Here is a 286945-nt window from a genome sequence, read left to right on the forward strand (position 1 = left end):
TGTGTTCATTTCATGCATCCAAATTCAAATTAGGAGTGTGTTACAGTTGCTTGAGCAGAAACGTGGGCATGTTGGCAGGTAAAATCTCCCCGCAGCATCATGGATATTCAAATTATTTTAAAATTATTCTGGGTTTTAAGAAACATGCTGTACCTTCCACCCACTTGCCAGGCAGTGTGTGTGTGTGTGTGTGTGTGCATGTTTTTTGAATGGTTCTGTGGATGCTGACAAGTGTCTTTGTCCTCGGCTAATAAATGAAAACTGGAGCAGAGCCTTGGGGCGAGGTGAGGCCATGATTTTCCTCTGGAGGCTTCAGCTAATGGAGATCCAGTGTTGGGTTTGGAGGAGAGGCCCTCAGGGACACATGGAGGTTTAAAAATGTAATCCACTGCAAGCGTAAACACACAGAGGTTGAACATTGCAATCTGGGCTCTAGTTGGCCTGAGTTGCGCTCTTTTACCACCCAATTCTGGAAATGAGGCATCAGAGTGCAGCGAGACTGAACCGAAACAGTAAAGTTGTGTGCCAAAAGACAAAACCCATGAACTGAGACACTTAAATGCTCCATAAAGCTTATGAGAACTACAGAGGTAGGGTGCAATGATCTGTTTACCATTCACGCTGTTACAGCTGACCCTTTTCACATTACAGTTTTCATTTGTCCAATTATACGTATACAAATATTGATTATTGCAGCTTTAAATCAGATGGAACCCACAAAGTACTTCTGCTCTACTAACTTCCCGATTAGTATAGTGCAGCTATTGATTTATTTCTAAAGATGCTTGAGCAACATCAGCCTCCTCCAAAAATATAATTAATAGCCTCCAGTCTGTTGGTTTTTACTTTTAACAGACCCACTTTCTTACACAATCCCTTCAAAGTCAGGATAGCTGTAATAATGCGGTGTCGACGTGGCCCCCAAAAATCTGCATTTATATTTATTTTATTCAAATAAAATGAATGAATAAATAAGAAAACGTCAGAACCAGACAGGACACACTGAGAATGGTTCAAAGATACTCAAACAGGGAGTGCATGAGCACAGAGAGAAGCAACGCAACTGAACACAGACCAAAGCGACACAACAGATGACAATAAAAGAATACAGGAAATGTGAAGCACACAATACGAGAACTTTCAAAATAAAACCGGAAGTAAACTCAAACACACAGAACTGTGATTTGTTTTTCAAGCAAACTTACGTTACTCGTGTAACTTTTTCTGTTCAGTTCAACTTTAATCCCAGGCCGTAATACTCAATCGTAACTCAATGCTCTCTCGCAGCATTAAGTGCAGCAACGAGAAGATTCCTGCTATGAATGAAAGCACTTAGAAACACCTTAGGAATACTGCAAAGAGCAGCAACAGTATTGAGAGGAGGTGTTCATGGTAGGAGGTCTTCAGAGGATGGCCACCATTATTCCTTCTCTTCTCGAAAGTGGGGGGTGCACACAGACGTTGCACGCCCTGATGGCCAACGTGGGAGGGGAGTTAGACAGATAGAGGAATAGAGGGATGAGGATGCTGAGAAGGACCTCATCAGCTACACTCCAAAGACAGAAAAGCTTATTTCACACTTCATTTCATTCTAACACCTTAAAGCACAGAAGAATATACTCACGTGTATACAAAAACAAAAACTTAATATACTCCAAATATGATGGGAACATGTACAAACATAAACCTATTACTGGCTGGTATGAACAAGCAACCATGCACATATTTGACACACATAATAATAGCAAGAAACAGAATAGGAAAAGAGGTTCATCTATCTTTATAAAGATATTTTTATATGGGCGAGGAGACAATCAATACATCAAAGCTCAGACACTGTGAATGCATTTGCTTAAAATGAACGTTCTGCGGGACAGAAATATTTAAATGATCATTATCGACAGTTAGTGACAGGAAACAAAAAACAATCTCTGCTCTTTATTCTATTCAGTACTAACACTGTCTATAAATTACGTTAATTAAAACATATATTTTATATTAAATATGGCAGGTTTACTAGCTACTAATTTTGAGCTTGCCTTGCTAACATGTGCCTTATATTTGCTTCTGTTTCTCAACCCACTTGTGAAATCTGACAGATTCATCAAGACGCCATCTCGACCCACGGACGATGGAATCTGTCGAGGGACGGGCGACTCTGATCTCAATTCCTTTCACACTGTACAAAATTGTTCATTTGATGCTGTGTAATGTGACAAGCATTTTTATTGTAGGCATAAAAAACATTTATGTCATGATTCAAAGGTTTGCCGTCATGGTGGTGCAGTGAGTAGCGCTGTTGCCTCACAGCAAGAAGGTTCCGGCTTTGATTCCTTTCTGTGTGGAGTTTGTGTGTTCTCCACGGTTCTCTCCGGGTTCGCCGGATTTCTCCCACCTCCAAAAGACACTTTGAGGTATATTTGTGTTCATTGCCATTTTAGAATTTAGAATAGAGAGATTTCCGATTGGGATTTCCTGGAACAGTTTTGTTTCACCGCTCCACAGAATAGCTTCAATGCAGGTCTTTTATAAGCTACTGAACTCCTGAAGATGCTTTCCTTTTGCTTTTGCATCAGCAGCTGCAAACATCTTAGTATATGAATGGACCACTGATGTAGGTTTAGGTCTTAAGAGAGAAAATACTTTGTGACTCTGCAGCTAATACGAATCCATAATGGTTGGCTCGGTGAGGGTACCTGCGGCGGGTGCTGTGAGTAATTTTAAATGAAAAACAGTTCAATCTGATGCACTGAGCTTCAATGTTCTTGTTTTTATTTAGCTTTTTCAAATAGCAAATGGGGGTATGAACACTTACATTGCTCGAACGTCAAATATTTGCCATTGGATCAGTGGATAACAGACTCAGACGCTCCACACATTAAAATACAATGCTTTTACAAACACTCCTTGGTGGTGAGTAGCCTCAAACACTCTACTTGGTGGTGCGTAGCCTCAAACACAGTACCGGTACTTGGCGGTGCGTAGCTTCAAACACAGTACCGGTACTTGGTGGTGCGTAGCCTCAAACACAGTACCGGTACTTGGTGGTGAGTAGCCTCAAACACTCTACTTGGTGGTACGTAGCTTCAAACACAGTACCGGTACTTGGTGGTGCGTAGCCTCAAACACAGTACCGGTACTTGGTGGTGAGTAGCCTCAAACACTCTACTTGGTGGTGCGTAGCTTCAAACACAGTACCGGTACTTGGCGGTGCGTAGCCTCAAACACAGTACCGGTACTTGGTGGTGAGTAGCCTCAAACACTCTACTTGGTGGTACGTAGCTTCAAACACAGTACCGGTACTTGGTGGTGCGTAGCCTCAAACACAGTACCGGTACTTGGTGGTGAGTAGCCTCAAACACTCTACTTGGTGGTGCGTAGCTTCAAACACAGTACCGGTACTTGGCGGTGCGTAGCCTCAAACACAGTACCGGTACTTGGTGGTGCGTAGCCTCAAACACAGTACCGGTACTTGGTGGTGAGTAGCCTCAAACACTCTACTTGGTGGTGCGTAGCTTCAAACACAGTACCGGTACTTGGCGGTGCGTAGCCTCAAACACAGTACCAGTACTTGGCGGTGCGTAGCCTCAAACACGGTACCGGTACTTGGTGGTGCGTAGCCTCAAACACAGTACCGGTACTTGGTTGTGTGTAGCCTCAAACACTCTACTTGGTGGTTGAGTAGCCTCAAACACAGTACCGGTACTTGGTGGTGCGTAGCCTCAAACACTCTACTTGGTGGTGCGTAGCCTCAAACACAGTACCGGTACTTGATGGTGCGCAGCCTCAAACACAGTACCGGTACTTGGTGGTGCGTAGCCTCAAACACTCTACTTGGTGGTGCGTAGCCTCAAACACAGTACCGGTACTTGGTGGTGCGTAGCCTCAAACACCTCTGATTACTATTGCAGGTCATTCACACACAAAGCTTGATCGTTTGTGACAGGTCAGACTGGACGGCCTGTAGACATGACCTCAATATATATAAAAACACAAATACAACGATGCTCAGAGGCACAGGCACAAATCAATCACTAGAAGTGAGGCTATAAAATCAGTTCAGAAGTCAATACCCTGCTTCCATGCATCTTTGCATGCGTTGATATGAATGTTTGGGGAACCAATCCTGTAATTGCATTCAGCAGCGAGAGCAGACACCTTGCACTTTTCATGTTATCAGTCATTAGGGAGAGTGGAGAGCATCACGAGTGTCGTAACCCCCCCACCCCCTCCATCACGGGGGGAATGCAGCCCTGCCTCTCATTTCATTCATTCATCAATTGTGGACAGGGAATGGGAAACACTCAAATCATTTCACAGCTGGGCCTCGCTGGATGCAGGCGGTTTATTAACCTGGTTAGACATGCCACTTGGAAGTCAACGCACAGCTGAGCATAAAGCCAATTGTGGCGTGCGTGAGAACAAGAAGACACAAACAAAGGAACAGAACCTACAGCTGGAGGAACGTCCCTCCATCCTCAGGACTCCTGTAGCAGAACACTAGCGTGGACACTGGAACCAGCTCCATGAATCATACATGCTGTCTTCTCAGGGGTGTATAATGTGGATTCCAAATATAAATGTTCTAATGTTTTTAGTCTTTTCAATTTCTAACATACTAGAAATGTTGTCTCATCCAATAAAAAGAGGAGCATCACTTCAGTCGCATCTTAACGGAAGGAAATACCAACCTTCTCTTAGTCATCAATAAATGAAGCTGGCAAAAACAAAATAACAAGGCTTAGCATTTGGGTCCAAGTTTCTCCAGTGATGCGATCATGATGACAATCATGAACCAAACGTTCCCTGTGTCGATCAATAAGCAGCTGTGATTCTGATTCTGATTTTCAACCCAAAAACAGCAAGCATTTGTTTTAGTGTTTTATGCTTTTATGGTGTGCAGTGATTCATCTCAAGAAGGTTCTGGGTTTGAATCTACAGCTCGTGTGTAGAGGTTGCATGTTCTGCACACACACACACACACACACACACACTTTAGTTGTGTAAAGAGGATGGTGATGGTGGAGCTGATGGCTCAGAGCGATGAAGATGGAAGCAGTAGCTGAGGGGAAGCAGAGTGTGTAGTGAGGCAATGACAGAGTTTAAAGATGGCATTTCTCCAGTGCGTCATCATGATATGCTCGATAACCTCTGAAACATGAGCGCCGTTCTGCCTGATAAAATCAACTTGTGATCCCTGCGGCCGGTGATAACTTATGGAAAGCATCCTAAAAGTGGGAAAACTCACAAGGGGAAATCAAATGTTGTAATTTAGCGCAATTTTGGCTTGTTGTGTTTGTTCAAATATTAGCAAGCATCTAATGATGTCAGGGTTCCTAGCGTCTCAATCTCGAGCAAATACCTGGGTCGTGTGACATGCTGTCACTGCCAGTCATAAACCCAAATTAGAACCAGCCCGCTCAGACTGACGATGCCTTTTAGCATATTTTATTTACCTCATTGACTTTGAAGCTCACAAACTCCTTCTCCCAGTGGGCAACGAAACCAAACAGAACAAATACTGGACCTGACCAGCAAGTTCTGGCAGAGAGAAACAGTTTGCAACCAGAGTTGGGATATAGCCAAGAACCTTTTTAACTAAGGAGATGGTTGTGGATCTTAGGAGGGGGCGGTCCAATCCAGCAGCACCTGTCACCATCTACAAGAGGGATTGAATCCGTCTGTGTATCACTAGATGGCTGTGATCCTTTAACCTCTGATGAGGGGGGGGGGGGGTATTAAAGCAAGAGAAGAGAGTAGAAGCTGTTTAAATGAGTGCGATCATCACTCAATAAAATGCCGCCTCGCGTGCTTCCCCACATGTAAAACGCCACGCTAACACTGATGCATTTGTGTGCACGTGCATGCAGGTGTTGTGTTCTCTCATGCACGCACGCAATTTTACTGCCTGTCAGATTTCATTTGCCAGACGACCAAACAAAGAACATTAATTTCACGGCTTTGATTGGTTAATTGCTCTTTGTCTATATGTGCTCATGTGTGTCTTTAAATGCGCCACATCGTCTCGTGTTCCACAACGGTTAGACTGACCTGCGGCTAAACACGATATCTGGCAGTTTCATCGTTGTGTGACTGAAAGTGCACACGCATGACGTGTACTTGTCTCGGCTGGTGGCAGTTGTGCGGTGCACAGGTGTGGCTGCTGGTTGTAAAGTGCGGTCAAACGCTCCTGAGGATTCCGTACTTTTTCTCGTCTCATCTACAGCCGCTTTTCCGCTTTGCGGGTCACGGGAGTCGATGGAGTGTATCCCAGCTAGCAGCAGACAACCATTCACACACACAACAGACAATTTTGAGGAATCGATTCACCTAAATTGCATGTTTTTGGAGGTGGAGTGAGACAGCGCTAACCACTGCGCCACTGTGCCGCCGGTGTAACATCTTTGCCTCTCAAATTACAATCTCAGGAAGTCTGGAGACTTGGATTCCATGCGAGCTGTATATTTTTTTATGAGGCTCTCTAAATGTTGACTGACCACACCTTTTGATTTATTATAAAACAGACAACCTATGTCACAGGGCAGCATGGTGGCAGCATTGCCTCGCAACCAGAAGGTCTTGGGTTTTAATCCAACTGAGGACCAATGTGTGAACCCACTGATGAACTGGTGACCTGTCCAGGGTGTATCCTGAGTTCCGATTATCCTCGCAGACACAGCTGTGAGTGAACTGATCACTACCAATCTTCTGATATCAAGTCCGTTTTTTTGTCAGGCTGTGACTTTGTGTTTTTCTTTTTCCTTCGGGACTCCAGCCCGTCCCTTTGTCTGTTTTCGTTCCTTAATTTTTAGGCAGAGTATTTTAGTTCATGTTTCGCTGGCGCCTGCCCGTCGTTGTCCTTTTCTTGTTTGATATTTCAGTCTTTATTATTTCAAATTGCTCATACACCCCATATCGCATCTATTTTGGGGTCCAGCATTGTATCCAGCTGTTATATACAGAAAATAGAAGGATGGATGGGTTAGGCGGGCAAAAGATAGGGGTGTGAAGTTTTGACCAAAGCCCCTTCTCTGCAGGCTTAGGCGGAACTGTTGTGCCTTTATTCCACCCCCACATTCTGTGTAAATGCAATGAAGGTGTAATGGGAGCCTGGTTTGTTCCACCTCCGTGACGGCGGTGGAGGTAGGAATGGCCCAGGCTCACACGTTTGTGTGAAGGTGGGGTGGACAGGCAGGATAGCTGTGATGTTTGACGACCTATTCCACAAACCATAAACTTTGAGCAGCTATCTCAAAAAGGGAGAAATAAACAAAGATGTCTTCGAACTTGAGAGTCAACAAAATGTTTGGAAGCTCATTTTTATCTTCGTAGAGGATGAGGGCCGTCATTTCATCAGAAACCTGTCACAACTGAAGTCGGCCAATCAGAAGAGAGAACTCAATTTTGGAACGATGCACATCTTCTCTGATGTTGAGACACCGCAACACTTTGATAAGAAAGAAATATATAAGCGTTACTCTGGTGAGACACACACACACACACACACCAAAGATATTAGCAGGTTGAGGGTTAGCTTTCCTCCTTGATGTAATCTGATCTGCATTGCTAATCATTTCTATTTGTCTGCTGTCAAAGAACTGTTTATTGCAGATTCTCTCAATACACTTAATCCTGTTTGAACATGCAAATGAAGGTGTGAGGACCAACACTCACACACACACACACACGCACACACACACACACACACACACACACAGGACGCATTAAGCAAGCACCAAGTCAGCTAATGTGAGCACACACGCAAACACACACAGACCGAACAATGTCTTCAACTTAGACGAGCCATTTGGCCGATGTTGTGGCTGATGAGACCATAAGGCTGTTGGGTGTGAAATAGCACACACACACATACACACACCCCCTATCACCATTAGAGACATCACACACTCCAATCAGGGCTCAATGAGCCCATACAGAGAGATAAATGGGCAGAAAAGAGAATATGGGGGGATGGTAGGGGACAGGATAGAAAACAGACTTTGATTTCTGTAGCTTTGAAGTAATGTCTGCAATTTCAAATGTAACTCAAATTTGATGGGATTCTACTTTTTGGAGTTGGAGCATCGTTACAGAAGTATAAAAGGTATGACAGGGACATTTTAGGCTTTTGTCTTTACTTTCAGATTCACTCTTCCTCTTTGTCTTTGGGTATCATCTCCCGTCGATTGACTTATCACGACACTTGATTTCAGCTCCTTTTATGTGAGCTCAGCCTCTCATTAGGTGCCGCCTATCCAGGATTTCATGCATTTGGCATCTGAATAGAAAGGCACTGCAGAAACGCCCCCCTGTGCAGGTCTGCTGGACGGAGTGGGTGGCTGAGTGCGAAGCAGCATTTTGGTTCAGCCACAAATAAAGCTCACACACATCATCTTGAAAGAATGCATTTGAGGAGGGCTGTTGAAATGAATGAGTTTAAGTTTGAGATGAATCTGTTAACCTTTACATGTTAATGTCTCTTAATGCAAATGAGTGAAATCACCAAGTTGGAATGTTGGGTTATTTCTGGAACGTGTGGCAAACAGATGACATGATGACTGGGAAGACATTCCCTGTTGTCTTGAATGGAAACCTCCACATTAAAATTAAATTAATGTGTGTGCACATCTATAACAGTGATGAGCTGTCTCGCCCCAGAACCACGACGGCTGTGGAGTATCTTCTTTAGATAAAGGTACCCACTGTGGGTTGGCTAGAAATTGGGTTCACACATAGTAGCTTGGACACGGTGTGGGCTCCTCACGGGTTCCTAATGCTCAAGAGAATTCAGCCAAAGAATCCATTTAGATTTGATTTGATTGATAGTAGTCAATTATATAAGGCAAAAATATTCAAATAAACATTCAAATTAAATAAAAACATTTATTCATTCAAAAATCTCTTTGAAATAAAAATGTAAGACATGGATCCATCTGACAACTGTTTGCTTAGACCACTTCTATTTGTCATGTAAATATATTTATCTAACATTCTATCTAATAAATATATTAATAATAATCATCATCATCATCATCATTCCCTCCTTTCTCTCTTTATCCCAATGTTCCCTTCATTCCTTTCATCCCTTCTTCTCCCCACGGCTTGCATTTCAGTTCTCTCTCTTACTAGAGGTCTTACACAAAACCCTGACACCCAGAGTGAAGGAGAAAAGAGAGAGGGGGGGGAAGAAAGGAAGAGGGTGAGAGGTCGCTGTGGAGAAGGGAACAAGAAGAGATCTGTAAAGAGGGCAGAGAAAGAGCAAGGAAGCAGGATATTGAGTAAAGGAAGCAAACAGAAAAGATAGTTGGCAGTGACACATAGAACAAGAGAAGAAAAGAGGCAGGGGAGATAATGCAAGAAGACAAAGATGAAAGTAGGAGTAGAGAGGGAGATAGAAGCCATGAGGGAAGGAGGAATTGGATTTGACACAAACAAGAGCATCCAGCGGAGTAGAAAGGTGGAGCTGAGAAAAGGGATAGAGGAAGATTTGATGAAAAGAAATGGAGCTTTGACTAAAGAGGGAGCGAGAGAGTTGGTTACCAGCAGCCTGAGTGTGAATGAGTAATATGGGGCATGGAGGGCCATAAGGAGCTGCTAAAAGGCTTGGGCCATCTACAAGGAGGAGGAGGAGGAGGAGGAGGAGCCCTTCATGAAGCATCTCATCAGCTGCCTATCAGAGTGCATTCTGGACAGGAACTGTCTTCAAGCACAAACGCTTGAAGGCTCAATGGCTGCACGCTACCCCTACCCCTTCACACACACACACACACACACACACGCACTCTCTGACCAATCAGCAGCCTGTTGACACCACAGTAAATCATCACGTCTCACTACATTTTCACTCAGGAAATCTGAATATTATCAGTTTTTGGCAGTAAACTAATTTATGAAACGTCTAAATTTATGGGGCTTTTTTCTTTTTTTTTTACATGCTAAAGTGTATTTTTAATAATAAAAATAAAAAAAGTGGCCACATATGTTTGTCACACCTGTGTGATGATATAAAGAGCCAGGCAGGTATCCAAGAAGATTCTTCTTTGCAAATAAATCATTTGCATAATCAAATTGAAAATATGCTAATCATTTACTGATTTGAGTTTCCCCATTCAACTTTTGTGCAAACCTTAAAAAGAGTCTTACCGTTCATTTGTTTGTGCATAATAGGGTCTTAAATCGGTGACTGCAGGGTGGGAGGACAGAGAGGGGGGGGTACACCCTGGACAAGTTGCCAACATATATCCCAGGGCAACACACCGGACAATCGATCACATCACAATCACACTCACGTTCAAGCAGGCAATTACAAATCACCTGTATTGCACGTTTTAGATTGTGGGAGGAAGCTGGAGAACCTGGAGGGAACTGCGCATCCTGATGCTGCATCTCAAAGAGTTCAGCTTGTGTCTCTTCCATCGAGAAGAGCAGCATCCTGACACTTCTTGATTCATTCCCCATTTATCAATGTTTTTTTTTTCTGTATTTATGAAAAGCCTCACCACAGTCAGTGAACCCTCTTGTGTAGATCACTCGCTTGTTCGTTGTGTCTGGCTCTGTAATGGCATTTCATCTTTCCATTTTTGACAACAGCACCAAACTAATAATACAAACAGCATAATTTGAGTCAAATCAGAAGACCAGATTTTAGATGTCAACTTGTAATTGTTGATCAGAGTGTACTGACTAGACGGGGCAATACTCGTATTTAAATTAGATTAACCCTCAATCCAGAGGGATTGAGGGTCGTTTTTGAACACAAAAACAACCTCAGATCTGTAAACCTTAGCGACTGAGACACGACCTTTGTCATCACCATCATTCCTTCCATTAAATCTGTTTTCACCATTCAGTACTAAGATACTGGAATGATGTCAGCCGTGACAGATGGTCAGTATCTTTTATTGTCATAGGGAGAACGTGCATTAAAGAGCGAGAAGTGGAACCAGTGAGTTGTCTGTGTATTTTCTGTATTTGAGTGAGGGATCATTTCCATTTTAAACCAGAACTTTGCAGTGTGCTTGCAAAATAGGTGTGTACTAATGTCTCTTCATTTTCTTGTAATGGAAATCCACTACCGGCCAATAGCTGCCATTAATGGAGCTTTCATTTCAAAACCATGGTCAGTATTTTACAAGACCTTGCATGCGACCAAACAGTAACATGCAGGCGCGGATCCATTCTCCCCCCCGCGCCTTAATCTGCAGCGTTTAACAGTGTACAATGAAGCAGTGGAGCTCGAAAGGGCAAAACTGCTGTCGGAAATAAATTGAAATGATTACAGCCATCGCTGCAGAGAGAGGAAGAAAAGAGGGAGAGAGAGGCAGAAAAGAGGGACAGGGAGAGAGAGAGAGAGAGAGAGAGAGAGAGAGAGAGAGAGAGAGGAAGGGGGGATATTTTTGCTCTATTGTTTGACAGTGATGACCGCTCAACTGGAGTGTTTAGAATGAGGAAGGCATGTTGCATAGCTGTCAGTGTCATAGTAGTATGATGCTGGGAGAATATAAGAGCACACACACACACACACACACACACACACTGTTTATTGAATGTCCTTACACCCTGTTGAAGTCGCCCCGATTCTCACTGGCAATGCAGAGTTCTTTTTTCTCTCTCTGCAGGACATGGATCCTATCCAGAGAAGAGAGAGTGTGTGTGTGTGTGTGTGTGTGTTGGTCTCAGAGAACACAAACATATGTACTGCGATGATACGGTGTATGTATTGCTTGCATATACGTGACGTATGATAAAACATGAGAACTACAGATACAAATTCATAAATACACATAAAACCTGAATAACCCGAACCTTAACGCAATCATATAAATGGACAAGTAAATATACATTTTAGATTTTACAACAAGGTTGTGTAGCTGCCAGTATTTATATGGTAAATGACTTACGTCTGTAACGTGTATCACAGTAGTATTAAATAAATGTGCGTCACTGATTCGGAGGGCAGAGCCGTTTACGACATTAAACTGTTAACAAAAAAAACTTCATCAGACTTATGACTTCATATAAAATGAACCTTCAGGGAAGCACTCAGACATATTCAATGAATCCTTTTTGGCGGCTGAGTCGAGTCACCTTAGCACTTGGGAGCTCATTGCCTTGCTCAAGGGCAGCTAGATGGCCGTAGCTGAAGAGCGCATTGGAGGAACAACCTTTATAATGTGCAGATCGTCACTATTCAACTTGTAAATATTAACCAACTCCTCCATTCACCTGTTGAAAACAGGAGAGAGAAGGGGGAGTCCGAGTGGAACCCAGATGTGGGAAGAGAAGGGGAAAGAGGAACAGAAGAAGGGGTGCATCATGATATAATTGTGAATGACTCAAAGGTAGGGTGTAATCGGGCCGTTCCTCCTCCCACTGCTGCTCTGGGAATTTATTCCTCTCTTCAACCCCTTTCTACCGCTCTCCTTCACCCTGTCACCCATCAATCTTTTTCCAATTACCTGCTCTGTCTATCCACAAATCCATCATAATAATTTCCATGGTAACGGATTGCATCCTCCATTGGCTATGGCTTATTGTTCAATATAATTGTACAAGAAAAAGCCGTCTTTAGAAGAGGGAAAGGGGAAATGCTGGGAGCCACGGTCTGAGCTTGTCTCTCCGGCATCTCCAGAGACGTCAAAAAGAGACTTCGGGGGAGATATTTCATTTCAACTATCGAATACAATTGTCTGACATTTTAGAAGCCATCATATGTTGGCTTTAATTCTGGCTAGTGAAAGATCTTCCGTGGCTCTGCTGTAGCATGTTTTTCCACATAGACTCAAAATACTTCAAGTTTTTATGTTAATAAAATAAGTTTTCATGCAGAAGCACCAAAACATTAGCGAACAAATGTAGGAATCTAAATTGAAACAATGACTTTCAGAGTTATAGTCTTGTGGACATTAAGAGTTCTATTTATGTTTCTCTGTTTGCTGCTGTGAGAATAGCAGCAACATCAGATGTACAGTTCCATGTCTCTGCCTCGCCTATGAACACACACAGTGACCCTTACAAATATATGTTTTAATGTCTCAGACTTGAATCATCATCCAGATCTGGATCCAGTTGCACATAGCAGAGAAACATCCTGAGTTGTCCATGCCTGGGTAATTCTATCCTGATTGGCCAGTTATAATTGCTCAGTGTAAAATGTTTAAATAGACCCTGTGCTGAATCATTCAGAAACTACATCTGTACCATGTCTGATCTGATCCACGTCAAAATGTAGTTAAATGTTCCTTAGCTCAGGAAAACACAAATGTTCATCCACACCCGAGCAGGTTTTTTAGGAAATCGATCGGGTTTGCAGAGGGTTTTATAAAATGGCGTACAGTTTAATGTACAGGTAAAGTGTGTTTGGGTTTATCCTACCTATGTATTCAGATATAGCTTTTACTTACACTGTACTTTAGGAAACAGGACTTTTAAAAAGATTATTGCTCATCAACGGAAGCTTTGTGCAATGGAGCCAGTGACACATGCATTCCCTTCTCTGAGTACTTCCATTTGGATGTGCCCCTCAATGTGACCCCATTGCTTTAAATATTACATGTATAGCCTCGTATAAATGGACTCTTTTGTTGGTGCAGTAAAGTATTTAGATGATGCTTTGCTACAAGCTTTCTGTATCCTGCTGTGGGAAACAGCCACACAATGACAGGCTGGGCCATTTCAATGAATGTGTATTAGCTGATATGAGGTAATTGATATGTATAAGACAATTCAATTAGCAAAGCACTGACTTTGTTATTCATGAGAACAAGTGTGGATCGTAAAATGCCTTTTGAAAATAATTTCTTTGTAATAAAAGAATAACAAATATCACTTACAAAAACTCCTATACTACTAGCTCTGCTGTATGTGTTTATATACTAGCTAGTGTATTCCCCTGGTCTCATATCATTCAATGATCATTTTACTAAACTGTGGTTGGTTTAAGTAGGCTCTCTCTCCACGTCTCTCTCCATGTCTCTCGCTCTTTCCTTCTTGCATCAAACACCCGGAGAGAGAGCATCAGAGACAGGAAATGAAGAAATGTGACGTTTAAAATAAAAGACTGTGCTAACAAAAGATGAATTCAACAAACTGCAAAGAGTTGCTGCATCATTGATATAATATATATCTGTGTAATCTCTTTTTATTGTATAAATAGTGACGTATAAATGAGACAATGGTTTGCCTTTAAACACGTTTCTCTCTGCCATACAGGATTTAGAGTGATACTGTTGCTTTTTTCCACATCTTTCACAGTAAAAAAAAATGCAATCCAGAAGTATTTGTACAACTTTAAAATACATTGAAAATGGCAGTATTATCATCACTTCCATATCTTTGGGGACAGAGGATGAAATCCCTGCATCAGTGCAGAGCTTTCAGTCCTCGTATATTTTGTTATATACTGCGCACCTGCCAGTATTCACTGAATCTGAGAATGATGAAGACACACTTGAGTCATCAAAGCATGATCGTCTAATTCTTTAACATCGAAAACACATCTCAACAACGGAAAGAAAGAAATTATACAAATGAGAGGTCAGGGAAGAAGTCACTGAGACACAAGGAAGTCTTGCATGAATGTTAGATATTAGAAAGCTGTAAATTCAGGAGGGGACACGGCGCATCCCTAAATAATCAGATATTATTGTTTTACTTGATAAAATATTTAGAACAGCTTTCTGATTGGTCGAGTTGATTTTAAACACAAAAATACTTAAACATTTACGCAACATAATCAAGACATGTGCAGGTTGCGTTATGTAAATCAGAGCCATTGAACCATGTTAGTGAGTGTATTTAAAAATTAATAATATGCCCAAATGTTCACACATTCATTGTAAAAAAAAAAAACGTACCTCAAACTCTTTTTTAGACGGTAATTGCAATTTCCACCCTGATATGTGACCTATAGTTTTCCTCCAAAGTGTTATTCTAGTCACACAATAACCTGGTAATCGAGTGAAACTAAGAGAGACCTTTATTTTGAAAGTAAAGCGGAAGTCTTGTCTGCGGTCCTTCCCGGCCGCGCGCGCGTCCGCGTCTTCCTGCCGCCGGTCGGTGTCCGTGCACGGTCTGTCTCGTCAGTGTTGATCGGCTCGCCATGGCGGAAGGACGCAGAGAGCAGCCGCATCCTCTCCTCTCCGCGCCGCCGCCCAGCAAGCGACCCTGCCTGCGCCCCGCTCCCCGAGGTCCGGGCCCGGGACACGGCAGTGGCTCACCGAGTTCCCGGCTTCGTTCCCCGGAGTCGCTGCTGGACTGCGCCGCGAAGGCAGTCGCGGAAAAGTGGGCCTTTGAGCGGGTGGAGGAGCGCTTCGAGCGGATCCCGGAGCCCGTCCAGCGCCGCATCGTCTACTGGTCCTTCCCCCGGAACGAAAAGGAGATATGCATGTACTCGTCCTTTCAATGCCGAGTCTCCGGCGACGAGGGTCCTTCGGCGCCGGCCGGGGCGGCTGGGGGCGCCGGGTCCGGAGCGACAGCCGCCGTCGGAGCCACCGCCGGCGCGGGGGCTACTGTGGGGTCAGCGGCAGCAGCGGGGACCGGCGACGGGCTGCCTTTCCGCCGCGGTATCCGGCTGCTGGAGACCGGCGGTGTGGAAAACGTTTTACAAGTCGGTAAGTGGAATATTTCCCTGAAACCGAGCGGAGCGTTTCTGGCTCGAACGCCGCGGACCGTTTCCAAATATGCGCCGCTGGAAGCTTTCCTGGGAACGATCGATGGAAGTTTTTCCTGCGACGTGGAAAGTATGCGAAGCGTCTCCGTTCCTGGCGTGGATCCCCGCCGCGGCGTGGGGGGACGGGGAGCGCTTGTTTTTAACCTGTTCCAGGTTGTTGTTGTTTTTTTTTTACCTTTTTGAGGCGGCCAGCCGCTGCTTTAAAGGGCTTTCGCTGCTCTCCTCCCCCCCCCGGAGCCTCGCCACGCCGTGGGACCGTGGGTCCGTGGGGAGGGGGTTTCCGACGTGTCGACGCACTTTGTTTTTTTTTCTTTTTTTTCTTTTTTACCTCCTCCTCTCTTAGGCCGTCGGTTCTGGTTTGAGCCCCGGTGGAGAGGAAGGGAGGAGGACTCCGCGTTCATTACGCGTGTTTGTGCGCTTTTCCCGTGTTTAAAGCGGGTTTTCCTCGACGCGCCATCCGCGGAGGAAGCCGCTCAAACGCAGAGGAACAAAGGCGGTTATTCGCTCTGATTATGAGTAATCCAACGTTAATCCGACCCCCCCCCCCCCACCACCACCACACACACACACACACACACACACAGTTTTGTGTTTATTTGCTGAGGCAGGTCGGACCGGACAAAGAGCGCAGCCGCAGCCAGCGTGGAAAATGAACGCGGAGCGTGTTTTCTTGTTCTTATCATTAAAGCTGCGTGTAGCTGCGTGTCGCTGCGTGTCGCTGCGTGTCGCTGCGTGTCGCTGCGTGTCGCTGCGTGTCGCTGCGTTAGTCCGCAGCCTCGCAACACAAAAGGCTTCCAGTTGAAATGATCGATCAGCGTCTCGCATTTCCAGCGCTGCAGAGGCAGCATCCAAACAAAGGGCCATTCCGCACAGCTCCATCCCCGCTCGCGTTCTCATTAGCTGCCCCCCCCCCCCAAACGAGCTCAGGCGTGAGGGAGTTTGATGAGCTGAAACCGATGGAGAGTCAGAAAGAATCCCTTTTATGGTTCTTTCTGAGGCCATATGGTGAGAGCCTGTCTGGGGTTTCATGTTGCTCTCAGGTATCCTGGGGGGGGGGCTGTATCTAATGGCATCTGATAAATCGATTCCAGCCATAACGAAATGAAATCCGATCCCTACGGAAGTGATCGTTGCTGTCTGGGAGGTTCCTCGCTGGGCGTCCTGAAGGTTAAATCCCTGGGAGTTGATCTATTACAGCGTTTTCGTGGGATCACTGAAGTTATTGAAGGAGCGCTTGTTCCGGATGTGGTTGGGTTGATTTCCTCCCGGCTTATTGGCTCGCGTGTAAAACTTTAATAAAGCGATGACCTGCTCGAGTCGCTCGACTCGCTGCTCTGGCAGAAGCGACGCGACGTCGCGAGTCTCCTCCAAAGTGGCAAACCTGGCAGGGTTCTAAAATTCAGGCGAAAACAAAGCACGCACCTGTACGCAAACACTTCCTGCCTCGCTGGCCAATCGTTTCCTTTCTGCCTCGAGGTGCGTCCCAACAGCCAGGTACGCGCTTCGGTCTTTCTGTCAACAAAACAAACGCACACTGACGTGTGACATGGAGATAAGACTTGGCCTGTTCTTCACTTTGCAGCCCATGGGGGGGGGGGGGGGCTCGTAGTCGACAGAGATGTGACTTCAGGGCCACTCAAGGAACTTTTTAAAGCGTTATGGATCCTTCAGACATTATTCTGGATGAGCAGCCGCTCTCCTATAGTAATTCCCCTCATGTTTAATTCGCCGGAAAATCCGAGAGGCGAACAAGCAGGAACATTTGAGCCGCATCACGACCTGAACCGGAGTCCCTGCTCCAATGAGCCTCGCGCTCCGTCCTCAGGCTCCTTTTTCTGTTTGCCCAGAGCCGGAGCTACAGTTCCGTATGCCAGAAGGGAACGGTTGCCTCCGTGTCCACAACAGTAGACAAAAGTTTCTATTTCTGTCTCCTCATTCCAAAGAATGAAAACAGTTTACGTGGAGCGAAGTGTCTGAATTCCGTCGATGGCAGCGGATCTCTGCAAACGGACGAGTTTTGAATCTGGGTAAAGACAGACAGAGACTCTGGGTAAAGACGGACAGAGACAGACGTGTCGATCGATGTCCCCCACCTTCATTTGTCTTCTTATTCTCACTGTCACAGAGTTCCAAGAGGCTGGAGCTCATCAGCAACTCACGGCCCGTGTGATTGTAATAATCGCTCCAAGACATAATTACAATAATTAAAGCTAAGCGCGTTTGTATTTTAACCCCCCCCCCCCCCACACACACACACACACACATCACACCACATATGCACGCACCTGTGCATCCAAAGCCCCTTTGCCATAGCCTTATAAAGTCCTCAGAGAGTGGGAGGAAGGGGGGGGGGGGTGTTCTTAAGCTTCGAGTCAAGCTTTGGGATTATTGGGTCATGCTTTGTTACCCAGCTGTAGAAAAAGCCCTCGTTCACAGAAGGTGCGTGTGTGCGTGCGTTGCTGTAATGGGTCCCTCATGCCTTCGAATGAGAGGCAGCTCAGTTGGACGGGATTAAACTGTGTGGACGGTTGGTCACCGTGAGACGTCTCAATATGATGTCCTCAAACTGCAGGTTCTTTAATCGGTGAGTTTCATCTTCTGTTCTCAGATCAGACGTTTTGCAATTTATGCCAAGATCTGCTCAAGCGTGTTCAGGGTTCCCGTCATGCGTGTGCACGTCATGACATGTCGTACGTCCGCTTCTCAACACGTGCAGCCGCGCCGAACTTTCCACGCAGGCTCGGCGTCGTTCCTAACTGCGTGGAATTCTTTTCGTGGGGTTCTGTTCTCTTGTCCTCCGTGATGCGACCGAATATTTAAAGGGGCGAGCTCTAAAACGTAAACGAAATAAATTCCTTCCTGCACGGCTTGTTTGAAGCCCGTGGCTTTAATGGCGCTGTGATTTTCCGCTTGCTCACGTCTCGCTGTGCTTGGTTGGTGATTTTCAGACGGGGTCCACTCTGGTGTAAATCAGCATGTTGGCTGTGATAAAAGACAGGAGGAGGCGGCGTGTTCTTCCTCGCCTGACTCTCAGGACGGAGTCCGCTGATACACGACAGACTTCCGTCTCTGCCCTGCCTTTTTTCTTCCTGTGTTTCCTCTTTGCCTCACATCTTCTGTGCTGTCTTATGAACTTTACAGCCCCTCTGTTTCAGTAAAAGCTGGCTGGCACTTCAAGCGCATTCTGTCTGTCGGCTGGAGTTGTTCCTCACCCCCCCCCCCCCCCCCCCCCCCCGCGTCGTCTCCACCGGGGGGTCGAGGGAGTGTTAGTGGGACGAGGAGAAGCTGGAAAGAGTCGGTCATGACTCCAGTGAGAGGACAGCCTCGCCCGGGGTGTGTGTCTGCCGTCCTTTCCACGCGGGAGGGATTTTGGCTCGTGTTCTTCTGGGTAACCTGAGTAACGTCCTAGAGGTCAGGCGAGCCGGTGGGGGGTGAACTAGGGGGGGTATTTATAGCACTCTGATATGGTTTATTCTCTACACTTGTCTTTACGTTGTGTGTTTTATTTTTCTGAACTTTGCTTAGAGCAGTACTTTGTAAAACTCTAAGCTATTATTCAAATCATCACTTTCACACAGACGAGTCGTACCGTTTTTACCCATCGCTGGAATTATAGCCGCATGTTTGAACATTAATTTGTTCTTTTAAGTGCATTTCTCCATATTTATTTATATGTATTCATCCATTTATAGTCAGTGGAGTCCATTCTGAGCCACAACTTTAGTCACTTCAAGCACACACACATCTTCAGCCCTCCCCGCTGCACAACACATGCAGACGATATTTAATCAGTATAATTAATTCCGTGCCCTCCACCCTCGAAAAGAGACAATCGGTAAAACAAATCGTCCCAGCTCTCGCGTTAGCTCTCGGAGAGGCCTGTGAAAGATGAGGCCATTAGCAAGATTCTCTGTTGTTGTATTCATCAAAGGAGGGGGGGGGGGGGACGGCGAGGCCCCCGTCCTGAAGGCCTGATGGAGAAGCCGCAGCCATTGATTTTTCCTTTGGTCTTAAGTGCTCGACACTTGTGCTAAACTGGGGCCCCAGCGCTGTGATCGTCCGGCCGACGAGCAGCGTGTGCCGTCGGTCCGGCCACAGACCACGCTCTAAGGGTATCCAAGCAACCGGGTATAAGATGGGTAGCAGGGATGTTGGACCTTCTGGGAATCTGGGTCAACATCTGTATCTGCTCTGTTTGGGAGTGTTTGGAAAGACTTGGAGGACACAAATAATATTAATAATAATTCAATTTAGATCTGCCATGAACCGGTTAACAGGATCTCCACAGACGACGGCGATTCCATTCGTGTAATCCAGTGTGTACCTCAGTACCATGTGTACCTAAGTACCGTGTGTACCTAAGTACCACGCAGCTTTATACACACAACATGTTACTGGTCAACATGCTGGATCCTTCCGTGCTTCCAACACCGCTTCTGATTGGTCCACGAGTGTGCGTTTTGTTTCGCCCTGGCCCCCGGGTGTTTCAGACTCCTCCTCGCCGTCTTGTGTGCAGGAGCAGAAGCGTCTTTCTGTGCCTTTGGTTTGGTTTACTCAGCCCGGTCTCACAACAACAACAACCCCCATTGTTTTGTTTCTTTACAGCCGTGTTTGTCAGCTTGTAGTGCTTTTACATTATCTGTCCTTGTAGCTTTTGAAACTGCCGGCCTGCTTGTATTCTCTCGCAGCCGTGTCCACCACCTGCCTTTTATTGGCCGATTTGTTAACTGTAGCCGAACATATTTGGCTCCAGATGATGACGCACAGAGAGCCTGGATGTGTAAGAGAAGCTGAGACGTGAAGGCTGGACTATTGTGTCCTCATTTGTTTCTAATCGCCGAACAAATGTTGGGGAGAGACGGACGTGGACGGACGGACAAAAAGCTGGCAATCCTGTCCTGTCGCCTCGTGTGTCCCAGCGTCTCATGATTATTCATACCAACTTCTCATTTCACAGGAGATTCAGTGAGACGTTTGTTCAAACAGAAAGTGATACCTGTGGCGTGAAACGCGGCGGGAGGGGACATCCAGCATGATTTAAGCGTGGGGCGGGGTGGCGGGGTGGCGGGGGCTCGTAGGAGTAGAGCTCTTTGTACAGGCTGTGATTCTTACTCTGTGGGCTTTTGATTTTGTTGGGGCCTTCAGTATTCACAAATATATCAACTGCCCCACCAGGAGTTTCACCCCAGATAATAAAAACAGCAACTTTGAGTTGTCTTATTCACAAAAAATGCCCCCCCCCCCCCCTGCTTTGTAAGAAGAAAAGCAGCACTCCTGTGCAGCTTTTGATTACTTGGTGGTTGAAGAAGACTCATTCAAGCAGAACGCTTATTGAAGGTGTGTGTGTGTGTGTGTGTGTGTGTGTGTGTGTGTGTGTGTTACAGCTGGACCCACAGCTCCGTAGTCTGGATCCAGCGTGTAGACCAGTAATATCAAATAGGAGTTTATATATCTTGCATATAATAATGACGCTTAGTCTACTTTACGTTTGACCTTTTGACCTTTCCACTCCACATTAATGTCTGTTGTGGGCTGCTGGTTTAGATATGTCTTTTTTTTTGGGGGGGGGGTGCACTTTGAATGCTGCAGTCTTGTACACATTGTGTATGCGCAGAGTGTGAATACAGAACACGCTATTAGGGCCTTGAAGGTAAATGGATTGTCGTTTCTTGTTGCACATCTGTGGCGTTTTGCACGCAGCACCAATGTCCTGCTTTGTGTGAGCCAGTTGTGACTGTTTTAGAGTCGGTGCTGATGCTTTCCATCTCCCCTTTGAATGCAGCGACTGTGCTTTATTGTGTTGGCCGTCTCCGCTTGAAGTGGGCGGCGGTAAATCACAGATATCAGGCACCGAGCGTCATCACTCCTCTTATGACTGCATGCACAGATGTGTATTGCAGCTCGCGCCAGCATCCTATGTGCTTTTCCAATCTGAGCAGCACTCAGAGCCACTTTCATCAACAGTGCTATTACTGCCAACAAGAGCGACGAGGGCCCGCAGGACTCCGCTGTGTGAGAGACATCCATTAGAGTTGGATTAGGAACTATTTCCATACATTTGGTTGCCTTTGATCTGAGGAAATGGGAGTCGACAACGGAGCCGCATGTTCTTTTTCTTTCTGCCTGCATGCAGCTTATTATGGTCAGATGTGCTCCTTCACTTCATGGTTCTGACATGCTCCTTTCAGATGACTATTTTTTTTTGTCCTCACTTAATATGCGATTCATGAGCAGAAATGTCTTTAAGTGGTTTGATCTTTTCTGACTGCAAAGCTTTGTCTCCTCCCCTGGTCATTTTTAAAATGTCTTTGTTCCCTTTCTCTCCCCAAAGGTGTGCATTCGGTTTTCAAGGGGGCACTTAGTGATACAACTCGGAATAATTATATCACTTAGACCCCAGTCTGTTTTTATGCTAATTCAGACTGTCAGTGCATCATAAGTAAGTCCCACCATATCAGTCTTTCTGGCGATGACTCCACGGGCAACAAACCGTTGGAATATGGCGATAATTACACAACTGTATTCTGATGTCTTAGCAGAAAATTGCTAACCATATTAGCGATAAATGCAGCAGCATCTTTATTGTGGGCCTGTTGCGCCTAAATGTCGGTTGCTAACAATGCTAAACCAATCCCACCGTGAGACATTTTGTCTCTCTCGTTCTATCTCGCTTCTTTTTTTGTATATTATTCCGGTGTTTTCGTCGACCTTTCTGCTACGGCCCATTAGGCTGGAGTCTCACCATCAATGGGATGAGAACGGTAGGGATGAGCGGCAAAGAGGAGAACGGTAGGGAGAGGGACGGAGACGGGGGAGTGGGGGGGACAGGATGTGAAGGTAGGAGGGAGACTCGAGCTGATAGATAAACGTGTCGATTTTATCAAAGAAGTGAGTGTTGGCACGCTGCGTTTGAGTTTATTGTAAAGTGGCACGCGTCATGAAAAAGGTTGCCGGCCCCCCCGGTTCATACGACGTTTGAACCCGGAGCGTTTAGACTGCCCCCGCCGATGAGGCCGGTCGGTGACTGTCCGTCACTGGACGCACAGCACAGGCTGCTTAACTCCACTCTGAGGACGGAGGCTATTCGGCCCAGAATGGCCTATTGTCTTTGTCCCTGTTCCTTTGCTCTGTTCTGCGGTGTGTGTGTTTCTGTGTGTGTACCGTATATATTTGTCGAAGTGATTCCAAGTGTCGGCATGTGTCAGTGAATACAGCGTAGACGTCGTGTTGTAATAGGATTAGGCGCTTACACCACAGGACTATTGTAGTTTCTGTGTGTGAGTGTGTGTTGGAGGATGACATCGCTTGTGTGTATTGTGTGTATTGTGTGCTTGTCTTGTTAGGTTAATGTCTTTTTTTGTTTGTTTTGTTCTTTAAGTTTTGACCTTGACAGATATTGTTGAATACAGCAAAAATACATCCTATCTTAGCTCCTCCTTTGTCCTCAACTCTGCTTTGTTCCACACACACACACACACACACACACACACACACACACACACACACACACACACACACACAGTGATCTGTACGTTCCCTTCTATTTTGATTTTAAAGTCTAATTTTCACCTAGTTAAATTTTGCTTAAAAAGGGGAAATGTGTTGCACTCAGCACTTTTTCTGCCACGGCAGCAGAAAGAACATCTTTGTGAGTACATAGTGTGTGTGTGTGTGTGTGTGCGTGCGTGCATATGTGTGTGTGTAAATCAGTGTTCAAAGTGTTGCACGTTATCATTGGGATGAAACGCCACGGCCGGAACAATAGGATTAGAGCTGCGTTTATGAAAGAAGCAATTAATTGGTATCTTGTCTCATCTGCTGCTGCTGCTGAAAAGTCCTTCCATAGTTCCTAGTTTCTCTTCTTCCTCCTCCCAGAAGGTGTCTGCAGGTTCCATGTAGAAGCCGCGGATTGCGCTGCGTCCTTGGGTTGGGTTCATGAGGCAGGAAGCAGCAGATGGCCTGAATGCAAGAGGTTGCTGTTCTGTTTTAATTTGTGGCTCTGATGAATTCCCAACTGTTCCCATACACACTAAACTATTCAACTCCTCAACTAGCTGACCCCGGCCTCCATCGCTAGGGGGGTTCTGATGCCATTTAACCACTGCTTTTGTTGGAGGGGTCTATAGCTGAGCCAGACACACCTTTTAACTTACAAAGAGCATTCAGTTTGAAGCCAGTGGCTACTGAGGCCTGGGGCCACTGTGTGCGTGTCATGGTGGGAAAACGCAAAAGGCCATGATCAGTACCTCCTTCACTGTCCCCCCCCCCACACACACACACACCTTGTTGCTTTGTCGGTTGTCATGTCTCCCTCAAAGCTGAGGTTCTAATGACTAGAACAAAACGAATAATGTGAATCTATGAATAGCAATAAAAGCAGCTTCGTGTCATTTTCAAACGGGGCTGCCATTTCCAGAACCTCTGGCAGTTTGTTTCTGTTGAATGTCTGAGGTGAAACGGGGCACTAGCTTCAGAGTGTTGCCAGGTGACCGAAGGAGACCGATCAATAGACGGCTGCTGAGCAGATCGCCTGAAGAATGCCTTTGATATTGAATCCCACGAAGCAGAGAGTCATTTTTCTAAAATGCCAGAAAGGTCATCCAGAGCTCGACGGGGCCAGTTCTGAAGGCTTTGCTCGGGATCCTGTTGGTTTACTTTCACAGGAAACTACATTCCACATCCTGACAATGCACCAATGTTCTTTTCTCAGTGAAGGAATGGCCTGCTCCGCTCTGCCTCTGATTGGCTGGCACTTACTAAAGGCAAATCGCAGCTTTCATTTTTATTAATTATTAAAAAATGTTTTAATCATTTTTGTGTAATTTCTTTATTCCCTTGGCAGTTCTGTGTATCAGATTTCAACCTGGTTTAGCGCCTTTGAGCTTCTTGTTTTGGATGGTCTCCCGACCGTTCCGTTGACCTCATTTCTGGCAGCCAGCAGCTGCTGTCATGGAAAGGTCTGATGAATCCCCACCCTGTTCTACCCCATGCAGCAGAGAGAGAGAGAGATGAACAAGAAGTGCTTTATGAGTCACCACCTACAGACTAATGACAGCAGAGCAGCAGGACCAACACGCTGCAGCAGTAAAGGACGTAAACTAAATCTATGCTGCTAATTCTGTGCTCCGCTTTCTGCACCTGTTCAGTGTCTTGGCACCAGCGAAATCTTTTCCAGGAGCTAAAGGTGCAGCAGGAGGTGGCTGCTCCTCACTGCTGGAGACGCCACATTAATGACACAACAGGATGCTCCTACTCCATTTGCTATTCTCAAGCAGGTGGGGTAGAGTTAGATTTACCTTCAGAATGACAGTTTTTTTTATTGCCGTGCGCTACATATAATAAAAAGGCTACAACCCTTAAAGTTCCTAAGTGGAAACAACCACACTAAAAGTACTTGCCACCGGGCCTTTGGAGTCGTGTCTCTCCAGTACTTAGGCATGGCTGTCTGCTAACTGCTGGGGAGTTCCCCTGTTTGTCTGTCTTCTCCCTGAGGAGCTCACATTGAAAGAACCGTGTGTGTGTGTGCGTGCGTGCACAAGGATCGGCTGCTGTGATGTTTCTATTTTTTTTATTCAAAGACACTGAAAGCATCTGTAAGAGCTTAGTCTCGTCTCACACTGTGTGAACCTGACTCCCCCCCCCCCCCCCCCCCCACAGCTGCAAAACGTCGAGCTCCTCTCCGTCGTCCGTCCTGCTGGACTGTAGGATTTCAATCCTCGCTAATGATTGCTGCAACTTCCTGTCGCAGAGACGGAGGCGATGCGCTTCTCTACAGAACGACGACAGAAGATATGAGCTGCACAGACACGGCTGGGTTTACACACACACACACACACACACACACACACACACACACACACACACACACACACACACACGTTTGTTCCCTGTGGGTTTAAAGTCAGACGAGACTCTTTCTGTGTCAAACCAGAGGCATTTCCAGTTTGCAGGTGTGTTGATCAATGCTGTGTGCAAACACACCTGAAGTCTGGTTGCTAGCTGTGTGTGTGTGTGTGTGTGTGTGTGTGTGTGTGACTGTGTGTTGGCATACATGTGTGCATCCTCTTTATTTGTTGTACAAGAAAATGCAGACGACAGCCGCATCATTAAATATTTTCTTCCTGTTCATGTTTGATGGTTGATGATGATGATGGTGATTCCTTACACGCCTCCCTGATCAGTGAATATTTTCATGATTGTCTTTCCTCTAAAAATCTAGTTCTATATCGAACTTTTACTTTTTATTCTTTTTACCACAGTGCCCATCTCAACATGAGAGATTAATTGTATTAGAAAACGCTATTTGATTAACGCGATGTACCGCGTGAAATGTTTGTTCCTTAGAATCAGTAGGTTTATTTTGAATAAATGATGATCAACGAATTGTGAAGCTCCAGTCTTTACCTGGGGAGGCTCTCTTTAGCCTTCCTGTAATCTTTCCCTAATTTCCACTGGGATTCTGACACCTTAATGGTTCCTGTGGGGAAACTGGCTCTGCTCATGGTTTCACCCTGATATCGCTGCACGTTAGATTCTGTTCAGGGTTTAGCTGCGGCTCTGGACCAGGAGACCACATATTTGTGTTTGGAGAACCGTCCCAGCATTCTCTGCTAATTAAAGGCAGACCAGGCCGTGCCTCGAAGCTTACTGGTCTCCATGCAGGCCTGTCTTTCCAAGCTTGATTGATTAATTAATTTCTTACTGGGACGGAGATAACAGGATTAGAGCTCCAAGCATCCAGGAGTCGGTAGGGAGGCAGGGGGGCCTTTAACCCCTCCCTTTTCCTCTGTGTGTGTGTGTGTGATTCATTTCTGTTCTTGCCAGATGGGGCAAGTCTTTCTTCTAAGGAAATAAAAAAGGAACCCCCCCCCCAACATTCTCCATTACTCATCCCCGTTCCAGTCGTCCGCTTTGCGCTGCATTGTTGGGGTTCCACCACACAACACTCTGCTTTCTATTGATTATGGTTGATTACTATTCACTGGCGACTTATACCCAGGTAACAACTCACTTGAAAAAGACCGTCACGCCTCATTTCTTCCTTCTTGTGTATTGATGTAGCTTAAATCACGATATTGTTGTCAAAGTTCTCATGAGTATCGTCCAACTGGAGCGTTGAGTAAAAGTCCCCCTGACAGCCTGGACTATTGAACGACGGCCTGGACTATTGAACGACGGCCTGGACTATTGAACGACGGCCTGGACTATTGAAGGACGACCTGGACTATTGAAGGACGACCTGGACTATTGAACGGCGGCCTGGACTATTGAGCGACGGCCTGGACTATTGAAAGACGGCCCGGACTATTGAAAGACGGCCCGGACTATTGAACGACGGCCCGGACTATTGAAAGACGGCCCGGACTATTGAACGACGGCCCGGACTATTGAACGACGGCCCGGACTATTGAGCGACGGCCCGGACTATTGAGCGACGGCCTGGACTATTGAGCGACGGCCTGGACTATTGAGCGACGGCCTGGACTATTGAAAGACGGCCTGGACTATTGAAAGACGGCCTGGACTATTGAAAGACGGCTGGACTATTGAAAGACGGCCCGGACTATTGAAAGACGGCCCGGACTATTGAACGACGGCCCGGACTATTGAACGACGGCCCGGACTATTGAACGACGGCCCGGACTATTGAAAGACGGCCCGGACTATTGAAAGACGGCCCGGACTATTGAAAGACGGCCCGGACTATTGAAAGACGGCCCGGACTATTGAAAGACGGCCCGGACTATTGAAAGACGGCCCGGACTATTGAACGACGGCCCGGACTATTGAACGACGGCCCGGACTATTGAACGACGACCCGGACTATTGAACGACGGCCTGGCCTATTGAACGACGGCCTGGACTATTGAACGACGGCCCGGCCTATTGAGCGACGGCCTGGACTATTGAGCGACGGCCTGGACTATTGAGCGACGGCCTGGACTATTGAAGCTCAAACGTGGAACTGCCTCTCGTCTGAAACGGAATGCTGCTTGGTGTAGTTGCATATATTCGAGTAATAAAGTATCGACTTCTTCCTTGGTGTATTCTGATACGAAACAATGTCTATTCTCAAAAGACATTGGAATAGCACATTTACAGTTGATGAAAGCTTTGGCTCCTCCCCTGAACTTTATTGATCCGACGTATCGCAACTACAAGAATGTCGAGCTTTCCATGTCAGTTCATTGCATGCAGACAGAATGCAAAATTAACAAGCGTTGTCACATCCCGCCCCACCAGTGTTAAGATGCTCCGTGCCCCCCCCCCCCCCCCCCCCCCCCTATGAAGCCCCCTGTCAGTTCACGGGTACCTGCGAGGATCCACGTGACTCAATTCAAACGCCATAATGCAGTAGAAACGGAACACACGCTACCTGTATGGCTGATGACCTGAAGATGACACAAACCAGCTCGTATCAACACTGAGAAATCACACTGAAGTGAATTTGTGTCACCGTTGTTCTGTCTATACGAAGGACGGGTCTTTGTCGCAGCGCTTTGGTGCGATCGCTGTGTAAAAATGGCTTCAGTCTATTGGCACCCATCTCTGCTACTCTGGAGCTACCAACAGCATGCGTCCCAGGAATGCAAGCTTTGCAGGTCATTGTGTTTGGCACGTGGCCACTACCTATCCTATGCTGCACACACACACACACACACACACACCCACACACACACACACACTAGCCTGACTCCTGCCTTCGCAGACGGCTCCTGCTGAGTAAGGAGGCCCCCTTTGTGTTCTGCTCTGGTCCTCACGGGTCCACGCCGCCGTCGTGGATCATTGGATACGTAACTCCCGGCCATGCCAGTCGGTTTCCTGACGCCAGCCCTCATGCTATCAAACCCTTCTGTGGGCCGCGCTGCGGCACCTCCGCTCGGCGGCGTGGGATTGGATCGACACGTTGCAACTGGATGTGGAGTTTTCAACATCAGCCATTAGTCACATATTTAATCTCCTGCTGGCAGTAATGTCTCAACAGCTAAGAATTAAAGGCGGAGTCCTGGGGATTCGGTTAGCTGCTTTTAGCCTTCAGGTATAGACGGCTTCACACAGTGTGTGGACAGGCTTGAACAGTGACTAATATTCATTCAACTTGTCATAGATGAGGACGCAGCCTGAACACATGGCGGGTTCTGGAGCATGGATTTAGTAGCGCGTCGCTGCTTTGACCATCGTTCAGGAACCGACACGCCGACGCTGGCTGTTGATTAAGAGGCAGCTAAATGGAATGATGTCTGAGTCACGGGGACGAGTGTTAAGCTGTTTGCTTCCTGTAAACCGTACGATGACTACTGTTCTCACAGCCACGGAGATAATGACGGTACTCGGGGCCAGGCGGGGTGTTCGGTCCTCTCTGAGACGATTACAGCTCTACTTTAGAGGTTATTCCTGGAATGGGGGAAACGGACACACACGGTTCTGTTTTAGCAGAGGTATGAGAATGAAGGTTGAATATTGCTGGAGCTGATTCGTGCTTTTTGTCTTTCAATAAAGCCGTATTTTAATGACTTTATTTGCTTGGTGTTCAGTGCTTTTATGTGATTTATGTGAACAAAGCCAGCTTTTGCAAACAGACGCTCGTCCTCTGCTCTGCCTGAACAAAAGTGCTTTGCATACGGACAATATTCACCTTTCTCTTATCAGTCCTTGAACCGTTTAGCATCGAAAGGTCTGATTTTTATCACCTCTGGAATGTATTTTCCAACCAGCATGAAATGCTCAGGTTCTCCGGCCATGGAGGATTTCATTAAAGAAAGATGATTAGAAGGACGTTTTTAACTTAAACGTGTTTCACATCATTTTTATTTCTTATCTGAGAATAATTTTATATAAATAAATTAACAACTTGCCCCAAATTCCCAACATATCAATGGCAGGTGCAGTAAAGTTTACAAAAAATAAGTTAGGAAAATCTGAATAGTGTAATACTTGTGTGTAGAATTTCATTTTTTTTTTTTTTTTTATAAGTTTTTGATTTCTTCTCTGGAAATGAAATGTGGCACTGATGAATCGATGGGACGGACACGCCCATCCCCGTAGATCCCTCGGATGCTTTAGGTTGGTTCTATTCTTCATCTTCATTTTAGTCTTCTTTCTGTCACATTTGTGTTATTTGGAGTCGCAAGGAGAGAATTATATAAATTCAAGAAATTATATTTTAACTAGAAATCGCTCATCCTTGCTGGATTTTGTACCTTTTTTTGTGCCGTTTTATGTATTTTTTATGAACGGTGTTTATCAGGCAGCTGCACCGGGTAGCACGGCTCAGACCACACAGCATTTGCGGTAACTGTTACTGTCTCCTTGGTGACGTGTGAAAGCCTCCAGGGATACTGGTTAAACAGCAGCAGTCGTGTTCGCCACCGTCTCTGCTGGTTTCCCATTGGCTCTCTGGGAGCTCGTCCAATGTGCGCGAGCTTTGTCCAGAACGTGCCCGTTGCTGCGGCGGAGAGGCCGAACCTTTTAATGCTGGTGCACATCTGCATCGTTACACGCTCATTAGTCGATGCAGTTTCATGGGAAACTGTGAGATAATGTGGACAGCAATAATGAGAACTGTTTCCAATAACCAGCGATATTCATTCATCCTGAAGCTAAAGATTTGTCAGGCCTTGACTAGTGTTTTTACATCTATTTTTTTTAATGCATTAAAACACTGAATAACAGGAGCTACACTTTGGGAACAATCCTGTCCCAGATTTTTCGAGCGGCTCCCTCCTCGGCTGCCAAATGAGTCTCGTTCAGATTCCTGTGCGTTTCTCTTCCCACTCTGGCTCCCAGTTTGAAGAGGGGATCCTGTTGTGCATCCCAGCACTGGAATCTGAAGAACACCACTCTTTCTCAGCATTGAGCCCTTACACAGTTTCAGTTTCCTTGGTACCTGAGAAGAGGGCGAGCGATTGTTTACCTCTGCGTGCGTCCTGACGGCTGCATGTGCACGTCCCCGTTCCGTTGTCAGGCCGATGACGGGCTGGTTTGTCCCACGCCTGGCGGTGCCGGGCCAGCCGGCTGTCGCTCACGCTGGTGTTTTGTGCCAGGCGCGGTATTCAGCCTGCGACGGTCATTGTGGTGAAGAGCGTTTGCGTCGCACTCCCCCCGTGTGCCCTTTTGTGTGTCTGTGTGCTGTGTGGCGGTGACCTTGTGAGGGGAGAAGCAGAAACATGAGTGGGTACAGAGCAATTAGAAATAAAACACTGCTATGCGTAATATCCACTGACGTCTGGCGTGGAACCAACGATAACCCAGTTCCTTGTTTGTTGTTAGACAAAAGAGCTGAGCGCCCTTCAGCCCGGAAGGGGGGCGCTGCCGTGTCGGATGCATTTCTAGTTGTCGAGCTCCGTTTCTACTCTAAAGAGTTTGATGCCATTCAGAGTAATGATATCATCAGTGTGTTCTCAGTCATATTTATTGAAACTCCATTGATCCGATGTAAGAACTGAGCGGCCTGCATCTGGAAAGTTCCGTTAAAGAACATTGAGACAGCGAGGTCTTAGATTGACGTGTCGGGCTGCGGATGAATGCGGGACGTTCCCTCTGAAGTCGGTTTGGTCCGGTCCAGGGTTCGGATGAATGCGGGACGTGCCCTCTGAAGTCGGTTTGGTCCGGTCCAGGGTTCGGATGAATGCGGGACGTGCCCTCTGAAGTCGGTTTGGTCCGGTCCAGGGTTCGGATGAATGCGGGACGTGCCCTCTGAAGTCGGTTTGGTCCGGTCCAGGGTTCGGATGAATGCGGGACGTGCCCTCTGAAGTCGGTTTGGTCCGGTCCAGGGTTCGGATGAATGCGGGACGTGCCCTCCGAAGTCGGTTTGGTCCGGTCCAGGGTTCGGATGAATGCGGGACGTGCCCTCTGAAGTCGGTTTGGTCCGATGCTCAGCTTGAAAAGAAGAAAAAGCCGTGATGATATTTGAAGTGGGAAATGAGAAGCTGCTATGCCCCCAGTTGTTCTGACGGCTTGTGGTCTGGTAAACCCCCCCCCCCCCGCCCTCCCCTCGCAACAGGAGCCGGTCGTGTCTGACGCCTGATTCTGTGTGAATTCATGGCCGTTTGAGATCCTTTACTTTGTCCCAGCAAACATTGCTGATCCTCACTACTGGGATTCTTTCCAGGTAAAGCCGGAGAACTGGTCAGTCAACAACTAACTGGTGAACCAGTTAATGTTTCCGTCTAGTGGTGAAGACGCGCTAGTCGTCATGTTGCTGTTTTGCTGAAGATGCCAGAAGTGAAACAAGCCTGTCCTTTGTTAGCTTTCATGTGTGACAGCTGACAGACAGGCGGAACGTCACGGTTATGCAACAGTCATGGTTTGGATTTCTTTTCATTCAACTGAACCGGAACTCTTGAGCGGCGCTCCTGACTGACGGACGACGACTGGAGTGCCGCGGCAGAGCGTCTCGTAAGAAGTTGATTGGCTAGTTCCCTCCTTTGGTGACCCACGGGAGGACATACAGTATTTTAAGTGTCCATTCATGCATATTCATCATGAACGGACACTCTGCAGCCCCCCCCCCCCCCCCCCCTTTACCTTCTGCTGCCTTATGTGTCCAAAACTGCTTTTAAATCTACATAATTCAGATTGAAGTGCCTTTCAAATGGCCTCCTCTGCTCTGACACTCCAGAAACAAGGGAGAAACACACTTGTTAATCAGGCTCTTTGTGTGTGTGTGTGTGTGTGTGTGTGTGTGATGGTGACACACAAACAGGCGGATGAAAGGATGAAACAACTGTGGAAAAGATAGTTTGAAGACACTATGTGCATTAACATTACAGATGCCATTTATATGCATGCAATTAAAAGAGTTTCTGACGTGCAATGAGGCCTTTATTTTTAGAGGATGTCCTGAAGCCGAAGCAGGATTCATGGTCCCCTCAGACTTTTACAAACCAAGGCCTCTATTCATGGAATGCACGCTTTTCTTCTTGGCATCTTCAAAAGGGCACCGTAGTCGTCTGAACCTGCCCCCCACCCCACATCCCCCTGGACCTCGTTGTATGAAAGTCTTCAGACCAAGAAAAGAACATACCATAAAAGCTCTGAACTTCAATCAGTCTGCAGAAACACGACCAGCGTTATCACGATCTTCTTACTCTTCAAAGACTGATCAATCACATCGTAACTATATGCAGTGGAAGCTTTCACATCGCTGCTGCTCGGGGGGGGGGCTCACCCAGGATTGTCCTGTTGTTAGCGCCAAGGCAAAAGTTTAAGTTCTGCAAAGCACAAGTAAACTCACGCGAAGGCTTTGTTGTGTCAAGACTCGTTTCTCAGCGATTTCTGCTGAAAGAGCTCACTGAAGCATAAAAGAATGCAGGTCGAGGTTGCCTTTATTTAAGTGTGCTTTCACAATAGCAGTTTTCAGTGCCGGGGGGGGAAATACCAGGAAGTAAGGAGTGACTGGCAAAAAGGAGCACTTCATTCCCCCGACAACTGAACGGGCCTAAAAGTATATCGACAGCTTTAGCTTTAGCTGAATGAGGATTAAAAGAAATCATATTGTGCTTATTTGAGATGCATCAGCATCAAAACACAACACAGACAAATCTATCTACAGATGTAGCCTCAGGGTTGTTGCTGGTAGCCCCTCGTTGTCCACACAGAGGTGATTGGAAAGCATGCACCACGCTAAATTCAAGTGGTGTGTGTGTGCGTGTGTGGGGGGGGGGGGGGGGGGCAGAGAGAGACTGAATGAATGACTAGTGATTGGAAACCTTTTTCTTTTGTAATTTCAAGTCTCTACCAGAGAGCACCGTTTACTAGCCTGCCCTCCTTTGTTCTGCGCGTGTGTGTGTGTGTGTGTGTGTGTGTGTGTGTGTGTGCGCGCTCACACATTATTTGTGCCCTCGTGTGACAGTTGACATTATCAGATGATTGCTCCCACGACTCATCTGTTTGCTGGTGTGTGGTTCTCTATACGACAGCTGACCTTATTGGAACCACTATTGTGTCTGTGTGTGCCTGTGTGTGTGCGTGTGTGTGTGTGAGCTGACATCGCCTGATATCTTGTCCGTGATCGTTTCCCGTTCAAACGTGGCCTGTGGAATGACAGTACGATGCTTTTCGTGTGGTCAAACCAGGATTTCCTTAGTGAGATTTCTCTTTGTGTTTCTTCTTCTTCTTCTTCTACTCGTTGTTTACAGAACTTAGAAGAAGTCTTTGTTGTTGCATCTTGTTATGGGTTTGACTTTTTCTCCGGGGACAAATCATGTAGCTGAGATTCAACGCCGAGATACAGAAAAGGGCGTTGTAATACTGAGAGGTTAGGCAACAGCAAAGCTACTCTCAAATGGCTCTGTAAGGAGGTGCAGGAGACGAGTGTTGGTTTTGGACCTGGGGGGGTCCCCAGGCGACGGTGCATGGAGTGAGCATGTTGCTGCAGGTAACCAGGAAGTAGTTCATCACAAATGTTGGTCCAGTCCAGCGTGCCTCTGAGCAGCCCTGAAACGCTGCTTTGAGCACAGCCTCACACTAAATCAAGCGTGCGGGGGCTGCAGTGACAGATTCTTTTATTGGAAACAAATATATGGGCTTCCTTTGGAGAATAAAGCTCACTTTGTCAAGCTTGATCCCAGCTTTACATTTGATGTGGATAGCCTGCAGCCTCCAATATACGGTAGCTCTACCAGCCCCCCCTCTGAGAGAGCATCGCTCTCCTGATCGGGTTACTTCACCTTATTCTCCTCGATGGGCTCCTGATTTTTATACATCATGTTCATTTCAAAAATACGTTTATCTTGTGATGTCTCCATCCATCCACCCCCTGCCCTCCTCCATCCATCCATCCATCCATCCATCCACCCACCGCCTGCATCCCATGGCTGCTGCCTGCCTCATCGTGGGCTAACAATGGCAGGCAAGGCCCCAGCCTCGAGGCCCACAGCCCGTGTCTTAGAGGGGGTGTCATGGGTGGGCGGTGCTTGTGGAGGATGGGTGTGTGTGGAATCATTTGGGGGCAGCCAGTTGGGGTGGGAAATGGAGGGAGGGCAAGAAAAAGCAGGTCATGCCCAGATTAAAATTCAATGTCTGTCTGCCTGTGTCAGCGGGCTGGCCTTGGTGCATCCGTGAGCGGGGGCCCATTCTTAAGATCTTCAGGGTGCCTTCTGGGCTCGCCAGTCAGCGTGGCATGAGAGAGAGAGGAAGAGGAGGGTGATGAAGTTAGACAGGACACAAAGTAAAGGCACATTGTGGAGAAAAACGGGTGGGAGTATTCAGAGTAACTGGAATCAGCACAGTGTGTGTGTGTGTGTGGGGTGTGTGTGTGTGTGTGTGTGTGTGTGTGTGTGTTGGGTGCTTTCTTCATGGTGCAGCAGTAGCGTCATAATACATGCAAGACAAATCAGATTTAGTGATGCACGTTTCCTTTGTGTTGGTGCTGCATGGGGGGGGGGCTCTAACACACACACACAGACACACGTACATTCAAACCAATCCCCCTCTGTTTTGGGCTCCATCCCCATATGGTGGGTTGGCTTGATGAGCGCTTGATGAAGTCAAGCCCTTTACCCTGTGTGTGTGGGTGTGGGTGTGGGTGTGGGTGTGGGTGTGTGTGTGTGATTGCTTTTGAGCTAATGGATAAACGAGTTTCATCCTTGCAGAACATTGTGTGTGTGTGTGTGTGTGTGTGTGTGGATCGTCACAGCTTGTATGTCGGCCTGCATGCTGCTTTCATTATAGTTATTATTCATGTTTCATGTGTGATTGTGCCAAGGAGAGCACTGATCAGCGCTGCAGGGGTGAAGGCTAATCAGGGGGGGTCCAAAGGGTGACACACGCACAACAAAACCACAAATAGACGAGATATTTCCCAGAATGCAATGAAGCATCCGATAAAACCAGCCGCCGCCAGCAGGAATTAAGTTCATGTCTGAAATGTCGGATTCATTTGTTGAATGTGAATCTGGCTGCCATGATGGCATGTATTTAAAACTCCATGCTTATATGTAAATGGTGATATATCACAAAAATACAAATTGACTCAGAATGGATGTCAAAACTTTCACAGCAAAACCTCATCAATATGGGGACTTAAAAAAAAAAAAGAAGCTTTCTTTGTCTCCTTTGTTTAGAAGAATATTTTCTTTACCACAACACTTCACCTGATTCTCCACTGGGCCTGGAGTGACTCGCTAATAGATTGGTCTTTTTGGGTGAACTGTTCCTTTAACGGCTCGTCTGTTTGTACGAGTTGAAGTCAGAAGGCATTTGCAGTTTTCTCTGTCGTAAATAAAGCTGACGGACGCCGTCCCGCTCTTTAGACTGTTGGTGGACACCCTGTGCACGGAGGCCACGCCCACGCAGCGCAGGACATTATTCACACTTCATCTCTTAGCTGGTTCTGTGTGCTTGCCCAGGCTTCAAAGGCTCTGGCAAAGTGTGCCATCTGCTTGACAAGCCAAGGTCAATATTCTCTTATTCCAAAATGTCCCCAACGTTCCTCTTGTTCAGGCTCCAGATATTGATTTGGCTGCGTTCATCAGATTTTCGCTTTTAGCTGTACAGTAAACAAAAACACTGATTAATAAAGCTGGATTTGTATTTCAAATGTTGTGCTTTGTGCTCAAATGTGTTTGTGCCCAAACTACAAATGCGGTGCTTTGTAGTGCCTTCCTCGGTGCGAGTACACAGACGTGTCTTTCTTTTCATGCTTTTGTTGCCGCCTCACTGTTCCTTGTGTCGAATCCGCCGACTCAGAATGGAGCCATTTTGTCTCCTTCAGTTCCTGAAATGAAATATAAGCCTCTTAAATGCATACTTATCTTGCCTTGCAGACTGCGCTTGAAGAACAAACACATACGCAGGCACGCACACGCACACGCACACGCACACACACACACACAAGCTAGAGAGGCATTGTGATGCCAGCCCTTGTTGTTCCTCAGACGGCGGCTGCATGCTTGTGCCAGATGGTTGTTCCTTTGCTTTGCATGCCACCATACGAAACAAAACCCACGGCTGGTTTAGGAAAAGGGCAGAGAAAGAGGAGACAAAAGGGAGCAGAGGGAGAGATGAAGACAGCGCAAGCAGGAAATCCACATTACCATTGCAGGCGTTGCTCACACACACACACACGCGCGGTGTTTGTTGCAGTGATGGATCTGTACATTTAGCCTCTGTGTTTGTCCGTTGACTGAACATGAAGTTTGGTCAGATGACGGGTTGAATCCAGCCTGGCGACCTTTTCCAGCTCCTTCCATGTTGCCGTGTGAGAGGAGGGACGGCAAAGACAATCGAATCATTTAATCAATAAAGTTAATGCTGATAACCTGAGGACATAGAAGTTTATAGAAGTATAACAAGGTTCCCTTTTCTATGTCAGATCTATAAGTGGGACCTTCTCCTTCTTATTGAATGCTGCTGTTCCATTCTTATTTTATTAGACGTCGACCAGCAGCCTCCTTTATTTTTAAACCGCTAGCGGACTCACACAATCTCACTTTGTGCAGTCGGAATATGTTTCTTCTCTGACATGAGTCCATGCATTCAGTGATCTCTGAACTTGTGTGTCAGGTAAAGGTAAAAATGTTCATCAGGCCATGCTAATCAAAGCTAGCTTGTGGGACATTGCACACGCTGCAAACTGGGAACTGTCTTTGCTGACTACTGATTAGCAGCCGGACCAATGCAACTTGTACTTCCTGTTGATTGCAACTTCATTGGCTGGAATGAGACTTCCTTAAGAGGGGGGGGGGGGTGTCAGCGCGTTCCTCTGATCTCGCTGCCTTCAGGCGCGTGTTTCTGCTGAGCTTTGTGTCCGGGTGTGCAGCTGGAATTTACAGGCCGTTTGCTGTACGGCTGCTTTTCGTTGGGAGTCACACACAAATGCTGTGATTTCCCAGGAGAAGGGTTGAGGTATAGTCACCGCCTCGTCTTCACTACAGTGCAAAGAAACGTCAGGCCCGGTTCAGTTTCTTCAGCGAACGATGGAGTCGGGCTTTGTCGTCGGGGGGGATCGACACGAGCCCGCCTCTGAGCCTCGAGTGATCGCCTCTGCTCGGCTGTGAAGCCAGACAAAGCTGCAATAAAGTGATGCTTCTGCACTACAAACAATAGCCTGAACAAAAACACGGGCCTTGGGTGGACAGGCTGCAGGAGTGTGTGTGTGTGTGTGTGTGAGAGACACGGGCACACCAAGGCCCTACCTCTGCTTCGGCTTTGTGTTTCTCGTGAAGCGACCAAGGGACGCTCCATTCACAGCAGGGAGAATGCGGTTCCTGGATCGGCCCAGGTTGCTTTCAGATTACACAGATGAAGGTCATGATTTAATTGTATCAAACAAAATATGACCCCCCCCCCCCCCCCCCCCCCCCCACACACACACACACACACACACACACATCACACAGCTATTCAAAGGTTTAAATGTTTCCATCTCGAACTCGAGGCCTGTATCTTTTTACTGGCACTTAACCGCTCTCCCTCATTTTGATGACATTTCAGCGCCGCTGATAGCGGCGTCCATTTCTTTGTCTGTTATTGATGAGTATTTTGTTGAACACAATCTTGTTTTCTCAGTAATAATTTCTTCATGTCAAGGCTTCCCTTTTCTTAAAATGTGTTCTCTCCACTTCCTCTATTTGCTCAATCGGGGTTGGGAAGTCGGGGCTGACACGTTCTCACCCTGGTGGGTGTCGGATTCTTGTTGTTTTCACAGCAGCTGAAAGGGCCTTGATTAAACCTTTCTCTCCCAGCGTTTTCTTCTTCCTCCCTTCTCCACCCTCTTCCCTGTCTACCCCTTTCCGTTTGCGACAGAATGAAGCAAATCAGGGAATCAATTCAACGTAATCATGACAAATGAGTCCCGGTGGTTTGCAAGGGTGTGTGTGTGTGTATTAGGGACAGGGCTGCTGGGAAATCACAGATGAATCAATCAGCTGTTATCACATCAGTATATATCACAGGAGGGATGGATGGATTGGCAGAGTGGAGCATGCAGAAGAAGAATCAGCCCTGTCTGTGTGCGTGCATATGCACGCCTGTTTTGCTGAGATAGATGGCTGATTGTCTACAGGGCTGTGTGTGTGTGTGTGTGTGTGTGTGTGTGTGTGTGAATGGGAAGGGGGGGGCTGCTTTGTAAACCTTGGAGCTGTCAGAACAGATGGGAGATGGGAAGGGCTGCAGGCTGCGAGCGCTGTGTTGGCTGCTGAAGGAGGATGGATCTACTTTTGGAAGGAGTAATGAGATTAGATTGGGAAAAGAAGGTGAAAGGATTTTTTTTTTTTTTATTACTATAGTATGTGCTTCTACTGAGGATGCACTTTTTGCCTTCAAAGCATCCCATTGAGGAGGTTGAGCAAAAAAAAGTGCTCAGTGTGTGTGGTCCGGAAGGACGGATGAAAGATGTTAATGAGGACGGTGTGTGTTTAGTAGAGCCCCTCGCTCGACGTCTCCATTGTGTCGTTTGTTTTTTAAGATGTGTGTTCATGATGCTGGTAAAAAAAGTGGCCTTAGAGCAGAAAGAAGATTTGTGTTTTGTCAAGCTGCAAATACTTTGTTTGGGTCTGTTGGGCCACTAAGAGGTCTTCCTCACCTTTACAGCGCTCCAGGAATAGCAGCATCAGTTTGTATCTGGCTGTGAGGTTTTGGTCAAATAGGACAATAACCCTCTGGCTCTGACTGGATCCATCTCCCCAGCTGATTATGGGTTAATGGCCTGCGACCACGGGGAGCTATCTGCTACCTCATTGGCAGATGAGCTTCTGCGTGGGTGGGGTTGCCTTCGAGTGACAGATGGCGTGCAATGGGGAGGGAGGGATTGAGGCAGGGCGGTATCTGTGTGTACATATACGCTGGAGTATGGGGGGTGTCTGGAATGGGCTTTTCATTATTTTTTTTTATTTTTTTTCCTCATTACTTTAAAGCAGGATTTTGTGAGATTTCAAACATTTCCATAAAAATATTTTCAAAAAATTAAACAATGTCAAGCAGCATATTTAGATAAATAATCCAAAATCAAATCCACTGTAATTAAAATAGTCTTTTTTGAGAAGATGATCGTGGAAGAAAGACATTAAATTCTATTTTTTTTCTCTTACAGAATCAGAATGAGGATTAAAGGTTTGAATACAGACAACTCTGTGTGGTCTAAATGGACAGCACACACATCTCATATGGTCATAAACACACACACACACACGGTGAAGGTTCTCAAAGCAAACATGCATACCTGCATAAAACACACATGATTTGCATACAGGCCTGAGATAATCCCCCCCCCCCCCCCCCCCAAGGATTAAGCTAGATCATTGTATCTGGCTCCTGTCCAACGTTACACAAATTATACTCCTTATCAACCTTTTTTAGGAATTCATCGGTTTTCCCAGAACCTTTCCCGTTCTCTGTTATAGCTGCAATACTGTGACAAAAACAACCATCATTGTTATCTACTGTGAATATCACTGAATAGTTTCTGGTGTTTCATCACTGGCATTACGAACAAAAGCTGTGTGTGTGTGTGTGTGTGTGTGTGCACATGGTTGTGTACCTGTGCATGCAGACTGTGATTCAGCATATTTTTATCGAGCGTCATTGTATCTCCATCTGCTAAAGACACATCATCTCCCTTCAGCGTTTTCACACACGCACACAATCATTCTGTGTGTGTTCTGGGCCTAAAAAGGGTACAGATTGTGAAGTTTTGAACTGTTGAACATTTGAGCGGACAAAGGGAGAAAGTAGGCAGACCCATGTGTGTACCTCAGGGTTCTGTCACGGGTCCACCTTTTTTGTAAAATGATATTGTTTAGGCCTTTGTTGCTGTTTAACACACCCTCATGATAAGAAATCCTCTTTCAGATGGTCATTGAAGGAAATGTTTTTCTGATTGGGTATTGCATATTATATATTTGTCAGTAGTTCATAGTAGTTCATTCTTACAGATACTTCAGTTTTGGAAGCCCAACTATGTATTTGCTTGATAAAATGTGTTTCAATATTTTCATCTTCTCAGTCAGAGACAAGAAAAATGTCTTTTTGTTAGAATAGATCGCCATTCACAAGAAACACAGCAGGATCATATATCCTGATATTCCTACACATACAAATCCAGAAATGGATTAACTAACCTGTTAAAAACGGCCACATAGTGTAGGAATAGACTTGATATTGGTGTAAATGCCTAAAACAGCTCATTGAAATTAGATCCGATGTTGATTTAATGTGTAAAACTGGTAAAAGGGGGGGGGGGGGCAGACATGTACTGAACTGTGTCAGAGCCACTTTAAACTTGATTGAAAGTGAAAAGAGCAGCACATTCATCCCTGTGGCCTGAGCAACAATAGGCTTTAGCCCAGTAGAGGCAGACGGAGAGAGAAGAGGGGGGGCCTCGCTCAGAAGCCAAGACTGAAAGGGACAGCAGCAGAGACGTCCCAGCTGTCGGGACGTCTCTGTGCCATCAAAAGTCCTGCCCTCAACACAAATCTATCAATGACTGATGAATGACAGGACGTCATTCAGACAGTTCGGAGAGCGGATGCTCTCAAATGTTCCCCCGGTGCTTTTAAGAAATGCACTCCTCAGATTTCTTTTGTCTGATCTCTTCCTCATCGCTGTGATGATTACAGCACCAGAAGATCACATTTAAAATCCCTGTGCCAGAGCTAGTGTTAGTGCAAATTGACTGCAGGTACACCACATCCATTATATAGACAAAGAAAGGCATTTGTGATATTACTGTGCGCTGCAACAGATTGAGTTTGACACGCTGACTCAGGGGGTGGGAGACATTTCAACAGTTTAGACGGCTTTTTATGTCTATTGGCAGAGACATCAGTCTCTCTCTCCGTCTGTACGCTGTCATCTGTCCCATCCTTCCTGTCTTAGCCTGGAGGGCCTGGTTGGCTCGGTGGACTGTTTGTCATGTCTTTTAGGAAGACGATTCATCATCTGTATTATCTGTGACCTGGTCAGGATGGCATGATGTTGTGTCAGTATATCACCAGGTCGGTCATTTCATTCTATTAATACATAGCACACGTTGTTGAAATGAAGCCAGCTCGGCCAACAGTTGGTGATCTGCCTGTTCTTTTGTTCGAGGCTGGGTAATGTTGGTGTTTTGGAATGTTGGTTTGCAGTTCAGATGGTTGTGACTGAAGAACCATGTGACCCAGTTCATCCCGTAAGCAGAGCCATGTAGCCAGTGGATTCGTTCCCATGCCGTTGATTGGATAGTCAGTGAGATGATAATGTCATCAGTCTCTTCTAGTCCTCTCAAAAGTAGCTTTTGGTGGCCTTCAATTTTGTTCAGGGTCTAAACTGATCTCTCCCTCCCTCCCTTTCTTCCTCCTTCCCTCTCTACACCCTTTCTTTCTGTGAAAGCAGCACAGGTGTTTTGGTGTGATACAGTAATCTAGTTTGGATGTGCACAGTTCCATAAATAATGGAGCCGTCACGGTAAGGCGACAGGACAGAGCAGATACTCTCTCTTCCCCAGTCTCGGTTCTCTCACATTTCTCCTCCAGTCTCCTCCCCATCTGCCCTCTGTTTCCTCATTTGATATTCTTTTGCTGAGCTTTTAGTTCTCTACTTACCTTTCAGTTCTTTTCTTATCGTGCCGTGTCTCTTAGTACCTGGGCTACACAGGATCCCTACAAGTGATGACATTGGGCTGTGAATGGCTTCATCACCATGAGATTTGACCCAAAGATCCTACCTTTCATATTCATTAAGTTTAGCAGCCAGTGTTCTCAAACTTTGTACAAATCAGACTGTTGCTATTTTTATTTTTCAAATCAAGTTTTGTTTGTCAGACTTCAGGCTGCTGGACATAAGGGACTCGTACCACTGAAGGCTAGCCTGCATGCATAATGTTATGTCTTTATCTTAAGAGTGAGGCCCACATATATATCCCTGAGGAACTCAAGGGATATATAAAAAACTGTTTTAGTAGTTTTTAATTCCTTTCAAATAAACATAAATATTTAATTATTGATCTTGAAGTGTTTCTTCTTCTTCTTTCTTGTTCTGCCTGTCCTGTGAGGGGTCACCACAGCAACCCAACGTTCTCCACTTCACCCTGTCCTTTGCATCGTCCTCCCCAACACCAGCCACTCTCATGTCCTCCCTCACTACGTCCATGTATCTTCTCCTGGGTCGACCTCTAGCCCTGTTCCCTGGCAGTTCCATCCTCAGCATCCTTCTACCGATATAGTCCCTGTCTGTCCTCTGGACATGTCCAAACCATCAAAGTCTGGTCTCTCTGACCTTTTCTCCAAAACGTCTCACCTTCACTCTCCCTCTTATTGTCTCATTTCTAATCCTGACCAACCTGGTCACTCCCAAGGAGAACCTCAGCATCTTCATCTCCTCCACTTCTAGCTCCGCCTCCTGTCTTTTCCTCAGAGCCACTGTCTCTAAGCCGTCCATCATGGCTGTCCTCACCACTGTCTTGTAGACCTTTCCCTTCATCCTCACTGACACTGTCCTATCACAGAGCACACCTGATACTTTCCTCCACCCGTTCCAGCCTGCCTGCACACAATTCTTCACCTCCTTTCCGCATTCTCTCCATCACTGCACTGTTGACTTGAGGTACCTGGAGTCCTCGACCTTCTTTACGTCTATTCCTTGTAACTTCACTGTTCCCCCTGGGACCTTCTCATTTACACACACATACTCTGTTTTACTCCTGCTCACCTTCATTCCTCTCTTTTCTAGAGCAGACCTCCACTTCTCTAGATTCTCCTCTACCTGCTCTCACTGCAGATCAGCGTCATCTGCAAACAACATATTCCAAGAGGACAGGTTTTGACCCTAAAAAGGCCCTCAATATACTTTTCAAGCAGCTTTGCTTTTTAATGGGATATATGCCGTATGTGTAAACGCGAGTGTTATAAACGCAAGGATAGTTGTTTGTTCTGCAGTTGACTTGAATAGATGGGTGATAATGTTCTGTTGAGGGTTCAAAGGCACTATAGAGGAACTGTCTGGTTCATCTACGGGCGCCGACTCTTAATACCCTGGGGGCTGTTTGGATGTCACCAAGAAATGGTCACACTCTAGTGACCCCATTTTCACTGCACGCACACAAATGGCTCGAAATGAGGAGACGTGCAGGTAAAGAGGCTCTCAGGTGACACAGTTCTCTATTGGAGAGGTCTCATTAAGATGTGTGTGTTTTGTGCTGAGGCTTCACTCTCGCGGTTTGGAAGGGCTCAGATTACTCTGTAGTTTCTTTATGTCCTTATGCTTCCTTCCTTTTTAGTTAGTCCACACTGAGACACTAATCTCAGGTAGAGTTGTGTGAGTTGAGACGTGGGTTTTTCGCCACAGTGACTCACGATGCTCACTCCTCCTCTTCCTTGTGTCTTTGTAGGGTTTCACCTCAGCGGCACAGTAACTGAGCCCGCCACGTCATCGGAGCCAGAGGTCACCCACAAAGTCGCCATCAGCTTTGACCGATGCAAAATCACTTCGGTCACCTGCGGCTGCGGCAACAGAGACATCTTCTACTGCGCTCATGTGGTGGCCCTCTCTCTTTATCGAATTCGCAAGCCTGAACAGGTAATCGCCACAACACATGAAATGCACCCGTTTATGAAAACATTCGGTTGGAATTAAATGAGTTTCTTACACAAATGTCAAAATTCTTCATGACCTCACCACGATTCTCATGTAAAGTTGGCGAAGTCTCTTAATCCTTGAGCGTCACAGCGAAGGTGTTGTAGCATTTCTAGAAGCAACCAAAACATATGTCTAACAATGTTTAAAATGCTCTATGAGATGCCTCCATAGAGCTCAAACTGTGTGCTCCAGAGCTCCATTAGAGCTCAAATTGATTTGAAAAGACGTTTCTTACTCCTTATTTTTAACTGAAATCTTCACTTTAGCTTCTTAACTGCATTCAACAGCGTATAATCTCTGCATCCCTCGTTGTCGATCAGTTACCTACAGGTTGCAGGTGGTTTAGGTTGATTTCCGCCTGAGATCTTTCTAAGAAAACGGCCCTGCATTAAAGCTAAAATGTTTTAGATGCGATGCTAAAAGTCACGATGTCACGCACCAACATTTCCGTGTGTTTCTGATGCAGGTGAAGCTGCGGCTGCCCATCTCAGAGACGTTATTTCAGATGAACAGAGATCAGCTGCAGAAGCTGGTCCAGTACTTGATCACCGCCCACCACACCGAGGTGCTGCCCACTGCCCAGAAGCTGGCCGATGAGATCCTCTCCTCCAACTCTGAGATCAACCAGGTCCATGGTGAGGAGACAATGGACTTGATTCAAACAGAAGATAGCCACACGTTTTTAATGCGTGGCAGTCAGCGCACTATTGCTGCAGCGGCAGACATCTCTTTGCGGTGATATCTTCACAGCAACAGCCCAGACTTTAAAGCTTCCAGGCTTAGAACATGCTGCATGTGAGCCTGCAGCCGGTCGCAAATCATAGGCCTGCTGAAACGGGAAGGCAGGCTTCAAATGGCTCATTTGGTTCCTCAGTTCTCCAGTTGCTGCTTCCTACATACATACAGGAGTATGTTGAAGGAATAAGAAGGTGAAAAGGAAGTAAAAGAAAGTAAAGACATGAATGGAATTGAAAGGGACACTGAGAGGAAGCGATGGGGGGAAACTGGAGAGTGGAGACGGGATGGAAAAGAAAGATGAAACGAGCAAAACAAGTATGTGGGTTAACAGAGAGAGAGAGAGAGAGAGAGCATGGCAGAAACGAGAAACCACACGCATTCTTTCACCAAACAAAACGCTTTTCTGTTTCTCTGTTTCATCCTCCCCAGGAAAGGCTGACATTCTCTAGCTCGTCTGTCCAGGATGCCCTGCGATGCATTTCCTGTCTATGTTTGACAAGGGGGATCATGGGGGTTGAAGTTCAGTTGAGCTCCCTCCAGTTAAAAACACATCTCCCGCCCTTCCTTAACTCACTTCCTGCTTGATCAAAGCTGCTTTACGCCCATCGCCATTTCCCTGTTGTATTCGTCAAACGCTCAACCAGCACTGAACGGGAGATAAATGAAGTTGTCGTAAATTCCCTGGGTGCACGGTTTGCCCAACTGAAGCATTTATGTGACATTTGGGTGCATTGCAAATTAAATGCAAAATATGGTCTATGGGGGCATCAGGCTAACAAATCATGGGAAGATAATTCAGAATGTATTTATTTTAGCTGTTGCTTTTAGGCTTGGTTTGCTGCCTATCACGTAATCCGAGTGTCATGAAAGTCTGAGGAAATCTGGAGCATGAAATTAAGATAAGAAAAGTGTTTTTGTGTTTAAAAGTCTGCTCCGTTTCCCATGGTCGCTATTTGTTTTTTTTTTGTTAATTAGAAACAGGCTGGAGCGCAATGGTGGTGAAAAGACAACGGCACTGTATTTACTCTACGTTGCTGAGGAGAGAGAGTATCAATGCTTAAATTGTGTTTTTCTTTTTCTGCGGACGTTTCTTCCTTTGCAGAATTGTGTGTGCGTGCCATTTAATGTGTGTGTTTCTGTTCCCAGGTGCCCCCGACCCGACTGCAGGTGCCAGCATTGACGATGACAACTGCTGGCACCTGGATGAGGATCAAGTCAGAGAACAGGTCAAGCAGTTTCTGTCACAGGGAGGATACTACGGCTCTGGGAAGCAACTCAACTCCATGTTTGCTAAGGTATTAATCACCACTTCCTGTTTCTGAGGAGGGTTTATTTCTCCTTCCTGTTTAATGTCTTGTATATTGGTTACCAATTAGGAGCTAATCTGCTTTTTGGTTCAATGAAAAGTGTTCTTGAACACATTTGGATATTGCTTTGGTCCCTTTATATGTGCAAAGCTTCAGAAAACCTCGTTCAAAGTATCTTTCTAGCCTAAAATTCAAACTCTGCTCTCTATTCAAATCCACCAAAATCGAAAGTTTTTCTTGTCTGGTCTATGATCGACATCTATGACAATATAACCCCCTTGCAGAATAAGAATAAAAATGTCATTCCGGATCTGTAACAATTATTTCTTCCTCTTCCCTGTATTAGAATTTTATAGAATATGAATGTTCATATCTCTGACCTTTAATGTCAGAGTAGAGGATCAGCGAATGCAGTTTTACTTAAGCAGGTTACTTAGACTCTGAGTCAGAGCTCTTCATTTCAGTGTGTTTGTTTCAGAACATCTTAAATCTACTTTTAAACTCTAACTCTAATAGATGCCATGTGAGATCACATGTTCTCCATTTACCCTGATTTCAATCATGTGTTACAAATAATAATAACAATAATACATTTTATATATATAGCGCTTTTCTAAGTACATTTTAGACTCGTGCTTTTTTTTAAAAATCTAAAATAGAAAAGTAACAGTCAGACACATTCAGAAATGCACTTTGTCACGTTTCATGCCGTTTAGGTTAGCTTAGCTGAAATGTGTGATTGTTTGTAACCTCCAGGTTTTTTTTGCATCGTTATGAATGCATTACCAGTGTTTTTATTACACGCAGCGATTAAGACTCACTTGGTCTTTCCAGGTGAGGGAGATGCTGCGAATGCGAGACTCCAACGGTGCTCGAATGCTAACGCTCATCACAGAGCAGTTTATGGCAGACCCCCGGCTATCGCTATGGAGACAACAAGGCACGGGCATGACGGACAAGTGTCGGCAACTGTGGGACGAGCTAGGTAAGAATAAGAGAAATGTCAGACGAAGAACAAAGCATTATTCAAATTAGGAAAGGACTCGGAGAGTGCAGACCTCCTCCAAGCAGCTCGTTCCCCTCCTAACTGGATCTACACCGTCCACATGGTGATCTGGATCAGCACCAAAAGGTTCTAGATTGTTCTTGGTATCTTTGTGCACCAACCATGAAAAGTCAAAGTTGATGTGCATGTTAAACTGATTTTTTTAATCCGTAAAGGGGATTTTCAATATTAAAATGTAATATTTTTTCCTGACCTCATTCTGGAGCTGATCCAGATGAAATTCTGTGATGAGATAGAGACCCCCCACCCTACATGGCTGTGTTGAATTCCATAAACATTGATCAATAATCAACAAAGATATTGAGAAAATACTTTTGAAGCTCCATTGCCTGGCCCCCCACCAATGGAAAATCTTAAAGTGATCTCTTCTGGATCATCACCAAAATGTAATCATCTGTTCCTGGAAACATCCTTCCGGAACCTTTTGAGTTATCTTGCCAGCAGTCAGACAGACGGACAAACCTCGGCGGAGGAAACGACTTGTTCTATGTCTCACCGAGGTCAGACAACCAGGCTGACAAATCGGCATTCACCCAGTCGGTAAGCCATCAGGTCATCAAGCCGGCAGCGTCTCTCTCTCTCTTCCTCCCCACATGTAGGGAAAATGACAAAGGCTTCTGATCAATACAGCTTCTCTGTGATCAATGTCTGCATTTAGGAGGTCGATGAGAACACTTCCTGAGTGAGGGAGATCATGACACAGACAGATATCAGCCTGCCAGAGGTTGCTGCCTGATCGTGTTTCTGACGGGGGCCAGTTAAGGTTCATGCTTACAGAGCGGCTGAGGTTTGTGCAGGTGGCCTCCAGACCTGTTGTTGTTGTTGCTGCTGCTGAGTAACACAGTAAATCAGCTCCGGCCGGTTCTAAACAAGACACGCAAAGACATTTAGTCTTTGTGGAGACGGCGTTGGATCTAAAAGATGTTTTATCATCATGGCCGTGAAGCTTCTTTGGGAACCAAACTGATTCTGTTGAATCTAATGGAATAGTAGAAATGTTACAGCCATGTAATTATGTAATAAACCTTTATTGCATTTTTGGAGCACGGATGTGTAGAGTGGTAATAGTTTCCTTTATTGGAATTATTCATAATGAGTTTCTGAGGCTGGAGGAAATGTGTCTTCAATCAGCCCTACAAGAGTCTCTGACCTTTTGACCGTCCACCTTTTGCACAGGTGCATTGTGGGTGTGTGTGGTGTTAAATCCCCACTGTAAGAGCGAGGAGAAGAGCAGCTGGCTGAAGCAGCTCAAGAAATGGGGCGACATGGACGTCTGCCCGCTGGAGGACGGCAACTACGGCAGCGAGCTTCCTAACATCACCAACGCTCTGCCGCAGAGCAACGTGGCGCAGGGTCAGAGGAAACGCACAAATGCTCCCGCTGTGGAATCAAAATGTGAACAGGATGAGACAACCAGGCTTTTCTTTCTCAGACTCTCTGTCCAGGCCCCGGAGGACGGTGTTCAGCCGGGCAGTGGAGGCCTGTGACCTCCACTGGCAGGACAGCCATCTTCAGAGGATAATCAGCAGCGACCACTACATGTCTCCATGTTACCAGCGGGAAGGGGAGAGCCTGCTGTTCAACCCCCAGGGCCTGCCGCTCTGGCTGGGTGAGCGCAAACGGACGTTAAATTATACTTGTTTTAAAGGCGTCCACTAAGGACGGAGCGGTTGATGAGCAAAACGTCAGTTTGCAGAAGTTGTGAGGTGTTAAAGCCGTTTTGTCAACACGTCCCAGCCCTTAAAGTCACCTGGAAAACGTTGTCAGATGGGGAGTAAGTGCATGCAAAGGTCAAGGGTTAAATATGGGGACGCTGTGGTTCCACATGCATAGACACGCACACGCGCACACACACTCACACACACACACAGTAATTCTGCTGATATTGAGGCCAGTATCTGCTGTAAGCAGCTTCCAGCTAAGATCTGTCAGATTCTGCAACTTAAGCCAGCTATCAGACACACATGGTGCTCTGCTGAGACTGCAAAGTGTGTGTGTGTGTGTGTGTGTGTGTGTGTGTGTGTGTGTGTGTGAGAGAGAGAAAAGGTCCTGACTTTAGCCTCTCGCTCTCTTCATCATTCACACAGACCATGTACCAACAGCATGTGCTCGTGTAGATGCCCTGCGTTCCCACGGTTACTCCAGGGAAGCCCTGCGATTGGCTGTCGCCATCATCAATACTCTCCGCCTTCAACAGCAGAGACAGATGGACATTTACAAACACCAAAAGAAAGGTAGGATGCATCCATAGAAAATATGTAAAATGCTGCTTGTTTTCTCGAGCCAATCATTTCAGCATCTGTGCTTCAGATCTCCTCCAGAGGGGCGTGACCTCCACCACCAACCTGGAAGGCTGGGTGGGGCATCCCTTGGACCCGATTGGCTGTCTGTTCACTACACTGACTGAAACCTGCCGTGTGGACGACGACAATACCATGGACACCGGAGGTAGAATTTATTTTTCTCTGTGCTTAAAAAATAAATTCTAATGAGAAATTACATGTTTTTGTCAAAACATTAATTTATGTTGTACCTAAGCACCAAACGGAGCAGCACTCCTAATCTCGTTGTGTATCCACTATGCAATGACAATAAAGGCTTTCTATTCTATTCTGACTGTGATACATGCTAGCAGTGAGACCGTAATATCAATGAGGCAGTTTTCCTGCCTCATGGTAGGGGGCGCTGTGAACCCACGGGTTCTATTTGTGGCTCGTTGACTACAGACTAAGTTACTGCTAGCGTTGTTAGCACCATTTGCATTTCTCACACTGGCAATGACTTCTTTTTTTTTTTTTTTTTACACAAGTGGGTGTTGCAGCTGAGCGGAATAGGGGTTAGGTTTCCCTATTGTCGCCAGGGTAAAGGGCCCCATTGTCGCTCCTAACAATGCGGATCACTGGCTCATTGGTTTGTTTGTGTCTCTGCGTGCGTGTGTGTATGTTCCTTCAGGCCATTTGAAAAGGATAGTTTGACTGTTTTGCATGTGTGTGTGTGTGTGTGTAGCCAGGTCACTAGGCTTTTTTTCTCTCTTGAAGACAGCTGAGAACATCTGTTCAGAGAGGGGCGGGTCCAGACTATGTGTCAGCCATTCAAAGTGCTGCTGTCTCAGTGATCATTTCAAATCAACCAATCACTCGACAGTCTATTGATAAAATTGAGTTAAGTTTCAAATATCAGTTCCCACTCTTCTGTATAGATGCACGCACGCACACACAGACACACGGAATAAATAGGATTGAGGTCTGTTGCTCGGAGGGGATTTAAGCAGAATGATTGGATGGGGGAGCAAAGGAAAACAAGTGTGCACCAATCAGCAGCTGAGACTCTCCTGGCATCTGTTCTCGGTTATATCTGCGGACCAGTTGGTGGATGGCTCGTTGCCATCTTTGATTAGTCTATCATAAATGGCATTTATATCATGTTGCACGGATGTAATGATTCACAAGCTCACCAAGTTCATGATTGTTTTTTTACTGGGTGTGAAATAGTGCATGGCACCTTTGCTTATATGCATGTTGTTACCATTTCCATATCGAGTGGAGGAGGAAACACTGCTTGTTGGCTAATATGACACTTCAGCTGCGCTGTGGAAGAAGGATTCGCTCTGGTCGTTGGATGTACTTTGACTCCCTGGATAAGAATACACTTCTGGAGTTAATGACTCAAACGGGCGCCTCCCTTCTTGGTTCAGACTCAGCAGTTCCTCATCCAAACTGTTCAGTCCATTCGGGTTGATCGAAGACGTTTTTATGGGTTATCTGGCTGCACAGTATCTACTGTTTCAGCACGGGTAGCTCAGCGTGCCCGCGAAGAACAGGCGGTGGCAAATAATGTACCAGCAACACTTCGCTCTAGAGCTTTTATTAAAGCTTAATAAAACATGGAGCTCCTCCAATCATCTCTTATTTTCACGTTTTGCTTTGTCATCTAAACAAGACATATATTTTAACACCGTTAGAAATGATAACTGATATTTAAACAGCACAAATAGCTTTACAGCGGTCCTGCTTTTTCTTACTAGTGTGGCTCAAGTGTGTCCAACAGAAATGGGGTTAGTGTTGGGGTTTGGCTTGTTTGTAAATCAGGACAGATTTATCAATTTATTATTAACTCATTATCTGGTGACGTTTCCTCTGTTTTTTTTATACACAGTATTGTATGTAAAGTTAAGGTTCATTGACTCGTGGGGAGTTGGGACAGGAGGAGATATTTCAGTAACTAGAACTCAATGTGAACAAGGGCGTGTGTATTGTACTTACTTTTACACTCTCTGATCGATCGGGCCGGTTGTCCATTTTGGATGCAGCTGAACTTGATACGCTGCTTTACAGCCCCTTTGTTTCTACTATTTATTTTTTTGAAACATGCGAGGATAATAAATGGAGGTGCCACAGGAAAGAAAACGCTGTCTGTCTTTTCAGAAGGTGACCCCAGACCTCCGGTGTACCACCATGTTCCAGTGTGGGGCAGTCCTGATGGAGGGGAGTCTTACCTGACTTTGGCCTTAGAGGTGGCTCTAATGGGAATGGGTCAGCAGCGGATAATGCCCGAGGGGCTATATGCTCAGGATAAGGTAAGCCAGCCCCGTCATAATGACATGATGCATGTTGAGTCCTAGATTATGTGCGTTATAACATAATGCATGCGGACGATGGAGTACACAGTAATGCTAAGTGGTTTGCAGCAGGTATCTAAACTACATTAACTTATTGTTGCATATTTAAAGTATTTTATTTAAATATGCTGCCCTGATAGAAAATCGCTGATTAAATAAATATTAAATAGTCCCTGTACTTAGTTTCACTTTGAGTTAGAATAAATCCAGAGTGTATTTCTTTGCGTGAACACTAATCTGCTTTAGAGATTAACAAGGCTCCAATAGACTTCTCTTACTGTGATGAGAATCGAGTTTATTTGTGTCACACCTTTCGAAGTTAACGGACTCAACACACAAAACCAATACAGCTATATATTAGAAACACAAGGTGATATACAAAGACGGTGTAAAAAGATGCACATAAACACACAAACATTTTAAAATGATCTGAAGCAAGGCTTTTATTCAAAACAAATTTCCAAAAGTACGTCTTTGCAGTAAAATAAAATCACTCTACCTGTGTGCTGCAATGGAGGACAAGGCGTGGGGTATAACACAGCCCTGTTGCTGCATTTAAACTTTAGATCCCCTCTTAAACTGCAAAGGGCCGACTCGTTTTCTCTTAATCCCGGCTCTCATCCTGGCGCTCGTTTGTGCACACGTTGCTCTGATCTTCTGAACATCCGTTGTGTGATCACCCTGAGTAACGTGCCGTGCGACTGTGTTCCAGGTGTGTCGTAACGAGGAGCAGATTGTCGCTAAACTTCAGGAACTAGAGCTGGACGATCTCCTGGTTCGGACTCTACGGAGACAGGCCATCCAGCTGCTGGAGGGTACGGCAGCAACATCCGGGAGACGCTTTACTTAGAGCGCTGAGAGAGTTACATCCAGTGGGGGGGGTGTGTGTAGCTGAGAAGCTGAGAAGAAAAGTAAAAGTCCTGTGGTTTGTGTTTGTCCGGCCCAGCTGGTCCGTTCAGTGGTCTCGGTGAGGTCATCCACAGGGAGAGCGTTCCCATGCACACCTTCACCAAGTACCTCTTCTCTGCACTGCTGCCGCACGATGCTGACCTGGCGTATAAGGTGGCTCTCCGTGCCATGAGGTCAGTTCCTCTACTCGGTTAAATATTACTGAGCCACATCCCAACCTTAACGCACATAACTCTGTATAACGCTTGTGACAACACGCCTTCATTTATTAGTGGGGTTGCATTTTGGTGGGTTTTACTGGTAGGAGTGTCTAATATTTTTTTCAAAACAGGTAAACAGTCGCAACAAACATTATTGTATTTATTATATTAATATTATTTCTTGTAGTATTGAATTAGCTTAGCTTCATGTATTTCTTTGACAGTATAGCTATAGAGATCCTTTGTTTCTGTATTTACACTAATATATACAATGATTGTACGCAAAACAACTACGGTACTATTATGGTATGCTGAAAAGCACTTTAGTTTGATAGAATTCACAGTAATACTGGCTAGCATAGCTGCTGTGTTTAGTCCTGAGGCATTGAATTATAACTGCACTTAAGCTGAGTTCTGATCCACCGTGCATGTAAACAGTTTTCCTTACTTCCTGTTCAGGGAATGTCTGTACAGGAAGTGCCCTAAACAAAATTCCTCCGCTTGGAAATGCCCTGCGACGTCACTAAACACATTTCCTCCATGGACATAAACATGTCTGTTTTCTGCCAGTGAAATAAATAGAATGGTGAATAAATATCAGAGACTGACCTTTAACTTCCTGCTGACAGGAGAAATGAAAATAAGAACAAAAAAACACAAGGTTCCAGGTTTTTTTTAAAAATACGTACTAAAATAAAAGCCAGTCGTTGAGAACTTCTTGTGTTTAAGTCAATGAGATTCAGGAATAAACTTGATTTCGCTAACGTTTTAAGTTTTAACATTAATATTACAGATTATTTAAAGATGATTATAATATTTCTGCAAGCCGTGAACTAAGCGGTCTGTCTTTCTGTCAGGCTGCCTGTGCTGGAGTCTTCAGCCGGCTCGGGGGACCTGGGCCACCCTCATCACGGCATCTCCATCGTTCCGAGTAGATACCCCCGCTGGTTCACGCTGGGACACCTGGAGTCGCAGCAGTGTGAGCTGGCCTCCACCATGCTCACTGCAGCTAAAGGTAGCGTCCAGAGGTCCTCTCGTCTCTTCTGATATTCCTCTCAACACGGAGGTTCATGAGGGTTTTTGTCTCGTTTGGTGTTTCGCCTGCAGGTGACATGTTAAGGTTGCGAACCGTGCTGGAGGCCATCCAGAAAAACATCCACTCCTCTTCCTTAATCTTTAAACTGGCGCAGGACGCCTTTAAGATAGCCACACCAGCAGACAGCCCGCCGGATATAACGCTGCTCAACGTGGCCCTGGAGCTGGGACTGCAGGTACTGGGAGAGTGTGTGTTTGAGACATCAGGGGAAAAGCACGGGGGGGGGGTCAGACACTGCCATCGAGCTTTTCACCACCCACACAAAAACTGCAGTGATCACCAGTCAAAACATGCAAGAGTTTCCTTGAACTCGTCATTTCTGCATGCCTCCACGGCCCGACTACAAATTAGCAGAGAAAACATCACACAGAGTTTTAGCGTTGCTGCTAACAAGAAACCACATAATTAAACCCTTTGGGCTCCACAGTAAACAGAAAACCTCTTCATCAGCTGAGTAAGGGCTCTAAATTTGTCTTCTGGGTAATTGTGAGCACACCGGCTAAATCTGTCGTCCATGGAGAAGGGCGACGTCATGTCCACCAGCGTTCCCCGACATTTGTCCTGCAACGGTCCGCTTTCATGCCGGTCAATTTATCAACGCGGGGGCAGGGGGTAATTAGATTTAATAAAGAGGAATGTAACCACTAAACATTACATTATGCACTTGAAATAACTATTACCGGTAACTGATTATTACACCAACATCTACTCACCATAACACATTAGCTGAAGTTGTGGTCTCAATAATTGCTTCTGTCCTTCATGTTCATGTTTTTTCCTTTGAAAAATTCCAAGTTCTTGTCGTTTAATCCAAGTACGACTCCTGGTTTGTCTGTTAAAAGAAGCTTTTTTTTCTTGGAGGTTGTCGGTTCCTCTTCTTCCTCCCTTCCTCCTCAGTTGGACTTTTCTCCTTTCGTAAAGAAGTTCTCTAACGACGTTTGTTTTTTACTAATTTTCTCTAGATTACAGGTTTATATTTTTAGTAACGTGACCAAGACAAGCGCCTTTATGTGTGGAGATTCACAGGTGGATGTTATGTCCGATTAAGACCGGTCGTTTTTCAAAATAAAACTCCTGTCGGACTCTAATAATCTATACAACGGGAATTATATCAATTATAAATGATTCTTTCTGTGCGGCCCGGTAACAAACGCCTCTCAGACCGGTGGCTGGGAACCCCTGATGTGTACATCACACATTTCATGTTTTCAAAAGTTCGAAGGTTTTTGTCAATATTCTGTCAAAAAACATAATTATAAGGTTTATTTATTCCTGTGTTTTACAGGTGATGAGGATGACTCTGTCCACTCTGAACTGGAGAAGGAGAGAGATGGTCCGCTGGCTGGTGACCTGTGCTACAGAAGTCGGTGTGTGTTGTTTTTACACACACACACACACACACACACAGCAGTAAAACAGGATCCACGCTAGAATTATACCCTCTTTAATGGTCTCTTGTCATGCATTTTAAGTCAGCTGGAAGGTTGACTTTGAATAAAAAATGGCTTACAATTTAAAAGAAAACAAAACGCATCATTGGCACACCAACATCCAGCGCAGGTCCTCGTCACAGTTTCAAGCCCCTCCCACTGGCTTGAAAGATAAACTTTATAAAGTTTATCTTTCAAGCCAGTGAAGTGACAGGTGCTGCCACCTTCACTGGAGGTGGGCGACGCTCAGCCACGCCCACCTCCAGTGCAGCAGGTAGGGCAGGTAGCGAAGTGACATCTAAACTGATATGTCACAGACTTTTGCAGCCTTGGAAGACGAATGCTGTAAGGTCCGCCCTCTGCGATACATGGGCATAGAACCGCTAGATCTAGAACGGAGGCGAGTTTTTACGGTCTAGTTTCTGTAGTTGTCCCTGATTGGATGAGACGGGAACATCAGTCCCACCAGTAGCTTGATCTAACATCTGACCGTGATAAATGTTCTCTCTCCTCAGGCATGCGGGCTTTGGTCAGCATCTTACAAAGCTGGTACACACTCTTCACACCGACTGAGGCCACCAGCATCGTGGCGGCCACCGTCATGTCCCACAACACCATCCTGCGCCTCAGCCTGGACTACCCCCAGCGGGAGGAGCTGGCCAGCTGTGCCAGGACGCTGGCGCTGCAGTGCGCCATGAAGGACCCCCAGAACTGCGCTCTGTCAGCTCTGACGCTCTGCGAGAAGGACCACATTGCGTTTGAGACGGCCTACCAGATCGTGATTGACGCGGCGTCCACGGGCATGACTTACTCCCAGCTGTTTACCATCGCGAGGTACATGGAGCACAGGGGATACCCACTGAGGTCCTTCAAGCTGGCCTCCCTCGCCATGACCCACCTCAACCTGGCGTACAACCAGGACACGCACCCAGCCATTAACGACGTGCTCTGGGCCTGCGCCCTCAGCCACTCGTTGGGTAAAAACGAGCTTGCAGCCATTATTCCTCTGGTAGTGAAAAGCGTGCACTGTGCCACAGTGTTGTCTGACATCTTGCGGCGGTGCACCATGACCGCTCCGGGTCTCGCTGGCATTCCCGGGAGAAGGAACTCTGGGAAACTGATGTCGACAGACAAGGCGCCGCTGCGGCAGCTCTTGGACGCTACGATCTCGGCGTACATCAACACCACACACTCTCGACTAACGCACATCAGTCCGCGGCACTACGGCGAGTTCATAGAGTTCTTGAGCAAAGCGCGGGAGACTTTCCTGCTGGCTCAGGACGGACACATTCAGTTTGCCCAGTTCATAGACAACCTGAAACAAATCTACAAGGGCAAGAAGAAGCTGATGATGTTGGTCAGAGAGCGCTTCGGCTGACATTACCCCTCCCCCAGAGGGAACGAACTCCTGGAAAAAAAAGTTCCACTTATTTGTTCCTATTTAAGAATTTGGTTTCCTTGTGTCTTTATTTTTATGTTGAGCCATTTGTTGACCAAGTCTTAGTTTTTTTGTCGGGTTTTCATCGTTTTGTTTCTTCCATGTGAACCAGGAAGTGTTCACTGTGCATTGCTCTACTTCACTGAGACTGCTAAAGGGGGAGGTGGCTTGAAATGTCAAAGAAACAACAGCAAAAACAAAGCGTCTTTCTCCTCCAACTGAATCTAGAGTGGAAAAAAGTCAAAAGGTTGCGATGTAAAAAGAGAAACACAAAGGAAGTTTTGTTTTGTCGGTGGCACATGATTTGAAAAACAAAAGCTTTTGGAGAACGGGGTACTTCCTTTGCGCCAGAAGACATTTAGCTGGGGTTAACGATTGATTCTTTCCAAAAGGAAAAAGAAAATGCTGAGATGGGAGCGTGCACAGTGTTACCATGACTCGTCTTTATTCAGAGTGTCTTGCAGTAGAGAACCGCATACATGTCGTACCAATGGGTTAGTAAACCTGCTAACTCCTGCTGGTTAGTGGTTCCTTACCTGGATCCTCGAAGGGAGAACCGTGTTGCTGCACAGAGTGCATGTTCTCAAACACAGAAGCCTGGCTGAGGCCGTCCTGTCCAAGGTGGAGGAGCTGAGGCTCTGTACTAACGTCTAGCCAGTCTATCTAGCATGTCCTCCTGCAGAGACGCTATACAGCTGTGATTAGCAGGGTGGACACGTCTCTCCCGAGACGCGACTGTCTGTGGACAAAACGACTTCAATCTGTGAGACTCCAGTGGCCACCTTTCAATCGCTAATCAAGATTTGGTCGATAAGCAATACAAGTTGAGTCTGCACTTCCCTGTTGTTACTGGGCAGCATCCATTTCACCCTCTTTGGAACACGCTGTGACTTTATTTCAGTGACCGCTGTAGAACTATCTCAAGAACTGGAACTCAGTCAGACTCGTTTTGATTCTATCGACCCCACAAGAAATAAACAGAGTAGCAGTAGTAGAACACTCCTTTTTAGAACCAGACGGGTGATGACGTTTGTCAGTGCAGTTGTCTTGCTATTCCTCGAAGGAGAAACGAAAATGGAATCAAAAAAACCTCAAAGTTCAAGGTTTTTTTTATTATTATTCTCCACAGTTCCTATCAAAACTAAAATAAAAGCCATTCGTTGAGAAACTACGGGAAACGCAGCAAAGCCCATCACGTCAAAGAGAAAACACGTTTCACGTTTGCTTTTCTTTCCTCCAGATCTCTGGCCTCGACTCTTAACGCGAGTTTCCTGTTGAATGCTCCTGGTTGTGATTGATTTGAACTGTGAGGAGGGGTTTCTCTGCAGATACACGCTGCAAGCAAACAAACAAACAAAAACTGACTCAATGAAGTCGTAGATATGAGGCCAAGCCTCGGCTCTGCGAGTCACGCTCACGCTCGCTCTTCTCCCCCAGTGGCAAACGCGTCTTTGGCCTCGCACAGTTCAGCAAGAGCTTGAATCCGTTCCAGATAGACGAGGCGTCATCGTACAAGCACTTCACACAAATACCTCTTTCAATACGCTCCTGCCTGCTTCAAGCATTTATTTATTGATTGTCTGGTAACTCTGTAGGACTGAGTCGGGATCACAGCCACCCACAGTGAAGAGCTTGTTTTTTTTTATAGAGGAACATTTTCTTTTCTTTTCTTTTTTTTTTTTTTTACATTCCAGTCACAACTCTGGCCTTTCTGATCTGAGGAAACGCAGACGGGAGAATGAAAAAGGAAAACTGAGCAAAAGAAAGAAAACGGAGGCTGAACTCAGTTCTCAGGGACACCACTTAAGAAACGAAACAAAAGTAGTAGCATTAAGCATTTAAGATATTGTAAATACGAAAGTGTCAATTCATAAAATTGTAAAGTTCTAATTATTTATGATGAGTATGTTATGTGGTTTTCCCTTTCTATCTTACTTTTTGGACCGCTCTCGGGGGTGTACTTGAACTGTTTTGGACAGGAAATTTGACAGCATTTTTTTCTAAGAGTAAAGATTTCCAAGCATTTCTCAGGTGCTCCTGTGTAACATTTCTGTCTTTGCTTTTGCTATGACTTTTTGTATGTTTTTATTTTCCAAGAAGGAAGCGTGGAAATCAGAGTTGAGAATGAGGATGGCATTCATTTGTAAACCGATATGTTCTAAACCCGACTATGCAGAACCACTTCAATGTGTCCTGGTGGACTGAACCACTAGAAGAGAGGGCGGGGGGGGGGGGGGGCGATGAGAAGCAAAGACGAGACCCTGCGTCCTCGTGTTTGGACAATGTGCAGTAGCCATTCTGCAAAAGCTGCAACACTTAGAAGGGGAAAAAAAACTATGAAAAGGGTGGGAAATGCCTTTCTGACCGATCAATGTACAAAGTTTATTTTTGCTTTACTTGTTCATTTGTCTTATTTAATGGGGACTCAAGCCTTTCCGTGTCTTCTCAGAGGTGTCCGAGTCTCAATGCAGACATGTCAGCCAGTCTGAACCAAACTGAACAGAAGAGGCCGTCTGTGGATGTTGTTTGTTTGTTTCTTTGTATTGCTTTTGTCAATTCCCCTCAGCAAAGCTGAGTTCACCTGTCCTGTCTCCGCCCATCCCTTCTTCCTGTACACCGACCGGGTTGGGCTGGAAGCGATGCAGCAGTGTCCTCTGTTGTCCTGCCTTTAAGCACAAGAGACATCGGTGCATCGCAGCAGCCTCGTCTGCGTCGAGATTACACTAAAAGATCATTTTCACTTGTCGGTGCAATCGAAGAAATGGGATCCAAAGCGTTTCGGGTTCGTTTCCTTGCTGCTGTGTTAAAGCCCGGACTATTGTACCACTCGCGTCTAGTGATGACAACAGAAGACGCTCCACTCTACCATCATCTATCAGGCTGCATTAACTATATCAGCCAGTTCTGGAGGGTTGTTTGTTCTGTTCCTCCCCTTTCGTAGCTGGTAGAGATCTAGTCCACCTGCTGTTTCCCAGTTTGTTCTGTCCTTTTGGAATCTCTAACTTAAGGGAAAGCTGAAAGTGTTTGTTGCCTCTTTGTGCTACTGATTATGAAAAGGTATTTCCAGTATTTGTTGCCACAGAAGTATGATAGCTTATCATCAACACTTGGTTTTTTTATTTGTCATTTTTTTGTGCAACTTCTTGAGCTACTGTCTATAAAGCAAGAATTTATTACTATTTATGTAACGCTACTACCATTTTATATTGATTTGTGTTGGAATCTCAGTGCTTTTCTATGAATAAAGTGTGAAACACATTACAAGGACCTTTGTGTTTTGTGATGGGAGGGGTTAATGACTAAAGTACTATAAATCATCTTAACTTTTCATTTGTTTATATTTTCCAAGACTCACTCTTTATTCCCCACTTTCACCTTAAATTTAGTCTAAATTCAAATTAATACTAAGACATCAAATTAAATCCAGCACAACACATGGATCTCTTTCCATCATTATTCTAACATTTTTGAGACGCCTCACTGAATTTCGGATGCTCATTTTGGACGGGAAGCAGTTCAATCATTGGCTGTCGCAGTTCCAACTGTGAAATGTGATTGGGCGATACGCTGAGCGTGAAACTGTTACCATTGGCTTTTCCATTGGTGCGTCAGGGATGGGATAGTGTGGAGCGTTATCACTCCGGATAAGCTTGTGATTGGAGGGAATCTCCCAGGGGAGTGTGGACGATGCTGCTGTTGGTGGTGGTGGTGGCGGTGGCTGATGGAACAGCAGGAAGACAGAAGCATGGAGGAACTAGAGGAGGTGTATAAGGAATCATTATTAAAAGAGCACCTGTTTTCTTCTGCCATCTCAATAGCCCCACAATGAGAACAGGAAATTAAGACGAGACAGTGTTGAAACTGGCCCCAGCGTGAAGGAAATAATCTTTCACGAGCGCTTCATTTCTGTTGAGGATTATCTTTTCATCACAGATTGTCCTGCATTAGCAAATTAGTAATGGTTTAATAAAAGTCTGTACTTCAGTACAAGTATTGTCTGTCAGCGATTCTGCATCCACAATTCAGTGTGAATAAGAAATACAACATTAATCCAACTGCTTCCACCCCGTCTAAAGTGCTACTGCACCAATTAAAGTCTAGCGGAGAGCTTAAATTAAAATAGATTTGAGTTGATCTACATAAATATTTCATTTTCTTGTAAATACAATGTACAATTCAGCATATAAGATTTTCTACACGACAAGATATAGATATACAAAAAATATCTTGTAAAATATGTAAAATACGCCATCAGGGTGTCCATAACTCAGCTGAATGTCTCTGAGTGGGACGTTGTCTTCAGCATCTGCATTTGAATGCAGCAGCTCAAGGTCCCCAGTTTGTCTCTCTGCCTCCCTCCACAACCACCACGTTAATAATCCTATCAGTCTCTGTCAGTGTGGGATGTGTGTGTTCATTCATGCATGTGGTCAATGAAAGATGGTGTGTGTGTGTGTGTGTGTGTGTGAGTGTGTGTGTGTGCGTGTGTGTATGGGGGGCGGTTACTGATAAAGCGCTGATAATGTCCATCCATGGCAGATGATGTACAGCCTGCTGTCTCTCCAGGCAGATAGGATTTTCAGGCCCACTGATTTGCTGAGATGGAGCCGAGACCTCCTCAAACACACAAAAACACACACACACACACCCACGCACCCCCCCCCCCCCCCCCCCCCCCCCCCCCCCACACACACATGCACATGCACTCGAATGTTCAGAAAACACACAAATGTGGACAAAACCTTTCAAGGTAACCACGTGGAAATTGATCTCTCTCTCTCTCTCCCCCCCACCCCCTCTCTCTCACTCTGTATTCCCAGATGGCTTGCTGACACACAGTTCCAGCCTCTTTAGTCTGTCACCAGTTGGGGAGACTTTTTGTCATTTGTCTACTTCCACATGGGACACTACAACATGCGTGCATTCAGTCTCAGCTGCTAAAACCAGAGAAGATATTCACCTTCAACTCCACACGTTTAGACTTTAGAGCGTAGCATTCTGGCAATATTCAAAACTCCTCTGATGATGCCCTGAAAGAACAGGAAACAAGAATATACAATCGCTTGTGTTCAGGTTTAAGCTCTTAGAGCTCCATTTTTTCCCCCAGAGCCTTTAAATGTTCACCAATCACTTTGCACTTGTGCGGTCAGGAGAGGCAGCGTCATGAGAATTTAAAAAAATCAAATGATGATAAAATAAATATGTTATTTGTCTGATCTGTATATTTCCTTAATAGTTTAATAAAATAAAATTGCTGTTTAGTAATTAAAATCACTGAATCTCTGCGTTTCCTGTTCAAATACAAGCAGAAGTTACGCGGTGCGGCGATGCCGGCGCTGCTGCACCTCAGATTGCTCAATCCCACACACACTGTATTAAGCGCGTGCTGTCGGGGCGTGCCAGTCGCTGTCTCTCTGTACGTCACCAATATGTTGTTTGTAGATACTTTTATTATATTATGTTATTTTTAATAGTTTTAGTAATGTATTTGATGCATGTTTACAACTAATTTAGTCTTAATGGTTTGGACTAAAACTGCAGTGAAATGTCACATGGTGAGGCAGACAGTACCTCTGCCTCAAGACAGAGGCGAGCTTGAGCCCGTGTTTATTAGTTCTATCCATGAAACACGCGAGTTACAAAGAAGAAGAAGAAATGCATGAGTTCAACGAGGAAGTATTTTCACTGCAACAATGGAAGATGCAGATTTTATATCAAAGCTAAAGAATTTCTCAAAACTGGACTTTCAGTCAAAACAAGAAATGGATTTTTGTCCAGAAGGATCGGCGGACTTGATTTACAAGGTCTGCTGTTACCAAACATTAGACCTGAAGTTGCCTAAAGTCAGTCAAAGTAGCACTAAAATACTCATTATTGTGCTGCCAACTGGACAAATGAGTCCATTCCCAAAGCCAAATGTAATATGTCTTTGATAATCTTGATTAATTAACCGATTGATTGTGGATAAAAATGCTTCATCCTCAATGAGGTTTATTGGCAAAATATACATATTCAAAAATAAAATCTAGGAAGAGCTGTTGGAATCGCCAAGGCAACACAAATGACAGCTGTTTTTCCTCAAACACAACTCAAAGTACCGGTACTACTTTTCAACCGTGAGTATCTCTCTCACTTTGTCCAGCACTACTTTTGCTGCTGGAAGCTTTACCTGATTTATCTTAGCTCATTCCTTATGGATAGAGGTAAATAATTAGTACAGCATTTAAGTGTTTTCAGATCAAATGAGTCTCGAGAGTGGCAAGTGAGGAGTTTAAGCCCCTCCTCCAGTCTGGTCACATGATGTTTTGATTTTTGCTGGAGTCCACCACAACATCATCAGTGGAACAACAACCGGATTTACTCGAATCTGCTTATCTTATGTTCTGAGCTGCCTCGGGGAGAAAAACAAGGGATTGTTTCATCCCTTGTTTTCACCGTTCCTCATTTCACGAACTCTGATCATTACAGTAATAATTCATGCAAGGTAACGTTAAGCTGTACTCTGTTTTAAAGCTTTATGTTTACCTCAAAGTTAATACATTATTCAATTCACATGGAGGCTAGAGGTCTGTGATTGGATGCCATGTCCTGCTTAGCTTCCCTAAAGCCTTCTGATTGGTTAAGATTATACCAGTCATCACTGTATTTAACTATAGCTTCAATTTAATGGTTTTCTTTATTATTTAGTTGTGGGATTAAAGTTACTCTGCCGCCACTAATAGTCTATGTCAGGCATGGGCAAATATGCGGCCCATTGTGCCTTCTAATCCGGCCCGCCGAAATTGTCCAAATTATATAATTAAATAACATTATATTATAATTAAACCTCATTCAGTTGACCTTTTCCCTGTCATTTGTACAATGAGCCTTGGATATTCATGCTTTGCTACCTGTAAAAGGCCAAATCCTTTCATGTAATGGCTTCTACATGTCATTTATATTAGTTCACACAAACACTCCATCCATCTGGTTCGGGCCCGGCCCCTCTGTCAAATTCTAGAACCCATTGTGGCCTACGAGTCAAAGAGTTTTCCCACCCCTGGTCTATGTTGTCCCAGAGGCCGCACAGCTCAAAGAAGCAGCGTTTGGACACATTCAGGCAGGACACCGTCTCCGCTGTCCCGCTTACTGGACTAGGACCCGGCTGACAGCGATCACGTTCGGTGGTTTATTCACAAGTCTGATATAAATCGCCGAAACCAAGTGAAGCATGAATAACAGATCATTTACATGACGCTATGTGTGTATTCAAGTGTTTTAATTTGACGTTGTTTAAGAGGATTGATTGATTGTGTTCTCAATGCTCCTGAACTACCTCTAATGGAGGACTCAGTTGCTTCATGTGAGAAGTTTTCCTGTTTCTTTACTGAAAGGTAGAGAACATCTGGGCCTCCACTGTGCTGCTTGCCTCTGACCCATGGATTCTTCTTGCTTTACTGTTCTAAATCATTTTGCACCTGTTAGTCTGCCCTCTCTGACTGAGTTAGTGGGCCACATGAAACCCTGTGCCTCGCCGGGGGACCCCATCCCACCCCGTCTTCTGAAAGAAACCTTCCCCACCATCTGTTGCTAACATCATCAATAGCAGCTGGAACTTGCGGGACGGTCCCTGTTTGCTTTAAACATGCCATGATTAAGAAACCTGGCCTTGAGCCTGCAAAAATGACACATTTTAGGCCCATTTCAAAACTTCTGTTCCGTTCCAAGGTTCTAGAAAAAGTGGTTTATAGCCAGTTGAAAAAACATTTTTAGGTTTTGGTTTTTGATGGTTGCAGTATAAAAGAGAGCTATCACACAAACTATGCAAAGAAACGTTTCCTAAATTGAAGGCTAATTGAAGAATTGAGGCTACGACTGTGATCAACTTTATACGAGTGTGGAATTAGCAGGAATTCAGCTAACCAGATCTCATGTCTGCTAAACAGCTACAAAAGCAATGCACCCCAGCTGAAACTCTGTCTGAGCAAAAAGCGAATAAATAGCACAAAAATTACAAAGAAACATATCTATGACCTGAAAAAACTGCAATTCACTCCATGAGACATATATTCAACAAAATAATCCTATAATAATATTAAGGTCGAAGACAAAAATCGTCCAAGGCATCTTCTCTCACAATGAGAATAAAAATAAACCTCCCCTGCGAAATGATGCCTGGCTTATTTATTGCAGTCGTTGTCTCGAGCTAAAACCGACCAACTTCTAAACTCTTGTATTGATGACGGATGACAATTAAAGAACTACTTTTCATCTACAAGTCGAAGCTGTTTTTCCAAGATCCAAAGTGAATACACGGCGGATACAACTTAAAATGTGTTTGACGTGTACACAATACTGCCATCTGTGTTTAATGGGGGCAAACAATCCGCTCCCAGTAAGACCAGTGCGTTATAAACGAGCAGGAAGGCGAGTCGTAGACAAACCATCATCACAATAACATTATTCTTGGATTAAAATTGGGTCAATGTCTTTATTATTTCCTTCAGATAAAGCCACTGCAAACAGATGAAGCTGTATATTATTCAATTATCCACCCTTTATAATAAGAATAAAGACGTTAGAAATGAAGTCACACAATCTTTGTCTTCCACGTTGCGTCACACAGATGCGTCCGCCATCACAGCTGCTCGATCATCCGTTTAGAGTGCTGGTGCACCGCTTCGACGAAGGCGCCCACGCTCTCTGGGTCCATGTCGGGGTACAAGCCGTGACCCAGGTTGGCGATGTAACCCTTCGTGCCGAAACGCTCCAGCATCTTCTTCACGATGTCGGAAATACGTCCCTGAATGAGAGAGTGTAAAGAATCAGCTGGCAGACATGTCCTCCGGCATCATAAAGAGAAGGTCGCAGAATGTAAATGTTTTTTTGTTCAGGACATAAATAAATACCTAAAAATTACATATTTGTCATGAAACTTGGAAAACAATTCAGACACATGTAAAGAACCTTTAGATATTTCTGAACATTCTTATTTGTGGGTGTTCATCCAGAGAAGAATTAAAACTAAGAAATATTTCAACACATTGTGAATCAACATCCAACATATACCGAGGAGCCTTTCACAGCTTAGAAAAGTCTTTTTTATGGTAACTTCCTCCCCTTTTGTGCCTTCAGTCTGGCAAACAAAGCAGGTAGAGATAATGACCTGCAGCATTCAAGGTCTGAGCTTACAATGGAAAACCTTTCTAATCAGTTTGGGACATCAGGCATTCCATAGGTTAGGATAATGTTGGATGAGGTGTACGGAAGTCTGTTGCATGAACGGTGTCTGTAAGAAGTTCCGCCTCTTCTAATCTGAAGAAGATTTTGGTTCCTGTCTTTGTGAAGCCGCAGCCGGAGTGCGGTTACCTTTGGAGCATAGAGAGCACAGGGGTCCATGTTTCCCTGCAGACTGACCCTCCCTCCCGAGCGCTCCCTGTGAACACACACAGGCAATCCTTTAACCAACAGGTGAGGCATGTGGCGAGCAGAGCAGGAAACAGACAGCTGTTGACTCGAGTCCTGCACCCAGTGGGAAACTAGTGGCGATGAAGAGGTCACCAATGGTTAACTAGCTCCCGAGGAAACGCCACACTCTACAGGCGGAAGCTGCATGTGGGCGTGCATGTTACCGTGCTGATCTCGGGTCGATGGTCCAGTCCAGGCCGACCACCTCATAATGAGACTGAGACAGATCCTCCACGGCGTAGTGAGCGTCCTTTGCAAACACAATCTGCAAGACCCGAAAGACAAGAGGCGGTTTTCAGAGCAGCTTCTGCTGAAATCCTCGTGAAGCATTTCCTGAGAAATGCTGCCCTCTTCTGGTGGTAAAACCATCATCATCATCATCATCACCATCCCCTCGTTTCAATTGGACCAGGCGGCTCCCTAATGACACCTCATGGGAAACGGCATTGTTGAAGCAACAGAGTGATGATAAGAATAGAACAGTCGATTGAAACTAATAGAGAAAGTAATTAGAACAAGAGAACATGCAACATGCAAAAAAATAGGAGAGAAAAACATCTGGGAGTTTAGATGGGACTACGTACATCATTAGCCGCCGACACCGGCGAGAAGAACACAGTGAAGAAGCGCTGCAGAGCCCTTAATGAGTGTGGCTGCTGAATATGTGGGTAGAGCTTTACATCTATGCTGCTGATGTTAGCAGCGGCCTCACCATGGGAACGTCTTGTCCTTCTTTCTTGAGGCCTTCTTTAACGCGGCGAGCGATGTCCCGGAGGTACGGCAGCGAGAACTCGCCGAACTCTTCTGGTCCCAGAACGCCGGCGTGAGACTCAAACACCTGAAGAGCCTGAGAAACACAGAATAACGGCGTCTTCAAAAAAACGTCATTGGTTCTCGGACATAAACTCATAAAGGTGCGTCCGGACTCTGGAGATGTGAAGGCAGGAGGTCTGACCTGGGCGCCAGCCGTCACCTGTCCCAGCAGATACTGCACAATCACATCCGTCAGCATCCTCAGCAGCATGTGGCTGGCATCGGGGTGCCGGTACAGCCAACGCTTCGCCTTAGAGTGCGTGTTGGAGCCCCCGCCTTCTATCATGTAGGACATCAGCGTCCACTGTGGGCGGGCCAAGGAAAGAGGAGAGGGTAAGAGGCGGAGCTCAGTCCAGCGGTGCATCACAACCGCGTCCTCGCTAACCGGAGCTCCGGTGAATCCGATGAGCGGCACTTTGCCCTGGATCTTGTGTCTGGTCAGGGTGATGGCTTTGAAGACGTAGCCGAGCTCTTTGCTCACGTCTACATTGGCCTGTAGGCGCTGCAGGTCTTCCGGCTCCTTCAGGGGCTCTGGGAATGTCGGCCCCTTTCCAGCCACCATCTGGACATCCATACCCATGGCCTGCAGAGAGGAAGACGGTGGCATAAGCACTGAAAACTCGATGTGGACGGAGCTGCACCGATCATTTGGAGGCCACAGAGAGAGCAGAAGAAGCATCCGCACATGGACACAAGCAGCACGCTAACCTGCGGGATAACCAGGATGTCGGAGAAGATGATGGCGGCGTCCAAAGGGAAACGTCTCAGAGGCTGGGGGAGGATCAAGGAGAGAAGATATGCAACATGTTTGCAGTTCGTCATTAGACATGGGTTCTTTGCATTGGCTTCAATGTTCGACTGTGGGCGCATCATGTAAACATGGAGGAACACATGAATTGAGAGTTGGAATCTCTATAAGTGGATCTTTATAGAAACCGTTTCTTTTTGCCACATATTGTTAAATCAGTGCATTCGTAATTAAAAGTCTCTCATTCTAAACACCAGCAGTATTTGTCTATAAAGCCTGTGCTATGCTAATGCTAATATTACTGAAGGGTCTGCTAATAAGCATGAGACACACCTGCAGAGTGAGTTCACAGCAGGCCTCCGGGGAGCGACACGTCTCAAAGAAGTCTTTCCCTGATCTGGTCTCACGAAACTCTGAAAATTAGATACAAAAAAAAAACACGCACAATTATTGCTAGAATTAAGATGAAGTGTCATTTCAGGTAAGGGAGAGAAAGCCGTACCTGGCAGGTATCGTCCCGCCTGTCTCATACACCAGACCGGGACATGTTCGGTCTCTTCCCGTCGCGCTGCTCGCAGGAACGTATCGTTTTGGAGCTGCGGGAAGTCTTCGGGTCTGCGTTGAGTACATAGACAGACACAGTCCAGTTAAGGGTTAAAGTAGCAGACAAGTCATAAACTTGTTATACATCATGTTTAAGGCGCCTTGTGACCATTTAAACCACAAAAAGGCGTGAATAACAGCAGTTTCCTAATCAATACTCCGTTATCTTACGTGCAGGCGTGACCCAGCGATCGTATTGAACATCCAGCTGATGAGGGATTATTGGCGATAACAGTCCTCTGCTCGCTTATCATCATCCAGCAGTAGAAAAACGGTTGAATGAATATCAGTCCAGGAAGCGACGCATCGCCACGGAGCAAGAGTTCAAACTGATCACCAATAGATCAGTTTGAAACCTCCACGTCAATCAAAGCGTGTCATCGCTCCTGGGTTGTTGTTTTTTTTTTTACTAATCATTAAGTTTATGCATTTACATTTTCATTCATGAAAATAACCATCGGAGTTTGATCTGCGCTTCCAGCTTGATGTGTGTGTTCGTCTTTCATCCAGTAGCGACAGCTAACAAAATGATCAATACGAATTAATCAGTATTTCCTTCATTAAAGGTAGATTGAGAGAACAACAACAACAACAACAACAACAACAACTTTACATGCGAGCAAGACGGACCAGTGCCTGCGTAATATCGCTTTCCGGTCACGTTTCTTATTTGTATACAAAAAGAATCGTTTATAAACGTGATTATTGATTCCATTATTCTATAAATAACTCTTTACATCAGGATGACAGGAGCAGGTTCCATAATCCGACTCATTCCGCCGCCGTTAATCTTCGTGGAACGACGGAAGTACTCACAGGATTACAGCAGCGTCACTCATGTCGGCGGAGGAAACTCTTCTCACGCTTCCTCGTCTCTCTGTTCAGGCGTCAACTGCGACCAGCAGCTCCTCAGACGTCATTTAAACCGGTTTATGCAACGTCTACCGAGCCAGCAGGCCGCGGCCATCTTTAATGATCATGTGACCAGGAAGGACCCGGAAGCGAGCCCTGCCTTCACAATAAAATGCTTAAAATAACTTTCTTTTTTTCTTTCGAGCTGACTTATAAAATAGACATATTTTCATTTCCTACAGCAGCAAATGTCAAACAAATAACTCGAAAACAATAAGGTTTTTCTATCTCATGATATTAAAAGCAGTGCATCAACAGAATCCAAGTTACACAGAACTTTAAAACTGTCTGAAATGGTGAAATGCTAAGAAAAAAGAGGTTCCTCAAACAGACAAAAAAAAGGGAAGGGAAACAGTACTTCATTATGAAGTGAATTTAAACGTGACAAACCGTTCATTGGTCAATTAGACAGCAAGCAAACCGAACAGAACTGTCTATGATCCATCCATCCATCCTCCTGGAGACGAGACGTCTGGCCTACAGCTGCCCTTTTGCGTGCACATTCTTTAACAACTTGCCCAAATGGACATGTTATGGAACATGACAACATATGATGCTGGGTTCATACATGTTAAACACCTGAAGAAGAGTCAATTACATCAATCAAAATGATAAATTAGCAAGTCAAAAATATGTTCTCTAAATGCTTACTCAGTATACAAAGATGAGTGATGTCTTCACATTTTACATGTTAAAATAAACTTGACAGAAGGCCATTACTTTATTTGCAGGATTGTAACAGCTAATTCTACATTGTAATGGGCCCCTTTACTGTTTTACTATATTTACACTGGAATCAGAACTTAACCTTCATGTTTGCCTACTGCATTTACAGTCTCTCTGTATGAAAATATAGTTGAAAATTAACAAATACATACAAATATTCAAATGCCTAGGCACAATATGGTATTATATAAAAATACAAACACAGATAATTGCTTATTTATGTTTGTCAATTTTGTATAAAAAAACATCTCAACTATGAATATTATAGGATAAATTGAAGTGCACTAAATAAATCCATTTTTAATCTGCAGTGAACGTCTGTATTCTACGGCTGCTCCTGATACTGTCCCTCTGTGGCCGTGTAGAAGTCATCCAGGAAGCTCTGGATGTAATCAAAGGTGGGCCTGTCTTCAGGTTTGTTCCTCCAGCAGGACATCATGATGTCATAGAGTTCAGTGGGACAGTTGTCCGGTTGCGGCATGCGATAGCCACGCTGCAATGAGGACATCACTTCTCCTTTAGTCATACCTGGGAACAACACACGGAGGAGGGATTACAGACGACACACAAGCACAGTCAGGCTGACATGAAGGAGATCAAAGAATATGTTCATTGATATTAACAAGTCTATGTTTTAAAAGTCCTAGATTTAATAATATCATGTCAAAAATACGTTTTTGTGACAGCAATATTAAAAGTGTTGCATTATTATATTATAATAACACTTTCTTTTTGACAGATGGACATATTGCACGAAATAATCTAAACCAGGAAGCAAAACTCAGCAGCAGAGGGCAGACTAACCATCCTGGCTATATCAACCTGGGCCAGACTGCCAGACAAGGAAAGCTGCTAACTGGGGACCCATTTCACAAAGTCCCAGCAGCCCTTAGAACCCTCAGGCTTAAGTGAATTGAGTTGATTTAATCAGCTATCTACTAAAGGCCAACGTCAAATGAATGGAGACCTTCGGGGAGGCCCTCTCCTCTCCGTGTCCTGAGGCTATAAACTGAAGTGGGGGCCTGGGAATGATTAAATGAGGAATCAGCTGCTTTTAAACCAAGCTTTAGTAGTGACACAGATTATATAGTCCAGCTCATGTTTACCTGGGTACGGCATTTTCCCATAGGTTATAATCTCATATAGCAGAACTCCATAGGACCACATGTCTGACTTGATGGTGAAGGAGCCGTAGTTAATGGCCTCTGGAGCGGTCCATTTAATCGGGAATTTGGCTCCTGTGGAGGACACACAAACGTTACCGGTGTCCACGCGTTGGGCCGGGTCTCCGGAGACCAGCTCAGCAATAAATCAGTATTCATTTCATTCACTGTTCTTATTTCTAAAAGGCTGCATTGGCGTTGGCTTGTTTGCCTGAGGAAGCGAACACATGCATGTGCGTGTGTAGCCCAGAGACGACGTGTAGCGTCACGATTGGTCGATTAAGTCGTGCGGGCGTGTTTGGCGGAACGGTCAATCGTAGTACAGGATCATCGTGAAAACCAACGGGAGCAAGCAAAAGTTTGTCCCAAAAAAAAGCTGCCAAAACGGGATGTTTTATGTCACAAGATTCCAGTCAGCTCATTTTTGATGGAAAATAAAGACACACACACACACACACATACACACACACGCGGTTTACCCTCTCTGGCGGAGTACTCGTCGTCCTCTATGACTCTTGCTAGTCCAAAATCAGCTATTTTACAGAGCAGACTCTCGGAGACCAGGACGTTAGCTGCTCTCAGGTCTCTGTGAATGTAGTTCCTCTTCTCTATGTAGGCCATTCCCTCTGCTATCTGCAACAGCAACAGAGAAGATGACACTGCGTGACCTTCACTTGACCAGAGGGCATCGGTTTCCCTCCAGCGTCAAACTAAAACATAGCTGCTGGTGGTGGATTGTTGGTTACAGCTTTGTCTGTCCTCTTTATAACAACTGCTGCTCAGAGGGAAAAGTAAAATCAACTACGGCGATGACATCGTAGGACTGTCCCTCCAGGAAGCTGTGATGTCACGATTGATCAATCGTTGTCCATCCTACGCAGTCCTGCGATCACAACTCACCTGCAATTTGAACCAGTCACTAGAGTTTCCTGTCTGTTTCATGTTTCAATCCACTAGTCAGCTCATGACTTGGGGATGAGCCTAACCGCGAACGCTACGCTAGAGCTATTATTGGTTTCTGAAAATCAGGATTTTCATTTAGGGACTATGACGTGTCTGTTTATAGTCTTTCTGTCACATGGTTTGGGCTGTTTTACCGGTAGATGTTAAATTAGTCTTGCTAGGACTTAATGTCAGAGCGCAGAACCTTCTTGCTGTGAGACAACAGCACTACCCACTGCACCACTATGATGCTTGGTTTTGTTTTACTGAGAACTTCCCCCCGGTCTTTGTTACCGTTGACTGGGAGTGGAGCCACACACACCCAACACGGGATTATTGATAGATGTGTAGTTTTGGTTCTTCTTCCTCTTTCAGTTCAGCAATGGAAACACTGACTCGGGTCTGTTTCACAACCACGAAAAAGAACAAGCTGAAGAAGCAACACGTTGGGGTCAGTGTTAAAATCACCTGCGCTGAGAAATCGATGAGTTTGGGTAGTTGCAGTTTGCACCCCAAGCCAGTCTTTAAGAAGTCTAGAAGGCTCCCTAAAGAGGAGACGGGACAGGAAACAAGGTCAGCGTCCTTCGGAACCCGCTGGAGGACCTGCTTGACAGCGATTCTGATCCACGAATCATTTTGCCTGCATATAAAATGAGAACCACTTACCATTTGCCATAAATTCAGTTATGATATAGATGGGCTCCGTCTTGGTGACGACGGCGTAGAGCCGCACCAGCCTGTCGTGCTGCAGCGTCTTCATGATGTTGGCTTCTTCCATAAAGGCTTCCGCCGTCATGGTGCCCGGCTTCAGCGTCTTCACCGCCACTTTAGCTTGACTGTTGTAGTACGCTGCAGGAATAGAAATCAAAGGAAGGGGGTAACGGCGGGACTGGAGGTGGTCCCTGCTCGGCGCTGCAGGGTCCAGTGTCTCTGTGCTGCCGTGATTTCATTCCAATGGACTTCAGAAAGCGTTCTATTTCCATTTAATTTAAGATTGGGTAGTTTTAACCCTTGTATTTTATCATTTACAAATGGCATTAGTCACTGAAATGCTTTCATGCAGCCGATGCTTCTTCATCCCGTCCTGCCGTGAGCAGGTACAATAATCCTTATTTCCATTTTGTGAGGAAAGAAACTACGTAGTTCCTGGACGAAACTGCCCACGAGGCTCGTCAATGATTCCTGGAAGGAGACTTTGTTCATGTCATTCTGCGACATTCAGAAGACGCCAGACATCCTGTAAAACCGATCAGGTTTGATCGATAAATAGCAACGCAGCCCATTCAGGAGGCAACCGAGGCGTTTCTATTGTTGGGTGAACTGGCCCTTTAGCCCTGTAGAGCATTAGCTTGTCATCCACACAGACCTTTGCATTGATTATGACCTAATTTGACTCCGCTTCAATTAGTTAGTCGTTAACAAGTTGCTGAGCCTCGTCTTTGATGCACAGATCAGCTTGATCGTCCTCAGAGGGAAACATTTCTGCTGCTCTGGTTAGACATTGGGTGAGAGATAAGGAGGCAATGATTTACTGGTGGGGGCGCATGCAGGACAATGACATCTGTGTCTCCATGAACCTGGTAGTTTCTGCTGCTGCTGTAAAAAACACCAGTCACAGCCACTAGCACGCCCTTTAAGAAGCCATCATTAGAATAATTAATTCTTTCCTTACCCATCCAGACTTCCCCAAACTGACCAGCTCCGAGTTTATTCACCATCGTAATGGAGTCTTTGGAAATCTCCCAGGCATCTTTATCCCACGGCTTCTGAGCTTTGGGTTTCATGCATGGACGGTCCAGCTTACGACACAGGCCATCTGCTTTGTCTGGAAGACACGCACGCACACACACACACACGTACACACTGAGAGATGCATAATATGGTATTTTTCAAACATTTTCAGTAATCTGTACATTACTTTATCTTTATTTATTTATTTTAGTTGTATTATGTGTATTATCTATTTTTATTTTACTGTATTGTTATATTTAAAGTAAAACTTTATCTTTTTTTATTTTAGAATCTTTATTTACTTTACATTAACCAACATTTAAAATAAAACATAGAGAGGAAGATGAATTAATTTTCACGCTGACTGGGTTTCACTTTCTGGAAAGATTAAAGGCAAAATTCACATAGATGTGATCGATCGGGACTCAGGCTGTCAGGATAGCTAAACGATACCAGCATTAAAAATGCTTCTCAGAGCTCTTTTAATACAAATAAATGAATAAATAAAATAGGATAATGCAGGCTGTAGTTGCTCAGAAAAGTTTCTGAAATACCAAACTTGGATGGAATTCCCATTTAATCCTATCACGCTTTATCCAAAATGAAACTCAAAGCCCTGCAAGCATCATGAATTGATTACTACAGTTGTTACAGCCAAACAATTCAATCCAGTAGATGCATTTAACTTGCACCAAATTTCAAACACAAAGAAACACAAGATCCATGCATTATTCCATGAGAACGTAAAGAAAATTAAAAAAAGTTTCTAGAAGTTTTTTGAAAATCTCCTCTTAGACAGGATGTTTGACTATACTTGTACTGTAATACATAATATTGTTTGACTGTACTTGTACTGTAATACATACTATTGTTTGACTGTACTTGTACTGTAATACATACTATTGTTTGACTGTACTTGTACTGCTCTAACATTCTATCTAATAAATATATTCATCATTTGGAGAAATTCTTCTCAAATGGGTTTTTTCGGGTGCAATTTTGTCAGTTTTGGGGTCATTATTGTGGAAAACTTTGCAAAACCACTGCTCCATGAAACTCAGATTAAACCCTGATAACAAATGCCACTGAGCAGCACTCACTGTGGTAGTGTTTGATCATGATGCTGATGTCACGGAAGGTGATCTTAGGGGAGATGTAGTAGCCTCCGTTGTCCATCATCCTGATCTTATAGTGCTTGACCATGTCTGTCCCCTTTTCGCCCACGTCTCTGACGGACAAGGAGTAGCTTCCTGCGGGAAGAGGGTGAACAACAACCCGTATACTGGCAGCAGGGCACGTTAATGAATGCAGCTCCAACGCTCAGGGCTGCTGGGGTTTCCATACCTTTCGCTGTTTCACTTTCCCTGATAAGATAAGAGCCTGGATTGTTTGCTGGCGCCAGCAGCTGCCGCTCCGCATCCTTTCTTGTGATGTCCTTGAAAAACCACCTGCAGTGAACAGAGATCCGTTCAATAGTCTGTAATTCAGAGATTAAGCTGTGCATTATTAGCATGAAACAAAAAACTCAAAGCATTTATTGGGAGCAGCTACTCACTCTTCTGTTTCCATGGTGTCGGCTTGGCCAACGTAATTAGATGGGATGAATCCTTCTTTCTCCGTGGTCAAAGACCTCGCCTTCCACCACTCTCCGTGTCTGCAGCAAACAGCCTTTTGTTTTTAGCACAGTTGTTGCCTTCTCCTCCCGACATCGCATCAGCAGCTTGTTTCAGCACGGTGAAGCTGACCTTGAGCGTTCGCATGCTTCTATGAAGTGTTGCGCTCTAAAATGAACCTTCAAATGAAAATATCAGACACTCACTCCTCCAAAATTCTCATCTTCTCCCCCTTCCTGAATCCCAAGTCATCCGGATGCACGGCGTCATACTGGTAAAGACCAACCATTAGTTTCCCCACAGTCTTTTGGTCTAAGACAGAAAAAATGAGATTTGCATTAAAGGCTGTGCAACAAATACAAAAATTATATTTGAACCACGCAGTTTTACACAGGCTGAAGAGACCAAATCTAAATCTAAACAAGCGACCTAAAATTTGTTTCGTTTTTGTCATTTATTTATTTACGTGTTTGTTTGTTTTTCAGCATAATAAATAAAGTTCAGCATTAAAGTAATGACACTGATTTGTGTTTAGCACGTCTGGAAAATATCTTTTGTCCATTTAATACATGTAAAGATTCATGTAGTAACATAAGATTTAGGTTTTTAGATAAGTTTAAATTCTAGACATGCTACTCAATACTTTTATGTACATCAAACACAACACAAGCATTAGCAGTAGGATTTTGCCACTGCTAAACAGGTAAATGCTAAATTCTCACCTCAGTTTTATCACAGATATTATAATTAGAAACTTAGAATATTTCAAACCTTCCATCTTTTGGAACATCTGACCAGGTAGCAGTGAGTTAGCCTGCAAAGAAACACCAGGAGACACGACATCAACGCAGGGCGGCACAGTACTAGTATGTGTGACAGTACTGCACAATTTAACTCAAGTACCTTTATCGTTTCCTGATGGCTAGAATGTTCAAATATGCCAAAATTTAAATGGCCTTTTTCACAACATTGAGAAAATGTGTCAGAATTAAAATGCTTTAATGAGAAGTGAATCATTTTCTGCTTGTAGCTCATCCTAACTGATTCCATCCATCCATCCAGCTGCTTTTCCGCTTTCTGGGCCACGGGATTTACTGGAGTCTATCCCAGCTTGCTATGGGCGAGAGACAGGGCACACCCCGGGCGCGTCGCCAGAACATCACGGGGCCACACAGAGCTGAGCATTCACCTGAGCTGCATGTTTTTGGTTAACGGACAGACAGACAAACCAACCCCGGCGGAGGTGAATGTTGAACTCCCACAGGAACAATGATTTTCATCACGCTGGGCTGACATCAGCACCAGGACACCGAACGGCTCTGTGGCGTCCGACTACTTACTATGCTGGGGTGTGTATTGGAGGTGGGGTCTCTGACATAGTGCGTTTGCACGGTACCTACAGGCTGCTGGCCGGCCTTCCCCTCCCCTCGTCTGCTCAGGCCTTCGCTCAGCGTGGACTTCATGCAGCCCATTCCGTCTGCAAGAGGAAGTGAGACAAGGAAGGCTGCTGTGGACGCTTAAACACGGTTACCACGGAAACACTTCAGATAGTCGGTTCCAGAAACGTGTGGGTTTCTGGAAACGCAAAAACAATCATTGTATGTTTCTCTGTATCTATTTTAAAAGGTCACAGAGGAAAGGCGTTTACACAATTAGAAGCAACCTCCACGGGACGTGTTTTCTGTAAAGGAATAGTACACCAATTTAACATTGTGTGTGTGTGTGTGTGCGCCTAAACCCTTGATTCAAATTTCACACATGATCACAAAATGAGACATGATCAGCAGTCAAACAATGTGAATAGAGGCTGTTGTCTATAGAGCCATTTCATTGGTTCAGCGCCCCTGTTGTATTTTTATCTTGACAAACAAGCGGAAGCCAGCGGTCTTAACGGAACAGGAGCCGACACGCTCCGCGTGCGTGTCACCAGAACTCACACTCACTCCTCTGGATAAAAAGTGAGGCAAAGCCTGGGGTGATAAAAAAGGGTTCGCCTTCACTGTGACGTGTCGATGAGTGTCACTTCAATTGAAGTTAAAGCTGTCATTAATTACAGTGTCGAAAACAGGTGCCATTAAAACCCTAACCTAACACAACCATTAAACAACAACAACAAATAAACACCAAATATTAGCATTTTATACATTCATATCTAATAGTGTGACGGGCCGCGTTTGATGCAATGTCTTTCTACCATGTCGAACCGATTACTTTTGTCTAATTTGCTTTCCTGTTATGTGTAATTCTTAAATTATAATCTCCTATAAACGCTTAAATATACTGCTTATTCATTCATTTACAAGTTAATTTATTCACATTTACTCACTGTAAAAGAGGAACACTGGCTTCAATAATTGTGTAGAAAGAAAATCAACAATTTGATCTTTGAAACTCATTGATACATTAAAAACGTCCCGTTTAATCAGCCGAACCGACCGTTTCCCACAAACACGGCTCAACCACAGGCGGTTCGATCGCTCTCTGATGTCACACCTGCTCCTGTGCTTACCTGTGTTTGTTGTGCAGGAATGTCCAGTCCTCTGACCTGTCCTGTGTTTGTCTGTGCAGGAATGTCCAGTCCTCTGACCTGTCCTGTGTTTGTCTGTGCAGGAATGTCCAGTCCTCTGACCTGTCCTGTGTTTTGCATCAGCTTGTCTGGATGACAGCAGATTTGAGGCTCGGCAGGCGGCGAGTCTGAAACGCTCTGCCGGCAGAATGAGGAACCAGTTGTGGGTTTTTCTCTCTTACTGAAACTTCCTTGTGTAATTGTCCAGTTATTTGGATAATGAACCCCCCCCCCCCCACCCCCACCAACAGACACGCTGTGCCACAGCAAACGGATGTCATAGAAACACTAACATTTGTTAATGCCAAACCAAGTTTTATAAAACTTCACAAACAATTCAATTTTGATTCAATTTTTACATTTTGACCATCCCCCATATTTCCTTACTCATTCCTCTAAACGTGCTGTTACCTGCGTGTTAAACATTTATAATCTGTAGTTTCATAAATGGGTTTGTGATGTTTTATAAATGGTCACACAGTGCCGCCTGCAGGCAAGACGGCGAAAGTACAACAACACACATTTTTACCACTGTTACTTTATTATTTTGTTTTTGACAGTGTAGAAAATATGGTCACAATAGACAAACTACACATTGTGCACGCTCATGCACTGCCGTTTCTACATGCGGACGGCGCACGTGTCGCCGTACGCGGGAGTTTAAAGTCAAAAAACAAATTCACTGTTTATTATTACAATAAACTTGAGTTTGCATGAATCAGATTAATACAAAGCCCACTTGCAGTACTACAGTAAAATTATACTGTAGAGAAAATACACAGTTTTTTACAGTGCATGCATGATGGTCTCTGTGTATGATCATTATGGGATGTAGTTACTTTAGAACGATAGAAACTTGAACACGTCACACTTCCTGGAAGCTCCACTGAGTATTGCATCGACGCTTACGGACCGGCTTGACATTCTGGGAAACACGGCGACTCACATTCCTGCTGAGCGTTACGTGAGATCGATACCACAAAGTAACTACTGTATCTACAACTGGTCATAAGTCAGCAATTATTTTTTTATGAAGGAAAAATGTCACTGTTGCTTCTTAGCCTGAATTACATGAGTGAGCGATGCATCAGGAGCAGCGCAAGCTGCTGCCCATGAAGAAACCTAAGCTACAAAGGACGGGTCAGAACCAACATGAAGACCCGACCGGGCTTCTAGGGTAGTTTAACAGGAAGCTAGGGCGTCCCTCAGGGCTGGATACCTCCACCCAGGCGGTAAAACAAGCTGAACCTCTAACACGGCAAGCTTTATTAGCTGCGTGTGAGCGTAATTCAAATTCAATCTCGCAACGTTAAACAACGTAAAATGAACAATCCTGGCTCCGCCCCTTTACCTGGACCCACCAGTTTCTTCTTTGCTACTTTCCCTTCCACCAAGTTTTTGTGTCATCCTGCAAACAGTGCAACAAATAAATCAGCATACAGTAAAAAATGTAGTCGAGCCATTATGATACAAGAGGGAAAACAGCGTATCCGAGTCCTAGCACCTCTAAAAGCGTCCCACCGTCCCTGCTGGTCTCACGGCCTCCAGTCCCAGCCCAGGGACCTCTTGTAAAATAGCCAATTGTATTTTCCATTTGTGAACAGAATGAGCTCCTAAAAGCCAAGGACAATTACTAATAGTTACTATCGTCCTCTCGGGTGGCTCTGGGCAAACATAAAGGCAATTTCCCCAAACATTTCAAACCACTCCTTATCATTACAACAGCATAATTACAAAAGTTTAACAAATGCATGTTTAAAAAAAAAAAGCTCGTACAGCATTATGTTAATTTGAACCACGGCATCGTAAACACGTGTCGCCCACGCTATCACAAGGCTTCCCCAGCGGTCTGCTCCTTTTCACACGATGGGCCGGTTTCACTAACAGAATATGACGTCTTTAAATCGATTAAAAAAAAAGCAGTCCTAGTGTTTCTTGCTCTTCTACAGCCGAGCGGTCCAGTTCCCTCTTCGGTGTCGTCCATTTAAAGGAAGCACCAGTCGTTACCTGGTCATGTGATCTCGGCCAGCATCACGACAAGCACGCCGCTCCCAAGGTGAGCCGATACACAGCATGTCTCTGTGGTCTTACAATCTGAATTCCCATTATCCTGCCGGGGTGATTAGTGACTAGTAAAGTAAAATCAGCTGTACAGGCGCTAAGACGCGTGTCTCTGCCCTTCTGACATCTGCCACCAGCCTAGTCCTCCAGTGCACAGCAGCGCCACAGGGACACGGGGCACCGGGTGATGATGTCACATCGGTGGGTTTAGGGGGTTAGTGCCCTGCTTTGCTCGCAGGCATCTCGACAGCGTGTGGCGCTACACCCTGCCTGCAAACGGCTTCATCACAGTGAGCGGAATCCACCTCGGCCCGTTAGCAGGCGTGCGGCGCAGATTAGCTGTTCCTCTGCTCAGCGTCCCTGTGGGCCGAGGATGACGAGGAGCTCTGGCCGTCCTCGGTGTCGTCACCATCTGCAGAGGAAAAAACGGAGATTGAGACCGTGTGCCGCACCAGCGTGGTTACATCATTGTTTTTTGGAGGGTTTAGGCTGTCGACAGGGTCTCTGTTACGTAATTCACAGAGTCAGTCAGAAGCACGTCGCTCTGCCCATCGGTGGCTTTGGAATCCCTGTGGGATGTTTCCATAACTGAGCACTGTGTGTGCATTACGTTCATGTCGTCACCAATGTCTGGTGACAGCATGAAATGGATGGGGTTTGAGCACACACACACACACACAATACAATACAGGACAGGCAGGAAGGAATCGAACCAGGAACCTTCTTGCTGTGAGGCAGCAGCACTACTCGCTGCACCACCGTGCCGTTAAAGAGACGGATCAGTTTTCTCTCTCTACATTATTTAGCAACGCGATAAAGACAGCAGGATTAAGTAGGACTCCGTTCTGGAGATAACACTATAGAGATGGTTTATTCTAATGTTGCAGCCACATTTAGGATTAACCTTATTAAGCATCACGATAAAATGTCAACGTTGAGAAATAACAAAGAATACGTTGTTGCAAAGGTTCAGATCGACGCGGGTGAAAGCATGACGTCCACGGGGCGGCCGGACGCAGTGCTTCACCTCCTCCTCCTGCGTTGATGTGCAGCCGGGACAGGGACAGGGTGAGGGACAGTTCACGTCCCTCTGGGTCACTGGGACTCTGCAGGATGTCGTGCATGGCGTTCCTCCGTCCAGTCCTGCCAGAGGCAATGAAGTCTGCATACGTGGCCTCAACATCAGCCATCGCTGGTGCATCGTCCACACAACTACAGGAAGAGGAGGTACATGTAAGTACACAATACACAGCGTACCTCTGAGATATGTATTTAACGCAGTTCCGGTGTACAGTGTCATGTTGCATGCTAAGAGTCGAGTATGCTAGCCGGGCCTTCCACCCGCTGTTAGCCCCACAAGGAAGCTCCCTGCGGGAGAAGCCGAACGACACGTCATACGTGGTTCCCAAAATCACTAACGACGCCTTCCCCCGCGTTAAAGTCCCGTTTCTGCGGTTTCTTACCGTCAATAATGTCTCCGCTGGCGATGCAACCGAGGCTACATTTGTAGGGGACGACTTCTCCTCCGAAGCAGGGCCCGACACCGCATCCAACGACCCGCCAGAACCAATACAAGAGAACAGAACACCAACAACAACGAGCAGCCGGTGGGTATCAGTTCGAAGAAGAACGACCGCGGGAAAATAACCCGACAACGTCAATCATATCTGGATGGTTCGTAAAGTCCCGAGTCTGTTCTTCCATGATCGTCGCATCTTCCTCTTTTCCGACCAATGAGCAGCCAGCATATCCGACCAGAGCGCTGATTGGACAAGGCACACAAAAGGATGCGAGGCGGACCAAGGCTCATGATGCATTCAGGGTCACCTCGTAAAATGATAAACTATGGAACTTCGATTTATCTGAGATGCTCTCGAAGATATAAGTGTTTAATGGGGGACATATTTAAATTACTCTTCTGAAGAGAGTAATAGGCTAAATACTATACTATAGTCTTAATATAAATAGTAAAGTGCTGTTTCGTATTTGATGTTTATTTCTGCAGGTTTATAATATAAAGTACTTACAAAGGATGAGTCCATGTCAGCACATTTAAATTCATCAAGTTATGAAGTTATGCTATAAAGTTTTCCTCTATAAATACCTGCGATTAATTAATGGTTGCATAAAATAAATACTGTGTGCTCATTGACAAATGATGAGAAACTAAGATTAGATTAGAAACTAAGCACCGTCAGGAGATAATCCTGGAAGATTCATACCACTGGATGGCACTGTGTTCATTTTAAACGAATGCAGAGTTGTATGAATAATGCCCAGTGTCTCCGTGACTCTGAATGCATTCTGAATGTAACACAAGAAAGATAACACGACCACCATGTTTATTTGTCTATTGGTCCCCCTGTATTTCCAAAAGTTGTTGATGGATGGTAACTATAGGAGCCTTTTTCTTAATATTTTGCCAATATCATTAAAAACAAATGATGCAATAAAAGATCTAGTCAGAAACAATTAATGTCAATTATAGGTGCATTATATGTTGGATTAGGGTATGACTACAGAGAACACACACAGACAAACAAACAAAACACACACACGTGCCTCAATACTCCTCCAGAGTATGAGACACACACACACACACACACACGCACACACACACACTTTTGGTGCATGCATTACAGAAGACCCCCCACCGTTCAGCCCCTCTCTCAGTTTCTCTCCCTAATTGTCAGAGATTCATGATGGTAGACCCTGGAGCTCTAACCCTGGTGACTAGTCTGGGAAGTGATGCACTGTTCTGTGTCGGCCTTTAAACATCAGCGACTCCAGCTCTTACTGGGACCAGTGTGTGTTAAGGAGGGATGCGGTGTCAACGAGATGAGATGAGCTCAGCTTCAGAGAACATGTGGAGCCACTTTACCCTCAGGTATGAGCTGGTGACGGGCTCCAGTGACACAGCTCCTGCTGTGTTATACCTCTTTCTACTCTCCCTTTATCCTTGTTTGCTCCTTCGCAATAACTACAACATTTTATATAACTATATATATAAAAAAAAACCTCTAAACTTTATATAACTCTCTAACTGATGTTTCTGCTGCTTAGCTAAATCAGAAAGGCCGTTAGTACCTCTCCATAAACCTGCATAATTACAAATTAAGAACTATTAGTTATACATAAAATATAAGATATCTTGCAATTAAAAGTCATATCAGGTTTGATGACATTTTCTATCACTCCTTTTTAGGGGGCTGTAATAGTTCTGCAGCGTTAACCAATTACAAGAGGAGCTCATTATAAAATCATTTTGTCTCACTTATGTTTTACTATTCCATTTCATCAGCACACCTACGTGACGGACCTATAAGGTACAACTCTAAGGCTTTACACTTTACATAAATAGTTCCATTTTATAGAATCGGAATAAGCCCCTAGCTTGTCCTAACTGAGACATGTAGTATCGAGATTTATCTACTATACTTTATCTATTGAGATTTATCTACTTCTCTTTTCCAGGAAAAAGTCTCAGTATACAGTTTTGCTAAACTGAAAGTTCTGGCATCTCCTGGCTTCACTGTGCCAACATTTCTGCAACATAATTTATAGATGCACCAGTAATATCAGGTTGAAGCAGGCAGGCATCACAAATAAAGCCCGAACAAAGGATTCAAGGTCAGTTATTAGTTTTTGTGCAAAATAGAGTGGCCAAACTAATTTACGTTTATAGTCCTCTATTTGCTATGCAGAGGGAAAATCCATTGGGGTGATTAAAAGTAGAATACAAAAGGATCAACAGAGTGATCTATATTTATTGCAACAATTTTTCACAATGTGAGTCCTTCATTTGGTAAGTGGGTCACCAACTCTAAACTAAAGTAGCTTCACCTTGCCAGGAATCCTCATTAAAAATGTATCCATATTGGTGCATAACTATTAATAATCTGCTAAAATCATCATATATTTAATGATACATTAGCTACTTGTATGTTCGCCTTCAGGCTGCAGAAGATGTTTGAAGTTGTCAGTACCTTCCTCCTCATGCACTTTGACCGCATGGTCACAAACGAAGTGCAGCTTGTTTGGTAGAATGTTTTTCCATTACAGCTACACCTTTTACAAGTCGAACACAGCCACATAATTGTTGAGGGAGTTGGTTGGTTTGTTGCTTGCTGCCAAAGGCACATATACGTCTCATCAGTGCTGCACAATCACCTCGTCCCTGCAGAATTTAAAGCGCACACCAACATCTGCATGCATCTTCTCAGGGCAGGGTTTCCTGCTGACGGACTCTGAGCAGCTTCGCGGTGAGCAGACAAGCGCATTACTTAAGGGAACTTCAATCTTGAGATAAGTTTAGCTTAAACTTTAATGATCCCTGTGGAGATGTCAGGTCATTAAACTAGCAGAGGATAGGCTACAGATAAGAATAGCTCAAAGGTGAGCTAAAAATGGCTTATTGATTAATTCAATCTTGATGCAGAAATAAATGATACACTCACAGATCCAAATGGTCGTTTTTGGATTTGTTACACTTCAGGTTTGTGCAGTCATAATTCAACCGCTGAGTCTTCCTTCCATTAAAATATGACATTTTTGTAACAATGTGTGCAGATAATCTGAACATCCACTGCCATTTCCTGCGCAATGAAGCAAACGGTGCATGCAAGAACGATGTGTGCAAGATGCCACGGACTGACTGTGGCATTTTGAAATGGCGTACAGTTGACTGAACAAAGAACTGCTCAATAAAGAGGGAGGGGGAGAGCGAGAGAGAGAGAAATAGAAAAGGGTAAGAGGAGCTCAGTTGGGGCAGAAACCTTTTTCACTTTCCATTTGTGTTTTAACTCCCTCTAGTAAAGGCATTGTCGTGATCAATGCAGGCATTGTATTCAAAGAAGCAAAGGGGAGTGGTTAGATAGGAGTGGAGATATGCTACAAGGCCAACAGCTCATCTTTCAACCAACACAAAAAGAAAAAATACCAACATTTCTTCTAGCTTGTGGCGCCCACTCTCCTGGTCTGAACAAGGCCGTTAAAAGGCCTACAGAATGTGACTTAGCATTGCCTTGCTCAAGGGCAACCATACCTGTATGGATCCCATGGGGACCTGTAAAACACTGTGACACTGTTCAGTTGTTCAGTGGGGAATGCTTTAATCACGTTTATGAGCATTTCCAGTCCTTTGTTACCACTGTGCCAACATTTCTGTTCAAAAATGTATAAAGTTAAGATAAGATGTTCTCTTTTTGGTTGAGTCAAATATTTATAAATGTAAGGAAATGCTCACATTCTGTCTACAGTGTCATCATAATGTTCAACAAATGCAGCAATTCCTCTCATTACCGATGGGTGTCGCTGTTGTTACTGCTGATGATGATGATACTGGTACCCAACAGTCTGTCAGTATGTCTGGCAGGGATTGGGGGATGTAGTGTGTGTGTCTGTGTGTGTGTGAGAGAGAGGGAGAGAGAGAGCACCTCCGTTTCTCCTGCCTCTGCGCTCCAGCCCGGCCGCTCCTTCCTTTCTCCTCCCCACATCTGGCGCTCTCCTCTCGGATGCTGCGCTCGCCTTCTCCTGCCTCACACTGCTGGGCCAAATACTTCTGAGGGCGGAATGACTGATAACCTGTTTTGCATGGTCTGAATTTTGGGAAATCACGCGTCGGAAAGGAGGAGGGGAGTCCAGCGGGAAAAGGAGGCTCTCCATCCCCGAGGGAATTTATTTTACAGTAAGCAAGCGCAATGTCATTCCAGTCTCCTCATTCCACTCATCTCACGCCTCCCATTTGAGCAACTGCTTGAAAATAATAATAATAATAATGCTATTTTAAGACAGCGTGCCAGAGACCTGCCTGACGTGCGTGCTCGTGCTCGGAGCGTGTTGCTGTGTGTCGTTTTTATTCCGATGGGCTGTGTTGTTTATTAAAATGCGCTAAAGGGCTGTGGTGCGCGTGCGTTGCTCGCGCTGAAAATGGAAACCCCCCATTTTACTCGCCATCCATCTGAGACCGGCGTGTGTGTGTGCGCTCGTGTGTGTGCGCGCGCGTGTGTAGAGGTTGGATGAAGGGAACGGTTCCGGCCTGCCTGCACATTGTGCTTGTGATCGGCTCCTGGCTGTTTCTCTTCACCGCTGTAGATGAATTCATCTCATTCCTGATGAGGTTAATTCATCTCATCCCTGATGAGAGCATCATGATGTTTGCTCCTGTTCATTGTGTTGTCTGCTCTGTGACCTGTCTGAAATGATGCCCCGCTCATCTGATGGATTACGCTTCATGTGGCCTCACTCACTGCGCTTCCATGTTAGTTTACGATGGCTCGTTTAAAGTTCATTTCTGTGTCTGCTCTTATGGGCCATCACGCTGCACAGATCACTCCCAAGATGGAGGAGCTCCCCATCCCTAATAAAAAGTTTAATGGACATTGGGAGGTTTGGGGGGGGGGCAGCATCTGATGAGGCCAGCAGAGCAAATTGTGTCCGATGGTGAAATGTGTTATTAAAGTGATTAAGAAAACTGTTAATCTCAGATTGGCCATCACATTTGTGCATAGAGTAGCTGTCGTAGGTGTTTTCCATTGGGTCTGACTCTGAGAGGGAAAACATGGCAGAGATCATGTGATATGTTCATACCTATTGGTTTGTAAAACAAAGAAATGACATCATTTTTTCTGATCTATTATTATCTGGATCTATTAACAATATTTTACACTCCTCTGGAGCAGCGATGTGTCCAGCAGCCATTTAACTCGACTGAACCCTTCAGATTATGATGGATTATGATGGATCAGATGTGAAACGTTATGTGTTGTTTTTATCAGGCTGGTTGTACTAGAGTAGACTATCACCGCTGTGGCTGGCCATCATACAATCTGCATGACTAGGTAAATCATTTCAGCAACTTTTTTATTCCCTTTTTTCTGAGATAGAGGCTCTAAAGATGATGCTAGTAACAGCCATGCTTAATCTATAATAAAGATTGAAAGTAGAGGTGAACCAGTTCGCATGGAAATATGACTCCTAGCATCTCTAAAGATCTCTGTGCAATTGAATATGTGGTTTGTGGCTATACTTACTGTCAAGTGTCACAATACGAGGTCAAATAAGGTAATCAATTCAAAATGTTGTGTAGCAACCTTTGTGCAACGTTTTCACATAAGCATGATGTTTAAGTGCATGCTTGAGTATATTTGCAAAGTTTTCCAAAAACCGCCTTGGGTTTTTTTTCACTGTACTTGTCCATGAAGGCATTAGAAGCACACAGAAGGAGGAGGAGGAGGTGGAAGAGGAGGTGTTTTGTTAGAGGAGTGTCATTTATCAAAACAAGGAAAATCCTGACTGTGTATTTAAGCATGAAAACACAGTATTTACGCAATGTAGTAAATTATGCTGTTTTGTTTCACGATATATATTTTGAACAAAAAAGTTATTACAGTTACATTTTCTTCCTACGTTCCTGGAGTCTAAATGATGACATCATGTATTTATGATGCCACACACACACACACACACACACATACACACACACACAAACAATATTTTGCTGCATATGCATTCCAGAAGACCCCCCACTGCTCAGCCCCTCTCAGTTTCTCTCCCTAATTGGCAGAGATCCATGATGATAGAACCTGTAGCTCTGACCCTGGTGACAAGTCTGGGAAGTGATGCACTGGTTCAGAGGAGACTAAAGAGCATGATGCCATCATCCTTCTCCAAAGTCTCGCCTCTGCTGCTGCTGCAGCCTCGACAGGCTTCATTAAGGTTGAATATTCATACTCTTAAAAAACCGGAGATGTGAAGTAAAACTTCTGCAACACATACTCAAAATATCTGCTATTTATTGACTGCCAGTTGAATTGATTTGACAACATGTAATTCATCTTATAATATATTTGTGACAATGAATATATATATATATATATATATATATATACATATATATGTTATATTCCCCAACTGGAAATATTTCTGTTTTGCATAGTTGAGAAAAACGACTAGAAATGTTCTCAGTGCATCTCAAAATGTAAATTACAGTTACTTGAATCATAATTTAGGTGTAATCCAGTTAGCAGCATGAGTTCTTGGATTATATTGCATAATAGATCAAATGGTGTGGCAGACAAATGTGTTGGTGTTCAACGTGTGATATGACAACTAATGAACAAAAGAGCTGACAGATCATCTGCAGACACACATCAGTCCCAAAAACCATTGAATTATTGATTACCTAAGAGAGGACAGTGTTCAAAATCAAGAACAACCCACAGCGCGAAGGAAGATCGGGCTCCCGGAGTTTCGACGACGCATCAGGGGCCGGCGCTTTAATGTACAGGAGCTATTTAATTAGCATGTCATGTTATATGAGCCACTTGAATGTGCTTTCGGGACTTCAGAGTTAAAGTTGTCATGAGTTTTATGTGTTGTTCCATCGAACCCCTGTGGAGGTGCTGTGCAATCTCATAGCAGAGATATAATTCACTATGTTGAAGTATTATTACTGCTAATAATAATACTAGTAGAATACTAGTACCAGAGATATACTTCACTATGTTGAAGTATTATTACTGCTAATAATAATACTAGTAGAATACTATACCAGTCTTGATTATTGGCATGTGCAGTTTCTCATGTCCTCGTATTCACCCAGCAATTCACCTAAAGTGCTATCTATCTATCTATCTATCTATCTATCTATCTATCTATCTATCTATCTATCTATCTATCTATCTATCTATCTATCTATCTGTTCCAGTGTATTGATTAATAAGGTGCAGATACTTTTGCCCATCATAGACATTTTAATTGTAAAATTAAGACACGTTAATATTCTACTCCGACTCTACTGCCATTTTTTATTCAGAAATTCCTTAATTAAAATTCTTAAGATCGACCTCATCTAATAACTGTCATGAAAATTCGTCAAGTACTTTGCATTGTAAGAGAAAAAATATTCTTTTTTTTTTACAATGTTAAACAAAATATGTAAAATAATTTAATAACTAGCCCCTACTAGGTTTTAAAGACATTAAATAAAGATGACAAGGTAGTTAATGAGTGATGAATAATCTTTTGAAGAACTAAATGGATTGAAGTCACTGACGAGGTTGTAACTGGCGTGGTGACCCCCCCTCTAATAACAGTGTAATACAACCACAGCACAGATCAGGTCTGGCCCACAGGTGGCAGAATGACCTCTCCCCGCTTCGCCCCTCCATCCTCTGGCTGCTTTACTAATGGATGAAGACAAACAGCTGCACTCTGTTCCTCCGTCTGAGCCGCTGACTTGGTTTCCTCTTCCCCTTTGCACTAAGAGAAGGGGAGAGCGAAGCAGAGCTCTGAAGTAGCTAATGGCTGCTTGTCGGACACGTCGCTTGAGTTTTGCTCCTTTCGCTCTGTGGTAGAAATATCGAGATGCACGATTGCATTGCACCTGCTTTTATTATGGAACCTATTCGGTTGAATATTAAGCATACACTTCAGAGAAAGGGTGATCATGTTGCAGCACCTATTCTGTTGAATGACATCAATTAGTTCAATTTGGCGATCAACAACAGACGGGCAAGGTCTCTGCAGCCTCAGCCAAAAGACACACTTTTTTAATTCACTGCAGTACATTAAGCAAATGAATGAGTAAAGTAATTAAGAGGCATCTTTTATGGCCGCGTCAAGCCAAGTTCAGACACAACAGGTCACTGCAACACTCCTCCTAATCCACCTCTCACTGCATTCTCACCCAATCAATCCCCCATAGAGTGGGCTGTTGCCAGGTTGCGGTTGTCAGGTTCTAGTTGCTATGACAACAGGGACTCGGGTTAGCTGTGATGTCAGCCAGGTGTGTCCTGGTAATTTGGCCTCGGAAAAGGTCGATCCTTGTCGGGAATAACGAGCAAGACTCTGCTGACATGACGATGATGCTCTCTGTGTGTGAGGGGAGGTCAGCGGGGGTGAGGCGCTAGTTAGTTAGTTAGTTAGTTAGTTAGAGGTTGTTTTTTTATGTCTGCCAAATACTAATGTCAGTATTGCACAAACTGAGCAAGGTGTTCAAGCATGCGCTTAAGTTGTGAAAAATCTTCCTTTGAAAGAAATGATGTAATGCATTGTGATTTTTAATGCAGCATACCTCAGGCATTATCCGATTTATTTTAGATTACTCTCGCTATTAGATTGTGATTTTATCACAGCATCACCCTCGACTCAAAGCTGAACGCAGGAGGAACGCAGAACGAGTATCTGCTGTTTCGTTTGCTTCGGGGTGTGTGAGGTCGTTTTGTGTTTGCTTCCTGCCCTTTATTTACCCTTCATGATTTCAGAAAGCCAAACAGGACAAACATACGAGGCACCAGAGCTTCTCGGCCTTCATGCTTTCTTAATCTGCTCTACTTCTATTCCTGCTTTAATGAATGACTGTTAAAGAGTCGCTCTGCGTAGCCACGTCTTTCTGAGTGTGTACTCTGAGTGTGTACTCTGAGTGTGTACTCTGAGTGTGTTGGTGATGGTGTGGGCGTCGGAGGACTGGCTGCAGACTAGCAGCTAACCCCCGCTTTGTTCCACACAAATTTGGTAATTGTGAGCTACTCTATAGCGTTTGGGATTTGTATAATAACAAGTGAGCTTTGTGTCTACTTGTGATCACTTATCACCTTGATGACGACTCCTCCTAGCTTTATTTGCCTGGCTTCATTCTTCAAACATGATTGTGTATGAATTCCTGCTGGTTTAGGTTTTTAAGTGTTGGATATTTTATTCCCGTGATTTTCCTCTCTTTGTCCACAAACAGCCCACAGGAGGTGGTTAGTGAGGGGGCTGTCAGTGCACTCGCTCAGGATGTGGCCTTGATTGATTTCTGACCATGTTTCATTTTTCAAACCCTGATTGCACTGTAAAAAAAAAAAAGCCCTAAAGTGTCACATAACACCTGGTCAATCTAACCAAATGCACAAGCTTTCTCTTTCAGAAGCGTTTTTACATATTTTAAGGGCATATCTGTGCCCCAGGCACTCATTAAATTGCTCACCCCGTGTAAGCATTGTGTTGCTCGGAGGTTTGTGTGTGTGTGTGTGTGTGTGTGTACACGTGCAGCAGAGGAAGGGGCGTCAGACGAGCAGAATGCAGCTTCGTCTGGCTTTAATGCCTCTTCGTTTGCTGTACTCGCATCCAGCCTGCGTTTCCGACTGCAGCTAAGCTGCTCTTTATATTCACGCTTTGCTCAGCACTTGGCCGTCCCAGTCAGGCCGGTGCAAACGGAAGATTTCAGGCAGCCATGCAGCTCAATAGTTGACTGTTTTGCTGCAACGCCACTTCTAAGAAGACCTTACGTGGAGCGGAATGTCAAGAAAAACAGAATGTGAAAATCCTAATGATGGAGATATTCAAACTGATAAACGTCTCTGACTTTTGTCAGCATTCTCTCATCCCTTCATCCTGAGGACTGTGGCATGTTTCTACTGATCAAAGGGAGTGCTTTCTGGAATAGACGAGCAGAAATGATGAAGTGGAGGCAGAAATCTTTGGTGCACGGACTCAGCAGGGAGATAAAATCCATGGTAAATCCAAGGTGTGCTGGTATTGTTTACCATTACTACAAGTTTAGTCATTCTCACTATCATTCAGATTGAAGTTTTTTTTTAATGGAATACGTACACTAAAGATTGAGGTATTTTAAAACCGGACATTTACACCTGGGAAATGAAATGAGATCAAAGTCTCCTGTGCTTTTTTTAAAGTGTTTGGACTCTCTGTCAGCAGTGTGGGACGCTCTGGGTTGTTTTAGATCCAGACCTAGTCAGATGAAACCTTTGGCAGCTGTTGAATGACACACACACACACACACACAGAGAATCAACATCTGAATATAGCTCAAAGGGAATATTTCCTCTCAGACTTCTGAACGTTGACTAATGAGGATTTGACACGTTCAGCTGAGCGTCACGCTGATGACTCAGCATTATGTCGCACGGAGCTATGGAGACACTTTGCTGCGTTGGCTCAGGGTCAAATCCCACAGAGATCGTTGGTCATCTGGCCAGCATGCGGCATGCCATGCGCTCAAGTATGCCGGTTGGGAATTCCTTATTTGCTGGGCTTTTGTTGCAGAATAACGGTGTCTTCGCTTCAGGAAGAACTAATCTGACCGATTGTTAGCATGAAATAAAAAGAACGCGTGCTTTTCAGCTGAGTTCATTCGAAGACAATGACCAAGCAATAAGACAGATGTATAGACAGTTCCATTCCAGGCCTGGCTGTGCGTGACTCCTTCTTCTGTGTGACTCCTGCATTAATATTCATCCCATTTGATTGCCAATCGGCTCATTGTTTACACTCGGATTCACGTTGGATTCGTTGACAGGCATATAAACGCTGCACATCACGCCGCGTTTTCTCAGCTACCAGGGTTTGTCTGCATGAAATGACAAAGCTTCACTAACGAGAGCAGCAATACCAGCACGGCAATGCTTTCCATGATCGCTGTACTCGTTTAGCATTTCACACTAACACTTTATAATTTACACTAAACTCATTGCTGCTGCAAGTAAATCACGTCTATGTTGGATGTTCCTGAAATGAAAAAAACTCAAGGTGGTGCTTGAGGAAAAGCAGAGTGGGATTCAAACCTCTGGGAATCACAAAGGAATGACTCGATGACCTGACACCCAATGTCGCTAATTACTGCTAATATGCAAAGAACAGCATTGCTGCATCAGGACAAAGCGTTCTTTGTTCCTATTGAATGGCGAGCCAGCCCCCCTGACATGTGAAAGGCCGGCCTTAGGTCTGGATTCTGGTTCCGAGGCTGATGCGTGCAGAGCATCGATGAGGCGAGGACAGATTATTAGACAGCAGAGACACAGAGGAAATGGAAATGAGCTGAGGAGGCAAGCAGTGGTTTAATGCATGTATGCAGTGAAAGTGTCTCACCAGTGACTGTGGGAGCCAGTGACACATGAAATATGAGAGACAACAGGCCTCTGCACTATTTATAGCGCTGTAAGAGAGAGCGAAGGCAGCCGCACCACATTCACCGCAGGGCAGAGGAGGCATCATTGCTCCTTTTAAAAAGGACGAATTGCACCCAATTTTGGAAGAAGTCATGACAAGAGACCGGCTGTGTCCTTCTGCAGCGAGAAGCCAAATAGCTTTCTAGCCATTCATTTCCAGAGGGGGGGGGGGGGGGGGCTTTGTGATGATTCAAATGTTTTCCACTAACTGCTAGTATTAGTGCTACTGGGAACATAACAACATGTCCTGTTCTGGGAATAATGATGAAAAGAAGCCGAGTCAAAGTGGACTCGCAGCTCGAGGACCCGTTTCAGTTACGTAATGTTGAGAGGAAGCTTTGACCTGCACGAAGACTCTCTTGCACCGGCAGCAAGCATGGACCGCTGCTATTGCGAAAGCAGTCGGTCTGACAATAGCTGGTCATCATAGACATCATTACTCCCGTCACAGGAATTAGATCGATGTGATCAAAAGAACAATAACAAGGAAAGCATCAGGGAGGAGAACCACAGATTGGGTGTCCCTCGGTGTACCCGAACCATTATCTATTAGCGGAATATCAGAGTTTGCTTTAACGTGTGTTTTTCCAGAGTGGAACTACCGTACTCAGTCTAGCGCTGTGTGCAGCTGGAGGCTGCTGGTTCTGCAGCCTAACCCAGCCACCTTCATGCAAGAAGTGCACGTGTCATCAGTCTGGTACACGGGCCACATGGAAGGACAAGCAAACACATGGAGGTCACCGCTCAGGGCGGGGCAGGCTGTCACAATGGAAGGATGGAAGGGATATATGGAGGAAGAGCATGGAACAGGGAATGCACAGAAAGGGAGACTAATGAAACCAGGAGAACAACACTTTGTTACACACTGATTCTGGTTCTGATTTAGCATCAGCATCGCAAAGAAACATTTTGCAGCTTTCTGTTCTGCAAAATTCCACCGTCTGTCCGACACAGACTCTTTTGAAGCGTCTCAGCGTGCAACTTCTAGTCCTCGCTCACCAGCAGCTTCGTTGTCACGAGGAGACTTCTCAACGCCTCATCAAGCACTTTGAATTTCTCCATGGGAGGAGGAGCCCGGCACCAGATCCAATTTGCCTGCTCTATTTATCACCTGCATGACGTCTGCCATTAGCCCACGTGGTGAAGAAGCTCACCCACAGGATCTGTGCACAAGTTATTTAACACTTGACGATGGTTGTATCTTTGGCTGCTTGGGCTTGCTGTTGGGAGATTTTGAAAAAGGGGTAACTCGAAGGTTGAGCTCTGCTCCCACAATGAACATTATATTTTCTTAATTTACATTTTGTCTGCTGCCTGCTTGGAGGTTGTGATGAATAAGATGTAGCTTTGTAGTTTCTGTCTTTTCCTCTGTCATTATTTTCAAAGGTAGGAAAATGAGTTAATGTCTTTATTCTTATTAATGTAGGATTTTTTGCAAGCTGGAAGGCTGCACTCCAAATAAGTCCCATTACATCACATAAAAATTTAAATTTCCCTGCTCTGAATTTCTCACATTTTACTGTTCAGAAAAGAGAGAGGCATAATTAATAGGGGGAAGTGATGAGCGGCTCCTTTGATTTTAAATTGGAGACGATGGTTGACATGCCATTTGTGAAAATCAGAGGGGTGCAAAATGCTTTATTTTGCCATTGAAGACCTCAAACGTGTGAAAGGTGGAGAGCAGCAGCTGTGGGTTGAAATCCGTTTAGGGCCATGTCTGCAGGTTCTCCCTTTCCTCCGAGCCGGTTCTCTCAGTGACTTGGTGTAGCTGAATTGCGATTGTTAGTATTTCTGCGATCAATGGCAACTTGTCCAGGGTGCGCCCCACCCAGAGTCAGCTGGGTTAGGACTAACCCTTCACAGGAAAATGCTTCATCATTTCCCTTCTTTAACTTCAACTTGTTTCGTTGTTGCACTGGACTTGTACTATGATGACAATGACAATAAAAGCATTCCCTTCTTTATAACTAAACAAAACAAATGGTAACAAATAACACAAGGTTCCTGAATCACCAGCATGCCCCCCCCCCCCCCCAGGATTGCCGCAGCCTGGCGATAGAGCTGCAACGGAGGCTGTCCTGAAAATATCCAGACTGTGGGATCGTGATTTTCCATCAGGTTTATGTATTAATCCTAAGTATGCAGACTTCTCAGCCACATTTTAACTCCATCAAACTAATTATCAGTCTCATTAATTTGATCTCCCCAAAATAACACGTTTCATATAGCACAAGGGGAGGCCTGTGTGTCTCTGAGTCAGAGGAAGGGAAACGGATGGAATTGCAGAGAGAGGTTTATTTCTGTTTCATTGCAGCATGTGGTAAATGAGGAAACAAATGAAATTGTTCAGGTGATAAATAAAATCATTTTGAGGAACTTATAAAGACATGAAACCAAAAAATAAGAAGATAAATGCAGAAACGTTTCACAGCAAAAACAAATGAACAGCAGTGAGTTTCCTGCGCAAAATGATCCATCTATCTAATTCTACACCTTTAAAATACCTTTGATGATGATGAATATATTTATTAGATAGAATGTTAGAGCAGTACAAGTACAGTCAAACAGTAGCATGTATTACAGTACAAGTACAGTCAAACATCCTGTCTAAGAGGAGCATTTCAAAAAAGCCCTTGCGGTCTTGTTTCCGTTGAAAGTCCTTAGTACATAAATCATCGACATGTATAAAAAACTTTAAACTCTTGTAATACTGAAACGGAACATGTCCTCTTCGGTTCTGGTTGTTTACCCGTCCATCAGCATCATCAAGGTTCCAAAAGTCCATTTAGGGAGCAGATGCAGGAGCCAAAGTGTGAGGCTTTCCATTCATGCCTTGTGGCGTTGCAGTCTGGTGCCGTGTCAGACACGGCGATCTGAACAGAACTCCAGAATGTTATTTAAATTACTCCTATCGTGCTGCCATGGTTTCGTCCAGTGTAAATACACAACACTGTACAGAAGCGTCATGACATCATCGGTGTGTAAAACTCTTTGTAAATAATAAATACATCCAGTGCTAATGCATTTAATTATAGAAGGATGTGCACGCTGATCCTCCGCTCACGGAATCAGTCGTCCTTTTGTCTTTTCTTTCCTGAGTTTTCATGTCCAGCCTTGCGTATTTTTTATCAAATGTCACTGTCTCCTTTGTAATGTAGTGTGACAGCACAGGGCACATGATGAAGAGCGCTGATTAGAGAAGATGATACAATTTCACAAGATGACTTTTGCCACAAGAGTCAGAACATCTGTCACTGCATGGACTACCTGTCCACATCGACACGCTGACATCCAGCCTACGACGTTCATAAACTACTGCTCTGACAGTAGTTTATGAAAGACAGCACTGTCTGGATTTCCCTTGTGATCCCACTCATGACCGGCCACTTCATCACAGCAATGACTTGCTGTTTCAACAGAATCAGAAAGATGCAAAAGAATTTAAAGGGACAGACTAACATCAACCAATAAAGTGCATAGTAATCACATTTCATCCATCTGTAGTTCATTTGCGTTTCGACAACAAGCTGCAATAATATGCTTGATCTTTGGCCCGATTTAACTTCTTCCAGCCGGGGAGTCAATAATTTTATGTTGTTTATGTGTATTTTTGAAGTCCTGAGGAATACTTCTGGGAGTAGCATTACATTTGGCAATGCAGAGATGTCCTGCTCGTCGTGTGAGCATTCCAGACTGCCACCAAATGGAAGCTTATGCTGTGCATGTCATTTCATTTTAATAAAATCCAAATGACATTTCATTGTGTGTGTGTCTTATATCTATATCTATTTGTACTATATCTATTTGCATGCATTGAAAAATCAAGATCTCTTCTTCGTTTGGACCTGAGAGGTTTGAAATGACATCCCAAATGACCCTCTCTTTTCTTGGTTTAAGTGTGTCCTTCTTGTGTCTCGTTTAATTAAATTCAATTCAATTCAGTTTTATTTATATAATGCCAGATCACAACATAAAGTCATCTCAAGGCACTTTACAGGATTAGCAGGGAAAGACCTGCAGGGAAACACAGAACCCAACTTGACCCACAAGAGCAACGGAGGCAAGGAAAAACTTCCCCTTAACGGGCAGAAACCTTGGACAGAACCTAGGCTCATGGTGGACAGCCATCTGTCTGGCCGGCTGGGTTGAGAGAGAGAGAGAGAGAGAGAGAGAGAGAGCGAGAGAGAGAGAATGGCAGGTCGGAGACGAGTCAAAAACAAGGAGATGGATAGGGAAGCGATAGCAAGACAGAGCAGGAGCAGACAAAAACAAAATGCTAAGTTTAGAGTTCTCAGTCAATGATTCTGTAGGTTCCTCTGCCTTTTGTCTTATTTCTGCTAAAGCAATGTATGTAAGTTCAATATTAGCGTTGGTCATGGCTTTATTTTGCTCTCCAGTAGCTTTTGAAGGAACCTTTAAGCTATTTAGTTTCAAAATGCTCCACTGTGTTGAGCCGCTGTCACACAGTCTGTTGCTCATTGATGAGCAGGCAGCGACGGCGTACAATGACCTCAGAGCATCTCGCTACGAACAGCTGCAGCTGGTAATGAGCCTGATGATGCTGGCGAGAGTGAAAGGAAACAATCCAATGCAGCGATGCATCTCTGTAGGTGCATCGCTGCAAGCGCCCCCACAACGATCATCCTAAAGCTGCACTGGCTGCAGGCAAAATGTTACGACAGCAGAGCAACATAGGGAGAATGTGTGTTGTAACTATAATGACAGCTCTCAGCTGAAAAAGCAATTATTTGTGTGTGTGTGTGTGTTTGTGATGAAAGTAAACGTGTCGGAGTTTTCATTCACGCGATTCTCACTCTATTTTCCCCGGTAACGGGGCGTAACATGTGTGGTCTGGGTACATGTGTGCATTTTTCTAGATGTGTTTGTGCTTTCTATGTTCATGTTGAACATTATAACCTAAAAGGACCCACTGTGCAATAATGACGTCATGTCCATGTTTTACATCAAACCACCTGTTTCAATTATCTTAGATTGTTTGAACCATTTTTCTTATGTGTAATCATTTAAAATTGAAGAATGTAATTTAAATGTGAAAAAAATTGATGTTTTAAGAGGTCATTAAATGGGTCAATGCTTATCAGGCTCGATGATCACATCTTGGTCATCATTCATTTTCATGTGACTCGATCAGTGTGAAAACTGATGATGTGCAATCACAAGACTTCGGATGGAAAACACACGTGCTGTGGAAATTTGGAGAACATTTTGCATCATCTTTTCATGATTCCCTGCAGCCACTAAAGGCTCTTAGCAAATCCCGTAAAGGCGGCTTCGTAGTGAAGCTTTGACTGAATACACCTCAGGCGCTCTGGCAAAAACACATCTGTCACATCTGTTGTGGATGTTCAGGAAGGGTTTCATGTTGCTACTGAAAGTAAGAACGTTTCAGTGTAAACAAATGTTTTTTTTTCCTTTTTCCTAATGTTATATTCATGATACAGTCTCTGGGTTTGTCCTTATCCTCTGCACAAACAACCTTTTTTAAATGGAGAACCTGTCAATGCAACTATATCACTCATTCAAAAAGCAGACATTGAATGCACAAGTTCTACAAATTAAATCCGTGTGTTTTATTTTAGTAATTTTATGACATAAACTGAAGCCTTCATCTACACAACCGTGAAATCATAAGAAGGTGCAATTTCCCTGCAATTATTGCGAACCAGCTATCAGTTACGAGTGGGCGACACACACACAGCTTTGCTTTATGCTGTAGGACAAACACAGATCGAATTTTGAAGAGGCTTTCATTACGTTATCTGTTTGTTGTTCGTGTTTGACGACATTTTAGAAAAATCCAAAAGACAGTTTTTTATAAAAACAAACAATGGAACTGCAGGGAATGGAACTTTCTTTTTTTGGGGGATTAGCTCATCCCGGGAAAGTCAGTTAAAAGTCAGAGGAATCACAGAAGATCTGATTGGACTTTGTCTGCTTTGCTCCATCCTGGTTCTATGAGCTATAAAAGCTCAGGCGCTATGATGTATGATCAAGTTGTTAGATATTTGTCATTTCCATTTGGTGCCACTCTTTCTACCTGCTTGAAAGGCAAAGAGGTTGTGAAAGCTGCTTCTTTGAGGGACTACAATGCCCTATAAATACCTCTCTAACACTGCCACTCTGATAAATAGGGCTACCAAGATAAAACCAATTGATTAATCCGACTTCTGTTCTATGCTGATAATTTCCTTAGAATAATTCAGAAGAAATCTGCTGCACTTCCTGTCTGTCAGACACCAGCAAACACTTTTAGTGCTGCTCTTACATTTAAAAGACATTATGTGACATGTGCTGTATCACATTAGCATTGTAGCTGTGCATTTGTGTGTCTGTACATGTATGGCCATTAACATCTGGATGGTCATCGTGGGCAGGTTTGGTTAATGGGTCATTAACCCCTCATTGATGCGTGCTCATTTTGCCTCTCATCCAATAGGCTGAGAGAATGATGTCAAAAAACTCACGTCAGGTGCTATAGAAGCTTTCTCCAAATTGAAAATGAGAAAACGTTGCTATCCTTGTATGATCAAATATTGCAGATGTGACATTATTAATTATTTATATAAAATCTTCTCAATGTAATTTTCATCTAAAGTGTTCTCAGTTCTCTGAGAGTTGCGTCGATGCCAATCACAGATCACAGATTAGAGCGTGAACATGCAGACGTCAGTCGCTGATTCACCGTGTTGCTTTAGAAAGTCGTGCATCATCACAGAACAAAGGAAAGGCACATCTCTGTGGAGTCCGGCTTGTAATGAACACACAGTGAGACACGGGCCGCGCTAATTACACTGTTACAGTGTTGTAAATGTTGTGGACAGAGTCTAGACAAAAGGACAGACGGGTGGTGAAGCCAAAACAAAAGTCTGCAGCAAGTTTTAATGAGGTGACGGGGGACTGACTGCCACACACACACCTACACACACACACACACACACACACACCCACACACACACACACACACTAGCGTACTCTTGGATGTTGAGACCACACCAACCGAGACCAAGACATTATCGAGACTAGAGAGTATCGAGACCGAGACGGTATATATCAAAGAAAAATCACAACAACACAGAACTTTCACCACAACAGAGAAAGCCAGACAATGTTCTTTTACGACGTATTGATTCTCCTGAGCCACAATGACAAGTTTCCTTCATAAAATTACAGCCTAAATGACCTAGGAATCATTTATGCTTCCTCTCAACGCGCCGTGGGACGTCGTGCCGGCGGCTTCTGTGAGCAGAATTTGCACGTTGCAGACTGTCTTCTCTTACATGTCGTTTTGCAGATGAAGTCCTGATGCTTTCGGAAACCAAACTTTATGGTTGAGGAGTTTGCCGACATTTGTAATGGATAATTTTCCGAGGCGCCGCGTCTCCAGTCGTCTTCATCCACTCTCTGTGTGCAGGGGGCGTGTCCCTCCAGGTGTCACAAAGACTGCGTGACACCAGGAAGGCATTCTTTGTTTCTCACTTATCACAGCGGCACTGGCCTGGTCTCGACCGGGCTTGAGCAAACATCCCGAGTCCGAGACGAGGCCGAGTGAAAATGCCTTCGAGTCCGAGACGAGACTGAGCTCGAGAACTACAACACTAATATACAAGCAGAGTTCTGCATGCATGCAGCACCAGAGAACCAACATTTCTGCACGGACTTTTATCGGATTTGCTGCTGATCGATGATGAACTCTGTCTTCACCACAACATGCCTGTCTCAGACCTGACCGATGACCTTAAAAAGGGCCAAAGATCAATATTCCCGTGTCTGCCGTGTCCATCATGGTGCGGTGAGATGCATTTACAGGGTCACAGCAATATGAGAGATTAGCGCTTTGAAATGCAGAGCTAAATACCCCTGAAATATAGACCGAAAAATCCAAGATTATACTTGAGTGAAATAAAGCCTTTAGGCCTAATCCATATTCAAAGTCTTGTGTTTAGCTGGCCTGTGGGCCTCTCTAACCTAGTTCTGACTGCTGTTATTGGGGAAAGCTGCTTTGTACTGGTCAGTTGTGGGATGAGGGCTCCAACACGGTCGGCTGAGCTGACCTAAATTTGGCTGCCTGCCCCCGTCTGCGCCATCAAAACCAGAGCATCTCTTTGGTTCTATAAGGAAATTCAGCTGCCAGGCACTTGATTCGCTCTGAACCAGTTCTCTGATCAACATCAAGATTGAATGTACTGTACTGGGTATTGGTTCATGCATATGCAGTCTCCCAGCTCATGTAGAGTCTGCATCTGCGCTACACAATCACAACTTCAATTACCTTCATTGGTCAGGATTAGATAACAATAAATAAAGTGGGTTGAAAAGGCTCTACAGCCGCTAGCACCCCTGTGGAGCTGTAATTAGGTCAAATATTCTTGTTGGAGTATAAATAAAAACAACATAGAAGAGAGATTTCTCTTGATTCACTGACCTAAAAAAATTCTCAGAAAATGTGTGATTTATAATCATAGTCTGTTGTAATCTGTGCTCACCTTTGTTTCTCCCATTGGGATCAATGGGCTGGGGGGGGGGGGGGGGGGGGGGGGCGCTGTGAATCCCACAGGACCCAGCGCTTCATCTCATCTCGCTCTGTAACACAAATGCATATGAGAAAGATAGCTTAATAATAGTGATGCTGTGTGTCATGATTGACCTTGGATGAGAACGTAAATTAGCTGATAATAATAATGCTGAATGATCCGACCATGAACTGATGGGCACGTTTGAACTTTTCGTGCGTATGGCCGTTGTTGATTCTCCTCGTCTTAAATGCTCAGCTCGTTTCCTCAGTAGTCTGCAGTCATGCTGACTTTTTAAGAAACTCACTTATGTAGGACCTCAGAAGATATTTAGACTGTGTAACTTCAGATAAACAAAAAGCTGCTAGCCAGCCAGAAAATTGCTAATGAATGTCAGTCACTTTTTTTCCCCCAACAGTTAATTTCTCTTGTTTTATTCCTATTGCTTCATTTTTAAAGATTTATCATGACATCTATAGTTTCCCCACATTACAGTCTGGGGTACCTGGATTTGGTTTGTCTGTGTGAGACAACTACTTCATGATGAGGGGGGGTTTAATGCAGTATTCAGTCAAGTGCTGCAGGACGACAGATACTTGTCTCTGTCCTACGCAGCAAAACAAGATCTGAGCACGCGAGTCCTACGTTTTTCTCTTACCTTTGTGTTCCATTCAAAGTTGGAGTAAATTAATGCCATTTCAAGCAATTTAATCAAGTTTCAAGTGAAGAGAAATTCAATATGATGTTAACCTGCAATTAACACTTGTGCCCACAAAGCAGCAAATGTTACGTAGCCCCAGCACTTTAATTACTGGTGAATGCATCAGGGTGGATTTATGGAGAAGGAGATGAACGGAGACAGAGGAGATCATGAGAAGAGAGGGATAGAAGAAGACAAAGAAGAAGGGAGGGTAGGAAGAGTAGTATTTATAGGCGGGGTTGGATGGACTCGGGTGCACAGGTTCATATCCAACACGCGACCTTTCGGGTTTACCTCCGCTGCATGCCGCACCAGTAAAGCAGAAATATGTTAAACAAATAAGGAAACACTCAAATAGGTCAAGAGTAGATAGAAGCATAGCAAGAAGTGGCGTCAGAAAAGAGGGTGGTGTCATGGAAGTTGATGCGGAAAGATGGAGAAAAGAGGTCTTTCCTCTTCATCCACTAACTCCTCCTCCTTCCCTCTGCCCTTCCTCTTTTTACTCACACATCTCCTCTGCTCGGTTCACAGCCTCCTCTCAGACCTGCGTGTGTGTGTGTGTGCATGTGGTAGATTCTTCATGACGAGCCTTTCATCGTGTGAAGCCGGCTGGTGCAGCTGTTAGGATTACATGACACACGTGAAACCTGTTCATCTAATACAGGATGACACATCAGGCAGGAAGTGTGTGTTTGGTATCCTGGGCCTTCCAACGCTGACCTTTGACTTTTGAGAGAATATGGCCTATGTGATTTTGACGTATGGACTATTTCAGCTACTGTACTAATAATACTACTATTACAGCAAGTACTATGTGTTATTATCAGTACCTCAAATTCTACCAGGATTACTTTTTTATCCCCCTGCATGTTTCATGTCAATCTAATCAGTAGTTGTTTAAGATTGATGACAAACCAACCAAGCAAGGGTGAGATTATTTGCTGCTTCTCCTCCCTTCCCGCCCTGTTCTGTCCTCTCCCGTCCCGTCCCGTCCCGTCCCGTCCCGTCCCGTCCCGTCCCATCCTGTTCTGTCCCGTCCCGTCCAGTCCCGCACTGTCCTGTTCTGTCCTGTCCCGCTCCGTCCCGTTTCAAAGGTGTACCAGTACATTTGTCCAGGATGCATCATTGCCCTCTGCTAGATGCTTGCAGATGCTCCAGCGCCACCTGGTCCTGAACATGAACAAGTCAGACAGAAAATTAAAAAGCAAATCAGAGCTGACTATGTGAAAGTTTGCAGGAGATTTCACCCAATAGCAGGCCACTTTATCCGTGATGTCATGATTTGTTGTGGAACCATTCTGCCAGAATTGATCGTGTGCTTGGACGTGACTCTGTCTTCCCCTCTGCCTTCAGTCTTACACCTATATTTGTGTGTGTAGTTGTCGCTAAGTACGAGTGTAGGTGTGACAACCGCTCAGCCTAAATTGCTGCATGTCAGAGTGTCTTTAAAAGTGTTTTGTGTTCCCTGGTTTTTCAGGAGGGATGCCAGTGCCTGAGGCGGCGTCTGACACTGCCAGCGCTGCCACCATGTTGAGCCCCGTCCTCAATGCCTCCAACGGAGACGGATCCGAGTCTGAAACCACCTCCGCCATCCTCGCCTCCGTCAAAGAGCAGGTGAGAACTCTTTGAGTTGATGTGCATGCAACATATGTAGAGGGCTGTCAGAATGAATGCAGTTTGACCACTGAGAAGCAGTGAAGATCATTTCAGAGTAAACTGCAGACACAAATGCGTCGCCTCGTTCTGATGTGTTTGACCAAAGCCCGGGGCTGCATCTTCTCAGAGGAATATAGGAAGCGTTCTAAGTGGTGGGGCGTGTTTAATGTGGTGCGGCGTGTCTCTGTGCTTCTCTTCTTGAGCGGATTGGGCGACACGCTTCGTATGACGCAGGAAGAACTGGGCAAAAACAGACGACGCCTGTTTTAAGCAGCAAAATTAACTGCACTTTTTCCACATTTTTTTGTGCTATATTATTATTTTACTGTTACTTTTAGATTATTTCAAATGTAATACTAAAGATGATAAAAGTTACATTCTGTTTGGAGCAGCTTCCTCCTTACATAGAATGTTTCCTTCCTGTTGAATGAGATACACAGAAACAAAAGGTTTTATGGACGCGTGTCGTCATGTCATGATGACTGACCCTGTATGTGCCTTTGTTCCAGGAGAATGCTTCATTGTTGTGTAGAAATGTTTCATGGACTAAGAACTTGGCTGATTTTCCATTTTCTTGGGGGCTAATACATAATAGAATTCTTGCTTTTGAGAAAAGTGTTCCTTAAATAAGACCAGGGAAAAATTCATGCATGCTGTAATACACCTCTACAAAACAAGTTCGGTAAAGGTGAGGAATTAAACCACAGGAAAAACCCAAACATTTCCTCTTGATCTCAAAAAAGATGTTTTTTAACTAAACAGTTTATGCTCCAACCAGTGAGTCCAGAGACCAGAATCCAGCTTATCCGGAGTGGTGTGACCAAAGCTGTTTCATTTTCAATGGTGGTGAAAGGGCAATGCATAGGCCAGATACGCTAAAAAGAATTGTGTAGTGTTCAAGGTCATCAGAATCTCCTCCCAGGTGAATGTGCCCAACAAATCTCCAAAGGTAGCCAGGATGTATTTAAAGCAGATGCCTGAACCACCTGCATCCCCTGAATTTGACTGGGACGTTATCAGTGGAGCAACTGGAAGATCCGACCTGCTGCTTGCAGTGCTTGATAGAAAAGTGGGGGGATCTCCAGCCAGAAGTTTTCCCAGACTGTGCAATCTCATTTTAAAAGATACAGAATAGTTATCACCTGAATAACACGCCTGAATCTCCCAGTGATAGCTGCAGTCGGGGTGCATTGTGGGTAATGTAAGCGCCACCAAAAGAAAAGAGGAAAGGAAACATCAAAGATCTCTTTGAATTCATTTTTTCTGCCCATAATGGGTTTAAAGATGTTATGTGAAAACAACACTAAATTAATGGAGAAGTGTTTTCCTGTTAGATAATGGAACGTTGCATGTTGAGGAGATGAGCGGTGTGTATTTGTGTTAATTATGGACACACAGTTTGTGTGGATAAATGACACTGATCACTGTGTGTCCTTGAGTGCTGTAGGATGGTAGGAAATGTACTCTGAAATGCAAATGCTAACGGTAGCCAGCAAATAAATGCTGGTGGCAAAGAAAGAATAATGGCTCCTGCATGTTTGGTCCAAGTAGGTCATGTGTTCTTAGAGATAAACATGCACACACACTCACATGATCTAGGGCATGGTAATGTCTTCTGGCTGCAGAGAAGACAGGGACGCAGGGGCATTGCTTCTGCATGTTATTGAAGATATTATTGTTATTTTGAGCAACTTTTCTACTTGTTTGTATCCCCTGCCAAAGATTAGCTGCTTTATCCAAAATGCAATGTGCATGTGCAGAACCGCCAGTGTAATCTTGTTCTGTGGTGTTGAGGTTAAAGTTACACATCCATCTCCTGCCCTGGAACACACAGTGATTCCACTAACGTTTTTGGATCTGTGTGTCACAAATAATGCCCTGTGAACTTTCCCTCATCACATTCAGATGTCAAATTTGATGCATCTTAAAATGTATTGAGTCAGATCTGAGATTAAAACGTCAAGGTGAATTCTAAATTCTAAGAGTAGGTTTCCATGGTCACTGATTCCTTTTAAAAGGCTCAGCCTCTCGTCGAACTTTTGCTTTCAGGAGTCATCGTAGCGGGGAAACCAGAGGAGGTCAGTTCTCTGGATGGTGACGAGGTTCTCAAACACACACACTGTTTATTTTGGGTCATAGAGCCTCTTGGACACACACTGCCCTTCATATTTTTGCCTTTTGCCCCACTCCTCCATCCCCTTCGACTCACCTGAGATTGATTAGCCATTCAGTGCTGTATTTATCACGTCTGTCAGCTTTCGTCCTCGTCTCGTTCATCATCTCTGTTGTCACGTCTTCCATCGGGGGCAGCCCAGCGTGAAACACCCGGCACGCTGCCACACTTTCATTCTCATGTGAGATGTGGCATTTAAAAGTGACATTAAGCTGAAGCGGTGCAGAGTATTGATTAGTGGCTGTAAGTTCAGTGCTGAAATGTTAAATGTATGCTTGTAAAAGTCAAGGACTCTTAGCAGTTCCAAACTAAATCATTTGTTTTAAAATAAGGCTTGAAGACATGTTTCCTTACGATCCTTTTGTTGTGACGCATGAGATATGTTGGTGATTGAGATCTAATTTTGCACAGATATCCAGGTTTGATGGATTTAAATCTACTTTGGTTTTACTCATTTCACCAATAGTAGCTCAGACATTCATCTCGTCTCATATCTAAATGAATGCCGACTGTTTATACCTGTAAATATTACATATATATATGCTGCCATTATAATATCTTGCTTAAAATAGTATTATGTACATACTGGATGTATGTAGATTATGCATTTGTGTGTATTTGTATACGCAGCCTCACAGAAACATGACTCTCGAATCCCTCCTCCAGATGTGGGCCAGTTTAGTCTTTATCTGTGCATTGCCAGTAATGCGAAAGAATGAATGAACAATTGATTGGTTTTGGTCTTTGTGCAAGTTTTGATCAGATAAATTGATTGTAATAGATAGTGTGATATGAGTTTAGATTCTCCAGCAGCGGTCCGACGAGTCAGACGGCGCGTGTCTTTCCTGGTGTGGCCTGGTTTAATTAAAATGTTTTATGACATGAAAAGACTCACGGCGGTTCAGTCTTGACTCCTAAACCAAAACGGCCAAAGGAAAACCGTTGTTCGCTTTAATTATCCTTGAAATGCATTTGAAGTAAGAATCAATTTTTTTCATATTATATATTCAATAAACCATTAAATTGGGTTTTAAAGTAAAAAAAAGAACAACAATATGTTAAAGGTAACTAATGGACGCTTCCTGATTGAACCACAGGTATTGGCACACACAATAAAATGCTATTACATAAAACATCAACACCCTCAGTACTCTTATTTGACAAAAAACGGACTGTAATCAATCAAGCCTGAGGCTGTCAGTCATCAACCAGCAGCGAAGCTGATTATGAGCCCTTATTTTCTTCATTCCATGACTGGAGAAGCCCGTTGCTGCTTCAACCTTCGCTTCAATCATGTTGACAACATGCGTGTCCTGCTGCCGTGTTTTAACAAGCCCCAATGATGATGCTACATCAGGTAGGGAAGAGATGGCGCTGCATTCAATTCCTCGTAAAGGTCTGGCAGCAGGAAAAACACAAGGAAAATACAGACAACCATAGAAAAAGAAATATCCTCTAAATATTATATCAATATTTTGACAGAATGTGGAACCACATAGGAATGAGTGTGAATCATGGTTCTCTGTGGAACAGATCACCCTAATTGGTAGAGAAGTAGGAAGTGATGTGTTTGGGTCAGAGCTCCAATCAGAAAGTTGTTAAAGTAAAATTAGCCCAATAAACTTAACATTTCTTCCCTCTCCAAACACATATTGTGTACGTTGGACAAATATGATCAAAACACTCAAAGCACCAATAGCTCATACAGTGATGAGACACAGAGCTACATCAATACATCAACGTTATGTTGACCGTCCTCATTATTGGATGGCTCCTTAATTGCAATCTGCCTTTCTTCTCCCTCTCACTGGAACTCTCTTAATTTTTTTAATGAAGGATTCATGATGATTTATTTAGCATCTGCAACCTCATTAAATGAACAGATATATATAACAGTGTTTTAAGGCTTATAGAATGGATCAAATATTTATTTTGTTGTCCTTCTCATGTAAGTGGGAATGGCGGAGTAAAGAAAGTAGAATATTTCTGGCTTCAGAAGGGACGGGAGACGTCTGGGGTAAGTTGCCTTTGTTATGTCCTCATTGACTCTGGCTTTATCAGGGAGTGTGGGCTTTTTATTTTTAACTACATGAAGACACCTGCACAGAGCCCGAGTGTAAAAACAGTATAATATGTCTTAGTTCAGCTGTGATTATGATTATTAGTTATATCAGCTGTGAAATGTCCGTATAAAGGACATCTATAATGGCATGTGGGAATACAAACCAATTAACTCGCGATAAAATCTGTCTCTTTAGATTTTGATTCTGATGCTGCACCTCAGAGTGCAGCCAGATCTTGCGTGTCCTTAAACCTGGTTGGCCAGTTGTTCTTCTTCTTTGAATTAGATGAATCTGGTCTGGTGAATCTCAACGGCCTTCTGGGGCATGTCCACCTACGTTGCACATATTAATTGCCTTAGTAATTTATTGTAATTTATGTAATCTATTGTCATTCATTGTCATTTTGCATCAGTGGTGTAATTTATTTTAGATTAATTGTTAGTTTGCTTCGGCGGTGTAAAATTGTTTTATTTTTATTTTTCTAATGTTACGTTGCATCAATTGAGTTATTGAATATTGGTTTTATTTTTATTTGCATTGTTAAGTTTGTATTGTTAATTGTGGATGATTTGTGTACGAAGGACTTTCAACGGAAACAAGACCGCAAGGGCTTTTTTGAAATGCTCCTTTTAGACAGAACACTCACCAATACAGAAAAGAATGATGATTAAAAAGGAAATTTGTGGCCCTTTTTAACGTTTGTCCTTGAATTTGTTCTTCAATCCGTTTAGTGAATGCTTCCCCCACCAAGGGAGGCGAGTTTTTATTGCACTGAGCCCTGAGTTCTCCAGCAGCACCTGCAGACATGCTGTTTTCGGGGACGTGCAGGATGTGGAGCAGCAATCCTCTCTGCAACAGGCAATAAACGGAGAGGAAAATAACGAGGTGTTCCAATGTGCTTAAAGCAGCAATGCCAAGAAAGCAGCAGAGCGCTCTTACCCTTAGACGTTCACCTCATGCTTTAAACCAGCCTCACCACACAGTCGGTGGTGAGGAGGTGAATCAAATCCCGCGCCTGCAGCCCCAGTGATCCCAAAACTCGTTCCAGATCAACATTTAGGGAGTTGTGCCACGCTGTGAGTGCTAAATCTTCTGTCTTTCTGCGAGCTCAGCTGAAATCTTCTCCTCTATCTCATTTCACTTCTCTTGTTATTCCCCCCCCTGGTAAACGTTTTTATATCACTGCCTTGTTTCTGGTCGTTTCCCGTTGCCTCTGGGACAACTTTGCTACCCACTGGATGTTCAGTAATTAAACAATAGCTCCAGCCCACAGTGGCCTCGGCTATGCAGCCACTGTGACATTTGCTCATTGAACAGGCCTAAATGCCAGGCCGTCACCACGGGGCACAATTATAGCCCTTTATAAAGGAGGAACGGGGCTAGATGGCTGCAGCTTGAACATAAACACACACACAATGCGCCCCACGCAGTGCGCCACTGTCCTACAGTCATCTATTCTACTGAACTAATTGTTTTAATGGGATTTTCGGGGGGCCAGCTTGTTCCTGTATGCTAACGGAGCCACACTAACTCTCTTACCTCTGCCTCCACTAAGGGCTCAGAATAAACCTGAGCCTTTAATAATGCAACCTTTTTTACAAGGATGTGATTGTGGAATCCGCTCAAGACAGTTTATTGCTGTCCGTCTCCCTTAATTGTTTAACAACGTATGATTACTCACACACATGCATGCACACACACACTAACCTGCTATGAGCTCGTTGCTTTTTGTTGTTGTTGGAAGACCTCATCAGAATTGATGCTTCCATCTCTTATTCATTATCCTGGCCCTGATGCAGCAGAGCAGCAGATTGGCCCAGGGGTTTGGTTTGGGGAGGCTTATCTGATCGGCTGAGTGGAAACAATGTGGCTTTTCACTTTCACATGAATACATCTTTTTTGTGGTATAAAGATAATGAAATTATGTTGAAGACCCTCAACCAACACTCAACGTTGTTTTGATGACACCTGCCTCCTATAATCATGTCGCCTCCGCAGGCCTAAAGCTGCTAAGTACTGCTAACCTGTAAACTAACTGTATGTGGCCTGGGTCGCATCTGAAAAAAATCAGATCTGTGTCATTCAGACTGTCATGAAAACATCTGATTTGGGTCACTTCAGCCTGCAGTGTGAACGTAGCCTAAATATGAGGGTAATGAGCTGCTCGGTGGAGGTCTGCGCCCTCTGGGGGCTTTTCTAGAGCTAGACTTGCTGTACGTTTTCACAATCTTCTTCGTCTTTCGGCTCGTCCCGTCAGGGGTCGCCACAGCAAATTAACCTTCTAGTTGATTGCATTTGTAGTTCTGGAAAAGTTTCACGCCGGATGTCGTTCCTGCCGCAGCCCTCTGCATTGATCCGGGCTTGGGACCGGCTCAAGGGAGACGCTAGGCTAGCCGCATTGCTGCACTTTTGCACAGTACTGTTCTGTAATGCAGATGTGAGGGGAATTTGAATATTAAGTATTGTTCTTGTAACCGCAGCGATAAACTTTAACTTTGTCATGTGCTCTGCTAGTTTAGAACAATGCAATGTAGTTCTAGCAAAAGGTCAGTTGGGAAGACAAAAGCCTTCCCAGGAGAATGTCAGCCGCAAAATAGGAGCCAACTCCATATTAATGGCAATTCATTTAGAATGGGATGTATTTCTGTAGGCATTGGGCTATGGTTTTGCAAATGTGGAATTTATGAAACAGCCATAGCCCGGATGCTACGGTATTCTAAATTTAATTTAATAACCCTGAAAGGTCCAGGATTACTATTTTACTTAAAATGTAAACTATTCCTATTCGTCCTCATTCTTTAAGCAAAACATCGCATCTATATCCTGTGTGTCTATGTGATTAAACCACTTTCATGAAGTGAAGTGAAGTGAGCTGATCTGAATTTGAATAAAGAAATGACGGAAGGCTTGGCACTTTGCATGTACAGCATGCATGATCTGGATGTCATGACTGGTTTTCCACTTTAAGACAGTAAAAACAAAGAATCAGCGATTGCGGAAGGCTTTGCAGATGTTCCTGGGCTACTTGGATCTCACCTTTTGTGCAGCCATGGGCTCCAATTTGGAGTCAGATTGTATCTGGGTAAGAGATGGCCATTTGTGTGTGTTTTTCTTCTGCATGGTCTCTAACTTAGATCTTTCAAATGACCTATGGAGGGTTTCATTCATCGCTGAAGTGACATGCTAGCTACTTGAAATAGCTTGGTGTCATGTTTACAAGTTGGGTTCACCCTTTTCTCTCCATTTGGCATCTAGTTTTTCTGTTGGTGATCAGTTATGAATTGCTCCTTTTTGCACCGACGGTCCGAGACAAAGGGAACGTCAATCTTCTGTGTGTCTAGTACACGCTGCAGAATTCACAATAAAGGGTAGACTTTGACTTGACTTCATTAACAGAACAGAAACGCATCGGAATCTAAAAGACATTCCTGTTTTTGTGAATCCTTTTAAACTCGTATGAAAGTTGCCACTGAAAAATAGCTGACTTGATGATGTCTTCTATGGACTCATGGATGCTCCGTTCATTTACATTTTGTTTTGACACAGAGGAGTCCAATCCGCTAAACTGATTTCATTCCCTGACCATTCCAACACAAGGTAAAACGTGTAGTTTCAGATGTGGTGGAATATTAAAACTGTAGAATTTTACTAAAACGTGTGTGTCCTTCCATCTCACCTCTTTTCCACCTTCTTTCCTTTCCTGCATTCACTCCTATCTTAACCAAAATATCCTATTGCTTTTTAATGATAGTGTGTGTGTACTGATGGTCTGGTCAGAGAGAGCGAGACAGAGTGAGCGAGACAGTAGTGGCGAGCGGCGTGCTTTTTTTTGGCAGCGTTAGTCAGTGTGTTAGGATTCTCCTTTTTCCCTCGGTTATTTTATGATATCTCGTGTCGTGTATCAGTTACAATGTGTGATGCTTTATATGTGATTAATCTATGTGTGTGATTATTACCACAAAGTATGTAGAGATAAAGAAAGTGTCTGTGCAACCTGTGTATCGTGAGCGTGCTGCGTAACTCAAATATCTAACAAGTGGGAGGGTCTATTGTGATGCAACGTTGCATAAATAATTCCACGGGGCTTCTAAATGCTCTGTTGCCATGGGTACCTTTGTGCCCCAATGAACACTGTGTGTGTGTGTGTGTGTGTTTCATGGCCCCCCAAGAAAAGAGAGAGAGCCTGGGTGCTCAAGTGACACTCCAGCTCTCTCTCTCTGTCTGTCTCTCTGTCTGCCTGCCTCTCTATCCCTCGGTGTGTTTTACTCAGTGGAGTGTTAGGAGGAGGGACATGGAGCGCTGCTGTTGCTTTGTGTCCCGACGGGATCAAAGGAAAGCAGAATACTCTGATATAGAGTTTCTGTGAAGGTATTTGTGCTCCTGATTCCACTTCTCTTTTCCCCCTTTTTAGTCCTCTCTTTTCCAGAATGCATTCCATCACGGTTTGGACTCCTTCCTCTGCAGTAACAGGTGTCTGCTTGTCAGCCATGAGTTTGAGGGAGCAGGAGGAGGAGGAGGAGGAGGAGGAGGCACTTGCTTTTGTTTGGGTGTTTTCAAAAAGCCTTCGAACTAAAATTCTCACGGCTCGCTGTCGAGCTAGTTAGTCATCTTGCTTAGCTGCACGCCGTCTGTGCTTTCAGCGGCAGGACTGCCAAACAACCGCACAAAGATCAACAGACGTCTTTCATCTGTTCCTAAAATGTTTCTCTGAAGTAGGTTGTTTTTCCTTGGCTTCTTTGTATCAGCTGATGGAAGGTCTTTGTATTGATTTGACTCCAAAAGGTTTGATCATGTGGGAGGAAAATATGATTTTTTCCTGCATGTAGTGATGCTTGAGATAGAAATTGATAAATGGCTTCCTTGCTGCTTCCTCGGAGCTCCACAGCAAGCATCATGAATGATGAGATCATGGACGCGATCATCTGTGAGATCCTTGTAGATAATTGGTTAAACAAAAACCACTCTGTTATCGAAGGTCACTAAACAGTTAGGGCTTTTATTTGTGACCAGCTCAGCTCAGTAAATCCAACCAGATGCAGCCAGGAGTTTTTTTTTTTACTACTATTTCTGTCAAGCATCCATATTTTCATCCGTGGAGGAAGAGTAAACATATCCATGCATCATCATGTTGATGCTGTGTAAACAGGAAACAGTCTGCATGTTGCTCTTGCCTTTTGTTCACACTTGAGAGACCTCACAGCAGCGTGTGTGTGTGTGTGTGTGTGCGTGCGTGTGCACTGTGCACATTGCAGCACCTTAACATCAGCAGACAGGTCTGCATTCACAACATGTTCCACTCTGCAGCAGATCTCACATGGAGTATTTCACAGCAGAACGTATATGCTGTGTGGCAGCTCCGGCGGATCAATAGATCCAACCCTGCGTTCCCAGCATGCAGAATCCATGCAAATGCATGGTGCGTGTGTTCACTAGTGTGGAAGACGCATTTCTACACATGCTTGTGCCCTCATATGTGTGTCCGGTTGCCAGTGATGACACAAATTGGGTGTATAATTACAGAGAAATTAGCCAATTGATTTTTTTTGAGAAAAAAACACCCCCGCCTCTTGCCCGGGGTGTACCCCGGGCGAGAGTCGGGGTACACCCAGGACAAGTCGCCAGTTCATCGCACGGCCACACACAGACAGACAATAATTCACACACACACACACCTACGGACAATTTAGTGTCAACAATTCAGCTAAATTGCATGTTTCTGGTGGCGTTTGGCGTCATTATGTCACACCCCTCCCCCAGTGACTGGCGCTGCTGCACAGGACTGCATGTAGTGTCTGTGCACGTGGTGTTGATCTGAGTTGTGCTGCTGGAACAACCTTTGTGTCACATCTCAGGTCTCTATAGCCCCAGACAGCCAGATCAGAGTTCTCATTACGGGTCTGCTGAGCAAAAGGACGGCGTGCTGGAGTGTTGGTTTGGTCCGCCTCTGTCTACATGCGTGGAGTCCACTGGTGTGGGGGAGTGGGTGGAACAGAAAGGAGGCTTAAAATGCAGAGGAGACAACAAGTCTGTTATTTATAGAACAAGTGCGGAAGATCAGCCACAGACTGGTGGAAATATGTTAGCCGTTATGCTCACCCGCCTTAACGTTTCAGAAGGTTTGCTTCCACTGTGAACGCACACACCCGGGTTTTTACACTTTGGGTTGGTCCAACGGGAAAAGGATTTGTTTTGGTGCTGATGCAAAGCCTGTCTGAAAGAGGCTTAAGCCTCCACCCAAAAGAAAGAAGCCAAACCGACCAGACAAAGGGTGGGGGCAATCATTTCAAATCTCGAACCCATCCAGGTGAAAATGTGACATCTGACAGTTTGACTCAGTTTCTGCTCTTTAAACCAGATGAAGGTATTTACCCCCAAAGAGACCCTCTGCATGCAAAACACAAGAGGACACACAACGGTTCGCTGCATCGCACCAAAGTTGTTGTCTTTTAAGTTTTAAGATTTTAAGCCTTCAGGCTGATGACGGCCACAACTTTTTCACGGTTGTACATCCAACCCCCTTTTCGTGAAGGTTCTCTCCTCAGGACAAAATGTTTCCAGATATGGCAAAATATTTCACAAATGTTAATGAGGTGCTGACATTTTATTCAACAGCATAACTCATCAACAGAAAACAACAGATTTGAAAGAAGAGATTTACAACAGGTTGGGTCAGTTAAAAGTTTGATGAATCGGGCTTAGAACAATTGTATGAGCAAACGTCACGGAAACAAATCCAATTCATTAGTGCTGTCAGTCCGGCGTGCATTTTCAATGTGTCCATAAACATTTGTGTGTGGAGGCCAATCCAGAAATAAACTGTAAAGCAAATTCTAACATGGATAAGATGAACTTGAAAGGGCAGGTTTCTATGAACTTCATGTGTTTTTCCAGAGTTTGTGATGAATGCGGTTTGGCATCAAGGTTTTAGGAAATCGCCAGCTCTCTGCCCGCCCCCCCACCACCAACACCGACTCACAGCTGTTGTGCATGTGATAGAAAAAAAGAGCCAAACCAATGTTGAGGATAAGAAGTCAATGAACAGACTGCTCTGACTCTCCCTCCGTCTCTCCCCTCTCTAGGAGTTGCAGTTTGAACGTCTGACCAGGGAGTTGGAAGCCGAACGACAGATTGTTGCCAGTCAGCTGGAGAGATGCAAGCTTGGCTCTGAGACGGGAAGCATGACAAGCATCAGGTGTGTGTGTGTGTGTGTGTGTGTGTGTGTCACACCTCTGTTCATTTGACGTGTGTGTGTCAGCTGTGCTCCTGCTGGCGGCCTGCCTTACGGCTGGTCGCATTGTGTCGCCCTTGTTGCGAGAGAGCCGTGTGATTCTGTCCCGTTCGGAGGTGCAGCTGAAATGTGTCTTGGACTTGTTGCTGTGCTTCTATGTACTGGATTTTGTTAAATATTTGTATATATATTTATATTATTTCATAAAAGTCAGCAGTCACGTTTAGAAAGTGTGTAACGCTATAGTTCGAGGATGTACAGGCTATAGACGATGTCTGGATGAGGGAAATGGATCGGCCAAAACACTCACTGATCTGCACGTCAACCGTTCCTCCCTCATCCCCTTTAAGATCAGAGGAACATTAGAGAGGAATCTGATGGATGGGCACACCCACTTGTGTTAGAGGTCATCTGGACTTGACGTGATCGTATTGCTGCCAGATAGACACTGATTACATTCTACTTTGAATGCGAGTGTAATGTGCTTGTAAAGGTCTTTCACCCTGTCAGACAAACAATCCACTTTTAAATTTTCGTAATTTAAATGATGATGATGAATGTTTAATGATGCAAATATTCTCCATTACAAATAGCCATCGTGTTCTGCAAAGACGGACGCCATCGGCAACCATCTTCGTCCCGATGTAAAATGAACTGCAGCAGAATGACAGTCGTTCTGGTTCAGACTGCGATTGGACCAAGCACATTCCATAGTATTCCCATTGTGAAAGCAGCACTCAGGACACAGTAGTGAGACACTCAGCCTGTCTCTCAGGACAAAGCCACATGATTGAAGGCTCTGTTTCCATTTCTGTCCCCCTCCCTCTACACATGCTCAGATAGCAGCACACGATCCGTCATAGTTCCTCCTCTTTGATTCCGAGAAGCCAGCAGGGACTCCATCCATCGCCAACTAATTACTCATCCTTAGGCATTGAAATTCTCATTTCAGTTTGAGGGGTTGACAAACAGCGAGCAGAGCGAGGGTCTAAAGCCGATTCATTCCTGAGACTAATGAAATGATGCATGCGTTCAGCTCCTCGGTGCCGTCACCGGGCCATAATCCAGGAGCTGCCATTTATAAACGGCAACATGGGAGACGGAAGAGGAGCGGAGTCCAAAGAACAACAGATGAGACAAAGTCTTCTGTTTCAGCTTTCAGCTGGACTCTGATGCAACGAAGACAGACTTTTTGTAAAACTCAGCGGCGGGAGTTTATTATTTAGGGAGCAACATGCGGATTACAATGTCCTCCCTTGTCTTTTACAACCTCCACTGTATCTGAGTCGGAGGCAATCGCCAAATGGGCAAACACGAACGGTCCACTAAGGCACTCGTTTGGATGTTTGTAGTGACTTAAGCCAAAAGTATAAATGTAAATGCTGCAGCTCACTTTATTGAAAGTTAACTACCAATTCTGTCAACAGCCAGTAACTAAATGATCAATTCTTTATACGTAAGGTCAAGCTGAAGTCAAGTCACTTCCTTTCATAGTTATAACTCATCCAGATGTAAGAATGGTGCTACAGTTAGATTTGATTTGATTTTTATACATCTTAAAGGAGTTTCAAGAATGCAAAGGTCAGCCTGGATCAGCGAAATAGAAACAGAGGGAGCAGGACGAGTCCAAAAGAACGGCCAGAAGGAAGCTAAAAGAGAGACACAAATTAAACACAGGAATGAGGGCATGAGACTAATCGCTGATAACAGAGTCAGGACCCACATGATGACACATGAGGACATTAACCGTCACAGTAAGACCAACGAAACTAAATTAGTTTCTGTTCCACAGCTAATTCTAATCAGCCAATTCAGATTTGCACGTGAAGAATCATGTCAAATCTCAAACTGACCAGAAAGGATGTATTAAAGTTGACTCGGAAGGACCTCGGGCAGCATGGTGGTGCAGTGGGAGGCGCTGTAGTCTCACAGCCACAATGTCCTTGGTTCAATTCCACCTGGAGTTTGTATGAGCGTCTCTCCTCGGATGAACCAAAGGCTCAGACTGAGCCAGATACAACCTGCTGTTCTGATCAGGGGCAACACATTGGCTGTGCGGGCTTTTAATACACCCTGACTGATGCCTGCACCAGACAGGAGAGTCTGAGGACACAACAGGGGACTTCTGTCCCCAGACGGACCGATCAAACCGCAGAAAGGTTAGCAATTATTGCTAAGCGGCCGTTTGCACATCTAACGTCTCACCAAAAGATGTTTGTGTTTCAGAATTCATTTACACGAGGATAGTGCTTTCTGTTCTTATTTCCATGCAAGTATTTGTGAAGTGGCCTCCAGTTCGTAGAGTTCCAGCCCTGCATGCATAATCAATGCGCTCTATGGACAGACTGTTGAGTTTATTCATGCCCCCCCAGCGTAGATTTGCTGCCTCATGGCAGTGGTGTTGATCAGCTGGCATGCGTTCAGTGTGTTCAGTCGCTTTTATGGAACCGTGCGTATGAGGAGTGTTTCAAATTCACAATCCAAAGAAAAACCTCCCCGGTTTGGAGCTTCTACTTTTAACGGCTGGCCGTTGTTCTATGCAAGATAAAAGTTTCAGAGGTGCTAATGGAGTCTTCAGCTCGGCTTTGTTTCCAGTTTTAATCATTCACCACAGGTCACCGTGTCTGACTCGGCACATGTTGCACCTTATCACTTCAAAAAGGCTCCAATCCAGCGTGCGTGTGTGTGTGTATGTGTATGTGTCTGGCTCTATCAGTCAAACTGAGACAATGTTCTAGTCTTCTCAGAAGAGGAAGACATACGTTGCTTTGTTGTTTAAAGGACCCTTCCGCTTCAAAGGTCCGGGCTGCAGGGGACACTGGGGTTTATTCTGGGCCTACATTTGGTGAGGTGGACGTGAGCAGCAGAAACGGTGACTGGCCGGATCACTGCTGCTTGTGTGCATTAAGATTTGCCTCTGAATAAATATCAGTTTATGCTCGTCACTCCCTCGCAGTCGCTTCGTTGGCTTTATCAGCTGAAACTCATAATCTGAATATTGAATGTTGTGTAGTAAATGTTTGTAAATGTTGAATTCAATAGTTTGATGCGTGTAATAAGTATCTAACATTTTGTTTTACTTTTGTACGTCGGCAAAACCGAATAGATGCATTACTTGTGAGCGGTCAGCCATCACTGAATGGAGCACGCAGATGCTTCTCGCTTGCCTTCTCGCCCGCTCTCCTCCTTGCATTGCCGCCACCCACTTATATTGTCCTTTCAGATTTCTTGCTCTTGCCTTATACCCTTTTTTATATATATATAAAGTGTTTGATTTTTCCAGGTTTAGGTACCAGAGAAATAAAGTGACTTTTCGTCTCTGTGTTTTGAAATGTAAAACACAGATGGTTAGTTTTGGCTTGACTATTTCTGATATGGAAGTCACAGAAAATATATGAATGGAGGAAACACTCACTGTGGGGAGCCTCCAATGGCTGCCTCTTTTGGCTCTGAATATTTAGGACATTGGTCTAATAAACGGTTGTGATGCTCCGTGTTTGTCTGGCCACTGAACAGTGCATATGTGTGTGTGTGTGTGTGTGTGTGGGGGGGGGGGGGGGGGTGTGTGCGTGTGAGCTTTGGCTGTAAATGCAACACCCGGCCAGACCCACCGCCATTTGTCTGGTGGGAAACTGTGAACCAGCAAGAAGCCATTAGCCAGAAGCCGCAAGCCCCGCCTCGGCTTCTCAGCAGCAGACGGCCACCAATGCGAACGTTTGCAGATGGGTGTCACTCGACCGAGAATGAGTGCATGTGGGCATTAACCAGAAAACATGCTTCTAAAGGGCCTTACTAAGCGTCATCCCACACAGGCAATATAGCAACACACATTACAGATCCATGTTGAACGTGTGAAGATCGCATCAGGTTTTCAAAAAGAGAATTCTGCTCTTTTACTTTGCTAAGTAAAATGTTTTTATAGCTAATGGACACAACAACATAATCCACAAAAGCAGTTAGAAATGTTCCTTTAGCTACACACTGTTCTGTTCCCGTTAGGGTTCAGGTAAGGTTATGCGTAGAGGTCGCAGAGATTAGGGGTCACCACTGGTACAGTTGGATGGAAGCGGGACTCCAAGAGCGTCTGGTCCTCTGTCTGCAATGCTTCAGATAGAGTCTACGTAGCCGTCCTCAGTCCGCACCTGGGTCTTCCCGTCCTATGAGAGCGCTCAGAGGAAAATAATTTCCTTTTGTCACAGACCAGCATCAAACTTTGCCAGGAAGTTTCTAGATCTGTCAAAGATTGGTCCATCGTTTACTGCAGCATTACTTCAGCCACAAACATTGTTTGCTGCTCCAGGATTATTATTATTATTCTCATCACCAATAAAAGACACAGTTATCTCATCCTGATCCCAGTGCTTATTTTTCTCATCCAGCTCTACCTATTATTTCCAGAGAAACACCAAAGGTTTGAAACGCAACCTGTCCCTCTCACACTGGTGAAACATTTGGAAGCACTTTTTTTCCAGATGCGCACCAAAGTTTTATTGATATTTTCTGAGTTCATTCTTCTTCCAAATGTTTGTGCGTAAAGCTGCTAACAAATAAAACCATTTAAGAAATTTCGACACAGGAGAAAAATGTCCTCCTTGGGGAAGTATTAAACTCCATGACTGATATTCAGAGGACGAAATGCTTTGATTTATTAGCCCTTCAAGTGTTTGCAGGAGTGAAGGTACTTCAACAAACCCACTTGCCGTTGGTTTAGCAAGATTTGTACATTAGTCTCTGGCTATAAACACCTGATGCAACATGAATCACATCAAGGTGTCATGCGATGTTATTAATGACAACACGCACACTATCCAGTTTCACATCTTGACTTGGCTCTGCCCTTTGCTGCACACTGAATCATTCAGGATGTATATTCTAGCTGCTATCCAAGTTGACGTCATTTTTATAATGACATAAATCTGCAGGCAGTGAGCAGCAATCGAGTTACACACTCACCGTGGATGAGATTGTGGATCTGGAGCATCAGGATGAGATCAGACGATCAGAGAGAGACAGGAAGAGACAAGTGGAGAGACGTGTTTAGAAGAGCAGCGCTGCAGACGTCGATTGGATTTGTGCAATAGCTTTGTCATGATTGAAAACTACAGTCAGTTCCAAAGGCAGTTGTATGTTATTCTGCAATTAGACACTTGTGTTTTATCGAGAGGCTCTTATTTCACTGGATTATTGCACAATCTGGGGAAATTAATAACATTTGCACGCGGCCCATTTAGATGTCTGGCTCGGCTCCACTGTGCAGCAATTATGAGGTAGGTTTATTACAATAAGGAATTCCCTCTGAATAATGAAACTAAATAAATATCTGTGTTTATCAGCCTTTGTATGTTCATGTTCTGTTTAGCTTCAACTGTAGGTTTTCTCAGTACGTCATGAATCTTCTTCATTTAATTTAATTTTAATGTTTCATTTCTGCAGTTGGTGGTTATTTACTAAGTTGATTGGTTGGTTCTTTTGTTATATATAATGGTAACTTTGACATTTTTTGTGATGTAGCTGAGGAAGTTCATTTTTGAAAGGCTGCCTTCATCATGATTATTTTGTTGCTCTCTCTATTGATCTGAGCGTTAAAGAAAATGCAAGGGAGGAACAGAAGGAAAGAAGTTCCACCTCAAGTACCCTGATCGGATGTGATCTATGCCGAACACTACATATCAATCTTCAGGAGAGAAAGCAAAACAGTGGAGGAGAATAAAGACAAGGTCCGTGCTCTCCCTGATGATCAGCTGGATGGAGAGACTTAGGCAGGAATCAGGGAAACGGTTTAGCTAAATAATCTGGTTCATCGATCCAAGTTCCAAAAGTAGCTGTGCTGCACAGCAATGTCTGTTTGTTCCAGACTCCTTTACACTGGAGTCTGGAAGATTCTGGAAGATTCTGGAAGATTCTGTGAACAGATGTGGTTTCAGCCACAAGAGTGGAAGTCAAAATTAGTATTTTTTTTCTGTAGAGCAGTACAACTTCTTTCTCGTACTACATACAAGCATTGTTAGTTTACTTTATGATGGGCAAGTCCGGATTAGCAGACAGCCTGCGGACCATTGGGAAGATTGTTGTCGGTGTAATTATTTCATTTATTATTTATTTGTTTGTGATTATCCTCCACAAAGCACAATATATCTTCACTTGGTAGCATTTCCTAAATAGACATTTCTGCAAACAAAACAAACTGCAATGCTGTTGCTTCATTTCTTTAACTTCACATTATGGTCACTCTTTTTCTCCACCTCTTTATTAAACCAAATGATTAGTTCTGTTAGACTAATCCGTCCTGCTCAGCTCTATCTCAGTGGTCAGTTGTATGAACCAAATGTAACGCCCGTCCATCCATCCGTCTGTCCATCCGTCCGTCCATCCTTCAGGTTAAGCTCGATATTCCAGACGTTCCTCTGCTCAGTAATCCGTTATAGATCTTCATGTTGCATCTTGAGGTGAAGGTCAGATGGGATGGGTAACCCCTTTATTGTTCTGGGTCTACTCTGGGTTCTCCTCCCAGTTGGATGTGCCTGAGAAGCAACCCAACTCATCTATCTCCTTTTGATGCACCGGTTCTACTTTGAACTCCCTCTAGACGTCTGAGTCCTGCAGAGGAAACTCATTTCAGTAAAGAAATGTAGCCATCAGCTACTTGCCCTCATAATATTGAAATGTTTAAATCCACAAAACATTTCTGGTGCTTGGTTCTCCTACCGAACCCTGTACAACTCTGCAGCATTCCTCCTAGGAGCCTGAAGATCACAAACTCATTTGGGATGTCATTTATGCACATTTAAAGGGGAAGGTTTCATTGTAGCCTCTAAGCTAAAAGTTTTAGCATTCTTTAGTCTTTATCTGTTACCTGGAAGTATCATCACAATTTTACATACTTTTGATATCCAAAAATGACCACACACTCTAATAATGTCTCTTAATAAACCAAACTCAAAAATCCATTCACATTGTGTTTCTCTGAAGTTCATGTTGGACATGTTTCTCAAAAGTCCTTCCAGACCTGTCACAATACTGAATTAAACCGAAAACGAGAAAGAAATCCGTAGGCGGAAAGCAAAGAAAAGATGGAGGGGTTGGAAAGATGACAGAAAAGGAACATCAGCATGGATGCAGAGCTGGAAGGCAAGCTGACTGAGGGAATAACAAGATGAGCTAGGGGGAAAAGAAGGTGTGGGAGTCGGTGGCCAGGAGATGCATTCTCACGTTAAGCCCCTTTAAACTGCAATCCTGCAAACACACACAAACACACACTCAGTAAGGTTGAGTCACTCGGAGAAGCAGACTCTCTCAATAAGCCTGATATCATCCCCGTCACAGACGGGCGGTGTCTGTCACAGTCGGCCCTGAATACGTGTGAATGTGTGTGTGTGCGCGCTGTCAGTGTTAGCACAGTAGAACGGAGGCAGATCTGTCACAGTGAAAACCTTCATACGACACAAACATTCGCACACACATTTAGACACAGATTTTGCATCCAGACACATAAACATGCAAAACCAAACAAATACATAATCAGTCGTATCTGAAGTACACGAGCGATGGGAGAAATGGAATGCCAGGCTGCTATTGGGACGCTTTGCTGGTAAGACACCAGTATGGCGAGCTAATTATTCTAATCAAAGAGGTTGTGCACGTGACACAAGCGAGCAAAAGGCTCCTCGTAACAATATACCACATGACTTAACCCCATACGATCAGATGCAGGACACGGTGCAGAATATAGGGAGCATGTACCAGAGCAGTGTCACAAATACAGGCCCACATTCCCACCATTATTCCCAAAGAGTCCGATTCAGGCCTCAAAGTTTCACATTCCGGGACACAACCTGTCCAATCCTCATTCGGCACGAAGGTCATTGACGGAGATTTGTTTCGTCAATGAACGAATCCCCTGTTGACCGACTGTTTCTGTGGTCGATGTGCTGGCGGCGCTCCCGGGGTGGACTCCACCTCTTGCCCATAGAAGAGCTGCGATAGGCTCCAGCAACACCCGTGACCCGCGGGGTTGATCAAGCGGAGATGAAAATCAATGAATGTTTATATTTGCATGCATATCGGCCATTTAGGTTGTACATATACACGTACTCATTCCGCTCGGCGTAAAAGCAATTCCTTGTCGCTAAACACGTACTGGAAATCCCGTCGTAACGCTGAGTCGTCCTTAAACGAGTACGCCGCTGGGTGAGGACCACCTGTAAAGTCTTCCTCTGTGGGCTGCAGAGAAATGCAACTTTACCCTCGTTGAAATAAAAAGCGGTGAAATAGATTCACGAGAGGCGAGTTGTATGATCATGCACACTTTAATTAACTCCTTCAGTGCTGTGCTGACTGTTTCAGATAGCACACCCGGGAGTCAGCTGAAGCAGTACAATCAGAAATGATCATCTGGACCTTCTGGCTGCTAACTGATGTTTTCCTTAATTCAGTCCTGGACTACTGCTATCCGGCCGAGTGGATTGGCCGAATCCGATCAATGCCGATAAGGAGACCTGGAACTCGGCCTATGGTAGTATGTGTGTGTACAGTAGGGGTGTGCAACAGGCCAAGCCCAAGCCCAAGCCCAAGCCCAGCCAATTGATTTGACATCTAGCGAGGGAGCAGAGTCACAGCATGCCGATCTGGAGAGAGGAAATAAACGCAGCGTAGCACGCGAGCACCCTGGCTACTGTGCTAGCATGGCTGACACTGTGTTTGGTCACCAGGACTGTTTTACATCCATTTTATAGAGTTTTGGGTTTGATAGAAGCTTAGAGGAGAAACATTCCCTGCAGAACTGATCCTTAATTGTAGCAATTTGGGAGGAATTGTCCTCCGGTGACATAACATTACGTGTTTACGACCAGATGAGAGAGAATGTCAGCATGTGTACATGATGAATGATAATGTTAAAGTACTCCATCCATTATCAGAATCATCAGAACCAGAATACTTTATTGATTTGTACAGTTGCACTGCTCCAGAAAGTACGAGAGAAGAATCATGAAGAAACTAAAGAAGAGAACAAAAAGTCCCACAATACACTATCTGTATACTCAGAATAAATACCAGAATACATTAATGATTAACGAGTGTACGGTATTCCTTTCCCCCTCCTCCTTACTGTCGGAGTCAGACATTGTACAGTTTGATGGCCACAGGCAGGAAGGATTTCCTCTGGCGCTCAGCAGTGCATTTAGGAAGGGTCATCCTACAACTAAATATGCTCCCATGTCCAGTAAATGTTTCATACAGTACTTATTGCCCAAGACAACCCTTAACTTGGACAATGTCCTCCTTTCCAACACACCGTCCAGCTTTGCCCCAACAATCTCATCCTCCTCGATCCAACACCAGTTCCTTTGTCTCTGTCAGGTGAGTTGGTGTCTTTTCTCGCGTCGCATGACAAACTCGTCTACAACAGCTCTGTGGCCTTTCGCGTCACCCTTACTGATACATCCAACCACTGCCGTGTCACCGGAAAGCGTCTGGAGATGACAGGCCTCAGCATTGTAATGGGTAGATAGGAAAGGAGAGAGAACGGTCTGGCGCTCTAGTGTTGCTGATAAATCTGTGAGACATGCAGCATTGCAGAGATGTCTGGAGGTTAGGTAGTCAACTAGAGGATGGTCCACCTGCATAGCCGTCAACTTGTTGCCCAGAAGAGTCGGCTGGATGGTGTTGAAAGCACTGGAGAAGTCAAAAAACATGACTCTCACAGTGCTTGCTGCCTCGTCCAGGTGATTGTAGACACGGTTCAGCAGGTAGATAGCAGAGTCCTCAACTCCAACGCAGGGCCGATAGGCGATTTGAAGATGATCAAAGTGTAGTGACCGGGGACCGGAGATGCTCCAGGATTCTTTCATGGGTCTTCATGATGTGGGAAGTCATTGTCTGTAGTCCTTATCGCCACTTGGACGTGGTGTCTTTGGAACATGACCTGGGCAGGACATTAGTGTCTTCCACTTTACAGGGACCCTCTGCTGAAGACAAAGACAAAAACTAAATTCCTGTTTAAAGCAGATGGTCAATAGACGGTCTCTGAACAGTTATTGCAAGGGGAGGCTTGCCTATTGACAATTACACTTATTCATAGCTCTGGACAGGCTCAATAGTTTGTCCCTCAACGGCTGCAAAAAGGTGGCGAGATGTGAGCCGTGATGGCCTGCTGACGTCAATGCGACGCCAAGTTCTCTCTCTACTTCTGATCACACCACAAGTCTTGAAGTGCAACTCTTTCTCAGATTCTATGTATTCGTGTATTTTTTATAGGTTCAATGTCTGGTCATATTTTTGTAAATAAATATTTATATCCGTCTCTTTGGGACCTTCAGACTGACTGACGAGGCTGGACTTCCTTTATCTGCTCAGAAGCCAGGCTGCAGACGTTTCATCTGTCTGCGGGGCTTTCTGGAGCGACTGGCTGGTCTCACACAGAGAACCAACATGTCTTCCCAGTCGCTTCTCATTTAACTTCTGGCCTCGAGCCAAAATGGCTGCCTCCTACACTGGCAGACCAGGAGGTCAATCTGACCAATTTTCCGGGTCACATGAGACCTCTGCCTTTGCCTTGCTTTCTAGCCTTTTGTGTGGGTCTTGCCGACAGGGCGACAGCAGCGGTCCTGCTGTGCTTTAATCACTTGCTTCAAAGGATCTTGTGATTCACGCTGTCTAGGAGGCAGATGGGAGGAAAATAAAGCTCGACCCAGCCTCACCTGAATTCTTGTGCATCAGACCAGACGAGACCGGTACGGTTACTTTCCTGAAGTAGCGCCAGTTGGCAACAAGCGCTAATCTTTTTGTTCAAGAAGAACTGAATTGAAAGACAAATGTCTGCCTCAGCCAGACGCAGCTCTGTAGCTCTGCATTCATTTAGAGGAGCTTCTTTGGGTGATTGCAATCGTCTGCAGCGCTGCAGGCAACAAGCATGGTTGCTTTTCTCCTCTTCTGGCAAGGCAGTCATTTTCATGTCTGACTCGGTCACAATGCTAATAACTTGCAAACTAGTGCATCGCACTTCTACTGATCTCACCAAGATTTTATCCGGTCGAAACTAATAGGAAATGTGTATTTTCCAAGGTTTTGCCTCCAGCCTCTGTTTTACTTTATTAGATACTCAATATTACCAAGAATAACAAAAATAATTCATGTGATGTCGGTGTTGATCTCATTTGGCAAGGTCATGGTAATCCTTGAAACTGAAGAGCCTGAAGGGGCTTTTTGGATGACAGGCAAAGCATCTTCAAATCCAAGAGATGCTCCTCCTCAACCGAAGCTACTTGTTGTTTATGCATGCGACAGCTACCGGGCCGCTTTAGTATTAATCACAGCGCCTGATGAGCCGGGCAGGATAATCTCTTTTAGCTCTGCCTGAAGGGAAATAGAATGGTGCCCACCATGTTCACCATTTGCTCTAAAATTTATTTGATACCTTTCCCCACTTCTTTCTCTGCATTCTGGCAGACTAAGAATTATAGGTTTGAGTTTTTCCTCTTGTCTGACTGTCTTGCTTTCACTGTGCAATACATGGCTCTTCTGTCAGACGTAATATTCAGCAGGAATCTGAGGCTGTTCATTTTCAGCCCCATTGAATTCTGTCCTCTCTTGAGATATGAGATACAGCAAAGTCAGATAGTGCCTGGACAAATCAGCAACCGTTAGCCATTGTTCCAACAAAATATGCAATTAGGTAAAACTCATGTGACCATGCAAGACGAGGCTTGCAGTTACAGATCATCAACTCATGACGTAACTAAAGGGCCACACAAGATGTTTGGGATGAGCCTGGGTTCCTCCTTGCCTGATAGTATAGCTGCTACTGGCCCAGCAACTAATGTAGCCTGCAGTTCCACTCGGCATGTCTTCCTCTTCACACCTGTGCATTTTAATTTGATGCCTTCAAGTGTGTAACGGTTCAGATTGTCTCATCATGCTCACTGGTTCTGAACAGCATCAAGAATCCAAGTATCCAATCCAACTTTAGTGGGGACTGTAGGACAGATATTAAATGTATTGATAATCTGAGAGTGGGGTGTTGCATTTCAGGGGAGAAAGGCTTGTTTTCAACAACTCTTTGTGTGTGTGTGTGTGTAGGTGTGTGTGTGTGTGTGTAGTGGACAGCATTGCTTGGTTTTGTCTAGGAAAAGGCAGAGCTGCTGTTTCAATGCACACTTTAGAGCACAAAGTGACCAACTTGATCTATTTGAGTCAAGTCACAGATAGTATGAGCAGCAATGCGCTGGATGCCCCTCCCCTTGGACAACTTAAATGCAACAATGATGTCATGGGGCTTTTTGTAATTCCCAACACGCATTTGATTTAAAAAAAAAACATTTTTATTTATTGGATGGCAGAAGAAACAAACATTCCTGACTATGAACAGCAGTGATTAATCACAGAAACGAGAATGAATATCGATGAGGCCTTTGGGAATAAATAAGCAGACCTTAAGAGTTAAAGGAAACGCTTAGATGTGACTGGTTCTCATGCTAATTTAGACTGAAACTTTAATGGATGCGAGACTTGTAATGGTGCAGCATCATTTGTAATCAGAATGTGAATCAGATTGTATTGGGTATGACCATAGCATCTATCTTGCTGTTCTTGAAGAGCTGAAGGCATCATCTATGGAGCTTTGTGCTTTTCTGTCCTAATGGGTGGCTCTATTCTCTGAAATCTCTGCCTACTGGATGCTGTAACAGATAATGTTCTGAGCATTCGCTATTTTCAGTGTCCATCATTGTCCATGAGAGATCTCTTTCTCTCCCTCTCATCTTTCGTTTCCTCTCATCAGTTACCCCCCCCCCCCCCCCCCCCCTTGTATAATTTTCGACTCCTCTCGCTTCGTATGTTGTACTCCCTCTCTCCACACCTGTCTTTCATTCCAGCCTGATGATGGAGGTCAGGTGAGGTTGTCAGAGAGCAGTGGTTTGATTTTTGACATGAGCTGTTTTTCACCAAATTGCCAAAATGCACACTGAATGCAGCTGATGCAGCTCAGAATGTTTAGCAGGGGTTCATCGTTATTTAAAATTACAGAACACTCCACTTCACAGCTCTCCTTTTAACAAGATGAAAATAACGCATTTACCAAATGATGCTTTTAACTCCATTTGGCACCACTGGGCTATTACAATTAAAAGCTTTTACCAAACTTTCTCTTTACGGCAGATATAGCTCAATGAGATATTCTTATTTAGTGACGTCCATCTGTAGCTTGTAGAAACAGCTGGAGTCATTTTAAAATAAAGCTGAATTAGAAGCAAAGAGATGGGCCCTGGTTATAAAGCCCCATGCCTCACACACAAACACACCTGCAGCAACTGGCACGCTGCATTATATCATTAGCAGTGATGAAGTGCCATGCCAGAGCTTGACCTGCAGCGGGTGAGTTGATCACACCATCAATTAGCCCTCTCTTGTTCCACTAATTACACTGCACCATAGAGATTGAATGGAAAAAAACCCATTAAAAACATTAACTGTGTTTCCTGAGCGTTGAGGTCAATAAGCTGTTTCACTGATTAGATGTAGCTGTGGCGAGGAGAGGATTGGAGAGGATAGGAGAGGAGAGGAGAGGAGAGGAGAGGAGAGGAGAGGAGAAGAGAGGAGAGGATTCATGGACTCCCTCAGATGAAGACAGTTCCCACACCATGAGGTTGACATCTTGAAAGAAACAGCTCAACATTTCTTCAACAGATTGTATTTCTATCAAGGTGAAAACTTAAAAACTTGGTAATTGCCCTGACTAGGTTTTTCTAACTTATGTTATATTTCTGTTTTCATGACATTATATTTCCTCAGTTATACTTTGTTGTAACTTTAAAGAAGGTGATTGTTGTACCTGCAATAACACTGATAGTGTGGCCATGCAGGGAAATGGGTCACCAAAGATGCAGTCACTGGGGCCATTTCAGCGATTTAATGACCCCCCCCCCCAGCGGGATCGGGCTATATACAGAAACAAAGCATATCGTTTTCCATATTAACACCAAAATGCATGCAGGATCACTGTGAAAATGTGTCATGCATCATTTTTAAAGGCGAACTAATGCAGTTTAACTCATGTCGGACGCTGCAGATTGCAGCTCCCGGCCTTGATACACATTCAAAGCTAATCGGGGGTGGGGGTTGGGGGTACAACCCATTTTCAGACCATGAAAGCCAGTCTCTGTGACAATTGATGACAGTTGACTTCTAAATGTATTTACACACGCATATTTCAAAAAGTAGCGAAGACATTTAACGGCTGTCTTACAAAGCAATGTCAAACCAGCATCCGTCTTGTGTCTCCAGCTCTGTCCAACAACACAGACCCACAGATGGAGAACGAGTGCAGCGCTGCTGGAGCAGCGACGACTTCACTGAACATGCTGGCTGGCGGCCGAAGTCGGACACCATCTCAATTTCTAGCAAACAATTTGACATGTGTGAAGCAAATTTCAAATATATGAATTATAAATGGCATAAAAATAACAAAACGCATATTTTTTTGCCTTTCCCAGAGTCGGGCATTTGCAGTCCTAAAGGGACATTATTATCATATTCTTTTTTAATTGTTAATTTACCATCTGGACTCATTTCGACTCATCTTAAAACACAGCCGTGTGCAGGTAGAGGTTCACAGAGCAGCTAGCGTGGCTCGAGACTCGCCATCTGCTAACTGGATTAATTACTGAAAATATTATCCCATTAAAAACATTCTTGGTGATTAATTTTCTGCTCATTTATATTAATGATTGACCAACTAATTGCTTTTGCACCAGCGCAGATTCCGGAGCTGAATGCCACACAGCTGCTCGTAGAGCCGTCTCAGCCTGACCGATTCATGCGGAACTGTTCTGCCCGTTCTGCTCTCGCTCTACCCGGTCCGCTCATCGGTTCTGGTCAGGGTTGCCATTTATATACCTCACATCCTGCAAATCGGTAGAAGCACCTCTACCCAAGCAATTTCAAAAATAATACAACTACATGTTGACGCCAGAAAAATAATTAATGGCCCAGTGTGATCAGCGCTTTTACAAAGTATTGACTCGCCCATCATCCTGTTTTATTCAAGGTGTACGCCGAATATGACAATGCTCCAAATGTTACGGTTGTCTCTCTGCCTCTGCGTTGTGTGTTGGGTAACATACGAAGGTCCACACGTGGCTGGTTCTGTCGTCTTTTTACTGGATTTATACAAATAAAAGTACATTAGCACATCTCGGCATCATGGCTGCTCCTCTCAGCGTGTTCAAACGAAGTGCTGGGGGAGGGGAACCAGGAACTTGGGCAAAACCGCAGGACGGAGAGCCAGGAGGGACAAAATACTCCAAATCATAAACATCATGAGATGTACATTAAAACAAATGAAATAAAAAACGTGCGTAATTATAAAAAGGAAAACAAGACAAATACAACATTAATAGAAAATAAATAAATCCCCTTTATGCAGGATTTAACTGCATCCATATTTACTCCGTTACACAAACATCTGGGAGATGTGTGTGTGTGTGTGTGTGTAAATGTGGGCTGCTTTTGTGTGTGCATGCACACGTGTGTGGATTGGTATAATATTGTCTGATAAATAAATCTGCTTGACTTCCCGTCACAATCTGTGTCACACACACACATACGCACACACACAGAAACACACACACACACGCACCAGGATGGAGGCAATCGATGGGATGATTTAATAGCATCTGTTCTGTGTCCACGTGGAGTGAAGAGAACTCATCGGAGGTTGGCTACAGAGGACTGGGATTACAGACACGGAGAACTTCATAGCATTTTGAAACACAAAGATTAACTAATGCACTGAGAAGATGTTGAGCTATCAAGCAATGAGCGAAGCACCATGAGAGGGAGACCACTTGATTATATAACCCCATCTGATGATGATTACCTGCATGGCGCCGCTGGTCATTATCGTATAGGTGTGTTGGCTGCCCTGGTTAAAGGGTAGCCAGTCACCAGTCCTGACCAGTCTTAACTAGTCAAGCTTTGACTCTCCGATAGCACTGATTGACAACTCGTGGTTGGGGCGGCAAAGGGCTGACTGAACGCTAAAGATCATTTTAAACATTTTATCTGACAAATGATCTGAGGCGCACAAAAATCACGACTCCTGTTGTAAACAGGTAGAAAAGCCTGCAGCAGAGGACGCGTCACAGATGTGCTTCTGTAGCAGGAAACATTACTGAACATATGTCAGAGGCGCTCCAACAGCTGGAATCACCCTGACTAGCAGCTCGTCGCTGAACAGAACACAAATACGGCTGCTTCACCGTCTCAAAAAACAGCGACTCCTGCAGCCCTTGTTCTCATATTGTTCTTTCTCACTAGAGAAAAGTCCCGCTCTCTTTAAATGTCACGACAGGTCAGATGTGGTTTGCTTCCTCTGTTTCTATCATTGCAGCAAATAGTTGATCAAAGCCCAGAAAGTGGACTAAAGCAAGATGAGTGAAAGATGCATTTGTGTGCAGTGATTTTAAGACGCTGCATGAAGGATTTAAAAATGACAATTCAGTTCGTCAGGTTTAATAACGGCTGTAAAGTGACTCTATGTCAAAGAGATATTTTGAGCTGTGGCTGTTCTGTGTCCGAGCTCAGTCATGAGTTCTGCTAAAATATTAAATTACTTCTGAGTATTTTCATGCAACATGGGAGTGTATTACCAGCTTAATCAAGTTGTACCCCCATGTTGTGTTATTAGTGAGTGAGCCAAGTGCTTCCTGTGTGTTAATAAGACCTTTAGAACTGCATGGCTCTGAAAGGGGAAATAACTGATTCATTTTGTCCTCGTGGTTAAAATGAAGGAGTATTTTGCTGTGTATTTTCAATGGTCACTACTACATGTATCACAGAATAAATACTTTAAACGGATGTCCAAGTTTTCCTTACAACTCTTTCAGGTTTTTTTTTTATTCCAAAGCCCTTTGTTGTTACTGATATCTTTCCTCTGAGAGGATAAGGATGAGTCTGTTTTTATATTCACACCCCCAGTCTGTTTGGGCCTTGGCATCAATATATTGTGGCGCATGGATCTTATTGATTTTTTGGGGCTATGTTGCCCATCTTCCATCATGAAGTTAAACATGAAAAGTAGAAAAGGAGATACGAGGCGTTCACCAGAGGATATAAAACCCGTATTCCTGTGCTATTGTGTGGTTTTTGAAGGGGATAAGATCATTTATGGAATCTGAAGCTGTTATTTCTGAACATTTCCCTCTCGTGCTCAAACAAAAATAAAAAACTCTTTTTTTTCTTGTTTCTAATCCTGTTTTCCTTTGGTTTCTTTTGCAGTTCAGCAGAGGATAAATTTCGTTGGAACCACCAAGGTAATATTTCCTTTCAAATTCTCTCAGTACAGTCTGGTCGACGACAGTCTGCATTCCAGCATAAGATAACATTGTGATGTAATCCCGTGTTTAAAATGATCAACCTGATCTTCACCCATTCTGACAACGGAGTAAAGGTCATAGGTGTTTAGAGTTAATTGTGCTCATTATTTGGTTTTATTTTGAAGTGTGGGAATCAATAACGGGGACCTCTTTATGATTTGAAAGTCAAACGAAGACGCCTCTCTTGGCTCATCATCTCCTCCGACAGCATTTAGCTGAAGAACCGCCTTCTCCTCTCTGCCTCCTCACATGCATGTCATGCTGGGGTAGGGTGCTTGTCTGACCCCTGCTAACAAAGAGCCACAAGCGGGTCATGGTGAAGGCTTTCAGCGTGTGGCGCTATTGTCGTCCTGCTGCACTGAAGCCTGACGATGCCCCAGAACGACTGCAAAATGTTGCCAAAAAGAAAAATCTATTTCCCACAACACCAATCAGGCCTTTTGATCACATCATCATTTACAACCATTAAAGTCCCATCACCTCTGGATCAAGCGGATTTAAAATTACTCTCGATTTGTGAGGGTGGGAGTAAAGATAGCACGACGCCTCGGACAGCACCAGAACCGTGTCCGAACCGGATCAGCATCATCAGTCAGACGCGTCAGCTGGAGTCAATAAAATCGGTCTTCTCACTGAGGCCACTACTGTTAACATCTCTCTCTTTTGATGAGAGATTAACGTTGCTCATGAGTCTCATTTGTGAGTATTTCTCCCGTTGGCAGCCTCAGACTGACTGACGGACACTGGCTGGTGTCAGACTCCAGATTATCCGGCTCCTCTGCCTCTTTACGCAAAGATCTAATTGATGTGGAAGCAAAAGTGGCTGAATAAAATGAAGTGTGTGTGTGTGCAAATCAGTAAAATTAGCAAAAGTAGCATTAGTATCAATAAGTCTTTATCACATTTAATAAAGCATTCAAAGGCATATAATCCCCAAATGAATAGTTTACATACCGTAAACCTTGATCGGGTTAATTGTTCTATTGTTTTATTTCCATCTCCTCCTGGGGTCCTGCCCACATTGCAGATAATATGGTGAAATAAAACGAAGCTGCAGGATCAGTGGGGGCCATAGCTCAGAAGTGTCTTTATTTCAGTTCACGTCTTTCTGTCTTGCCTGTTTACATATAGATGGACAGAAGGACATAGAAGAGGAGCTGACAACGGGCTTGGAGCTGGTGGACTCCTGCATCCGGTCACTCCAGGAGTCTGGGATTTTGGACTCGCAGGAAACTTCTACAGGAGACAGTAAGGCCAAAGCTGCGATTTTGAGTGTTTTTCTATAGTAGGAGGAGAAGAAAGTGTCTCCTGGTTCAATAATTGAATTAGACAGATGAAGGATGTAATGAAATCAAAGTGCACCACTTGAATGTTCAGGTATACAATCTAGCTCCTTCATGCTTTGTAAGCAGTAACCTGGCAAACACTACCGTACATTGTAGCTCTGCAACTCCAATCTTTATATGCCATGATCTCATAGTAGATCGTAGTTGTGTGTAATACAAATTTAATTTTGTGTTGTTTCAGTGGACACATATTGTTTTAGGCGACTCTCAATACTGGACATTTTGTCCATATCTTATCTCACAAAGTACTTTACCATAGGAAGCCACAGTGCAGTATCTACAAAGAGTCCAAACTGAGACAACCCTCTCAGACATAGTCTCTCCAGCGTGTCCTAGGTCTGCCCTGAGGCTTCCTCCCAGTGGGGCTCCCCAGGGAGGCATCAAGGGGACATCCGAAATAGGTGCTCCAGCCGCCTCAACTGACTCCTATCAATGTGGAGGAGCAGCAGCTCTCCTCGAGTTCCTCCCTGGTGACTGAGCTCCTCACCTTGTCTCTAAGGGTGCGACAAGCCACCCTACGGAGGAAACTCATTTCAACCACTTGTATCCGGGATCTTGTCCTTTCGGTCATGACCCAGAGGTGAGAGAAGGAACGCAGATTGATCGGTAAATCAAGAGCTTTGCCTTCCGGCTCAGCTCCTTCGTCACCACGACAGACCGATACAACGACTGCATCACTGCACCGATCCGTCTGTCAATCTCTCTCGCCTTCCTTCCCTCACTCGTGAACAAGACCCCAAGACACTTGAACTCCCCCATTTGAGGGATGATTCCGTGTCTGCTGCATATCCAACCCCACGGGAGAGAGGTAGCTGTCAGAAGACACGCCAGTAGTTTGATATGCTAATCCATCCTCACGGAGGTGTCAGCTGGCCTGCTGTTCACAGAGCACACACACACACACACACACACACACACACACACGCATAAACACGCACATACATGAAAATATATAGCACAAGCACCAAAGGTGTATATACTGCTTTCATAAAATGTTCATGTATATGCTAAACATCCACTGACATATTCATTTAAGCAACACGCATAATGATCATTTTGATTGACGTTACTGATGTTTAAATAACAATTCTGTAACTGGCCACATTATTACTCTGACACAAGAGTGAGTGTTCGTGAGGGAAAGAGAGGTCACGCCTCAGAAATATCATTAGAACATTTAAATTATTATTACCATTGTATCCTAAATGTAGAATCCAGAGTGTGCTTTGAACATTTAAAAACCTCATCAAACATCTTCTGGTAGACTCATGAGGTTCGTTATTTAGGCAGCTTAATAAAGCTTTTTGATTATTCAGTTGGACGCTGCCGTTTCAGATGGAAGCAGTGACGGCTTCTGGCTTTTGTCTGACACTGCCTGAAGTCAAGAATATTTTGCTTCATATATTCTAGACAATTATGAGTCTGTCATGAAACAGTCAACTGGTATTTATGTCTCTTATCCAAAAAAAAGGAGTCAATGGTTGAAAAAATGTCCATATTGTACACTGACACATGAACACGCAGCCAAATGTGCACAAGCAAGGACAAATAACATCATCTGCATTTATCCGGGCTTGGGGCCGGCTCAAGGGAGACACGATCCATGCTACCTCTGAGGCTGCATGAAGAGGAAGAAGTACTATGGTGAAAACTCACACACACACACACACACACTGCAGAAGCAACTTCTTTGCTCAAGCAGCTGTGCAGATTTATGCAACGCAGACTGCCTTCGTGTTTCACGCTCATCACAATGCATGTTAATCAGTGTGTTTGCATATGTTGCACAGAAATAAACAGGGCCTGTGTATACAGCTCAGTGTGTGTTTCTGTGTGTGTGTGTGTGTGGTAACGTGCACATGCCTCCAGTAGATGTCTAAAAATACACAACTCATGAAATATTAAAATGTGTCAATGGGAAATGCTGGTTATGATGCGGAAGAAAAGCCACTCCACTTTAAGTGTGTGTGTGTGTGTGTGTGTGTGTGTGAGACAGAGGAAGCGTTAGTGAGCCGGATCAGACCAATGGAGGTCGGGCCATCCACTACTACAGGTGTCTTCATGCATATAATGGAGCAGCGAGAGTGGCGTGTGTGTGTGTGTTTGTGTGTGCGTGTCTGTGTGTGGGACCCCATTACTTTTCTACTCTTCCTTCACCTCAGATGGATTCAGTGCAGCCTTCTTTGTTTGCCATCTGAGTGATCATGTATTTTTGAGAGCCCCTGCTACCCTAAAGGCTTTACTGCCTGTATAAAACACACCTTAAGTGGCAAACAGAAACATCCTTAAGCCTTGTGCACACACATCTGGGTTCGGGTGCATGAGAGCGTAAATCCATCTGAAACAGAGCAGTAGTGCATATTTTTCCATCGCACAGTGTGTTTGTGTTTGTGTTTGCGTTAGCACTTCCTGGATGAATCCATATCGGACATGGATATAACTTTACCAGCTTTACAAGAGATTTTCCGTACTTTGACGTGAAGGTTCACTTTGGTCCAGCTTTATTTTCCAACATGTTTATCCGGAGTAGCCATCATGGTTGACCCCTGCCAGTCTCTCTTATTGAATCATCTCAAACACGCAGCATTTTTTATTTGTCTCATGCTGTTATTGGTTTATTTCTTGCACTGCTGGCAGGAAAATATCATCCACAGGCAGAGTTGATGGATGGCGACTCCTTCAAGAGAATAAATACTGAGCGCGTGGAATTATTGGTCTACTCAAAGACTCGAAGCTGATTTAATGCATTCAAGTTATTTCAGTGAGTTGCTTACAAATATGCAGCCGCTGCTGGCGAGATGTCATTTTTTAGTAACATTGCTCGAGGAAAAGCATCTTATTTTTTACACTTAAAGTTATTGATGAGGCACATCAATGCTACCATTACCAAAAGGGAATAAATCAAAGCGGCATCAAGATTTTCATACAATCTTAATAAGAGGAATGGGTTAGTGATTTTGGCTCTTGCCCTCATCAACTGATTTAATTTAAGCTTACCTACTCTAATGTTTATGGGGCGCAGTGGTAAGCTCTGTTGCTTCACAGCAAGGAGGTTGCGAGTTCAAATCCGACTTGTGGCCTGTGTGGAGTTTGCATGTTCTCCCCGTGTCTGCGTGGGTTCTCTCCGGGTTCTCCGGCTTCCTCCCATCACCAAAAACATGCAGCTTAGGCTGATTGGTGATGCTAAATTGCCCGTAGGTGTGAGTGTGTGTGTTGCTGATTGTCTGTCTCTGTGTTGCCCTGCGATGGACTGGCAGCTTGTCCAGGGCGTATCCCGCCTCTCGCCCGTTGACTGCTGAGATCGGCTCCAGCTTGGCCCGCGACCCGGTAACGGACAAAGCAGTTGGAAAACGGATGAATGAATGAATAATGTTTATGATATCCAACCCATCCTATAGATGCTGCTGTCATAATGTTCCATGCCTGTGGCCTGTCTGCGTTGTGCGTCACAGTCTAGTCATGTTTATATGGTTAGCGATGCTATAGGGATTAAATGAGCCATGTGCAAATCACAAGGCTGCAAAATGCTCCAGAAACAAGGATGACAGTGTAAAATTAGCAATGAGGCATTTCATTATGTTTTGGCAGCGTTTGTGTGTCATCAAAGACAAATACTTCCAATGTCATTCATGACTGGTTTTACAGGCTGCTGAGCACATTAAGATTTGCTTCCATTTGTTGTACCACAAACTGAGATTGTTCGTTTAAATGCACTTCCACCTGTTTTCTCCTCGTCGGATGTGTGCGTTCCTTTTAGGTCGCGTGACCCTCGGCAGCATCGGCTGACTGACTGGTTTGATGGCTGGCCAGCTGCAGCAGCCGTAGGAGCCGACTGTAAATTTGGCCAGCTGGAATCTTGTGACATTTGAACATTTTTGGACAAAATCCTGAATCTGGAAGAGAAAAAGTACAACGTGTAATAAAAGCAGCTCCACTGGAGGGTATTACACAGCAGCGAATGAAGGATTCTCACGTTTGAATTTTGACTACAGTTGACGGATGGCATTACAAAGTGTATAAGATGTGTAATGAGCCGGGGACCGAGCTGAGTCGTTGCTAATGCTTCACAAGATGAGAGAAAATGATAGATGAATCTATCTGTGAAGGAAAAGCTGGATTTTTACAGGCTCTATCTTTATTTCTCACTTGCTTAAATTGAGATGAACACCTGCTTCATGGTGCTATGTTGATGGATGAGATCGACACACTCAAACTTTGCTGTAGTCGCTTCTGGCTGGTTGCCTTCAATTCAAGTCAGATTTATTTATATAGCGCCAGATCACAAAAGAAAGTCATCTCAAGGCACTTTACAGGAGAAACAGGAAACAAGACCTGCGTGGAAAAACAGAACCCAACTTGACCCACAAGAGCAAGCACTTTGGCAACGGAGGCAAGGAAAAACTTCCCTTTAACAGGCAGAAACCTTGGACAGAAGCTAGGGCTCATGGTGGACGGCCATCTGTCTGACCGGCTGGGTTGTGTGTGAGAGAGAGGGAGAGAGATGAATAAAACAAGATGAATAAAACTATCAATGCTAATACCAGCGGTATGGCTTAAAGTAACAGATAGATAAATGGGAAACTTTAAAAGAACCATTCGATGCCTTGGGAAACCAAGATAGCTCCGGTATTAGCATCACCACTGATAGTCCAGTTGGATAAGTTGCTCGGAGGAGGATAACGGCTGTGTTTTTTCTCTCTGGGATGTTTGACTGGGTAATCTCTAAGTGGTCGGTCACTCATTCAATTACTGAACGGTTAATAACTAGGGAGTAATTAGTGGAATCCAACTGAGCCATTTACAAGACAATCCTGATCGGTTCCTCGTTTGTTTCCGAATCATCCAATCATAGACTACCACCAAACAAAAGTAGCTAGCAGATACCAGCTGCTCTTTACCTACAAATAGTAGATCATCATTAATGTATAGTTATCTCTCAGTTGATCTTCAGTCCTTCCTAGTTTTTTATAGATTAATTTTGCATCCCACAGCAAATTCCAGTTATTATGATGCCTCCACTGAGCGCGCTTGCCCTGCTGAATTATACAGAGAAATATGGAGCTGAGAAAGTGAAAGAAAGGTGAGAGAGATGAAGGAAGTGATGGAGACTGGGAGCGCAAGACCGAAAGATTCCATAAATAATTTGCGTCTGACCTCCGCATTAAATGGCGGTGAGGCGAAAGTGAGATTTAAGGGTCACAGAGCACAACAGCAAAAGGAGTGGAGAGAGGCCGGAATAACATAGTGGCTAAAAAGCAAATGGATGTCTCCAAAAAGAGGACAGGTATTCAGTTTTATTCCATCTATGGCTCTGCTCTGTTTGCCTCTCCTCGTCCTTTCCAGATCTGCTGCAAACAGACGTGTTGGATTCACCTTTAAGTTAAAACATTATATAGCGTGGGATAATCACTGGGCTACAAAATGCCTTTAAGGCCAGAGACAGACTGAGTCTTTACAAAAAGATGGACTGTAACACATATAAGTCTTCTGAAAGCTGTGTTGAATTGTGACACACTAAGCGTTGTCTCAGATTTGACTGAATGAGACGACGAAGGGACGCTTGCATTGGGCCCGCGAGGATTTCTTCTCTGCACAGGGTTTGATGCTTTTCATTGACCTTGAAGACTTAATTCTCCTTTTTCCTTTCTCCTTCAGGACAAGGGCTTCTGTCCCAAAGTGCTTTGCAGCTAAATAACCAGGAAGCCTATGCAGCAGCTGGTTACCATAGTAACCAAGGACTGACTCTTGGTGAATCGGTTGCAGGCCGTGGCGGGCAGGTTGGAGGAGCCGTTCACATTTATAACCAGGTACAGAGATGCAAGTTTTGAACTGGGAGGGATCATCTTCTCTTTGATGCATTTTCTCTTCACCTGCTTCCTCCCTTCATTTCCATCTTCCTCCACCACTCTGTTTGCTCTCTGTCTTCTCAACCCTCCACTTCTCCATGCCATCCTTTGTCGTGTTCTGTTAATCTACTCACACTTTGTCACTGTCACCTCCATTTCTTTGTCCACTCCTTTCCTTCCTCTGCCCTTCCCTCTCTCCCTGTCTCGTGGGATTGGCATTTAAAATAGTCAATGCAGCTCTGCCCTCAGTCACCTCAATCCCTGCATACCTGACGAAACACCTCCACAGATTTAGTGACACCCACAGCCACAACACTAGAGGGAGCTCAAACAACAACCTGATTACCCCCGACCAACATGGGTAAATCATCTTTTTATAATACGGCCACCCAAGGGTGGAACTGTTTGACTCCCGCCCTCAAAACATGCACCTCTTTGGCCTCCTTCAAAACGGCCCTAAAAATACACCTTTTAGGGCAGGGGTGTCAAACCCGTCCGGTGGAGGGCCGAGACACTCCAGGTTTTCCTTCCAGCCGGCTACTAAAGCAGGTGATTGTAATTATCAACACGTCTGATTTGAGAGAAGGAACACATTAGTGAGATCAGCTGCTGGAGAGATGGTTGGAAAGAAAACCTGGAGTGTCTCGGCCCTCCACTGGACAGGTTTGACACATGTGTTTTAGGGGGGACAGAAATGGAGATAGTCATTGCAACTCTCTCCGGATCAACTCCCCACCCCCATTTTTGTCCACCATGTTGCACATATTAAGTATCTTTGTAATTTATTGTAATTTTTGTAATTAATGTAATTTATTGTCATTCATTGTCATTTTGCATCGGTGGTGTAATTTATTTTAAATTTATTGTTAGTTTGCATCGGTGGTGTAAAATCATTTTTATTTTTCTAATGTTACTTTGCATCAATTGAGTAATTTAATATTGGTTTTATTTTTATTTGTATTGTTAAATGTCGATGATTTATGTACTAAGGACTTTCAACGGAAACAACACCGCAAGGGCTTTTTTTAATGCTCCTCTTAGACAGGATGTTTGACTTTATTTGTACTGTAATACATGCTACTGTGTGACTGTACTTGTACTCTAACATTCTATCAAATAAATATATTCATCATCATCATCGTTTTATGCATGTATCGGCTTTCTCTCCTCCTCATTCATGTTTCCCCCTTTCCTCTTTCTCCACACTTTGCCCTGTCTAGGTGGCATCAAGCCGTGCAGCTGCCCAGCTAACAGGAACAAACTCTTGCTCTCAGGCCCAGAGAGACTCATTTTCCCAGCAGGCCCACGGCAGCGCTTTCCACATGCCCGCTGACGCTGGACCTGCTCCTGCTGGAACACCCATGTATTACTCCTGTGCTACTTTGCCTGCGCAGGTACAGATCCCTAAAGAGATTACTGGAGCGCTTCACTGTGATCCTCGCCACAGTTCTAACCCTGCTATTCTCAGGAGCACCAAAGGCCTGTTTTATTGATCGGGTCATTTCTTATGTATTGTGCGAAATCTCATCTGAAGATCTGCTGGGAGCCTCTCTGAAGTTTGTCCTCTGCTCCTCTGCAGAGTCTTTCAGCCCAGTGAATTCACAGGAGATAGAATGAAGTCCAAACAGCCCGTTTTGATAGTCATAAGAAAGTTGCTCTGCATGCTGGTTCGCTGCTGAAAACATTACTTCTAGCTGAAATTCGGAGCAGCAAAGGAAGTAACCTGCTTCCACAGGAACACCCCGTTGATGTTGATAATGCTGCATCAGAATTTGACAAATCTGGACACATGCCAGATGAATAGATGCAAATAGCTTCAATGACATACGACAGTAATTAGTGGATTGCTGAAGGTAAAGTAAATTGAATACACGTAGGAATTGAGTATCTCTGAAAGATTGATTTACTCCTCTTAACAACTCAAACCAATGAAGTGAAATTATTTATGTTCATGCCTGAACACAAAAGGCCAGCTGGAAGGTGAGACCCAGTTTCATGGAAAGCACAAAGACTTTCTCGTGTTTGCATGTCCTTGATATCTGAGTATGTGTGTTGTTAGTGTGCCCTCTATAATATAATGCAGTCAGTCAGCAGAGCAGCCGCAACAACAGCTGCAACAGTTTGTCAGTGTTGGTGAATGGGCTCAGTAACGGGCAGCATCCTCAGTCTACGGGGAATTCATTTGTTGGCCTGTTGCTCGCAGTTTTATTTCAAGTTCAGAGTCGTCCCATCGCGTCTGGTCTAATAACTCAAAGATCTTCATCAGGATGTCATCAGCGATTAGAGTCTGTGCTCCAGGGAGAGTTGTTCATCTTTCTGAAGGTAATGATACGAATAAGAAGAGGCGAGGGATATTTAAAGAGAGTGACAGCCTTCCTTAATGAAGTATATCTCCTCTCTTACAGCGTGTGAGCTCGCCTCTGCAGGCGGGTAGCTCTCCTACCAAGCTGCAGCGCCTGGGATCAGCTTCCTCCGACATGCCAAGCTACGCCACGCTGCAGAGGGTGTCTTCACCGAAGCAGTCACCCAGCCGACTCGCCAAGTCCTACAGGTGGGCTCACCTTCAGTCGGAATGGTGGAATCATTGTTAGGAGCACATTACGCATGGATTTATATTTGTCTTATCTAAAGAATCATCTGCGTGTGGTCGAAAACGTTGTTGATCGGCTCCACACTGCGCCTAACATTTCAAAATGCATCCTAAAGTGTTGCATCGTTCTAAAGCCTCTCATGTATTAATCAGGCTAAAGTCCAGCGGTCATGAGCACTTAGCCTGATATGAGAAATTAGGGCTACATTAAGCATTGCTGCTTAATATTATCATTTTTTTCATCAACATTTTTTTTCTCTGCGCTCCTGTTGGACCGAAAAAGTGCAAAACTCATGAGCAATAACTCTTGATTGAAGCTCCTGCAGTGCAGATTTTACATTAACAACAGCTTAAAGTGCTGAATGACAAACGAGCAGCAGGTTTCTCCTGGCTCGGTTCACTTATGCAGCAGAATGTTGCTTCTTTAATATTAGGAGGCTACATAAAGCGTGAATAGACACAAAGCTCATGTCATTCTTGATTCTGAATCACCGTTTTTCCAGGATTCTCTTTTAATGCGCATTCATTTGGCGTTAAACATGTTTTTCTGTTAAATGTTCCATATTCCATAACCTTTCCAGTATTATGTGCACATTTATAGCTAGAACTAGTGTAAGTAAAGAGGAATGCAAATGTAACCACTAAACCTTATTTTATGCACTTTTAATAACTATTAAACGGCTATTACACAAATATCTCCTTCCCATAACACACACATTTGTTGAGGTTGTGACAGGATGTTTGGTGTTGAAGCAGTTTGTCTCCTCAGACGTAAACTTGTGTTTTAAGTCTGACTCCTGGTATTGTGAGATCGTCGGCTCGTCTTCTGGCCTCTCGGTCAGCCTTTCCCCCTTTGCAAAGAAGCTATCCAAAGACGTTTGTTTGTGTGTTGTTTGTTTTTCTCGAGCTTACGCATCTCGATGTGTGAAGATTCACAGGCGAACGTTATGTCGGAGAAAACCTGGTCATTTTAAAACACCTCTAATAATCAATACAATGGAAATGAATGTTTTAACATGCCTCACAGACCGGCGGTTGGGAACCCCTGCAGCAGAGCAGATACCTCCACCAAGATTGACCAATACTTCACATATGTGCAGTTTGCCTCCCCCCCCCCCCGCCCCCCGCCACAGAGCTTTGAGGAAATATACAGTTATTTTCTGTAATTAAGGAAAATATGTTCCGTCCTGCTGCAGCACCTCCTCCCCCATCAACATGGTAGCATCGGGCGGTGGCTCTTCCTCCCCCCTCTCCATTGCGGCCTCTCCGGGGGGGAACCACTCTTCGTCACCCATCCACCAGCTGAGCTCAGTGGTGGGCAGCTACGCCACCTTGTCACCCACAAAGCGCATGCTGCATCACATCGGAGCGGAGGGCTACAAGATTTCCCACGAGCTCTATGCCAACGCAACGCTGAAAAGGCCCGGGAGCCTGGCAGGTAGAGGTCGAGACAACTTTATTATTACCTTTTATGTGTGGATGCGTGACTTGTCTCTGTGGCATGTGTGTGTGTGTATGGGGATTCTCCGCGTGGCCACTTGGTTTAAATTGAACAGCGTGGATATAAATAATCAATGGCAGTCATTTAAAACGGAATGTTTTTGTGGCGTTCTTTAAACAGGTATAGCCTCGTGATGCCCTCCTCAGCTACAGTAGCTTTTACTGTTCTTCAGGGGAATTTGAAGGCAACATGGCCCAAATATTTTTACATGAGACAGACTGTTGATGTAAATGGCATTTCAAATCATCACATATTTATTTTCTTGTAAATTTTCATCTCTGACTCTGTGATCGTCGTGTCATCCTCAGGGATTATAACCCCATCCGTCCAGTTGTCTATTCATTCTTCCACATATAATTAATATCCATAATCCCTATGTCTTCCAGGATCCAGAGGTTCCTACAGCAGCCAATACAGTCACCTCGGCTCCGAGCTCCGGCCTCTGCAGTCCCCAGAACACCAAATTGATCCCATCTATGAAGACAGAGTTTACACCAAATCCAGCCTGAGAGGACAAGGTAAGGGGAGATTTAGCATCAGAGTAAAATAAAGATAGAAAGATGGATGGTTATCTATTCAAGATTTAAAGGTCTACATTTTGTTACCCCAGAAAGCAAAAAGGGGGATATTACATTAAGTTTGAGGCAGCAAATGTTTGATAGGCAGTGGGCTGTTGAGAACAAGAGAATATCACATGAATAAATTCATGGAACAAAGAAGTGCGCAGCATGCAGAGCGGTAGAAGAGACCACGAAGCAATGCACTCAACTTAGAGGACGTTTTATATTAGAGCCTTTCGCACATAAGAGATTTCTTCATCCCATCTGATCTTGTAGGGCTATTTACCATATCAGGTAGGCAAATCCAATTGGGGTCTCAGTGGCAATTTGTCTCTCAGTCACAGTCAGTTAACTAATTAGCTTCAAGGCTGAAAATTAATCGCAATTAATCCCATGGGCGTGAGTTTGGGCGCAATGAAATCAAAGCAAATCAGGCGTGTCCTAAAATGTTGTTGAAGCTGTGTCAGTGGTTTGGTTGTCTAAGCACGGATTGTTGCTGCATAGAGAAGTATAGATAGAAAAGCACAGTAAGGATATCATGCATTATGCAGAAGGTTTTGTTCCCAAAACGAGAGATTGATTCTAATAAATAAATATCTGAGATCACTCTGATGCTTCAAAGTACCGCGATCATCACCTCCTGCTCACTGTCTGTCAATGTCACGGCAGCAGCACTCCAGTTTTCCACGTTGATCCGGTTTTCATTTGTTCCGGGATGCAACGTACAGACAGCTGACTAATTTAAGATTCCGAGTGGATTGAGAAACAACACACTTCAAATTCACAATGAATTCACTAGAGCTTTGTTACTTTAGACCCTGCACACTTGTGGCAATGCACACAAATGCCCACTGACCCAGTTCACCTCCCTTTGAGAGAGCCAGTGTAACGGTGCTGACGGCCCAACCCACATGGGTTCTGAGCTGCTTCCCAACCGCAGCCCTCTTTCTCTGCTTGAGGCAGACAAAGGTGGTTCACTGGGCTGTGGCGAGGGCGTTAGAGTGTCTCGATGCCTTTCCAGCGAGACTGGATTTACAAGTAGGCAATTTCCCTAAGGCCCAAACCCTGGCCGTGAGCGGAGACTTAGATGAGGAGATTGATATCATGTGCAATGTGAAGCTTTAAACTGTCCCAAGGTAACAAACTTCATCATCACAACTAAGCTCATAATTAAAATGCCATATCTCATTGGCTTCATGTGCACTATGAGCAAGCTGCATAATAGCGGTAGTGCTATGTGGGAAAAACAGGAGACATCACATTCACATGCATTTAATTAAATGTTTTCATGAAGTTCGAGCAGATTAGATACACCTCATTCAACACTTTTAGCAATTTTGGTAGAGAAACAAATCTCAGATTCCTTGATGTTGTGCTGCCAGCGATGTGTCATGCAGATGAATCATTAGAAAACGTGTTTCTGACATGTTTACAGCTGAGCATGGCTTCAGATTCTCCTTAATTTAAGACAGGAATTGCAAGTTATCCAAGTTTTTACTTCTTAAACATGCCCATTTGACTGGTCAGTTGGTTTCATTGAGGAATATAATTTAGTGTGAACATTATTGGTCCAAGCACAGAATCTTGTGCACAAACTGAGATCAAACTGATGAACCTGTTTAACACCATTAATTTAAGGCCAATTAAATGTTCAGGTCTTTGTTAATGGATATGATTGCAAGACAATTGCAGAGACAAGTTCCTCATCTGATTGTAATTTTGACCTACGCTGTGGTTTGATGCTCAGTAAACCCGACGAGAAAAGTGAAATCAAATATCTACATGCAGAAAAATCACACAATTTACCAGCACCTGCTGTCTAAAGGATCTCTAAGATCATCTGTGTCTTCCTGTTTTTGAAGGAGACGTGTGATAGGCAATGTAAAAATGACCGTAACACATAGCATGCTGATCGTGATTTATTGATCATCTTCATCTTTTCATGTAGCCTAATTGGACCGGGTGTGGGAGACAGGTTGTTGATGTCAGTGGGAGAGAAGCCGTCCAGTCGTCCATTAAAGTTTCTAGAGACTTTGATTTTGGATTACCATTTTGTAAAATACTGAATATTTATGTTAGACATGTGGATCTCTTTTTTTCTATTTGGTTTTTCAGTCGTGCATGCCTGTTTAATTTGTCTGTCTGTTTGTTTTCTTATTAAAGTGAACTTGGTGAGTTGAACTGAAGGCACCGATGCTGTTGCGTGTTCCGCTTGTCGGCCATATTAACTCAAGCATGACTGTTTGGCTTCATAACGTTGTGATTTGTCCTTCTTCCCTTCCTGTGCTGTTTTGTCCCATTGGTGCCTCATATTGTGTGTATACGTGTTGGTGCTCTTGTGTTCCCTCCTGACTCCTTGCCCCTCCCCGGCTGCACCAAACCCAGTGGTGAACCAGTTGTACCAAGATGTCCTCAACTATCTCCTCTGTCCCTACACTCCTGTTCCCGCTCCAGCCCCGTCTTCCCCTGGTGTCGACCCGATCCCCCTGCAGCGAACAGGAAGCCAGAACGCCACAGGCACCTTTCAGAGAGGCAGCTTTGCTACAGGAGGCAACGCGGCTGACTATGGCAACCCTTACCGCACCCTGCAGTTCTGTCCATCGACTGAGTCGCCTTACAGCAAATCGGGCCCGGCCGTCCCCCCTGAGGCCGCCCTCGGACGCTCTCCATCGGTAGACAGTATCCAGAAGGACCCAAGGTGAGACAGAACAACACGTTATTTAAAACCAGCTCTGGGTGTTGATGGAAGCCTTGATTCTGCTCCTTTTACACGTTCACTTACTGATGGCCAGATTCAGCAGATGAATTAATCATAAATATCAATATTCAATCTGCTTTAATGATAGAAATTGGTTTTATTATGATCCACAAGTGTCGGTGTTTGAACACACTGATGCTAACCGTTATCCTGACAGAGGCGGAGTCCGATAAAACACCATCTGAATCTGGGCTTTAGTACGAGGCTCTTGGACACGTTCACACGGGTTCCTCAATGCCTGCACACACCTCCGACTCCAAGTCCAGAGATCTCTATCGCTGATGGCCGTGCATGGAGCCCCTCTCTGTTTTACTTATTAATCTAATTATGTCTTTGAATCTTCTTCTTTCTTTGCCTCTGCGTTTCGACTAACGACTTCACAGGCATCACAGACAGAAGCAGCACACACACACACACACACACACACCTACCTGTACGTGTCGTTAGTGTTGCTCTCTTCAACCCATTGTTCCAGTGTTTGTTTGCACATTATTGTGGAGGAAACCCTGCAGCATCCACACTCCTGCTCTGCTACATGTGAAGAACTGACTTGTGATGCATGGCATTTTGCTTGACCTTCACATCATACACATCCAAGGTCAGCGATAGCGCTGTCCGAACGGCAGAATGTTGTTTCCACATCACATCAAAGGGAGGGTCTCCTGGGATTATAACGCTAATCTGGCATGGTCTGTTATCTCATACGTGTCAACTAGTCCCATGAAAACCAACTATCTACTGAATGTTATCAGCTCTTTCCTTTCATGGCACTCGTTCCTGCTCGTTTTGGTGCTTTTTGAAAATATAGGTTAACAACATTCTAATTCTTTGAATCATCACACACAATATTTCTGATAGTGGCCAATTGGTCAACATACTTTATGTAATCATTCACATCAGGTTATTCTGATATGCAGTGCCTTAAACTTTATCAATGACTAATAAATGGGCATGTACAATACTAATAATTAGCAGCATATTTTAAATATAATGTGCTCTTTTTAGTTATATTTGTAAAATGATTGCGTGTTAAAGATGATCTTTAACTTCAGATTTTTAAAAACAACTTCAGGTGAGCAGCCATTCACGCATCGTTTACCTATTTACCACCATCAGTTAATACAAGAAAAATCAGCTGATAATTTATATCTAAATATGTTTAATCCTGTTTAAAATTAACCTACACATAAGAGGTTTAGGAGATTAGCTTGTCATTTACTCACCATTTAGCTTCGCTTGTACAAGTCCTGCGCCTCTGAGATAAATCGCATGAAATTAAACAAAAATTCACTTCTTCTTTTTTTGTCTATATAATTGGAAGACTAAATTAACGATCAGACCAATCCTGTCAAAGGTAGAACCAGGATGACACAGATGAGAGAATAATGACAACCTATATCGTAAGGTTTGTGACGACAGAAGACACACTGCTGTTTATCCACTCACTGCTTTAAAGAACTCCAACAGATGAGCCTGCCTGCTTATAAAACGTTTAGCCCTGTAGAGCTCTGTAGAGCCCTGCAGAGCGCCGTAGAACTCTGTAGAGCCCTGTAAAGTGCTGTAGAGTGCTGTAGAACTCAGTTCATCCTTAGACCCTCTCTTTACCCAGCTCATCCACCCTTTCTCCACCCGCTGCTTCAGTGCATGCCCTTCACCCTCCCCACTTCCTCCACCACTGCCTGATAACTAAATGTTGAGAGAAAAAGATGAGTCTAGTGGCTACATATTGATTTTTTATTCACTAATCATTAATAATAACGGTTATTGAATAACTTCAGCCAACAAACTCCTCTCTCTTGTTTCTCTCTGCCTGTCCCCCCCTCGATAGGTACGACCCCGAATTCCTTGCGTGGAATCAAAATCAAGCCGAGCAAAGATTGACAAAGTAATCCAGTTATTTATTTTACATATTTTCATTCTGTCTATCTTACCTTTGTCTCATTCACTGAATCTTTCCATCATACGACCCAGACCCAGACATTAATGGACGCATGGCATTCCACATTTGTATTGTCACCCATTTAGAGCTTTAACACACAAGAATCACTTTTATTTTAGGCATATAGATTCTAAATTGGAGGCGTGGTCAGAGTTACAAATGTATTTTACTTTGCATCAAATGCATCATCCTGAAACCGCCAAGACAGAAGTAGGGATCTTTAAATATAATTTAAAATCAATTTCAATTTAACATAGACAACAAATGTATGTAAGTGATTCTTTATTTTCTGTTTCAGGCAACATGGATGACAAAAGCTTCTGTTTTTGGAGTTTAAATATTGACCGTTCTCTCTTTTGGGTTCACACCTATCCACTCATACCTCTCACCATGCGTCTCCATCGTCCGTCTGTCCCCGTGTTTTCTGAAAATGCTTTGTGATGGTTCAGTTAGTCCAGACTTACTTTTTGGCATCTGATTTCTGATGTCATGGTATTAATATGTTGATCTCAACTCAGCCTGAAAGCAAACAAGCACAGCCGCCACTCCGTAAACCTTTGCTTTAAGCAAACATGTAGAAACAGAGTAAGAAGGAATTCACGCAGCAATTATTACCGACACCGATACCGATCTTTTTCTGCGCTAAATGTTTTCTTATTATGTAGCAAGGATTTTGTTAATTAAAGTTTCTTTAATTTAAGTGAGAATGCAGTTTAGTTCATAAAGTTGCACGTCTTTATTTGGTTAACAATACTGGCATATCATTAGCCAGCTAGAAAAGCCCTATTATGGCACTGAGTGTGAAAACAGGGCAGATGGATGGACGGATGGGTGGATGGACGGACGGGGGGTGGATGGATGGACATATGGGTGGATGGATGGACGGATAGGTGGATGGACAGATGAATTGACGGACGGATGGAGGGAGGGACCGACCACTCCTCGTTTGACTCCATTTTTCATGCCATTAACAGGCTGGATATTTTTCCAGATTAAGTCAGGATCCTGCTACTTTGAATTTACCTTAGCCTGTAGCTTGGAAACGCTTTTCTGGAGAACTTGGCTGTGAAAAAGTAGAGAAGAAGTTACATTATAGACAGACGCTGAGACCAGAGGATGTTCTCATCCGGTCAACAGGAACGTTCTCCACCTGGAAGTGGGAAGTGAACCCACTCAAAGTTGTTCAGTGGACTTGGAATCACATTAGTATCATAGTTTTTCATGAGAATCAATATTTCACTGATATAAATATGACTTCAGGGGCAAAATTCCTGCAATTTCCCAATGGGAAAAATATTCCTTTAAATTTAAATTTACAAAATAAAAATAAAGACCTACAGTAGCACCGCAAAGCCTAGTGTGAATAGAACAGCAAAATTAAAACAAATATATTTATTACGCACTTTCTGTTTATGCACAGAAAATAGATAAGTGAAGAAGACATTTGCACAGTTTGCATTTGACTCCTTAGTTATACTTTTATCTATTGAAGCCTCACACAAATACCATTTAGCTGATTTTTCATGCACTGACAGTCTGGCATATGAATGCTGGTTACTGAGGAAACAAGCGCTCGTGTACTACAACACCTTTTTGGTAATTCATGCAAACATTCTGCAAGAACAAAGATTTGTGCTAGAGAGGATCCGATCGGATGGTGAGAGTGCGTCTTTTATTTTTCATGCTCATAAGTTCACTGAGTCTCCATGAACCGTATTGCGTCACAGCACTGAGACAGCCTATGTGTGTGTGAGTGTGTCTTCTCAGCTCTGCATGACATCTCCTGACCTTTCGTTCATCTCTTGCGGCCTCAGATGTCAGCCAGCCATTCAATTACACCCTCCAACACACACGCATTGTCTAGTTAGCACAAACACACACTTTTGTATTTCTCGTGTTTAATATATTTATTTATTTACCTCTGTCTCATTTTATTTCCTTCTCTTTCTGCCCATTTATTCATTACTTTTCAGCAAAGCCTGGAAATAGTCCACACATTTGAATTGGATAGTTATATTTTCTTTATGGACTATATACATCTACAGTCTGTATTAAGTTATTTTGATGTGTACTGCATATTTTATTTCAAGTATGAATACTGTACAGGCTAAATAACTTAAAGTATATACCGTAGTGCGTAGTATATTGAAAGCATCAGACACACTTACGATGCAGGATAGCTCCTGTCACACACATAGTATATAAATATACATTTATTACATAAGCAGCTGGCTCTCTGATCGTTTGAAGCGCGTTATTAAAGAAGCTGCAGGCATTCTTACTGGTGTTGTCATATTTGGCACACACACACACACACACCTGACAGCTCACCCAGCCATTACATGACATATCTTATCCACTATTTAACCCACAAGGTGACCTCTGCAAAGGTTGTCATGGCTGATCACATTTATCAATGCACACGCTACTGTGTGTTCCTTATTACATTATGTGTGTTAGTGCTGAGTGTGTGTGTGTGTATAAAAAAAAAAAAAGCCCTGGAGCAAAATGGATAAAAAAAACAGACGGAGACATTAAAAAAAACGGGAGAAAGGAGAATAACCTCTGGAAACATTCTCTCTCTGATTGCCTCATTTCTCCAACACTGGCTTTGTTCATCATGAAACGTAGAAACGAAAGCTTTCTAATCCCAGCTCTTCTGTGCTTCCATTGATGTCTAAGTGTCTAAGTCGTTGAGTCAATATACGTGCGTGTTCCTCTGCGTCTATAGCATGCTGGATTGTGCGTCCGCGTGTGTGACTGCTGCACACTGAGCTATCCTATCCTAATGCGTTTTTTGCTGGGCTAACCTGAAAGTGTTTGCGTCTGCATTGGAACTGATCTCCACGGGGTTGTCTGGATGTTACTGCATCAAAATGAGACACATCAAAGAGAAAGGGAGAAACAGAGGCTTCTGTTTTCAGCCCCAACTTCTCACAAACATCAGAGAAGCGCTGCCATCACGGAGTTTTGAGAACGTAACAATGGAACAATAGCAGCAACTAATATCCAGGAATGATCATTTCCATCTTTGTGACTCGGCAGAGTGCGAGATGATAAATAGCTTGTGGGAATAAAGATTTGCCTTTAGCAAGAAGAAAAAAGATGCTTCCCAAGAACTCTCCTTCAATATTGGTCCATCCCTCCCTCCTCTTTGATCCACATCATTCTCTCACATCTTCCTCATGTTAATCACCGTGTCCCTGCTGTCGCACACACACCCCCTACCCACACCTTAAAAGGGTCAATGAAGTGTGTGTGTGTGTGTGTGTGTGCTCGAAGCATGCCTGCGGGGGTCAGGATCCAAGATGGTTGCTGTTGTTCAGCTCCGTCCTGTGACGACACACAGGACGCGATTTGGGGAAGCGTTGATGCCGTGTTGTGTTGGGAGTGAAGTATCGTCACCTGAGCCAGGTGGAAGCCTGTTTAACGTGGTTTCTGGATGATCCTTCTCCACTTCAGGTTCATGCAAAGATTGACGAGGTGAAACTGTATTAACACTGTATTAACACCACTGACTTCATGCTGCCAATCTATCTATTTCTTGATTTGCCAATGGTTTTTGTAAAAGTGCCAATATCTTTAGCATATCCAGAGATAATGACCATGACTGAACTTAGAACATATTCATAATTCAGTGCACCTCGCCAGCCTTTCTTTGTTGGTGCATTTAAAAACGCAAGTGCAGGAGAAAGGCCATGAGAACCATGAAGAAACACAGATGTTTTTAGCATTTTGTTTTTATCGTGCAGGAAAGGAGGCTTTTGCCGCTCTACAACGGCCTCCTTTCTTCCTGAAGATTTTTCTGAGATTACGGAAGCTGAGTCGGAATCATGTTTGGGTATCTGAACGGCAGCCTGCACTCCAGTCCCCCCCCCCCAATGATGCTGTATGGTGTTGAAGCTAGGGCCTCTTGCCGGTTCAGTTATCTGGCTTCAGTCCAAATGAACCCAAATATTCTGTTCCGGGCCACTAGTTGATGTTTGAGATTGATTCACTACTCCTTTCTGTACAATGTTGTTGTTGTTGAGCCAACAAATTCACCATGTCTCATCATCATCCCTCCACATAATGACAGACAACAAACCTAAAATGAAGCTGAATGTAGTTAACACAAATTAACAATATTCTAATTGAAAATGATTTCATGGATGTATATTTAATGCGTTTTTCTTTGGCTCCAGCCTTCATTCCTTTCCTTTTCTCCGGTGTGTGTTTTAATTCTGGGTTATGAAGAGAAGGATCCTGCTAACAGGCTCAGCAGAGACACGCAATCTGATATTGATCTTTTTCTGTGTCTATCCAGGGAGTTTGGGTGGAGGGACCCAGAGCTGCCAGAGGTGATCCAGATGTTGCAGCATCAGTTCCCTTCAGTCCAGTCCAACGCTGCTGCCTACCTTCAGCATCTCTGCTTTGGAGACAACAAGATCAAATCTGAGGTATTGATTATTGAAGTAAACAAGGCTGACTAATCTGCACGGGACGTATACACATGGGGCAAAGATTGAGCGTAAATAAAACACAACATTGTACTTAGCTGCTGATACGCCCTGCTAGGCAAGCAGAAATGTACACACCTTGGTATTTGATCTCTCTGAGGAACTTCTAATAGTACTTCTGGGCATTGTTGTGGGAGCCTGACTTGAGTTGAGCTCCTCAAATGGGATTTTTCAGCATGCAAATTCCAGGCGGACAAAGTGTGAGTGGGTGAGTGCTCAGTTGAAGGTATTGTTATTGGTTACACAACAAACTAGTGGGAAAAATATATTGCAGTAATCTCTGTGTTCATTATTTACTTGACCTTTAATAATACTATGTGTCTTACTGATTTCCACTGTTCGTTCTTTCTTGTTCTTCGTCCTCTTCCTCTGGTTTTAGGGCCATGCCAGCTTTGGATTTACTGCTGTCTTTTTGAATGAAGCAAAAGAGGACATGTTTGTCTTGAGCAGCAATGTGCTAATCACTGCCTGGCAGCAAATCATTCCTAATTTAAATGATCTAGTAATATAGATTTCATTGCACAGGCGAATTTTTAACAGAAATCAATTGTACAAATGCACACTATGCACTACTTCAACCCAGGTGTTCTGTTATCTGAGCTACACAAAGCTTCATTTTCAGAGGCATTAGCTCTTCACCATGCCCACGTAAAATAAGCCTTGTTCCTGCAGGCTGTCCTTCAGAGTCAACATCACTTAGTGTCTCAGACTAAAAGGTTCTGTCTGTCTCTTCAATGTCAACTCAATTGGACTTTATTAATCCCCATGGAGATGATGGGGAGAGAGAGCAACAGTGACTACAAGGCAGCTCTTGAATGAGCTGCTTGAAGGAACTATCCAGATGCTGGTCATCTAAATCGGTTGGCGTCTCATCGCTGGGCTCGTGCATGCTTCATGGACTTTATGTCTCTGCTTCTGTGTCAATAATGTAGGACAAGACTGAAGAATAAAGTGATGATTGCATTTGAATGGAACAAACATAATGCTAATGTGGCCCTTGGAGCAAATGACCCAAGTGGCCCTGCTCTAGACAAAGGGATGCGGGCAGGGCTGCAGACGGGGCGGTGGGACATAGGGAAATATGTTTTGCCCAAAAAAATTATAGATGAACATAGAGAATGAGAGATTTGTTGAAATGCAGTAGAAATGTTGCAGTTTTTTTCTCCTTGAGGTAAAGTCCCGCTGTCGTTTTGGTTCACCTCGTCAGGATATGGAGCCATCGTTATTTCATAGGCAATCATTTGTCTTGTGCTTTCAGATTCGCCGACAGGGCGGCATCCAGCTGCTGGTGGACTTATTGGACCACCGGATGACCGACGTGCACCGCAGTGCCTGTGGCGCCCTGAGGAACCTGGTCTACGGCAAAGTTAACGATGAAAACAAGATAGCCCTGAAGGGCTGTGGAGGCATTCCAGCTTTAGTCCGACTGCTCCGGAAGACCACGGATGTTGAGATCCGAGAGCTGCTCACTGGTAAAATCACAATCTCCATCGTAGCAGTCATTGTCTTTAGTTCTGCTGGTTTGGGGGTTCCGATGATGTATTTAGTGTCCAGTCTACAGTTAAACTGGTTTTGGGCACAGATTGTATTTAAATTTAACTGCATAATCCTAACTTGAATTTTACTCCTTGCAGCATCGAATGAGATTTAAAGCAGCAGTTAGAAATGCATGCTGTAATGTATTTTCAATTTGCAAGGAACATTTCTTGGCAGGAACTAGAAAGTCTTGGCCCAGTTGTTCATTCCTCTGTCTCCTCAAATGAGAGACGATTGCAATCGTCTTGTCTTCTGGCGCTTATCCAAAGTGTGGGTCATGGGTTCCACTGGAGCCTATCCCATCTGGCTACGGGTGAGAGGTGGGGCACACTCTGGATGAGTCGCCAGCTTATTGCAGGGCCACACATAGACAAGCAAACACACTGAGCTGTAGAGCAGACGATCGCGATCGTTCAGAAGAGAATGCATGGATTGATGGAACGCACTGCCGTGTCGCTGGGGAAAGCTGTTACCTCAAATGTCCTGAGGTTCCTGACTAAATGTCATTTGCATAGACAGCCTGGGTAAAGGGACTTCCACCTCTGGAGGGGATGGAGCGATGACAGAACTTGACTGTTCACCTGTCTGAGCCCTCCTGGGATTACTCCAATCCCGAGACCATGTTAAAATTGATTTCTGCTACCGCCGCTCTCGATAATGGAAGCGTCTCTGCTCCACACCTGCCAGGATCATGATTTGATATGCCACAATCTGAAATGTTCCTTATTCATGTTCGAAAAGTCCAACCGGACCAGAATTCAGGTGGCAATAACATGATTGTAGGAGCAGTTTTGATGATGATTTCTGGGCCATTCTGGGCCATTTGGTGCAGATAGTCAGTGATAAAATCATACACACTAATGTTTAGTGTGTAACTTTCATGCCTAAATATTTAGGCATGAAAGTTCTTTCGCTGGAGGGGATGCTTCTCATCAACAGATGGACTTTATTGAGATGGATCCGTTGCTAGGAGCTGTGCTGCTTCTCATCTACGGACACCGTCTGTAGATGAGTACCAAAACTCCTGAAAAGTACCAAAACTCCTGAAAATGGGATGGAAGAAATTCTAATTCAGCTACTAAGAATGAGGCCTAATGATTCTGCATTCCAGCGCAAGGATTTACGTGATGAAATCCAGCTTGAATAGATTAGACAGCTTTAACCGGACTTTAATCGTAGCCTACCTGTCGCAGCCTCACGACCAATCTATGTCTGTCAAGATGGAAAAAACCTTGGTCGTACAAAAAGTATCTGTGTGAGGAGCTGTTGAAGGTCATTCATAAATTAAAGATGTGGTTCCATTTACAGGACATGAGCCATGTTCATTTAATGTGGGAGTTACCATGGTTACCTGTTTCTGTATCCCAGCAGATGCAACTCCAGATGTATGCTCAACCAAGGACGTACTGTATTTCCAATGAAAGTTTGGAAATGGCAGGTTAGGGTTTCAAGACTAGTTTTTGTCTGAGTACACTTTTTACCATTTTCCTTTACCTTAAAACAGTGTTTTAGTTTAGCTGTACGTTTATGTCCCACTGGCACAGTTACAGGAATCATGGAATTGAGAGGTCTCCTCACATTTCCCTATACAATAAGATTATGTGCAGCGTACGGCCCACATGCTTCCTACCCGTTTATGTATATCTATATGTATTTAGTGAGCACAGAACAGAGTTTAGGCTTAGCCGAGATAGAAATAAAAGGTTCTTTGTGTCCTGCTAGAGTCTTAAAGAAGATTACCATATAAATGAGAGCAGCAATTCAAGGCACAGAGCACAGAAATCCCTCCTGTCACAAATGAATCAGCTGAACGACCGACCGGACGCAGACAGACCAGTCTCTCCTCTCTTGCTTAAATACCCAGTGGAAATAGCTCTGTCTGTTTCTCATCCTCTCTTGCTTCAGCTCTTCATGTTTTCCCATCTCTCCCCACTGCGTTTCCTTCTTTCTCCATATTGCATATATTCTCAGCCTTTCTCTCTCTGGTAAAGCATTTTGAATCGGGATCACAGTGGGAAGTCGAGCTGTCTGCCTCGGCATCCGGCTCCACACTCGGGCTGGTTCACGGCTAACGTCCTCTCTCTAACGCATACAGTTCACGTCCTGGTGCAAAGTCACAAACGCCGTTGTTCCCCGCTGCTGCTCCAGCTCCCTCTTCTTCTCTTTCCAGTTCTGAACGGGAGACATTTTGTCCTGATTTATTGAGACGTGAATCTGATCCATCCACGAGGAAGAGGTTAAATTAGCTACAGAGAAAACGACACAATGATGATGATCTAGAATAGAAGAATAGAAATAGAAAGTCATTGCATAGTGGATATACAAGGAGATTAGGAGTGCTGCTCCATTTGGTGCTTAGGTACAACATAAAATACAAATAATAGTAGAAGAAAACAACACGAATTGAAGGTGATAAACAGTGCATGCAGATAGATTGTCCAGACACTTTGCATTTAATAATTGCATATATTAGTTATTGCACATGAGGTCCCGGAGGAGGCGGAATTGCACTTTTCCTTTTAATTTCCATTTTGGAATCCCTTTTAAAATCGGCGTGCTGTCAGATGCTGTGTCGCCACTAGTCAGTACGAAGCAACTTCTTTAACGTCACGCCAGCGAGCATCAGTGCGAGCGACACGTCTGGGTTGCTCACTTTGCTGTCGCTTTTCAGCAGCAGATATGAATGTTGTCAGGCTCACACTCACCACTGTTCGGGGGGGGGGGCAATCCCAATGCTGATCCAGTTCAGGCAACGTGAAGGCATTGAGATGGACATCTTAGATTAAAAGAGGGGACTGAATGCACATAGTGGATTATTAACCAATTAAAACAGTCTCTCTCACAACCCAAGCCAACATATCAGTAAAAAACAAGCAGGGAATGCCGACACGTTTGAAAAAGAAATGTACATGCAAAATTTAGAAGCCACATGAGCAAACTGAATTGTAAAAGCAAACAGCAGCTGTTTTCCCCGTGGTCATGCTGCGCTCATTAACTTATTTTCAGTCCATTTAAAGAAGAGTTTAGTGCAGCTCAACCTGCTTCACGATTGCGACTAAATAATGTTTTTATTCCTTAACGCAAGACAGAAACTCATTGTCTTCGTCTTCGTTCATTGTATCTGCTCATCTATGACTGAATATCACAAACGATGAGGAAGCAGCCGCTCACAGCTTCAATCACAATGAAGCTGGGATTGACCTTGACCTTGACTGCGACTGTCACGAGCTACGCTGCTTCACGTTGTTAATAACAGAGTCATCAATGGAACCAAACGGAGTAAACGTGATTCCACACTATGGCCAAGGTTCGCTAACACGAAGCTATCGGCCTGTGTGAAAGAAGTGAGGAAGGCTTATTGATGTTTGGCTCATTCTGATACCAAGGAGCGGCGCTCAAGCTGAGGCGTCCGGTTAATGGGTTGTTACCCATCAATGAGAATGTTACCACAGGATGTAGGTGGTGTGATTAGGAGAAGCAAATCAGCTCCATGAAAGTGTTCAAAAAGATCTCCCTGCAGAAAAGCTGGGACAGGCTCCAGCAGCACCCGCGAGCCGAGAGGCCAATAACGGTGACATGAAAATGAATGAATGAATGAAAAAAGTTAATATTTGCATACGTATATTCCATTTATACTGTACATATGTACGCACTCACAACTCCACAGCCGGAGCATTCCGCTCGTCATAACAGCAACTCCTTGCCGATAAACACATACTTTTACATTTCAGAGAGCCCGTCGTTACGGCGAGTCGTCCTTGAACGAGTGCATCATGAAGTGAGGACCACCTGCATGTACATTCATTCAATAACATTTAATACATTTGATCAAATTGATTATCCGACCAAACGTTAGAATGTAACATTTGATTTTGTTAATTCATGTGCACACAAACATGAAGACATAGAAGCTGCTTGTCCAGGCTAATTGTCGGGCTAACCCCGAGTCCCGCCTCCTCACATCGATGCCATTAGATGTCATCCTTTATGATGAAGTAGGATTTATCCCCAAATGATTTTAACATCACTGGATGGATGAAGTCCAACAATTAAAGAACACATCAAACCATCTCATTTGAGTTTAGCACACAGTGACTGGACCTGAGGGGAAAAGTCATTCATAAGAAACAGAGGGAGGCGAAAAGCATCGGTGAACAAAGACGTCTGCAGCGATGATGCAAAAGAGAACAATATGACGGCCGAATGAAAATGCAAATGAGCGATGGAAACGAGTTCAGGCATGAAGACAGATAGTCAACATATTCATTTCCCAACCCTCCATATAGCATCACATTCATAACCTCCTGCTGCCACTCATGATGTAAGACTCAGGCAATTAACGTCTTTCATCTGTCATCTGTGTGTGTGTGTGTGTGTGTGTGCGCGTGTGTGCGTGTGCGCGTGTTCCAGATCAAAGATAAGAATTCCTCTGCGTTTCACCTCAGGGAGATGATGTCATTCCCTGCACAGCAGGAAGTCATCCTGGCAAACAGCTGACTTTACGCACCATAATAATCTTTTTTTTTCCCCTTGCAGCTGCAGGATGACATCATGTGTTATTTATAACTGACCATATTTTAGGCCATATTTTTGACATTTAGTTACAAAACATGATGTATAAACACATGAAGGACATAACCGGGCTCTGGCAACATAACCACTGGATATGGTTTTACTGCCATTTAACTGGAACATTTTCTAATGACTCAGGTAAAGAAGTCAAATCCATTTTATGTAAAAGACCAAAGTCAATGCGTCCATGACATGTTTCGTGGAAGTAAAGTTACCCAAGGACTGAAGAGAACTATCATGAATCATGTCACCATGATTTCTCAAGGCTGCGCTCACCGTTTCTTTTTACCTTCCTGACTGCAAAGAGCCTAAGATGACACAAAGAAATCACTTTTGCTAACGTGCTCTTCACAGCTTATTAAAATCAAGACGAGAGATGCCCGTCATGTCGACGCTTCTTCTGACCTCGGTTTGCAGCCGCAGTAACACTAAACGTGAAAAACGCTGATGAGGGCATGTGTGTGCCAATGCAAAAAACCAAATCGTACAAACCCACAAAGAGAGATAACAAAAACTGTAATTACAGTCACACTGTTAACACTAAAGAACCGACGCAGATCTGAGGATATCATGTTATAAACTACTATTACAGCTGAAATTACAACCATAAAGGAGACGGATAGATAAAAGCAGATATAATTATATGAGTACACGGGACAGCGTCACGTTAAAACACCAAGGTCAGTAAGAATTATGGCATAGAGATCCCAAGGTCATCACGGGCGTGTTTGTGTGGGTAATCCACTCAGGAAATGAAAGTGTTTTGCAGCAAAAATGGGACGATTTGCCTCTTGACCTTGATGTCCTTTTCTTGAAAGGCTCTTTGTGTGTGTGTGTGTGTGTGTGGCTGGTAGAGTGAGTCTCAGGAGAGGACAGCGTTTGTCTATTGAACTGCTAAGTGTGCTTGTGTGTGTGTGTGTGGCGAGTGACAACAACAGTGAACAGTAATTGGTAGGCCAGAGAAAACGCTCATTTTCTTGCTTGGCTGATCTCTCTATCCTGAATTCAGGTGAGGATTAAGAGTGGGACAAAGCTCCAGTGGACTTTTGTGGAAATTATTTACCTCCTGTTGTACTTTCTGAATTCGCTCTTTATTAATTACAGCAACAAAAATGTTAGCTAGCGATATCGCAGCAGCACTTGAAATGTACTAATCATGCATAATTAAAGATGTGCAGGTTTTATATAATAGACTAACATAATATGTCATCATCTTAGACATCAAAGAAAAAATGTTCTGTCCGTTAGAATGTTTTAATAATAAACAGGCACATGATTAGGACAATTTAAATCAGGAAGACTAAGCAATTTGCCAGATTATCCCCCCCCCCCCCAATTTCTATGGATAAACTTTTGTTATACACAAATGTTCAACCCGTTTTCACTGTTAAGATGTTAAACTATGGTGAATGCTTGGTTCAAGCTAAATGATATGAACCCAGCCAGCAGGATCAGAGGTCAGGCATGTTTATGATAGGGTTCGGGTTCGAGTTTGGGTTTACCCCTGCGGCATCCAGGATAACGCTCAATCTCTGAAGAGGAATACCAGCGCTTCAGAAGAGTTGAGCTTTCCTTGAAGAATTCCAGGGTTTCATGGGGTCACCCACATCGGAATCTTCAAACAGTAACTTAGAGAGTAAAACGGAATACTATTGGCAGTACAGGTAGAACTGTGGGAATTGCTTTGTCCACTCTTTTTTTTTGTGCGAGTGTGAACCAGACAATTGCTCTTCTTTCTTTTCATTTGTGAATATTTACTTTGTCTGATTCACACCCATACAAGTGGTCTCTAACTGCTGGACTATCAATAAGAAATTGTCCTCAATGTCTTCAGTAGTAAAAATAAGTTTAAATAATTCAAACTAGGAAAGCACTCAGAGAGCACAGACCTCCTCCAAGCAGCTCGTTCCCCTCCTAACTGGATCTACACCGTCCACATGGTGATCTGGATCAGCACCAAAAGGTTCTAGATTGTTCTTAGTATCTTTATACACCAACCATGAAAAGTCAAAGTGAATCAGAGTTGACTGATTTTTAAATTCATAAACGGGTTTTAATGTTAAGATGTATTTTTTTTCCTGCCTGCATTCTGGATCAGATCCAGATGAAATTCGGTGGAGGTAGAGGTTGATTGTTGGCTGAGGTTCTGCTTCCTCCTGTGTTTTCACCTAAAAACTCGCAGTAAGCTGATCTTGGATCTTGCAGTAGCTTAACTCATGATGTTGTTCTGTTCCATTAAGCGACTGCAGGAAGACTCTGAGCCCGTACGGCCAAATAAATTCAGCTGTAATCGATGCTGTGTTCCGCTTCTTCTCTTACTGTATTTCTTCTATTTTAAAGGGCCGTTGAGCAACTGCCACTGGGAAAATCTGTTTGATCTTCTAGACTGCAGTAAATAAGTCAGGACTGCAGTAACTTTCTGTGTATTTGATCTTTCTAAAATCTGCTAAATATTTGAATGTGTTTTGCCCTGGAGTGGTCCGTGCTTGCGTCTCCTCCTTTTCCCCTGCAGTGATTTTCACCTCCTCTCTCCCTGCGCTCTTCTTCTTCAGGCGTTTTGTGGAACCTGTCGTCGTGCGATGCCCTGAAGATGCCCATCATCCAGGATGCCCTGGCTGTGCTGACCAATGCTGTGATCATCCCTCACTCAGGCTGGGACACATCTCCTCACACGCAGGAAGATCGCAAGCTGCACCTCCACTCCTCCCAGGTCCTCCGGAACGCAACGGGATGCCTGAGGTCAGGCTTGTATTTCTGTTCTCTTTGTTTTTACATGGCCTTTAAATATAGTATTATAGTATTTATATTAGCAACTCAGTGGGAACATTATATATATATTCAGATCATACAGATGTTTTGTGGTTCTCAGTCTGCCATTGTCAACCACAAGTAGCTGATAAATGTATATGAGTATTATTTTGACCGCTGACTTACCCGTGTCTACATGACTCACCACTTGGCTCTGGATTTGCTGGGTCTCTTTGTTCTCTCTTGTTAGACATGATGCTAGACATCCAGTCTGGAAGGCGAGACACGTACTTAAAGCTGTTTTGGCTCTGTACTCCAACGTGATGAAGACTAAAGGACAAAGTTAGCGTAACACACACATAAGCCTGTGTTTGCAGATCATTTCCCATCCAGCTTTAATGAACATTTTTAAAACTATTAATATAATGACCTGCTCCTCCAATTTACTAAAATGCCACATGAAACAAATATGATCAACTTATAAACTTAATATGGCAAATATGTTGGAAAGAAACATTCGCCTTGTTTACTGAAAACTGCCTGCTGTTTGTTTGGTGCTGTTTGGTTCTCTTTGATTAGTGTTTGGTGTCGTTTGGTTCTGTTTGTCGCTGGTTGTTTGGTGCTGGTTGTTTGTTGTTGTTTGGTGCTGGTTGTGCTGTTTGCTGCTGTTTGCTGCAGTTTGGTGCTCTTTGGTTAGTGTTTGGTTCTCTTTGGTTAGTGTTTGGTGCCGTTTGGTACCGTTTGCTGCTGTTTGCTGCTGTTTGGTTAGTGTTTGGTGCCGTTTGGTTAGTGTTCTGCTGATCCTGAAGGTCGACGAGATGACTGGGGTCACCTAAACACCCTGATGGAAGTTCCAATCTTTGTTGCTGTGAGGATTATTTAATCTTAATAATCTAAAATATAAATTAAAATCTGCTTTGTGAAATAAATATTTTGATTTGATTTCAGAATTGTCTGTATTTGTATGGTTTGTGTGGTAGTATGAGGTGTATTTATTCAAGTTGGACTACTGGGTAAGTATGACATCCCTGAAGGCCTAGGTGTGAAATGCACCACCCGCCACTGGCAAATACATTAAAGGTACCTAATGATCGGTTCCATGACAATCAATTGACCGGCCCCAGTTAATAATCTAAATAATCACAATTTTCTTGACGTTGAACGATAATTAGAGACAGATATCCAAACATTAGATAATTGAACACATAATATTTATTAGTGAGTGTTAAAGCTGCACGATGAAATTTCCATCGCTAAGATGGTGCTCGTGAATATTTATAACGAATGTGTGGGCTGTGTATTTGATATACTCGATGTACTTCTGGTCCCCTTCAGCCGTGCATTTCATCATCAAACGTAAAAACATGTCTTACCGACGACGCAACATTGACAACCAAGCCTGAAACCTTCACAAACGGTCTGCAGCTTCTTACAGACCTTTCAGCACTGAGCGCTTTGGCCTTTGCAGAAGCGTGTGTTCGATAACAGGACCGATAGGTGTGTTTGCTGTGTGACAGTTTACTGTACCGTTCGACATCTGAAACATGGCCACATGTCCCGTTGTAAATGTTTCCTCTTGAGGACATGGCAAAAATTCAGCCAAACAGAGGGAGTATGTTGCCATGACTACATTTACATCTCTGTTCAAGTGTAGGAGCCGTTACTCATTGCTCTATGGAACGACTTGTGTGAGACATTAATCCCAACTGCAATATGTCTCCTCACCTGCTCCCTGTGAAAAATAAACTACACCTATTGTGTGCTTACAAAGGCTTTAGCTGCATCGTCTAATAGTGCAGGTGTGTGTGTGTGTGTGTGTGTGTCTCAGCTTCCAAAACTCAGAGGACTAATTCATCTTTCTCACGCCTCGTTAGGGAACGCTGGGATTCTGATGGAAGATTGAATATTTCATGGCGGGTTTGGTATATCTCTGGCCACCTGCTCTCTCCCCCCCCCCCCTCCCTGTTTCCCAGCATCCTTCCTGCTATCCAATGTTCTCCTCCTTCACTATTTGGTTTCTCGCCTCTCCTTCACTCCATCTCATTCCATTACTCCACTTATATTTCCCATCATATTATCCCTTCTTTATCACATTTGTTTTCTTCTCTCACCCCATCTCTGCTTCGATCTCCCTCTTTCTCACACACACACACACATACACACACACATATTTATTCGGTCTGTTTACGCACTCCTCATTTCCTCCATCTAGCAGGAAGTCCTTGAACCAGTGATGCTAGAGAGCTGGATATGAATTATGCAGAGTAAATTTGCAGATGTAAAAAAAAGAGTTTGTTCATCTGTCTTTTAGCAGGATTAACCACTAAATTAGGTATGGATTTGGCTAAAACTTTGGATAGGTAAAGTATGACCCATAATCCCATAATCCATGAGATTTTTGTGCCGGTGAATATCATCACCTGAAGATAGACACATTCTCTCCAGTTCAGAGATTTCTGCTTCTAAATTCGTGGTTGAGGCATAAAAGTTCGAGACAAAATGACACAATCACTTCTCTATACGACAAACTCCATGTCACGAGTCTAAATCTGGATCCAAGTAATATTCCAGGTCTGGTAATCCACATTTTTGACATTCATAGTGGTCATAGAAAATTCACATCTGTGCAATAATAAAGAAAAATCCTACAGAATTTAATTCTCATCAAACTGTAACAATAACCAGAAGTAAATGTCTTCATGTTTACATGTTGTACTACTACTACTACTACTACTACTGTACTTTCTTGTCCCGTGAGGGGTCGCCACAGCAAATCAACCTTCTCCACTTCACCCTGTCCTTTGCATCGTCCTCCCCAACACCAGCCACTCTCATGTCCTCCCTCACTACGTCCATGTCTCTTCTCTTGGGTCGACCTCTAGCCCTGTTCCCTGGCAGTTCCATCCTCAGCATCCTTCTACCGATATAGTCCCTGTCTCTCCTCTGGACATGTCCAAACCATCAAAGTCTGGTCTCTCTGATCTTGTCTCCAAAATGTTTAACCTTCACTGTCCCTCCACTGTTCCCCCTGGGACCTTCTCATTTACACACATGTACTGTTTTACTCCTGCTCACCTTCATTCCTCTCTTTTCTAGAGCAGACCTCCACTTCTCTAGATTCTCCTCTACCTGCTCCCTGCTCTCGCTGCAGATCACAATGTCATCTGCAAACATCATATTCTGAGGGGCTTCCTGTCTCACCTCATCTGTTAGTCTATCACCATGGCAAACAAAAATGGGCTCAGATCTGATCCCTGGTGCACTCCCACCTCTACACTAAACTCCCCTGTCACTCCACTGCTGTCATGGCGATTAAAAAAATGAACGTTTGCTTGTTACATGTTTTCTACCATTTCCATGAATGTTATTATCATTCCTAAATGCTACCGTTAAGGGCTCAATGATTGTTTGTTTCAGAGACAACAAAGACCACGTTAGAAATCTTTGATCAGATCAACAAAGGTGTAAATGTTGACCCACATTATTTAGATTCTAAGTGAATTATGTAACAAGTGTTCAATCTTAAAAATGGCAAATTAAAAACCTCATGCCGGGAGCTCCCCAGGTGCATTCATGACAACCTTTGGAGGGAATTATTGCATTACTCATGGCATCATTTGAGTTTTTGACAAATGCATAACTGTTTCCGGGTGATTGATGTTGGATTCTGTAGGAGAACCGGTTCTAGAGGGATTGTGGCAAACTAAGCATATGGTCAAGCAATGCTGTATGGTTAACTCCGACGGCTGACGACCTGGCATTCCCTGGAGTCGACCTCTGGGGATCCAGCCTTGCTCAGGCGGCATTGCAGATGAGGCCTTTCCCTGCAGGGAACACCATGCCAAGAGCGTGCCAGTTGTTTAACCAACAGCTGTCCCGAGCTCAACTGGTTGCAGAGAATGAATCCACAGTCAATATAATGTCCCAATTTCTCACTTAAAGGTCTACTGAAAATTGGATGTGTTTGTTCTAGAGATTCTCGATGCTGATAAACTTTTACGACAAGTTGAAATATGTACGGTACGTAGTATTTGTGTCATTCCATCACCATTACTACATCTACTTGCTGCATTTGCATTGCCTTGTTTGTCTCTATCAAGTGTGAAGAATTGCTTCACTTTTGATACAAGCACAGTTAAATGCATAATGGCATCATCTATAATAATGTATTTTCAATCTTTTTATGACATAAAATGTGATTAGATCTATGTAGCATCATACCCTGTACAATTAAAACACAAAGTTGAGGAGAGAAAAAAGTGAAAATGATTTTAGGTACCAAAACAAAAGCAGCGAAGGAAGTTTAGCATCTCTGTGCCTTTTCTCTGTGACTATGAGAGCACCAGCCTCGCAAATAGTCCGACACATAAAGAATATCACACACCCCCCTCTCAGTCACACAGATGTGCAACCATATGGAAATAACAGTATGCTTTAACATACACATTCACACTCAACCGGGTTTCCATTCATGAGGTCTGTGTGTGTGTCTCTGTGTGTAACCAGGAACGTGAGTTCTGCAGGCGAGGAAGCCAGGAGGAGGATGAGGGAGTGTGAAGGCCTGACAGACGCGCTGCTCTATGTCATTCAGACTGCTTTGGGGAGCAGTGAGATTGACAGCAAGGTAACTTCCATACCTGCAGCCGACTCACACACAATATAACAGCCTGTAACGCAGGCCTCACAGGAATCAGCCTGCATACAAACACATATACAGGCACAATGGCATTTCAATGAAAAGTGTGTGTCTGCATGTTGGTGTATGGCCTCGTACAATACCTCAAATATCAGTAGGTATTCTTTGCTTTCTAAATGTGCGTTTCAATATGATTATTATGTCAAAAAAACAATTACAATTTGCATACATTTGCATTCATTACATGCAAATTTGATTTATCTGTCCTTCCAGACTGTAATTATACACTGTATATGCATAATAATCTGTATAAGTTGTTTGCCAGTGATTTCTATGCTAATATCCAGGCCACAATCTATGCGAGGTGGAAAATTGCCTGGGCCTGCTAAGGAATATAGCTTCTGTTAACTCATTGGATGCTAACCTGCAACACTTGCAGTGTTTTAAGGTGTTCCTCTATGCCGTGGACTCCTGATCCGTCTCAGGCACAAATGTAACCCCCCCCCCCCCCCCCCCCGCATTTAAAGTGTACACATAGCTTCAAACATTTCCACCCATTCAGGGAGAAAGCCTCTTTGGATACGACCATTCTTTGTCAGTAAACTCATTGTTTCATTCAAGGTTCCTCTCAGAACCTTCAGAACAAACACATCCGCTTAGACTGATGCTTTTGTGTGAGACGCTGGGAGCATCCCTGTGCATCTGTCTGTGTGCATATGGCCCCATGTGTGTAAAGCTTGTCTAACTCTGTGTGTCTTTTCTACCTTTAGACTGTAGAAAACTGCGTGTGCATCCTGAGGAACTTATCGTACCGTCTGGCTGCAGAGACATCACACAACCAGCAGGGGGGGTCAGAAGAGCTTGACGGCCTGTTGTGTGACACTGGTGGGAAGGATGCTGAGAGCTCCGGATGCTGGGGCAAAAAGAAGAAGAAAAAGAAGGGACATGACCAGGTGACAAGACAAAATCAGATTTGTATTTGGTTTAAAACCTCCAACGGAGTTCATTGTGCAAATATGTCCAAAAATGAAGCATGCAAAAACTACTGAACCAATTTGCACCAAATAGAAGGGTGGGATGTTTGGGTTACACGCATACGCTCTGCATACAACGTGTGCGCATTTAGTTTGTTTCTGGCTTCCCCCTGAAAATCCTTAACATACCGTGCATATAAGATATAAGGATTGCAAGAAGGATCTCCATGGTTACCAGCAGCAGTGACTTGTTCACCTCTGCATCTCTGTTTGGTAACACGCCACATCATAAATAGTTCAACTGATGTTAGATGAGACCAAGACCTCATTTGGGGTCATCTCATTTCTATTTTCACATCAACATCTGAGGAAGTGGAAGCTGTCAGAAAATACCTAGTGCAAGACAGTAATGGAACCGACTTCTTCTTCTTCTCCCTCTTTCTTGCATGGCTAATTCATGCGTTAAAAACGCTCTGCATTTATCCGGGCTTGGGACCAGCTCAAGGGAGACACTACCCATGATACCTATGAGGCTGCAGCATTAAAGGGGACATTGTATGGAAAAAACAAAATCACTTTTTCCATGTTTCCCATTTCACTGCGGCTTCCTTTCATATCCATGATATTTACCGACCAGCTTTTTTGTTCATCTTAGCTCTCAGCTTTCTGTTATTCTCTGTAGCATCTTCAACACACGCTAACAGGTTTCCAGAAGAACAGATGATCATATAAGCCAATGAGGATTAAGCTGTGAATCAAAAAATATCACCGTCCTATGTTTAATTACAGAATTAACACTCTTGTCACTGTGATATTGACAGAAATCAAACGTCTGCCTCAGAGAAGGCTCGCACCTCATAAGCAATCAGTGTTGCATTCTGATTGACTGGAAGCCATGTTTTTCCAACTTTGAATGAAGCCATGGTGATTATAAAACCCCACATTCATGGCGGGTTAATTGCACATTATCACAGCATGCTTTTTCCTTTTAACCCCCCCCCCCCCCCCCCCCAAAAGAACGGGATAATTTTTTTTTTTTTACTTGTCAAGCAAAACCTTGAAAAGTTTTTTTCACATCGAAGCAGAACCAGTAAGATGAGGGATCTTAAAACTAACCCTGGAATCATGTTGTAAAGGGACAAATCATAAGCGCTTTCTAATGATAATACGTAACCCCCCCCCCCCGCCCCGCTCGACTCTGGCACCACTCCACTGCAGCTGTGGGTGATTACTATGAAGTAGTGATTTGGGAGCTTGTTGGGGAGGGCAAAACACAAAATCTGTCGGGGTAATTAGTGGAGAGAATGAGGAGAGGAGAGGAGGAAAGGAGATGTTGATGGAGAGGAGAGAGTAAAAGAATCTGGGCTAAGAGGGAGGCGAGAAAATGAAAGGGTGAGAGAGGGACATTTTTATTCTCAATGCAATGTGTTGGCAATATTTCTTAGCCTTTGCAGATGTGATGTGGGATTACTTCATTGCAGATGGCGGTAGGAAACATCTTGGTCGTTATAGATGGTAGAACTACTATCGGATCAGAATCAGATCAAGAATCAGTTAATCGGTGAAACAGTGAAAACACAGCGCCACCTGCTGTCAGGGAGGAATGGGAGGGGGAACGGAATCAGGAATGACAATTAAGAAAACTAATCAGGCAAACGCCATGACGAGTTATCGGACGATTGATCTCCCCTGCTCTGTCCCAACCCCAGCATCCCATACGCTGAGGACGATTCTGAAACAACAGCGGCGCGATATTGGCTTGCATTTCAGCTGATTTTATTATTTTTTGTTGGTTTTAATTATATTTAAATAAAGAACTACAGCACTTATGGCGCCATGTGATGGAGAAATGTGTGAAACAGCAAGTCCAGGGCGACAGCTAAAGATTACCTTGTGCTGCAAATTAAATTATGTGTTCATAATTCACCTTCTCATCAATGGTATTGGCCAAATGCCAGCAGCAATAATCTGTGTGAAATGCATTTCAGTGTCATTGACTAATCTCCCCATGAGCGATTTAATACTGATGTGTGTATTTTTCAAAGCGTATCATTAGATAGTGTCAGATTTCAATGACAAAGGCGATGGAAAACAGAAAATAAAAACGGATGAATGCCACCTTATTTATGAGTATCAAATCTCTTTCCATCACTTCCCTGTTCTTCCCGGAGGGGGCCATTCTGGCACTGTACACAGCTTCTCTGTTCTGAATTGTGTCTCATCCTCTGCAGTGGGATGGCGTAGGCCCATTTCCAGACTTGACAGATCCCCCGAAAGGCATCCAGATGTTATGGCACCCCACCATTGTCAAGCCCTACCTCACACTGCTGTCTGAGTGCTCCAACCCAGACACCCTGGAGGGAGCAGCTGGGGCTCTGCAGAACCTGGCTGCTGGCAGCTGGAAGGTAGGGACCGTAGGGACCGTTCCTCCCATGCCTGTAATAATAGAATATAATAACGCTGAAGGGTGTCTGACTTTTTAAAGTCAGAAATCCCAGTGAAACATCCCCAAACTACCAGACAGAACGTACCATTAGGTACCAATGGCTTCAAGATAAGTACTTTGGTGTACAGCAATAAATAATACGTCTTATTTTCATCAATGTGGTTCATATAACAGCATAAATTATGCAGGGATGCATTTGGTGACTTAAATGTTTGCCGTTTCCCAGCCTCATTGACTTTTAACTGTCAATTAAGTTGATGGAGGGTTTGGACCGAACAGCTTTGAAGCAAACGCAAACGATAATCCTGCGTTTGACAGATGTCTGTTCTTATGAAAGAGAGATGCCTCGGAATATTCTGGTGAATCATCGGTGGACAAAATATAGTTATTACTCCTTTGTTGGAGAAGACCTTACTGGCTGCTGCAGAAACAAGTAATGGACCTTATGTTCATTTTTTTTGTCATGTTTTCTTAACTTGAGTTGTTGTTTATTATTTATTAATATTCGTCTATTAGAGGTCATTAATAGAGAGCTCATTCAGATCAATATATCAGGGTTATATCTCTTTGTGCCCCCCCCCCCCCAACCTTCTGTCCAGTGGTCAGTGTATATCCGTGCGGCGGTGCGTAAGGAGAAGGGCCTCCCCATCCTGGTGGAGCTGCTGAGGATAGACAACGACCGGGTGGTGTGTGCCGTGGCCACCGCGCTGAGAAACATGGCTCTGGACATCAGGAACAAGGAGCTCATAGGTGAGCTGCTCATTTACAGCCCATAAACCCCGACCCACTTATGGACGTATTCCACTGGTTAATGTTGGATATGAAACCCGCTTCAGAAGAAATCTTTACAGGTATAATTATTTAGAAAGGAGTCGTTAAAGTGTCTTTTTGTGTTGCTTTTTAATTGCTGGGCTGCCTGGCTGACAGTGGAATTGTGTATCGCTGAAATATAAAGAAATCGCTGTGATATTTGTCTGAATATATTTAGATTTATTTTATTTATTTATTTGCTTCTGTAAGTAAATAGTAGCATTGCTCTGACTGTTTGATGCTCGTTTTCCTTTGAAGTGATGTCTGTAATAAACTCTGCTTTTCTGCCGGTCTCCATAGCAACAACCTCCTGCCTTTTTCTACTTTGTCTGGTGCTTCAGGCTGTGTGTGTGTGTGTGTGTGTGCTGTTATAGTGTGTAAACCACACAGTCACACATCAGACCTCTCTCCCTTTGACATGGGGCGTGTGTGTACATTCTGATGGGATGCATTGTCCTGCCGTTGCTTGTGTGGTGCGAACATGATGATGATGATGTTGATGATGATGAAATTACACTGGAGACACAACATATTGTCTTGTTGCTTCCTCGTAGCTTTAAGCAGGAGGCGCTTGTAATATTGTCACTACAGCCAAAACTGGAATTATATGGCAACCTTTACTATGTCTGCATGATTAATCATTGAGATCATTGTTAAATCAAAAAAATCATATGTATATATATATATATATATACGTGTGTGTGTGTGTGTGTGTGTGTGTGTGTGTGTGTGTGTGTGTAGGTGTGTGCGTGTGTGAGGTTGTGTGAGGTTGCTTTAGCCACCAGCATGTGCAGGCTTAATAAGATGGACATGACCAATAATGTTGTGCCCCCACCACCCTAGGGTGGTGACTCGCTCAGAATGAGGGGCAGAGGGCAGATTGGACGAGTCTGTCTGACAGCGGCGCTGGGGTGTCATGGGAAATGTAGTCAACTGGTGTTAGATTACAGGGGCATGACAGCCATCCAGGCGTGTTCCCAGGCAGCGCTGGGAGTATTTGCTGTAGGGTGTTTGGTGGAGCAGAGATCATGATCAATTTGAGGACTGTCCAAAAGTGATCAGGAGATGGGGGCTCTGTAAGAGGGAGAAACACCGAAAGCAAAAGACACCTTCTTCACGTGATGTTTTTTTAGTTCTTTGATAAAGTGATGGCTGCCAGATGTTTTCAGTGGAATCAGGAAAGGTCATTTAACATCTTCGTATTGCCTCCACCAGGTTGGTAATGTTTTCACCATTGTTGGGCGGATCATACCAAACCTGAGGGTGGTAGGCAGGTTGGGCATGTGGCGAGGAAGAACATTCAGTCCTGAAGTAGATATTGTTTTATGTTCTTAACATTGCCAGACGAGGCTTTTTAAAATTGTTTTTGATTTTTATGCATAAATTGATTGTTGACGATGAATCTTTGTAGAGGGGTTGACCGCCCAACAAGGAATAAAGTAAGTCTTCCACATACTTTAAGAGAGTATTTGATGCCCCCAGTTTGATGGACCTTGATGGATATATTCCTTCTACCTATGACCAACGTTGCTCCAACTCCTTCTGTTGCTCTTTTGCACTGCTCCAGGTAAATATGCCATGAGGGACCTGGTGCACCGTTTACCCGGAGGCAGCAACAACAACAACAGCACCAGTGGGGGTGGGGGAGGCGGAAACCCCAGCGTCCTGGTGGGGAAGACCATGTCGGACGACACCGTCACAGCTATCTGCTGCGCATTGCATGAGGTCATCACCAAAAACATGGAGAATACCAAGGCCCTGAGGGATGCCGGCGGCATCGAGAAGCTCATTGGCGTTGCCCGCAGCAAAGGGGACAAGTAAGCCGAGTGGAAGCGCGACGTCACATGGGAGAAGGGGGGCGGAGACAAAGGTTAAAAGCGGCGGCTTTTATAGATTGATCGATGTTGAAGCAACAATAGAAAAGATTTAACCTGGTACAAACTGATCATAAATAATACACAGTGATTTATCATTACTATGTCAAAGTACACGTGTAATCAAATTACTGCCATCTGGGATCCATCCAGAATTAGATTACAAGCAGAATCATTTTCAGCTCTGGGCCTGGATCTTTCTAAGCCAATGACTGAACGTTAGAGGGTATATATAGTCTTAGTGAGAGTGATTCATATCTGAAGCTTCCCCAGGTAAACAATTCCCAGATAACCGACATTAAACGTTACAAGTTAAGTTCTCTCCTGTCCATTAAACTAACTCCACTTGCAGTCAGCACCTTAAGTTTAAGGGCTGCCCATCATAATAATTATGAAAACAATATAATACATACATTTAAAGACAGCTTTAACCTTAATTACATTAACCATGAATCTGAGAGAGCAGCTACGAAAATGTACTTTTCTAATTAGCTTTAGCTGCAACAGCATGTCGGTAGATCCATCGTTCCCTTTTACGTGGCTCTGACTTTAGCGGAAGGCGGCATGGTGGCGCAGCGGCAGCGCTGTTGCCTCACTGCAATAAGGTCACAGGTTTGACTCCGACCTGTGGCCTTTCCGTCAGGAGCTTGCATGTTCTCCCCGTATCTGCATGGGTTCTCTCCAGGTCTCTGCTACGACTCGCCTCTGCTGTGAGAGGACGATCTCAAAAGACAGAATCAAGCACAGCAGCAGTTAAATAAAGATTCATTTCCATATGGTCCAGTTATACAGACAGCCATTTGTCTGCTAAGTCCAAACCTGGAAGATGCTGAATGATATATTGCTCGATCAATCGATCAGTCAATCCCTTAAGTAATTATGCGGTGTGGTGATTAAAGTGCCCGGCTTGGGGAGGGTCTTTAAACGCCGGTTTAGCTTTGACTCGTCTTGCTTGTATACGTCCCACCAGCTCCAGACAGGACGGTCCAGCTTTATCCTGCATGTGTGTTTGATCTCTGTTGAATTCCTAGACATAGTCCCAAAGTGGTGAAGGCAGCATCCCAAGTTCTGAGCAGCATGTGGCAGTACCGCGACCTCCGCAGCCTCTACAAGAAGGTACAGCCAGCCTGGCCGGATGAGCCCTGCATCAGCGTCCGGCTGCACAGCACAGATTTATCCTCGCCTCATTTGGCCTTTTGTTCTCCTCATCTTCAGGATGGTTACTCCCAGTACCATTTTGTGGGCTCCTCCTCCACGATAGAACGGGACAGACAGCGACCTTATTCCTCCTCTCGCACTCCGTCCGTGTCTCCCGTCCGAACCTCCCCCAACAATCGATCAGGTGGGTAAAAACCACACCCACTCCTCTCTTTTCCCTTTTTGTCCTCCATCACTCTCTCCGTCTTGCCAAACACCCGTCCAATAGAGTTGAAGTCTCAATTGGCTCATCTACCAGAGATATTAAAATTCAATTCTCAGCTCTGCACTTAGAACAATTCAGTAATATTGACTAGAACTAAGCTACTGCAGCTTTCCATATGTTACTGAGTGGCGTGTTGGTGGAGGTGTCTCTTATATGAGTGCTTGTCTTGTATTACAATGTCTTCACGTCTGTGTACAAGAGACGGTACCAACAAGGTTCATAATTAAAGTGTTCCTCGTGAGCAGAAATGATGTCCATTTGTTTTGTTTTTTGACAGCTGCCTGAATAGGGACAGATACTTTTAAATTTAACACGGCAGCTAACTAACATTGCAATTGGGTCAATTTGTTAAGAAGGAGGTTTTTGACCATTCCATGAGATAAAACCAGCAAATTTAGGTGCAAATATAATGTCCATTGTAACACATTCAGCTCATACACACATGTAAGAAGCTATATGCTGTGTATAAATGCAGATGTGTGTGTGTGGGCGGGGGGTAGGACAAATCAGAGGGAGGAGGAGGACTCAATGTTTATCCATTTAGAAAGCTAGATTAAATTCTCACAGTCAGAATACAAATAACATCCGAGGTCTGGTTCGAAAACAGTCGCGACATCGCTGGCATTCCCAAAATGTTCTCAGTCCGGCCTCTCTCTAGGAAAGAATTCCAGTGTAGTCAAAATACAGAGATACTTCTTCATAAAAACGTGTATTGATAATGTGTACGGTGTAAAACTATTATTGTGTGTGTGTGTGTGCGTGTGTAGCAAGTGCCCCTGCTTCCCCCAGAGAGATGGTGGCATTGAAGGAGAGAAAAGCAGACTATGAATCAACCGGCAATGCCAGTTACCATGGCAACAAGGGTGAACACACGTCCCGGAAGGACACAATGACAGGTGGGACATAGAGAATCCGTGTGACACGAGAGCACATAAAGCTGCAAACAGCAACGATGCTCAAATGAATCTAGAATAAATGCAGGTTAGTGTAGCCCAATTTTACGATCGCCAGTGAGGTCATCATACTGTACGTTAAAAACCAAAAAACCAAATCTAAATTTCCAAGTGTGTTGATGCAACCAGCTCCGTCTCATCAGCATGTTAATCTGAACAACACGTCCCCGCCCTTATTTTAGGAGCACAAGGGAATGTTGATCAAATATTTTGATATGTGACTTATAAAATATTGTATTTGTCATTCTTATTCTGGAGCACACACACGTCTCCGTGGATGTTTCAGAGCGTCCTCACTCGCCGTGTCTTTGCAGGTCAGATCTCTGGTGGATCTTCCACACTACGCAGAGGAGCGTACGTGTCGCCCACTGAAGATCTAAAGTATAATCAGGTACGACGAGCCAATTCAAAGTCTTTATAATCACATTTTATACACATGTGTAAGGAAACGAGCACCTTTCAGTAATAATACCGACCTGAAGAAGAATACGTTTTCTGATTTTCCTAAGAAACACGTCTCTGACATTTTGCACAAAGTGCAATTTAGGTTTTTGGCCTGCAGAACTCTCTGGTTCAGTTCTTTCAGTGCCAGAATGCTTGCATTATGCTCGGTACTTGTACCTCACAGATGTCTGACATCATGGCTGTGCTGGAACACATGAGACACATTCAAATCGATCTTACACTTACATTTATTATTTCTTTTTTTAAAGGTTTCATCTCAAGGCCTTCCTTCAGAGCCCTACCCTCCCTTCCAAAACCCTCCCCCACCTGACAGCAGCAACTACGAGGACCAGACCTTCTACGAAAACCAAGTTCATGGCGGGGGACGCCCTCCCCAGGGAGACCTCAACATGCACTTGCAGGGTCTCAAATCGACAGGCAACTATGTAGACTTCTACTCGGCCTCACGGCCCTACAGCGAGCTCAACTACGAAACCAGCCACTATCCAGCGTCGCCGGACTCCTGGGTCTAAGAGCAGTAGCGTCCGAGTGTGAAGGAGGAGGAGAGGATAAATAATGAATAAAGATTGTAGTTTAAAAAGTGGAGAGGAGATGATGGGGCAGGTTCCCTCCCTCCCCATCCTCCCCTGTAGGTTCTGAGCGGCGTCATCGACCGCAGAACAACAATGGGGGAGGATGGAGTGCAGGAAAAGATCTTCAGAGATGTCAGCTTGAGACAAGAAAAAGGAAGAATGAAACAAAGAAGGAGCGGGGGAGCGGCCGTGCATGTGCATGCACACCACCAACAAAACCGACAGACACATTTTCTTATTGTGTTTAGTGTTTGATCAACTTCTGTCAGAGGGTTGAGCAGACAGAAAGACCTCCTGCAGCTGAAGGCCTGCGGGTGGGACAGAGAGACACGCATGGAGTAACATGAAGAGGGACAATGAACGAGAGGAATGGATCAGCGCTTTGGAGGACAGAAGCTTTAGGATGGCAAATGGACCGTTTGGGAGACCCAGGAGAAACCTGTACATATGTGGTATAGCAACATTGCTTTTAGTAACGTGAAGCACAACAAGCAGAGCTGTAGGACACGTAGGACATGTAGGACACGTAGGACACGTGTCACACAAACCTTTCTTTCTCTATGGCTTCAGTGTGATGTTTCCTCCTATGGGCAAAGAATGATTCTGGACTCTGACATTTGTAATAGTTCCTGTTTTTTTTTCAGTTTCTTTTGTTGTGTTTCTACTTTTTAAACTCTCATTTCTGGTCGTACAGGATTTGACGTCGGCACATTCACAGAGACGCATTGTGAACTGTACATTACACGATGTTCTGTCATGCCAGGCCTTTAAACATTGGATGAGTGTCAATTATTCACTAAATACACACAAACAAAACAACAACACCTGCACCCTCGTAGCACAGCTTTCGAGGGACGTCGACGCGTCGCTAACGTGAAACCCTGAATAGGAGTTGGGTATTTAAGCATCACTAGTAGGTCACGGTGCTCCTTCTACTGCCCAGCTGATGTTCACAGAACATCTGACGTGAGCAACCTTTTTGACAACCTCTTTATGTTCCCACGAGCCCCTTGTTGAGTGAACTGTGCTTTTTTGTGTGCGTGTGTAACCGTGCCAAACGAGGGTGACGCCGCCTCCCTCGGCTGAAGAAGGCGGCGTCGAGGGGGGGACTTCAGCTGAAGCTCTCGACGGAACATCTTTGCGGTTTCGACAATGCCAGTTTGTAAATGCTTTGGTTTTTCTATCCTGTGACTTGCTGCGATGGAAGCTGCACCAGGACCGTCGAGAAAAACACAAAGAAAACTCCAGAAACAGCAGGGAGGGTCTGCGAGCAGGCCACGCCTTGCTGCCTCCAAAGCTGGACGCAGGTAGTTTCTGTGTTGTAAAATAATCAATGTTTGAAGTACAAAAAAAAAAACGCTTTTCTGAGAGATGGATGGCAATTCTAACTTCATGGTAGACAAAGCTGTTAATAGATTATGGATATATATTCTATAATTATAAATATATACTTTTTATGTGCAGATGTGGATGTCACTTATAGCAGCAACATTATGGAAAAAAAGATTGTTTAAAAAAAGGCCAGATACGCGTAGGGGTTTTGTTCACATTTTCTTTTCAGGTCAACACACTAAGCTGTGCACGTTGTGTCGTGATGTTGTTGCTGTGTGGAGTAGAGCAGGCCAGGGCCCCGGGGGCCCCGGGGGCCTCGCTGGCACTGGAGCAGTCCACGAAGGTGCTACAGCTTTCACAAGTAGTTCCAATAATGTCGGTATTCTAAATGTGCACAAAATGTTTGTTTACCTTTGCATATATGATCAACTTCCGATGATCAGTTCTGAGCTCTGATCAAGTCAGAGATGGCCATTTTAAACAGCATTGCAAGGATCGTGCTTGGATACCCCAAATTCTGATTAGTCAAACTTTTTTTTATCATATATATGAGAATGTGGCAGCGGACCCTGGTTCCCCCGACCCACTGCGTTTAGAAGTCCTAGAGGTGCATCTTCCGGTGCTTGGAAAATAACTCATATCTCCACTGCGCCCTCAAAACACTGGATGAGAAGCAGACCTGCTGTATTTGTGAGTGAAGCTCAGAATCAGAAGCTGACAACGTAATGTATGTCCTTGTGATCCTTAGGCAGAAAAAAACGGCTGACCATATGATCTGTACGGAGATATAACGGTCACCTTTTTGTTGCTAGACCAAACGTGTTTTGAAAAGAAACCTGTGAATCTTTCTATTGCCACAAACAGATTACAACTGTTCCAAGAAATATAAAAGAACCATCCAAGAATTTCTGACTGTGGAGCTGTTTGTTGTCAAAAACGTGTTTTTTTGGTGTGTTCAAGTTCAAGCAGGAAGGAGTGTGTCGTTGGACAATAGGGTCCAGCAGACCCGGTAACGGACAAAGTGGCCAGGAAGATGAATGAATGAAAAACATAAACTGAACCTATTGAAAAGAGACATTATCATGACACCACTACTAGCATGAAAATAATGTGTGTTGCATCAGTACCGGGGTGTGGACCACATCCAGCCCAACAAAACTTCATCCAATCTACAGAAAATCAGTTTAAAAAATGCACCCATCCAGTGAGAGCTCACCCTACCAGCCAAACTATGAAAAAAAAGGGTGACGGCAACCTGTCAATGAGAAACAATTATCTTTGACCCTTGTATCTAAGTAACCCGTTATCATAAACAAATAGGACTGTTCAAACTGACATTGACCCATTATAATACATTTGTATTTGTAACGCTTTTAGGTACTCAAAGTCGCTTCACAGAAGGTATGCAAGTTAAAAACAGCAAGGCAACAAAGACAACAAATAGAGATATGAAGATAAATTAGATACAATTCGACTTTAAAACAGGTGGGTTTGGAGTTTTTTCTTGAAGGTGGGGAGGTCAGGGCAGGCTCGGAGTGGTTGAGCTCGTGAGTTCCAGAGTGTGGGGAGTGTGTTTCCAGAGGAAAAAGTATATATTCCAAGCTAATGATACGATGTACGGTATACATTTGTGTATAAAAGCAGACAGCTAGCAGTGCTGAGTTGTTATGTGGAAACAGAGAAGTTACCTTTGGCTTAACTCAACCGTCCTTTAAGTTAAATGTTCTTAATATTTAAATGTTCTTAATATTTAAAAGTGAAAAAAAAGAACATTCATGGTTCTTTCCCTTGATGTGGATACGCCCCGAACATTCAGATTCCTTTTTTGGTCTGCCCTTCACCTTTCTACAAAGTTGCATTGCAATCTGTTAAATATTCCCAGTATTACAGTCCAAATAGGTCAGCGCAGGTTTCTTTGTATAACCTATGAAAGGCCCTGATACCTGATACCTGATCAGATACTTGAGTACAACAATGAGGTGATGCATCCGGGATAGATGGAACCGACAGTCTCCAATGACAGAAGAAGAAAACTTAATGACAAGGTCACTCGATGTTCGCCCGGGCTGTATCTGTGTCACATGACCCATTGGTACATGGGTTTAAATACCACTACTGAGTACTGTCCGTTTCTACTTAAAGTATATCAATGCCCTCTACTGGTCTTCAGAGAAACTACAGCAGGGGGCAGGGTGGCGGCCATTTTAGTCTCTGTAGACAGATCAGCATAGGAGCAGGTTGTTCTGGAGAACTTTACACTGGGTCAGATCTTTGCACAGAACCAAGCTTGGGCCACCCCAGAGACTCTCAGCTGCAGCCTGCAGGTGAAGGGTGCCTGTCGTTAAAGCATCGTGCCCACGCTGGAGGCTTGTGGCATGTAGTTTACCCCGACCCACAATGAAAGTAGAATGGCCAGCTGTTTTTACCCACATATCCCTTGGAGTGTTTTAACGCTACAGATATTTTACCTTTGTAAAACCTTTAAGTGCATTACCCTTCAACTCTAGCTTTTCAAATCAAGCACTTACTTCTTATATTTCGGTAGTTACTTGCCGCAGTGCACGGAAACACAGATTTCAGACGATGCTTTAGGACAGGGATCCCCAAACCTTTTCCTGTGAGGGCCACATAACGTTTTCCTTCTCTGATGGAGGTCAGTTTGGAAAGGAAAAGTGTGACGATGGCAGGGTGCCTAAACATTTATTGTTTTCCAGACAGCCACCAAATAACCCTTTCTTCACAGAAAAAAAAAGTCAGGAAATAAATAATAACACTATTGATAAAATAAATAATAACTAAATAACCCTTTCCGGGTTCGTCACAGAAAAAAAGTCCATGGAACATTAACTTTCTGGTCGTATGTGATCATCATTAAAATTGTCCCAAACAAAAGGAAGGATGCTTTTCCTCAGAATATTCATATATTCTTCACTATCAATATTATTTTTAGGAAACAAAAGATTGAATTAATGACCCCTCATAAATGCACCCCATACCATTATTGACCCCCCCACCAGCTACTCATGTTGTATGGAAAGGAAAATAATAATTAAAAAAATAATGATTTTTTTTTTTTTTCTTTTAATCTGGGATTGTTAAGGGGGGCCGGGCCAAATGTGGAGGTGGGCCGTATCCAGCCCACATGCCGTAGTTTGGGGACCACTGCTTTAGGAGCTTGGTATGGATTGATTATTAGTTTTTAGTATTTTTTGCTGAAGTTACATGGATGTAATGAGGGAGGACATGAGAGTGGCTGGTGTTGGGGAGGACGATGCAAAGGACAGGGTGAGGTGGAGAAGGTTGTGCTGTGGAGACCCCTCACGGGACAAGCCAAAAGTACAGTAGTAGTAGTAGTAGTAGTTGCTCTTGCACTGACATTTTCTGTTTCTTCTCACTGTTGTGAAACTAAATCCTGGAGTGGAAATCAGGATTTGGTCCTTATTCCAGCAGCACTGACAAAAACCAAGGCAATGATTAACTTTTAGACTCTGTATAATGGTGAATGCATTAATGGTGACTTTCAGTCGGGAGCCTCGGAGCAGCGGCGGCGGCTCCCCTGCAGCCAACAAAGGTGTGCATGATCAGCTCATAACGAGGCAGCAAGTGGAAAAGCGTGCCGCAGTCAAAGGCCTCGTTCCAGCTTCATCATTACTGTTAAAGACTTTCTCCTGTTGTGGCTTAGATTTTCAGTGCTTTTCCTTCAAAGGGAAGACAAATGCAATTATACCCATCTTGAATTTTGACATTAATTATCCAGTTTAACAGATTAGACTTTTTGGATTATCCGGTATCTAGATTGAACCAGTTTATTTCAAGGTTTCCTGAAGTTAAATTACTGCATGGAGAGATTACGTCAGTAGAATTAAGCCATCTTGTATATTTCTTTAATGTCACCTTCTCAATGTCAAATCATTATCAAACGCATTGCATTCATTTTCCATGACATTAGTAGCAAAACCCTTGTCATTGATCATATCCCATAATGATTCAGACCACCAACTAAAATCCAATAGTTATTTCCATGGGCCGAAACCATTCTCGAAAAAAATCCATAAAATCTGCAGTACTTTTTCAGTAGTACTGATGAAGTACGATCAGTCAAATATAGAAACCAACGTCACCATGAATATCACAGTGGTAGAAGCAAATAATGTCATCCAAATATGAAGGACAGGAAATAGCAGTGTCTCATCAGAAGCCTTTAATAGAGCGACATACTGTATTTGATTTGTATGAACATCAGCTTCCATCCCATTGCAGCAGTGTTCCCACCTGTAATAGAACTTATAACTCAGCCGAGGGCTCCAGGCTGGGACACCAATGTGACCAGGACACAGGGAGGACACCTGGACCGTCTCCGGTCCACTGAAGCCTGGGCCATTGTTGGCCTGTCTGGACCGTGTTCAAGTGCTGCCTCTCTGGAAGGTAACATTCAGCCATTGTGTACTTTGTGTTTTCTCTTTTGTTGTTGTTTTTCATCACTATGGAGATGATAAAGACTGATTGTTTTCATTTTTGGTGAAATGGTCCTTTTATAATTTTGTTGCAAGCCAATGATCTTTTATCGATAATTTAATGCTCAGATATTTAATGCATTTGTTTTTGAAAAATATCCTCTAAATGCTTTTTATTATTATTATTACTATTCCAATGCAATATTCTAGGACGCACGCCCTCACACAGAAACGACGGCACCTTGTATTTCTGATCACTGAGACGTAGAAGTAGCAGGTAATCACTGCAAAGAGGTCATTCGGCAACGTGAAGGTTATTTTAGGTTCAGCTTTTCCTTTCTTTTCCCTTCCTGTCTGCGCCACACTGCTAAATATCTCTTCTAGTGTGCGTCAGTGTAAAAAGGCTTCTTGGGCACTGCCCTCCAAGCTCTCTGATGCCTTCCTGTGTAGCAGCCAGCTAGCATTCAGCCAGCTAGCATTCTGCTGGCTGTGACCGAGCGATGAAATCCCATCTGCTTGTCTTGTCCAAAACGTTTTGGGCAAATTCTCTTTGGCTATTGTGTGGAAATTAACTTTACTTGTCCAACGCCTTGCCATTTGTGTCCTGCAGTCTGAGCCAGTATGAAGCTGCATTTTGTCTACTCGTCAACCCTTGTCTTCTATTCCTCTTTTCTCCCTGTCTTTCTTACTGAAACGCTCCTCTTTCTGTTTCATAATTTGCTTCATACTGAGTCATGCAGACACCTAAACACTTCTTTGGTTCTTTTTGCAGTGTGTCATTGATTTGACCATAAATATTGAAGGAGAGAACCTGCCCATGAGACGTGTTGCTCCTAAGTGAGGAGCTGTAAACCAAACGCTATGCAGGTGTAGCTCATGAGCCAAAGAATAATACCCTCTGCAATAAATACTACATCGCCTGATTTGGTCACGCAAAGCAGCCTAACAAGTACCACTCCCTAATTGATCAGCTAATTGTAAGAGGGGTGAGATGCAGAGTGCAGTTATCGCAAATCAGTCACGCACACATCTAGAACGAGGGCGATGCATTATTGTTATTTTGCAAATGACGCAGTCAGCGTTTACTCTTACCCCCCCACCCCCACCAAAATTATCAGCACAAGACAAAAGGCAACATTCTGATTACTGAGGAGTCAGCAGATGCTATATTATATTCACAGCTGAATATCTGGCAAATATAATATACAACAAGCTGGCAAACTAGAATGCTAGGAGCTGATCCAGTAGATTGGGAGGCCCGGCAACCAATAGTTGGCCTCCCATCTCACCTCTTGTCTTCCATTGCTGTATTATCATTGATCAGATAATTGGCTGGCTTCTTTGTGCATTTGTTCCCTTGTTCTTCGGCACGGCTCCACATACACGCCTCTCAAATGCAGAATGCAAATTCAAGTATAAGAGTTGAAACATGAACAAGTCAGTGGACTGTGTGAGGCAGCAGCCACATGTATAACGTTAAATCACATCCAGCTCTCTGAGACGACGTGCACCTAGAGAAGGACTCCCCCACTTCCTCTCATCGCCTCCTTGTCAGAGGTAAGAGTCTTTTTCTCTCCTCCTCCTGCCTCCTCTCTATTCTCTTCATCTTGTAGTTCCACTTGGGGACCTGGAGCTGGTGGTCGTTTCTGTTCCGTTGGAGTTTTTCTGGTATGAAAGTCAGAGTCGGGGCTTTGCAGAGCCTAACTTTGGGTACCACGATGCCAGGACGCACACTGCTTCTCCTCATCATATGTAGAGGGAGGAGACTTACTCGTCTCATGGCCACTGTAGACACTGCCGCCACATCACTCAGCAGTCCAAGCTGGAGGCTCGCCCGGCGATCTCTCACCTTGGGAATTAGGAGGACCCGTGAGTTCTGGAAGAATCTCTTGTAGTTGCTCAGTCGGTCCGGGCCCATGCGTCTAAGCTCAGCCACCCGTTGCCTTCTCAAAATTTCCTGCACAGCATGACGCCGCTTCCCAATGCACGGCGGGCTGCCTGGAGACAATGTGCGGCAAGCTGTAGCAATGAATGGACTAGAGATACCGGTAGTGATCCGGACCATGTGGTCAAGAACACCATCATCCACAGGGTTTACTTTGTTGTGGATGTAAAATCTGTAAGGGCAGCATGAGAAGAGGCTGGTTGAACGCCTCCAGCAGGACTTTGGCGCCTTGGCCTGGGCCACCAGCTCCTAGACAACAACACCACAGTGTCAATGAATCAGCAATGCGTCTATACTCCTTGTACTGAATTTCTCAAAGGTGGCTAAAAAGCAATGTGCTGTGCAGTCAGTCATAGAGCATTTGAGTTTCTAACCTCCAGCATTGGCCACTCCAAGGAGAAGGAGTCACGGAATTGCTCAGCACAGGGGTTTGACACGAGTTGATGCATCAGGTTGGCCGTCTCGTATCGACCGGTGAAGAGAGCCCACTCCCGCGGTGTCAAACAACGGCCATTGTCCCTGGCCTGGATATCTCCCCCTGGAGACAAAAAAGTTAAGGATCCTATGAGGAAGTCTGGGACCAAATCTTTATTGGTCCACTTTACCCAAAATTTAAATGGGCGTGGCTTACCAGCCAGCATAATTGCTCTGACGCACTCAGCCCGTCCTTGCATAGCGGCCTTCATCAAAGCAGTGAAGCCATGGCAGTTCTTCCTCTCGATGTCCAGCCCAGGGAAGTAGTTGAGGAGGTAGTTAGAGATGATAATGTGACCTGCAGAGCAGAGGAAAGTGTTGCAGAACTCCCTGGACCTCTGCTGCAGCGTGCTGGCGACCTCGCCGAACGGCTGCAACTCACACACATCTTGGTTTTGTTTTTGTTTTACTTGTTACATATTCTATATTTCTGAGGTCAGGCACTGCCTTCTCAAGCAAAATCCATATCCACCACTTTTAATCGATTGACTCCTACAAAGCCAGTAAATGATGGCTTGTTTTGATTGAATTAAAACGATCTGTGCGCTACTGATTACAAGTCAGTTAATATTGTTATCACATTTATTACACTTGTCCCCGTGTACATTCGCTGCTGTTCAGATATGTAGCCAGATTTTTTTTTATTCTTTAATTCTTTAATGAAGGTAAAGACTCTGCCACAAGTTTAATGTGACTCGTTCTGTTTTTTTTTTTTACTACATAATACATTTTATATCTACTCTCATGGTTTCAGTCGTTTCCTGCTCTATTTTGAAACTTACTTTTCCTGTTTGAGTTTTAACTTGTATATTTTCCTCATTTTTTGAAAGTTTCCCTTCCTTCGCACTGATAGTCTGCCCCACCCTGAATAAATTAACCACCAACGGTGACTGTCTCGTAATTCCATCGTCTGCTAATCCACATGCATGACTTCACTTTCAGTTGTAATCGACTCAGCAGCCTGACAAACAACGACCTGAATGAATCCAGGCTCATTAAACGCATTACACAAATTCTCTGAAGTGAGGATGAGGATGAGGAGGAAGGGCTTTCCCCTCTAACGTGCCGGGGTGTAGTTTCCACTTTTGGGAGCTCGGCTGTGAGGAAAGCTTTTGTTCTCATGGCAACACTCTGCCGTGGTCGCCTGGGCCACGTCTTGAACACCTTTTACCCGGCGGAGCTGCAGAGTGCTTTGTCATGAAGGGAGATCGATAGATCCTTTAATGAAGCAGAAAATGAAGCGTAGTCTGCTGCTCTTCATCTCAGACCACGTTGTTAGCGGATGAGATGCTGCGTCGCCATGAAGGTACTTTCTACCTGTAAATGGAAGCGCCAGCCCTTGTTTGCTTTGTGTTGTAATTGGAACCGATTCTGAAACTCAACTCTTCCTTTTTTTTGTTGTAGGTTATGAGGAATAATATATAACGTAAATATAAGATTGTGCAAATGTAATGATCTGATGAAGCTGGACGTCCTGGTATATTTGTGTGTATGTTAACTAAACTCTTGAAGTGTATTCATGTACTTTTTTTTGTATTTTGTAAGATTTGTATTCACACACAGTAATAATAGTATCATTTGTTCCTGGACCGAGCTCCGAACTCAAATCAATATTTCCCATATAGAATAACTGCAAACAATTTAATCCGTTCCGGCATCTAAAAACACTCAAATCAACGATAATAATGGAAAAAACATTTTGAATATCTATAGATACACACACAATGATATAATGAATGCTATACAGTATTACTGTAATATAAAACGTGCTTTTAAGACAGACGATAGCGCTGACAGAGGTGGGTGGGGGGGTTGGGGGACAGGGGGGTTGGACGGTACGTAACACTTTATGCAGTAATTGTACCTTACCTGTACTCTTACATAAACTTAGACATAATAGTGATTGTGATTGAGAACGTGGCTTTTAAATTCAACCTTGTGGAGATAAATAGTAATAAACAGATAAAACATCCGTAGCAGCTCAAGCTAAAGGCTGGATGATGTTGGTTTACCTGCTTGTGCTGCAGTGATGAGAGCCGTGTTCCCCTCGTTGTCCTGCAAGTTAACGTCAAGATACGGGCACTGAGAGAGGGCAATGACCACATTCACGTAGCCATGGTAACACGCCATGATCAGGCCAGACTGAAATACAAAGACAAGAGGATGTTTTAGATCATCTTATCATCAGTACATCAAGTCCAGCAGCAGATCACAACTAAAAGGCAAAGCAACGCTTTAACCTCATTGTCTATATCACATGTTTTTTGTATTCACACAGAAAATAAGGTTCCTGCTGCAGCAGGGAGGCCGGCCCGGTTGCAAGGGAACAGATTCAGACTGAAATCCACTTCAAAAGTCAGTGTGCATGTTTTTAAATGCTCACACTGCAAACAAAGAGGATTTGCTCCTTTTTTTTACGCTGCCACAACCTGAAGAAGAGGCTGCACCATGAGAGAAATTCATGGTGCTCAAGGTTGCAACTTGTGCTGAGCAACTAAGCTCGTGCTCAGGCAAATGTCTTGACAAGCCTCTAACAGCTGAGCGTTGATAGCAAGCTGTTTCCTGATACCCATCTGCCACTAGAGGCTTAACCAAATGCTTGGAACCCTCCTTTAGAATTTGACCTTAAGCATCCTTCCTTTTCTCAGGAGCTGCAGCCGGCTCTTCTGGCCTGACTGCAAATCCTGATCTGGGTCAAGATACCCTTTATCTGACCTCATACCCTATTTCTTACCTTGTAAATTATTCTGAGTCGTCAGCTGTTTGTAGAATAACACACCTGTCATTGGATGTATCATAAACAAGGATATCTTTCAGAATTGTTTCTACTGAACTCAATTATTTATTTATTAATTATAATTGATCTAACCAATCGACAGCTAAAATTATAGTAGCTCTTTACGTTGCAGACACAAACTTCCAAATCATCCTGTTTGCATCCTCGGGAGCAGAAACAGCTGCTTCCGCTCTGCTCTGCTGCGATTGAGCTGCTGTGCATTTTATTTTAAATACTCGTATGTAATATTCCCTGTTGCTCTAGTCCAAGTCCAAAGTGAAAAAAGTGCTTTATTTATTAGTACTTGAACATTCAAGCTATGCCACAGAAGTGCTCTGTTTAAGAGTTAAATGTTGAAATAAGATGAATAAAATAGAAATATATAAGGGACATCCTGGATCCGCTTCTTCACTCTTCTTTATTTTTTTTTATATGTATTCTAGAAGTATCTGATTGGGTCTCAGTATCGGTTCAAAATCAAATGACTCTGAGGCAATAAAAAACCCTAATCGGGACATCCCTATTTGTCAGCCATTGTTTTTAGGGCGTTGGATGGCAAACACCACGATATATACTGTATGTATACCGTAGTATATACAGCTGCAGCACCATGGAAACGGTACCGAACAGATTTACTTTTCTGTTAAATAGTGTGCTACCCAGTGAGCACTCAAAAACACTTTTCTACCTTATCGCTTGAAATTGGAGCATTTTTTGACTTTATCCTTGACGTTGATACTGAATAGTAACTATTTTTATTTTTTGTAGGTTTTTGCCTCTTATTGTGTGTAGAGACTGAATAGATTCAATATCAGGTCAGCTAAAACATACTGTATATTGTTTAAAAAACATTTAACAGTGATACTTTTGTGGAACGTCATGTATCTCCACCGATTTGTCATCAAACGTAATGGAAGATAAAAATCACTCTGTCTGCTTCTGGATGCTGATCCAGGAGAACGTAGGATGCTTTATGGTCCACACCAGCAACTATTACTACTTTGATCACTAACTGATGCAATGGGCTCATAGTTGGGTGGCATGGTGGCACAGTGGGAAGCACCCTGAGCAAGAAGGTTCTGGGTTCAAGTCCACCTGATGACTTTTCTGTGAGGAGTTTGCATGTTCTCCCCGTGTCTGTGTGCGTTCCGTTCTCCGGCTTCTATCCAGTAGAGATTGGTGACTCTTAATTTACTGTCGGCATGAATGTGACCAGTGTCACCAGTGTGATTCGCTGTTTGTCCTTCTATGGTGAGTGAATTGAATGCACTATTTTAGATTTTTTTTTTTTAAAAGCCTCCATTATAAGTAAATTGGAAAATCCAGATTACTCAAAATTTAATTAGACCAAAACCCATATTCAGATTTTTTTCCCCAACAAGATCCATCCAGCAGTTTTTCCATAATCCTGTCAACTAACGGACGGACAGACGACAGACGGACAGACGTCGTCAAAAGCAGAACCTCCTCGGTTGAGCTCAGCAACCTCCAAGTAAATCATGACAGAGACACAGAAGAGGCTGTTGGTGAATGAAGAATGAGATAAGAAGAGAAGAACGGAAAAAAGCAAAAAAATGTTTTAAAGATTTGTGTTGTTTTTTTACAACTTCTTTTAAATAAGACCTAATTTTTGATTTGATATTTGGCTTGTGACGGTGAACTCAGTTGTCGACTCAGTCTTTTCTTTCTTTTTTTTTATAAGCCATAGCGGCAGGATTTAACAGGCAGGTTATTAGCGAGTGTGAACAAAACCTTCTCTTTACTATTATGGTTGAAATGTACTTTACATCCTACAAACTGGGATTTGTGTTGTTGCACAAAAAACTGGGGATGTTGTGCAAACAAAATATAAAGTTTACTTATTCCGGTTTAAACGATTACAAAACCAGAGGTGTGTGAAAATGACGCATTTCACTGAAATGCATCCAACCCAGACACTCACTCTTCTGTTCCTGTCCGTCTCCTTCACCTCCTCTTCGGTAACTCCTTGCCTGATCATAATCTTGACGATGATGACGTTGTTGTTGCAGCAGGCATTAAAGAAGGAAATGGGCTCTGGGCTGTCGGGGATCGGCGTGCGACACATGAAAGACACAACTGAACTGTCCGGAGGATAGAAAGAATCATCAGACGCAATGCTTCTCGTGTCCGAGTGATCCGAAAGGGAGTCAAAGTCCAACTCTTCAAACTCCTGGTAGATATCGTCCTCATCTTCCCAATAGTTTCTTGTGTAATCGACTTCGGTCGCCTCTTCGCGTTCCTCCCCATGTTCATTTGTGACTGACAGGACAGGTGTATCCATAGCAACTTTACTGGTCCCGACCTCAAGGCCCGAGCACCCTGCAACTCCATTCTCTCGAACCTTTGAACCATCACGTTGTTCCTGTTTTGTTAACACCATTTAAACCCCAGAGGTATGGGTCACCCAAGGGCACAAGGGATGCACGAGGTCTATGCCCACGCTCCCAATCCTCTGTCATCCTACAGAGATGCTCTATAATTCATTCATTCAGGATGAATGCTGTAGAAGTTAGGAGCTCCTTGTAACTCAATACAATGGCATCAAGCATGGTTTGATCAGGCGTGATCTCACAAAGTCATTCTGGACTAGCGAAGGAAATAAAGATCAATCCAAGTGATTTAAAATGAGTCCTTCAAGTTGTTTTTCAAAACAAAGGCAGTCTTCAGAATCCAGCGTTCCCCTTGAGTTCCCCTTTTATTACAGAAAAGTAACTCCATCCACACGGCCCTTTGCAAAGCCTCCAGCAGCTTCATCCACCACGTGGTTTGATCATGGAAGCGGATCCACGACGTGAATTCTTGAGGCCTTGATGAGACGTTGAAGCTGAAGTTGTTCTCTAGGGAGCAGAAGAACAGTCAGTCAAACTTGCTGGAAACAGACTCCTGACAGCGCTGAGCAGTTAATCCTGTGTTTCCCCATGGAGAAAAACCGGGCCAGTGCTGGACAGTCACGGGACGAGTCTGCTGAAGTGGCACATGGTAATCCCTTTAGTCGCTCTAGCGGTTCTGTTGCATCCCTCCCCGGTGGACTCCGTTGAACGATACAAGCGCAGAGGGAGCGTTCAAACGTTTGAAAATCTTCTCTCTTAATGTCTGACGATGCTTCACACAGCAATAAAAGAGGAAAATGAAGACCTTATCCCAAGACATCCAGAGCACTGAATATGGAGCGCATGAAAGAGGAATACAACAGGAAACAAATCCTCACCAGCTTTTTATTCATGCTTTTTGTGCCACAGATATCCTCATTAGAGAATTAAACATCTTTAGTGCAGCCAATCCAGCCTTTCACCATCTGGTTTCACACAAAGCTGCACTTAGCACTGGCAGCTTAGAATGGATTTCTCCACCATGTGACCTCATTTGCATATGGGCTGTAGTGGAAATGCTGGGCGCTCTGAGAAATGTCAATGTGCCAATGTCACCTTAGAAGCAAACAAGTGAATCCCAAATGGCAGCTAGAATCATTGAAATACTAACGAAGCGTTGTTTATATACTAATGTGGAAGATTTTAATTCCAGTTTTGGCAGGATCAGCATCCGTTGCTTGTGCTCAATTTTATATTTCACTTGTCTAATTTCAGCAAATGTATTTTAACGTGACTCGAAGTTTTAGACAATATTTCATTTGATATGAAATATGAAACTGAACATAAGCAGCTTGAATAGTGCATTCACAAAAAAAACAACTTCAAAATCCAGCAATTAAACTAAATAAAACCATACATACGGGTATTTCATAGGAAAACATGAAATACCTTTCAAGATGAGTTGTTCAGTACATTTCAGTCTCTGCCTGTAACTGCAGCTGATCTGAGCATCCACGGGGGGACAGTTCTGTGTTCTGTACCTTCAGCACCAAATTACATTATGTATCGAGTACAAGTGTTTCAAGCACTGAACTCTCACCTCTCGTGGTACAGATGACTTTCATGGACAGGGCACCAGAAGAATATGTGAGTTCCGTGTAAACAAGGTTAATAATTTGTTCTGGTAATGCAATAAAGATGAAAGAGAAATGATACAGCACTGATCTCCTCCGAGCTCCTTAAGGAGGAACAAATCAAAGGCTCCGAGTCCTGGAATGCATCGCCGTGAAAAGGTTGGTCCCATTGTACTTGTTGAAAATTAAGCCCAGATTGGGAAAATTAGATTTAGCCCGACAGTAGAAATGTTTCAGCAGCATACGTTCCTAATCTCTGCTTGGCTTCCAAAACTGTTAAGACTGTGCATTAGCAGGAAGGTAATTGGATTCAGCAGAAATAACCCACTTCCTGTTCCCAGAGCAGGGCTTTCCAGCAATACCAGATATGATCTGTGAAAAAGATCATTTCCTGCATCCATCAATTTTCTTGTAGATGAGATGACCTCAATCAAAAACGTCCATTCAAGATATTCAAACGGAAAAAAGTGTTAGATTTAAGCAGATGAAAGCTACTAGATACTTTTACATTTAGGTGGTTTTGTTTTGTGACCCTTTAAAATAAAACATACATTTAGAGTCAGCATCAAATCTGCAGTCATCAATGTAAAAGATGTTCAATATATTTAAACAATTTTAGACACCTTTGAAATCTCCCAGTAAATGGGAGGGAAAATGAGCAATAACTGGCAAAAGTAGTTTCAGGAATTCATTTCCCATCATATTAATGATGGGAAATATTAAGATGCATCTTAACCTTATTCGCTGATTACTGATTTAAAGAGCCTTAACTCATACCCAGAAATAAGAAGGGACATGACTAACAGTACTATTTAAGGATCGTAGCTTCAATAGTCAGAAGGAAGTGCAAACAGATCATTTCATCCATTTATTAAAGCAACAAGTAACAGATCTTACAATTCACGACTTCATGTTACAATCCATGCCATGTATAAAAATAGATTTCATTTGCATCTACTGTACAAATTGAAATACAAGACCAAAATTTTAAGTGTCCAGCTCAGTCGAAGGTCACTTGTCAGCATTACGTACAATCAACAGCACTAAAATCATCATAATCAATAAAAAAAATAAAAAAATCAGTCAATATTCAAACAAATTGTGACCCCAGAAACTGAAAACATCAGGATACAACACCAATTCCAAAAAGCACTGAAAAAAGAACATGCCATTGAAGACTTTCCAGTCTGAGCGGTTTAAGAGGATTTCACCATCGACACACGATGATGTCACCGAGGGACGCAAACACCCGAGAATCAAAGATCTTCGATATAAAATATCCTCTTTGCTCTAAATCGAGTCTTGGTCAAATCACTGCCTTGCATTTTAAAGTATGAGCTTTGGGGAATTAAGGTTGAGAAAAAGAAATATGGAGGAAAAGAAAAGGCCTGCACTGTTGATCCAGGTTAGAACGGACCCTGAAACGAATGCAAACTGTGGCATAACAAAGAAAAATTTAATCACTGCACCTTCATAATGAACATTTCAAGCATCTGTTGCAGGATTTTATGGCATATGAAGTCTCCTAAAACAGGCGAGACATAAAGCGTAGTGTCGTGTGACGCGTCCATCCTGCTTGCTGGTGTCCCTCCACCTTTTAATTCATACTTGAATAAAAGCCCAATGTTCTAATTTTTTACTTTTGGTGTCTGTTTTTTTTTATGAATGCAGTTGAAGATCACACAAGCCTGTGACAGATTAAATATTTAATTTAAAAGTTCAATAACATTTTGATCTGAATAATTAAAAAAAATCTATTTTAGAAACAGCTGCCGCATCAAGTTTCATCTCTTATTTCTCGTGTTCCATTGCAAAATGAGTGGAAAACATGCTTTAGTGAATTCTCTGCCCAGCGTTAGTAAAAACCTTCACACGGTGTTGGCTCAACATTTAGGCTGGAAACCGATACCGTCGTTAATGGAAACTGGATTGATGAAGATGAGGTTTCAGGCTTCCGCTCAGCAGGTGACTCATTCTATCGACATCCCAACAGGAACAGGAAGAAACGGCCCACCAGGCTTTCATCCATCCATCCTCCTGCCACTACTAGTTTAAATGGAAATGAGTTAACTCCGGTTTGCATGAAAACATTTATCCTTATGAAAATCAGCGTTTTCCAGCTGTTTGGTTCTTAATAGCATGAAGAGGAAAGTCTAAACAGCTGATTAGCAAAAAGCCACCAAGGATCAACAAAGTCATGTTTTATTCTATCAAAAATAAATATTGCTATAAAACCGATGTCTGAGCATCATGTCAGACACGTGTTCGACAGTCTTCGTACACTCGCCACTTTTCTTGTGCCGTGCGGATTTCACCGGGAAAGTTTTGCACAATCCCAACTGCTTAGAGAATTCCCAGGGAGTTGGAACAATGTCCCTTGTCATACTATTTACTATTTCTTCATCTTTGCATCAAAAAGGAAAGGAACACTAAAACAAATTCATTAAAAAAAATACAAAAAATAAAGTCCATACTGCTACACGATATCCCTCATTTCAGAATCAGCACTGAACAGAGGAACCGTATTCTGGTGTTCATCTCCGCCACAGCTCTGAAACGTCACAAGCTTCAAATTAGTGATGAGACAAAGCGTCGCAGCGAGGATGAAACTGCACCAAACTGAGGCCACTTCAGCTCAAACATTAAAACAACGTCATTACGACTTAAAACGGCTCCGTAGGAGATGTTCAGCGGCACCGACTGTTTTCGCGGCTCGGTACATCATTCAAACGTTTTCCACGATGAGTCCTGAAACGCTTGAATAAGAAGACTTGACTGCAGCCAGACGTTTCGGGCTGTTTGAAGCCATCACCTGACAGAAACGCAAGAGGCTCCGCCCACGGAGGGAAGCGGGCCGAGTCGGCGGCCGATCCCAGAGCAGCGTCAGCTCTATGGCGAGCTGGACGCGCCGCTGCCGGACCGACGCTCGTAGTTCACCAGCCGCTGTCCAACCAGGTATCTGCAGAAGAAAGACAGCAGCCGAATTCACATGAACTGAAGGAGGATGGAAACAGCGACGTGACCCAACAGTCAACCAGCACACCCAGAACCACAGCCGTGTCCAACTACCAATGGGGCGGCTGCTTTGCTTCATCACACACTGTGTGAACGTCAGGACTCAGAGCATCTCCTCAACGGTCAGGAAGGAGAATGTTGGAAGTCAATGGACATTCCTCAGGAATGCTGTCGGGGGCTGGTATCTAGTTTCTAGAGCATGCCGACTGCAGGTCATAGTGAAAGCAGCATTTGGTGCTTGAGCTGAAGTCAAACTGGAAGCCGATGTATGAGCCGAAATCACTCACTTGTCTTTCTTCATGTGTTCGTAGAGATGCTTGAAATGTCGTATCTGGAAGAACAAGACGGCTAACAGAATCATCGCCAGGAGGAGGAAGGGATAGATCCTCCTCTCCACCAGCATCTGTATCTCCTGCTGCACACCTGAGGAGGAAGGGAGGGACTAAACTGCTTATTTGTGCGGCTCTGGTCATGAAGTAACGCAGTAAATGAAAGAATAAAAAAAACAAATCAATTGTACTTTGCTTAGCAAATAGCCGAGACCCTTATTAAAACAAGGGCTGGGGATTCTTAATAGATTAAATGGTGTCAACACCAAAAGCTCTTCTCTAAACAGCAGTTACTGCCTTGCCCGTGGGTAAGCTTTGCACAGGAAGCGCCTGCGCTGCGGCGTGATGAGCATGTCTGAACTTTGTCTGCCTCCATTCATGAGACTGAGGTTTGTACCAACTTGGGAAATATCTGCTGCTTCCCCACAGAGGCCCCCTTGTCATGGAACACTCGCATCAAAATGCCTGGACGCTCCTCAAAGGCTTGGGTGAACGCAAGAAGCAGAACCCCTATTCTAACTTGAATCGGGACACACATGGACCTGAAATTAAATACTGCAGCCTCACAAAAACTATTTCGGCTCGTCGCAACTCAAACCGGCAAAAAACCCCGATGTTATCATCTTTAATTAAAACGTTCATTTTGACCAGCAAGTCATTTTAAAACAGCTGCCAGAGTATTTCCTGTAAAATCAAACGTCCTATTCTGAGCTGTGTGTCGACTTTAATGCAAATGACCAATGACGCACTGGTAAAGAAGGGAAAATATAAATTGCCATTAAAGAAAAGGATGCTGCAATGTGTCTAATTTCAATGTGTGCCAACATGAAAGCGTTCAGCGGCTTACCAAGCAGCGGCGCGACGCCTGCCGAGACGGCGTAGGGCACACACAGAGACAGCAGCAGGATGCAGATGACCGGAGCCGCCAGGCCTCTCACAATGAACTGCAGGTCGATGTTTCGTATCCCATTAGCATAGACCTGCAGGACACAGAGCGACAGCTTTTACTCCATTCAAACTAAATAATCAATTAGTCTGGAGTAGATCAGGATCGGCTTTGGACAGGATTTACACCAGCACAGTCCCAACATTCAGCGGACAATACATATTCAAACGGCCATTACGTCATTCAGAAAATAACATTGCTTGATACACGATTACCACAAGGGAGCCCAGAGTCAACGCAATCGATCAGCGGCGAGCTATCAGCCGTTAGCATGTTTGCTTCAAGGGTTAATGATCCCAAATACAAATACAATCCCCACCAAAGTTCCTGGAACGCAGAGAAAGTTCCTTTATTTCGGCCGTGAACTGAAAACATTTGCGTTTGAGTAAAAATAATATTATGAAACAAGAACTCATCACTTCAGCTTTTATCTGATAGATATTTGTAACATTTTTAAGTGGGAAAAGTATTGGAATAGAGCGATGGGATATAAATAGAGTAAGACTCAGTATTTAGTTGAGAATCCTTTGCATGCATTAACATGGGCTCAAAGAAAAGGTGCTCCATTACAAGTTGTGCATCAGATCCGGATGAAAATACCTGGAAATCAAAGCTGAATTATTGATCTCTCGTCTCTCATCCTTCTGTTGTGAAACCCAAATGTTTTAAGTCCACAGTAAACATAAAAGGAATTCCCCTCCCTGTTCCCACACTTCATACACAAGGGTTAATAGGCTTTACAATTAATTTAAACAAAGGTAATCCCCGTTCAGTTTCCCGAGGCGAGACGGACCTGCTCGATGACGGTTTTGAGCCACCACTGCGGACCCATCAGCGTGACGGCAGCAAGGATTTTAGCGTGGAGTACACCCAGAGCCCAGTCCTACCACACGGACAGATAAGCCGCAAGACGATTTATTACTGCAGCGGTGAAACACAAAGCCTTTAGCAGAAAAAAGCTCATATTCAATGCAGCGATGTGAAAAAGAGCAACTGCAAAAGACAACCAGGAAGAACTTGAAGAAGTCCCGGTCCTACCTGCCAGGGGTAGAAGAGTGGCGTCTGGTCCAGCGGGACCCTGAGAGGAGCGACGATGACCAACTCGAACAGCAGCCCCAGCAGCAGCGGGATGACCCCAGCTAGCATCACAGTCACCACGGCCGTCTTTAGCATCTGTCCAACACATCGCGCAATTACACGCCAAAACCATTTGCTACGCAACACAGGACATTCGTCGGCGGTTGGAGCGGTACCGTCAGCGTCCACTCGTGGACTTTGAGCATGATGGCGGAGCATCCCTGCGGCATCCAGGACAGCAGCACGGCAGCAGCTCGAACAGACAGCCAGCACACGTAGAGCCCGCTGGCCGCCGTGTACAGCTCATGGACCATGGTGCTGCCCAGCCAGAAGGACATCAGCCAGCGACCTGCGCCGACTGGAAGAGCGGCAGGGGTGACAGACCGAAGGCCCGGAGCAAGAACAGGCAGCAGAGGATGCCCTCTTGTGGCCACAACTTACCCGGCAGAGTGAGACAGATGAGGCTGGCCAGGAAGAGCGTCACACACACGAAGAGCAACAGAAGAACGATCTAGAAAATACAATGAAAACGCTTCGACAGTCAGACACTTCTCAATATGTGCTGCGGCCATTCCATGACACCGACTCACCTTGAGCGGGAAATGTAAGGGCCGGTGGTACGGCGGGAAACCCACGGGGCGACCGTGCCGAAGAAAGGGATGCTGGGCGGCGTGAAGCCCCTCCCACAGGCCACGTACCCTGTTGTTATGGTGACCGATAGGGTCGACTGGCAGGACGTCCTCCTCTTCAAAGCCCCCCAGTAGGTAGGAGTGAAGGTCACTGTAGGGGGAGTCTGGTTTCTGTTACTGCGCACTGGTTGTGTGTGTGTGTGTGTGTGTGTGTGTGTGTCCGGCCTACAGCACGTATGCAATGGTGAATGTCCAGGCGTGGACAACCCGTTTGAGCCACCGGCGAGTTTGACCCTGCTCCAGCAATGCAGGCAAAACGACCTGAAGAAACAAGAGCTCCAACGACAGCTCGCTGACGGGGGCGTCGCTGCAGGCACAAAGAATCCATCTTAGTCAGCACCAAGCAAAAGGGAAAGCATCCGGAGCTTCGACCAACCGGAGGTGGTTTAGCGTTACCTGTAAAGCGTGACGTTGTAGGGGAGGAACGTTGGACATAGTGCTTTAATGACTCGGATAGGAAGCCAAAGCATCAGCAGAACAATGGAGCCAAACACCATCTGGAAGACCAAGTTTAACCAATATATTATAAAAGTAGAAGTAACACACTTGGATGACTCAAAACGGAAATGAGCAATAAGCATTTTCCCAAATCAGCTCTTCCCGCGTCTCCACGTGTTCCAGAAATGTGTATACTGGTTTGAATTGATCAATTTAAGGAACGCATTCAGATTCATTAGTTCTAATGTGAAATAAGGTCACTGCTAGAGTGTTGCTGTTTATCTCTGGAGCCATGGTGGTGAAGCTTTACACTCGGAGGGCAACAGCAACATTATCGGAAGCTATAAAGCTCATGTTTCAGTAAACATTACGATATGAAGCCTGTTTGTAATGAACTATGTTTCATGTTAGGGTGCAGGAACGACGAGGCTGACCACAGAAAACAGAAACCTCCTCAGGTGTCTGTAGATGGGGAGGTGGATCATCTCCTGGACTGGGTTGAAGTCGGGATCGTTGAGGTTCCTCAGGAACCACAGAACACCGGGCCGCAGCACCTGTAGCCAAACAAACGTGCGAAGCCTCAAGCATTTTAGAGCCAAAACACAGCGCAGGACGGTGGCTGGTCGAGGGCGAGGCGCTTCGCTAGACCTCTCTTAAAAGAAGGATGAAGGAGGCGAAGTAGAAGACGTAAACCATGCCGACCAGCCAGTGGAGGAACATGGTGGTACCCGGGGCAGACTCAAAACTCTGCTGCCGTTCCTTCAGAGTCGCAGCGAACATCTCCTACAATGAAAACACGCAGAACTTGTAATACTCAGACGTGTGTTGACCGTGAACTGGACCGCTGCGCTTAATGGTTGTTAACTCGTGAACACTCGGGGCATTACGTGATCAACAGGATCAATTTAGTTGAGCGTGCATGAGCGACTTACAAGCGAGCAAATGTCGAGCCACCAACCACAAATCAGTGGGAACAGGCCTATCTCCATGACAACCAGTAGCGACACCTGCAGCATATAAAACAGTGAATATTTTGACATTCCACAGAAGTTCTTCGTAATTTGCTCAGTTCCAGTTCAAACGTAACGCTTTTCCAGTTAAGAGTTTTTGATGACAATCCGATCATCCGTTACCTTGACAACAACGTAGCAGACACCCAGCAGTCGTCTAGACCAGCGGAAATTCAATAATGACGCCAGCGCCTGAGGAAGGAGCAGTCAAAGACGAACAAATCCTGCGACTGGCGAACTCAATGCTTTAAGCAAACAGAGGTTGAAGCAAATGACTTAAATATTGATAAACTACTTCCGTACTTTACAGGCCATTCATTGCAGCTCTAATACGATGGAGAGAAACTAAAGGCGGTCACTATCGGTGGCCTTCCTTCAAGGTTTAGCACTGAAAATGTACACGCTGGAGTTCCACCAAACACGAAACACCAACAACTCCAGAGACACATGCTTGCATGACTGTGATTAAGACTATAGGTCACATCTAGAAAGCAATCCGTGCTTTGGAGAGGATACATGGCAGAACATGAGAACTCCAGCCAGGAGGATATAGCCCAGCATGGTGGTGATGAGGCCGTCAAAGTGTGAGGCTTTCATCTGAAAACAGACGCATCACTATTTACTTCATGACAAACGGAAACGCGTCAGGGGTTCAGATGGGTTTCATGCTCTTACATAGTCTTCAAAGGCCAGTCCAACCACCGAGAAATGGCCGATGTGATACGGACAAAAGGCTGGGGAGAAATAGAATCAGGCGTTTAGTGCAGTGGGCAAAAAGCACACAGAGCCTGTCTCCTCTCAAATCTGTGAAAGATCACATGTTCACTGTGGAACTCATGCAGCGTGGATTTGTCTTACCAAAGACCAAGATGAAGAGTGTGTTGAGGGACACCACCCAGAACACATGCTCCTGCAGAAGAGAAACAGCAAGGGTTAGCCATTTAACCAAAGTTAGCCTCGACGTTTCCTCCAGGAACAGAGAAAGAAACACGGCTTCACTCCAGGAACAGAGAAAGAAACACGGCTTTACTCCAGGAAGCAAGAAAGAAACACGGCTTCACTCCAGGAACAGAGAAAGAAACACAGCTTCACTCCAGGAACAGAGAAAGAAAGACAGCTTCACTCCAGGAACAGAGAAAGAAAGACAGCTTCACTCCAGGAACAGAGAAAGAAACACGGCTTCACTCCAGGAACAGAGAAAGAAACACGGCTTTACTCCAGGAAGCAAGAAAGAAACACGGCTTCACTCCAGGAACAGAGAAAGAAACACAGCTTCACTCCAGGAACAGAGAAAGAAAGACAGCTTCACTCCAGGAACAGAGAAAGAAAGACAGCTTCACTCCAGGAACAGAGAAAGAAACACAGCTTCACTCCAGGAACAGAGAAAGAAACACGGCTTCACTCCAGGAACAGAGAAAGAAAGACAGCTTCACTCCAGGAACAGAGAAAGAAACACAGCTTCACTCCAGGAACAGAGAAAGAAACACGGCTTCACTCCAGGAACAGAGAAAGAAACACGGCTTCACTCCAGGAACAGAGAAAGAAACACGGCTTCACTCCAGGAACAGAGAAAGAAACACGGCTTCACTCCCAGGAACAGAGAAAGAAACACGGCTTCACTCCAGGAACAGAGAAAGAAACACAGCTTCACTCCAGGAAGAAAGAAAGAAACACGGCTTCACTCCAGGAACAGAGAAAGAAACACGGCGTCACTCCAGGAACAGAGAAAGAAACACGGCTTCACTCCAGGAACAGAGAAAGAAACACAGCTTTACTCCAGGAAGAAAGAAAGAAACACGGCTTCACTCCCAGGAACAGAGAAAGAAACACGGCTTCACTCCAGGAACAGAGAAAGAAACACAGCTTCACTCCAGGAACAGAGAAAGAAACACGGCTTCACTCCCAGGAACAGAGAAAGAAACACGGCTTCACTCCAGGAACAGAGAAAGAAACACGGCGTCACTCCAGGAACAGAGAAAGAAACACGGCTTCACTCCAGGAAGAAAGAAAGAAACACGGCTTCACTCCAGGAACAGAGAAAGAAACACAGCTTCACGCCAGGAACAGAGAAAGAAACACAGCTTCACTCCAGGACAGACTTTGTGTCTGAAGTACGCAAAGCTTGTGACTTAAGAAGAAATTGTTTTCAGGCCAAATATAAATGATTTCAATTTTTTATTCCATACAAATATCTAAAGAAGCATTTTGGAGTTCAAATTTGTTGCCCATAGACACTTTTATGGGAAACACACGACTGAAATAGTCCTTTTAAAATCAGAGTGGAAAGAGAATTTGTGCACTTACCAAGAAAACTAGGGATCCATCGAGTCCCAGCATCTGGGACAGAAACACAGACGACATCGTAAAGTTCCTTTAAGACGCAATAGAATAAACTAACACGGTCCCAGGAGTTTAACTACAACAACCACTAATAATCTACTGAAGCCTGACCCAATACAAAGAGCAGCTCAGGGAACAGCAAGAACTCAGAGTGTGGCATAATCCCACCGCGCCAAAATGAACATTTCCTGTCAGAAAAAAGCGAAACGAAACTTGTCTAGCGGCTTCGTACACTTGATTTAACCTTTGTGTCCTCGCCGCGTCACAAAGCAGGAGACAGGCGAGACAGATTCCTACCCTCTCCCAGGTCAACTCCTCTGCTCTCCTCTGGTCCCACTCCAGAGCATTCCAGTTCAAATCCGCTGCAATGCACAGAAGTTCATGTGGATGCTAAATGATATCCAACGAGACTGAAAGTCTCAACTTTAAACTGGATCAAACATTTGCGCTGCAACACTCACGCCAATCGAGTTCTCCATTATTTGCATCATCAGCATCATCAGCATCCTCTTCATCGTCTTCCCAATCAAGTTCGTCCTCTTCTTCCTGGTTGACAGCTCCATGTGGGTCGGCAGGCGCCAATCCGTCTGGATCGGGGCCCGCACGCTGCTGGGCTCCGGCGCCATCGGCAGCTGGACCCTGGAGAATCAACAAACAGCTGTTTGTCATCAGATCAACCTGCACGCTGTGGAATGAAGCTCTTAAACTAGACTAAGCGCTGAATTTAGCAATCACAAAACCGCCAGCTTTTGGAACTGCATGCCAAAGCTTCCCGACGTGGGCAGACCGCGTTAGCTTATCCCCTTGGAGTCAGATAAAAAGTCCAGAAGACCGTCTTTTGAATTGCATTTTTTACTAAATCAAAAGTGAATTTTGAAAAACAAGTAAGCAAAATTAGTATAATTTAAAATAACTGTAAGAATGAATACTTTAATTCTAAACCGTACAGGCTTAGCATTTCTCGTTCTCACCTCATCGACTGGCGCCGGAGCTGCAGGTGGCGGATTCTGCTCCAACCACTGGGGGGCACCGCCGTGGATCTGCTCTCTGAGCCAGATCAGGCTGATGAAGGTGCACAGCGTACACGCCACCACAAAGCAACCCTGAAGGCAGTCTGACAGCAGATTCTCTCTGCGAGGACAACATTAGATGCAATAGCAGTAGCAGATAGACCATAACAGACTGCAAACAGAGAGATGGTGAAAGCATTAGCAGGAGCTATTATTGGAATGCCACAATGTGACCAACGCAAGACCATCTTCATGGAACATCAGTCGACTAAAACACACAGAACACACTGGTCTCCATACTGAGGAGACGAGCAGGACACTTACGCTGAGATCATATCGAACGGCAGCATAAGAAGAGAGCTCACAGAGCCAGTAAATAAACATCTGTAGACGCGACCTGGAAGAGAAGCGGCACAAAAGCAGGCGTAGAATCAGCATCGCCGATCTTCATCCAAACGCATCCTCAGAACATCCCTTTTAAAATCAGAATGTGTGAAATGTTGTGCAGGAACGAAGCCGCCGGAGGCTCATGAGAGCGGCGTACATGCTGAGAGCGGGACCACGCCGAGCCACGCGAAGGCCACCAGTGTGTAGTGGAACCAGTATCTGACGGCCGTCCCAATGCTGGCGATCAGGCCGGCAGAGATGTCCCGCACAGACAGGCGAGTTGGCATGTCTGGTGAGTAGACTGGGGGGGGGGCAAAGTGCATCACTTCGAGATAAAACGTTGATTCACTGAACTCGTGTAATAAAAGCAAATAACTTACCAGGTGCAAATGCAAACCTGTGCGTGCATAACTCGCAGTATTCCTTCCTGCTGTGTTTCAGCCACTGCAAAAGGCTGCAAAGTCACAAGGACAAGGATTGTCTTCTCATGTTGGACAGCAATTCATCAAAGAGATGAAACCACACAAACAAACACGCACGCGCAGACACGCGAGATTCATTCAGGAATACGATCGTTTGATTTTTTTTTTACGCACCAGTCCTGGTGGACAAACTTGATGCTGCCGGTGCACACGCACGGGTGGAAGAGGGGCCTGTCCGGACTCCCTTCCGACCGACACACCCGGCAGATGTCTGCTGCAGGGGTCGCGAACACAAGACAACAGGCCGTGGGATCAGAACCATCGTTAGCTGAGATAGAACGCATGGAGCATACATCCGCAAAACGCTACTGCGTAACGCGTAATGGTTTCATTCAACGTATTAAACGGGTCTTAAAACATACAGAGTGACTTTCATGCGAGATTATCTGTTCGGGTTTCCTCCCCGATAACCCAACTTTACTGGGTTAGCCTGCTAGCTCAGCGCTACGGGACTAACTTCAGGCTAGGTAGCATGCTAACGCTAATTAGCTAGTTGTGTTTGTTTATTTCTAGTAAACACTTTAGTTTACAGAACGGACACCGCGATGTGAGAGGAACCGGTCCCGGGTCCAGCCCGGGTACTTCGGTTCTCCTCCACCGCTAGCTAGCTACCTTCTTCGGCGGGGTCCATCTCGACTTGCTGCTTCACAGCGCCCGGCTGAGAACCCGGGACGTTTATCCACGGGGAAACATTCCACGCTGCCGTTTAGCTCAAGCTCCCACCGCCTTCAACACCGCCCCCCGTTCCAAAACGGAAAACCAGCATGTTCACCCCGAGCTCGACACCAGCTGGCCCGGATAGAGAATGTTTACGCACAGGGTGACCGTGCCGCTTCCAGCCAGCAGGCGTCGCCCACGCGCAATTATCCGACTTTAAAACGCATAAACGAAGATCCCCAGTAAGAACCCAGTAAGAACCCAGTAAGAACGCAGTAAGAACCAAGTAATAACGCAGTAAGAACCCAGTAAGAACGCAGTAAGAACCCAGTAAGAACGCAGTAAGAACCCAGTAAGAACCCAGTAAGAACCCAGTAAGAACGCAGTAAGAACTCAGTAAGAACGCAGTAAGAACCCAGTAAGAACCCAGTAAGAACCCAGTAAGAACGCAGTAAGAACCCAGTAAGAACTCAGTAAGAACCCAGTAAGAACGCAGTAAGAACCCAGTAAGAACCCAGTAAGAACTCAGTAAGAACCAAGTAAGAATGCAGTAAGAATGCAGTAAGAAGCCAGTAAGAACCCAGTAAAAACCCAGTAAGAACCCAGTAAGAACCCAGTAAGAACCAAGTAAGAACCAAGTAAGAACCCAGTAAGAACCCAGTAAAAACCCAGTAAGAACGCAGTAAGAACCCAGTAAGAACCCAGTAAGAACCCAGTAAAAACCCAGTAAGAACGCAGTAAGAACCCAGTAAAAACCCAGTAAGAACGCAGTAAGAACCCAGTAAAAACCCAGTAAGAACGCAGTAAGAACCCAGTACACAGTGAGATACATACAGCGATGAATACTCGGATGATGTAAAAGCAATCAATGCAGAAAAATGTTTTTAAATTCTTACTTTAACAAGATAATCGGGTCATTATTCGCTCACTCCATGCATCTCGCACTTTAAAAGTTTACCTTGTTTTTTCAACCCAGAATGCACTGCAGTCCAAACGTCTAAAGTTTTACAAATGCATTAGGATTGTTAAAACAGATATAAAAAAGCAGCAAACATTCAACTTTGAGACGCTAGAACGACACGCACGTATTTGGACATAAATACACACGTGAGTTCATAACGAAGGACATTCGATCGAGTGCCAATAATCCTGTGATGGATGGAAGAGATCTCAGCAGGAGTGTAACCATTAATCAGGTTTGATGCCTGTACCAAGTTTATTTCTCCTTCATTTGGACTATTAATGCATAAAAACACGACCTTTGTACATTCCCACACATTTCAGATCCACTGGAGGAGGAGACGGCGTCCATTGCTTGGATTTCAGAATATTACAACAGAGAAAGATACGACTGTTTGTGAATCTGGCATTTCTTTACGCGCCGCTGATGGTCTCCTTTCCAAGCCTCGACTTAAACGTCTTGGCATCGTACATCCAAACAGTGTCAATGCCCTCCCCAGCGGTGCGTTCAGGGACCCAAGTAGGGAAGGGAAAACGGCATGCCACCACCTTGGCTGTAGTTGGAAGCTCTTTGGCCAGCTTCAGTTCCAGCTGCTCCATCTGCAGATGTGGAAAGCAGCAATAAAGAGTGTCCAGAGTAAAACCTCTGGATTCAGTCAAGGTAACCGGCAAATCGAGACTGAATGTTGAGCTGATGCAGCGACATTATATTCAGAATCTAAATGTCACCGTGAATGGATCTAATCACTTATAAATGAACATACTGTACAAAAGTATCCGTTTTAAGGACACTTTTACCGATGTAAAATGGAACAATTGTTAAGATACTTCTACTGTACTTCCTTCTTGTTCCGTGAGGGGTCGCCACAGCAACCCAACCGTCTCCACTTCACCCTGTCCTTTGCATCGTCCTCCCTCACTACGTCCATGTCTCTTCTCCTGGGTCGACCTCTAGCCCTGTTCCCTGGCAGCTCCATCCTCAGCATCCTTCTACCGATATTGTCCCCGTCTCTCCTCTGGACATGTCCAAACCATCGAAGTCTGGTCTCTCTGACCTTGTCTCCAAAACGTCTAACCTTCACTGTCCCTCTTATTGCCTCGTTTCTAATCATCCTAAATTGTTAAGATGATACAAATATAAATAAAATGCTGTTAGACGTACTCACCATTTGAGGAACTCCAAAAATGACCACATTTGTGTACTGAGCAAAACTGACCTAAGAAAAGAATCAGAAATATTAGACATGACAGAAAGAAAAGTGGCCTTCGTGTTCAACCTTTTCGTCGTCTCTGGAATGTCACACGTGCGGGTGTTTTAGAGCTCTGATAGAGCGCTGATAGAGCTCTGATAGAGCGCTGATAGAGCTCCGCTAGAGCAGCCCGTTTGGTCATGCCGTATGTGACACAGCAAATCCAACCAGATGCAGGGAGGAAGGAGGCCGAGGTCTCAGCCTGATTCCAACGGAGACCTGGAGCAGCTTGTTGCGTTGGGAAAGCAACAATGCTGCCTACCAGAAGATTTTTATTATAGCAAGTTACGCAATATGGATGACTTTCAAAACTAAATCACTAAAACGTCCATCTATCGATGGGGAGATCTACTCGGGCCGTGATCATAAAAATGCTAATCGATCATAGTACAATGCGTGCATGCTGGCACGGCTAACTCTTCTGATAGAATTAGACATTAGCGTCTAGTTTCACGTCCATGTTAAAGTGCACAATGTTAATTGCACATTAACTCATTGAGCGCCAGCCATTTTCAGCTGAGCTATATGCTGAGTGTCCCAGTTTTCAGGGGCAATCAGCAGGAAATATTGTCCTATAATGATCAGGTCTGACTGACCTTCCACAGGTCAGAGATGTGGAAGGAGGTGGAGCGGTGGACTCCCCGTCTCCAGGCGTTGTAGCGAGAATACCAGACCAGCCACGGGTTCAACTCAAACCCCGACGCCTGAAACCCCCGCTCGGCTGCCGCTATCACCTGCAGAGGGAATGAACATGAACCGAGGATCAATGCATGATTGGAACAATTCATTTTGGATTAAATAAAGTTGATCCTTGCCGTGTTTCTTTCCCTCACTCAACAGATAAAGTAAAAGTTTAGATTGAGGCCGTTTTCCTGGCACACTACTGAATTCCAGTTTGAGCTGTAATTATTAGACCCAAACAAGAAGTAGAACGTGTATCGTTGGTAAGAACTGCCTGAGAAAAGATGCAACAAGACATCTGGAAGTTCCATTTCAACATTTGGCATCACCACTAAAAGCAATGATCCCGCAGCATTAACACGGTTCTGGACCAGGAATCAATGAAGCGGAGCTGTAAGACAGCAGCACTTACTATCCTCCCATCTCCGCTCCCGATGTCCACCAGGCTGCCCGACCTGCCTCGCAGCACCGCCAGAACGTTTCCCACCTGAGCCGAGGTCGCTGGGACAAACGGGAGGCAGACGTTTCTCAGCGCAGGAGTAACGAAGGGAACGGCCGCCGCGTACAGGGCGACCAGCGAGGCCCCCAGCGCCCCGGTAGCGATGACGCCGAGGCGGCCTCTGCCTGCCGGCTCTGCCGTGTCCACCGTGAGCTCGTGTTGTGACATGGTGCTAGCAGCTAGCTCATTGGAAATGTTAGCAACAATGTGAGGAAACATGAACTGCTAAAGGTCAGCTGACCTTCAGCTGCAACTCAAGGTGAAAGTCCTGATAGAAATATGTTGATGGAACTGAATATGTTCACTTTGTTAGCGGAATTATCAGCTGAAGATGCGCCGGATCCAGCGCTGGGGCGCTGTCATGCATTACCGGTGCACCGCTGTTACAAGTCCGAGAGGATGACAAGGCAGCTAAAACGGTTCCGCCCTACTTTCGTTCCGCAGAGCTCAAGTCGGTGAAAACAAAACTAGAAAACGACAATGAGGACATGAAAGGAAATGCAGGCATTACAAGAAAATACTACGGACATCACAGTAAGTTAGATTTCTTCCAGAGGCGTTTCTGTACTTGATTACAGAACTACACAAACTACGAATGGTTGACTGGATGGTTTTTTTTTTAGCCGTTTTGAGGTTGATAATCATCCAAACCCACCAAATTAGTGTAGAAAGATGGGAACAGTGAGTTTTTCCATAATATGGGACCTTTAACATTTTATGAATTCATTTGATTTCTTTAAATAAATCCTTTCGGGCTCTCTAAATTACTGATCCATTAAAACCCTCTGGTATTTCTGAAACATTTAAGGGCGAATAGGTAGAGAAAAATAATATTTGAGTATTGTGTGCACACATACACACAAAGTTGTTTGGCAGATATTGCTTTATTGCCCTCGCCAAAGAGGAGGCGAAGGGTATTGCAATTGGGTGCGTTTGTATGTTTGTTTGTCTGTCTGTCTGTTTGTTTGTCTGTCCGAGCGCATAACTCAAAAACTAGTAACCCAATCGACTTGAAATTTTTACACAAGCAAGGTTCTGTCCGTGGCTCGGTCCTCTCCGAAAATGGCGTTGATCCGGATCTGGACCCAGATTCTAGAATTATTTTTACATCTGGAATTGTGCCTGCGCTGTAAACTGCCACTTTAAGAGGGAGGGACACAAATGGCATGATGGGAAAAAGAGTCCAGAAGGAGTCTTGTAGTACATTCCGGAGCAGCAAGCTAGCGCAGGTTTGGCCCCTCTGCTCCGGAAGCCCTGTTTACTGTCTCACAAGATCCAATAGTCTTTTGGAGGCGAGGGTCTGCAATCTCTGATTGTCGTTTTCTAGTTTCCGATGAATCAGTGAGTGACCGGTGACTGGCTGCTCCGGCTAATGATGAGATTCACATGTTTTTACGCAGCTAATAGACGCCATTGTAATCGGAGTTTCAGGACTCTCGCGGGACCACGGTACACACATCCTTTGCTTGTTCATCACCCTCGCCGAAGAGGAGGCGAGGGTATTGCAATTGGGTGCGTTTGTCTGTCTGTTTGTTTGTTTGTTTGTTTGTTTGCCTGTCCGAGTGCATAACTCAAAAACTAGTAACCCAATCGACTAGTCTTTTGGAGGCGAGGGTCTGCAATCTCTGATTGTCTTTCTAGTTTTTTTTTACGCATAGCTATTAAGGTGTATTTTCTAAAAGCAGTTGCATTTGCAACTTCAATGGATCTTTCCATTGATTTCTACATTTAGGGTCTCAGTGAAAGTCTAGACACCTGGATTAGATAAAAAGACAGCAGCTGTTGGGAGTTGTTTTTTTTATGGCATATTGTGGCCATTTGTTTGTAGTATTTCCAGTCTTTCATTCCGTTTTTCTCTCTCTCAGCAGTGGGCGTGGCAGAGGACGGATCGGCAGAGCAGAGCAGACACACCTGCCATCCATCCTCCCATCAACCAACTGATGTTGCAGCCTCGTTAGTTAGTTAGTTAGTTAGTTACAGTAATTTATTCACTCATAAAATAATCTCATTTATGAGGCAATCACAGACCATAGTTGAAACTTCAATCAAAAAAGGAACAAAGAGAAATCATGATGCATTCAAATTTGTGTGAATTTATTAATTCTGGTATTTATGAATATAAATCATAGCTAAACGGTTATTGACCCCTCCCATGCACAGCCATAAAGCCAAGGATCACTCAAGGTGTAGAGGAATTGGAGTTAAATACTCAGATATAGGTTATTTAGATATATATATAATTGATTATTACAATTATGTTTTTCACCACCTCTAGTCCCTTCTACATACACAATTTAAATCCCACCACAGGAATTATGTAAAACTGTAAAAACCTGTCTGTCTGGAGAAGTGTTACAAAGAAAGAAATGATATGATTTTGTGTTTTTATCATTTTCCTAATATTAAAAGTCATTTGACAGTGTGCGGTGAACACTGTGCTCCTGTCCTGATGAGCCATGCTGGATCTGATGGTGATGCATGTGGTACTGGCTGGTGGTGGGACCTTCATCCATCAAATCCTCCTCTTCCTCCTCCGCCCTGTAATCCTCTGCCCCATCCTGAGAGTAGCTATGCTTCATCACCAGGATGTTCCGTCGGCTTGTTGGCGTGATATGGTGGGAAAGGCGCGGGGACTGCTGGTTTACCATCACCGGCGGCGGCACCAGAGCCCCCCCGTCCGGTGCAATGGTGGCATCTCTCAAACTCAGGTTACTGCGGCTACCGTGGATGCTGCTGTGCACGCTCCCCTGCTGAGAGCCGCAGTGGTGGTCGCGAATGCATTTAGACGAGCAGCGGCGGAGCGTGTGGAACTTCTCATAGTCCTCAGCCAGGGCGGCATCATGCAGGTTTCCAGATTGGGCACGGCGCAGAGTGCAGAGCTCATAGTGAGGAGGCTCCAAACCAGGGTGGAGTAGGGCAGGGTCGAAGTCATCTCTGTGGATGAGTGGAGGAAAGAAGCCACATCAGCCTTCATCTCTGGGTGTTCCAACACTGACAGATACTGTACAGAGTCTACGTTACCATTTACATGAATGTACATGAAACAGATTGTATTAATGGTGCCTTCCTACTTATCAGCATTTGGTGGCAACGGGCGTTTTAGTCATGCAATTCGAGACAAAACACATTTTAATTTCAGTTGAAAGTTTCCAGATGTAACCGGATGGGATGTAATTAGGCAGGCAGGTGTGGGAGGGAGCACCTGTGGCCCATTTGCCACTGATTGGGGGGGCGTATATAGGTGCTTCCCCTCCCTCGTTCCTGTCTTTGTGTTTTCCCCGTCGAGGGCAGGTTGACCGTGGATTGTCACTGCCTTGTCTCCTCTTCTTTTGCTTGTAGAGTGTTTTTAAGGAAGTTTTTGGAGCGTTAAATAAATATTTTGAATTGTTGAATGCCGTGCTGGTCGTCACTGCGAGCGGACCTGTGGTTGGGGAAACCCGCTGAAACGAGCTGGGGACCAAAGGGACAAAAAAATACATGTCCTAAAAAATAGAAGTCCTAAAGTGGCGTTGTTGGCAACAATCGTCTAGCCCCATATGCACAACGCCACACAGATTTATAATCTGACAAAAAAAAAACTTTTGGCTTGGAGTAGAAAAGCTGCCGGTTTGGTCCTGATCAACTCCTGAGGGCAAAACCTGGAAATGCATCTGCTAACTGCTTGAAACTGTTGATCAGTTAATCGATGCCTGTAAAGCAGTGGGGAAAAAACAATGCACAAAAGACACTAAAAAGCACGAAGAGTCAATACAGCCATTGTTTAAATAAAAATAATGATCAGAGCTGAGAGTAAAAATAGCAAATGTTATTTTCCGAGTCCAGTTGGACTACCCTACCGGCGGATGATGTATTTCTTGCGGGGCTGTTTAATCTGGATGATGACAGAGATGATGAGCAGGATGGCGACCAGGCTGCAGGTCACTCCGATGATCGCCAGGTTCGTGTTGTCCAGCGTGTCCAGGATACTGGCTTTCCTCTTCTCTAGTTAAGGAGATTAAAATGGAAAAGAATGATTTTCAGTTCAGTCACAGCACAACCAATATACGGATGGCGTTCCACTTCCTCAGCCTCTACGTCCGGGTACCTTTGCAGTGATTCTCATCCCATGGATAAACACAATTCTGGATGCCATTGCAAACCAAAGTGTGGTTGATGCACATGTTGCTATGGCAGAAGAACGTGTCTCCTTCACAGGGAGCTGAAAACCAAAAAGTAGTGTGTCCCAATCAACACATTTCAAACAATGGAAAGAGTTTTAGCAGGTTCAGAACTAAAAGTGACATTTTTGGTGTCAGAAATATGCGCACAGCTTCAAAATACTGTGTAGTTTATTTTATATTAATAAATGAACAAAAGGCGCCACAGTATCTGCAACACGATCCGATTAACAGCAACAGTTGCCATCGTGAACATTTTTCACTCAAGTTGGATAAATGAATTCAAAGATGCGCACTGGACGGCTTTTCGTACAGAACATATCGGTACAAGTCCGTCCCTTCAGGCGTCAGCGCATGCTACTCGGTATAGTACGCAGAAATTCACAAAAGCCCACTCACGTTCATGGAATGTTGTGAAGAGGATCCTGAACTTGCTCTTCCTGCTCCCCTCGTCTGCCCACAGTCTCACCACACCCACCGAGGACAGCAGCATCACATCGTTGGCCACCGTGGAGCAGAACTTGTTCTTCAGGTGCTCAACGGAGCTGCTTCCATCATAGATGGCCACAAAATTACGCTTGCACTCGTTTGAATTGTGCATTTCATACTCCAGGAATCGCATGAAGATCTGTGGGTGAGAAGTTGATCTTAATCAAAATAATATGCAGTGGACTCGATACCCAAACGATCCCAGGACACAAATGTGCCTTATTAAAGCTTGGCTGAAGAAAGAAACTGTGAATATATGAGGGGGGGCATGTATTGAATGAAGATTTGAGATTATGGAAAGGAAGCAATAATATATTCAAAGAACTCTGAGACTACTCAGTGAAATCATGGAAACCTTCTGAATTCTGTGTCTTTAAAAAATGACAATGTGAACATGAGGCTGATGTAACAAGTTGATCATTCATTGAGTTGCCTCGACAACCGATGGATGTTATTGTAAACTCCAACCTTCTTCTGTCCAACTACCTGAAAGTCCAACTCGTTTTATTCACCTCTAGTTATTTCATCCACACATGTCAAACACCAGCAGCACTCAACAGTCAGAGGCCGCTTGGTTTCTACAGACCCGAGCCGTTGGTGGAGCCTTGATGTACCACCTGCAGTCCACAGCTTCAGTCTGCAGGGCCCGGCCCTCCCCGGATATCTGGCTGGACTCCACAAAGCCTTCCGGGCCACTCAGCTCAAAGTCGCAAACTAGCAATGAGAATATTTCTCCGTCATGTGTGTCTAATATTAACGTATGCCACAGCAGGGTAAAACGGTTAGAACGCTTACAAGGCAGAGCTGGCAGTTCCCCGATGTCTTTGAACTCAGGATCTAAAAGCAGAAGACAATGTGTTGATGTTCAGAAAACATATCTCTGTCTGAAATTTAAACATCTGTCCATGCAATAGTCACAGCAACGATGTTTTATGAAGTGTTGGGGCTAGAATAAAAGGGGAACCAAAATAGTGCACTAGTAATAAAAGCAATGATATTAAAAACATACGGTGTCGCGAGACAGGATCAAGCAGCTGGGCCGGAGTTTTATAATCTGTGTGCCAGAACATTCCCTCCGTCCTCATTCAGACTTCCCTGATGCCATTCGATGAAGAGGAGAACACACTCATCATCAGTCAGGGAAGTGTAATTGTGTTCTGAACCTTTGCGCAGAGGAATCTATCTGCTCGGTGGATTATAAATCCTGATATACCAGCTTAGTTTGGGACAGATGAGTTTCTGAGCAAAGACTTGGTGACAAAAACATCACCTTGTTTTTGTTTCTATAGAGGCTCCTGGTCAAACCCAGTTTGATAGGATGAGAAAGTAAAGGTGCACCTGTACAATTACTGCATAGTACACTGTATACTGAAATGCAGGGGTGGGCCGTTACATTATTTCACTTAAAGAAATGAAAACATATATCCAGAATTTGAATCACATTGGTTATAATATAAATTGAACATTATTTCACCCACAGCAATGTGCTTTGTGAGCTGGCTCAGTAATCTGATCACAGTTCAAAATCAACAACATAATCATTAGTAATCTCACAGCCGCATTTCCCCTGTTCTATTCATTTAAAATCCTGGATCACCAGATCAGGAATATAACTATCCACACGAGGATGTCATCCTGCCATTTCTGTCTTAGCTTTATAGTTTATACAAGTTTGTATTGGCCCCATTCCTTAATGCTAAAAACAAGGATTCTGGATTCACACGATGACAAGAAACGCCTCCAAAATATGCCGTTGATCCAGAAAGAAAGAGGACTGGGGATCAGATTAAGCTGGCTCTTAATCTGTGTAGGTGCCCTATAAAATGTGCTGGCAATAAAGCTTCTGCCTCGGACTCCCTTAAGCTGCTGCAGCTCAGCGCTGACAAGCTATCCCCTGAAAACACGCTTTCATTAACGAATGTGAGTCTCTGCAGTGTGTGTGTGTGTGTCCTTGTCATCTCCAGCTGGTGTCTCTACAAACTGAAACCTACACTCCTCTCGGCATGCCTCCAGACTAGACGCTTCATGCAGCTGTTTCTGATTAAACGGCAGCACATGCTACACGTCCTTCCTAATCTCGTTGTATATGCACTATGCAATGAAAATAAAGGCTTTCTATTCTACAGTAATTCACCGTATTCAATGCATCATGCTAGAGGGGAGTCTTGCGCTTGTGTGCGCTGGTGTTTCGGTGTGTTTAAGAGGCAGCCAGCAATGTGGAGCTGGATCGGGAGAGGGTGCCGAGGAAGGAGCCCAAGGCTGAGCAGTGTGGTAATACTATAATATATGAATACTCTTAGCATCACCACATCTGTAGCCATGACGAATCAGTGATGACGAGGAAGTACATGGACAAAAACTGCTTTTCATCCAGCTGGGCTCACTATGACGCAGAGAGATGTAAATATTTCACACTGAAAAATGGAAAATTGGGGTTGTGGCATTCCTTCACACACTGGTGACAAACAATCTCATATTACAGGTAACCGGTGCATGAACATATGATAAGATGAGACTAGATAGGAGGTGCAACACGTGTCACTCCATCCAGACAGGATTGTTATTATTAGCTTGGTTTAGTTGAGCGCTTTCTCTCTGCTCGTAACAAAGTGATTCCTTTTCATTAAAGCAAAGCAAGAATGCTAAGGGGTGCTAATAAAGAGCATTAATGCATTAATGCTGTCAACCCTACTGCTAAATAATTAATGATTAGTGCAGTTTTAAGAATTTTGTATTCACCGACCTTGTGTGAAGTTATACCGGGCAGAGAAACCCATCGCCTCCAGTTCACCATCCGCCACAAACTTGATGTACAAGTACCGCCCACTGGAGTGGACAGTCGCTGGGCTTTCCTTCCCACAGTAGCGGCCAATCAGGGATGAGAAGCCAAAGGGCCCATCGCGGACCTCAATGTGGTCAAATTTACAGTCCCAGGATGGCTCTATGGAATACCTGTCATTGAAGAATAAGTCGACGCACTGCCGGGGAGAAGCTGCAGGAGCACGAGAGTTTAACAGAGTGTGAGAAAGGAGACTAGGAGGTGAAGGGGTTAAAAAGGAAAGAATGAAGGCCTCACCTTCTATGATGTACACACATTCCCTCTCAGGGGGGTATTTCTCAGGGTAGTTAGGTGAGGTGAAAAACCCTCCATCAGGTTCCTTGACCCAAGTCCCACACTTCCCAGCTGGAGTCACGCCCGAGTTGTTTTTCACTGGAAACAATGTTTTTAGAGACAGAAGTGAAGTAATGTTTGTCCCTTTTTGAAACATCCAAAACAAGAAGATGAAATTAAAATGCAACCACAATTCTACATAAATGGGATGCTCTGTAAAAAAAATAAATGAATCTCATCATTTTATAAAATTGAGAGGAAGATCGCTGCTCAAAGCCTGAAGCCGGTTTTTACATCCAACTGTCAGAAGGTTGCTGGTGGAAAATGAACAGCCATTGTGAACGTGAGGAGATACCTTGAGCTTTTGTTTTGCTGGTTGAGGTACCTGACAGCTCAGGTGTGATGAGGCTCGCTGCAAAAGCTGAGAGAAGAAGAGCAATAAAATAATGGGATTTTCCTTTATGATAATCCAGAAAACAGATTCATCTTATTTACAATAATTAAATCTGAAAATGATCTAAAATGATAATACATAAAAAAAAATAAAGAAAATTGAAATATTGATCTCACACACACACACAAACAGAAATGCAGCTGTGAACTCACCAATCGGCAGCAGAAGTTTGTGCACCATTTTTGTTCCTTTAGGACGGCTAACTCTTTCTCAAATATTGCCATCAAACAGTCTTTAAAAAACAATCTAATAATTGGGGAAAATATTTCTTCCTTACAAAATGCATGGATGAAAGACGTCCCCGTCCCTGTCCCTGTCCCGCTGTCTCCCAGGGAGCTTAAAGGATTAAACCACCGTCTGCCACAAACCTTCACAATTTTTGCTCCACCTTTAATCCTCTCAGAAAATCTACACTCATTCACAATGATTCTGCTGCTTAAAGTGGACTCAGGAAACTATTTTAACTTTATCTTTTCCAGTTATTGGATGGAAAAATAAGTAAAAAATAATAATAATTCTAAATCTTAATGTAGATTTCTTAGAATTACTTATTAAACTCTTATAATGCAGCAGCGTAATACCCACAGTATTACTGGTCGTCTTCTGTGTATCTGTCTGTCATTAATAGTTTTCTTTGTCTGTAAATTACAGCATTCATCTGCAAACATACAGAGAATTCCCACACAGGAAAAATCAACACTGCAGAACAAGATACAGCGTTAATAACAGAGTCGGAGTCTGCAGCACAAGACCAGGCAGTCTGAGTTCATTATTTGTTTGTTTGTTTGTTTGTTCCGGCCAGAGAAGGCTCTTTGCTCTCTCTGTAGTCAAACAGTCATAGTCTAGCTAGCACAAAGTGAGTCATCATTTACAGAGGAAGCGGCATTTTTTAAAAGCTTACATCCTACAGACTGTTTTCAAAAATGTGCATTTTGAGTCCCCCAAATCCTCCTTGTTGTGTGAAACAACAGCGTAAATGCAGCAACGCCTACCGTTTTAGAATGCAACAGGTGATATATGCATGTTTGGGTCCCCGAAGAGAAAACCACAATCACTGAGCAGCGTTTAACCGTCTCTCAGCTCTAATGCTTGAATCTAATCCCAGAGGAACACGCATATCCACATGTTGGAAAAGAGCCGCGAGGTCTCAGGGCCACCTGGATTAAACCGGGACAGAGATCCCAAGGGAAAGGGGCAGCTGCTTGTTCTCATGGCCAGACCTTGTCAATGCGTCCGTCTCCATAACACACAAGTTACGCTGCCACACCAGCAGGATCCTAGCAGGACCAGGAAAACTGATCTGTTTTGGAACTTCAACTGTTTTCCACTAACATTTGGTGAATTAGAATTGAAAAAAAAATCACTTTTAGATTCCAGATGAAGCAACTTTTCAAAACGTTTTAAATAGAACTTCGAGACACTTTCTGATATTTGTGTCTGCATTAGCCTCAGTATTTGCTGCTCGTTGCCACAGCAACTACTATATTAGTACTACTACAGTATACTACTAGCAATAAGAAGATTTTGGGTTCCAATCCACCTGGGAGTTTTCTAGGAGGAGTTTACGTGTCCTGCACGGTTCAAGGTGCGCTTGAACTCCCATCTGTGCCTTCGTGCACTGGAATGTCTATTGTGCAATACAGTATATACCTATACGTTATCTGTGATCTATTGTGATTTAACATGATCAGTATTAATCAATAAAGCCAATTGTCCCGCAGTCCCTTTGTTGTGTAAGCGTGCAGCAGCATATGGAATTCAGATCCGATCAGAATACTTTATTAATTCAGCAGGGAAATTATTCAGCTGCTCCAATATATATTGTACACATCAAAGCAGTACAAACACAACGATTAATGATACAAAAAAACACACAAATATACAACTGGGACAGAAATGGAAAAGTTGATGCACAAATCTAACAGCTGTCTGGAGGAAAGAGCTCCTGCAGCGCTCTGTAGAGCATTTAGGCCGGAGCTGTCTGTGACCGAAGCTGCTTCTCAAACCCTCCACGGTGCCGTGCAGAGGGAGAAAGGGGCCCCCGAGGACGGTGCTGCTCTGCAACAAGATCCTCCTGTCCATCACAGGATTTCACCAATTTCTGTCTATAATGGAAATTCCCTACATTCTTAGCTTGAGGTTTACATGAAATGTTCCTTATTCCGTGTCAGTGTACGATACACAGATTATCAACAATTAATCTGGGATCACGCATGTGCGTCATTATCCACCTGAGTCCAGGTTTGTCTTTTTACATTTGGCTGCTGGACTACTTCCAGTTTCTGAGTGCGTTGGACTTCAGGTCAAAATCTTCCCTTTGAGCAACCATTGAATCAACATTTGCAAACGCACATGAGAGTTTAATCATTTCATTAACAAATTGTAGACGGGCAACCTTTTGAAGACTTATCTTTGAAGCGAAAGGAATGAGTCTTCTGAATGTTTCTTGCGTATGCTCGTCAAGCGTCTCCACCTCCGCTACGAAGGCGGTGTCCGCTGTCTCCGGGTCGCAGTTGAAGCTGACGATGACGTCTTTGGGGGCTGCCCTGTTTGGGGTCACCAGCTCATCCTCCACTGCATTTTTAATGCGGGAGTAGTGAATCGTCAAACTGAGTTCAAATATGGAGCTGAGAAGCAGATTGAAAGCAGTGACGTCTTCCTTTACTGGTACTGCTTGGCTCCCTCCCAGCGACTCCAGATTCTCGTCCTCTGCTATCAGCCGCTTGTGGTACCTTGGTGAGACGAAGACACAACAGAGTCACGCAGAGTACACACACACTCGGCATGTAGACGGATGGACATGGTAGCACCTACCGCTCTGTCTCCTCTTTCATCCTCCGGGGGTTGTTTGCGATGTGGGGTACCAGCCTCAAGTACTCGCTGATGGTGTACACCTGCGGCGGGTAGTAACCCCTCAGGTCTTTGACAAACAAACCTGGAACGGGCCCTGACTCCGACACCCGCTCTCCCCGAACCTGTCTGGCGAGGGTGTCAAACAGCACGGCCAGCGACAGGGCCACGACCCCCACCCCACCAAGAGTGACGTTACCATCCCTGCCAAAAGTGGCCCTCAGCGCCCGAGTGAAGTCGCCCAGGTGCTCCGGGCTCAGGGAGGACTGCACGGCAGTGTAGCGGCTCCTCAGGTGAAGTGATGCGTTCGAGGACAGCATGTCGACGAAGAGCGGGCCGGGGCTGTAGCTTGGGAAGGGACAGACATCTTGGGCCACAGAGGTCAGATGGGTGGTGTTCTGAATCGGGCAGAGGACAAACGCCATCGGACAGAAGCGTGTCGGACGGAGATCTGACTTACTGTCCCGGGAAGCGTTGAACAGCGGCGCCGCTTGTTCTGCGTTCGTACGCGAGGCCGTTGCTGCTTTTATAAACTCAGCCTGCGATCCTGGAGGCAAGTGGGATTAATTATTGACTTGCTTCTTACTTGAAAACAGCGACTGAGTCATTGTTTGCCCTGGTGGTCGATTGTACATTGACTTGCAACGACCAGAGTGTAAGTGTAGTAACCATGGCGATATCAGTGTCAGATATCACCCCGCCTCACATGGCACCGCATGTTTTTTGACCCTGCGTTTTTTTGCAGTCTGTTTGGTTCAAACTGTTGTTCATGACCGATTCGTCTTTTGACAAACTCACTGATGTATTTGTATTGACAGTGAGGCGTCCAATAATCATGAACCTTGACTCCCTCCTTCTTTTTCCTTGGGTCTAATACAGTATTGGAAGGTGACGATGATGATGATGATGCTCAGATGGCAACTAAACATGCAAACTGCTCAATTAGAAGAAGGGACATAATAGATTCCATTTTATTGAGTATTCCGATACAGAAAACTTGCACAGTCAAAATGGTTTAACTGTGTCTTTTAGGATTCCTTCATCCTGTGTGGCTTCTGGTAAAATCCTAATCCTAACCCTAACCCTTCTTGTGAAGCCCTAATTCTAATCCAAACCCTTCTGGTGAAGCCCTAATCCTAACCCTAACCGTTCTGGTGAAGCCCTAATTCTAATCCAAACCTTTCTGGTGAAGCCCTAATCCTAACCCTAACCATTCTGGTGAAGCCCTAATTCTAATCCAAACCTTTCTGGTGAAGCCCTAATCCTAACCCTAACCGTTCTGGTGAAGCCTTAATCCTAATCCTAATCCTTAACTATAGGTGTTCAGTCTCTCCATGACAGATTATCTGATGACGTTTATAGAACCCCGTATCAGAAACGTTTTACGAGAAGCGGTTGACTCATGCACCGATGAGTCCGTTAGCTGTGACTCATGGCATGACTCATCACATTTGAAATGTCTGACCACAGCATCGAGGGAACTGACTCACATTTGTTCAGGCACTGGAGAACAAACTGGACGTACAGTGGAAATAAATTTACACATGGCTAACTTTCCTGAATTTTGAAACTGCTGAGAATAACAAATAATATTCACCATTATCTGAAAGATTTGTTGTCGTCGAAGCCACTAGTTTCACATCTAATTAAAAAAATCTGATCTGGATTTGTTTGACGCAATTTTGTCTTTATTTAAAAACAAACAATTGATTTATTGATTATTTAAATCTAACTAAGTGCAATGGCCCTCAGGTCAAAATCGTGGAAATGAGTGAGTCTTTTTTTTTATTTATTAAATAGATTTTTCTTAGTTTTTGTTACTTATTTAGTGTTATAGGTTGGATTATATCAGGGTCAGGGGTTCTAATCTGGTGTAAACTGTAACGTATTGCGTTACGACGCGCGGGTTGAGTGCGCGCTTTGCCTTTCACGCTGTTGTGTTCTGTCTCTGTGGAGTTGCCGTATGGCAGAATAAATCAAGATGGCTCCCTGCTAAACACGGTGTCCTGTTTCAAATACATTACATAAACGGTTTGGATGTTAACATTATGGGACTGATCTGCATAATTCGGACATTTAACTGAATTTGTAGTGAAGCATTACTCGTTTAACTCAGAGTTTAAATGACCTACAATGACTGATTTCAGTCTGATCTTCATAAATTATTTTCTGTAATTAAAATGTATCCTACTTTGTATTAAATACAAATAAATTGGGGGGGGGGGGTACATGTTTTGGGGATAATATTCAGTGGATACAGGAGGAGCTGTTGGAGCTTTCCTTTAACTCTTTTAAGATTTAAGACAATGACCAGACTGCTGTCTTGTTTGACTCAGCCCAAACATCTCTGGTGTTCAAGCCATAACACTAACCCTGATCCTAATCCTGATTCTAATCCTGATCCTAACCCTAACTTTGATCCCAACCCTAATCCTAAACCAAACCTTGATCCTAACCCAGACATGGGCAAACCACGGCCCGTTATGCTTTTCAATACGGCCCGCCGAACTTGTCCAATTACCAAAAAATTCAAAATCATAACTTTCACTTTGTCCCTGCAATACCCGTGTTTCACCAGCAGATGGCGCACTGACAACCGCGGTGGCGTGTAGCGAATTACTCTTTGCATTAGTTTCTTTTTCCCCATTACTCTCTGACCCCGTCTGTAGAAATGAGCGGACCAAAGAAAAGCAAAGTAGACGGTGAGGGCCGAGTGCTTAATAAAGAGCGGACAACAAGATTTCTTTTCACCGAAATCCGATCTACGGCTGCATGTCTGATATGCCAAGAAGCCGTTGCGGGTTTTAAAGACTATAATATCAGCCGTCACTTTGCCACAAAGCATGCAAACTACGCCAGCAAGCAATCAATGCAAGAATGGGAGGCTCCTGCACAGAGTTCTGCCGTCGCTTCTCCGATTTAAAGAAAATTGACGCATCACTTCAGCTGGTGTCCCGTCCCGTCACAAGACCCTGAAACCGCACCGCAGGAGCTGCAGTTGGAACTGATCGATCTTCAGTCCGACTCCGCCTCAAAGGATAAGTTCAAGTCTCTTAACCTGAATTACTTTTATGTCTCACTTAACGAAGCCACGTTTCCAAACCTCCGGAGGACGGCAGAGAAGATGCTGGTGTTGTTTGGCTCGACCTACGTGTGTGAGCAGACGTTCAGCGCCATGATCAATAAATCCCGTTCTTTTAATGAAGTGCGCATTTATGCACAGCAGCGGAACAACAATGAGTGCAGCAGAAATGATTGAGATTTAGTATTTCGTGTTTTGATATGTTTTGAATGTTGAAAGTGATCATCTTTTTTCAATAAATGTTGATTTATTTACGTGTTCAAGTGAAATTTATTAAAAACAGATGCAATCACCAGGTTTGACAGATCACAGTGTCAGTGTTATTTTAATCTATTTACATTTCTCCTCACACCGTTGTGCCAAAATATGTGTAAATGCTGCATCTTGCATATTCATTGAGACAAACGTACTACCTGCATTAGGGCTATTTTGCACATTTGAAAGACGCAGTTCTTCGTACACACTGTTAGTAAATCGGGTTGTACATTTATCTGTGTGTGTTTACTGTGCTATGAGGTTTGCACACTACACGCAGCGCTTTAGTATATCTGGGCCAAACACTCATCCAAATGCTCCTGGCCCGGCCCCTCTGTCAAAATTTCAAACCCAATGTGGCCCGCACGTCAAAAAGTTTGCCCACCCCTGTCCTAACCCTAACCCTGATCATTAATCCTAATCCTAACTCTAACCTTGACGATTCAGGATTGCTGACTGAACTCTCTTCGTTCTCCAAGAGGGGGCAGCAGAGGCTCCTAGAAATAAAACAACATGGTCACAAAACATTTGAGCTGCCTCTCACATTCATCATCAGTCAGAGGTGTCACCATCGACCATTGACTTTATTGACTATTAAGTTCCTGCAATATTTTAACCTGAAAAGTTCCATTTAGATTACAACTACTTTTCCTCAACACAATAAACCGGTGATTCGACAGGGTCGCGAGTTTAAAACTTTTTACATTGCCTAATATTTAATGAAATTGAATAAGGAATTAAAGGTCTGAGAATCAACATATTTACAGATCTGTTCTGGCTGCAATAAACATTGATGCAATTTGTTTACTTTCATTTTTGTATTTAATCATTTCTGCATTTTGCCTTTTTTTGCACTGAGACGAACCCTAACTCTAACCTTATGAAATAGATGTTCATGAACACAAACACACGCCACACTGTGTGTGAACGGGGAATCATAAAGGAAAGGCCTTGCATTAGTGCAATCTCTTTACCATTGATCAAGTGCATCTGTCAGACAAACTGCACGTCAGATGAGATTAGTATATATACATTATATAAATTGAGGGTTTACTTTGCAGAAATTGGCAATTTCTTTCTGATGAGCTGCAGCTCTGTACCTGGAATATCTCTGATACCGATATTTATCCTATAAATAAATTTAATCGGGGCTTTTACAGGACATTTTTGTTTGTTCATCAGTTCCTTCCTTTAAGGTCCAAAAAGGTTTTGTAGTAGTAGTAGTAGTAATTATTTTATTTCAGTCAGTATCTTAAATGAGAACAAGGAATTAAAAAATCAACAATATAACAATGACTGAAAAGGTTTTGCCGGGTGTGAAACACTTGTTAATGCCAAACCCTTGTTACATCTTGAATGAAGATGTGTAGAGGTTAATAACATAAAACAGGTACTCAGGTAATTAATTGTCAGTGTACTACTACAATGTAAAGTATTAGATTAATTACCTGCTGTCAAACAGTGCAGATCCGGTGTCTTAAAAGTGCGCCCTATTTTAAGTGACGAGAAATAACAGAGTAAATCTGTCAAAGAAACATCTGGAAAGAGCAAAGTGGGGTTCTCTCATAACATCCACAAGTTTACTCTCACGTCTCTTCTCGTCCCATCAGATGCTTCCTCAAATAGATGAACCCGGAGTTCCAACAGAGCCCCGCCGGCTTCTCTGTGCGTGTTTGTGTTGGGTGCGGGTGCGGGTGCGGGTGCGGTGTGGGAGGGCAGGCGCATTCGTGGAGGTGGAGGACTGTTGCTCCGCGTTGCGCGTTGCGAAGCACAAATGCGGCATATAAACGCAACCCGGGTTAGTGCGTGGAGCCATTCGAGCCGCCGGAGGAATTCAACAGGTACCTCCAGACGGCTCTGCGCGCGTTTCCTCCAACGTGGATGTACAACAGCTTCAAAGCGAGTCGCTCTGTCTGTGTAATGGATGAAAGGAAAGACTCTCTGGATTGAAGATTTGTCTCTGCCATCATCTCCAACCCCTGCTGGCTTCTGGAAAATTGCACCTGAGAGATCTTTGTGATCGACTGGAGAAATTTAAAGGTAAACCGGCCGGCTATCAAAGATAAGAAAAGCATGTTTGTGTGGAGAAAGTTAGTTTGGATAATGAAACATCTGCAGGGTTGTAGAAAAAATCTAGAAAAGCACTCCGAGAGCACAGACCTCCGCCAAGCAGCTCGTTCCCCTCCTAACCTGGATTCACACTGTCCACATCTGGATCAGCATCAAACGTTTCTAGATTGTTCTGGTATCTTTATACATCAACCTTGAAAGTCAAAGTTGATCATCACCAAAATCTAAGCAACTATTCCTGGTAACATTCCCAACATTTCATCAAGATCCGTCCATTAACGTTTTGAGTAATCTTGCTAAAAGTCAGACAGACAGACAAACCAGCGGCGGTGATTACGTAATAACGGCGGAGGTAATAACCATTAAAAGAGAAAGTACCGAGTTCTCTGTTTTTATATCAAAAATAAATGCAGCGATTCATCCTTCAGTGCTGACTGGCTGGTCAACACAGGAACTCAGGCACTAAGTCTCCTCCTCTGAGCTTGAAGTGTGAAAAGTCGGTTTACACTGGCCCTACTGTGTGTCGGGACGCAGTGACCTGCAGATGGACTCCAGCCTTGCAGCTGTCAGGCCCCTTATAATTACAGCATTGTTGAACTGCATGGATGATGAATTCAGTCTTCTAACAAAACGGGTAAGAAGGGAGTGTAGTATTGAAGTATTTGTGCCATATAGTGAGCTAAAAATGAAGCGCATGACCTTATTAACCGCTACATGGAGTAATTTGTGTATAACAGAATATCTTACGTTAAAGAATTAATAAATGCATTTTATTTCCGCTTCTCTGTCTGTATCCAAGTGTTTTGTGTGTTTTTTTTCCTGCCACAAACCCAATCCCACCGCCTTCCAGTAACACCTGTCGGGTAGTTAACCTGCTATCCTGCTTGGTGCTCCTACACACCCCCCTCTGTGCTGCAGATTAGGAACCGTAGTCCTCAAGCAGCAGCAGGATCCTCCCCACCATGAAGAGGTCCCTTCCTTTCCCGGGCTGGGTCAGAGCAGCAGGCCTGCTCTTGTATCTGAGCGACACCGTCCTGGCCGTGGTCCTCGCCAACGCCACGCAGCTCGACTCCGTCCTCCACAAGTACGGGGACAAAGACGAGGCGTGGTGGCGGGTCAGGTCCAGAGGGAAGCGAGCCATCAGTGAGGCCGACATGCACCTCATCCTGGACCTGCACAATAAGCTGCGAGGTCAGGTCCACCCTCCTGCCTCCAACATGGAGCGCATGGTGAGTTGCATTATACCGTTTATCATTTGAAATAATTCAACTCTTTGTAAATGTTTAAAGAGGGGAAAATAATAGTAGAAAAGCATTCAACATATTCAGATTATTGAATCTTTTTATGTATTCCAACAGTTTGCGAAGTACACAAGTGAGTTTTAAGTTGTTTTCAAAAGCAGACTACATTTCAAAGTACTGAAATGAGACAAAGCATCCTTAAACTCGAGTCGTGAAACATGCTGCAGCTTGTGAGCTTTAAGACGGCGTTCCGTCTGCCTGTTAAGGGTTGTGTCTGTTTTAGCTGTGAATCAACAGCACGGCATGTCATCTTCATCATCATCATCATCATCATCGTGGGACACCAGGAGCAGCTCTTCACCACACAGGAGGAGATCGCTCCCATTCAGGCAGGAATCATGCTGGGCTTTTATTCCAGCCCGATGAAGGGACTGTGGGCTGTCGGGGTGTTCCACCGCTGAAATGCCAGTGGTGTGTGTGTGTGTGTGTGTGTGTGTGTGTTTGTGAGAAAGGTGTGTGTGTGCCTGCATGGTTGAACGAGTGTGAAAGGTTGCAACGCTAATCTGAGGAGGCAGTGAAGTATGCTATCTTTATTAGCAGTGATTGCTGCTGCCTTTGAGACGCTAAACTCCAGCTAAGCACCACTGCTGTATTTCATGAAGCTCGTCTTTGATGCGGTCACAGCAGGGATTTCTCTGAACCAGGTAAAACATATGAAATATATAAGGTCCTGCACTGCAAAGCTCGACAAGTGTTGCTGCAGAAGCATCAGGCGAAGCATGTGATAGAATCTTAGACATAGGTCCAATATTCAATATTACATTCATTGACATTTCCTTCTTGGGGGAGGGGGGGGGGGGCACACACACTTCTTAGTGCTCAGCGTAGAGCGTCGTCAGCAGAGCATTGGAGACAAACAGAACAGGATCTAGAGGCCAAATCCACCATCAGGCCGCCTCTCGCTCCTTCCCTCGTCTTCCTCGCCCTCACTGACCCTGGCCTACATCCATCTTTCACCCCCTGCAGTGTTGTCCTCCACCATCCTGCCCTGCCTCCCCGCTTCCTGCTTTATTTACTCTATCACTCCATTCCTCCGTAAACCTGCTCTTTCGATTTGCTGATCTTTGCAAGCTTTTTCTCAGGCTTTCCCTCGCCCCCTTCTCCACTTGCACTCTCCTTCCACCTCTCTCTCTGTGCACCGGAGCTCACTTGATCCCTTGTTGAGGCTGATGTTATCTTTTATTTCATCCTCCATGCATTTCATTTTTGGGTGCCACAGCAGAGAATCTATTTCAAACATGCCCAGCCTCGCTGTTTGAAGGTTATGGTATGGTAGTAAATGTACGTTATGCATACTAAGCCGGGATTATTTTTTTTTAGAAAGGTATACTTTTACTGATGAAAATGATGTGGTAAGATGATGATGGCCACATATGTAGTTTTCAGCCTGCAGGACTTGGAGGCCAAAGAGGCTGCAACTTCTTTACAACCTTGAGTGAATGCTTTTAAACACTCTTCTACATGCAGAGCTCTTCTTAAAGGTTTCCACAATCACAATACCTTTCTGTGTTCACAGAGCATTTGCAGGATGTTTTTTGCATGCATTGAATTTGAAAAGGTTTCATACGTTTTTCAATGTTTGTATTACATTGAGCATTGGGTATAAATGTAAATCGGCGCATCTCTCGCCTCTGTAGTCGTGTTGTTCTTGGCAGACGACTGGAAGCAGCTCCGTATTTGGGTTTCTTTGGAATGCTAAAGCAGAGTGGGAGTTGTTGCCGTGACCCTTCACAGGTTGACCCATAGCCCGGAACTCAAGACTGTTTGCACTTAGAACTTTCTTCTGATGTGGAATTTAATTCTAACCTGTAAAAACAGTGGCCTTATTACTCCTATTACTCTAAAGGAAGGGTTACTTTGCTTCAGGCAGAGTAGAATCTACAAGGTGGAAGAAGGACAAAATATGAGAGTACAAAGAAGTGAACCATCTATGATGTTACACTGAGCTTCATAACTGAAAAATGATATTTTATAAATAAACAACCTAGGAAGAAATAGAAGTTAATTTCCTGCATGTAAACGTAACTCCATCTGGTTTTTGCTCTGTAGAATCAAAATGCGTGTCCACTGCTTACTTTTTACCGCCGCCATGGAGGTTGTGTTTTTCTGTCTGTTAGCAGGAACTTCTGGATGGATCTTGATGAATGAACTCTGAAGCTGGATCTTAGTCTAACTTAGATCCCATTACATTTTGAGAACAATCTGGATGCAAAATAATAATAATCTTGATTTTCCCATTTACTTATAATGGAGACTTAAAAATGCCAATTCATACCCTGTAAAACATGCATTGAATTCAGTCACCAAAAATCGGAGTCATAAAGAACTACTATGTAACATGTCTTCTGGATCCGATCCAGATACTTTTGTGGTTGTTTCGGTTCTGCCCCCCTCATTTGCTTAATGGTAAGCTAAGTAAACTTAACTAAAGACACCAATGACTGCCTACTATTGGTACAAACCACAGAAGCCACAAACCACCTCAGTGTGGGTGTCTCAGCCACAGCTGGATGGAGACCAAAGAAGTAAGCAGACAACAAAACAGGCCTTCAGCCAGGCCTCAACAGAACGCAGCAACAGCGGGAAAGCCTCACCAAACGTATGGAAGACATTATATGGAACACATTATTTTGAATCAATCACAGCACCGTATTTCAGCCTTATCAATGGTCGTAATGTGAGCATGCAGCAGCAAAGCACGCAGCACCAACATGTCAGTCAGCAAGGAGAAAATGTTGAGGGAAAGTTTTCAAGTACTTTTAGTTTAACTGAGCAATTAAAAAACAACTTTTTACAGTAAATGGTATCAAACCTGAGAATGAGTCTGTTTTGTATCAGCATCTTCTCTCACAACTTTTTTTTATGGGACCAACACAGGGAACAAGCTACGAAAACACCACATTTAATAGTAGCACGAAGCTGCAACTTGATCTGGTGGTGGCGTTTCCCTTCTCTCTCTCTCGCTTGTGTGTATGTGTGCGCATGTGTGTGTGTGTGTGTGTGTCTGTAAGAGCAGAAGAGGCGGCGGCTACTTTTGCAATACTTGTACAATTGTTTGTTTATGGAAGGCATAGTAGTTCATTCAGAAATAATGAAATATTAGAAAAATATAATAGTAGATCCACCTGTAGTAGGCTAATTAGCCAACTTCAATCATGAAGGTAATCTAGATTGGACTTTCATGTCCACAGACATCCATCACAGGACAGAATAAACACTCGCTGACGTCAGCCTGGAGCCGAGGAGAAAACTAGAGTTACCAAACTGAATGTTTTAGCTGGCAGCTGAAATAATGAGGAAAAATAACACATACTCGTTCGTACCTTGGATGACCTTCAGATATTACCTTCTGAGTTTGTCTTTCCAGGGGCCAATAATGACTGTGTGTGTGTGTGTGTGTGTGTGTGTGTGTCCTCCCCAGGTCTGGGACTATGAGTTAGAGAGGAGTGCAGAGCACTGGGCGCATACCTGCAGATGGGAACACGGACCAAGCCACATGTTGACACAAATAGGTCAGAACCTTGGAGCGCACTGGGGCAGGTGTGTGTGTGTGTGTGTGTGTGTGTGTGCAGCGAAGTGGAGTGTGTGCTATGCTAAGAATAGTAGTGTTTTTACAGACGAGGCAGATACGTGTGTTTTAATGCAACTCAAACTCAGAATGTATATATTCTGTTGTTCCTTAAATCATTTTACGGTAATCCCAGCAGTAAAGTCTGAGATGATTTATCACGTGAAGCCTTCTATTATTTTCTTATGTTATGAAGCTGCTTCAGGTGAAGCGTCTTGCTCATTTTAACAGGTTGTTCTGTTGGTATAGATCATGAGATGGGACTTCAATATTTATGTCATAAAGAATACAGTCTTTGATTTCAGGGACCGGCCCCCGACCTACCACGTCCAGGCCTGGTATGACGAGGTGAGGCACTACAGCTACCCCTACTCTCAGGAGTGCAGCCCACACTGCCCATTTCGATGCTCAGGACCGGTTTGCACTCACTATACCCAAGTAAGGACTTTTATTGTAATGTCTTCATGGGCTTGCATGCCCTTGCATGAAAAGAAAACATGTTTTTTTTTTTGTCATATTGAAAGAAAAATATATATAACATCTTTAAATTAATCAGTGTTTTGCTTTGTTTTTTTTAAGAGTGGAGGATATGGAGTTGTTTTCTTTGTCAGACATGTTTGAGAATTAATTTAGAATTTAAAATTGTGTTCACTCTGAGAACCAATTATTAAACACAGACAAAATGCTAACATTTAATGGCTGCTAGCGTTTTAAGGGCAGGATCACAGAGTTGTTTCTTGTTTGTCGGGATCCCCATCAGCTCCCAGGAAGTGGCTGCCAGGCTTGCTGGCCTCCGACTGAATGTTCGACTTTGTGTTGCATTTTTCAGCTGGTGTGGGCGACCAGCAACCGAATCGGCTGTGCCATCAACGTGTGCTACAACATGAATGTGTGGGGAATGATCTGGGCTAAAGCCGTCTATCTGGTCTGCAACTACTCGCCACCGTACGTCTTAGCATGTGTTTCATCTCCCAGCATGTAAAGGCTCTGCTGTCAGGCTAGCATGGACAAACATTTCACATGTGATGACATCATGACCTTCGTACTTGAGTTGCTGCTGCCACAGAGGTAACACTTTGGCCAGTGCGGTTCCATGGAAGTAGGGGGGCAGTTCCAATGTGGGAATAGGAAGCATTTTCATGCAGGTGGAGATGAAGAGGCAAGTCCGGGATTTCTTTTATTCATCATTTTTTGGCTATGTTTGCAGGACAGCTAAAGACTGCAGCAGGAATTAGCGATGAGGACACACCTGCGCTGCTGTCCACGTCCCAGTATTATGTGGACATGTCCCTTGCTCTCCCAGGGAATGATGCATGGATCGCAATCCTATTTCAATTAGCAGATGCAGATAACAATCCAGTTCAATCAGATTTAACAGTTTGGCAATTCCAGTAAACTTGATTTATGGTTGAAGGGCCATGAGTCTGATATCAGACAAATGTTGATGAGCTACAAAGGAATGCTTGTTGACATTTTTGGTCCAGAAGCTGTGCGAGGCGAGCGCAGACAGCGTCTGAAGCCTCAGCCCACGAGTCAGGCTGACATGCTTTTACGTGCCGCCAGACAGAGCGGCCTGAGAATCCGTGCACGGCTGCTATTTGGCACCGCGCTGCATAATGGAGGCAAACTGGGAAGGAAAGGGCAGCTTTGACAATGAAACTAATTTTAAGATGGCTTCTGTAGGTCACAATACAAAGATCAACCTCTCACCGAACAGGCTTGAGTTTCATAGATGGCGCTACAACAAAGGGGAAGAACCTGGCAGATGACATGTTGGGGTCAGAAGCGTGAAATGATAAATCGTCTTTAATGATTATTCTATTTCTGCTGCTCTTGAAGTCATTCACCGGACTCAACGTGCATGGGCCGTGAACAATGGCAACGTTGCTGTTCTAACTGTGTTTTCAGGGGGAACTGGTGGGGTCACGCTCCCTACAAATATGGATCGCCCTGCTCTGCCTGTCCAGCTAGTTATGGTGGACGCTGCAGGGACAATCTCTGCTACAACGGTAAGTATTTTAAATCCTCACACACTGTATGACATTCTCATCTGCCCTGATATTTTTGTCATGTATGTCAAGGTTTGTGTGTTTGCTCTGATTAAATTATTGCCATTGTAATTTTGAGACACAATTACAATGCAAGACAATCCCATCATCTGCATACAATGACTACATGGAACTCATGTTTGTAGACGGGGATGTGGACAGACGTCCAGCTCCTGAGACTGAGGAGACCAATTACGTTGAACCTGAACCAGTAAGGGACAGGGAGCCCCAGCCCAGGTCCCAGACACCAAACCCCATCCCCAACGACAACCTGGAGAGAAACAAGGTTATCAGCACGGAGCAGATGTGTGAGGACCGCGCCCATATTGATTTCTCTGACAGATGCAGCTTTCACAGTATATGCTATTGGCATTTATAGTTGTTGTTGTTGTTATTGTTGTTTTAGGCCAAATGGTCCAGTGTGAGACTAAACTGAGGGATCAGTGCAAGGGAACAACCTGCAACAGGTAAATACTAGGGAGCATGCATACAAAATATTTCAAATATTTTGAAATATATGTAGATAGTTTGGTGGTCAGATAGAATTTTATGAATTATTATTTAAGAAGAAAGATTTAAGCCAGTATTAGGATAATATAATGTGATTTTATCAGATGTAACAGACCCAAATCTGCGCTGATTTTCCTGCCTGTAGATACGAGTGTCTGCCTGGTTGCCTTGACAGGGCTGGGAAGGTAGTTGGGACTGGATACTACGACATGGTAAATGTGTTTGTGTTGTGTTCTATTGAGTACTGCATGCTCAGGATGCCGGGACGTTAATAACAGAGTCTTATTTTGTATTTTGCTGCAGCAATCGAGTGTGTGTGGCGCTGGGTTCCACGCCGGTGTGATTGACAACGATGGAGGATGGCTGGATGTGACCAGACTGGGCAGAAAACAACAATTTACCAAATCATACAAGAATGGCATTCAATCAATTGGGTATTGATTGCAATCTATATTTATCAACAGAAAATCATAATCAGTTACTGAGCAGTCAAGATACTGGAGATTGTGGTAGTATACTAGGTGTAACGTCACGTAGAGTGTTTCTGTTGAAGTATTTACATAATTGTATAGTACTGTATATTTGCTCGAATCATTTGGGGTGATCAGATAATGATCGGTTTCTTTTAACTTCACAGGAAGAACAGGAGTGCCAATTCCTTTAAAGTCGAGCCCGTGCCAGGTAAGGCGTGTCCTGTCGTTTCACCTGTACATGCTGTCTGTGCGCAGAACGACTGCAGGTTGCCGTTCAGCTCTCATCTTCTCTCAGTCAGGGCTGTAACATGTGAAACCGCGGTGGCACTTTACTGTCCTTTCAAGAAGCCAGTGCGCCACTGTCCAAGGTAAGGCTCTGATTGGTTGAGCTCAGTCTCAGGTGATTGTCATCGCACTATTGGACTAAAATCAACTTTCTCGCCAGGTTGTACTGTCCCAGGAACTGTCTGCGGGACAGCGGCGCCCGGGTCATTGGGACAAAATACTATTCAGATGTGAGTTCTTGCACCTGTCGCTTATTGTACCGGCAACAGAAGACCCTAGTCTTCATGATGATGATGATGAATATATTTATTAGATAGAATGTTAGAGTACAAGTACAGTCCTCTTGTCCTCGCCAGGAGAGCAGCTGTAACCCATAACGTTTCATGCCACCGACCCAACATGCAGGCTAGACTTTAAAGAACAAGCCTACTTGAATTTAATCCAGACATAAATATTGGTTGTCTACTGATGTACTACCACTGTACCGTCTGCTTGTCCCGTGAGGGGTCGCCACAGCAACCAGCGTTGCATCGTCCTCCCCAACACCAGCCACTCTCATGTCCTCCCTCACTACGTCCCAACATTCAAAGTCCCTACTCTTAATCCTAATGTCCTCCATTCCCTCTTCTCTCGCTGTTGGTGCACCAGTCTTCCTCCTCTTCTACATCTCTGTCGTCGACCCGAGGTAAACCCATTTCCTGCAGCGTCCCGTGGGTTAACAACTTAACAACGCTGTTGGTGGTCGTTTTTAAGCCGGGCCTCTTTGACTTTCTTATTTAAGGTGATTTTTGTCTGAGTTTTACGCCGGATGACATACCTGACGCAACCCTGTGCATTTATCCGGGCTTGGGACCGGCTTCCTGTCACTGAAGCACAAATCGCCATCCACAATACGAGAGGCTCTGAATTATTCTATAATTCTGAGCAATTTATTTCTTATATAACACCATATTGTCTTTCGTTCAGAAATCCAGCATCTGCCGAGCGGCCATTCATGCCGGGGTTATCCAGAACGAGTCTGGAGGGTACCTCGATGTAATGCCTGTGGACAAACGGAACCAGTACAGCGGTAGTTTCCAGAACGGCATCACCTCCGAGAGGTTGGTCTAAAACACTGAACTGTTTATGGGCTGCGTGGCTGGCATGGCGCTGTAGCGCCGGTTCTTCTGGTATATGCTCTAAGGCAAGTCAGGAGACTGGATCAGGACATGTTGCCCACCATTACTAAACAAGTGGCTATTTCTTTGGCTGGAAGTCATCTGTGTATTTGCTGTAACAACGGGTACCACGGCGGTGTCCTCTCCCTGCTGTCTCTCTTGCAGCTTGATGAGCCCACATAGCGGGAATGCCTTCAGAGTGTTTGCAGTCATCTGAAGAACACTTCTCAAAGCACCATCTTCAAAGCAGCAAACACACTCATTATCATCTCACACATTGTAATGACGCTGAATCATCTCTTCAGCCTCTGACACGTGACGGGACTTCACTTCAGAATTTCTCTGAACGTTTGGTCATGAAGGAATCAGCATCCAAACACAGCTCAGAGAACACTTTGAGAACGATCACCAGGGATGTCTGCCGACTTATTTCTGCTCTAAACTTCCACAGCAGAACAGAGTAATCACACTTGGTTGCCCTGAAGAATTTTTAATTAGTTAAAAGTGAATATATATGCCACAAGGTTTTTCTGTTGAATAATTTGTGGACAGGATATGGTCAAATTCAAGATAGAAAATCTGAATTTACATAAAATCCCACATTGGATCATGCAAAAATCTGCACATTTGAAGGTGTTGAAAACAAATTGGACTGAAAAAATACTTGTATGAGAAGCCGAATTGTGGCGGAATATGTCCGACAAAACATCCATTTACAAATTAAATCTATTGATATTAAAGACACCTGAATTCTACCAGTGCAAAGAATGAGTTTTACTACAACCTCCGCTGGTCGAGATGGAATGACTCAATGTTCAACAGCGTGAACAGTTCAGTTTCTGATGATTCCATAAGTAATTTCTTTTCATCACATTTGAAAGGAATAATATAGCAGTAAAGCACTGATTGTATATTTTTGTACATAATAATGTGTAAATAATATTGAACAGCTTGCTAATGTTGCCTCTTGCATACACATCTAACATTATCGACCAGCAATAGGCTGTAGATGTCTAATGAAAGAGTTTCTGCTTGCAGATCATTATATTCAGCAATCAAGCTTTTAGTTTCACGCATTTCACCATAATTTTCGTGTATTCATATTTGTGTAAATACTGTGCATGTGACATATTGTTATATTTTATGCTACATTTTTCAGCTTTGTTTATAGATTTATGTAAATGAACCCTGGCTGGCCAGGAATGTGCATGACAGAATTCCAATAATAATAAAGTACAAGGAGCTGAAATTGAAATGTTTTAATTCTTTTTTTTGCCTTATTTCTCTTTTTATTGAAGAGTCAGTGCTATAAAACCATAAAACAACATTATCCTTCTCAGGAATAGAATCTTTCCAAGCAGTTGAGTGGCAACGCTGCTCTAATATCTACTTCCACAGCCTTTGGTTGTCCTGAAGAATCTGTGCATTAACATTGAATCAACATCCTAAAGTCTCTTCTGGATTCAAATGTCCTGTTAAAGCTCTCACTCGAAACATGCAGGTGTGAATTGAATAACTCAAACCCCTAACCCATAACCCTAATTCCAACACCTAACCCTAATTGTAACCCCTAATTCTAAGGCCTAAATTTAACCTGTAACCCTAATTCTAACACCTAACCTTAACCTATCGGGGGCCGGCAAAGGATTTGTTTTTCCATTGTAACAACTAAATGCCTAAAATACTAGCATTGACTTCTAAAGTCCTGATTTTGGGTTCAGGATTTGGACTATTTCAATATAAAGATAATTTTAATACAAATATCCTGACCTGTACTTTGTGTCAAAAGTGTATTTCTATTTTTTTCACTGGACATTTACGACTGCATTCAGAGCAGGCAGTGCAGTCAGTAACCATCCACTCAGCCAAGCTGTTTGTCACCAGCAGGCTTTTCAAGGCTTACAGGCTTTAGTTTATTAGCACATCTCCATCTGGAATAAAGCAACGTATGCCTGATGGAAACCTAAAATCTAAAAGGTGAACAAGGGTGATGTCACAACAGTTTGTACAACGGCTGTTTGAGTCTTACTGTTTCTGTTTCACCGCCTGCATGTGTGTGAGATCAGTTCCTCTCATGAACACAGAACGAGGTTCCCTTGTTGAAATTTTGGGGACATTTTGGGGGCACTTCTGGACTACGGGCAACACACCAGTCTTGGTCTTCATCCCCACCAGCATTTACCGAGGGTATAAAGTTTATACCCTCGGTAAATGCAGTTTGTTTGTGTGTGTGTGTGTGTGTGTGTGTGTGTGTGTGCTGTACTCTATTTACATGCATAATGACAAAGAATAAAGATTTAGGTTTAGATTTAAGTAGCTATGGATGATGAGGAATGCTGCAAAACCTTTTCACTACTTCAGTAAGACATCAAGACTCAGTTCTGCATCAGGGCCAAAACCTTTGACTCCTCCAAACTGCATTGCCTCACATTACTTTTGTTCTGTAATTTGCACCTAAATATCATGATTCTTTACGTAATGCTAGGTGAACAGTTGCCTGAAATACGAGCCTATTCATAGAAAGCGAGTAAATAGCCATGGCTGGTATTTGTGTAGGCCGACCAGACTCCTGTGCTGCTAGTTTTAGCATTAAAGCATTTTTGATTGTGTGTTTCAGTTTGAAAGAAAAAACAGAAATGTCAAATGGATATAGCAATTATGAGCTGCTGTGCCTCAAACATGCCGGGGTGTGTGTCGGTGTTCATATATGAATACACGCCTGCGGATGAACGTGTAGTACTTCACGTCCAACATGTGAGGACGTGAGACACTTTCTAAATACGACACGTGCAATCACTGCCTGACTTTCTTGCAGACTCCGTCAGTGGTTAGCTCCTGGGCAGAAATACACCGTGCATGTGGGCTTAGAATCCCTCAGACAGAAGTAGTGTGTGTGTGTGTGTGTGTGTGTGTGCTGGTGTCTGATTGTGTGGTTGCACCTCCTCCTAGCCCTGCACCGCTCATAGATTTAGACATCTTTATTATTTGAACGTATTCTGCAGCTGTGTTTTGGGGGGGAGACGTGGCGATCGCCTCCCCGTGCTGGCGTTCTGGCTGTTGAGGCATGTTTAGAACTGCGGCTTGTTCCACTCTATAGTTCACCAGTTCAAGTCAAAAAAGCAGACGACTGCTCTTTGCATCGCTCAGATTGTCCGGAATATTTTGACAGAGTTAAATCAATCTTTTTTTTTTTTCAGGGAATTTGATCGGTTTACTCATCATCCATTCTTTCTGATGTAGATGACTGAGCAATGCGAGCCAGAAGATAGAAGTAGCTGCCAAACGTACAGTAGAATCACATTTTCTTCTGCTTTCGTCAATTAGAAATAACGTGAAATATTATTTCATCAGGCAGCGCGGTGGTGCAGTGGGTGGCGCTGTTCCCTCACACCAAGAAGGTGACAGGTTCAAATCCAAATTAGGCCCTTTCTGTGTGGCGCTTTTGTGTTTTTTTCTCTCCAGCTTGCTCCCACCTCCCACACATACATTGCAGGTGAAGTGATTACACTAAGTTACCCCCAGGTGTGAATGATTGTCTGTCCCTGCGATGGACTGACGGCTTGTCCAGGATGTGCCCCGCCTCTCTCCCGTCGACAGCTACAATAGGATCCAGCAACTCCCGCGAGCCAAACTTTGGACAAAGCGGTCAGGAAAATAATGAATGAATGTGATTTCATAACCCTAACCCATACACAGAGTGGATAGAGGGTTAGCGTTAAACTTAGTGTTGATGAGGTGCAGATGTCACAGCACCGCTACAATCTTTGTGTCCTCATTGGCCCTTGGTTACCTTTGTGGTCAGACTTCGGTGTCGCTATCACAACTCTTTCCATAGATCCTTTTTGTGCTCAGAACAGCATTCATGACGCTGGACAAATAGAACACCCTGGATGACGTGCTGCTGCAGCCGCGCTGTGGACCTTGCAGCCACTCAAACCTGTTTACATGGGCACGGAAATGGACAGCGAGCGCTTCCACACGGCAAACACGGCGCTCACGGGGGCAGCTTCCTGCATCATTAGGCTCAAATTAGCCTCAAATCTCCATCCAAGTTGCATGACTGCATTTAGACTTCATTCTCTTTGGGATATGAATGCTAGTATAAAAGTTTTTGGCAATCAAGCCGTTGGTATTTAACTATTCTGAAGTCCTGGAGTGTGAATGGGTGAATGTGAGGCCAGATTGTTGAGTCCTTTGGGCACCACAAAGGTGGAGAAGCCCATTTACCATTCTCTATAAATGTCTGTATTTCTTTTTAAATGACTACAGAATGGGGCAGCACGGTGGCGCAGTGCTCTGGCCACTTCGCCAAAAGTGAGAGGGTGATGACAGGCGACAGAAATATATGTGAGACAGATCACTCAGTCTTTCTGAGACGCCCTGAACAAACACTGTGATTGGACAGCGTGCAGTGACTTAACCCGCCGCCTGTCCTGAACATGAAGGCCACAAGTCTTTGACTGACTGAACTGTATAAAGTTTTAATTCATATTTTCATTTGACACCCTTATATTTACACTGGTGCTTGTTTGTTTTGTAGGAATAGCTGAAATAAAGTTCACTAACATTTAAATTCTCCTTCGCCTCCATCCTCCACTCGGTTTGACCCCGTCCCGTCTGCATCATCCACCCCTACAATTCCTGAAGGAGCTACGAGAGAAGCCATTCGTCATGTGGGTTTTATTTGAGGGAGTGGACATAGAAATGAGTATGAAAGGACAAATGAAAATAATCTTTGTAGACTTGTTTTTGTAGCTTGAAAGCATGATGATGGTCTCGCCGCACCTCCCACCCACCAAACACACTCACACAGTCATCCCAAACTCACATTATGGGCTTGGCAGCTCTCCTCCTCCTCCTGTTTAGTTGGTTGCCCACATGCAGGCGTCCAGTGCCAACAGAGTGTGGCAGCGGGTCACTGCTTCCCACAGTCCCACTGGTTTCACAGGCTTCATATGTCCCACTGATTCTCTGCTGTTGGTCCTGCTACCATAGAATCCTCATCAAAATTTTCCACTTGTACCAAAAATAATCGTCCGACTGGTGGCCATGCTCGCCTGGGGTCCTCCTGCTGCTAACAGCGGGCTGATTCCACAGCTAAAGTGCTTCCATTTTAACACATAAAAAGTCATTCGTTCATGGGGGGGGGGGGGATTTTCTGAATGACAAAAGACATTTGTCTGTGTGAGATTATGGACGTGTGAGCCAAAAGAAACAGAAGTTTAGAGAACGTGGGAGATGAAAAAAATGAAAATAGTAGTGGGTGTTCTGCATGTCCCTAAAAAAAGATGAGGGACGAGGACAAGGTCGGCACTGTGTGTGATCATCAATGCCACGATACAGCATGCTGCTCGGTCAAAATACCGAACTTCTAATTTAACAAAAAGCCAAAATGTTAAAATATTATGGGTGGAGTGTTATTTGTGTGCACAGCACTTTTTAGAAAGCTCACCATTTTAAAATGGTCATTTAAATAAAGGATCACACATGAATTAAATAAAACTGTTAATGTAAGATTTCTTTCATGTCATATTTCATTTGTGTCGACATAAAAGCTGTGCAGTTCCTGCATGTTTAACTTCACTAATCCTTAACTAGGCCTTCAAGGATGCGGCCTCTGAATCTGGGCACGGAACTGAAACAAATCCAAAATGATTTTATTATGAGAAAATGTTGCACATTTTGACACAAATATGCAGTTCAGAGACGTTAGCTGGCGTGCACTGAACGCTGCTGCACATGATCGGCTCCGTCTAATCAATGCCTTTAATCATTAAAACTCAGCTCAATCATGAACCCGTATGAAGAACTAAACGTCTGCTGCACGCTAACCTGCAACACTCCGACAATATTCTGCTGTTTAAAGCAACATTTATGCCGGCAGCTTGTGATGCCTTTATTCATGAAACAGGTGGAACACTTTGAACGTAATTTACTCTCCTTCCACTTCAAACCTCGAACACAGGTCTGATTCTTGTGCTGCGTATATTCTAGGACTATTGTAAAATTAAAGAAACATCTCTGCCCCTGCTTTTAAAATGTTGATTAAAGCTCATTAGCATAACGTTCAGTGGATGCTGCTTTATGTTACTGAATGACCCCGAGCGTCTCACCTTGAGGATCAAGGTCATTGTCACCAACATTGACCCACCAGCATGAGCTTTATTGTATGGTCAGCTTGATATTCTTCCTTCTTACCGCTGAGATACTTTTCAGTCATGATTATTTGGTCAAATGGAAGGTTCCTCATCATCATCATCATCATCATCATCATCTACATAAGGTTCCTCTATAACCCAATAGTAGCACGTTCTGATCTGATGATGCTGATAACAGGACGTGGATCCTTATCACATGGACCCCCCCCCCCCCCCCCCCGTGACAGAGCTCGACTTGATTGCGGAATGCTCACTGCATCATAGCCCTGACCCTGACCCTAACTCAACACTGTATTGTTGTTTTATGATCTGTTTTAATAACTGTAAGCTGCATTCTCCTATCAGATGATAGAAATCGGAACGCTGAAGTGAATAAATGTTGCCCAGCCAGGATACACACCAGCCCCCCACCTTTGCCTGACTTTGCGTTTTGCGGTCCAACAGCACCGTGAAAGCAGTTGAAATTTATCCCCTACGTGATGACACCAGTGGCCGTCCGAACCGTGCTGTATATTTGCTCAGCTACCTGGTTTTGGAGTGGGGGAGTCAGTAAACAACTATATAATGCTGGAAATAGAATCCTTGCACTTAAGGATATAGTCTTGAGGGAGTGCAGCCTGTTCCCGGGTCTGCGTCAGCACTGACCTTTTTGCTGTTTGCTGAAGGGATTTGATTTCACCTCTAACTTTCTTGCCTTCCCTTTTTTCAACATCCACACTTAAGCCGTCGGAGGAGTATAAAACGGCGGTTTTGTCCACGGAGGAGAAACTGGAGGAGTTCAGTCGTGGGCCAAGTGATAGCTCACCAATGATAAGCTGATGCAGCAAATAAAAAATAAGAAATAAGAAGGCTGAACTGGGACTTATCTATTGATGAACTAATTGATGGAACGTTCAGCAGCAGACTTTGGTCACAAGTAAAATCTGCATTTGTGGTTGTTCACACCTTCTGCTGTTCATCGTTGCTTTCATTCACTACAAACTCTAAATATTATTCCTTGTTAGTTGGACGCTGAATGAGCATCTCTCACGTTCCTCTGTTTCCCTTCAGCCTCATGAACACGCAGCGCCCTCTGCTGGCAGTACATGGGCATGTCTGATGACTTGTCAGTGTCCGTCAATAACTGATAAAGCTTTAGAAAAAAAAAAAAAAAACACATGGCCGAGTTGCAAGTCGTGGTGCAGGTCGTGGTGCAGGTCGTGGTGCAGGTCGTGGTGCAGCCTATCCCCAGCAGTCTACGGGTGAGAGGCGGGGTACACCCTGGACAAGCCGCCAGTTAATCGCAGGGCCAAAGGCAGAATGAGCAGAAAAGAAAAAAGACCAGTTGTCTCACCCCGACGCCCTCCGTCATGAAATTAAATACATTTAACTTCTCATAAGATTTGTACTTTTTTTTGTTGTATAATGTATTTTTTTTCTTGAATCTCAAATGAAGTCCTAATATTCGAATTATTTTTCAACATTTTTATGAATTATGCAAAAAATGCTCAGAACTTTGTGGCTAAAAATATATGCAGTGTTGCTTTGGTATAGATGTGTATGCAGTTGTAAACTGTGTCAAGGAAAAGGCATAATGATGTGACCAGTATGTTAAATAAACTCAAATTACAATTAGAATCATTCTGTAAAAAGTACAATTTTAAAGATAAACTCAACACCGAACAGTGTCTGTCCAGAAAAAAACTCTTCTTTTACAGTAGTCACATTTTCAATAATATTTTTTTCTTCCAAAAAGCTTCTTGCTTTAACATTACTCTTACTAATATATATATATATATATATATATAGCTCCACAACATCAACATCAGTCATTCCCACATAAACTAAACAATTGAAGTTTGCTTGTGCCCATTGTCAGGAACTTAATACTTTCCCCTGTGGAATTTACACAGGAAGGTTAACGACCAATGTGCTTCCTTTGCTCCTCTAACATGTGCGTGCACATGTGAGCATGTGGTGTCGCTCTCGCACCTCAAAGTTACCCACAATGCATTGTCAGAAAGGCAACACCCATTTTGTTTACCTGAAGGAAACCAGAGGTGGAAACTCCCAGCCTGAAGAGAGAAAAGGAAAAGAAACCAGAGCTTAGTGTTGATTTCCTTCAGCCGATGAGCGGAAAGGTTTGTTTACTTCAAGTTTAAGCGTTTGTTGCAGCACCTTTTGACCGTACGGTACCTGCGTGAGTGTGAGAAGTGGGATGGACAGAATTCTGGGAGGAGCAGCAAAGTTTTACATGTGTGGATGCCACCTTTATTCCTGTGGTAAATAGAGGGGGAAGGGACAAGAAGGAAGAAGAAGAGAGCGAAGACACTGCAGGACTTTGACCAGCCTCATGTGTGAGACAGCACCTTCACTCCGAGGACATCTGATTACTCAGCAGTGAGAAAAGAATGCAGAGGAGTTGGAGAGGTCAAAGTGAAACCTAAGCTGTCCTCACTGGCGCCCGGAATCTTCCTCTGGATTTTGTTTTTCTTCTCAGTGGTGCTGAAGGTTCAACAGAGGGGGGCTTCCTAGTTGCGGTTGCTGGGCTCTGGAGCCTCCATAGTTTGACCTGAAGATCCAAAATGCCCACCAACTTCACTGTGGTGCCGGTGGAGGATGAGGAGATGGGCAGCGGCACTGCGGGGGCAACAGGAGGCAGCAAACCAGTCATCTTAGGTAAACTTTTTCAGGTCGAAGAGGATGAGGGCAGTTTGCAACGACTCAGCTCAGGTAGGAATACAGCATGTAAGAGTAAGTTTGTTTTATGCTTATGAAAGGTCCATTATCAGTTCTGCATCCTGACCCAGCATGCACACAGCATACACACAGCATGCACCCTGCATACACCCATCATACACCCTGCATACACCCCACATACACCCGGCATACACCCTGCATCCACCCTGCATCCACCCATCATACACCCTGCATACACGCTGTATACACCCTGCATACACCCTGCATACACCCTGCATACACCCGGCATACACCCGGCATACACCCAGCATGCATCGGGCATGCACCGAGCATACGCCCTGCATACACCCATCATAAACCCTGCATACACCCTGCATACACCCGGCATACACCCAGCATGCATCGGGCATGCACCGAGCATACACAGAATACACCCAGCATACACCCTGCATACACCCGGCATACACCCAGCATACACGCTGTATACACACAGCATACATGCTGCATACACCCAGCATGTACCCTGCATACACCCAGCATACACGCTGTATACACACAGCATACACCCTGCATACATCCTGCATACATCTAGCATGCACCGAGCATACACACAGAATACACACAGCATACACACAGCATGCACTGATTATACACCCTGCATACACCCAGAACACACCTTGCATACACCCAGAATACACCCAGAATACACCTTGCATACATCCAGAATACACCCAGAATACACCCTGCATACATCCAGAATACACCCAGAATACACCCAGAATACACCCTGCACACACCCTACACGGCATACTCTTTGTGAAGGGAGAAGTCAAAAATGAAAGATGTGCTGATTTGACAAGATGCCATCTGGGAAAACAATAAACTGTCCGTCCCATCATTTTCCAAAACGGCATCCTCTGACAAGTATCTCATTTCATTTACTAACGGTCAGCTGTCTGCTGCTCTGCAGCGCTTTTCCTTTTCTTATCAACTATTGTCACACTCAAGCAGGAAATGTCGGTCGGCACTAATGACAATGACTTGGAAGGGAAATGACATATTGAGCAATAGGGGAACACACACACACACACACACACACACACACCTACATACACACATACACACAGAAACATAAACTCACATTCTTAATGTTATCTAGAATTCACCCTAAGCCTTGGGGATTGTTCTCATGGTGACTTGTGTTTGTTATCTAAAGTGTTTTTAGATTGTGACAGTATAAACTCCTTTATGTCCACAGCATTAATATATAATACACACCAGGATGCATTTCTAATCACACAAAACAAGACAAGCCTCCTAGAGTCTGGGTAAAATGTGTTTGTTGTGTTTGTGGAATCCATTCAGTCAAGCATTCAGCACTGTTTCCCAGCCAGGGGGGTCAGGATAGCTCCAGTACTTATCGCTGCAGCACTACTTTGGTACTCCACCTGTCAGATAATTCCAAATGTTCCCAATACAGTCATCATGTGTACCGGCCCAACTGGTCTTTCATGTTTTAATGAAGCAAAGCACAAATTACAAGCTAGCAAAAGGAGCACTTAAATTAAACCACTTCTTAAGGAGGGACTGTTTTTCATGGTTTTTGTTTCTCTGTTAGCAGGATTACAGAAAAACTGCTGGATGGATCTTGATGAATACAAATCTGAAGATGGGTCTTGGTCTAACTTAGATCCCATTAAATGTTGAGAGCGATTCCAGATGTTCCCGTTTGCTTAGAATGGAGACTTTAAATGTTCACTTTTGACCAATGTCCCCTCTAATTCTTCATGTGTCTGAGCAAACACACGAACTCCCTGAGCAGTCCCTTGGACAACACCATAATAATACATTTTATTTTAAACGCACTTTACATTTGAAAGCAAATATCAATGTGCATAATAGTATAAAAATAAATAACATACAAACAAGAGATAAAAATCAACAATCAATGACGTTGATGAGCTGCGTAAAGATTTACGTGAATCTCATCATTATCTGGAGCTGCCAGTCACCGGTCACTCACTGACGCACAGTGGAAAATAGCGCAGAATGAATTTTTACGTGTTTATGTTATTTTCAATTTAGGTTGGATATTTTTTGTGCGCAACGTAGATTTTCGCTGCGCGAAGAGCGTATCAGCTGTGTGTAATTACGCACGAGCCCCCCTTAGAGGGAACATTGCTTATGACACAATGATGACTTTTATTTGACCTGCATCTTTCATCAGGTTTGGTGTGTGGCAGCCAGAAATAGAAAAACGTAGCAGCTAGTGATTCCTGGAGCACCATTGTATGCCGACCAGCCACCTCTGTTCTGTTGCTACTCTGTCATTGATGTGCATCTTATATTGTGGGTGTTTTTCTGTTTCCCAATAGGAGATGGCATCCAGAGAGCATCCAGCCCGTTTAACAGTTCAGAGGAAGACAGAGAGCAGTATTATGATGGCAAGAACATGGCGCTGTTTGAAGTAAGACAACATTCACCAAATGCACACCGGTCACCGGGCAGGAAGGCATGCCTTTGACATTTTTATAGTGTATCACACTGTATTTCTGTCATCACATTATGTTCAAATGACATCAGATGAACAAACCACAGGAAGGGGGCGGGGACCATCTCGTAAAAATATCTGATTTAATCCCAACTCAAACCCTATTCTGCAAACATGGGAGCATCATTAAGGACTTTGTCCACCTGCAGGAAGAAATGGACAGTGCCCCGATGGTGTCATCACTCCTCAAAAAGCTGGCCAACTACACCAACCTGACCCAGGGCGTCCGTGAGCACGAGGAGGCTGAGGATGAGGATGGGGCCAGGAAGGTCCATGTCACGGTACGGACCCATACTCATGAGTCATTGCCTCAGAAGGACGTGAAGACCTTCAGCTTTTGTCTGGTGCAAATAGCAAACGAATGAGCCCATGATGTTTATCCTCATAGCAGAACATTTAGGATTGGGGTTGCAAGTCTTGTTGTCGAGAGAATTGCGTGTGTGAGCAGTGCCTCTCAGGTTGCCAGCCTGAACTCGCTCATGGTCTTTGTTCCATTTCCACATTTGGGACTATTTTCTGTGCTTCTAATTTCTGGTTTTCCAATTTATCGTGTTGCTTTGCATCAATAATCTCTTTATTGTGCTTTACAGAAGACAACTGTATGAATATTAATTTATTGTCTTTGCTGTCGACGTTCATCATTGAGGAGACATCACAACATTTGAATGCTTATTTCAAAAGAACAGAATGTTTTACCTGCAGAGGATGTAAAAGTATTTTTATATACTTTAAATTAATCGGTACCTTTCATTTAAAATGTAACGGATTGAAGTCCAGAGCTAAAACTTGCAAGACTTAATTAAACCAAACATCGGAATGCACTTTGAACTTCAAATGTAAATTTCACTGAACATTTCTTTACAATCAACTTTATCCTCCACGAAGGAAATCCTCCCTTCAAGGCGAGCGTTTTGAGCCATAATGAACATTGTGATGTTCATAAGTGAGACACATTCAGAGAGCAGTGAGGATGGCCCACAAAGACACACACATCTGTATTTGTCAAGGAAAACATCTAAATATAGCGGTGAGGTAGAATAATGCTCACTGTACCAGGCTGTGTTTTGAATTGGCTAATCAATAGCCCTTAGGAATGTGCTTTAAAGATGCCATTAGGCACGGTTGGTAGAGGCGAGCACGCTTTGTGAACAGTCAGAACGCCGCTCTGTGGTAACAGAGGATCTTTGTTACGATGTCGGAGCTTCATATTTAACAGTCTTGATGTGAGACTGGCAGCAGTTGTGTGAGAACTGATTACAACATCTCTTTGAGACATAAAACAAATTGAAGGAAATGATCAAAGCTGCACTGCCCAGAAAGAAACCCCAAATGTGGCTTTTTGGTTTAAATCATCACGAGATTGGACGTCAGAGGTTTTAACAGAACAAAGATTAGAGTACTTTATCACGACAAAAATAGCAGCGCAGAACAAAATGGTAAATATGAGCGACAAGTTGTTACTTTATTTATCATTTATTCTCACCTCTGTGGGTATTCCAGTGAGTCCAACGATATGAAGTTGAATATATAGTCCAGTAAGACCCCCCCCGCCTTGAGCGTTGCTGACGCTGAGCAGCTGCAGCCTCTGAGCGAACACACAGTTGGACTTCGGTCCGGTGATGTGTGGAAGCATTGATGATGCTTCGCTGAAAGCCTCACGCTGAATAATAGCCGTGATGTTTCTGTTGAGGGAATCAAAGGGGATCTGGCGCCTGGAATAGAATAACGGCAGACGCAAAGTGAGATAACCGGACGCTTCCCATCATTTAGAGCTGCAGCTGAATGCAGTCAAGAAGAATCAAAGTAAAGGGCAAAGAATGCCAAACCGAAAACAATGGTACGTAGATGTTTTTGAGCTGAGGTAGCAGGTAGGGGTAGGTACTGTATACGTGTTTATGTAGTGCAATGCATACTGTAAATACTGCATAACGACTAAACCTATTGTATTGATCACGCATCATTGTTCAGCATGACTTACCCATTGTGCATCTTTTACATTGCACATGAATTATTATTAATTAATTTAATATTCTGATTGCTGCAGGAGTAAAACAAAACATGCATGTGTATTTGTGTGTTTACCATCCACAGGTACCCCAGATGGGAACTTTAATTGGAGTTTACCTGCCCTGCATGCAGAACATTCTCGGTGTGATTCTCTTCCTGCGTCTCACCTGGATCGTCGGTACAGCAGGAATCCTGGGATCCTTCGCCATAGTATCCATGTGCTGCATCTGTGTGAGTCATTCATGAGCATAACAGCTGAACATTAGGAAGAGAAAACATGGGGCCGGGGGCAATGAATGCACAGTGCTATGACTTTACATCATAATCTTCATGGCAGCACAAAAACAAGCAGAAAATGTCCCTTTTCACGGACACTGTTTGGACGTCAGTAGCGCCCATGATCAACAGAGATGCAGCTGTTTGGAAAGTGTGAATGGAAATGTTCTACACTCGTGATGCGATATGTGTGCAAAATGATTTTATTGAAACAAAGCTGCCATGCAAAGCCATGCTGTAGGACAAAAAGATTGTTTAATGGTTTATTGTGGACTCTTTAATGGCTCAGGGAGTGGCTTATGCTCTCAGAGCACAGAGTTCATTTATTTATACCTGCTAGATTTGACCTGCAGCATAAAACACTTGCAGATAAGGCATACAGCGGACTAGGGCAAAAATTATTGATTCTTTTTTAGGTGTGTATGTTAAATAATAAAGAGAAGTTTGGCCTGTTTTTAAATTATAGAAATGACTTGAGTAAAGATTATGCATTCTGTTGGATTTTATTTACGTAACTACAACATTTCCAAGAACCCATCCTTGCATTCTTCCCGTCTCTTTTCTCCTGATGCCTTCATCTCTCTCGCCACACAGACCTTGCTCACGGCCATATCAATGAGCGCCATAGCAACAAACGGAGTTGTTCCAGGTACATTAAAAACTATTACATTCAGATTTTTCTTATATACAGTATATTATATTGCCTTTGACATATTCAAATTAAAACAATGTTATTCTATGTTGGCTATAAAGCGCCTTGCTGCAGTAGCGTCTACTAAAGAAGAGCGATCGGTCAGATCAGAAGTCTATAGTTGCCCTGACTTTGATTTAATCTCTCAATAGCTGGCGGTGCGTACTACCTGATCTCGAGATCACTGGGTCCAGAATTTGGAGGAGCCGTGGGACTCTGCTTCTACCTGGGAAACACCTTTGCTGGATCCTTGTACATTCTGGGCACCATCGAGATCCTTCTGGTATGTTAGGACTCTACAAACAGCAGGTCGGCTGTGCGACTCTTTCTGTATGCTCACTCTGCCGGCTGACTCCGCCCTGCCAGACATACATCATTCCAACGGCGATGGTGTTTAAAGACGGGGACGGAGCAATGTCCAACAATATGCGCATCTACGGCACATGTTGTCTCGTCCTGATGGCGCTGGTGGTGTTTGTAGGGGTGAAGTAAGTGCACACACACACACACACATCCGTGCACAGCAACATTCTCAGTTCCACCTGTTCTCTCTGCAGATATGTGAACAAACTGTCTCTGGTGTTCCTGGCCTGTGTGCTTCTCTCCATCATGGCCACTTATGCAGGAGCGATCAAGACCATCATTGAACCGCCGGAGTTCAGGTAAATTACTGCATCAGGTAGGTTACTGCATCAGGTAAATTCCACCTGCGCTGAATCGTTGGACTTCACCTATTCACTATCAGGTTCTCTGAATATGAACGTAAACAGGAAGTCTGAGCCTACTTAGAGCCACACAGTCTATTCAAGGTGCGACTTCAGCACTTTTAGAGCTTCTCATTGTTTTATATTATAATACGTTGATTGTGGGGGGAGGATTCTTGGTATTTACGGTGCCAAGATGGCAGGCTGTGGAGAAGGACAGGGGTGTGACTTTTGATGCATTATGTGCGCAAAACACAGCTGAAAGGGTTAAAGAGCGGTGAGTTGCAGTCAACAGCAAACTCAAGTAAGAAGAAACTAAAACTCCATTGTTTTCATATTTGGAAGATGGCAGGAGGTCCGGGACCGTAACTCGGTGGAGGGATTCCCTTTCCATCTGCCAGCAGGACCTTTCCATGTAAGCCTGTTCAGGTTCGGGTTCGGGTTGAGGTTCAGGGTCACTCAGCCAGGAGGAGAGCTGCATGTCCCTTTTGTAATTGGTGGAGACGTAGTCCCGCTCTGCCCTGGGATTTGGGTTTAAGAGGCCATCAAGCTGTAAAAGATGAATCCTTCATCATTTAATGCCTCTCAGTGGCTCTCCATCATCTTATTCTGAGGGAACCAGGGACCCATCTGACGCAACCCCTTCCTCTGATTCCATCTGACTGCGCTCCCCTCCCCTCTGCTCTGCAGCGTCTGCCTGCTGGGAAACCGATCACTGAGGAATGACAACTTCGACATTTGTGCAAAAGCACAAGTTGTGAAAAACAACACTCTGCGGACCGAAATATGGAACATCTTCTGTGACAGTAAATCCTCCAACGCAACGTGTGATGAATATTTCCTCTTGAACAACCTGACAGAGATGCTGGCCATTCCTGGGATGCTCAGTGGCGTCATCAGAGGTGGGAGAGGAGAGGAGAGGAAGGGTTCTTATTTCCTGTTCTCAGACTGACAGCTGATCCACCAGCCCACAGGATGAGCCATTTAGTCGTTGTGCTGATGTCCCTGTCTCTCCCTCAGACAACCTGTGGGGCGACTATGGTGGAGCCGGGACATTCGTAGAGAAGAAGAGCCTGCCTTCGATACCAGTCCAGGACGTGTCCACCGATAACTATACGCCGTACGTCATCAATGACATCGCCACCTACTTTACTCTGCTGGTGGGAATATACTTCCCATCTGTCACAGGTAAATTATTACTCCATCAAATACCAAACTAGTGAGCATGTCTGATTAGAAGCCATCTTCAGTGTCATATGGAATAACACAAGAGAAATAGTAGTTCCTGTATCATATATCTTATAAATCCGTTTATTCGTGCGCAAATCAATAACACTATTATGAAAGGAAGATTAGCAAGTGAAACATCAAACATGAAGACTGGCTACGGCACAGTCGGGGAATTAAGTTCCCTGGACGTCCAGTTCTGCCTTAAAATCAAATCAGCTATTCCTCGTTCCCTGGTATCTGCTGCTACGCAACAAAGAGACGCACAAACAGACGCGTGCATAACACAATGTTAGACCGAGCGGTGTGTCCATGTGTGTATGTTTTGTTGCAGGCATGATGGCTGGTTCTAACAGGTCAGGTGACCTCAGGGATGCCCAGAGGTCCATCCCAATAGGAACCATCCTGGCCATTCTCACCACCTCCTTCCTCTGTATCCACCCCATTCTATGCAAGCAAGCGTGTCATGCAGCGTCATGCAGCACACACACACATACACGTCAAGCAGCGTGCACACAAGTCATGCAGCACACACACACATCTCATTCAGCACACACGCACCTCATGCAGCACACACACACCATGCAGCATGCACACATGTCACGCAGCGTCATGCAGGTGGAGGTGGTTTGTTCGTCGGCCTCCAATAACAGATAGACTGATTCGATTAGTTTTGTTCAATTGTTAGAAAATGTCCGGCCTGCCTGTTTCTGCGAGGCTGATTCACGGCGTCAGTGTTTCCACCTGAACTTCACGCTCAGACATCTCCTTTGTGGTTTTATTTGGAGCCTGTATTGAAGGCGTCGTGCTGCGAGACAAGTACGTCTACTTGATTTTATTCTTGAGCTTTTGATGATGTGCTTTCTTAGAATAATAGCCATTGGCATAACCTCCATCTGTACATTCTGTTGCATTGTAAAGAAGTAATGACACTGAAATATTTGTACAGAGAATGTGGGCATGCACATCGAGTGTTTCAGGATTCTCATGGTAACACACACGGTGGCTGCGTGCTTGTTTTCAGGTTTGGTTACTCGGTACAGGTGAACCCAGTGATTGGTATCCTGGCATGGCCTTCTCCGTGGGTCATTGTGATTGGCTCGTTTTTCTCTTGCTGTGGGGCAGCACTCCAGTGCCTCACTGGCGCCCCCAGGCTGCTGCAGGCAATCGCCCGGGATGTCATCCTCCCGTTCTTGCAGGTCAGTGTTTGAAAGCGTTTCTGTTCTTTGTTGTACAGCCGGACTTTTGGTTTGAGTTACTTTACTGTTTGACTCTTTGCAGGTTCCTCTCACACGCTTAGCCAGACCCTTTCATCTTCCTAATCTTAAACAATAAAACTCAAATCAAGGCCGTTGTCTTCCGTATTTGACAAGATGCAGATTTTACTTTACTGCTTTACGCCCCGACACAAACTCTGGTGCCGTGTATCAATTGAACCCTGTTCCTCACAAATAGAATAAAATATATTAAAATAAAATATACTATTGTTCAAACCACCTGTCGTTCTATTTCGTTGTCAGATCTTTGGTCATGGGAAGGCGAACGGTGAACCCACCTGGGCTCTGTTGCTGACGGTCGGGATCTGTGAGATTGGAATCCTCATCGCTTCGCTCGATGCTGTGGCTCCCATCCTCTCCATGTATGTGGTTTGAAACATGCAAAAGTAGTGTTGGTTTTCCTCCCAAACTGTTCCATCACCTTCTGCCTGTCCTCCTCAGGTTTTATCTCATGTGCTATCTGTTTGTTAACCTGGCCTGTGCTATTCAGACTCTGCTCCGCACCCCAAACTGGAGACCTCGCTTCAAGTTCTATCACTGGTGAGACGATCGTCCTGCAGAATCCTTCCTGTAACGTTAAAGATGCTTTCATCTTGTTCTTAAACCTGTAATAACACATGTGTTATCTGTGTCCTGCAGGACACTTTCTTTCCTAGGCATGAGTCTGTGTCTTTCTCTCATGTTCATCTGCTCCTGGTACTATGCGTTGGTTGCCGTGGTAATAGCCAGCTGTATCTACAAGTATATTGAGTATAAAGGGTGAGTTTGGGGGATTTCAGGTCAAGAAATCACATCAAATCCGCTTTCAGAACTATTTCTGGTTGGACTGACGCAAAAACGTCCAATGTCCCGTTGTGTTTGGAAGACTTCGTAGTCATGGATGTGAAGCAGTAGTTCTCTCTCAGAGGCTTTTACATTTACTGTCGCTGTGTTCACATCAGTTCTGTACCAGTTGCACTCCATTTCAGACAAAGTTGAACTTTTCACCGTCTCTTCTGGACGTTTTAACGTCCCTGTTGGGATCTTTTGGTGACAGGGCAGTGAAGGAGTGGGGCGACGGGATTAGAGGCCTCTCCCTAAATGCAGCACGCTATGCTCTCGTCCGGCTGGAGGAAGCTCCGCCACACACCAAAAACTGGAGGTGAGCACGTGTGTGTCAGGTACCTTTAATCCCTTTTATTAGGGTATTTATTAGGGTAGATTGCTTCTGAAGATCATTGAAAATAATACAATTGATCTTTTCAGTGTTTGATTTCTGGTATTACAAATGACGGCCGTTTGATTTTTGTCCTGCATTCTCTTGTATGTCGTTTCTCTCTTCAGGCCTCAGCTGTTGGTGATGTGTAAGCTGGACTCAGACCTGATGGTGAAACATCCTCGTCTCCTGTCCTTCACCACGCAGCTCAAAGCAGGAGAGGGACTGACCATCGTCTGTTCGGTGCTGGAGGGAACCTACATGACCCGAGGAAACGATGTTAAGACCGCAGAGCAGGTTTGCTGTCCCGTTTGCCTGCTCAGTCTCCACCCTGTAGACACGCCCAGCGCTCAGAGCTGGAACATGGAGCATTCGGTGCATCCGTCTGTGTGATGTTTGAACATTTGGTGAAGTTTCCAGTCATTCAGAAGAAAGCAGAAGTTTAAATGACAGGCCGTGCTATAATGATGACGCTGCTTGCAGCATTAACTAGAAAGACAATCAGAGATTGCAGACCCTCGCCTCCAATAGACTATTCGATCTTGTGAGACAGTAAACAGGGCTTCCGGATCAGAGGGGCCAAACCTGCTCGAGCTTGCTGCTCTGGAACGTACTACAAGACTCCTTCTGGACTCTTTTTCCCATCATGCCATTCGTGTCCCTCCCTCTTAAAGTGACACTCCCATGTTACAGCACAGGCACAATTCCAGATGTAATAAAAATAATTCTAGAATCTGGATCCAGATCCGGATTAACGCCATTCTCGGGGAGGACCGAGCCACGGACAGAACCTTGCTTGTGTAAAAATCAAGTCGATTGGGTTACTAGTGTTTGAGTTATGCGCGCGGACATACAAACAAGCAAACAAACAGACAGACAGACAGACAGGCAAACAAACGGACCCAATTGCAATACCCTCGCCTCCTCTTCGGCGAGGGTAATAATGAACTGAAGGGTGATGCTGTGTCATTAGTTCACCACTAGTTAAAGGCACCTATATAAATAGAGATATATAACTAAAGCAAAAAAAATCTTTCTTTCACAGGCGTCAATGTCAGTTTAATAGTTTTATTACCCTCGCCGAAGAGGAGGCGAGGGTATTGCAATTGGGTCCGTCTGTGGCTCGGTCCTCCACGAGAATGGCGTTGATCCGGATCTGGATCCAGATTCTAGAATTATTTTTACATCTGGAATTGTGCCTGTGCTGTAAACTGCCACTTTAAGAGGGAGGGACACGAATGGCATGATGGGAAAAAGAGTCCAGAAGGTGTCTTGTATTACGTTCCGGAGCAGCAAGCTAGAGCAGGTTTGGCCCCTCTGATCCGGAAGCCCTGTTTACTGTCTCACAAGATCCAATAGTCTTTTGGAGGCGAGGGTCTGCAATCTCTGATTGTCGTTTTCTAGTTGCAATTGTGATCAGTAAAGACAAAACAACCATCAGAGACGGTTTGATATTAACGATCAGACAAAATACATTTTTTGCAACTTGCACCATAACAAAATAAGTGATGTTCTATTTATAACTGTAACAAAGACTTTCATTGCTTTTTTATGTTCTTATTTTTTGGGGAAAACTCTTGATCTACTTTGAGATCAGAGTGTGGCTCATTTATGAAGCACATTTTGATTTATTTTCAACGGACTGCTCAATTCAAAGAACTTTATTCATTCACAGCAGAACACTCTGAGAACACAGCCTTATCAATGAACTTCACATAAAAGGATTTAAACTTGTGATTGGCCGGAAAGAAGCTGGAAACATTTTATACAGGACATGACAGCAGCGCCACCTGTTGGCATTCAGCTGTGAAGCAGTTCTCATGATCATTCTTATCTCTGCCCATGTTCTCTGTTCTCCGTTTGCTCCCTGCAGAACCTGAAGTTGACCATGGCTGCCGATCGCACGAAGGGCTTCTCTCACGTGGTGGCGTCATCCAACCTGAGAGACGGTTTCTCGCTGCTCATCCAGTCGGCCGGACTGGGAGGAATGAAGCACAATGCGATCCTGATGGCCTGGCCTGCAGCGTGGAAACAAGCAAGGGATTCCTCAGCCAGGAAAAATTTCATTGGTAAATGACACACATGCAAGTTTGATGATCCGTTTTTAAGGGTAAGGTGTTCCGTTATTTATTAGAGGTGACCTTACTAGCCATTTAAAGCCATAAATGTGATATTGAAAGTGTAAGACACAAAGGCCCAAGCTGGCCCGACTTCTCTCCACAGAAACGGTGAGAGAAGCAACGGCGGCTAATCAGGCGCTGCTGGTCGCTAAGAACATCGACCAGTTCCCCGGCAACCAGGAGCGTCTGGAGGGAACCATCGACGTGTGGTGGATCGTTCACGATGGCGGACTCCTCATGCTGTTGCCATTTCTGCTGAGTCAGCACAAGGTGTGTGTGTTTTTATTATTTCCTACATTTGTTTTATATTTATTTGTTTTAAGTATATAGGTAGTAGATATTTATAATATTAATGACGACAGTAGTAAATAATACAGTATACTTAATACATATAATTTAATGCATGCCTAAGTCAACCTTGACACAGCTGGATACGTGACGTAGTACTAGTACCCATCTGCTTTGTTCTAATCACCTGGTTGATTGGGCTGACGCTGGTATTCTTAGTTTTATCCCAAAAATAAGTGTTAAATTACATTAAATTAAAACTTCCTATTTGTGCTTTAAAGTAACCCAGTTTTTATTCCGCTGAATGCAGACTTTAGTTTTAGTTTCACACATGCCTCCTCAGCTCAGCCATGCATATGACCATCAGCTGATTCTTATGGCTCTTCTATCTCTTTAGGTGTGGAAGAAGTGTAAAATGCGCATTTTCACGGTGGCCCAGATGGACGACAACTCCATCCAAATGAAGAAAGACCTGCAGATGTTTCTCTACCATCTGCGTTTGGATGCCGAGGTGGAGGTGGTGGAGATGGTGAGACTTCTACGCATTCCGAGAAGCCGTGTTTGTCTTACCCACGAGATCCCGAAAGGCTTTATTTTCACATTATAGTGCATAATGTGAAACCTGAGTGACTTTGACAAGTTCGATATGTTCCTCTAGCATGACAGTGACATCTCGGCCTTCACGTACGAGAAGACGATGATGATGGAGCAGCGGTCCCAGATGCTGAAGCAGATGCAGCTGTCCCGCACCGAGAGGAAGAGAGAGGTGCTGTGAGACATTAAAGTGCATCCGCTGCAACTCCTGTCTTCACACAAACTGCATAATGGATGCATTCTCATGTGACACGTTGACTGATCGGGGGTTGATCAGGGGTGGTTTGTGAAGCTTAACCTCCCTGTGGTCTCTGTGTGATTGGCCACCGGTCTCAGATTCAGAGCATCACTGACATATCGCGAGGCTCCATAAAGCGGAAGAAGCTGGGTGCCTTCAGCATCTCGTGCATCCCCGAGGAGGAGGTAGCTGCAGATGGCTCGCAGCAGCCAATCACCATGCCATTCCTGCCTCCATCTGTCATTCACTCCTCGCTTCATCATTATTCATTCCCAGCATTCGTCATGCTTCTGCAAAAGTGTTTCTTCCAGTAGCCGCACTGGAGATTCTGACTGGGATGAAAGACGCTCAGAAACTCTTCATCTCTCGTCTTTAGTCGAGCTGTTGATTACCAACAGACCCGCTCTCTTGCCTGTCGTCAGCTGGGATGGACTCCAGCCACACCCGCGACCTGTATATCGGATAAGCAGCTGAAGATGAGACGATGAATAAAATTTAGCACATAAATGACAAATAATTCTATATTTGATAAACATTCCTGTCATCGTGAGCATTTATACACGAACTGGAAAACACTGCGTTAAATCTCAAACAAAAATAGTTCCAGATCAAACCTCGATAATATTCTCATTAGAGATATTCCATTATGGCTTTGAGGAACATTCACTTATATAAAAGATCATTATTATGTAATGTAAAAAGTAGCAGTGTAGCTTGAACAGTAAATGTAAAAACCTAAACATACATTTAAGTGTTTCTAAAATAAAATTCATTTTAAAGTGTAAAAAATAGCAAATTGAGAAACTCGAGAGGGCAAACCGTGACCAAGACATTACAGGAAGGCATCTGTTTTTATGTGAATGAACCTAGAAGCAATAATCTCATGACAGTTCCCCGTTCTTAATGCGGTGCCTCCCCATGTAAACGCTCCAGGAGCATCAGTAGAACTATGAGTGTAACTCTCCCTTCATCTGAATCTGGTGGTTCATGCTTCACTCATCATGAGCCTCCTCATCATTAACCTTCATCTGCCCTAAAACGCCACACAAAACTTCTTCTTACACTTCATCACTGTTATCTACAAACTTTGTTAGTTAATCTCCCGGAATACAAATTGCCGCTGGATTGATTTGTGTTCCCATAATAATCTGTAATTATTTTGTCAACTGATTTTGTCTGATTCCAGAGAGACTGATTTTGTATTGAAGCCTTTCTTAGAACTTGGATTTTGACTCTTGCATTGACTGTCTTAGCATCAAGGGAAACAAGCCCGTGACACGGCACCATCTCTGCATCCCCTCCTGTGTTCAGGCTCAGCTGATTCATGACCGAAACACCGCGTCTCACTCCACGACAAACGACAGAGCAGCAGGCGCCGCCCCGGAACGCGTCCACATGACCTGGACCAAAGACAAGCTGGTCCAGGAACGGAACAGACAGAGAGAAGGCGTCCCGGTCAAAGATCTGTTTAATATGAAGCCGTGAGTCGGTTTTCAGCATCGTGTTTGTTTACCATTGTGTGTGCACTGTGCATGTGTTTAGTGATAAATCATTAGGGTTAATGCTGGATGTGTTTCTCTTCCCTTCCTCTAGTGAGTGGGAGACGCTGTAAGTCACTTTCTCTTCCTCTGTTCCTGTTAATGAACTTATTTGAGCTTGTTTTTCTGAAATTAGATCCGGTTCATCACCGTTCAGCTTCAGTGTGTAATAACAGATGAGTTGTGCTCGCTGCTTACTTGCCCCCATTCAAAGTGTTAGATCTGGAAATATAAATTATAATGTTGTACAAGTTATTCGCTATTTCCCTTCATAGTCTACTTACTTCTAATCAGAACCAATTAATTTTAATAATTGTTGACAAGTGAAATCATCGTGATGCATGGATGGATCATTCCCCCAGTGAGCTGTTTATTTCTCACGTTTGCTGCTTATTTCTTGTACTATTTCTTGTACTTATTGTACTTTGCATTGCAGTAGTCCTTGTAGCTTGTGTACTGACTCCTGTCTGCCCACGCAGCAACCAGTCCAACGTCCGGAGGATGCACACGGCCCTGAGGCTGAACGGCGTGGTGGTGGAGAAATCGCAGAACTCACAGCTCGTTTTGCTCAACATGCCCGGGCCGCCGAAGAACAAGAAAGGGGATGAGAACTGTATCCTTTACGAATCACAGATGGTGATTCAGTCCATTTATACTTGAATAAGACGGAATTTGTGTCACAAATCATTTTCAGAGTCCTGGTCTTGATATTCTACTACTGTACTTCCTTCTTGTCCTGTGAGGGGTCTCCACAGCAAATCAACCTTCTCCACTTCACCCTGTCCTTTGCGTCGTCCTCTCCAACACCAGCCACTCTCATGTCCTCCCTCACTGCGTCCATGTATCTTCTCCTGGGTCGACCTATAGCCCTGTTCCCTGGCAGTTCCATCCTCAGCATCCTTCTGCCGATATAGTCCATGTCTCTCCTCTGGACATGTCCAACCCATCAAAGTCTGTCCTCTCTGACCTTGTCTCCAAAATGTCTAACCTTCACTGTCCCTCTTATTGTCTCATTTCTAATCCTGTCCAACCTGGACACTCCCAAGGAGAACCTTAGCCTGACTCTTTTTATTAAGGTTTCCATTATGAGCAGTCGGTCTGAAAACAGCCTCATAGTGGACTCACACCATGACGTTCAAACTTTCAACTCAACAAACATGGAAACAGCAGTAAAACCGCACTTTAAGAACTACATCAGAATTAATAGTACATTTTACTAGAAGTCATCAGAATATTATTTATTGCCATTATCAGTGAAAAGGATTCACAGATTCGGAAGACTGAAATATAGAGTACAAGCATAAAGGCCAACAGTACACACAGTACACACTTGGAGTTGGTATATTTATATTCCATCGGAAGCCTGGACGTCCCTTATGGACACCGCCCACTCTAATGTTCTGTCCTTGACCACAGTGTCATTTTCAGATATGGAGTTCCTGGAGGTCCTGATCGAGGGTCTGAACCGTGTCCTGTTGGTCCGCGGGGGGGGTCGGGAGGTCATTACAATCTACTCCTAGTGCCAAGGGGGGGATACATCATTGGACTGTTGAGCCCCTGAGAACAAAGGGTTGACAAGTCATGACTTGAGATGGGGCGTGGACAAAGATTTTGTCCACGCCCCCCCCCCCCCCCCCCCCCCATTACATAGCAGCAGTGGGACGTGGTAGTGTGGAGGAGCGTACCTGCAGCACAGGTGGGACTCATCAGGACTCCCCATGGAGGTCCTGAGCGATGCTGTAAAGGATTTGTGGCTGCGCTGTGGAACCGGCTTCTGTCAGACTATTCTGGGAACCCGATGAAAATGGGGGCTGCAGACAGACAGCTGACTCGGCCTTTATTTATTTCAGAACTGCTGAGTCATGCGTTCAGAGACCTTCCAAACCTTTTGATTTTACATGATGAAGAACAGCTTCTGTGATTTTAGCTGATTTTAATGTTTGAGGGGGGCGAGGTCACGCCTTCGCTGATGAGGAAACAAAACAACATGGAGTCTTTGCCACATTATTTTCATGCAATGTCAATTCATTTTTTTTTTTTTTTTAAGAACATGTGGTCAACATGATGTGTCATGCTGAAAGAAAAAGGGACAGTCATGCCCCATCCAGCCGTGCTCCCTATAACGCTCCTCGTCCTCGCACAATGATGTTAAAGAAATGTCTAACCCTTGTGTTCTCTTTCAAAATGAACAAACTAGCACAAACTGCCTTTATTCCTCATTTAATGAATGTTGCACGGCAATATACGGAGGTCGTTAGCGCGGAGCGATGAAGTCAAGCTCAAACGTATTAATAATAAACCTCTAGTTTATGAAAGAAAATGATGACGATGTGTCGTGGGAAGAGGAAGAGTTGCTGGCCACCGAATAAATTCTCTCTTTAAACATTTTAAAGAGAGAATTTACAATTAGTCAAAGCATTATTGTAAATAATGCTGGAAGCTAAAAATGAAATAGTGCACAGTGGTTCATGTGAGCTTTAGTTCATGTTTGAATTGATGCGCTAATCTGCATTAGAATTGGATGGAAACTCACAACTCGAGTCGTCTTCACTGTCACAGCTGCACACCGATCCATTTAACCTGAATCCACCTATATCTGCTGCACATTTGGAAAACTCTTTGAGCTATTTTGTCCGGCAGAAAGTCCATCGAAGTGAAAAAGATGAGGGCTGAGCTTCACCTCTTACATAACTGGCCCAGGCTCCTTGTCAGAAAATCCATTTACCTAATCCGAAAGTCATCATTATTTCTTGGCTGTCAAAGGAACAAAGACAATCTTGGAGCTGTGGCAAAACGCTTTCTGGGGAACTTGGCCTTGGATAAATGGCTTCCTGTTTGTTCCACCGGGTCGTTAGCCGGGTCAGCACGCACAGAACAACGGGCATCTGGGTCCGGTGGATGTCTGAGCTCAGCTGGAGGCTCACATTCAGAACAGGTCATCTAATTTAACACTTTATTGCTTCACGACGACTCCTGCTGACGTATGAGTGGCACAAACAGATTATCTGATGTGTAAAAACCCAGCAGCCAAAAGGGGTGAAACATGTATGTAACAGTACTCTGGCAGTTGCATGTATGTAACATGTATGTAACATTACGCTGGCAGTTGCTTGTATATAACATGTATGTAACATTACTCTGGCAGTTGCATGTATGTAACATGTATGTAACATGTATGTAACATTACGCTGGCAGTTGCTTGTATATAACATGTATGTAACATTACTCTGGCAGTTTCTTGTATGTAACATGTATGTAACATGACCCACCGGCATGTTGAACAGCAGAGAAATCTCCCCCAGTGATGGCAACGCATTTCCCTGATTGCTGCAACCAGCAGGGCGTGAAGATCGTTTTGGACCCGGCGGTTAGAATCACAGCCACAAAATCAATTACAAACTAGAAACACCACAAAACACACACACAATTCTAGGCTGGTTAGGGACCTTGTTTATATTCTTACGTATTTTCTGCAAACAGGAAAATGGATTAACTGGAGTGCGTTTGTTATGAAATGATTTAGAGAAGGCTCGTAGAATTTCACTCCACAAATTCCTGGTTCAGGTCGCAGGAAGAGTTTGTCATTAAATATGTTGGCTTATTTTAAGACTGTTTATTTTGTATTTCTTATCAATAATGCTAAAGCAGTTATAAATGACTGACAGGCTTCAGAGGGCTACGCCCCCCTGAACCCCACCATGGGTCCAACATTATAGTAGCTCCTGTTGCCCCCCCTGCTCTGGACTTATTGATATCCATTTAGTGGTATCTGGTGGTAAACTGACTTATCTTTGCTTCTATTAAACGTTGCAGCCGCCTGCGCCGGGACACTTTATGTGTTTCTCCAATAATAATAAAAAGATTTAAATGACAATAAATTATCCTCACCGTTCTTCAGTCTCGGGTTCTCCTCGGTCTCACAGAACGAGACTACAGCTAGAACCGAGCATCTGAAGCTGACTTCAAAACGTTTTAGAGGAAACGGCCACATGAGAACTAAATCTGTGAGAACTTCACAGACAGAAGACAAATGGGTGGGAATGTTGTCTCAAGACAGCAAAGGACAAGAGGATGGGGGAGGAAGGCGGGGGAGGAAAAGGAGGGCACCTTTCTCTTTCTCCGAGCTATTATCATTCCAGCATCTGTAAATAGTGGCTGTTAACATCACAAGTAGGAGGACTCAAAGTCTATCCCTAACTGGCCCAGCTGTGTTTCTGGTCGAACGTGAAATATATTTGAAATCAAATGTAACTCTTCTATTTATTTGATGCTTCCAGGATTTCCATCGAGAACCCTCGGTTCTTCTGTCGACTGAGCTCTCCAACATTAACGATATAAAGGCTGTGAGCAGCAACTCTGTGTTAATGCAAAAATAAAGGGATCTATTCTCTGGTCATCGTTTTAGAAATCATGTAAGACGTGTTAAGACTGTATTCTTCCACCTCCAGCTACTGAACATAGGTTGTGTAACAGACACGAAGATGCTCATCGTATTTGGTCTTATGTTTAATTTTGATCCTTTTTTTAAAGTTGAAACTGAGCAAACTGCTTTCCTGTACAAATGGCTGTTTTATACAACATGGGTTCTGGATCAGTTTCAGTGTCAGGCTACGACTGCAACGGTCAGGGAATAATGTCTTCAAATTGTATACAAATAGAGGATTGTACAGTTAAAATTAAACAAAATAAAAAATTACTACTCTTGAGTTCACACACTGCTCACACATCCTACTGTCTAAGGCAGCGGTGTCCAAACCGTGCCATGGAGGGCTGAGCCACTCCAGGTTTCCTTTCCAACCATCTCTCCAGCAGCTGATCTCACTAATGAGCTCCTTCTCTCAATTTGAAGGAGGTGTGATAATTAAAATAACTTGCTTTACTGACCGGATGGAAGGAAAACCTGCAGCTTCTCGGCCCTCCATGGCACAGTTTGGACCCCCCGGGTTTAAACTGGGCACACGATGCTGGAAAAGCCTGGGACCAGGTAATATTCCTTCCACTACAGGAGCACTGGTTCTTTGCATACAGAGTACAATAATAATAATAGTAACAATAATGCACGATTGTAAAGATCGACACACTTTCATAATCTCTATACATGTATATAGTGTAAGGCGTCTCTATCATGGTGAGAGAGTCCAGTCAGAGGCAAGGGAGTCAGATTTCCCAACTGTGGGTCTGAGATTCCCTCAACTCAGAACTAAGAAGGGCTTTGTGCTGAGAGAGAGAGAGGGAGAGAGAGAGAGAGAAGGGGGGACTCTGCACTCCGAGGCAGTCTCCACTCTACAGGACACACTTTGCAGGGATTTCATCTCACCCATGCGCTTGGAGTTCACTTCTGGATCTTTATTCTCTTGCTTGCTAACATGTTTGGAGGGTAAGGGCATCATCAAATATTACCTCCGGGGGTTCTGCATGTAAAAAGCAGTGGATTCTTCTCCACCTTTACCTAACATTTCTTTTGCAGCGACACCTGAGACCCGACCTGAGAGGTAGCAACCTTTCTTTAATCAATGGTAGACTTCTCTACGCTGAAACACGCTTTAGCCCCAAGATAAGCTAGTTTAAAGCGATGCCATCTTTTTCCACTTGGTTTTTTAAAACGTTTTAAAGCCCAATTAAACCTTGATCAAATGCATCGTGCATTAAGTATGGCTGATGTCTCCTCAGGTGGTCTGCTGCCCTGCATCTCGCCCTGATGTGCTGCCTGGCCTCGGCCCTGCAGGTTCTAGAAGGTAAGACCCTTCATCATCTCTGCAGCTGGACAGGAACCGAGAGAGGAGAGTAAGAGGGCTGAAGCTGTTTTGCACCAAAAGATGGTTTAAAGGAGGGAAGCAGAACTCTTCCTCGGGATAAGAGTCACCCAACCCCGCCGCTCTATTTTATAGTCACCACAGGAAACGAATTAAGGTCACTAACAGCCTACTGTTAGTGACCTTAATGGAAATATTTCAAACTGGCATATTGTATTGTGTTTGATGATAATGTATATTCCCTCAGACGTCCCATCTTGGAGGTCGAATTCTAAGCTAGTGATCTAGTCTCATAGAGACTATGATTCATCCTGCAGCAACAAATGCTTCATTTCAAAATAAACCCTTAACTGTTGCCCTATAGAGCCATGAGGCCCAGAGGGGGCAGTTTCTCATCTAATGGGGAGATGTCATGGTAATGTGTGCATCTGTGGGGCATTACGTCATGCAATATGAATGAAAAATATTCAACAATACATCAATAATTTATTCTTCATGCACATCACTGTTTAAGAAACTAACGTTTTTAACATAAGCATTAAAACAAAATGAACTGTACATTTGCTGCCTGCAAAAATAATGCAGAGTTACAGTATGTCAGCTGACTGAAGTACTCAAAGTACTCAATCACATCTCCTCATCCATTACGGTTGGTCTGCAACATTTCATTTATTACATTTCAGGATAGAAGCTAGCTCATTGGTGAACGATTCTGTCATTGCATTGTCATTATTGCATTAATAATTTTCAAAAGTCTCATTTGTAGTTATCTTTTCTAGATTATTCTCTTTGCCTTTTATGCAAAACTGAAGGAATGTTTTGTGCATCACCATTAAATCATTATATTTATATGTAATTTGTTGCTGATATTTAATCAACCTTTAACCAACAGTCGATTGCTGCAGTTCAAAGCTGTGACACAAGCTGTAAGTCTTTTAGCTTTTTTAATGGGAGCTGACAAAAGGATAGACGACTGCATAGGAAAACATGTTTTAATCTTAATCTAACCCTAACCCTTAAAGAAGCATCAGAGAAGCTTCAAAAATTACATTTTATAAAGATAATGGAGCTAAGTTAGACTTTAATAAGCTTTTAAGATTTTAAAAACAATTTAAATTTCCTCATAATAGTTTTTAGAAAGTATTTTATAAGTTCTTAGATATATGTAATAATCTAACAATAAATAAGTTATAATTTTCATATTTGTAGTATCATTAATTCATAATATCTGTAATTAGTAATATTTGTAAGTAATGATTACATAAAGCTTAAAATAAAGTATTCCTGTTAGTCCCTCTTTCCATTTCTCTGTCGTTCAGTGACTCCCTGCTGTGAAGCTCCTCTTACAGCAGGAGAGAGACATTGTTTGTTTGTTTGTTTGTTTGTTTGTTTGGCAGTACACCAAGCTTCCCCAGTCGTCTTCATCCTGTGTGTGAATGTGTGAAAAGAGGAACTGGTACACGAGCGCGTGCATGTGCGCGTGCATGTGTGTGTGCGTCCTCAGGCTTGACTGTGAGAGCGGTCGTGGAGCGTCTCCGGCTCATTTGCCGACCTGGCTGATCACCGTGTCAGGTGTGTTTCAGAAGGTCACAGCTGGTCCGACAGGCTTTGTGACATTACGATGCTGCTAAAGTGTGCATCTGAACAACAATAAATACCCCCCCCCCCCCCTACTTCCTGAGCACCCCTAACCTCGTCCCACTCTCCGGTGTGTTCAGTCCTACTGATGACACCAAATCAGCGTTGCTGTTTGGACCTGTTCTGAATTTTTGCATGCCTTTCCTCTTTGCATATAAGAACTGAGCTCCTCCCAGAGTTCTTAAATCCTTAAATAGTAGCATAAACACAAAATCATTATCACTAAATATATTGTCTAACGTTTAATATGCATAAACCAGAAACAGAAATGGTCTTTTTTTTATGTTATACATAGCAGATAACAGACATCCCACAGCCCACAGCGGCGTGGAACACACTGATCATGTGGAGTTTAAGCTTTAAAATGATGTGATGTAAAAGAATACAGGAGGATAAAGCTGTAACACAAATGACTAAATCTGGTGTATAAGTTATACATTGCCATAATAATAATCATTTCTGTGGTTTAGTTTATCTACGTCGGGATCAGACAGCAGCGCTCCTTTGCCATCTAAATTTCTCTGTGCACAGCTGAAGAGGAGGTTTTGTCTTCCTGTTTTCCACGTTGTAAACTCCACCCCCACCTTCAGTCTTGTTCCTGCCTCCAGGAACCTTCACTTTCCATTTGCTGTTGGTTGAGTTGCTATGAAAGGATCCCATGTTTAGCCAATATCAGTGATTGTGAGGTCAGCCCAGTAGGCGTCTGTCTCGGGCCGGACATTCCTCGGTACAGGAGAGCCTTGCCAGGCTGGTGGCAGTTTGAGTTTTCAACCTGCAACCTTTTTACCCGTTTTCTCTTGATCTGATCTGCTCTGAGATGTTGTGGACTGAAACTCCCAGCGAGCCTTTCTTGAGCTTTCCTGAGAAGAAAGCGCCGGGGCGGCCGTAGAGCCGGACGAAGCAGCCTCTGCCTCAAGGTCGTCAGTGTGTTAGAGGACAGAACGCCCTCGCTGCAGCGGCGTCCCGCCTGGAATGCGTCTTTGATTTGAACACAATGGGCCGACTGTAAAAGGTGTCATTGCTTTACGGGTGAAGCTCGGCCCGACGGGGGAAACACGCCAGTGGAAACTCCTAAATAAAAATAGCTCTTTCTGTTGGGGCCTTTTGGCTCCCCTTTGGAGGCGGCCGAGAGTTTTCCATGATGCTGATTCCCAGTGAGATGATGTCGCTCTTGAAAGGCCGGTTCTCATTGCATTACCTCAAGAAGCACCGCTCTCTCGTTGTAAATATATTCAGCTCCCAATGTAAGGATCCATAGAAATGAAACAGCATAAGGTCACCGATGCTGTGTTCATTTTTGTTATTCACTGTTACTATGGTTACTTGTCAAATGGCCATGAATGCTTATCATTGTGTATTTGTTCTGAGCGATCGACGCCTTGGGTCGAGTCGAGTCGCACAAAGAAGGCCTTTCTACTGCCGTGTTAACGTTCTGTCAGCACTTTATGACGTTATCTAACATGATCACAGGCATTAATGCTCCTATTGAAGGACCAGAGCATTTATGAGCATTCATCCCAATCCACAGGTCGAACATTAGAATTCAGAATACTTTACTTAATGCATAGGCCATAGGGCATTTCACGATTGTAAAGCAGTTTAATCAAGGAAATGTGTTCAATGTTTATAAATGTTGCTTTGGCCCATCATCAAGCAAAGAAGAAATGTAATTTTCTACTTGAAATGAATCTGAGGATGAGCTCCAATCTCTTTTAGTTTGCTGCTAACTTGCTGCTCGTTACTTCAGTAATCAAAGTTGTCTTTCCCAACTGCTGATTCTCTGCAGTGCAAAATAATATCAGCTGATGGGAATGAAGTCAAGGCAGTTTCTAACACCAGGAAATAAAGCTGTTTGCTGCTTTAATTTCTGAAACCAGTGAGTTTAGGATTAATATGTATTTATAGAAAATATAGTATAGAGAACATTTTTAATTTTGCTGGCTTAATTTTATGGGCTTTCTTGTTTGAGTACAGTCGTCAAAAGCTCTCGACCCATCAGCATCGTCACAGGTGTTGTGTTTTGACATTGTGTGCCGTTTCAACCTTTGACCTTTGGATCCTCGTCCTCTCTTAGCCTCTGCCCCTCCCTGAGGCCTCTGTGTCGGCGAGTACAAGCGCTTTGTTCCTGCTTTAGTTGTCAATGTTCCGAAGCGATTCCGTCATCATTATAGTTCGACGGATGTTGGTCCCACATTATCACGTTAAACTCGGATAAAGAGAGTCTGTAAAGCTTTCAGACCTGTGACCGAGGCAAACAGAAATCCACCTGCATTACATCGACTCCACATGTCTTCCAACCACACACTCAATCACAGCCCAAAGCTGCCCTGGATCTGACTCCAGCAGGGCTGAACACGAGTGGATTCCGTGGTGCTGCAGTGGGTGGATGTCGATAGAGGGCGCTCGGCCAAAGGGCCTGCAGACACAGCTTGAGATCACATTTTCCTTCTTTCACTGTGAGCCGCTTGCATCACAATGCAGGGCACTTCCAAAATATGGGAATGACGTTGACGTAGCAAACCCAGGCCCGACCCAAAGCCCCAACAAAGCCAGGAATGAGTGTCTGTGGGAAGCTCACCTTGCACAATGATGGTGATAAAACACTTCCTGCTGGCTCGCATGCGGCTTCATTAACATTCGTACTGTGCGAGGCGGTGAGCCCATGAGAGGAGCTCTGATTGGCTGTTTACTCTGAGAATGCCACATGCAGCTGGGTAAACAGACACACACACACACAAAGAGAGAGAGAGAGAGAGAGAGACCCACACACACAGAGAGAGTAAATTCATTTATTGGATGCATGAAATCAGGAAATAGGTTAGCAAGTTGTATCTAAAATGCTAAATGATTGATCTACATTCTTGGTGAGATCAATACTCAACGGTTTATCTGCAGTGACCTTCGTCTCCCTCGCTATGCAGCAGCATCACCAGGAATCACTAAGTCCATATATTTGTCCAATTTATTGAAATGAGATGGTCTAAAGGCATGTCTCAGAACACGAGCAATGATGTTTTGTTTTTTTCATTTCTGAATCTGCGTCTGAAATCATGATGATTTCATTTTTACCTCCGCCGAGGCGACGCTTGCGCACTGGAGACATGCAAAGACAACTCCTGAAATGTATTTATGAAGGGACAAACGGTGGAACTTTGAATGTGTGATTATCACCTCTGGCGAGGCGGGGCTTATATAATTGCCCCGCCTCTTTCTTCACTTTATTATCATACAATAATAATAATAAATACAACACTAATATAAGATGATAATTGTATATATGTTTTCTACACAACTGAGGAATATGAACTGACTGGGGAGAAAGTGATCACCATTGAAACGACAATGGTGTCGTGTGTGTTGATGTGACCGGCTCATCTGATTGGGCTGTAGATATCCCTTTATTGATCTATTCAATATAAATGTATGTTGATCAGTGGCTCATCTTTCCCAGAACCTGCCCTCCCAGTAATACTGTATGTCTAAAGGTCATTTCCTGCTGCAGTAAACCTGTTTTTGCTGTAAAACATGAGGAGAAATTAAGATCATGTTTTGTGTGATTGCAATAATTCTAATATTCACTCACCGTCCAGCTGTGTCCAGCTGTCCAGCTCGCCTCAGCAGGCAGCGCCTCTGCTCAGAACACGGGATGACCTTTACTGTTGCTCTGTCTCTGTGATTGCGTATGTCAGCGGGTGAAGTGAGAGGATGTCATGGGTTGTTGCCCCCCGGGGGGCAGGATGGGGTAAAGCCCTGATGTAATGGAACCCTTCCCTCTGCAGATGTTCACATCTGACAACTCCAAACAATCAGTTCTCTATATCTGAGAAATGGTGTAGGCCCTCCAGTGTCCTACTGATGAACTAGTGCATGTGTGTGTGTGTGTGTGTGTGTGTGTGATGGTCGTGCATGTGTGTAACAGACGTTGTCATCGCAACGCTCACTGTCAAACTGACTGACCTTCATGTTATCACCATTTACCCAAAGCGCTGAGGAACGTTTCAGCGCCTGTCAGCTCATTGTTTTGGGTTTATTGACAGTCGAGGGAAAAAACAGAAACTGAGCTTTATTGACAAAAACCGGGTAGTCAGTCCAAACCAGCAGACAAATCAGAAGAGCAAAGGGAGAGTTCCAGAAATCAGGCGAGGGTCAAAAACCAGGTAGCCAAGTCAGGCAGGCATGAGATCCGAAGGCACAGGCAAGCAGGTGACATCAAAAACAGGCAGGGCAGGTACACAGGAGTCAGGAGTTGGATCAAAATCAGGATCAGGATACAGTGCTGGAATGGCTGCGGCCTCTCTTGCTGTGTTAATCTACACGTGGACAGCGACTCCCCACTAAACATTCTGACCCGTTTAGTTCGAGAGGCTGAACAGACTTTCTTGGCTGCTCCTTCTAAAAACACACCAATATTTCCTCCTGACTGAACATGGCCAAGAAATAAGAAATGAAAACACTAGGTAGGACTAGGAGGAGAGAGGAACAGCCATGCAACACAGGCGTCATTGTGTGTGTGTGTGTGTTTTCATACTGGGGAGTGCCAGTCAGAGGACTGATGTAGAGTATACTGCGCTGTCACAGAGGGCAGGTTGAGCTTGTGCTTGTTAGAAAGGAACAGTTTTCAAAAAAAGTAAATAATATGAAAGATTAGTTACAAAGTCATTATTTTTTTCTTTCATTTTAGTTTGATTACTCCATAATTGGAAACATTTAATGAAAGGAGGTTTTTTTATGTGTTTTTTGTATAAATAGCTTACCTTCAGACACAAGGCTTTTATTACCGCCACCGAGGAGATTAGGTTTTTGCCGGCGTTGGTTTGGCTGTTTGACTGTTAGCGAGATGAAATTCTGAGGAAATGATCCAGAAGAGATCCTGGATTCTGGATCACTTTGAATTTCTCATTAACATTGTAGTCAATGGAGCTTCAGTAAACCCAGAGGCCTTTGACCACACAGGGTTGCTATCATATTGGCATGGTGTTCATTAAGCCTATTTCTCTTTCAAATACATTGATTGTAAATCTCTGTATATAAAAACTTTATCCAGCCTTTGACTTCTGAGCTACAACTCAGATTTACTTGGTCAGACATAAGAAGAAAAGCTTCAAATGATCTAATAAAAATGAATGATACACTGAATGAATGCCTTTTCTAAAAATAGATATGATGTGCAGGTCCTGTTTGATCAGAAAATAACCCTAACGCTTCAGCTGCAGGCCTTACTCTGAACGATCACTCGGTGGTGCCAGATAGCTGCGTGGCGTCTGGCGTCGCTGACGAAGCCTCATGCATTACTGGGTAGAGATGAAAAGAATGCAAATGCATAAGATTCCTTTGAAGACTAATCTTTAAACCTGATTTAATCTGAATTCCATTGTGTCACACGTCTGCTGCTGTGGTTAGAGATTCCCACCGTTCTTCTTGAGAAGTTATTTCTGTGAATAAATTCATAGGACTCCCGTGCGATTGGCTGTGACAGTAAACCAATTAGAGTTTATTATGAAGGCAGTTGCTAGGTAGAGCGGGAAGTGAGAGGGAGGTGAAGGGTGAAGGGGTTACTCTTCCTGGAATCCAGAGGCCCTAAATGGGGTCACCCTGTGTCGAAAAAAGAGGCTCGGAAAATATAAGAATGCGGTAGAACAGAAGACGAAAGATCTGACTTCATTTGCAACGGTCCCTGCAGAAGACTAAACGGACAAATTGTTGAAACGTGTTTCCGTTGAGGCTGTTGTTTCCCATTCTGTGAGGGATTTAATCAAACTAGTAACTCGCACACAGGAAGTGAGGAGAATCCTACCTGAAGACAGTATCCAAGGACAGGACATCCTGCCAGTCAGCTCCCAGGGCTTAGAACACAAAACGGGAGCGTCTTTGTAAACTAACTCCTCCTCGAGCCATTTAGTACCTCCTTGGGAGATTTTAATTTAAGAACAGCATGGCTCCCCTTTCACCTTTGCTTTACGGGGTCAAAGACCTACAAGGGTCACTGGTGGGTGTGGCGATTATACAGTACATGCACAGAATGCAGTGATGAAGAGTCAGACTCCCCCGTCTCCCTCCTTAAACCTCTCAAACTCATCATCAACCCGCCCCATTCCAAGCCTTCTTAACCCTGGCTAACCCATGACTAATCAAGGATCTGCCCCTGGGGGGGCGTTATCTCCCTCGGCCTCTTTTTAAACAATAAACCCATCATCTGCTCCATTAGAGACCAGCCCACCCTTTTCCTCCCACAACCATTCATGTGTTCCGGTTCTGACCACCAGGGTGCTACCAGGGTCCGATCCCCTTCTTCAAGGAAGCATACCCAGGTAACCCCCCCATACATTAAAGTATATGTCCGAGCTCATCCACCCTACATCCTTCAGCAAAGCTCCAGCCATCGCCCCGGACCTGAGGGCTGAAGAGAACAGAACAGGCTTTCCTTTGTCACCAACATGAGGCCTCCTGACCTGATCAGAGGGCTGCAGCACAAAGTCCACAGTTTATAGAGGCGTCCACTCCAGTTTTTAATCTGCATGTTCAGTCGTGTTGTGATCAGTGAAGCAACGTTTGACGCGCCGTCTTTGACTTAAGCCTTTCAACACACAGTCCGTGTTCCTGTTGGGACTCAAAGGAGAAGAAGAAAACTGATCAAAGCCTAAAGATGAGATTCACTGACTGAATACCAAATATTGTGATCTCAACATAGACTGCAGGCCTAAATTCACACATAATATACTCAAACAGGTTGAAAGTACATTTACACAGACAAACACAACATGTAATATAAATATAATATTAGCTTATGCTGGGATTGAGGTCGATAAACCTTCATTGACTAACTGGTTATTGATTGGAACACCTTAACCAAAATCATGCTAATTTAAGTGGATTGGAATTTCATTTATCATCTCACCCTTTTCTGAATCCTCCATGTTGCTGAAAAACTATTTTGTGTCACATAAGAGGAGGAATAATGATTTCCCAATTAATGATTGATGTGTCGTCGTGACATTTCTGCCGCATCTGGAGGCAGGGAAAGTTGATAACAAGGAATCTCTCTCGCAGCATCATGAACGATGCACCTGATCCTAAATCCGTGATGCTCTACACATGTGAGAGCTCAGAAGTATTACCTCGGGAACACACACACACACAGATGGAGGGGTGGCGAGAGAACACTGGGGGAGGAGGCAGTAGTGAACTAACTAACTCACTAATCTGCCTGGCCAACAGAAAAAGGGAGTGAAAATCAAGTCTGCTGTGAGAGCCAGAAGAGGGGGAGTCTGTAATTACACAGGGGGCGAGGAAGAGGAGAGGGATGGCAGTGAGGAGCAAGTAGAGCGAGAAACAACGGACAGAGGACAGGAGGACGCAGAGAAGCAGTGCACGGTGAAAGGTCATTCCTCGGATGGTTCCTCTGGGATTACTGCGCTCTCACCTCGTGCGTTTCCTGTAAGCCTTCTGTAGCATTCTGTAGCCAGATTCAACAGGATCAGCTTTCTGTGCATTGAAGTAATATTCAGTGAGGAGATGGGAGCCCTGCAGCTTTCGTATGCTGTCCTCTTTCTCCTCTCCTCTCCTGCACGAGCCCAATGGTGGGGCTTCATCTGGGGAGGCCCTAAAACTAGCTCTTCTCCTCTCTCCGCTCTGCCATCCATCACCACTCCATCCATTAACTCTCTGACTCCTTTCAACTCCCCATGGGCAACAGAGGACGGGGTGACAGAGACAGCTCTGGATGCTCGCACCGGGGTGAAGGAGTCTTTGCTCACACCGACACCAAGTCCGGGAGCGTCAGAACCAGGGATGTTGCCTCCGGTGGACAGCACAGGTGGAGGTAGCAAAGCCAGAGCTCAATACAAACCGCTGAAGCACTGGAAAAGTGGTGAGTTCTAGACATGCTGCAGAGAAGAACGCAGTGGGCTTCACCGACGACCTTTCCCCTCATGCGGCGTCTGCATGCCCCTCCTCATGTACGACAGCATGCCTTTAAGAGATGCAGTTAAAGTTACGTTATTGTTGAAAAGGACGGTTTCCCAAGTTACGCACCCAGGAGACAGATTAGGATTAGAGATCAATATCTGAGTATTGTTTGCATCCACCGGACAGATTAGCTTCAGTTCCTGCTGCTGCATGGAAACAAGGACAATGAGACGAGTGAGCGTGGATCAGAGAGTCGAGGGATGTGGATCCTCACCAGTGAGCTAAGAGATCCCAAAACATGGAAAATAGCTGCTTGCTGGTTTAAGTTTATTACACCGTTTCCTTTATACTACTGGTAATATAAAAATGTCTACCAATCTCAAAAGGAATAGACATTTTAAACACCTGCAGTGCTGAATACTCTACAGTCTACATGATATTTAAATGAGCAAGCGCCTGTGAAGGGGCCGCTGCCTCATCCAGGACCGCCTGCCATGCAGCATCTATGTGATATGTAATATGTGATATGTGTCGAGAGCCGGCGCTGGTTGCCTCGGCAACGCGCTGGCATGTGACACCCGGAGACGCTGATGCGCTCCTTTAATAAGCATCCAGAGAGAATGGACCATAAGCAGCGGGACGCGTTTGTGTGGCTCAGCAGGTCGGGGGGGGGGGGGGTTCAAGGTTCCACGCTGTAGAGTTGGAGGGGGTGAAGGTTAGTTTTAAATGTTTGAACAAGGTGACCGAGAATCCATGCAGGCAACATGTCGACGATTAGGATCAGGAGGAGGACGGAGCAAAGTGAAGGAGCTTTCAGATTAGATTAGATTAGATTAGATTAGGATAGAGAGCAGTTTGATTTGAGTTGTCTGACCGTCTTAAAGTCTGATCTCAGGTTCTCACTGGTTACAGAATCATTTACAGTTAGATGCATGTGTGAGTGTGTAGGTGTGTGGGTGTGTGTGTGTTAGTGTGTTTGTGTGTGTGTGTGTGTGCATGCATCACACTAGCAGTTCTGCTGTATTGTATTTGAGTATCTGAAACTTTTACATGTATAAATAGCTTTAGTACATTACATTTTGTACTTTATCACTTTCTTTATTTTCCACTCGTGACAATCAGCTACATTTTTGAGATTTAGCGCATTTTAAGCATCACTGAGTTTTTATTTTCCTGTTTTTGACATTTGAGCATTTTCTCAGAAGATTCGTTAACTTTATTAAGTTAGTGCCCATGAAATATACCCTTGGAGGGGAATCTTGAGTATTGCAGGCGTGTTCTTTTACATTAAGCAGCAGAAAAATACTTTGCATTGCACTTACTTCATATCCTGCTCCTCTTCTTCAACCGTTCTCCAGTCTCTATCCCCACACACAGCACTGCATTGTGGGAAGGCATGTTGAGAGTCTTTGTTAATGTTTCTTTTTCCCTACGAGATGGTTAAATTCAGCAGGAGTTTTAATAAGACACCCGTCTTATCCTGTAACTGTTCCTTCTCCTCGCCTCAGCAGCAGCAGCAGCGTGAACACGGCGCTTCAGGATGGCTGCCATCCTCTTTATGTCTGAATGGAACCAGGTGGATGTTTCCTCGGACCGTATTAAGGCAGTGATTTCAGCCATTGCCTCTGGATGTGTGTCACATTGCAGTAAGAATAGCTGAGGCTTTGCAGGCCTGGTCAGCAGGCAGCTAACTAACGGCTTCACATCTGGACTGGAGCTCTGTGTGTGTGTGTGTGTGTGTGTGTGTGTGATTTGTTTAAAGCCCACTTGTGTTTGCAACTAACATGCAGAGCGACACTTGTTGTGGTTTGTACAGAAGCAGAACCCCCCCCCCCCAAATACACACTTACACACTCTCTCACACACACACGCATCTTAAAGCCTCTAATCGTGTGTGTTTCCAGTTGGTCAGGATGATGAATTAGAGACCGCCATGTAGTGTCCTGTCTGCACCGGGGGTTATACGGGTGAGACATGTGGGTGAGACATGTGGGTGAGACGGACATTTCAAGGCTGATTCCCGCCCACGTTGAGCCGATTGAAGGGAAGGGGTTTTTTTTGGACACAAGTCCTTCATCCTTGAATATTTATCTTTACGCCCCCCCCCCCGCCAAGGTGGTTCTGTTTCTGCTGCCTTCACCAAGACGCTGTGGAATCAGTAGCGGACAAACAGATTTGTTGTATCTTCTAAAGCTCTGGATCTCGATCCAGAAGAATCCGCCGTTACTGAAAGTGATGCGTTTAGTGAATAACTTCTAAACTAATAACGATAACAACGTGAATCCAATCGATAAAGGTTTGTTTTCATGGTTAATCTAAAAATAGAGATAAATAAATGTAGGGCCATTATTTTTGGTGTAAATCACAACATAGGGAGACTGAGATGCTTGGGGGAGGTGATGATGATGATGATGATATTTATTAGATAGAATGTTAGAGTACAAGTACAGTCACACAGTAGCATGTATTACAGTACAAGTACAGTCAAACATCCTGTCTAAGAGGAGCATTTCAAAAAAAGCCCTTGCGGTCTTGTTTCCGTTGAAAGTCCTTCGTACATAAATCATCGGTGTCATCTATGAAATAAAGAGTCGTGAGATGACAACCCTTTGGGATCTGATGCTCTATGAATAAACTGGCAGGAGCAGCGTGACTGATGGGAATGTGTCGGGAGCAGGGTGAGCCTGCCTGGAATGCTGGGATGTCAGTTTGTCGCTATGGGAGACGGACTCCCGTGCGGCGAGAATGAGGGGAATGCGTAGCCATCTCGTCACAAAGACAATAAATACTCTAATTAGCAGTCTTTGTGTGTCTTTCTTTCTCTGAGGATTATGTCCACGAGAGTCAGAGCAGTGAGGCGAAGGCAGAGCAAGAAGGAAAGCAAGTCAGATTAAAGCCATGGCGAGATGATGCTGTTGAATCTGCCCCACGTGTTGCACCAATCAGCAACACACACACACAAACACAGCTGTGTGTCGGTTCTCCTGCTGTCAAACGTTGAGGAAGATAAGCAGCAAAACTTGAAATGAAAAAATGTCATCGTTCATCACTTCTTTAACGTTTCGCTCGTTCCTTCCACGCACAGTATAACGTGTCTTTTCCCTCAGAGCGAGGCTCAGGTGGCCATCTGGACCTCACAGAGCTAATCGGAGTCCCGCTCCCGCCCGCCGTTTCTTTCACTCCTGGCTACGAGGGGTTTCCAGCCTACAACTTTGGGCCTGAAGCCAACGTCGGCCGGCTCACGAAGACCTTCGTACCAGGCTCGTTCTACAGGGACTTCGCCATCATCGCCACGGTGAGACTTTAAAGCCCCTTGTTGAAGTGGAGCACAGGGAACAAGCCTGGTCAGCTGAGCCCCCCCGTTATGAGGCCATCTTGTGGAGCACTGGTCATAATGCAAGGTGAAATGTTCAGGAGGTCCTAAATGTTCTGTCATCCTTGTTTCTTGTCTCCGCCCAAGGAGGTTCTGTTCATGGCAACGTTTGTCTGTGGGTTAGCAGGATTACGGAAAAAACCCTGAAGATGGTCTAATTTAGATCCCATTAAATCTTGAGAGTGATCCGGATACGTCTGGATTAAAAATACACATAAACTCTGATTCACTTTGACTTTTTCATGGTTGGTGTATAAAGATGCCAAGAACAATCTAGAACCTTTTGGTGCTGATCCAGATGTAGATCCAGTTAGGAGGGGAACGAGCTGCTTTTCTCGTTTAAATTATTACATTTCAAGTTTCTGAGTGATTTCGGTTTCACACCAACTCCAGCTGACTGAAACGTAAATGTAAATTAAACTGTAATATTTATGTACCGGTAATAGAAAAAAGATAGCAAAGAAAGAATTGAACATCCTGTTCCTTCTTCCTCCTCCGGTTCAGGTCCGTCCGTCCACCCAGAGGGGCGGGATGCTCTTTGCTGTCACAGATGCCCATCAGAAGGTGGTGGAGCTGGGTTTGGCCCTCACTCCGGTGCGTGGGGGCCTCCAGAGCATCCTACTGTACTACACTGACAGACAGCAGGCGTCCCACAGCCACAAAGCTGCTGCCTTCAGCGTCCCCGAAATGACAGACCAGTGGACGAGATTCACGGTGAGTTCACTTTGAGCAGCTGAAGTTGGTATTAAATCAACATTTGCATTTCCAGCCCCGCTGATCAGTTGAAGCTCCGTTGTAAGCAGTGCATTGGAGACGTGCATGCAGCGTGTCTGTGTGTTGACTGGCCTTTCTGCCTGTCAGCTGGTGGTGGAGCATGAAGAGGTGCGTCTCTACATGGACTGCGGCGAGGCTGAAAGGACTACTTTTCATCGCCGGCCAGAAAAGCTCACCTTCTCTCACAATTCAGGGGTTTTTGTCGGCAACGCTGGAAGCACAGGCCTGGACAACTTCGTGGTAGGTGTCAGTCTTCCAACTGGCGTTTCCTATGTGTGTTGGTATGTTGGGAAAGAAAAGACAAATTTGTGCTTCCTGAGCTGGTTCTGGTTCTGGTTCTGGTTCTGGTTCATTGTCTTGCTGCTATAGCGACGTGCTTCTGCTGCTGCTCAGGTCGGTGTAGCCTGACCTTCTGAACGAAGCGTGACCACGGAATGTGTGTGTGTTCAACAGCCGCCAGGACCAGGCTGAAGAATCTGGGTCACTCTGATGGCGTGTTGGCTTGTTGTCTTGGGCCTCAAAGGAGCGCGGCACTGACACGGGGCCCCGCTAGTCGGCGCTTTGTGCTGTAAACGCCAGCAGGTTTATGGTCGCCGAGCTGGGCCGAGACTCAGTGGTGGACACGTTCGTGTTTGGAAGCTGGTCTCCATGGTGATTGCATGAAGGGGACTGTACTTTATTCTATGTGTGGTTCCAAACAAAACGATGTCTCAATAGCTAATCATTAAGAGTAGCAGAAAGTAGACGAACAAAACCAGTCGAGTTTTACCGAAATAAATTCTACCTTGGCGTCTTTGTCCCAAAGGGGAGGAGTGCCAGTATTTTGGGGTCTCGTTCACCAGTGAGGGATGGAGGTGGCAGGGCCATGGGGAGAGCGCGGGTCAGCCCCTTTAAGGTGTGACCTCTGAAACGTTTCTGGCGTTTCTGGCTGACAGCAAAGCCTTGCTGGGACACAATGGCCGTCCACCAACCGCCCACTGCCCCATCCATCTGGACCATCCAGGGTTGCACGGCATTCATCAGTGAACAAGACTGTTTGAACATTAGTCTTCATGTATTTCTGGGTGGGGGTAGAAGGCTTATGCAGCTGCAAGCCTCTGGACGGTCCCACACCTGTTCAAGAGGCTCCAGAGCAGCAATCAGCCTCAGGTCTCTTAACAACACGGCGATCACGCAAAGGTTTTCAGATCTTCAACTCTTTCGTGCGTTTCAGCAGCAGACGGATCCTTTTTCAGATGTTCGTCTGCTTCAAAATGTGGAGCATCCTTCTTGAACCGGGCTTACCTGTCAAATTAATTATCACAGGTGTCTGAGATTGATTTCAGTGATCCAAAAAGCCCTGAGACACAATGCCATCCGTAAAAAGCAAAAATGCGACGATGACTTAATCTTTCAAATTTGTTTTCATCTATTAATCCGTTAATTGTCTGGTGGCTAAATATTTCTAAACCAGTGATTAAACAGTCAGTCAGATTGCTTGATTGGTTCAAAGCTAACTTTACTGGTTAATAAAAAAGGAACAGTGGTGAAGGTTTGTGGAATTGTTCACACTTCTCATTTCTCATTATATAATTGTAAGACTTACAGTATTTACCTTTACGGGGGAGAGAGGTAGAAACATAAGAAGAAAAGACAAGTTTTCTTTCGCAAAATTTGATATTTTGGTGTTTGGGCGCACATTTTGATTAGTTTACTTCACTGTGGAAAACTTTTCTATGACTAAAGAGATCCAGTCGATCTGTCAGTGAACGGTCTTCTCTCTCCAGGGGTCCATTCAGCAGCTGGTGATAAAAGATGATCCCAGAGCAGCTGATGAGCAGTGTGAGGAGGACGATCCTTACGTGAGGAACACACACACATCCCATATGCACTGGCGAACAGCATGCAGCTCTTTGCAGGATCTTAATGTCCCCTCTGGAAGAGCCACAGGAATGACTTCAATCGATAAGCAGCAGAAATGTGGCTGCTGATTTCTGCCTTTCCTTTCTCAATGTGATGTTTGATCAAGGCCTCGGGATACGCCAGTGGAGATGATGCGTTGGATGACAGAGAGACAGAGGTGGAGGTGATGAAGACTAAGGCGAGAAAGCATGGCACACCACAGGTAGGTTAGGAAGAACACCTGAAGACCGTTCAGGTGACTCAGGTGGTGTCACGTGTTGGTTGGAAAAGTAAGGAAGATTCTGCCAAATCCAGCCCAGCTAATTTCACATTTTCTAACTATGGGAGTAAAGCAAAATGTGTGTGTGTGTGTGTGTATCACCTGCTGTGCTTGATACACACTTTCCTATCGGAATCCCAAAACACCATTGTGTGACTTTCTGGCATTATACTTCAAGTCAGTCTAACGCCAAGCATCCCATAATAACCACGACAGAGTAAGCTGTCCCTCAGTAACTATTGGTTACTGTTAAGCACAAAATTGATGCTTAGTTAATCACATGGTTTTAAATTTGAGTGATCCATTGATATTTTCATCTTGATCTCTTCTAGCAGGAGGACAGTGTTCCTGTCAGGGCTCCGCCCACTGAAGCTCCCGATATGGAGCGGGATGATTTCTCCCGTCACCAGACGGCGACAGAAACCAGCGAAGGAATACGAGGTCAGATTGTAGCTCCTATCAATACCATTCTTAATTAATATGATATATTGTGATTTGATCAGTATGTATATCTATCTATATCTATCTATCTGCCCACCCATCCTTCCATCCATCCATCCACCCAGGGCCACACCCGACAGAGGAATCAGGGTTAAAGTCTGGAGAGGTAAGTTCTGATCCGTTATATTGTTGTTTTTATGATTAAATATTCGGGAATTTCTCATACGCATCACAATTATTTTATTTCAATTCCCAGGATCTGGTCAGGTTTCAGTTGAAAGGAGAACGTGGAGATCCTGGACCCAGAGGCCCAGCTGGCCCACCGGGCCCGTCCCCTACGCCAGGGCAAGCTCAACCTGGACCAAGAGGCACTCAAGGTCCATCAGGACACCCTGGGAGAGAAGGACAGAAGGTGTGTGTGCCAAAGAGACAGACAGCTTGTGTGTTCCTGTAGAACTCGTCCTGAATCCTTCTCTCTCCTCACAGGGAAGCAAAGGCGACCAAGGTGACCCCGTAAGTTGTTCAACTTGACAAGTCCTTGGAATTCTTTACTGTTTTTAAATATGACATGAAATGATTGCACTGTGTCTAGGGTCAGTCAGGGTCTCAGGGGTCTCCAGGCTGGGATGGAGACGCTGGAGCCAAAGGAGAGAAGGTGCGAAGAAAGAACATGCTTTGATTTGATCATTTGTTACAAGTGGACGACGCTCTATTTGAAATGTCATTTATTTTTATGATAAAATCTTCTATGAAGGATCATCTTTTCTTTCTTTCCTCTTGTCCTTGCCTTCCTTCTGAACAGGGAGACCCAGGAGCTGGTTCACCAGGCCCCCCTGGGCTCCCTGGGCCACCTGGACCCCCCAGATCACGCAGCGTGCCTGTGAGCATCGCAGTTCCTGGCTGTACTTTGTAGAGTGCTACTGTCATGCATTGTTGGTGGTCGGTGAAGCTGAGGTCCGAGACGTGGTAGAATCCGTGTTCTGTGTGTTATAGTACGGTGCAGACGCCTTGGGTTCCGGGTTTGAAGACCTGGACAGTGAGACCGTTGTCCTCAAGGTAAGATAAGGTGTGTGATAATCAATGGGTTGGTCTGAGAGTTCCCTTTATATAAAGTAAGAACTCTTCACCAGGGTCCTCCTGGACCACCAGGTCTTCCAGGACCTCCTGGTCCTCCGTTTGACAGAGCTCAAGGCCTCTCTCTTGGACATGCTCCACCCACCGGGGCCCCTGGCAGAGGCGGGCTCCCGGGTACACCTGGGAAACCAGTAAGTGAGAAACATTCTCTATTCACTGTAATCTAAATCTGAAAATGAAAAAAAATCTGAATTAATTCTTCTAGATGTAAAACCGGGGGATATTAAACAAATAACATGCAATTCAAATGTATTGTCAGTCAGTGAAACATCTTCTACATGTCTTCAGTCTGTATGAAAGTATGTTGCCAAACTTCTAACATATCATTTTGTGTATTCTTATATTAATTAGTGTCCCTTTGTGCCTAAATCCTCATCTTTGTTTAGATTATATTTGCTTTGAAGGTGTGCAGGATTTAGTAGCAACTAACAGTGTGGATAAATATTCAACCAGCTAGACCCTGCTTGTTCCATCTGGACATGCGTTGGCCAGTAGAACCCGAGTCTGGCTTGTCCATGTTCAGCTGTATTTGGGTTCCGACTGGGCCGCAGGGCTACTGGGTTCGGGACAGACGTGTAAACGACGTTTGGTGCCGATCGGACTGTTTCAGAGGCTAAAACACAAACGTCTTCTTCGTCCTCGATGCTTTGCTGTCTGTGTGTGACCTTCTGCAGAAACAGCTGGCTCAGTCTGAGGCGATGGAAACACAACAGTTCCCATTTTAAGAAGAATTAGAACCTTATAACACAAATATAATTCTGACTATTATCTTCTGTTTTGCACCTAAATCCTACACAATGGACATTTTTATGATTTGTAATCCCTCTTTTGTGTTTGTGTTCCCTCTTAAATCATGTTGTAGTGATCAATGTGTGTCTTTCATCATCCCTCTCCATTCTTCCCCGTCCTCATGTCCACCCTGTCTCCACTGCTCCAGATGTTTGACGGTTGGTTTAGTGCTTCTGGGTCTGATGGCTCAGGCTTCAGCCCAGAGTTGTCCTCTGACCTTGGTTCTGGCTTTAGTTCTGGGTTCAGTTCTGAATCCAGGTTTGCTTCTGGTTCTGGGCTTGACTTTGGGTCCGGTCAAAGTTCAGACGAGGTATATTTTCCTGGTTCGCTTTAGTAAACCAGCAAAACAAAATAATTACAGTCAAAAGCCAGAGTACTGAGAAAAAACTCACTGACGATATTCAGCGATATTAAAACTTAGTCTAAGACAATTACAGGCCTGAGATTTAAATCAGCCAATAAACAGTGAGGAAGACGCAGTGCTCGGGCTCACGGCTGCTAAACTGTGCTTCAGAGCAGTGTGTGTGTGTGTGTGTGTATGTGTGTGCACGCGACTGTTTGAGCTGCCTTGATGCTTTTCTTTCATACAACATGGTGAAGGCACCAATCTGCCTTTCTAGCCATCTGTTATTGTCTGCTCTCAGTAAATACAAAGAATCAAGGCATACTGGTGCGTTGAGTACGCTGATTTTGCATTTGATTTATAACTTATTCCAAGTGTATACAATACCAACTGTTACATTGGTGAAACTAAAAATAAATCCCCTGAAAACACAAGTTTTAGTGAATTAGAATTACCTGTGTTAAAGACTACACATGCAAACAATCCAGCAGCCAACCAGCAGGGCGTTTCTGCACCTGCGTGAGAGGAAAACGAATCAGTCTGTGATCGAGTGACGTTGGATTACAGAACAAATACACAATCTAACGGTGCAGCCTCATCTTTCTCTCCACCACGTTAAATGTCAACAGCTCAGTTTGCCTTGGAGCTCAGTATTTCACTGCAGACACCAGTCTTATGCTACACAATGTTGTCAGGCTGCACAAAAGAAACGCAGAAACGTTGATGTATTTTGGCTGCCTGCTTATCCAAGGAATACAACGATTCCTTAGAACAATAACTCTCCTTGTGAGTGATGAGAAAATCACATTGGCTGCATCATGCTACATTTCATGCTACAACCTGCTATCATTAGGTTGTCCAAAGTAAAAACAATCATAAGGAGTAAAAGGGGATCAGTGACATATAGTCAGGGAGGCAAAAAAAAAAAAATAACTACCATAAAACAATTATAGATTTAAACAATGATTTTTACTAAAAAGTAATTTATTTTCTATTTAAAATCCCTGAATGTTCACATTTGTAGGTAAATGTGTGTAAGCATGATGCAATGAGGTTAACACTCATTTCTGCATGGATGATTTCATCCCGTTTCGTGGATGATTGTCACCTGCTGGATTGTCGCTGGTCCCTGCTGGAGCTGCCAGAGGAGCAACACACAGCTTCATGCATCACGTCGCTCTCTTCTCACACACTGACACACTTTCTGTGACTAACCCTGTTTTCTGTCTGGGTTCGGCCAGGGGCCGTCCGGCGAGGATGGCTCCACAGGTGTGCCAGGAGCTGTGGGAGAGAAGGTACGATGGTCCAGATGGATTGTGGCTGTCGTCCATTCCTTAGAACTCACATCTGATTGGGTTTCGTATCAAGCCACCATCACGTGGTTTGAGTTTGGGTCAGCTTGCTCGTATTAATTGCTTTGTCACTCCTTTTTCCACATCCTAGGGAGACCGAGGATTACCTGGACCATCTGGACCAAAGGTAATTTACTACCCAACATCTAACTGGGCATTAGGTTTCCTGGCAAAGTACACTGTGCAGCTCCTTTATGGAGCAATCACATCACATAAGAGCAGTTTTAATATATCAAGTTAACTAATATGAAGTTATTGATTCACATTCTTTTACTGACTCCTGCAGTCCTGCAAAACTATTCAACCCTCTGAATATCATTTCTCATAAGAGACACATTTGAAAATCAGCCCGTGTTAAGACACAGAGACAACTTTTGTGGATTTATTTTATCGGTATCGGTTCCGGTTAAATTCTCCTAAAGGCCCAAATGTTTTATATCATCCCTGAAATGAGCATTTCTGTATCTCTGCAGGGTGAAAGTGGCACCATGGGTGTAGCTGGATCCCCAGGTCCACCAGGCAGGGGAGGTTCAGCAGGGAAGAGAGGTCCAGCAGGTCCTCCAGGACCCCCCGGCCCCCCTGGACCTTCAGACTCCAAATTCTTTGCAGAGGTGTTCCAATCACTCTTACATATTGTATACCTGCTGTTGACAATAAGATAAGACCGAAGGACGACTTTCATTTGAGCCCCAGAGGACGATGAAAGGATGGTGTCCACGGCACCACATAGGTCCACAAGAGTCCATGTCTAATGTCCAACTGTTCTTTGGTCAGGATATGGAAGGATCTGGGAAGAGTGACATGCTCATCGGAGCTGGAGTCAGAGGCCCACAGGTCAGTGCCGTGAGTGTGTGTGTGTGTGTGTGTGTGTGTGTCTCACATTCATTCTTTCATATACGCTGATTGTTTCTGTTTTATCCAGGGTCCCCCTGGTCTAAAAGGACAGAAGGTAATCTATCAATAAAAGTTTATTCGCTACACATTATACTTGCAGAAGGTACTGGTTTACTCTCATGAATACTTGTACTACTAACAACCAGTGCGCCTTTTCTAAGCCATCATTGCTCCTCTTGCTTCGTGGTTAAAGATGCTCTCTCGTGTCTCATCCAGGGCGAGGATGGAGCTCCAGGACTTTCTGTCAAGGTAAACCAAAAACTTGAGCAAAGTGAGAAACGGAGGGATGCTCTTGTTTCCATTTGAAGCTCCCTACAGTCTGTGTAACGCAGGCATCCCCTGTGAGGTATTAGTATTCTATGTGTTAACGCTTTATGGTGAATGTAGGGTGAGCCAGGAGACCCTGGATCCGATGGTCTTCGGGGCCCTGCTGGGTTACCAGGCGCTCGGGTAAGAGGCGGAACTTTACACAATAAATGTATTGATGATTTGCTAATATTAGTTATGAAATGTTCATTCACTGATGAGATTAAAGCTCCTCTTAATTGTCATGTGACATCACTTCATCTGGAAGTGTGTGTATCATCTCACATCTGTAAATAATAATAAATAATGATTACACTTTTATTTTCTCATATTCCCGATGACGTTTTGAACACAGTAAATGCAGCTGTAGTGTCGCGTTACACAGGACTGGTTATCGTGGTTGATGTGATCAATAAGAAGGGTTATGGTTAGGGTGAGGTCTCCAACATAACTCCATTAACTTAAACTTTAAATTATTTATTAAATTTTAATTATAACTATAATGAATATGTCATCACTACATTATTTAAATTGTTCATTCATTTCATTTCTCTAAAAACAGGGGGCCAAAGGAGAAAAGGGCAGCACAGGACCCGAGGTAGGGCCGTTGAACCAACCGTCAGCTGCTGTGCTTTTAGAACAATACAACATTCTGTTCAATATTTATTTTAATGGTTCCCGTGTGACCAAACTCCCTTGCAAGCTCCGCCTGAGGGGAACTCATGCATGTCATTCTCACGCTGCCGCCTTCAAGGCTTGATGTTTGCTCCGTCATTGACGTTTCACTGTAGCAAAGGACTGATCGCTCCGTTTCATGTGCCGAAGGGGGGCCGAGGAATCGATGGACTCAGTGTCCCCGGACCTCCCGGGCTTCCTGGACCTCCTGGACCTATGATGAATATAGAAGATGTACGTTCACACACATACACACACACTGTTATTTCTAATAGCAACACTGCAAGTTCAAGTATCCTGGTTCCCTCTGGGTTCTATGACTGTGAAATGGAAACCATAGGTGTCAATGTGAATGCATTTAAAATATTTTTTTATCCGCACACACCATTCAAAATTCCAGGCAGCCGTGAAGCGTGGAGCTGCAGGCGAAGCTCGGATCATGCTCGTTCTGTTCTTTCTGTTCCAGCTTCTCCGCAGTGGCACAGATCATCGTATCGTCAACTCGACGATGATCAGAGGACCCCCAGGGCGCATGGTGTGTAGAGCCATTTATGTAGCGGGGCTTTGTTTACCATGTTGCATCATCCTGTCATGTCCTTTACTGGCGCCTCATCAGTGGCTTAAGGAAGCTCTTGGCTCCAGTTTTGTCCGATGATGCTGTGCATATGAGCATTTACATCTTCCCTGTTAAAAACCATGAACCCGCCCACACTGCTTTTGCTTGCGTCTGCGTTCATGTTAAAGCCTCTGCCTGTGTGTGTGTGTGTGTGTGTTGATTTGTGCGTTGCATCTGCATGTTGCAGGGCGCTGAAGGATTGCCTGGCAGAGCTGGATTTCCTGTAAGAACATCCGCTTGGACTCGGTGCTTGATAGAAATGTCTGCATGGGTTTAACAATAAATGCATTTACGCTTTTTTACCTATTTCATTTGTGCTGTCTGGACTATAAAGGGTAGGTATAATGTTAGTAACATGGATGTTACTAACATTAATACTATTAGATTATTTAGAGTTGATGGAGATTAAGAACAAAAGTCTTTATTTACATTAAATGTAAATATCTCCCCCATCCTCCTTATAAAACTCTATACTCGCTAAATTTCCCAACCCTTTCATCCCTGCCCAGGGCCCCAGGGGACCAAAGGGAGATGTAGGCCCTCGGGGGATCAAGGGGCTCGCTGGTTTAAAGGTGAGACCTAGACCTTATAGAATAATGACAGAGCTGCAAAGATGGATTTGAATCACAAATAAGCAAAATAAATGTTGAGTATGTTCTTGGAACTAACAGGGAGAGAAGGGAGAGTCTGGAGTGACCATTGCTGCTGATGGATCCATCATATCTGCACCGCGAGGCCCTCAGGGGCCCAAAGGCGTCAAGGTCGAGCAAATGAAATCAATTCATTAACTTAACTGCCATCATAATCCTTCATTCTTCTTGCGTTCGTCTTCATCTCGTATTATAGGGTGACCGTGGGTTTGCTGGACCTGCTGGACTTATGGTGAGTCCATTCTAAATAAAACAGCAAACATTTCATCACCTGGAAAGTCAAATCCTCACAGTGGTGGCAGGTTATGTCAAAGATGCGTCTTTATTATTGAACTAAACGGTTGAGTAGAATATAATATGTGTGCAGGTCTTTGAGCGTCTCTTTATTCCAGGGCCCGATAGGACCGTCTGGACAGAAGGGAGAATACGGCTTCCCTGGGCGCTCAGTGAGTGGCTGTTTGTCAGGACCTGAACATCTCCGGTGTCGGTATCGGGTCCGCTGTCCACTGACCCCAACCAGGGTTTAAACAGCTTGTCTTATCGATTATTATTATAGATTAGATTCATCCACATTCTTGATTACCTCAGATTTGGATTCACCTGAAACAGGATGCTCTGAAAAAACTATTTTAAGCGACTTAATGTGATTTTTTGTTTTTTTATGTTTCTTACGCCTCGTTATCAAGATGGATTTTTCATGTGTTTTTAGACAGTGCTAGAAAAAAAGTAGAAAACGTATAGACTGATGAAAAATCATCGGTTTGAATTATTCCATGGTCAAATAGGTTTACTTGCTGTTCAAACCAGTACAATACAGGTGCATCGCGGTTGCAGTGCAGTATTCGCAAGAAGTATTCACGAGGAAGTATTCACAAGGAGTATTCTGTCGCTCTTTTTTTGCAGGGACGACCTGGTATGCCTGGAAGGAAAGGTTCCAAAGGAGAAGCAGTCAGTCTGCAGGTGAGAAGAGAATGAAAGGGAAGAGATGTGTCTATGAATA

At 44.2% G+C, this 286945-nt stretch overlaps 12 protein-coding genes across 15 annotated transcripts in view; 5 read left to right on the forward strand and 7 right to left on the reverse strand.

The window, feature by feature from the left end:
• Positions 1-15082: 15082 nt before the first annotated feature.
• Positions 15083-56969, forward strand: zswim5 (zinc finger, SWIM-type containing 5). Its single transcript, XM_068748717.1, has 16 exons — positions 15083-15611; positions 43980-44167; positions 44694-44862; positions 46112-46260; positions 47107-47257; positions 48515-48691; positions 48771-48947; positions 49426-49572; positions 49649-49786; positions 51763-51914; positions 52669-52771; positions 52903-53038; positions 53923-54080; positions 54173-54336; positions 55447-55528; positions 56107-56969. The coding sequence occupies exons 1-16, from the start codon at positions 15101-15103 to the stop codon at positions 56967-56969; spliced, it is 3465 nt and encodes a 1154-aa protein (XP_068604818.1). The 5' UTR covers positions 15083-15100.
• Positions 56970-65468: 8499 nt separating this feature from the next.
• Positions 65469-69609, reverse strand: urod (uroporphyrinogen decarboxylase). The gene is made up of 10 exons (XM_068748844.1): positions 69457-69609; positions 68540-68652; positions 68371-68450; positions 67998-68060; positions 67675-67872; positions 67432-67593; positions 67189-67323; positions 66641-66741; positions 66378-66444; positions 65469-65811 (listed from the first exon to the last, which is right to left on the reverse strand). The coding sequence occupies exons 1-10, from the start codon at positions 69477-69479 to the stop codon at positions 65647-65649; spliced, it is 1107 nt and encodes a 368-aa protein (XP_068604945.1). The 5' UTR covers positions 69480-69609; the 3' UTR covers positions 65469-65646.
• Positions 69610-70603: 994 nt separating this feature from the next.
• Positions 70604-78315, reverse strand: lyn (LYN proto-oncogene, Src family tyrosine kinase). Its single transcript, XM_068748949.1, has 13 exons — positions 78237-78315; positions 77068-77204; positions 76499-76541; positions 75934-76039; positions 75670-75768; positions 75459-75562; positions 75215-75364; positions 74056-74208; positions 73050-73232; positions 72852-72928; positions 71921-72074; positions 71385-71516; positions 70604-70806 (listed from the first exon to the last, which is right to left on the reverse strand). Exons 2-13 carry the CDS (start codon positions 77197-77199, stop codon positions 70604-70606), a joined length of 1536 nt encoding a protein of 511 aa, XP_068605050.1. The 5' UTR covers positions 77200-77204; positions 78237-78315.
• A 2374-nt stretch (positions 78316-80689) lies between these two features.
• Positions 80690-81544, reverse strand: pkia (cAMP-dependent protein kinase inhibitor alpha). The gene is made up of 2 exons (XM_068749298.1): positions 81382-81544; positions 80690-80766 (listed from the first exon to the last, which is right to left on the reverse strand). The coding sequence occupies exons 1-2, from the start codon at positions 81542-81544 to the stop codon at positions 80690-80692; spliced, it is 240 nt and encodes a 79-aa protein (XP_068605399.1).
• A 22473-nt stretch (positions 81545-104017) lies between these two features.
• Positions 104018-177012, forward strand: LOC137904189 (catenin delta-2-like). Of its 4 annotated transcripts, none has more exons than XM_068748329.1 (24): positions 104018-104149; positions 115507-115619; positions 132927-132961; positions 134156-134272; positions 140026-140177; positions 141437-141610; positions 142622-142767; positions 144003-144244; positions 144694-144840; positions 147253-147565; positions 149454-149510; positions 153871-154003; positions 155322-155535; positions 162724-162910; positions 167426-167543; positions 168326-168508; positions 170761-170952; positions 171575-171725; positions 173353-173602; positions 174691-174775; positions 174875-175001; positions 175850-175978; positions 176350-176426; positions 176749-177012. In XM_068748329.1, the coding sequence occupies exons 1-24, from the start codon at positions 104018-104020 to the stop codon at positions 177010-177012; spliced, it is 3738 nt and encodes a 1245-aa protein (XP_068604430.1). The 4 variants fall into 4 exon arrangements, with proteins under 4 accessions (XP_068604430.1, XP_068604432.1, XP_068604431.1 ...); XM_068748331.1 differs by having other exon boundaries at positions 144694-144825; positions 147322-147565; XM_068748330.1 differs by lacking the exon at positions 149454-149510.
• Positions 177013-184395: 7383 nt separating this feature from the next.
• On the reverse strand, positions 184396-190454 carry LOC137904363 (ankyrin repeat domain-containing protein 33B-like). Its single transcript, XM_068748539.1, has 5 exons — positions 189996-190454; positions 187290-187419; positions 185435-185575; positions 185178-185341; positions 184396-185052 (listed from the first exon to the last, which is right to left on the reverse strand). Exons 1-5 carry the CDS (start codon positions 190452-190454, stop codon positions 184396-184398), a joined length of 1551 nt encoding a protein of 516 aa, XP_068604640.1.
• A 4452-nt stretch (positions 190455-194906) lies between these two features.
• LOC137904629 (E3 ubiquitin-protein ligase MARCHF6-like) lies at positions 194907-204371 on the reverse strand. Its single transcript, XM_068748827.1, has 26 exons — positions 204353-204371; positions 203855-203954; positions 203639-203712; positions 203416-203559; positions 203196-203268; positions 202833-202992; positions 202323-202500; positions 202159-202223; positions 201826-201858; positions 200380-200431; positions 200197-200255; positions 200038-200118; positions 199645-199713; positions 199444-199518; positions 199160-199294; positions 198946-199065; positions 198470-198570; positions 198243-198380; positions 197975-198164; positions 197826-197895; positions 197561-197742; positions 197346-197480; positions 197101-197190; positions 196209-196341; positions 195320-195455; positions 194907-194976 (listed from the first exon to the last, which is right to left on the reverse strand). The coding sequence occupies exons 1-26, from the start codon at positions 204369-204371 to the stop codon at positions 194907-194909; spliced, it is 2682 nt and encodes an 893-aa protein (XP_068604928.1).
• A 943-nt stretch (positions 204372-205314) lies between these two features.
• LOC137904900 (ATP synthase subunit C lysine N-methyltransferase-like) lies at positions 205315-208119 on the reverse strand. The gene is made up of 4 exons (XM_068749117.1): positions 207701-208119; positions 207204-207341; positions 206524-206574; positions 205315-205957 (listed from the first exon to the last, which is right to left on the reverse strand). The coding sequence occupies exons 1-4, from the start codon at positions 208004-208006 to the stop codon at positions 205772-205774; spliced, it is 681 nt and encodes a 226-aa protein (XP_068605218.1). The 5' UTR covers positions 208007-208119; the 3' UTR covers positions 205315-205771.
• A 2070-nt stretch (positions 208120-210189) lies between these two features.
• On the reverse strand, positions 210190-216179 carry LOC137904232 (neuropilin and tolloid-like protein 1). Its single transcript, XM_068748383.1, has 10 exons — positions 216152-216179; positions 215901-215966; positions 215510-215644; positions 215177-215425; positions 213229-213270; positions 213020-213147; positions 212344-212572; positions 211872-211985; positions 211624-211768; positions 210190-210721 (listed from the first exon to the last, which is right to left on the reverse strand). Exons 1-10 carry the CDS (start codon positions 216177-216179, stop codon positions 210190-210192), a joined length of 1668 nt encoding a protein of 555 aa, XP_068604484.1.
• Positions 216180-225218: 9039 nt separating this feature from the next.
• On the forward strand, positions 225219-233815 carry LOC137904233 (cysteine-rich secretory protein LCCL domain-containing 1-like). The gene is made up of 14 exons (XM_068748384.1): positions 225219-225485; positions 228979-229097; positions 229431-229563; positions 229955-230070; positions 231034-231134; positions 231320-231481; positions 231580-231640; positions 231829-231895; positions 231987-232117; positions 232321-232364; positions 232452-232524; positions 232602-232671; positions 233408-233541; positions 233764-233815. The coding sequence occupies exons 1-14, from the start codon at positions 225219-225221 to the stop codon at positions 233813-233815; spliced, it is 1530 nt and encodes a 509-aa protein (XP_068604485.1).
• Positions 233816-242320: 8505 nt separating this feature from the next.
• Positions 242321-258674, forward strand: LOC137904920 (solute carrier family 12 member 7-like). The gene is made up of 27 exons (XM_068749138.1): positions 242321-242468; positions 244811-244902; positions 245136-245267; positions 247078-247224; positions 247864-247918; positions 248113-248243; positions 248327-248448; positions 248518-248622; positions 249355-249566; positions 249685-249852; positions 250226-250324; positions 250653-250710; positions 250916-251090; positions 251412-251530; positions 251610-251708; positions 251808-251927; positions 252205-252309; positions 252492-252660; positions 254237-254432; positions 254587-254753; positions 255169-255300; positions 255430-255537; positions 255702-255788; positions 256915-257084; positions 257197-257211; positions 257621-257754; positions 258570-258674. The coding sequence occupies exons 1-27, from the start codon at positions 242321-242323 to the stop codon at positions 258659-258661; spliced, it is 3357 nt and encodes a 1118-aa protein (XP_068605239.1). The 3' UTR covers positions 258662-258674.
• Positions 258675-271583: 12909 nt separating this feature from the next.
• col15a1b (collagen, type XV, alpha 1b) overlaps positions 271584-286945 on the forward strand; it is a 22070-nt gene continuing 6708 nt past the window's right edge. Inside the window, exons 1-33 of the mRNA XM_068748828.1 lie at positions 271584-271640; positions 271748-271910; positions 272226-272399; positions 275545-275732; positions 276315-276524; positions 276672-276824; positions 278351-278425; positions 278593-278688; positions 279078-279186; positions 279312-279352; positions 279443-279598; positions 279673-279699; positions 279779-279841; positions 279989-280066; positions 280180-280242; positions 280317-280451; positions 281258-281419; positions 282694-282747; positions 282896-282931; positions 283278-283415; positions 283579-283638; positions 283727-283753; positions 283915-283947; positions 284086-284148; positions 284567-284602; positions 284830-284913; positions 285146-285214; positions 285483-285518; positions 285805-285867; positions 285967-286056; positions 286142-286177; positions 286338-286391; positions 286849-286905. Of these exons, the coding sequence (XP_068604929.1) occupies positions 271584-271640; positions 271748-271910; positions 272226-272399; positions 275545-275732; positions 276315-276524; positions 276672-276824; positions 278351-278425; positions 278593-278688; positions 279078-279186; positions 279312-279352; positions 279443-279598; positions 279673-279699; positions 279779-279841; positions 279989-280066; positions 280180-280242; positions 280317-280451; positions 281258-281419; positions 282694-282747; positions 282896-282931; positions 283278-283415; positions 283579-283638; positions 283727-283753; positions 283915-283947; positions 284086-284148; positions 284567-284602; positions 284830-284913; positions 285146-285214; positions 285483-285518; positions 285805-285867; positions 285967-286056; positions 286142-286177; positions 286338-286391; positions 286849-286905 (2886 nt within the window). The remainder of the gene's footprint in view (positions 271641-271747; positions 271911-272225; positions 272400-275544; positions 275733-276314; positions 276525-276671; positions 276825-278350; positions 278426-278592; positions 278689-279077; positions 279187-279311; positions 279353-279442; positions 279599-279672; positions 279700-279778; positions 279842-279988; positions 280067-280179; positions 280243-280316; positions 280452-281257; positions 281420-282693; positions 282748-282895; positions 282932-283277; positions 283416-283578; positions 283639-283726; positions 283754-283914; positions 283948-284085; positions 284149-284566; positions 284603-284829; positions 284914-285145; positions 285215-285482; positions 285519-285804; positions 285868-285966; positions 286057-286141; positions 286178-286337; positions 286392-286848; positions 286906-286945) is intronic.

Source organism: Brachionichthys hirsutus, chromosome 15, assembly GCF_040956055.1.
Source record: "Brachionichthys hirsutus isolate HB-005 chromosome 15, CSIRO-AGI_Bhir_v1, whole genome shotgun sequence".
NCBI classification, from domain to species: Eukaryota; Metazoa; Chordata; class Actinopteri; order Lophiiformes; family Brachionichthyidae; genus Brachionichthys; species Brachionichthys hirsutus.

Bases quoted from the DNA above. Each gene is read 5' to 3' on its own strand.
- LOC137904920 (XM_068749138.1), top strand. From the start codon at position 242,321: ATGCCCACCAACTTCACTGTGGTGCCGGTGGAGGATGAGGAGATGGGC. The intron at 249,853-250,225 runs GTAAATTATTAC...GTTTTGTTGCAG, and splicing joins ATACTTCCCATCTGTCACAG to GCATGATGGCTGGTTCTAAC. The intron at 250,325-250,652 runs GTATCCACCCCA...CTTCACGCTCAG, and splicing joins TCTCACCACCTCCTTCCTCT to ACATCTCCTTTGTGGTTTTA.
- urod (XM_068748844.1), bottom strand. From the start codon at position 69,479: ATGAGTGACGCTGCTGTAATCCT. The intron at 66,742-67,188 runs GTGAGGCCGCTG...CGGGTCTTGCAG, and splicing joins AAGGACAAGACGTTCCCATG to ATTGTGTTTGCAAAGGACGC. The intron at 65,812-66,377 runs GTAACCGCACTC...TCTCTCATTCAG, and splicing joins GTGCTCTCTATGCTCCAAAG to GGACGTATTTCCGACATCGT.
- LOC137904189 (XM_068748329.1), top strand. From the start codon at position 104,018: ATGCCAGTGCCTGAGGCGGCGTCTGACACTGCCAGCGCTGCCACCATG. The intron at 141,611-142,621 runs GTACAGATCCCT...CCTCTCTTACAG, and splicing joins GTGCTACTTTGCCTGCGCAG to CGTGTGAGCTCGCCTCTGCA. The intron at 155,536-162,723 runs GTAAAATCACAA...CTTCTTCTTCAG, and splicing joins GATCCGAGAGCTGCTCACTG to GCGTTTTGTGGAACCTGTCG.
- LOC137904233 (XM_068748384.1), top strand. From the start codon at position 225,219: ATGAAGAGGTCCCTTCCTTTCCCGGGCTGGGTCAGAGCAGCAGGCCTG. The intron at 230,071-231,033 runs GTACGTCTTAGC...CTGTGTTTTCAG, and splicing joins GTCTGCAACTACTCGCCACC to GGGGAACTGGTGGGGTCACG. The intron at 231,482-231,579 runs GTGAGGACCGCG...TTGTTGTTTTAG, and splicing joins TATCAGCACGGAGCAGATGT to GCCAAATGGTCCAGTGTGAG.
- pkia (XM_068749298.1), bottom strand. From the start codon at position 81,544: ATGGCTGATGTTGAGGCCACGTATGCAGACTTCATTGCCTCTGGCAGG. The intron at 80,767-81,381 runs GTGAAGCACTGC...TTTCCTCTGCAG, and splicing joins CATCAACGCAGGAGGAGGAG to ATGGTGACGACACCGAGGAC.
- lyn (XM_068748949.1), bottom strand. From the start codon at position 77,199: ATGGGCTGCATGAAGTCCACGCTGAGCGAAGGCCTGAGCAGACGAGGG. The intron at 76,542-77,067 runs GTAAGTAGTCGG...GTTTCTTTGCAG, and splicing joins CCAATACACACCCCAGCATA to GCTAACTCACTGCTACCTGG. The intron at 75,563-75,669 runs GTGAGTAGCTGC...TGTTCACTGCAG, and splicing joins GACACCATGGAAACAGAAGA to GTGGTTTTTCAAGGACATCA.
- LOC137904363 (XM_068748539.1), bottom strand. From the start codon at position 190,454: ATGGTGTTAACAAAACAGGAACAACGTGATGGTTCAAAGGTTCGAGAG. The intron at 185,576-187,289 runs GTAAACCAACAT...TCTGCTCTGCAG, and splicing joins CATCACTGCAGCACAAGCAG to GTCACATTATCATCTCTAAC. The intron at 185,053-185,177 runs GTTAGAAACTCA...GTTGTTGTCTAG, and splicing joins TGGAGTGGCCAATGCTGGAG to GAGCTGGTGGCCCAGGCCAA.
- LOC137904232 (XM_068748383.1), bottom strand. From the start codon at position 216,179: ATGGTGCACAAACTTCTGCTGCCGATTG. The intron at 215,967-216,151 runs GTGAGTTCACAG...TTCTTCTCTCAG, and splicing joins CAAACTTCTGCTGCCGATTG to CTTTTGCAGCGAGCCTCATC. The intron at 211,769-211,871 runs GTACCCGGACGT...CTCCTTAACTAG, and splicing joins GGATGAGAATCACTGCAAAG to AGAAGAGGAAAGCCAGTATC.
- zswim5 (XM_068748717.1), top strand. From the start codon at position 15,101: ATGGCGGAAGGACGCAGAGAGCAGCCGCATCCTCTCCTCTCCGCGCCG. The intron at 49,573-49,648 runs GTAGGATGCATC...TCTGTGCTTCAG, and splicing joins TTACAAACACCAAAAGAAAG to ATCTCCTCCAGAGGGGCGTG. The intron at 51,915-52,668 runs GTAAGCCAGCCC...ACTGTGTTCCAG, and splicing joins GGCTATATGCTCAGGATAAG to GTGTGTCGTAACGAGGAGCA.
- LOC137904900 (XM_068749117.1), bottom strand. From the start codon at position 208,006: ATGTTTCCTCACATTGTTGCTAACATTTCCAATGAGCTAGCTGCTAGC. The intron at 206,575-207,203 runs GTCAGTCAGACC...TTCTTTTCTTAG, and splicing joins ACATCTCTGACCTGTGGAAG to GTCAGTTTTGCTCAGTACAC. The intron at 205,958-206,523 runs GTGAGTACGTCT...CCACATCTGCAG, and splicing joins TTTTTGGAGTTCCTCAAATG to ATGGAGCAGCTGGAACTGAA.
- LOC137904629 (XM_068748827.1), bottom strand. The intron at 203,269-203,415 runs GTACGCCGCTCT...CTTCTCTTCCAG, and splicing joins CGTGGTCCCGCTCTCAGCAT to GTCGCGTCTACAGATGTTTA. The intron at 197,743-197,825 runs GTAAGTTGTGGC...CCGCTCTTCCAG, and splicing joins CATCTGTCTCACTCTGCCGG to TCGGCGCAGGTCGCTGGCTG.